The sequence below is a fragment of the Saimiri boliviensis genome, chromosome 5 (assembly GCF_048565385.1).
Source record: "Saimiri boliviensis isolate mSaiBol1 chromosome 5, mSaiBol1.pri, whole genome shotgun sequence".
Taxonomy (NCBI): domain Eukaryota; kingdom Metazoa; phylum Chordata; class Mammalia; order Primates; family Cebidae; genus Saimiri; species Saimiri boliviensis.
The window spans coordinates 126,887,984-127,143,831 of record NC_133453.1 but is presented as its reverse complement, the minus strand read 5'-3'; the positions used below and the strand labels follow the sequence as shown (position 1 = coordinate 127,143,831).

The 255,848-nt window shown below is 46.5% G+C and overlaps 3 protein-coding genes across 9 annotated transcripts; 2 read left to right on the top strand and 1 right to left on the bottom strand.

Annotated features, from left to right (window-relative positions):
* Positions 1–42,045: 42,045 nt before the first annotated feature.
* Positions 42,046–81,948, top strand: TMC3 (transmembrane channel like 3). The gene is made up of 22 exons (XM_003921676.3): positions 42,046–42,269; positions 43,497–43,643; positions 47,849–47,924; positions 52,014–52,095; positions 54,978–55,084; positions 55,969–56,067; positions 56,172–56,314; positions 57,758–57,905; positions 58,582–58,625; positions 62,791–62,938; positions 64,926–65,035; positions 67,698–67,776; positions 68,768–69,013; positions 69,725–69,853; positions 70,804–70,871; positions 72,086–72,214; positions 74,348–74,458; positions 75,051–75,176; positions 75,913–75,991; positions 77,362–77,404; positions 78,606–78,861; positions 80,259–81,948. Exons 1-22 carry the CDS (start codon positions 42,181–42,183, stop codon positions 81,097–81,099), a joined length of 3,300 nt encoding a protein of 1,099 aa, XP_003921725.2. The 5' UTR covers positions 42,046–42,180; the 3' UTR covers positions 81,100–81,948.
* A 2,809-nt stretch (positions 81,949–84,757) lies between these two features.
* Positions 84,758–134,641, top strand: STARD5 (StAR related lipid transfer domain containing 5). Its single transcript, XM_003921678.4, has 6 exons — positions 84,758–84,955; positions 85,644–85,693; positions 86,036–86,168; positions 91,989–92,106; positions 92,903–92,996; positions 131,518–134,641. Exons 1-6 carry the CDS (start codon positions 84,857–84,859, stop codon positions 131,663–131,665), a joined length of 642 nt encoding a protein of 213 aa, XP_003921727.1. The 5' UTR covers positions 84,758–84,856; the 3' UTR covers positions 131,666–134,641.
* A 1,098-nt stretch (positions 134,642–135,739) lies between these two features.
* Positions 135,740–250,445, bottom strand: IL16 (interleukin 16). Of its 7 annotated transcripts, none has more exons than XM_074399937.1 (19): positions 250,368–250,445; positions 218,339–218,751; positions 180,896–181,004; positions 177,079–177,221; positions 173,108–173,218; positions 170,146–170,260; positions 168,061–168,134; positions 166,532–166,748; positions 163,302–163,419; positions 160,299–160,431; positions 155,164–155,251; positions 152,725–153,206; positions 148,054–148,192; positions 144,684–145,767; positions 143,669–143,837; positions 141,495–141,596; positions 138,907–139,165; positions 138,535–138,660; positions 135,740–136,223 (listed from the first exon to the last, which is right to left on the bottom strand). In XM_074399937.1, exons 1-19 carry the CDS (start codon positions 250,405–250,407, stop codon positions 136,030–136,032), a joined length of 4,116 nt encoding a protein of 1,371 aa, XP_074256038.1. In that variant the 5' UTR covers positions 250,408–250,445; the 3' UTR covers positions 135,740–136,029. The 7 variants fall into 7 exon arrangements, with proteins under 7 accessions (XP_074256038.1, XP_074256039.1, XP_074256040.1 ...); XM_074399938.1 differs by having other exon boundaries at positions 138,535–138,657; XM_074399939.1 differs by lacking the exon at positions 250,368–250,445 and adding an exon at positions 236,062–236,534 and having other exon boundaries at positions 138,535–138,657.
* Between the last annotated feature and the right edge of the window lie 5,403 nt (positions 250,446–255,848).

Below are 255,848 nucleotides of genomic sequence, written 5' to 3'. Positions count from 1 at the left end.
ATGGAGGCTGGAAAGCAGTGAGTTAGTATCTTTAAAAGTGCTGAAAGAAATAAAGTCTAGCAATCAGAAATGTTACATCCAGCAAAACTAATCTATAAAAGTTTACAAGAAATTAAGGCATTCCCAGATAAACAGAAACTGACACAAGAACAGAAAATCAAACACCGCATGTTCTCACTCATAAGTGAGTGTTGAACAATGAGAACAGATGGACACAGGGAGGGGAGCATCACACACTGGGGTCTGTTGGTGGGGAATAGCGGAGAGACAGTGAAGGATGGGGAAGTTGGGGAGAAATGCCAGATAAAGGTGATGGGGGGATGGAGGCAGCAAACCACATTGCCATGTATGTACCTATGCAACAATCCTGCATGTTCTGCACATGTACCCTAGAACCTAAAGTGCAATAAAATAGATATGCTTTTTTTAAAAAGTTAAAAACATGACATGGCTAATAGAGACTAAGCATATGTCAAGTAATTTATTCAACTCATTAATTAATAAAGGACCAGTAGAATGGTAAAACTGATTCAAAGAACAGCTCAAGGAATGAAGATTGATGGATGCATTAGTCTGTTCTCACACTGCTATGAAGAACTGTCCAATACTGTGTAATCTATAAAGAAAAGAGGTTTAATTGACTCACAGTTCAGCATGGCTGGGGTGGCCTCAGGAAACTTACAATCATGGTGGGAGGTGAAGGGGAAGCACGGCACCCTCTTCACAAGGCGGCCAGAAGGACAATGAATGCAGGAGAAACTACCAAACGCTTATAATCCCATCAGCTCTCCTGAGAACACATTCGTTATTAGAACAGCACGGAGGAAACCACCCCCATGATTCAATTACCTCCACCTGGTCTCTCCCTTGACATGTGGGGATTATAGAGATTATAATTCAAGATGAGATTTTGGGTGGGAACACAACCAAACCTTATCAATAGAGTTAGTTCAAAAATGCTGAAATGAATTTGCTAACAGATATAAAACTATATAGTATCTCATGGAGTGATAAAATAATAACGGAATCATCTTTTTACCAGGCAGCAATCTACAAAATAACATGTAACTTCACAGTGTGTGGGTTTTAATCAAGTGGAAATAATCAGTCAAACTCAGGGGTATTCTGCTACTCGTGAAATAATCCGTAGGGAAAGTATTGTAAAACAATGCCCCCACATAATGTCAAACATCAAAAGGACGTGCATTTGTCCTTTATTTCTATGTGTTGAAAAAATTTTTCCAGCATCACTTTTTGTTCCCAGTGGTCTTGAAAAATCACTGGATCTGTCTTTTGCTGTTTTAAAAACCCTGAAAGACTGGGGTAGATAGTAAAATTCAATGTAATTTTACTATTGAAAATTCGAGTCACTACATAGGACATGTATTATTTTTTCCTTCCCCAGGTCAATTCAATTCTGTCTTTCATTATCTGAACGCTCACAAGAAGTTGTATGTTTTGCTTTCTGAAGCCACTTACGTTTACTGAAGTATAAGAAACTTCCTATCTTGAAGTGTTCATGGATAGAGTATATATGCCCATGAATCTCCTCAAATTTCATTCAGATAATTGCTTTAGGTACACGTGTGCATTTCTGTTAAAAAGAGAATAAAGTTCTATGATCACAGAGGGTTACAAAAGACTGCCAAGTGGGGTTTCTAGTAGCTAGCACTTCCATGGAGTTAGTCGCCACCTTACAGGGTGCCTTTACCTTTTCCTCACACGTGTTCTGTTGCCTTCTTTAGAATCACTGGTATACACTCTGCTTCTAGTCACATCCCTGCTATCCACTGGCCTGGAAACATCTGCATCCTTCTCAGGACAAAAGGTACCCACAGCACTCTATAGTACCCGTACACACACACAGCATAACACAGCCAAAAAGGTAAAGGCAGAAAAGGCTATCAAATCCCTGGCTGTTATATTTTGCAAACACAAACTCGAAAAAGCCTGTTGTTACGGAAGTTCTGCTCATTTGTTAACATAATTCCTTTTCCTCTAAATTTTATTTGCAGCCTGTCTTTATTAAGAATTCAAACGCACCCTAATGTCTCATATCATTTACATTATGTGAATATGTGTTTAGCATAAGGCTATTCCAAGGTACCAAGAATAATCGATGCTAAAATGGTATTTCCTGTGTAATCTGTAAAATAAAAGTTCAAAACCCATATGAAGGCAGGAACAATCTGTCAGCTTGTTGCAGGTGCAATAAGCCATGTTGTCATTTGGTCAGCCCAAAACAAATGAGTCGAGCAATGCCATTATAGGCCATTTGCAACTCACAAATTTCATTCCAATTAAAGATTAGGGTTCCTGGTTGCAGAATGGATTGTGTCTATATTAAGCTTTTTATTTCAATACACCACAAGATACTATTTTTGCTAGGATTTGTTCCTTATTTGCATAAAAGGCCTGACAGGGGGCAGAAAGACAGGGCATAAGAAAGACAAAGGAGTCAAACGGAAGATTCCAATCTCTTTCCAATAAAGGATAAATAATATCTTACAGAATGGCAGTAGTAATAATAGGTGCCATTTACTGAACATTTAGTGTGAGGCAAATGTTATACTATAAACTTTACAGATATTTGTTCATCCATTTATTTAATAGCTATTGAATGCTTATTATGTGTTAAGAACTGCCTTATGTGTCCTAGAACATAAAATATACAGTTGGCTGGGCTCGGTGGCTCACGCCTGTAATCCCAGCACTTTGGGAGGCCGCGGGGGTTGGATCATGAGGTCAGGAGTTTGAGACCAGCCTGGCCAGTATGGTGAAACCCCATCTCGACCAAAAATACAAAAAAAAACTAGCCAGGTATGGTGGCGCATGCCTGTAGTCTCAGCTATTTGGGAGGCTGAGGCAGGAGAATCGCTTGAACCCAGGAGGTGGAGGTCATAGTGAGTCAATATTGCACCACTGTACTCCAGCCCAGGCAATAGAGGGGCACTCTGTCTCTAAATAAATAAATAAAATATACGGTTTTTACCCTTGTAGTGTTTATAAGCTAAAGAGAAGAGAGCCCATAAACACAGAAATAAATAAAAATACTACACACACACACACACACACACACACACACACACACACACACGTATATAATTTTAACTTGAAACATGCTTTACAGAGGAGATTGGGTTGTGCTGGAGAAGGACTGATTCGGCCAGATGATCAAAGCCTCCCTTGGAGGTCTCATGAGACGTTCTGGAAAAGCTTTCTGGGTAGAGAAAACAGCAAATCCCAAAGTGTGGAGACTGAATAGAGTTTGGCAGTTTTGAAAGAGACAGAAAGACCAGTGGTCATGGTGGATAAGGAGAAAAATGAGAAGAGATTAAAAGACCATTTGAAAGTTTCAGTAAAAGAATAATGTTCATTTTTCGAAGCTCAATCTGTGAGGAGTACATGGTGAAGGAATGGAGTGGAGGCAAGGAGGCTGGTGGGGATGTTGTTGAGCTGGGGTCGAAGGAAGTTGATGGTGGTTGTGACTGTGCTTATCAGTGTGCATGATGAAGAATGGGAGAATTCTGGTGATACCTTTTATTTTTGAGGTGGAGTGATTAGTATTTGATGATGAATTAAATATGGGGTCTGAGGTCAAGGGAGGAACCAGGGATAAATACTAAGGGAAAATAGAAGAACCCTTGCCCACTCTACTCCTCTTCCTATAATGGAAAAATTGGCATAAGATATTGGAAATACACTAAATATGATGACTCACGGCTATAATCTGTAATGAGCTACTTGGGAGGCTGAGGTGGGAGGCTCACTTGAGGCCATGAGTTCGAGACTAGCCCGAGCAATATAGCGAGACCTTATTGCTAAAAAGAAAACAAAAAGGCAAGAGAAATTCACCATAGCAGCAAAACAAATGTCCCAATCTAGTGCAATGCAAAACATGTCCAACTTAATGGATAATCAATAATGAACTTTTCTATGAGAAAACTGTCTAGTCAGTTGGCAAAGATTTTGAATATATATATCAAGATTATTATGGGTGGTTAAAGGATTCCCCTCAGATCCCAATAGTAGAATGTAAATGAATCCATATAATCAAAAGGGAAATTTGAAATTTTATATTTGGTAGCTTTCATAATACACCTTTTTTTCACCAACTCTATATCTTGGAAAATACTGTAAGGAAACAACCAAATGTGGAATTAGACTTATGTTCAAATACATTAACTGTAATACAATGAAGTGAAATTAGAAATAATATAAATATCCAATGATAGAAAATGACTAAATATATTATGGTACAGCTGTTTATGCTGTCACTAAAATCATATTTTGGAATCATTTTTGTCACTATAAAGTGGTCATGATGTAAATAAAATGGAGCTCAAAAGCATGATTAAAAAAACACTACATGGATAAACGTGTATGTATGTAAATAACAGAAAGTAGAAAGCTAAAAGGTTAATAATGGTTTTATCAGAGAGGTCAGATGATAGAATTTCCAAAATCTCAACAATTAACATGTATTACTTCTATCATCAATAAAATCATAGAAATTTTGCAAGTCCTAAGAAGTCTGTGGAACTTTCTGGGCTCCACTATGTACTCCTTTGTGACCGTTGCTTTCAAACCACTCCTGGACATTTTTATGGACCCCTGAGAACAATTCTGCTTGTTGCTTGATTTTATCTCTCAGAACTTAGTGATGGTGGCAAGGTTCCTCTGGGAGTCGCTTAAAGTCATTTCAGGTTTGGATTTTTTATCTTATTTGACTTAGTTCAGGCTGCTATAAGAAATGGCCCTAGACTGGGTTGCTTAAACAACAAACTTTATTTCTAACAGTTCTAAAGGCTGAGAAGTCCAAGATCAAGGTGCTGGCAGATCTGGTCTCTGGTAAGCATCCTCTTCCTGACTTGCAAACGATGCTATCTCATTGGATTCTCATATGGCAGAAAGAGGCAAGAGAGAAAGCCCTCTTGGGCCCTTTTATAAGAGCACCAATCCCACTCGGGGCGGGGGGCGGGGGGGACTCTGCCCTGTTGACCTAATTATCTCCTAAAGCCCCCAGCAAATATCTTCACAGTGTAAGTTAGGATTTCAACTTATGAATTTGGGGAAACATAAGATATTCAGTTCTTAAAACATATTGCTTGGCCTTTCCCTTCCTCTGGTCCTGGCTGCCCAAAATTGGGCTGGAATTTCTTGATGTTGGAGGCATGTTTTTTTCTGCTGGTAAAATACTTCCTCCTTGCCATGCTCTTTTCATGATCTAAGTGGTCATGTGTGGAAGGTGGAGTCAATTCACTGTGTACAGATCATTTTGCACACAGGCTTTTTGTGGCCTAGCCTCTCTGGCTCCCAATTTTGCCAGATTTTCTCACGTACCACCAGGAAAAAACAGAAAAGGAGCCTTTTAGGTCACAGAGACACAAGAATGGCAGAGCATCATTTTAGGGAGATCAAATACACTTGGTTTTGCCATTTTCTCTTCTGTTATCCAACTAAACCAAGACACCCTTTTCTCAAAATATGGGAAATGAATGAAACCAAACATGCACTAACAAATTTCTGTGATCTGCTTATATCTAACCGAGTGCAAAAGCACATGTACAGATGATTAATTGGTGCCCAAACTCAAAATGGAGACCAAATTTTCAGCCCCTTCTGGGTACAAAGTCTGACTTAAAGATTCGTGAATATGAAATCAGCACTTTTTTTCCAATATAATCATGTCGACAGATTCCTATCATAGTTTAATTGATTCTCAAATTTTATTTAATTCCATTTTATTAAAGTCCTTAAGGAAAAACTTTTCTTACACAATCATTCTATCTGTGGTTCTTACGTGGCTTTGGAGGAAAAAATAATACTATGAAAAGGTGGTTGCTGAAGGGTGATTTAATCAGCATTCTCAGAAATTAAATGACTTTTCTGTCTGCTTTGCATAGAGGGAACAGTCTTAGGTCAGAAACAGTGTCTTACATATTTTAATTTGATTTCCAGGCCTAATTACATTTTGCTTAAACTCAACACACTCGTGATTTTACAAGGACAACAATGTTATGGGATAAAATAAAGGTTTGAAAAACTTCTACATTTACTTTTCTTTGCTGGAAACTGAACTCTCACTATATATAATCCAAGAATACAGTCCACAAAGGACACCTATTTTAGTTCAACATTAAATCAAAGACAATGTAAAGTTGATCAATTTACTAGTCTCTTTGAAAAAAAAAAAAAGAAAGTATAGCCAGGAAAATTACCAAATATGACCAATAGGATTCTTAAAAGCCAGTTTCTATCAATTCTTCCAGGTATGTAAGCTCATACCTTCTCCCTCAAACCACCATTACATCAAAAAAGATTTCAAAATCCTGTCAATTTTTTTTTCATTGAAATGCTTTGCACATTTCCCAGTACTTTTCATCACCCAATTCTAGACCAAATCTTAATTTATTTTCTTGACAAGCCTGAGATATTACTGTATCTTGTATTTCCTCTCTATATTCTCTCACCTACTGACCTATTCAACACCTAAGCTGTTGCTTTTATGATATAAATTACCTAACTAAAATATTCGTAATTATCTCTGCAATCAACCCAAGCTTTTTAGATTGGTAGGAAAATAAAAAAAAAAAAATAACAGCAATAATATTAACAGTGGCTAATTTTTATTTATAAAATATTTATTTCCATTTACTTTTTTCTAAATATTTTATAAGGACTTAACTCATTAGTTCTCACAAAAACTCCACGAGGGAGGTAAAACAATGTACCTGTTTGTCAGATGGGGAGATGGAGAACAGAGAGATGCAGGGTTGACTCTACTACCAGGGACCAGTATGGTGGGAATTTCAGCCATGACCACTTGGGCAGGGAAATCCCTCAGACCTGGGCTGAAGCTGGAAAATAAAAAAAAAGAGAAATGCCAGGATAGTTAGAACAACATGCTATCCAAGTATGCAGTTTGAGTAGTTCTTGAAAGGGAAGCCAACAGTTATCAGTAGAGAAGTTATGGTGAGTCTTTATTCTAAATAATGAATACAGAGATTTATGAGCTAAGGAGTTTGGGGCTGAAGGCATCAGGGACAGGTCAAACTAAAAGCAGATCTGATTTACCGCAAGAACGAAAGGAGAGGGTCAGTATTCCCTCCATTGCATGGTACTTGAGCAAGCCAGAAGATTCAAAGCCTCACGAAAAGACAGAAAAGCAACGGTTCTATTTATTCCAGAATTATCTAAATGCAACTCTTTTTCAAGTTTCGCTTCTTCTGTAAAATTTTCAAATGCCTCAATTTAATTTTGCCTCTGTTTTACCTGCCAGAAATAGGTCTTGTATTTTCATGAATAGCTGAGAAATACTCTCGCAGGTTTGGACTATTTTTTAAGGGTTTTTGTCCTTTTTTTTTTTTTTTTTTTTTTTTTTTTTTTTTTTTTTTTTTTTTTTTTTTCTAACATGAAGCTAGGGAGACAAACTCTTTACTCCCTAACTCAAGCTCAGTTTCACAGCCGAGATAGCAATTGAAGAGTAAATGCACTTCGGTTTTGGTAATCATAGTTCTAGCACAGTGACCCAAGCTCCGTTTAACCTGACTTCTTAAACACTCTAACGTTGGTTAGTTCCCGCACGTTGAATCTGCTGTTGAGAATTAATGTCACAGAGGGCAATGGAGCAGATGCAAAAAAACAGATTTGGTCTCAATTTTCTGTCACCAGAGTGCATTCTCTAAACTCTGAGCCACAGGGCATCAGGAATCAACATTTTATTTTCTTGGTCTTGGGCTTGTTCTGAAACATGAAAGGGAACTCCAGGAACTGTCCTGCTGAGATCATTCCAAGAGTCAAAGCAGTAAGGAGAGGTTAAGGGCCTCAGCAATTTCAGAGTCTCCGGTTACAGTTTAGAGCCAAATGCTGAGCAGAAAAGGGCAAATTAGCGGAGCAAAGCCTCTTTCTTGCTTTTCCCAGATTCTGCCTTGGCAGTAGGATATCGGATGACTCCATTTTTGAAATCACATTCATGAAAATGAGAATATAGGGAAGGAAAGATTAAACAGGATCCATTAAAGCACTGTTGACTCCTTTTCTTTCTGAGAACGTGGACATTGAAGTATTTCATTTGTCGAGGAGACGATGTAAGGAAAACACTTGGCTATCTAGCTCTCGGACTTACTTAGTAGGCATATTGGACTGCTTGGGCTTCCATCACAAAATACCACAGACCGGGTGGCTTAAACAACAGACATTTATTTTCTCACTGTTCTAGAGGCTGGGACTTCACGGTCAAGGCGCCAGCAGAGTCTGTTTCTTGTTAGGCCTTCCTTCCTGGCTTGTAGATGGCCACCTTCTCACTGTATCCTCACAGGACCTTTCCTCTTTGTATGCATGGGGGAGACACACACACACACACACACACACACACATACACACAGAGAGAGAGAGAGAGAGAGAGAAGAGAGAGAGAGATCAATCTGATTTCTCATCCTCTTGTTATAAGGACACCGGTCTTACTGGATTGGTGCCCTACTCTATGACCTATTTAATTTTAATCACCTCCTCAAACGTCTTATCTCCAAATACAGTCATACTGCGGGTTAGGGCTTCAACGTATGAATTTGTGAGCAAGAGGGCAGGGGACAACATTTAGTCCATATCAGTAAGTCAACATGAATGTTCTTGAAATGTGAAGTGTGGTCGTTTGCTGGGGCTGCCATAACAAAATCCCAGACTGGTGGCTTACGTAACAGATTTTCTCACGCTTCTGGAGACCGGAAGTCCAAGCTGGAGGTGCTGACAGGTTGGTTTCTTCGGAGGCCCCTCTTTTTGGTTTGTAGATGCTTTCCTTCTCACTGTGTCCCCACACGGTCACTTCCAGGTCTCTGAGTCATTTGTGTTCTAATTTCTTCTTACAAGGACATGAGGCAGGTTGGTCCAGGGTCCACAGTGACAGCCTCAGTTTACCTTCATTACCTTTTTAATGGCCTCTCTCTGAATACAGTTACATTCTGAGATATCGGGGGTTAGGACTTCCACATATGAATTTTAGGGAGACATAATTCAGCCCCATAACACGAAGTGAGAGAGGCTGAAATCAGAGGTGCTGTGTTGAAGTAAAAACCATCCCGTGGTGGTATCAATTCATGATAAAATCTCCTCAGCCAGCAGTACTCAAGACTTTAAGGGCATGCCCGTAAGAGTTGTCCAAATTCCACCAAATCTTTTCTTTTTCCTTCATTATCCTATGGGCTAAAATAATCACAAAAGAAGAGAAGGAAATATCAGAGCTAGTAGAAGAAAGGAGAAAAGAAAAGCAAAAGAGGCGGAGAAAGAAGAGGAAGAGAAGAGCCACAGGAAAGGGGAAAGACTGACCATGCCTGCTTTCTGCACTGTGGCTTTTTCTACAGGGCCAGGGGTTGGCATAAGCTGAGAAGAGGTGGAGGGATGGAAGATGATGAGATACGTGTTTCACACGGGAGAATGTCATCCAGTTTCGACTTAAACCAGACTGGAATTCTACAAAACGTTTTAGTGTGGACGTTTTCTTTTTTCTTTTCTCTCTTTCTCTCTTTTCTTCCTATCTTCCTTTCTTTCTCACTCTTCCTCTGTTGCTCAGGCTGGAGTGTAATGGTGATATCTTGGCTTACAGCAACCTCTGTCCCTAGGGTTCAAGCGATTCTCCTGCCTCAGCCTCCCAAGTAGCTGGGATTAGGTGCCCACAACCACATCCAGCTAATTTTTTGTATTTTCAGCAGAGACAGGGTTTTGTCATGTTGGCCGGGCTGGTCTCAAACTCCCAACCTCAAGTCATTGGCCTCCCAAAATGCTGGGATTACAGGTGTGAGTACTCTGCCCAGCTGATATTTTCAACTATATACAAAAGCAGAAAGAAAAGTAACATTACTCCCCAAGTGACCATCATCTAACTTCAACTATTTTTTTTTTTAAAGATGGGGTTTCACCATATTGGTCAGGCTGGTCTCGAACTACTGACCTCAGGTGATCTGCCCACCTCAGCCTCCCAAAGTGCTGGGATTACAGGTGTGAGCCACCCCACCTGGCTTTAACTTCAACTATTATCAATCTTTTACTGGTTGTGGTTTATCTCCCCTTCTTATTTTTTCTGGAATATTTAAAAACCAAACTTTAAACACTTTTTCATTTCACCAAAACACACTTCCTGTGCATTTCTAACAGATACGGAGATCTCTTTCACATACTCACAATTCCACTGTTACGTTTAACAAAATACAAAGTAATTATAATTGATACCCTAAAATGAAGCTGCTCTTATGGTTGGAAATGAATGAGAAGCTGGAGAAATCTGCCCCAGATTCCATCCAGTGATGGACAAAGGCAAGGTGACTACATGAGGTAAAGATAGTGGTCGGAGAAAGATCAAGTTGTTTCTAGAGAGTGTCAAGTTCAACATACCCAACAAACCAGTCATTCATGTTTGAGCAAAATGTAAACTCTGCATTATCTATAATTGGTCTGGCACACCAAAAAGGGGACACAGCGCCTAAATACATAGTTTTGGACTTCAATAGATAGCCATGCTCTCTAATGATGATATTTGCTTCTAGGTGTTTCTTTGCTAAGACTTCCTTTTTCCACAATAATTCACACTCCCCAATAAAATATCATTTCAAATGGGCAACTTGCTGTAGATGTTATTGTTCAATACTTGTTCAATGATACTACTTAATATTTTTAAAGACCTCAGGTTTTTCATCTACAAAATGGGGATAAGACTAGTATCTACCAGATAAAGTTGTGTGAAATGAAATTTTAAAAGCAATGTACGTAAGAATGTATGTAGTTCTGTGCTTGGAGCATAGTAAGGGCTCAATTTATCCATTTATTTATTCAACAAATATTTAATTAATTATTTTGATTTAGCAGGCGTTTCCCCCAAGGGCTAGGAATGTAGCATTGGACAGGAACAGTCACAGTCTCTGTCTCGAAGGGTACATCACAATGGAGGTAAAAGAGGCTACGTAACAAATCACCCAATTTATCACTTAATTACAGTGGGAATGGATTTGATGAAGTACACAGGGAGACAACAGTGGAACCTGAGCTCGTCTGCAAGTCTGAGAAAGCTTTCTGGATGTGCTGACAGACGATCTGTTCCAGCTCATCTGGCAGTCTGTTAGAGATAATGCAGTTTGCAGTATACATGCCTGTAAATATAGAAAGCGTCCAAGGCGTTTCTCTCTCTCCTGGACTGGTGGGTTGGTGGCTGTCCCATGTAGATTAACTAGCAGAATAAACCTGAGATTGTACTAATTTAATTCTGCTTTTTTTTTTTTTTTTTTTTTTTTTTTTTGAGCCAGGACATACTTCTTCTCATAGAAATAGTATAACCTATGTACAATTGTTCATCAGCAGGATCCTGTGCCTTTGGGTTCCCCTTTTCATCATTCCTTTTTAAAAAATGTTCCACTGTTTTATTACTGTGGAAGAGATATTCTTTTAGGTTAGCTCTAATCCCCTGTTGTACACGGTCTTTCCCTAAGGCATAATCCGGTTATTTGTGTTAATATAATGTTCTCTGGTAATGGCTTTGTTCCCAAATCTTATTTTTTTAATCAAATTTCATAACCAGCAGAAAACAGAGAAATGCATCAGCCTATTGTCATCATTCATTCGTTTATTCCATCTATACTGAACCTTCTACAATGTGCCACACGCTCTTCTAAAAGGTGAGGATACCGTGGGAGCCGGAGAGAGGGAGTTCCTGCTGGCTTCAATATAACTGCAGGGAGGGACGGCAGACAAGCATAAAATGAGACTATTTTGTTTTGATATGTGCAGAGGGATGACAGAGCGAGTGACTGAAAATAATTTTAGATAGGATGATCCGGTGCGATCTCTCCAGGGAGGTGACAGAGGGCCGAGAGAGGAGACAGAGTCCCGCGGTAAGCAGGGAAAAGCGCATTTCGGGTTTCGGCTTGCACCCTGTGCTCTGGCCCCAGTGAATGCCATGATGTTACAGAAGTAGCCCCTGAGTTGTAGGATTAAAGCTGTTGATGCTGCCCTCGGGGTGCTGGGGTACGCCCTAGGCTTTACTGGAGTGTAGTGTCCTTGTGGTAGGTGGGGCAGAGCCAAGGACGAAGGTTCCCTTTAGGTTTCCTTTGATAGAACCTGCGTCTGAAAGGTAGGCTAGAAGCTGATGGAAGAAAGGAAGGGCGAGCGGCAGTTGTTGGTTAGAACTTTGCCCTGGCAACTCCCTGCCAGCAGGGCCATGCCATTCGTTCATCCGTTTAGGGGTAAAGAGTGTACGCCAGTCTCTGGTTGCCTGAAGATGCAAGAAAATTCACCTGGTATTTACTGAATCATGTCTCAGGCTTTTTGCAAATCATCGACTGCTATCATCAGCTTTCAATATGGTCTTTTTCTGCAGCTTTATGAGAGACAATAGCACGACTCGCTCTCTTAAAAGGCAGTGAACCACGAAGTCTAAAACGGTGTCGTTTTTTTCTTTATGTTCCAGCAGATACCTTTGCTTATCGGACTGCACTGCAACCAGAGCTCCCGAGCACATTCTGCAGTAACACATCTTTGAGCACTTACCCAAATGTGTTCCAGAGACAGCCCAGAGAACCACCCTCTCACTCTCCAGGGGCACTGCAAAAATACAAAGCCTGCCTGTTTACATCACAGTTGCACAATTGCAAGTCTGTAACAGCCAGGGGCATTCACAAGGAGAGTCAGGCACCTCCCTTCCTCGAAGGAGCTCGCAGATGTAACTTTGTGACAAACAGGGCGTTTTCCCACAGCCTGCTGGTCTCCCGTCACCAACACAAAGGCGCCTTGGAAATGGAATTGTTTTTCTCAGTTCTCTGGTGCCATCTGGGGGTTTGATGCTAGATTCACAGCCAATAATTTAATTCTGCAAACAGGTCCAGATGTGTGGCAAAGAGGCTCTAGTCACGTGGATAACTCAAAATTTAAGATCTTTAGTCTGCATCCATCAAGGGAAAACGAAGCACCGAGCTGAAAAAGTGATTTCGGTACTTTTGACAATATGTCAAATCAAACAGCAGTAGCTGTCATTTGTTTAAGGGGCTGGACAAGAAGGAGCTATGTAGATGGGTGGTCTGCATTTTAAGGGCTCATTAGGCAACTGTTCATTGCTTCACTTCACTTACACTGGGCAAACTTGAAGCTTAAATTGCATTAGCCCAAGTTCAAGTGTATAGGCGGATGGCAGGAAAATACTGTAGAGCCTTTTTATGTAAGGGCGTGAGTTCTGATGACAGTTTGTCTTCGTTCAGATACCAGCTCCACCACTTACAAGCAGTGTGACCTCAAACATGTTACATAAATTCTTTGTTTACTTCTTTCCAAAATGGGTTTAATAGTCTGTACCCCGTGGGGTTATTGTGAGAATTAACTGGCGTAGTAATAAAAACGCTTAACCACAGAGCCTGAAGTGCAATACTCAACAAACATGAAGATTTATTAGGTGGGACCAGCTCCCTGTGAGTACTTTACCCAGTACCCTATGAATTATGAGGTCTTCTCATCTGGATGGTAGGAGTAGGCTCTAGTCCCAGTGAAAATGACAAGGCCTGGATAGTGAGTACTTCTGGAAAGGGTTAAGTGCTTACTTGACCACAGTCTCCACAGTGGGCTGTTACAAGGCATGACTTCAGGCCACACAGAGGCAGATGAAAACAAATGATGAGAGTACATATTTGCCACTGGAAATCACACCAGTACAATTCTTTTTTTTTTTTTTTCTGCCTCTGCCTCTTGAGTCTCTGGGACTACAGGCACACGCCACCATGCCCAGCTAATTTTTTGTATTTTTAGTAGAGACAGGGTTTCACCATGTTGACCAGGATGGTCTCGATCTCTTGACCTTGTGATCCACCCACCTCAGCCTCCCAAAGTGCTGGGATTACAGGCGCGAGCCACTGTGCCTGGTCACACTAGTGCAATTCTAAAGGATTCAACCCACAGGTCTTTAATGTGTGGGATGCTGAACAAGAGCTGATCTCTCCCAAGGAGAATTATGTTCATGCTTTACAATCCAGTTGGGGACATTTGCAAGCACATTCAGAATTCAGGTTTATTATGGAGAATTCCATCCTAGATACACAAGTCAAAATTTCTACACACATGGGAAGTGGTGGGGGGGGGCAAAATCTCCAGAGATAGGTGGGATGGCAGAGGGGTCCGTGGTCTCCATCATGCTGCCTGTTGGAGATGGAATGAGGTACACTGTGATTAAAGAATGTGCTGCACTGGACGTTTTTTTCTTAAGTTCCCATCAACACGAATTGACTTCCGAGACAAGGAAACATTCTTGTTATCTTAGTAATTGTTATTCATATAACATCAGTGATATCCTCTGATAATTATGCTGCATTTTATAGCTTGTAAAGAACTTTCACATATAGCAACATCAGAGGATTTTAATTTTTCATGCATATTGAGTTAATATGAGAAAAAACATCTTGGATAGTACCTGGCACATAGTCAGTGCTATATAAATATTTAGTAGGTCGTTATTATGAGAGGCAAATGGTCTCTAGTGAATTTGAATCTAAAAAGAATTTCTTCATAGAAATTCTTGTTATAGCCTATCAATGTGGCTTTAAAACATGGCCAATATAAGATTCCGTCTTCAACAAAAAGTACATGATTGCCTGGAGAAAATTAAGGTCTTGAAAATCAAGCTGTTTGTCCCATAACTGAAACTTAATCCTAATGTCACATTCTTAACATTAAAGATGATGATCCTTAAGTGATACATTCAAGCTACTTACGACAGACTATTTTCTGAAATATACTACAAAGTGGCTGTAACTCAATTTACGGAACCATCCAAACGAAAGAAGGCACAAGACAAAATGGTTTTTGTTTTTCTCTTATCTTTGCTTTGAAGCTTGATTAGCGGCATCTCTCTTTTTCATCCCCTAAAGATGCTTTAGGCGAATCTCAAAGCTTTTCAGTTACTTTCAGTTACTCAAGCGATATTGAAAAGCACACTCTGGTCCGGTTCATTTGAAACTTCACTCACTCTCCCAATCTCGTGTTCCCTCTCTCCTGCTCCCCAGAACCAGCCAGGCAGCAGGCGAGACTCCAGTGTCATCAATGCTCTCTCATGCCCGCCTTCCCCTCTCCTTTTTGCTTCCACCTTGGGACAGGGGAGAAGGAATTCCAGAAGAGGGGGAAAGGTGTTTTGTTTAACTGGTGTGACTATCATTCTCTCTTGGCAGACGCGCTCTATATAGGAGGCTGGCTATTTTGGAGTCATGGGTGTGTTCGTTAGGAGACTCTGTCGGCAGCTTCCCCACGCACGTTATCCTCACTTGGCAGAGTCACTCCAGCTTCGCCCCTCGGTAAGCCTCTCCCCAGCTCCTGCCCTCAGAGGGATGCCCTCCTCCTTGCATTCCCTGGTCAGCCCACAGCCCTCTTTAGTAAGGTACCAGGCTGCACCCTCCTGCCTTTCCTGCATCGACCCTCTTGTCTCTTTCCTCTCTTTTCCCTTGCTTAGACAGACACACAGGGCAGACAGAAGTTCACTGCCTATGCAGCTGTCTAGCCAAAGATTGAGGTCCCCACCACCCACACTTGCACAGGCACGACGGAGGGCCCAACCCCGAAAGTGACTCTTAGCCTGGGCCGCGGTGAAGGGTCAAAAACCATGGCCCTCGGCTCTGATTCAGAAGGGTCCCTTCTCTTTCTGGCTCCTGTTCTTACATATACCAAGGGCCGTGGCGAGCTGATGGAATCCAGGCAAATCCTTCCATCTCTTCGCATCTCCTGGGTAGCTCTTTTTGGAATCTGATAACACTTCACACTTTCTGTTTTCAGCTCAGGGACTTCATTCTAAAATTGTCAGAGGACAGAAAAAGTCCTGTGCACATTTTGTCACACTGGTATCACGGGTGTCATAAAAACTTTTTAAAGCTCTTTCTTTGTTTCAAAAACCCTTTCTTTTGGCAGCCAGGGTGGTTCACCAGGGAAAAGCAGAATCTTGTTCTTCTTGCCAATTTCTTGGTGCAATTTGCTAAAAATATATATTCTCTGTAGGCATGATTTGATTATATTTAAAATTTGTACAATTTTTGTGAACACTGAATCAAGGTCAGAAGCTCTATATTTGGCAAATTACTGCTTTTTAAGAGCAAGGCAATGTATGGATTGGCATTGAAGTACAAGTCGTTGTATTTGAGTAGCAGTGGCTATCTTCATGACATATCTGGGTTTTCTAGTTTAAAGAAACTTCAGTTTTTAGGTCTTAGTTTCCGTTTTTAGCTTTAAAACTTTGATTAAAGAACTGCTTTGATAAACAGAAGCCACCAAGGGCTTCTTCTCATGTTTGGACTGCAATATGCATGATCAAATGCCAGTGACCTGTGTCACCTAATTGTAACACAATATAGCTGCTTGAACATGCGTGATAAAGTCAGAGCATAATTTTCAAAAAAAAGTTAAAAACATTACACTCATACAAATGTGAAGCACATGTGTGTCGATGAGACATTAATTTGTTGATGAGGAAACCAGCAGTGTGCACAGAATGACTGAAAGAAAAATTAGAGAAAAAAGGATTATACGGTCTATTAGGAAAGGAATACCAGAATAAATTTGCTAAGTCAGAGATATAAGTAGTTAATGTTTTGCATCCTCATTAGACAAAAATCTACAAGTTAACATATGACTTCAGAGTCTTGGCTTTAATTAATAGAAAATAGTAAATCAAACAAGCATCCATATTTTAAACATTAAAATAATGCTTGGTGGGCCTGACAGACACCACTCTGTTGTATGATATTGAAAGGACGAGCCGTCTTCTTTTGCTTGATTTCTACAGTTTGGATAATTTTAAAACAATAACAGCTGTTGTAATATATCATATGTCATTGGTATGATGTGGTATCCAATAGCATGATCTGACTAGAAATTGCAAAGATTAATTGATTATTTTCCCAGGTACAATACTTATCATTGTTTGCTAACCCTGCAAGCTTCTTGGTAGTGGGATAACTTGTAATTCTTTTTGCTGTGAGAAATGTAACTCTAAAAGATGCATCCCTAGTCATTTTTTTTCCCCATCTCTTCCTCCTCCTCCTCCTCCTTCTTTTTTTTAAACAAACTTAATTTTGGAGATTTAGATTTACAGAAAAATTAAAGAACTGGTACAGAGAGATCCTGAATACCCTAAACCGTTTCCTCTGTTAGTAACATCTTACATTAGACACAATTAATGAACAATATAAATACTTTACCATTAACCAAAGTCCATATTATTTAGATTGCTTACTTTGTACCTAATGTACCTTTTCTCTCCCAGGATCCTATCCAGGGTAACATACTGCATTTAGTTGTCCTGTTTCCTTCGACTCCTCTTGGCTGTGAAAGTCTCTAATTTTCCTTGGTTTTGATGACCTTGACACTTCTGAAGAGTGTTCGTCAGGTATTTTGTAGAATATTCATCAGTTTGGATTTGTATAATGTTTTTCTTATTAGACTGGGATTATGGGGTAGGGGAGAGAAATCAGAGGTCCAGTGCCATGCTCATCATATCAAGGATACACACCATCAACATGACTGGTCATTGTTGACGTTGACCTTGGTCACCTGGCTGAGGTTGTTCGCCAGGTTTCTCTACTGTAAACTTACTCTTCTCCCTCCGTTTTCCACACTGTACTCTTGGGAAGGAAGTCACTATATGTAGCCCACACGTAAGGAATGTGAATCATGCTCACTTTTCTTGAGTGTGAAGTATCTGTATTACTCAGGGATCTATAGAAAGTTAGATACTCCTTCTTTCATTTCCTTCGTTCTTTTGAAAGAATAAAGATAACAGTGTGACAGCATTTTGGCTGGTGACATCATTTATCTTGAATCTTCACTTCTCCCAACATATACACATCAACCTCTATCTTCACAGGTGATCTATTTATTATTTATATCTAGCATATTTTTCTGACCTGTAGTATTCGTTAAATTTGTAATTACTAACCACCTGCTTCAATTAGTCTTTTTTGATATGCTTTGTTGTAAATTGGTATTATAACCCTTCACATTTCAAAATCAACTTTACCGAGGTATCACTTACATATGATAAAATGCATTCATTTGAAGTGTATAGTTTAATGACTTTGGGCAAGCTACATCCATGAAACTACCAATATAATCAAGAAAAGAAAATAATTGCTTCATCCCCAGCAGTTCCCAGGGTCATGAGCCTGTTTACAATCAAGCCTTCCCAAGCCCTGATTATTTTCACCATAGATTAGTTTCCACGCAGCAATTTAAACACACGAAACCTGAATCACAACTAATAGAATACAAGCAACATGGGAAAACACAAGACTCTGCTAGCTAAATGACAGCTGAAACAAATTTACCAACACAGTTCTTGGAGCACATTTACAATGTTTATGATCTCATCATTGAAAATGCAGTGGAATTTTAAAAGTATAATTAACGTGACGTTTCAAGTTTATAAAACGTGAATAGGATTGTTTCATCATCGTTTATCTCCAAAACTGCCATACTATCCATGGACTACTTGACATACTATAAGCAATGTGTATAGCACATTTTAAGAAACATAACTCTAAGAGGCCATTGGCTTTAAAAAGTCAAAGGCGTCGACTTTTCTAATTAATACATCATATGTGGTGGGGAAGGGGGGCTGCGGGGAGCAGCAACTTAGCCACGCAGATGTCTTTTTCTAGGGAGAAGCCAGAACATTCATCAAATAGATGTCAAGGGTTTTTCCGAATTGGATAGGAGAGTTAGTCTGGTACAATTAATCTCACTCTTCAGTGTAGTTAATAATTCTTTCTTCTAGGCATATGCTTGGATTTTATCCCTGGACAGTACTGTTTGGTAGGTTGCAGGGCACAAGGATTTGAATCCTAAATGAGCCTCCCAGGTGACCCTGATGCAAGTCCTCCACTGCCCTCTCAATCTGAAAAATCTGATTCCACGCTTCCACTCATTTCCCTCATGGCTTTCCCATAACTGGAAATCTGCATCTGATGCCAGATGATGGTGTGTCAGGGAGTTTCTGACAGGCATTTCTGCATTTGAGGAGACACTGAACTCACTGATCCTTAAAACCCTTCGGCTTTGAAGAATTTGTTGATTCACTGTCACACAGTTTGTGAGCCCTCCTTACCTTGGAGCACCAGTCGGCCTGGAGAGAAACAAGTTGACACATGGAGACACTAATTCCTTCCCTAAAACAATCTGTCCCTCTTCTAGTGAGAACTAGAAGAAGGATTTGTTTTTCAGGACATCAATGAGGGAAGATTCTCTCTCAGGCACACACAGCACCAAGTCCAAGGCTGATGGAATGAACCACAGCAGATGATGAGCTGACCACCACAGCCTGGAAGTAGGCCCCAACAGAGCCCGGCTTCGAACCTATGAAGTTAGGGCACCTTCCAAAAACCAGAGAGGGTGCAGAGAGGGTGATCTTATGTTCTTATGAAGTGGCTGTACTGAGTAGAAGCCGTGGAGAAATGGCCAAGGAAAAACATGTCCCAAATAATTACAGTATCTCTCCAAAAAGCGTCGTGCTTCAACAAAAGACAAGAAAATTTGAAAACATAGTTTGTAAAGGGTTTGCTGTTCCCTTCATAGGAAGTCTGAAATATCTCTAAGATGTGCTGTCTTCTAGAAAGCATCCATACTGAACAGAAAAGGTCAAGGACATCCAATACTTCCCTACAATGATATCCTTAGGATTTTCCATTTAAAACATACTCCTTAGAATCAACATACTTCTTGAACAACACGCAATGAATTTAATTTTATTAGCAAAATAATAAAACAGCATATTCTGGAAAATAATCAATACTCTGAAATCATATTACTTTTGTTAGTTCTCCCTTGAAATTAAATTATTTTTCCACTTTAAAAATCTCCAAGTAATTCTTTCACATAATTTAAAAAGTCAAACAGAACCACAAGGCTTACAAACAAACAAAGCTGTAATCTTTGGCCTTCTTTTTGCTACCTCCAGAAGAGTTGAGATGAAAACTCTTTCCACAGTTAGGGAGTGGAGGGTAGAGGCTCCTGAACTTGACTGAATTTCTTCGAACGCCCATGCCTGAGTGGATCCCTGAAGTCAGGGGGGTGATAACAGCCATGAGCTTACGTCTGTCGGAGCCCCTGCAACTGGAAGAAAGTCGGTCTCTATCACACCTCACAGCTGCTACCAACGATCTCACCAATGATCACGTGGTGGAAGGGGCGCTGGACCGACCACTGTGTTCCTGGGAACACTTCCCCGAGCCTCCTTCACTTTCTCCCAGTGGTAGACTAATAATGGTCTCCAAAGATATCCAGATCCTAATCCCTGGACACTGTAGATGTTATATAGTAAAAGTGATTAAATTAAAAAATCTTGAGATGGGGGGACTATTCTGGACCACCTAAGTGTCCTTGTGAGAGTGAGGCAGAGAGAGATTTGACAGATAAGAGTAAGGCAATGTGAGGACTGAAGCAAGATGCTACATTGTTGACTTTGAAGAAGGAGGAAGGGGCCACAAGCCAAGGAATGCAAGGCTGGAAAAAATTTTAAAGGCCCTCTCTTTAGTAAAAGAATGAATAAATATATTTGCACCGTTTTTGGTCCAAGTTTAAATTCCTTTCTAAATGGCTGTGAATATACCTTTCCTGCTGCGTTTGCATTAAGAAGATGTGTTTCTGTTTCTCAAAGAAGCCATTCACGGCTAAGCTGTTCCCCTAAGTTGACTTGGATCTTGATGTTCAGTTAATATTGAGTGACTGCAGAACTTAATTTAGCCACAAGATGGAGACTTCATCCTAGTCCTGGAAAACGTCTCAGCGCCTGGGACTTCTGTAAGTAAAATTCCGTAATGAAATACCTTAATTAATTTCTCGTCCAGCCTCTGATCCCATGTACAAGATGAAGAACCTGAGTTCCAGAGAGATCACAGAATTATTTTTCAAAGGAGTCAAATCTAAAGCTTGTTTCCTAATTCCCATTCTGCTGTTCTTCAGAAAGCATCACTTTTGCTTCCTATGTTTTTCTAATACGTTATTTCTCTTATTTTCTGAGAATTACACTTACTCACGTAAAGAGTTTTTTGGTTTTCTTTTGCTTCTCATCTCTCCCTGTTGTTATGAATCAGGCAGATAACTTATATAAGTCACTTCATAGTGCTGTCTACACTGGCCTATGCATTGCTAACCCCAGGAGGGGAGGGAACTCAATTCAAACTAAATAATATCCACCTGTAGCTACCACAGGATGTTCAGCTGGGAGCTTGAGGTGTTTGGGTGAATCAAACATGGTCTTCACCTTCTAGGAGCTCTGAGTTCAATGGATGAGGAAGAGAAGCAAATGAGATGATTGCCATAAGAGAGGTATATTATTCCTTCTATTAGCAGAGAAGAGGAGGATATCACATCCAACTGGAAACTGGACATCCTTGAGAAGAAGATGACATTTAGAATAGACATGAAGGACAGATGAAATAGTATAAGCCATAAATAGGGTAAAGGGGTATGCAGACATACATAAGAAGCAGAAATTTGTATATGAATTTATAAGGGCTCTGTTCCAAAAGATGCTTGGTTGTTATTGACTCATTATGTTCATTTGCAATAGGTTTTCCATAATTCCTGTTTTCCAGGAGAGCTAATGATATCACTGGAATAAGTCAGTGCTGTGATTTATGGCCTATTTCTTTCTGCTCTGAGTGTCAGACACCGAAGGCTAGCTTGGGGAGACACTTGGCCAGACTCCCACCTGTTTATCTGCGTCAGGGCTGGCAGACACTGTAATTACATTTGCTTCATTTCCCATACAATTTCTAGAAAGATCATTAAGCAGCAGGAAATAACAGAGGTCAGAATACATGAGGTTACACCAAAAGGTTTAGGCTGGCCATTGGGATTAGAAATAACCAGAAAGATCAGCTTCAAGGATCTGCAAAAAGTGTGAAACAAGGTTATAATCCCTTAGTGACTGTTAGTCCTTGGAGCCAATATTCTTAGAGAGACTTTTATTATACAACTGAGATAAACCATCAATCATATCAATAAAGACTACATAAATATATTATCATTATACAGCATATATCATGCAGCATATATTATGTCTCAGGCCTGTAGGAGTTAATATTGAATTTGGTTCAAGTCGACATGATTAAATTATTATGTAGTTCATAGCAGATTACAGTGATGCTCCAGGGAAGCTCTCCTCCAGGTGGTGACTCAGGAATCCAGAGTACTTCCATCTTGTGGTTCTTCCATCTCAACTCAAAGCTTCCATGCTCACTTCCAAAGGAGACAAAGATGTGGATGCGTTATACATGGCCTGTACATGACACATTTCATTTTGCCTAACATGTAATTAGAACTAGACACTGGATGTGGTTTAATCAAAAAGGTGCTGGTGGGGGAGTATCATTTTCTCATGTGTCCAGGAAGGAGAGGAAACCCAGATGTGGGTGAAGAACCCTTGTTGTCCCTTCCTGGTTGCCTCACAACGGTTGTTATCATCAGGGTTATATTAGAGCTGTCCTAGTATAGTTAACAGATATAAATAGCACGCAGCAGGTACTCAGTCGATGCTAACGTTTGCTGTTATTATTCATTATGTTCCATGTCACTAAAGTGAACATGTACTTTGCACAAAAGAAATATCATAAACCCCAAAAGGGGAGATGGTATTTGGAAAGGCAGCTTAAAGTTTGTTCATTTTTTTGCTATGCTTCATATTTTTGAAATAGCATTTTATTTAGAATAGTTTAGATTTACATAAAACTTGTGAAGGTAATGCTGGAAGTTTCCATAGATCCTCACACCCACTTTCTCCCATTATTAATATCTTGCATTAATATGGTTTTTTTTGTCACAAGTAATGAACCAGTATGGATACATTATTAAAGTCCATGCTTTATTCAAATTTCCTGAGTTTTTGCCTAATGCCCTTCCTCTCTCTGAGGATCCTACACAGGATACCATGTTATATTTAGTCGTCATTTCTTTTTAGACTCCTGTTGGCTGTGACTCTTTCTCAGACGCTTATTAGTTTACTTACTCTTTATTACAACTTCTCCTTTGAAAACTACAAACTATAAAATTAGGGAATAGGTCGGAGGTCTGACTCGGAATGGCCAGAACTTGCTTCAAGTCATCTCATCTTTATTTCCTCATGTAGGTAAATCTCTGACTGGCTCATGTATTGTTTTTGATGACGCTGGCACTTTTGAGGAATCCTGGTCAGGTATATTGTAGAATGCCCCCCAGTGGGTATTTGTCTAGTGTTTTTCTTATGATTAAATAGGGGTTATGACTTTGGGGGAGGAAGATTACAGAAATAAAGTGTCAGTTCCGTCATATCAAGGGTGCATACCATCACCATGACTAATAACCATTGACGTTGACCTCGAGCACCTGGCTGAGGTAGTGCCTGTATCAGATTTCTCTACTGTAAAGTTACCCTTCTCTCTCTCATGTTTTGTTTGGAAGGACATAACTTATAGCTCACATTTAAGGAAGAGCTCCATCTCTTTGAGGGCCAAGTAACTACATAATTTATTTAGAATTCTGTATTGGAGGTTTGTCTGTTCTTCTCCATTTATTGATCTATTCAACCATTTACAGTTATGTGTTGCTCAGCGACTGGGGTATATTCTGAGAAACATGTCATTAGGTGATTTCATCACTGTGTGAGCGTCACCGAGTTCCAAAGGGGACTATCTTACTACACAAACCTAGATGGTACAGCCGGCTACACATCTAGGCTACACAGTATAGCCTATTGCTCCTAAACTAAAAACCTGTACCACATGTTACTATACTGAATATTGTAGGTAACTGTAATGCAATAGTATTTGCATATCTATACATAGCAAAATTACAATACTATAATCTTATGGAACCCCTGTTGTATATGTGATCCACTGCTGACCAAAACATCATTTTATATGGCACACCACTCTATGTCAATATAGATGCATAAATATTTATTTTATACAATACTTTGAGTTTTATTTTGATACTACTTTGTTTTATTCCAGCTTTGGCCATTGAAAGTTTTTTCAGTTGGTCCCTGTATTCCTTTGACTTATGCCATCCACGGGGACCTTTTTTTTTTTTTTTTTTTTTTTTTTTTTTAAGCGCTTTTTGACTTTCTAGCACTAGAGAATGTGTCAGGCTTATCTTGTATACTTCCTGCCCCAGTCCTAGGATCATTCCTTCTCTAAAGAGCCCTGGTTCTTTTGGTTCTTTTATTGGAGAATGGTACTAGGAAACAAGACGTGCTTGTTGCAGTGGCTTACACTTGCAATCCCAGCTTTCAGGGGGGCTAAGGTAGGTGGATCACATGAGCCCAGGAGTTCACGACTAACATGGCAACACAACAAGACGCCATCTTCACAAAATTTAAAAATTAGCATACACCTGTAGCATACACCTGTAGTTCAAGCTACTCGAGAGGCTGAAGTGGGAGGATCACTTGACCCCAGGGAATTTGAGGCAGCAGTGAGCTATGATCACACCACTGCACTCCAGCCTGGGTCATAATGCAAGATCCCATCTCTTAAAAAAAAAAAAAAAAAAAAAAAAAAAAAGAAAGAAAACCATATCTGGATATTAGGTGTGTCACTGCTACTAAGGTGGTATTGTGCCTATGCCTTCCAAGATTGCAAAGCAAATACATGTGTGCATACTAATATAGATCCACCACATATATATATCTTTAAATATGATATATAGATATGCATTATATATATGTACCTCTGTGTATGTATGCCGACTTTAAGCTAAACAGGAGTTCATACTGATGTCCCTGGCTCTAATCCATACCCACGAATTATTCCAGCCACCTCCCTAACTTGTCTGTTACTTCCCACTCCAACAGTGAGAGAAACCTCTTTCCACTATCTATGATCCATTTACTTAATTGTTCAATTCCAATATACACATACAGGGATTTCAGAATTGTTAACCCATGCTTCCTTGGGAAACAGCTTTACCAATTAAAGGGTTTTGGGGTTTTTGCCCTTAGTCTTGTAAAATCTACCCAATTCCAAAGTTACTCAGGTCAGCGCCTTTTCACCTTTTCTTCACTGAGGTTTTGCCCCATACATTTGTAAACATACTGAAAAACATACATACGAATGCATTTTTAAAAAACTGTGCCCAGGTTGGGCGCGGTGGCTCATGCCTGTAATCCCAGCACATTGGGAGGAATTCGAGACCAACCTGGCCAATATGGTGAAACCCCGTCTCTACTTAAAAATACAAAAATTAGCCTGGTGTGGTGGCACGTGCCTGTAGTTCCCACTACTTGGCTGAGGCAGGAGAATATCTGGAACCCAGGAGGTGGAGGTTTGCAGTGAGCCAAGATCACACCACTGCACTCCATCCTGGGCAACAGTGTGAGACTCTCTCAAAAAAAAGAAAAAAAAAAGAAAAATTTGCACATATTAAGGCTTACTATTTGTGCTGAAAAGTTGTAGAGTTTTTGACAAACGCATATTCTTATGTATCCACTGTTACAGTAGTATACAGATTAGTTTCACTGTCTTAAAAAAAAACACACACACACAACTATTCTCTATCTATTCAACCCTCCCTGACAAACGTTGATGTTTATCAACTCTTTATTTTTGTCTTTTTCATAATGTCATATGGAATCACACAGTATGTAGCTTTTTTTTTTTTTTTCTTTTTTTCTGAGATGGAGTCTCACTCTGTCCCCCAGGCTGGTGAGGAGAGACACAATCTTGGTTCATTGCAACCTCCACCTCCTGGGTTTAAGTGATTCTCCCTGTCTCTGCCTCCTGAGTAGGTGGGATTATAGGTGCCCACCACCAAACACAGCTAATTTTTGTATTTTTGGTAGAGACGAGGTTTTACGATGTTGACCAGGCTGGTCTCGAACTCCTGACCTCAGGTGATCCACCCCCCTCAGCCTCCCAAAGTGCTTCGATTACAGGCATCAGCCACCATGCCTGGTCCAGTATTTAACCGTTTGAGACTGGCCTTTTTCATTTATCAGTGGGGATTTGGGATAAAACGCTCTAAGATTTTTTCTAGCCAAAAGACTCCAAGCCTATTGGTATGTGGAGAGGAAGCTAGGGTAGAAAAGAAGGGAATTCCTACTGAAGACATGAAACCCGTTCCAGATGTCTGCATTCAGGCAGGATGGTATCGGTAATCAATGAAGGATTGCTCATATATTTTAATAAGATCAAGACAACTCAAGCTCAGCTCTTCTAACTTCCTCATCCCGATGAGACTTCAAGCCCAACCTCTGGAAAAGACTACTGAGTTTGGGCTGGGCGCGGTGGCTCATGCCTGTAATCCCAGCACTTTGGGAGGCCGAGGCGGGCGGATCACGAGGTCGAGAGATCGAGACCATCCTGACCAAGACGGTGAAACCCTGTCTCTACTAAAAATACAAAAAAATTAGCTGGGTGTGGTGGTGCGCACCTGTAATCCCAGCTACTCGGGAGGCTGAGGCAGGAGAATTGCTTGAACCCAGGAGGTGGAGGTTGCAGTGAGCCGAGGTCATGCCACTGCACTCCAGCCTGGCGCCTGGTGATGGAGTGAGACTCTGTCTCAAAAAATAAAAGTAAAATAAAATAAAAAAGACTACTGACTTTGTACTTCCTCCTCTATCCATTATTATAGTAATACCTGGAGACATCTCATCAAAGAGCCTCTGTGTCTGCAGCAATCTTACTGACTCCAGAAATCTTCCAACAGGTAAGGCTGGGACCGGGAGGGCTGAGGTTTTAAGCCCAGATGACTGGAGCAAGTGAAGCCAGAGAAGCAGGAAAGTCAGAAGGAAGAGCAAATCGAGGAGTAACAAGGAGAGAAGAGATGAAGGATGGACACGGTTTTGGACCTGCTGAGATTGACAAGCTCAGAGAAGGCAATGTAGGAGGCATCTAGTAGTTGTAGATGACTTCTGGGGAGACAGTGGATTCCTAGATCAGCAAATAGAAAAGAATGTTCCGAGGAGGGAGAATCAGGCAGTGTGGGTGAGGGAGCAGTGAATGAAGCAGCTCCTTAGTAAGGAAGGTCCATACCGCATAGACAGCGAGATGAGTTTGGAGAGTCACGGGAAGACAGAGGAAGGAAGTCCTTCCTTGAATTGCACACTGAAAGACAGAAGCAGGTGCAGTGTTCTTCCAGTGATGGGTGGTAGGGGGAGGGGAGGTCACTAAAGTTTTAGCAGAAGAAGTATATCAGCACAAAAGAGTGTTACAGCCACTGGTTGATCAGAGCTATGATACGGGGTTCTCAGAAGATCCCAGTACTAGGTGCCTGGGATGCTGTCCCCAGAAACTAGCCACTGGGCTAGCACACTGTGGGTGTCAGTAAATATTGATCAATTATTGAATTATTGAATGAATGATATTACACTTAATGAATAAATGAAGAGAAAAACTTTCATTTGGCTTTTATACAGCAATGTCTCCTAGGTCTTAGGGAGCCGTTTAACCAGAAGCCTCTCAGGGTCTGGGCTCCCTGCATTGCCCTAAAGTTAAACCTTGATTCTGGGTCCTTGGATCTGTGTCTTCTCTGTGTCCACTGTCCAAATAGATATACCCCGTGACCCACAGCCACCTCTTTGGCAACTCTCTCACTTGTGCCCTGCAGGTGAGGCTCGAAGGTAAGTGGATAGACTGTCGAGGTCAGGTGTCCCCAAACTTTTTACACAGGGGGCCAGTTCACTGTCCCTCAGACCGTTGGAGGGCCGCCACATACTGTGCTCCTCTCACTGACCACCAATGAAAGAGGTGCCCCTTCCTGAAGTGTGGCGGGGGGCCGGATAAATGGCCTCAGGGGGCCGCATACGGCCCACGGGCCGTAGTTTGGGGACGCCTGGTCGAGGCTGTGGCTTAGGGCCTGAGTGACTGGAGGAGGGTGGCAGTTCCCACCTGTCCCCACAAGCCATTGCAGCTTTTTGTCTTGAGTGGCCCACCTGTGCCCCTCACCAGCGTACTACTGTAGTCTCAGAACATTAACTTATCTTTCAAGGTCAAAACGAAGCAATACTCTTTCTCTCTCCTCTTCTACCCCTCCCTAGTTCTAAGCATTCACCCAGCACAGCAGTCACCTCCCTCTGTTTCAATTCTTGCTTGGTCTGTCAATTCACCAAGCGTGAAGTTGCTTTAAAGAGAAGATCATTGTATTTTTTTTTAAAATTATTCTAGTCCCTAAGGAACTGCACAGGGTCAGGCACAAACCAGACAGCCAGTAAATGCTTGATGGCAGAAGAAATGAAAGAGTGTGCGAACTCATTCCTCACCAATTTGGGATATTCACAGACTCCCTGTCCCAACCATGTCAGCTTTTCCCAGAACAGGCCAAATTTGAGAATTCTACCTTGGTCTTAATTTTAGGATGAATTGGAGGACACAGAGCAGAAAGGCTACGGGCACCAGAGGAGGAATAAAAATGTTAAAAACGAGAGTGGCAAAAGATATGTATAGAAAGCTGATGGAAGGGAGAAAGAACAGAATTGGGTCATATAGCTTTAAAATCAAATGAATCTTAGATTTTAGCAAACAAAACCTTGTTAATTTTTTTTTTTTTCTCCTGCGTCTCTGTTGACTGTGTCTCTATTTTATGGCCATTTGGAGATCATCTGAAGTCCATCCCATAATGGTTTTCTTGCTAAGCTTCCTTTACGCAGAGAAAAATGATAATGCAGTTAGCATGCTTTCAAAAGTCCCAGAGGAAATTAGTTTGTTTACAGGATTGTGTATCATATGGTTAAACCAACGAAGAGAAACAGATGGTGCTCTTTCTCAGCCGAGCTAAGCCACTGCTGTGTGAGGTCAATAGGCAGGCAATGGATGGATGCAGGGTCCCAGTGAGCCCTGAGAGGAGCTGTCCAGACCCAGGCCACAGCTCTCAAATCGTCCTCACTGCGAGCCATTCTCAGTTGCAGTAGCTCAGCTGTCCACTCCTGGATTTTGTTATTCTTCTCCGGGGCTGACGTGCGCAGCATAGACTGCCACTTTTCTGCAGTTCATTCCTGCTGCTGTGGGTTCTTCAGAAACACAGCCCTCCTGACCCCCTTCACTACATGTTGCATCCACCCAACTGGTTTTGCTGGCACTTGGGTATCATTCCTGCACTCTCAGCTTTACATTGGAAGTGAACCAGGACAGCATCCAAGCAGATTTTAACCCTTAGGTAAGGGTTAAAAACAGATACATAGAATTAAAACAACATAAACTTAAACCAACAACCGGCCCTAGCATCTAGGGGTGCACTATAATATGAAATTTCCAAGTGTCAGCATTTAATTGTATTTTTTTCTTCTGTATCACATGTGTCAAGTCTGGATTCTCACAGTTTCCAAATTAGTAGGGCAGAAATTTAATAAGACCCTATCATAACCAGTGACAGTTTGTCTTCCTTTTTTAATCTCATGAAAGATACCACTTAACAAATTTCATCCTTCCTGCGGTTGGACTGGGAGCACATGTTCAATTACACAGTGTGGGCATGTTCATCAATCAGCCGGCTTCCCATGAGCTCTGGGAATTAAGTCCTGTATCTCTGGGCCTTGGCAGGCTGCTTCTCCTATCCATGGGTAACTATAGTAAATTCAGACACCCCGAGTTAAATTCTATATATGTCCTTGGCTACTGTCTGGGCTTGTTTCTTAGACAGGGGAAGGCATTTTTAAAGTTTTATTTTTATTTTTCACTGGATTAAAGAGCACACAAGAGTGTGCATGTTCTGTCATTAATCAACATGTTGGAAATATATTTTGTTTGCAGTTCGGTACATAAATCAGGTCAGTTGTCAAAAAAGAACTCATCTCAGAGCATTCTCACCAAACTTGGATGCTGATTTTAAAATAATGTCAAGAATGACGATAAGAATGGCTATCACATATGTCATATTAAATTAGTTGAACCATTCTGGCCATGTTTGATGGTGGGGTTTAAATGACACTACTATCATACACACAAGAATAAAACATCGCTCTCAGTTTTTAGGCTCCTACTATGCCCCATGCACTGTGCTTGACCTTTCCTATACAATTTTGCTAATCTTCACAACCACGGTGCAAAATTCTTTTTCTGTTCTTTTCTTTCTTTCTTTCTTTCTTTCTTTCTTTCTTTCTTTTTTGATAGAGTCTTGCTCTCTCACCCATATTGGAGTGCAGTGGCACGATCTGGGTTCACTGCAACCTCTGCCTCCCAGGTTCAAGAGATTCTTCTGCCTCAGCCTCCCACATAGCTGGGACTACAGGAGTGCACCACCATGCCTAGCTATTTTTATTCTATTGGATTTTTAGTAGAGACAGGGTTTCGCCACATTGCCCAGGCTGGTCTCAAACTTCTGACCTCATGGTCTACCTGCCTCAGCCTCCCAAAGTGATGGGATTACAGGTGTGAGCTACCATGCCCACCACAAAGTGATTTCTATTTTACAGATAAGGAAATCATGACTGAGGGACATTCAGTGAAAGCTCCCCACTTTCACCGTGAAAGTACTTTAGCTAGCAAGCTGTAGAACAGGTATTGAATGCCTAGAGCATCTGACACCCAAGCCTCCTAAGAATCGAATTTATCAACCAAAATAATCTAGTTGGAGTGATGCGACGTGTTCACATGTGCAGCATGGCACTCATTGCATCAACCCAGGAAGATTATTTTTGGTTAATAAATTAAATTCTTAGGAGACACAGAACAAATGATAGGCTCAATTTTCATTTATTCACCTAAATAGAGTAAGTTCTGTTTTTTTTTTAAAGATACAATATGTAAACGGTCTTGTTTGTTTTTTAATTTCATGTAAAAGCACAGTACTAAAAACGTAGACTAGCAAGGTGTGAATATGTATAGATTTAATATCCGGTGGGGATAAATGCCATAAAGAAAAATAAAGCATGCTAAGCAGCTAATGAGGGCTGGTGGTTTGCTCTGTAGGTAGGGTGGCCAAAAAGACCATCCGATAAGGTGACATTTGAGGAGAGACTTGAAGGAGGAAAGGGAGCGAGTAACTGAACATGCAGGGAAAAAGCATACCAACCTGGGCAAAAGACACATGCGAAGGCCCCGAGGGCACAGGCCTGGTGTTCTGGGGCACAGCAAGGAGGCCAGTGTGGCCACAGCAGAGTAAGCAAGAGTGTGAAATTACAGGGGAAGAGCCCCAGAGTGCAGCATGGGGGGTCCATCTTGTGCAGCCGTGTAGGTCTGGGTAAGGATGTGGCTTTTACTGTGGGTGAGAAGAGGGGCCGCTGGAGGTGTCTATAAGAGAAGGCACCTGATTCGACTTTCATTTTTTACAAAACACCCTCTGCTGTGAGGAGAATGGGATGTAGCGAGGAGGGAAATAGTCTTGGGAAGTCGTCAAACTAAACAGGACGATGATGAGGAGGCCGTCACGATAATCCAGGAAAAGAGAGATGACATCTTGGACTGGGCAGTAGTCACAAAGGCGGATGGAACACACAGGATCTGATGACTGCATTATTTTACATATAAGGTTATGTTTCCTTAGCATTCTTGTTACTTCCCTTTTGATGTGAGAAAATCGGGTGGCCCGATGTTTTCGATAAACCTGTCACAGTCATATCTCACATTCTGAAGACTCATTATGTCAAACACTATTCTGAGCTTTTTATGGGTATTTATTTATTTATTTATTTTCATTCTCACAGAAACACTTCAAAAAGTTCCAGCTTTTCTACCTATGGGTTGGACAGCCTTTTGTAGAACAGAAGATTGAGTCAGGTGATCAGAGCCTTTCTAGCTCTACAATTCTATGACTGTGTGCCTTTTTACAGAATGGAGTCTCCGTTTCTTGGAGTCCATCTGTGGAGCTCCTATTTTAGATCATTTCAACTCCCATCCCATTCTCATCCCCCTTCTCTCACAGACCCCCGACAGCCGGCTTCACACAGTCTCATACCTCTTCTGGTGTCCCATATACAATGCCTTCTCCTCGGTACCTGGAGCACAGAAAGAATTTGACCCTCAGGTATCAATCAAACTTGTTTATCTTGGGATTCTATTTAAGGACTAGAAGGGGGACCATGCCATGTCTGTCATTGCTCTTTGGAGCAGGTTTGCAGAGAAGGAGCTGAAACTTACCAGCCCCGCCTCCCTTCGGGCCCACAGCAATGGACAGTAAGCTTTTGCAAGAAGACGGTTTGCTGGAAATGATTTAGTTAAAAAACAGAAGTTAATCCTTTTCTGGAAGACAGTTGGAAAGTGGATCACACGGTGCTAGGGTTGACTGGAATCTTAGGAAGCGAATCCATACAGACACCAGGAAGGATGCAGCATCTCTGGCGAGCTTGGAACAAGGCATGCACTTTCAGCTTCCCTGTGATTGATTAACTACCACAAGAACAGTATGGGGAGACACTGCCCCCATGAGTCCATTATCTCCCACCAGGTCCCTCCCACACCACATGGGAATTATGGGAGCTACAATTAAACATGAGATTTGGGTGAGAACACAGCCAAACCATATCATGCTTCAAGAAGTTTCCAGGAGACTTGGTAAAATGGAAGGAGATTAAAGAAAGTTCTCGAAGCCAGAACCTCATCCACAGGGAATTTGCAGCACATTTAGCAGGAAGTCTCTGGAGTCCTAGCAACACTACTATTACAGAGGTACATGGGCTAGACATGAAGATGGACTGTGGGAGAGAGAGGGACAGTTTCTCATTCCACACCTTTTCTTGCTATAGCTTAAAAACATTTAAATGATAAACAAAATGTGGAATATATCTACAGTGAGATATTATTTAGCCTTTAAAAAGAAGGAATTTCTGACACATGCCATAACATGAATAAACCTCACAGACATTATGCTAAGTGAAATAGGCCAGTCACAAAAACAAATACTGTGTGATTCTACCCTCATAGTACCTAAAGTAATCAGCTTCATAGAGACAGAAAGAAGAATGGTGTCTGTCGGGGGCTGTGGGGCCCAGGAAAAATGAGGGCTTATTGTTGGGTGGGTATGGGGAGCTTCAGTTTAGGAAGATGATTAAAGTCCTGAATATAAATACTGGTGATGATTGCAAACAATGTGTCTGTTCTTAATGCCACTGAACCGGACATTTTAAAACTGTAGCATGTGGGCCGGGCGCGGTGGCTCACACCTGTAATCCCAGCACTTTGGGAGGCCGAGACGGGTGGATCACGAGGTCAAGAGATCGAGACCATCCTGGTCAACTTAGTGAAACCCTGTCTCTACTAAAAATACAAAAAATTAGCTGGGCATGGTGGCGCGTGCCTGTAATCCCAGCTACTCAGGAGGCTGAGTGAGGCAGGAGAATTGCCTGAACCCAGGAGGCGGAGGTTGCGGTGAGCCGAGATCGTGCCATTGCACTCCAGCCTGGGTAATAAGAGCTAAACTCTGTCTCAAAAAAAAAAAAAAACAAAACAAAAACAACAAAAAAAAAAACTGTAGCATGTAAGTTTATGTGTATTTTACCACAATAAAGAAAAAAAATTCAGAACTAGATTGGAGGAGATGGGGGTGATCAAAACAAGAGTGGCCGTTCTAAACAAGACGTCTCCAGGCATGGGTGTTTTTTGCTGATTTTGATTCTCTCTGATGTGGGAAGATCCTGTCCTTGTTGTGGAAAAGTTCCTGAGAGGGACACTAAGCCACATCAAAGACCTAAGGAAGAGGCCATGATGAACAAAGGAATGCAGGAAGTGACTGGGCACTGTCGCCCACCCCTGTAATCCAGTACTTTGGGAGGCTGAAGTGGGCAGATCACTCAAGGCCGGGAGTTCAAGACCAGTCTGGCCAACATGGTTAAAACTTGGCTCTGTTAAAGATACAAAATTAGCCGGGTGCTGTGGCACATGCCTGTAATCCCAGATGCTCTGGAGGCTGAGGTGGGAGAATCTCCTGAACCCAGGAGGAGGCTGCTGCAGTGACCCAAGATTGCACCACTGCACTCCAACCTGGACAACAGAGGGAGACTCCGTGTCAAAACTAACAACAAAGAAAACACCAAAAACAAAGGAATACAAGAAGAAAACTGCCCTCCTGTATAAGAAGAAAGGAGTCAACAGAAACAATACCAAATTCTTCTCTTCAGAGTACTCCCAGCCTCACCTTTTTCTCCACTCCCTCAGCATACAAAGTCATCATGCAGCAGCCTCCACCAGTAGACATCTGAAAGGTGAAGTCCCACGGACTTCCTGGGAACAGTGAGGGAAGCCGGAGAACACTCACCCACAGGCATGTCTTACATGGCAGCAGACAAGAAAGAATGAGAGCCAAGTGAAAGGGGTTTCCCCTTAGAAAACCATCAGATCTCATGAGATTTATTCACATGATTTGCTCACATGTGAGTAAATCTCATGAGATCTGATGGTTTTCATGGGGGCACAAACAGCAGACTTCAATAGACCATGACTTATTCAAGGAGCAAGAATAGAAAGGGAATTAACATGAGGCCTGACTAGAAATTCTGCAGCATAAAAAAGGAAATGAATGCAGCATGCCAGAGGTAGAGAAAAATGCAGATTTTAGAAAGGAACTTTCTACAGAAAGCAAAATGTAAATTTTAGACATTCGCTTCTCTCACTCAATGAAATAAAATGAAATCGTTGTCTCTGAAATAAGGCACGCAAATTAAGATAATAAGTAGAGATAGTGACTTTATAAAGGAAACTGGAAGAGTTAAAAATATATATAAGTAGAGATTAACATGGTCAAATGAAAATCTGGATTAGCACAATCACAAGAAATAAGGCCAGGGTAATCTAAGCCCCTCAGTAGCTTTAAATAAAAGGCTAAGGTCAAGGACTATAATAAGGGAACATAAATAATGCTGGAGAAAAAGAAGTATGCTATTATATAACATTTCAATGAGCTTCTCTAAGATGCAATTCAGACAGACCAAACTATCAGTCTGCAGTAGGTCATCGGTGATCAAATCACAATCTCCACTTTACCATTTGCCCTTTCTGTTCAGGGAGTCAAACAGTCCTGGGAGAGCAGTATAACCATCTACTCATTCAACAGACAAAACCCGCAGGCAGGAGTAGCCAAAAAGAACTTTTTCAGCCAGGGTTCGATTGGAGAAACGGAACCAACGTACAGAATGTATACCAGGGGTTAGGAGCTGCACAATTGTGAGACTGGTCGTGAAACCTCTGTAAAGGTACTGCTTTTGTATCTGGTACTGGGCTGAATTTGCTCTATGTCGCTCGGACTGGGAGTCAGGAAGGAGAGTTGGGTGTGAAATTGAGGAAATAGAGGACAAAAGGTATTTCCCCATTTCCCCTCAACAGGATCAAATAGAGCCCACCTCTCCTTCCTGCCACCTCCAACCCAAAAGATGCAGGTGACTTACTGGAAAAGTTGGTGCCTTTCACCATGAGGCCGTACACACATCTGGTCCAGGACTCAGAGGAGCTCAAGGAAGAGATCCAGTGGGAGCTGAAGTTGTGCAAGGCTCAGGACAAGGCCCCATCCGCAAGGCAAGGCCAGCAAGGCCACCAGACCTGTGTGAGCTGCCACAGCATCTGCTGTCCTTGACCCACCTCAGAGCACACCAAACGGCAGCTCCTTCTCTTCCACCTTCCAAGACTCAACACAAGACTCTTTGTGGCCAGCCACAACCCAGCAGCACACAGAGAATGGAATGCTGGAAAACACATTTCCAGCTTAGCTACGTTAGCTCAGCAAAAAGCTCCCCCGCCACCTCCCCAGGAGATATAATGACTGTTCATTTGCAATCTCTTTTCCCACTCTCGATGCACATCATTCATTTATGTCTGCTCCAGGAGATTCAAGGCAGTGTTTCACTGTGAAATCGCAAAAGGGTGGTTGGGCTTCTTTCTGATAGGCAGGGAAGCTCAACTCAACAGAGAAGCACCCAACCTGCCCCTTCATGTTTGCAGTGGAAATCTTCAAGCCCCCTCCTCCCTCAAAGGCTGTCCCAGGTATCAACAGAAGGGAAGCCAGACAGCCACAGCCACACCCTGGAAGCTGTTGGAATGAAAGCGAGGCTGGAAACAAGACGTGGTGCAGAGTGTTGGCAAAAGGAAGAAAAAAAATAAAAAAATTACTTTCGCCTGCTGTTTCTCTAATTTCAGCTGTTCCTTCATCAGGCTTTAAAATCTCGTAACAAGCAATATGCAATTATGAGTAATATAAAATTATGAGTAATATAAAATCCCAGATGACTTGTAAAGATCATCATGGCATTTATACACACCATTAGATTTAAGGTGGGAATAGGATTTATACATGAAGACTATTTCTGGGCCTACACATGCCGAAACAGAACTCTCCTTCAAAAATCATCAAATGTCGAGGCAGGAACGCGGTGTTAATTAGACTTACGAAAATATTCTTTAAAACGAAGGTTAAGTACCAAGAGAAGTAAAAGGGCAGGAGTAGTCTAATTTTTAAAAGGCCTTGCTCGGGGGAATTAAATTGGTTTGCACATTAAGGAAAAAGATTTTGAAAGGTCTTTATAAAACAAGAAATGAAAAGACATGTCAAAAATATATGTTAATTAATTTGATGGTGGTAATCATTATAAAACATACACATATATCAAATCATCACATTGTATACCTCAATCCCTGTTTGACCATTAATTATTTTTAAATGAAAATATAAGATGAAAAGAGATGTGAGTAAATATTGAAGAAAAAGATGAAGATAATTTCCTAAAAGAAGAGGTTTTAAAATATTACATTGAGACCAGAGCAAAACATGATAAACTTCGTATTTTGGTGGTAGATCAACGTATCGTAAATACTGTTTTGTCCGAAATCTGCTCTGTTTAGTTGTATAGGCTGATCCCAGATGGCTTCCATCTGCTGACGGAGACATAGCATTTCTGTAAGGACGTGAAGAAATGTTGAGAGGAGCTCATCCCTCGTGAGAGACGTTGGCTGTGTTTTCTAATATTCCCCAAATACTTGGGAAAGTACAATCGAAAAATCATTTTTAAAAAAACCTCTCAGCCAGTTACTAGTTAGTTGTTTGACAAGGAATTCAGCTTCTTTCCTTTACCCCCATTTTTTAGGCTCCTCAATATTTTTCCTTCTCCTAGGACAGATTATGTATTTACATAGGCTCATGCCTGAAAAGTAATCTCATTCCACAAGGAAGCTTAACAGCTGATGGGACAGGGCACTGTTATAATTGTATCCCAACTGCAACCTATCTGATGATATGTTCCTCTTTTTAAAGGATTCTATTGTGGTGATGACAATCTATCTTCGCTTAATGTAAGGGGCAACGTACCAAAGGACAGCCCAACCCATCTATGAATCTCTGACTACTTTCTAAAGATCTAACAGAGTTAGAGTATCACAGGACCCAATGGGAAATCTCAGAGGGCCTGTGCAGTTTCAAACTTATTTGCCACTGATGATTTCATGTGGAATCCAAAAATAAAAATAAAAATTGTTCTCAGGCCTCAACAAATTCAACTGTTACTCAGATAAGTGAAAACAATTTCTTCTTGGGCATCTTCCCTGAACAAATATTCTCTAAACCCAAAACATATTTCTAAACTTCAAGCAAAACTTTTGGAGTTGCTAAAACAATATAACAGAGGTGTAAATATATTCCAGAAATGGGAAAGATTGTCTTGCAAAATCCAGAGCTGAAAATGTGATAACTAAGAGACCTTGGCTTTGCTGGTGGAACACACTGGACTCACACAGAAGTTTTAGGATGTCCCCAGGAATATTAATTTCTCAGAATAGAATTCACTTAGCAGGAAAACAATTCTTTAATTGATGACGTAGAAAATAAATGTTTTTGTCCCCGTAAGCTAAGCCATTGGATCATTTCTGTTAAAACCTTCTGGGATTTATAACTAAATTTTAGTGTTGTTTTGTTTCATTTTTAAAACCAAACAAGATTCTTACGTTATACAATTAGGTCTTCACTGGCTATCTCTGTCTCCATCACTACCTTCTTTCTCTCACCCCATAGATCCCGTAAGCAGTGGGTCTAGGAAATAATAGTTTTAACCCATTTTGACACTATTTGGAACCTTTTTGATTTTCGAATTTTTAGTCATTTTATCTATGTACAAATTCTGGCTTAACTTAAACATATCCAGCACATCTAAAACCTCTAATCAAATTCTCAGAGGAAATCAATGCATGCGGAGTAATTAATCTCCTTGCATTCAGAAAGCAACGTCCTCTGAATGTTCTCTTCCTGCCTGGCCCTTCAGCACCCAGCGAAGCAGCAGTCTAGAGAGGAACTGGGGAAGGGCGCCCAAGTCCTTCCTGCTGGAGAAAGAGAGGCTGCAATAACAGCCTTGCCTTGAAACACGTTGCCCACATGAGTGCCGGCTGAGGTACTTAGAGGGAATTTGTAAAAATTAGATCAAGGAAACCATAAACAGACTATAGACAAATGTGAACTTTTGATTAAAAACTTATTTTACCATTAATAATAAAAGCACATTAAATCAATATAAGTGTAAAGAGAGCAACATTCGACAACATTGAATTTTCTCAAATAATATTCTTTTTGATCTAGTAATTTCACGTCTGAAAAACTAATTCTATAGAAATGATGCTAGAAGCAGAAAATATCAATGACCAAAAAAAGTAGGGGAGGATAGCCGGGCGCGGTGGCTCACGCCTGTAATCCCAGCACTTTGGGAGGCCGAGGCGGGTGGATCACGAGGTCAAGAGATCGAGACCATCCTGGTCAACATGGTGAAACCCCGTCTCTACTAAAAATACAAAAAATCAGCTGGGCATGGTGGCGTGTGCCTGTAATCCCAGCTACTCAGGAGGCTGAGGCAGGAGAATTGCCTGAACCCAGGAGGCGGAGGTTGCGGTGAGCCGAGATCGCGCCATTGCACTCCAGCCTGGGTAACAAGAGCGAAACTCCGTCTCAAAAAAAAAAAAAAAAAAAAAAAAAAAAAAGTAGGGGAGGAGCTGGGCACAGTGATTCACGCCTGTAATCCCAGTACTTTGGGAGGTCGAGGCAGGTGGGTCACCTGAGATCAGGAGTTCAAAACCAGCCTGGCCAACATGGTGAAACCCCGTCTCTACTAAAATAATATGAAAAAAAAAAAAAAATTAGCCGGGCGTGGTGGCGCACACCTGTGATCCCAGCTACTCCAGAGGCTGAGGCAGGAGCATCGCTTGAACCTGGGAGCCAGAGGTTGCAGTGAGCCAAGATGGCACCATTGCACTCCAGCCTGGTGACAGAGTGAGACTCTGTCTCAAAAAACCAAAACCAAACAAACAAAAGGTGTGAGGGAGAACAAATGGATGTTTGGGGAACGGGGCAGAGTTAAATGCTTCATATCCTACACCGAATATACCACTCAACAGCCTACTGGTAACATATGCCCACAGAAAACTTTTTAAAAACATGGAAATTGCTTTAAATATAAAATCAATGGCAAAGGGAAGAGAAGTGCACATATACAGTACAGTCACAAAAGATATAATGTAAAGAAAAACATGCACTTATAAAAAGCTGAAAAGATTCATGGTTAAATCATTAAGCAATATTGTTCTAGGTGGTTTTTGCTGTTTCTAATTTTCCTATTGTTTCCATTTTGTTTGAGGATTATGCATTAACTTCATAGTAAGAATGTTTAGAAATCACCATTTCCTTAAAATTAGGCAAAAAACTAAGACAACTGATTCATATCAAAAGTTGCATTTCCTATTTAATTGTCTCAGTGAATTTATGATTTGATTATTAAAACTAGAGTTAAATACCTTGTATTCAACCTATCTTCATTTAGTTTCAATAAATTACTTAATGATTAAAATTAATTTAAACAATGCTGTTGGAACTGGAAATCATTCTGAACCTTGAGAGGAATGTGGCTTTGCAGCCCGAGTCACGTGGCACACAGCCGCAACGTCGGCCTCTTGTTCCCTGTAAATAATTAGAAAGGCCAAATGGCGTCAGAGCTGAGACGCCCTTCAACATACCCGGATCGCTAGCCCTTCTCACAGAGTGACAAAGTCATCTTCCTTAGAATGCAGCAATCCATAACCATATACATGGGTCTCATACAGAAACATATGTACCGGTCTCATATAGAAAATGTAATCCTGCTGAACTTTCTCTGTCTCTAAAGTTAAACTAACTTCTCCACTTTGGAATGCTGATCCCATTTGTATGGAGTTGGTGGTTCCTGGGTGGCTACCCTCAAAGTCTGTGTTTGACTAAACTCTATTCCTAATCTCTGAATTAATTTTCTGAATCTCATTATTTAAGGTTGACACTTATCTCACCTATAGTGCCAGAGAGAATTACCTGAATATGAAATTTTTAAAAAGACTGATTTTGCTCTAATTTAATAAATCCCTGTAGTACTGCAAGATTTGCTATTACCTTTCCTTACCTTTCCCTGCAATATACATGTATATATAACATCAAAAGGAAACGAAAACACTGAAAATACTTAATTGAGATTAATATAAAATATTTTTAATTTTTGAGTAAATACTTCAAAATATTTAAAGCAGGAGGGCTTTAGAAAAAGGATGAAAAAAATCTTTGAAATATTCAGGAATGATTCAGATAAGTAAAGATCTCTGAAAGAATGCAAAAAAATCCCAGTGGGGCTAGCAGTAATACGATTGTATAAGCCATTTGTCCATTTGGTAAGCACACATTTTATCTGATGTTACCAGATAGAGGAGCATCAGGCCAAATGGCCTCAAGTAAATTGGCAGACAGACGACCTGGTCCTAGAGGCCCTGGATCCATCTCTGACCCAAGGCCAGCTCTGCACTCAGCCTTTCACTGCGTTCCGAGGCTTTCGGTCCTAGGTCTGAACACTTGCCTGATGATCCCTGAACCCCTGGGCTAGGGATCTTGCTTACATTTGCCAGTTCAGTGTGTGGTAAGAGCCATCCAATTATTTGCTAATGAATTAGTGGAGGACTGAATGGACAAATGAATGAAGTCTCTCTCCGAACTTCCACAGCTGAACTTGCTGATGGATTTTCTTTCTGCTCTGTTGTCTGGTGTCCACTTTAGTTATCTATTCACCCATTTGTTGAGTCTTCAGTGCACAGTAGGTAACGTTAAACAGAAAGGGTCACGTCTACTTCAGTCCTGCACCTGCCCATTCGGTTACTACAAAGGTGAAATTAACCTCACTGCAATCAAACCTTTCCTTGTGTTAAGTAGCAAACAGAGGCTCGCACTGCAAAACTGGGCAAGTCTTGGACTTGGGAATGAGGTTCTTGGCAGAGAATCCCAATGCATGGCTAACAGTGAGAGTCTGCAGGTGACAAAGGAACCGGGCCATTTTGCTGATGGCTGGGGAAAGGGAGGGGAAGCTGCTGACCTTTGCTGAAGGACTAGGATGAGCTACTCACCGCATTTTACATAAGGCAACCTATTTTCAGAATATCGAGGTGAGAGTCTAATCTCAGTCAAATGCTTACTTTCTTGCCAGATGCTACAGGAAGTCTCTTCATTTCTTTTAGTCTGAGTCTCAGAGTCATCAGGCTGAGAATGTGACCATGCATGATAAAGGTAAAATGTGATGTCAGTTTGATTATTATTAATATTCTGCTGAAAGGACTTAGGGTTGATGTGTCATTATTTCTGCAATCTACTTTCAAATGGTGTTGGGGCGGGTGGGGACATAAATAAAGCAATTGTGGCAAAATGTGGCAATTGGTAAATCTAGGTTAAGAGTGTACAGATATTCCTGGTATTATTCCATCAGCATTTCTGAGGGTTTGACTTTTTTTCAAAATAGAAACTAAGTTGAGAAAAAAAATAAGAAAAAATAAAATGTGAAGGCTGTGCCTCTCCTGAAGCCCACTGTATGAACACAAGCAAGATCCTTACTGTCTCAGAGACTGGGGGAGTAAGCCTTGCCTTTTGTACTCCCGTGTTTTGTGAACACTAGCCATGGTCACAGATGCAAAGTGTTTTGCAAACCATCCAGGACTGTCAGGGCGTAAGGGGTTACAGATGTGATCATCTGCGCTGCACCAAGCGATCCATACATCACCAGGCCAAACCTTTGGCTGTCTAGACTCCAGCCAATCTGCGTGGCTGCAGCCACCTCAACATTACATATGCATGACTGGCCTCCTGGTTTCTTCCCAGCTCAGAGCACCAGCTGCGAGCACACAGTCTTGTTCCTGAGAACTGGTGGGCAGAGCAAACTCCACTGCTTCCGTTCAGAAACCTCGGAGCAGACCCTTGCCTGCCAATTCCCAGCTCTCCGGCCAGCTTCTGATCATTAGCAGTGGGTCGGCTCCCATGAAATCCTCAAAGGCATCCCAGCGCTACAGAGGCATCCGGAGAAATGCCAGCCACTGCTACCTCTACCAGGACTCTCTGCTGCTCAGGTGAGCTGGCCCTATTCATCAGCTGGGTGGAGGAGTCAGGTGTGTGAGGAAGGGACGAGTGGGTCACCAGAGCTAGGGACAAAGTCCCTGTCCTGCTCAGTTGTCCTTCAGAATGAACTCAGAAACTGACTTCTCCAGGTTGTGTCACAATTAGGGTGGCAACTTCAGCAATGGGCATAGAGGGAAATGGTTCTTCTGGCCGCTTCTTGACAGGAGGTCAGAATCCAAAAGCTTGCATCCCGACCTGGCTTTATGGTTGGCCAAACCCACAGATGTGTTTCCTTCTTTTCTCTATGTTCACTCAATCAGCAGTGTCAAGAGAGAGTGGATAATATGTCTATTATGACAAAGTGTTTATTGGAAAAGCCTTCAGGCTTTATTTAGTTAGAAGTGGATGTGACTGCTATTTGAATCTGTTAAATATTTATAAAGGTCTAGTACAACTGCCATTTAATTTGGAGAAACTGAAAAAGATTCTCCTCTAAATGAGCAAAATCGACCTGAATTAGAGAATCACAAAGAAAATCTTTTATTTCCAATAGTCATAGATGAATACTCTTATCTCCTCTCAAAATGTTGCATTAGGATGAGCATATTAAGTGTAACTGGGAGTAAACGTTGCTACCTGTTGGAAAATTATTCTTGAGATTCCCTACTTCCCTGAAATATCTCGCCCGTGTAAATCTGCTTAGCTAATCTTTTGCTCATAGAAATTGCTTTGCCTGGTTCTGCCTCCGTTCTCTCAGGCTTAAAACGAATTGAAGTGAAAGGGTGAAGAGGGGTTTCTGAGTGGCAGAAGTTTTGTTTATGTTTATGTTACCTTCGCAATTGGGGAACAAGGAGTTCTGCCTCTAATTATTTCAATGAGCGTGAAAAAGAAATTACTTTGCCTACCCAAATTGCTGCTATTCGGCAATCAAAGAGGACATAAGTACCTTCTTGTCTCATCTTGCGTTTTCTCAAAGTATCATGCACCCTGAGAAATCATTCTCTTTTAATGACCCAGTGGAATTAACTGAATCCAATAAGTGCGTTTCAACAGGCTACTGTGATACTGCCAAATTCTCTGTCTCTGTGGGTCCCTCTCTTTACACACACACGTACACACACACACACATTTCAAACAGACGACCCTCGGACAGTGGGAACTTGTGCCCAGGGCAGGATGATCTTTGCTGGAAGCAGTTCTACTAATCAGATTTCCTCCTTCATGCCCTGATCATTCAGCAACTTGGACGACAGCTTTAGTGCTGATGAAACAGGGGACAGCAATGATCCGGAACAAATCTTCCAGAATATACAGTTCCAGAAAGATCTCATGGCAAACATTCGCTGCAGACCCTGGACTATGGGGCAGAAGCTGCGGGCATTGAGGTAAGGGCCCAATAGCCATTCCTGATCATTGCAAGTATGCTTTCCGACAAAACCCTGCCTTGCCCATGGGAACAAGGGTAAAGACCCAAGAGAGAGAGGTGGGTCAGTCACGCTTGACTTGACTTAGCAAAGTCACAAAGATATCTGAGGGATCTAGTTGGTCCAGAAGCCAGTTCCTCTGTGTGTGTGTGTGTGTGTGTGTGTGTGTGTGTGTGAGAGAGAGAGAGAGAGACAGAGACAAACAGAGAATGAGTGTGTGTCTGTGTTGGGTGTGCACGTTGGTGGAGAGTCTTTTATTTTCTACCTCCTTTCTAAACACTAGATTTTAATATTCTCTCCAGGCTCGCTTGTTTACTAGACACAGAGCAATAAGCCAATATGAAAAAAAAGATACTCATTTTAGATGCTTGGCTATTAGCACCCTCTGGGTAAAAAAATAATTGAAAAAAAAAAAGACCTTTATAGGAAGCCAGATTATTATGATACTTAGAATCATATTAAACAGTCTGTCTATATAATAAAGTGCTAAAGATTTAAAAACAGATTGCCTGATTCAAATACTACCTTTACCAATTTATGTGACATTGATTTTCTTAATTTCTCTGAATACTAGTTCTTTTCTTTTTTAAAGTGGAAGTGATGGTGAGGAATAGCCTTTAACTTCTGGCAGCATGTTTCCAAAACTGTCAACCTCTAAGCTCTCTGGGTGTTATTAAAAACTCAGAATCCCTGATTGCTCTCAGATCTACTGAATCAAACCACGGGGAGAAGGTCCTAGTATTTTTAACTTCCATTCAAGTTGATACTTTTGCACATTCAAGTTTGAGATCCACTGATAGCAGTCTGTTGAAGGATTAAATGGGATGAACCTTGTGAGTGCTTAGTACTGTACTGGTATATAAAACTCACTAAGAGTAAGGAACAGTGATTCTGATGCCTGGGGTCACAGCAAAGGGAGTTAGCACCTTCATGGCATGCACCATTGAGCTACTGTGACCTGTGCTGCAGGCCTTCCTGGCAAAGCAGACATCATGCCTGATGATCAGGCACCTGCTGTGTGGACCGAACCACTGTCTTACCTTGATCTTCATTCTCCTTTTCTAGATGCCAAGCAGACATCTCTTTACCCCCATATCTACCATGTTATTAGGCTTGCATTTCTTGACCACCAAATCATTTCTTCCTTAGATCTGCTTTCCAGGTGATGTTCTTCCAGTCTGACCAGCCTGCTCTTCAGGTGACTGTGAAAGATAGCTAAAGTCACCCATTGTTTTGATCCTGAGAAGGTTCCAGTGAATTCTCCTTCACGGGCCTCTCCTGTCTGTCACTGGCTGCTGCCATTTCCATGTCTTTGAGTAGGACGGCATTATGTCCATTTTTCAGACAAGAAGGCTGATACTCAGAGATGTTAAGAGACTAACCCAAGTACATGGTTTCTGAGTGCTAGAATTAAGCTTTAATCCAGGATTTCTGATTCCAAGTCCAGTGTTCTCTTGTGTCGAAACACAGGAATTTGACCAAAGTAATCACTGGAGAATTACTCTTTTAAAAGACATGGGTTTTATTCGAATTTTGCTAAATCATTCAGAAATGATGATGATTAATTGCTATCTGAGTAACAGGGGGTAAGTCTCTTTAACTTTGAGGGCAGAGCAAATGGTAACTTTTCTGTCAAGGCACTTCAGAAACCTGGTGGTGGAAGGCCATGTTGCTCGGTCCGCAGGACACATCCAGGGCCCCAAGATGGCGGACACCAGCACGTGTTCAGCCAGCAGTCAGGCTCTCTGAGTGCAGCTGGCCCTCTGAGCCCCTCCGTCTGTCATCCCCTTGCCACACGTATCTCCTCTCCACGCCTTGAGAAACTAGTGGAGCAACACTTCCCTCAGGGGACTTGCTGAGGCTCATCACAGTGCCTCTGTGGAAGGTGCAAAAAGCACCGAACCCTCACTGCTTGGGAATCAAGGGAGCGCAGCAGGATGCAGACGAAAGCAGAGTGAGCTAACCCTGAATCTTGAGCAAGAGTCACCTGTCCAACAGGATGGCGATCATGTTTGTTTCCCGTGCACGGAAGCAGCCGGTCAGCACCTATGAAATCAGCATAGGTCTAGGACGGGGCCTTGGTTAAGGCCACCTCTCCCTGCTACTGCCATACCTGACCACCCCTCTGTCATAGATCTTGTCACACCCACTCTCTCAGTCACTTGTCTTTAAAGGTCTCTGTCATCCCTACTAGGTAGTGAACTCTTCCAGGGCAGAGACTCTGGTTTTTAATTGTTGTTTGAAAAAGGGTGTCACTGTCACCCAGGCTGGAATGCAGTGGCCGGACCAGAGCTCACCACAGCCTCAAACTCCTGTGCTCAAGTGATATTCCCACCATGGTCTCCCAAGTAGCCGGGAGTACAGGCGTGTGCCGCCATGCCCAGCTAATTTTTTATATTTTTGTAGAAGTGGGGTCTCACTGTGTTGCCCAGGATGGTCTTGAACTCCTGGGCTCAAGGAATCCTCCCATCTCAGCCTCCCAAAGTGCTGAGATTACAGGTGTGACCCACTACACCTGGCTAAGACTCTGTTTTAGGCAACTCTGTATTCCACTTGACCCAAAACAGGTGTGCATAAAATGTTTAAATGTTTTCAGAAAAAATAAATGAGTATATAACATGAATTGTTACTTGACTTCAATGGGCTTTTACTTCTTTTTTTTTTTTTTTTTTTTTTTTTTTTTTTTTTTTTTTTTTTTGAGATGGAGTCTCACTCTGTTGCCCAGGCTGGAGTGCAATGGTGAGATCTTGGCTCACTGCAACCTCTGCCTCCCGGGTTCAAGTGATTCTCCTTCCTCAGCCTCCCAAGTAGCTGGAATTACAGACGCCCACCACCATGCCCAGCTAATTTTCTGTATTTTTAGTGGAGATGGGATTTCACTATGTTGGTCAGGCTGGTCTCAAACTCCTGACCTCAGGTGATCCACCTGCCTCAACCTCCCAAAGTGCTAAGATTATACGTGTGAGCCACCATGCCCAGCTGGATTTTGCTTTTTAGATACTTGCAGTGGGTAGCTCTATTAAGATGGCCCCAACATGGTAGTCATGCTCTGGGGTAGGACATCGACCTTCCTCCTGACCTGCATTTTGGTTCTGACCGGAATGAAGTCAGTGCATTGGCCGGACTGTGAAGATGGAGATGTTGCAATGGTAACAAGAGATCCAAAACCAAGAACTCTGGTTAGGTAATGTTTTGGAGAGATCGTCCTGTCCATGGATAAAGCAGTTGGCTTGCACCTTGTGTTTTCCAAGGAAGGACACAGACCAGTGGGTGTTATTGGGGGTTGCTATGATGTTCAGACCAGAGCACCTCCCCCATCTGTACAGGGTGGTTTAAGTAACCCTGTCAACCTAGCAAAATGGCTAATTCAGAAGAACTAAGTTCTTCAACACTGAACATGATCAAGCAGAGGGCGTCCAACCATCAGATAATGAGCATCTCTACATGATTAGGTTACCTTGAAGGTGACATTCATCTCTCTAGGACGCTTTTACTTCGGTCTGTCCATGGTACTATCATTTATTTTCTAATCCTGTTGTTATTTAAGGTGTGAATTTAACTGTCTATCCCAATGGATTTAGTCCGTTTTCAGGACTGAACATTTAGGCAGAGAGATCAGGTTAATTCAATACAGTGATCAATTAGTGTGTTAGAAGTTTGTTTAGGCTGAATCAGATTGTACATGGGTATGCAGACATGACTTTCTGGCTCTGATTAACCAGACACCAATCTTTTCTCGAGGCAGATTCTCTGAAGCCAGGTCTGATTTGCACTTTTAAACAATTGACTGGAAGAGGAAAATTGCTAAGTGCAGAGGCCAAGATGAAGTGCCTGCCACCAGGATTTCTAAAGCTCAGAATTCCCAGCCAAGCACCAGACTCAGGGAAGGCCTTTAAGAAACTCAGCTGTAGCTAATTTTGGTATAAAGTCATCATCTTGGATTAATGCCTCCATTTAAACATTCAAGAAAAAAATTTTAAGGAGTTTTCTGATTATGCAGAATTAGACCACGAAGTATTTGCATAACTCCAATCCTCTCACAGCATCTAGTCCTGTAACATTTTCCAGGACAAGATGGCAACCTATGCCTGTTGCATTTTTACACATTTTGCAAAAATTGTAAGTCTCATAAAATTGTGGTCACCATCATGTTTTTCTTCTCTTAGACGAGCAAAGGAGATTGTGCTGAAGTTCGAAGGGAGGCTGACCAGGACCCGAGGCTACCAAGCAGCAGGTGCAGAGGTAAAGAACACACACATGAGCACCGCCACCCCTTCCTGTGGTCTCCAGAACCAGGAGGTTGTGTCGGCCATTCCACCTGTCATCATACAGAGGTTGCAAGCGCCAGTCTGTAATACAGCTGTAGATCAGGATGATAGCGTTGAAAACTATGAGTTTCCCAAGACTTGAACTTTACTCCTAGATGCCTTCCCTCCCAATTGTGTGAGGCTGGGTAAGCCTAATTGATCAGGGGAAAGGATGTCTTCCTTGGCAGAAGTGATCTAGCATCTCTCCTGAGTTAATCCCACCATATTTGTGGGTTTCATTCACTGTGTCTTAGTCCCAGCTGTATTTCTTAGAGTGAGAAAGTTGCAGGCATGTGACAATGCTTATTTTATAAAACAGTGTTAAGGTTTTTGTTTGTTATTTTTTCCATTCAGTTACTTAAAGAAAAAGTATACATCAGAATTATAAACAAATAAAAATTATGTTTATAAAGTCATTTCATAAGTGTGTAGAAAACAAAGAAAAATAACAACTCCTTCTATACCCTCTACTCCCCAATATAATATCGTTTTAGAAATTTCATGTCATTGCATACATATATTATTTTCACACCATAGTAATTGTAGTGTACACGCATTTCTGTCTTGCTTTTTTCATATAACATCATTATACAATTTTTTCCATGTTGCTATATAGTTTTCATATTTAATGGTTTTCAATGACTGTGTGGCATTCCATTAGACAAATGTATATTAATTTAATTAGTGATTTGGCTGCTGGTGGATATTTAATTGCTTCTGATTTTTCATTATTATTAATAGCCTTACAAAGAACATCTTTGCATAGATTTTTCTATCTTTTAGAATTTCTTTCTTAGCCAGAACTACCATCACTATAGAAAAGACTGTGGTCCATTTTTTTGGCTTTCGATAAATATTTAAAGATTATTTTCTAAAAGCCTTGATTATCTATGTTGCCATTATTGGTCTCATAATCCCTGCATCAATGTTTATTATATTTTGTGTTTGTTATCTTGAGGGACAATAACTGACGTATATACTCTTAGATTCTCTGAAACAAAAATAGTCTTAATACAGTTTAAATTGGAAACCACACTGCCACGTGTGTACCTATGCAACAATCTTACATGCTCTTGACATGTACTCCAAAACCTAAGATGCAATTAAAAAAAATAAAAATACAGTTTAAATTAAAGCTGGTCCTAAATTTTACATGTCTGAAAGATTGTAAAATATCAAAGAATCCCTAAGGACACATCTTGGGCATTCTTAGTTCTTACTCTTCACAAAATCTTCTTTAAAATTCTGATCTGTTTTTATGACCAAAACACACATGACTCTTCATTCCCGTCACACTATGATGGAGTTTATGAAATAAATTATCTTTTTAGAGACATATGAACTACCAAAGTCTTTTGTTTTCTCTAAATAAGATGAAATGCTATTGGCAATAAAGTATTTCACTTGAATTCAAATGACCTATAATATATATAAATAACAATGAAAAGTTGTTGGCACTTTTAGCAATAGTAAGCTCCGTATAAATTAAAGGTATAACTTGATAATGGACTGAGTTATTCGAAGCAGAGTTTTTAGACTGAGGAAGGTAATTCAACGTTTTGGCTCGCTCCTCTCTCCTCCATCCTCTTCTGTAAAACGTTCAGCTTGTGCTGACTTTTACTCTTCCCATTTCCTTCTCCTTCAAGTCTCAGCTCAAGTATGACCTCCGCAGCTAGACCTTCCCTGACCTTGTTTAAAGGGCCTTCTCCCCTAGTCCTAATAGACTGTGTCCCATTGTGGCATGGACTCGGTTGTGGCTTGCCTCTACCTGAACGCAAGCTCCACACCAGGTAACACCTTGCATGTCTTGTTCACTATCTGCATTCATAGGAAAACACAGCGTAGGTGCTTAATGCATGTTATGAATGTAATACATACATTCATGAACTGTCATACATATTGTTAGATCTGATACATACATATGCATATATGTATGATATATGTATATATCACATATCTAACAACATGTGTGACAGTAGATGTTGGCATGTTGATAGGTCAGCACAATCTAGGTGCTTAATACATAATATGAATATACTTTTCATGAACTATCATGTATATTGTTAAATTTCTTCTGGGTGGACATGTAAGTCCTTCCAAAGAAAGAACTTATTCTTAGTTACCAAAGCTCAATAACCCAAACCCACAATCAGGATCTATTTCTTCCAAATTTAGTTTTTCTTTGTTTGGATTTTGCTTTGCTCTTAAAGTTTGAATTATTAACGTTTCAAGGCTTTTGCTGTGGAGATTTGGTATAAATCATCAGAGAAGCATGAAATTTTATTTCCCCACGGCTTATTGAATATGTCATCAACAAATCACCTTTTCCATCACATTGTCCTCTAAGAAGTTCCTTTAGGCCAACTTGCATAGAGTAGCATTCCCAGAGTGAGCATCTGGGCCATTCAATCCAGCACTCCCTAACCTGAGTTCAGGGGCCCTGGCTCCTCAAGCACTAGTGGCAGGGTGGTGGGGGAGACGTTTTGCCCCCACCTACAAAGGCTGCTCTGCCTTAGCCTGTTGCATGTATGAAAATTCCCATACAACTTGAAATTTATAGAGCACTCTGAATGCCACTACTTGAATCTTACTTCTTATACAGATGGAGAAATGGAATCCCAAGGAAAGAAAATAACTTCCCCAGGGACACATAGTGAGATAGATGTGAAACTAGAGCTAGAACTCAGGTCTCTGGCTTTCTGCCCCATGCTTCTTAGACTTCAGGGGTTTAAAATGGGCCAGGGACTCAAATGCTTTCCAACACCAAACCCTTGCCAAAGGATGACAGAGCACCCCTTCCTCTAGATGCTGGGGTATAAAAGATCAGAAAGCCTCCATCTCCCTCTCTATGCTCTAGGAGACAAGCCAGGTGAACAAAATTAAGGTAATGTAAGGTAGGATATGATAAACATTATGAAAGAAACAAAAATATATTGCTAAGGGAGTTTATAAATAGGACAATTTCTTTGCTGGCTACGGAGAATCTGTGTTCATGGGAGTGGCTGTATTTGAGTTGGCTCTCAAATCATGAACAGAAGATGAACAATTCCAACTTCTGATAAAATTCAGATTTTCATTTACAAGCAGCTATTCTAGCCTTAGCAGACACGTCCAGAATGACATTATCATACATGCCTGTACCGGGACTGTGTGCGGTCTTAGAGTTCAGAATGTCATAATTACATTTGCAATCTCTCTTTCTGCAATGATATCATTTGCTTCCAGCACAGACCCAGATGGTTTGTGTGTTAAAATGCACAACCTGCCAACTTTGTTGGAAGCAGAACTACTGCCAGGACATGTCTTGCTTGATTCCCCTTTGAGAAATGTTTTTTAAACTTTTGGCAATTGCATCTTAAAAACATAAGACAAATTTCCAGACCTTATCCCCAGCAGCTCTATCCAGGAAAGAGGCTGGGAAGCGAGCTCTGTAGCAGGAGGCGAGTCCCACAATAGAGTGGGACTCATTTTCAGGGTAAGCTCTAGACTCGTCCTTAAACACGGATGCACTTGTAATCACCTCGGGGAGCTTGTTAGGCATGTGGATTCCCTGGCTGCATGCCAGAATCCCCACAGGTTTATGGCAGGATCAAGTGGATTTATTTAGATATCAGTCCTTGAGTCATTTCTATGGTGTCTTGTGGTTTTAAGACGCAATTGCCAAAAGTTAAAATCAAAAAATTATTTCTCAAAGATCAAGAGATACCCTGGATCAGTAACGCAAACTGCAGCCCTGTAGAATACGCACCTCAAACAGACACCATGGCTCAGATGCATTTCTATTCTACAGGGCTGCAGCTTGCATTACTCATCCAAAGCAGGTGTCCCTTCACCTGGCCAGGAGCACAGAGAAGACAAGGGGGCTACTTTGGTTCTAGTGCAGCTTAAAGGCCTGTGAAGCCATAAGCCAAATTAAAGGTACCAAAGGGAGTGTCTGGTCTACTCCATTTTTGGTGCCTAGTACTGCACAGCCATTGCCATCTTCAAGAATGTGACGTCTCTAACCCTGACCCCTCTTGTCTAGCTCTGGCGGAAATTTGCTCGTCTTGCCTGCAACTTTGTGGTCACCTTCATTCCCTGGGAAATGAGGATAAAGAAAATCGAGAGTAAGTATTTCCACTTGGAGAGTGAGGCAGGAATGCAGTGCTAGTGGCCAATCACAGCCTAAGGAGAGTCTGCAGTGTTCTAGTCCTTCTGCTGTGCAGCCGAGGGCACTCTCATGGCAGGGTCACCTCATAGCAGGGCACTTGCATAGCAGGCTCCACATGGGACAACAGATACGGAAGACAAGATACCTGTCCCCACTGCCTGCCAGGATGGAAACAGTCTCAACGTGGGCCTTTCCACCTTCTGCGGTGGCTCTGCTATTCTCTCCCAGTTCATGCCTTCAGTCAGATATAATGCAAACCCCAAAAAGATCAAGTGAAAACCCATGAGGATGAATAAGAGGGTAGCTCAGGGAACTGCCAAACACAAATACAAAAAGCTGGATTTTCATAGAGATGACTGTGCCCATTTACAAAACACATGCCAAAAAATAAATAAATCGTGTCTACGCTGACAGTGACACACACAATACCTGGAATAGATTTAACAATAAGTCCAAAATAAAGGAAACTGTAAAATTATACCACAGGATATAAAAGTTTTGTGAAAACACATACGAAGACTTAATATTCGGAAGATGTTGATTTTCCCAAAATTGATTTACAAGTTTGATGCAATCAAATAAAAATCTTAATGTATTGTTTTCAAGTATTTAAAAAAATGATTATAAAACTCATATGGAAGAAAAATATCCAAGAGATGAATAAAAAAATTTTAAGGAAGCACGCAAATGAAGTTGCATGACCAAGATATTAAAATACATCATAAAGCTACAACAATTGAAGCAGTATAACACAGTGGGGGAACTGACTGGCAAATCAAAGGAATAAGCAAAAAATTCAGGAACCGATAGGAATACATATAGACCTTTAGCATACAATAATTATTGAAGTCAGTCTAAATTACTGCATAAATATTGCTGGAACAATTGATTCAATTGTTTTAAAGAGTACGTTTAATTCCTTCACTTAAAATTCCATTACATATTTGAATAGACAATAAGAAACCATAAAGTGATTAAAGAAAATATAGGTGGTATGATTGCAGAATGGAGACATATCTAATCATAAAAGTGAAGGAGGAAAAAGTACTCTTATATTTAATTACTTAAAAAAAAGAAAATTTACATACATAAAAAATAAAGCTAAAAGATGACAAATTGGGAAAAACATGTTAAACATTTAAATGAATGAAGCAATTTGATATGTTAACAGAAATGTAAATTAGGACAGTGTTTCTTTTTTAAAAAAGTTTGCATATGTACCAAAAGTCTTCAGAATGTTATATACTTTGGTAATAGGCTTCCATTTCCTAAAAAAAAAAAAAAAGAAAAAAAGAAAAAAAAAAAAACAGAGAAAACTGTAATAAACTAAACAAACAAGGCTGGAGTAGCTGTCATTAGTGCTGTTCCCAGGTTGCCTTTCCTTGACTGGTCTACCTGTTCCTCAGCTGCTGAGTACGGACTGCTTGTCACTCAGCTGTTCCCCTTCAAAGAATTGCCCCAGGACTACCTCCTATCACCCCAATCCCCTACCCATCACCTACAACTTACAGGCGGTGACTGTTGACAGAGGGGCATTCAAGTCTGATCCTTGCTCCAAGTAGGACCAACTCAGTGGTACAATTCATGCTGTGGAGCTCCTGGTGGTCGACTCAGCTAGACTGCAGCTGAGATCATGCCCGTCCCCGGCTCTGTCCCCGAACCTTCCCTGACTCCTTCACAACTTCTCTACAGAGAGTGCTTCCTTGACAAATCACCTGTTGCCAAATCCCTTTCTCAAGCTCTGCTTCTAGGAAACCTTACCTTAGACAGAAATTATTTATGATAGAAGTATCCACCCATTTTTTATAGAATAGAAAATGTTATATTATTTATTATAGAACAGGTTGAAATGTCCTAAATGTCAAGTTGTGGGGAATAGTTTAAATACGTTATGAAAAATTCACTTGATGGAATGACAAAATGTATTTTATGGAAGAGTATTTTTGGCAAGAGAACATGTTGGTAATACACTGGCAATTGAAGATGTATGCTGGAGAGAAATGCCAATCTTATACAAAAACATATTTGTATAAAACATTATTTGTGAAGGGTTACACTAAAAGTCTAATAGAAACGAATTCTAATCATGATTTTAATTTAGTGATCTCAGAACAGGTAATTTTTCTTGGCCTTGTGATGTTTTGTGTTTTGCTACTCATTATGACAAACACAAACTAGATTTGAAATAAAAATTTAAGAATTTTGTTTAAGTACGACGTAAAACCACCTACTCCAGAATGTTGTCAAATTGTCACTTAGATATATCCTCATCTAAGTTCTTCTATACTCCTGGATTTTCTCAATAGATATAAATTTGTTTTTACTATGGTTTTTATTTTAGAATAAGTTTAGATGTATAGAAAAGCTGGGAAGAGTTCCCATGTACCCTTCACCCAGTGTCCGCTATTGTTAACATCTAGCAAATTGTGCTTTATCTTGAAATTAAGGCAAAAAGACCCTTAGCAAAATCCTTGAAATTTTCAAAATTATGTGAAATAGAAAAGAAATATGCCAGTCTTCAAAGATGCTGTTACTTGTTAACATACATGAAATACTGAAATTTGATAAGACCATTTCAGATGAATATGTCATTAGGGAAGGGACTAACAAATAGCATTTTAAAGAAACTAGAGATTTTACCTGCTTATAGAACTGATAGATATTCAGGGGCATCTTGATCTATCTAAGTGAACACTTAGGAAGCAACACCCCGATTGGTACAATAATGGCATTCTTACTCTAGGTCCTGTGGATGTAAGAAAAATTATGGTGTTCTTTTTGTGGGATTTCTTGCATATGCGGAAATTAATCTGTTCTTATTATCTTGCCCTTCTTTAGGTCATTTTGGATCTGGTGTTGCTTCCTATTTCATATTCTTGAGATGGTTATTTGGAATTAATATTGTGCTCACCATCATGACAGGTGTTTTTATTGTCATTCCAGAGGTAAGATGTTTCAGGAGAGAAAAAAGTACCACTCATTTAAAGAAGAAAAAAAAAAAAAGGAGATATTACAGCAGTCACATAAAATGGCTCCTCTGGTTATCGCTGTGGGGAGGAATGTGTTTGGGTAAAGCAGGGCTTGGCAAACTTTTTCTGTAAAGGGCCACAGAATAAATACTTTAGGCTTCGTGGGCTATTTGGTGTTTGTCGCAATGACTCAAATCTGCCGTGTGGCACAAAAGCAGCCACAGACAGTCTATCAAGCAGTGAATGTGGCTGTGTTTCAATAAAATTGTATTTATGAATACTGAAATTTGAATTTTACATAAATTCTTTCGATTTTTTCCCCCAATCACTTAAAAATGGAAAACCATTCTTAGCTCTCGGGCCACACAAAAAGGCCACAGGCTGGATTTGGCCAACCAGCCAGTTTGCCAGCCCAAAGTTGAAATAATATCCAGACCATGTACATTATCCAGTTGATGGGTTCACAAAAGCCCAGACTTCACCATCATGTGATACATCTATGTAACAAAACCACACTCGTGCCCCTTACATTTCTATAAATTAAAGAAATAAAATCCATTTTTCAACTATACTTCATCCTCAAAAAGTACATGGGCCATTTCCAAACAGAGTCCTTAATAATCTACCCATAGAAACCATGTCTAGCTCAGCGAGACTACACCCAGATGAGCTCTAATCAGCCAAAAAGAAAATCCGGCCGCCCAAGATTAATTTTTCATCAATGAGAATCAAGCAGAAATCCACCCGCTGGAGATGTCTTATGTGCAACATTTTCACAAGCACATGGAGATCAACCTCTCATTTTCTCCTGGTCCCCTTCCACCCAGAGGACCACATGAAACACTTTCCTCTCTCACCAGCTGATTGCAGGCCAGCCCTTTGGAAGCACAGCCAGGAAGACCATCCCCAAGGAGCAAGTTTCGTCTGCCCAAGACCTGGACACCGTCTGGTCTCTGGGGGTGAGATCGATGCTTGCTCACACTCTTGTCTTGAGGGAAGGGGTGAATGGGCCACAGTTCTGAGACCTCGGAACCAGAAATTACACTGAGTGTTTTCTTTGCAGGGCTACCTCCAGTATTCAGTGCTCTTCTACGGGTATTACGGCAGTGAGAGGAAGATCGGAAGAGCTGGCTACCGGCTGCCCTTGGCATATTTCCTCGTGGGGATGGCAGTGTTTGCTTACAGCTTCATCATTCTTTTAAAAAAGTATGACTGCTTGGTTTCCCAAAATACACATCAAGCATTATGATATGTGCAATGTCATCTAATCTTGTCAATAGCCCCGTAAAGTTAAGGCATAGCTGTATCCATTTTACAGATAAGATCAAGGCATGTTGATTTTTAACATACTTACTGAACACTTACTGCTTTATACTAGGTCTTAGGTTGGGTCTGGAAATACAAGAATCATATAGATTTACCAGCTTATGTAATTTTAGACAATGCAGTAGCTGCACTAATACGGACGTAAGCAATATGATCTAGGTGACCAGAGGTTGCAAAAAGCAACACGTCCTCCCTTGGTTGTATATTTGTTTGCCTGGGACCTAGCTACAGATTCTGCAAAGGCCAGGCTTGTCTATGCTGTGATGCAGTTGGCACCTCTAGGGCATCACTGGAGGAGGCAAAATGCAAAAGAAGAAATCTGGTAGGGGTTAGGAGCCCTGTACCACCCCCACTGTGAGACCTGCAGGAACTCACCTTCCTTCCCTGGGCCTGATCTGTAAAATGGGCAGGTTGGCTCAGGACATCACCAGGTTTCCTTCCAGCTTACCATTCCAAGCCTCTGTGCAGGAGCTAGAGAAATGCAGACTGACCCGGAGGCTCCAAGCCCCAGGGAAAAGCTGGCCCCACCCACGCTGGCTCACCTGCTGCTTCTGCTTGATTTGTGTTACCACCCTTCACCACCCTACCCCCAGATAGAAGCGCTTGGTGTAAACAAGAGGATAAACAAATAAACAAAAATTGAGGTGGTGCATAATGACCTGGGGGCCTTCAGTTGCCCTGAAGCTTTCCAGTTTATCTTCTGGTGGCTTCCAGGACCCACATGGAAGACTCCGGCCCTTTACTAGACATACAATGTCAGAGACAGATTAAAGCAAAATTGGAATCAAGAAATATGGATGGAGAGGAGAGCTTATTACAGGAGAAATGCTCTAAAAAGTAGGCAGAGTTTCACCTGAGGAGGGATCACTACTGCCTTCAAATATCTAAAGGCATGTGTGAAAGAGGGACCCAGCACGTTATGCGGAATCCCAAGGGGAAGAGTTCCCATGGGAAGGAGCTCCACGAAGACTGATTCAAAGGAAAGAATTTTATTTCACAATCGCAGCTACAGAGATGAGAATAGCTCCTGGGGGGACACACAACTGTAGTGACCTGCTGGGCACCACAGTGGTGGGACTCCTTGTCAAATGAAATCACACCATCATGGGCCATCACAGTTTTCACACTGTTGGAAAGTGTTGCCGAGGTCACAAGCATGAGCTGAAATCCAGTCCCTGCTGTGCTGGCCAAGCTGTGACCCGAGGAGCTGCGTCCATCTAGAGGGGAGCAGCCTACTCTAATTCACACAAGGGTTCCGTGGGTGCTTGCTACAGCCCCCTATTCCTGAGACTCCTATAACCTGTTTGTGCTCCTCTTTCGCAGGATGGCTAAGAACTCCCGCACAAGCCTTGCCAGTGCTTCCAATGAAAACTACACCTTCTGTTGGCGGGTGTTCTGTGCCTGGGATTACCTCATTGGAAACCCGGAGGCTGCAGAGAGCAAAACAGCCGCCATTGTGAACAGCATCAGGGTGAGTGAGTGAGCCTGTGCAGGCTGCGGGGCGGGCAGCGCGGGGTCAGAGCCAGCTGCCGGCCCTCAGCTGGAAGCCAGAACTATCCTCTTCCCATTGATGTTCACTGTCCAGGGCAGCTCTTTCCAAAGTAAGGTGGACATGCTCCAGGAAATGTACCAAAAGACTCAGTGAAGGGAAGGATAAACATTTGGAAACTTCTTTTTAAATTTTTCTATGTTATCCTTTTAAAATTTCAGTTTGTAATTTTAGGTAATTTACATAATGGATTATTACCATGTTTCATGTATATAACCTGAAAACGAATGAATACATGTATGTGAGGGATATAGACTTTTACTTTTAACATAAAACAGTGCAATCAGAAATATTCAGAGACTTAGCTCTACTGAACTATACAGACAGTTAAATGATGCACTCTTTTGCGGAAAAAAATCTATTTAGATAATTTAAATTATTACAGCCACACTATCTCTGATCCCTCTTCCCAACCCCCAATATCCTTTTTTCAACTGATTATTAGATAACTGATATCTAATTCATTTACATCAATTGAATCCTACAGAATAAAGTCCTAGATATGGCAGGTATGAACTAAATTGCTGGGTATATTTCTAATGATTTAAAATTAATGGTGATGCTAAGCTTTTAATGCTGTATGTACTTTTCCTTACAGGAGGCGATAGTGGAAGAACAGGAGAAAAAGAAGACCAAAAACCTGTAGGTATTGACACTCCCCATGTTGAATTCATTGATAAGTTTTGTTTTTAGTTCGGTGCAAAAACTACCAGAACATCTATACTGTATCTTATTTTCACAATTGTCAGGTAGCATTTCTTTCTTCCCTTCTCATAATGTGATCTGAGGGAACCGAATGATTTTTCCATAGCAATATTTAGGACGACTTCCTCCTTCCATACATCCTGCCACAAGGATGAGAGGGTGGTCGATGAAATCGACCAGTTTCTTATTTCTTATTCTTTTACTTAGATAATCAAGGAGGTATTTTGAGCACCAACTTACACTGTTAAGAGTAGTTTTATTTAGAAACAAGTCATAAGACACAAATACTATCCAGTTGGTGTTCACAAGCCTTTCAAGATGATTTCCTAGGTTCAAGATTCTTCTCGAGATCTTGAGAACTATGGTGGTAAGGGTGAGGCCCTTCAACCAGAGAACTAATGAAAGGGAAAGCCATTCCCAGGGAGGGGCTACGGCTCTGACCTCCCGGAGACAGGTAGGTCTGCTCATCCCACATCTGACTGGTTATTTGGCCCTCATGATTAGTTCCTACAGTGCAGAAAGCCCGTTCAGAGATTTGTAGAAAAGGACACGGGAAATTCAGGATACACAAGCAGCCTCTGGAATACTGAGGGAACTTAGGGAGGCGGGAAGGAGTTGGGAAGGGCTGTCCGTAGGGAGTGAGAAGACACAGATTCTAGTCCTGTCTTTGTCATTAATGTTAATGACCTCCACACCGCTCTTGAACCTCCTGAACCTGAAGTTCTTCACCTATAAAATAAAACTATGGGATTCTGCCCCTGACTCTTTCTCTGTAGCTCTCCTCCACCAGAGTTGGTAATAATAATAACGTAATATGCCGTGTTGTTATTTTTACCAAGCAAGGTGAGATTTATCGTCTCATTTCGGAATGTTTCCTCATTGTGCAAATGAAGGGCCAAACCATGTATAAATGGGAGTGTTGTGAGCTGCCCAAAGCCCCCAGTGGGTAGAATTTCATGGAGAAGATACTATACCTTGCATTCCCCTTCAAATCCTCTTGAAGGATACCTTTCTCCAGCCCTTGCTGCTGGGTAGGACTGTGCAGGCCACCACCAGCTGCACGGATGTACCCCTTGCTGGTACCCACCGTTTGGTGCCCCAGGGATCTTCTGAGGCTGCAGTGCAGGGCATCCACAAGACCCCAGTCAACACACATGAATGTGCAACCAAGAGGCTGGGCGCAACGCTGGGAGGGAATGCTCTTGGAGCTACCCGGGACTGCTGGGAATAAATGCTTTCCTATTTCACACTGGGCAGACGGCTCTGTCAGGCATTTCATAAGCCCCTCAGAGGGCCCTGCCGTTGCCTCAAGCTGCTGCCAACCCCACTGCATGTCCTCGTACTGATGGCTCCTCTTTTCTGCTCCACTGCAGGACCTGCACTCCTGCTTTCTGGGAACACTTCCCAAATAAACTACCTGCAAAAAGGCCTGGGATTCCGTTGTCAGGGAAGCCAGGCTAATACAGGCTCCAAAGTTGGCAGAAGAAGGTGCCTTCAGAATAGGCCAATTGAAGCCAGACAGGGAGTTGTCCTCCAGTGTTAGAAAAAATGGGTGTGTTTCAGTTCAAACCAGAAACAGGGGTGTAAGTACCAGAATCATTACCGATTCACAGACCTGCCCTCACTGTCAGAGACACTTGAGAAGTGAGACCAAATGAGGAAACAGATGAGCCCCGTGTCTCCCATCTCATAGTCATTTAGTTGCTTCTTTATTTACTTATTCATCTAGCAGATACTCATGAAGCATCTGTATACGCTAAGCCTGTTATAAGAGCTGACGATACAGCGCTGAAAAAGACTAAAAAACTTAGAGCTTACTTCTAAAGAGAAAAGACGTTTAAGAAACTCCCAAAGGGAGACAGTCACATGTTGCATTGTGGCAGGGTTGCATTCCAAGAAATGTGTCTTTATGCAATGCTGTCCTTGTGTGAACATCACAGCATGTACTTACACAAACCTAGATCGTATAGCCTCCTACACACTGAGGCTATATAGTACAGCCTATTGCTCCTAAGCTGCAAAGCTAAACAGCATGCTATTACACTAAACACTGCAGGCAATTGTAACATGGTATTTGTGTACCTAAACATATCTTGACATAGAAAGGTATAATAAAAATGTGGTATAAAAGATTTAAAAATGGTACACCTGTATAGAACAGTTACCATGAATTAGCTTGCAGGTCACGCAGAGCAGGAAGTTGCTCTAAGTGAGTCAGTGAGTGAGTGACGAATGAACATGAAGGCCCAGGACACCGCTGTACACTAACACTAGCGCGGAGTTTATACCTTAAACACTGTACATTTCGGCCACACTAAATTTATTTTGTAAGGTTTCTTTCTTAATAATCATCTTAGTTTACTGTCACTTTTTTACTTTATAAACTTTTACATTTTAGAAAACTCTTTTGACTCTTTTGTTATGCTTTAAGAAACACCGTGTACAGCTGTACAAAAACATTTCTTCTTTATATCCACATTTTATAAGCTTTGTTCTATTATTTATTTATTTATTTACTTTTTACACTTTTTTGTTGTTGTTGTTGTTGTTAAAAACTAAGACCAGGCCGGGAGCGGTGATATGTACCTTTAATCCCAGCACTTTGAGAGGCCAAGGAGGGCAGATCACATGAGGTCAGGAGTTCGAGACCAGCCTGACCAACATGGGGAAACCCCATCTCTACTAAAAATACAAAAATTAGTCGGGCATGGTGGTGCACACCTGGAATTAGCTGGGTGTGGTAGCATGCACCCCAGACAGGAGAATTGCTTGAACCCAGGAGGTGGAGGTTGCAGTGAACCAAGATTGCATCAATGCACTCCAGCCTGAGCAACAAGAGCAAAATGCCATCTCAAAAAAAAAAAAAAAAAAAAAAAGACTAACACACACATTAGCCTGGGCCTGCACAGGGACAGGATAATCAATATCACTGCCTTCCACCTCCGCATCTCATCCCGCCGGAAGGTCTTCAGGGGCAATAACAAACATGGAGGAGTCATCTCTTATGGTAACAGTGCCTTACCCTGGATGCCTCCTGAAGGACCTGCATGAGGCTGTTTTACAGTTAACATTTTTTTAAATAAGTAGAAGTATACCATAAAATAATGATAAAAAATAGAAATACATAAGCCAGTAACAGTTGTTTAATATCATTATCAGGCCGGGCACGGTGGCTCAAGCCTGTAATCCCAGCACTTTGGGAGGCCGAGGCGGGTGGATCACGAGGTCAAGAGATCGAGACCATCCTGGTCAACATGGTGAAACCCCATCTCTACTAAAAATACAAAAAATTAGCTGGGCATGGTGGCACGTGCCTGTAATCCCAGCTACTCAGGAGGCTGAGGCAGGAGAATTGCCTGAACCCAGGAGGCGGAGGTTGCCATGAGCCGAGATCGCGCCATTGCACTCCAGCCTGGGTAACAAGAGCGAAACTCCGTCTCAAAAAAAAAAAAATATCATTATCATGTATGTACTATACTTTTATATAACTGGCAGGGCCGGAGGCTTGTTTACACCAGCGTCATCACAAACATGTGAGTACAATGCATTGCGCTACGATGTCTTGAGCCATAGGAATTTTTCAGCTCCATTATAATCTTATGGAACCACCACCAAATATGCAGCCCATCATTGACCAAAACACCACTATGTGGCACGTGACTGTACAATGTCAGATTCATTATATAGGATGATAAATCACGAGTCCTCCTTGCCTCTCTTCCTGCCTCCCTCCCTCTGCTGAATGCATTTACTTGAATTCCTATATCTTTAATGTTCATATCACAAAATTCCAATTTTAAGCAGCAAAGCAAGAACTTAAACCCAAATGCTCTGACTCTAAAACCAGAGCTGTTTGTTGGTTCGTCTGTTTGTTTCCAGCCCCACTGACGGCAGGCTGGTTGAATTTATGGCTCGTTGTTGATCTCGTAGGAAATGAGGAATCTGAATGTGTGGGGTGGGGTGGGCTGGAAGAGCACTGAAGCTTCAGGGCAGAGAATTCTCTTGGCAGCGGATATAGCCCAGTCCCTGAGTAGTATTGTCTGCATCACGGTGCCGTAAGCAGAACCCTGTGTACTGTCCTCATCCCTGCTTCTCTCCCCAGGGCAGTGACGATCTGCCTGAGGATCGTTGCCAACATCCTGGTCCTTCTCTCGCTGGCTGGGAGCATTTATCTCATCTACTTTGTGGTCGACCGGTCCCAGAAGCTGGAGCAGTCCAACAAGGAGCTGACACTTTGGGAAAAGAATGAGGTACCCACTGCCATTACCTGCGGCACCCCTGAAAAGAGACACAGCTGGGCGCGGTGGCTCACCCCCGTAATCCCAGCACTTTGGGAGGCCAAGGCAGGTGGATTACTTGAGGTCAGGAGTTGGGAGTCCAAACTGGCCAACACGATGAAGCCCTGTCTCTACCAAAAACACAAAACTTAGCTGGGTAAGGTGGTGCACCCCTGTAGTCCCAGCTACTCGGGAGGCTGAGGCAGGAGAATCACTTGAACCCAGGCGGTGGAGGCCACAGTCAGCCGAGATCATCCCACTGCACTCCACCGTGGGCAGCAGAGTGAGACTCTGTCTCAAAAGAAAAGAGAGAGACAGAGAGAGACACAAAAGTAGGCTGCCTCTCTGTACCTTACGTGGGAATATCTCCAGGGAAAAACTAGTCCTCTTGTCCTAGGGCATGGAGTACAAAAACTTTGAGCCAGAGGGGCAGCACTAAGGCTTGGCTAAACACTTTTAATCATCTCCCTTGGGAAAGAGTTTGATTCAAAATCACCTTCAAGCATTTACACCATTCTCTGCCTTTGAGCCTCGCCGACTGTGTTTTGCCTTTTGCACGTCTGTTTCTTCACATCCGTGTTCCACAAATTGATTCTATCTGCACAATGGACTTAACAACTGCGCTTATTCCATTGTATGGATTAAAGTTGACCGGGTGCCATTTGTGAATATTTAGGTAGTTTCTGAATATCTAAATGACAAATAATGCTTCCAGAACCAGCTTCACGCAAATGGTTTGTTTTTTAAACAATCATCTCTCCCCATCCCGTTGTGTGAGTATTCCCATAAACAGAAAATTACCAAGTGAATGGATATGAATAATTTTAGAATTCTAAATATTCATTGTTAAGACCATTGTCCTGAAAGATTGGTCCAATTTACCTATACAGATTTGAAAAGCAGAAATAGCACAAAAACCACCTTTCAGACCATTTCTATGAAAAATATTACCATTCGTTGGAATTTAAACAGAAAGGTGTGTAAGATGGTCATCAATGTATCATATTTATCACTGTATAGTAATTTATCAAAATCTGAGTCTACCCTAGGCAAACTTTTCCCATGCCTCTCTTTTATGTCAATTAAGTCAGTTACTATGTGTTTGTATGTTTGCAGATAGAAAGATGAATAGTTTTTTAAAGATATATTCAGAAATTATTTATCTCAACCATCTTACATACCAGCTAAAACTCTTCTTTCTTCTGCTATAAGTACAGAGAAACAAAAGCCAGGCATAATTCTCTAGATAATTAATCTTCCATATGCAGAAAGAATATTACATTATCTCTCAGTGTTTCCTTTTTTATTGGTAATATTTGCAGTTATTTCCATCTTCCGTCCAAGGTCAGGGAAGTATAAATACAGTGCGATGGTAATTGGGGAAAATGTGGCAGAAATGCTAATGAATCCTGTTTGTTTTTTGAGTCAAGGTTTCACTCTGTTGCCTAGGCTGGAGTGCAGTGGCCCAATCACAGCTCACTGCAGCCTCGAACTTCTGGGCTCAAGCAATTCTTCTGTCAGTTTCCTGACAAGCTGGGACCATAGCCATGCGCCACCTTTTTTTTTTTTTTTTTTGGTAGAGATAGGATCTTGCTGTGTTGCCCAGGCTGGTCTTCAATGCCTGGCCTCAGCAGTTCTCCTGCCTCAGCCTCCCAAGCCTCCCAAAGTGTTGGGATCAAAGGTGTGAGCCACCACACTTGACCTAGTGAATCCCAAATGCCATGTATGCGTGTCCTCAGAACATCTGAGGAGAGTTCACAAAAAAGGGGGCCATGATAAAGTGGTGGCCACCTTTTGAAAAAAGCTAATTAGCAGATATTTGGGGAGATTTTCCATGTGGGACCCAAGGCCTCTGTGGATACCCACTGATCCGATATTAGGGAAAGAGATCAAATGCACACGGTGATGCTTGGTGGGGGATCCTGGGAATGCCTGGCTCTGGCATATGCTCTCTCAGCAGGTCAGCGTGGTGGTCTCCCTCGTTACCATGATAGCACCATCAGCCTTTGACCTCATTGCCGCCTTAGAGATGTACCACCCCAGGACCACACTGCGCTTCCAGCTTGCAAGGTACGACAGCCCTGCCCCGAAATGCCACCTGTGACTCGCCCATGTGCCCACCCACAGTGGAAATGTAAGTGCCTCAAGAGCCAGGGCTTGCTGCTTTTCCCCAGACACTCAGCACAGAACTTTACCTATGGATGCAACTCAAGAAAAGCATAACCCAAGAGGAGAGATAGAGGAGGCAGAGGAAGAGGAGGGGGGAGGAAGAGGACCAGGATGACAAGGGTAGAAGAAAAGAATTAAAAAGAATGAAGAAGAGAAGGCGGAGGAGGAGGAGGAGGAGGAGGCGGAGGAGGAGGAGGAGGAGGCGGCGGAGGAGGCGGAGGCGGCGGAGGAGGAGGAGGAGGAAGAGGAGGAGGGGGGGGGGGGGGAAGGAAAAATGGAAGAACAGGCAGAAAAAGAGGATACAAAAGGCAACCAGGAAGAGGACTGACAGTGTATCTGCTTCTCCTCACTGCTGTGTTCTCTCCATGGTTTAACTCTGAGTGCTTAGAGAGACCCACGTTGTTCCTCCAGACATGAGAAGAGCAGTCAGTGCTTCGTGAACAGCTCTACCAACATATAGACTCAAAGATACTGGGGATATGCCTGGAAGCTTTGCCAGGATAGTCAGCGGCTGTGACAGCAGGTGGTCGATGCAGATCTGAGCAACAGTAGGCTGGGGTCCCGGAGGGGATGTCCTGGGACACCTTCTGTGGAAGTCAGAGTAACCACACTCATTTTGAGCACTGGCTTTATCAGTATTTTCCTGAAAACGTTGCCTCTCCTCCCTGGAGTATGGTCTCTTCATCTGTAAATTCAGCTTCTGTAGTAGGGTTGGGTGAGGCATGGTTAAACTGAATGTGGCAGGGGGCAGGCGGTGGGAGCCCTGCTTACCTGCTTCCACCTTCACCCTGATCTACACAGGCCTCTCCCTGTTTCCTCTTGTAACACCTAATAACAGTCTACAAAACTAATTATCCACGGACCACTTTAGGAAGACTTGCTCTCATTCAGGAACTGGCAAACATCTCCTGAAAAGAACCAGATAGTAAATATTTGTGGTTTTGTGGGTGCAGCCGATGAACAGGTGTGGTGGTGTTCCAGTACCACTTTACTGACAAAAATAGGCAAGGGTACGGTTTGGTTTGAAGGTCATAATTTCCAACCTCTGAAATTCAACTGTCATTTCAAAGAGAGAAAACATGACTAGAAAGAACACGGAGTTGGTCAAACCTTCATGGCTCTGGGTAGAGCTGGGATGAGCCTCTCACCCCGCTGGCTCATATTCCTGCTTCTTTCCGCCCCACCCGGCACCTATTTTGACTGCAAGAGAGAAGCTCCTTCTTCACTGGCAAGCACTGGGGAGAATCAATTCCATTATTGCATTTGGTCTAAAGGCAATCCTATTATATAGATTGGCCTCGTTATTCATGTTCAAAACTAGAGAAACAAAGGCATCAGAGACTTTCCCCAGACAAATCAGGGCTAATTCTGGTAATAAGCGAAAGACATATTATTTCAGTTCCATTAACTCACCAGCAGACTGTATTACCTTCTATCCAAGGCACAGTGAAAACCAAAGTGATGGTAATGCCGAGACAGCAGGAGATGAAATGCATTCAATCCTTCCTTTGGCCAACGTTAACTGAATACATACTTTGTGCTCAGTACCGTACATGCACTGTGCCCACAGGAATCCCTGCTCAGTTCAGAGGGAGAGCCCATGTGCGTGCGTTACAATGCTATCCCCTAGAGATGTCGCTTTCCTGTTCTCTGCCCACTGCCTGCAGGCTATACCTGAAGACATGCAGGAGGCCTGGGGGGATGGTTTCAATTTAGAGTCTTTTCCTCAAGATAAAGATACTTTCCCATCAACTGTCTCAGTTGGTTTCATGATTCTCCCATCAATTGGCTTCATGGTTCTCCAAGGGCTAAACGTTGTCCTGTTGAAGTGTGTATAAACCTGTCATTTCCTTTCTCACTCCACGGCTGCATCCTCGGACATTCCATGTGTTTCTAAAACCTTTCAGCACTAGGGAAGCTGACCTCAAGTCTTTGATCACTGGCTAATCTAGACTGTTGCCGGCAGACTCCATTGACTCCTAGTAGCCGACAGGGTGCAGCTGTACCCATAGCCTCTCAGAGCATGTTTCTGAGGGTTCCAGCCTGTATTTCAGAAGCAGAGCACTGAGATCTTGAAATTGTATTCTGCTGCTTTTTAACTGTGTGAACTTGGGCTGGTGACTTAGCTCCCTCTGTGTTTCAATACACTTATTCCTTAAGTGGGGATTATTACAGAGCTGTTGTGAGGATCAAATGAGATAATGCATGGGAAATCAATCATAAACCGGAAAGCATGACTCATATACTACACATTAGAGCCCCACTTCCTAAATTCACACTTGCTGCTTCTAGTGTTTGTAAAGTACAGATCCAAGGATGGGCTACAGCAGAATCACCTGGAAAGGCTGTAAAACAATTTCTAGACCCCTTCCAGACCTACTAAAGGTGGATTCTGGAACTCTATTGTTTTAAAAATGCCCTTAAGGTGATTCTAAAGGAAATCAGTTGTGGCAGCCACTGCCTTAATATATCCACGGCCGTCTCTAGAACCATGTGGGGGCTCTAGAACCAATGGACTTATGTGCGATGGTCTTGTCTCTCAAGGTGGGCTTATGGCTTTCAGGGTCCTTGTGCTGTATCTGGGAAATCTCTACAGCCTGATCATTGCTCTCCTGGACAAAGTTAACAGCATGAGCATTGAGGTGAGTGCCCATGCCAGACAGTTGCCTGCCCCACCTCTGCCCTCCCTGCTACCTCCTCCTGACATCAGGGTCATCGTCATGGACAGATCACTGCTTATGCTTACAACAACTCTCACTTTGGTGCCCAGGCTGGAGTGCTGTGGCATAATCACGGCTCACTGCAGCCTCAACCTCCCTGAGCTCAAGTGATACTCCCATCTTAACCTCCAGAATATCTGGGACTATAGTCCCATGCCACTGCATCTGGCTTTTTTTTTTTTTTTTTTTTTCTGTAGAGACAGGGTTTCACCATGTTGCTCAGGCTGGTCTCAAACTCCTGGGCTCAAGCGATCTCCCTGCCTCAGCTTCCCAAAGTCCTGGGATTACAGGTGTGAGCCATCACACCCAGCCTGGTGTCTGCTTTCAACCTGCCCCACCTATAAGGATATCCTGAATGGCGGAGGAAGGGGAGGAAGAAAGAAGGTTGTCTGCCCAAGGCGTACCACACTAACATAAAATTTCAAGGCTTATAGGCAGATGAGACCACAGAGTCATTTTTCTGCGTTGGAGCTTTGAGGTTACGTAGACTTGGGTCCTTACCTGGCACTTACTAGGCTTCACATCACTGAGTTTCAATCTTCTCATCTGAACATGGGGTAATAATCCTTATTTGAAGCTCTTGTGAGGATAGGTAGCTAACATGTGTTGCCTAAAACAGTTTCTGACCCTTACTAGGAACTAATAAATACTATCCATTACACCTCTGAGTTCCCTTCTTGGGGTCAACTCTAGTCAAGTGGCAGGAGAGAGGAGAGAGGGGAGAGAGAGAAGGTGGGGGGGAGAGAGAGAGAGATAGATAGAGAGAGAGAGAGAGAGAGAGTTGCGGGGGGAATGAATGGTTACTCCCAAGCAATGCAATCACACCCTTGGGGTCCATGATGGATTCTCATTTATAAATATGTGGACCATCTTTTTTCTTTCTCCCTCCTCCACTCCCTCCCTCTCTCCCCAGGAAACGGGTACCAAAAATAACACAAGTCATTGGATAGATTCCACCACCTTCTTTGCAACCAGGACAGATCCTGAAGAAGAGAAATGGTCCACACCTCAGCCTGGGATGGGGCTCAGGAGAAACAGCACATGGGCCTGGGAAGAGACCAGCATTTCAGCCTATACCACGCCTCTTGCAAAGGCCAACAGGACCACTCTCTACACTCAGAACCCACAAGACCAGTGCTGGGAGACATACGTCGGTCAGGTGGTTCCCTTTACCCTTACAAAGCTCCTTCACCTCCATCTCATCATCTAACCCCAGCAACTCTCTGAGCTGTCACTGCCTCTATTTTACAGAAAAAGAAAAGTTCAGTGAGGTTTATGATTTTCTAAGTCTCAAAATTAAAAGAGAAGAATAATCAGTGCGAAGATTCAGGCAGTATTTACCACATGTTGGGGCCTGTTCTAAATGCTTGGTTCTTTTGAGTCCTGTGATTATCACCCTCATAGGCACAGATGAGGAAACTGAGGCACAAGTGGTCAAGTTCTTGCCCAAGGACACAGACAGTAAAGAGCAGAATGCTGAACCCAGGCATCTGCTCCAAAATCTGTACCCTTAACCATGTTGTACAGAGAATCTCAACCCCAAGGTATTATCCCATGGAAATGAGTCACTGTCCACAAGTCTCCTGCAGCTCAGAACCACAGATCTTAGATTCTTTCCTAGCTTCATGAGATACTGGCCTCAGATATCAAACTTCAAAATCAAATCACCTAATATTTATAGAGCACCCTTTATTTGCCAGAAGCCCATCCCTCTGCCCACTGTACCTTATAAAGATGAGAAATGAAGATGCCATTGGAGGGGCCCACTGGCTGGGGCCCAAAGCAATGAACAGAGATTAGGAGGACCTGAAGGAAGAATGGCCGTGGGAGGGGTGGGCGTGGTGGCATCCAGGGACACCCTGTGTTTCAGGAGATGCTGAAGCTCTCCATCATTGACATGCTCTTCACCGTGGCGAGCATTCTGCTCATAGACTTCTTCCGAGGACTTTTCGTCCGGTATCTAAGTGACTGCTGGTGTTGGGATCTGGAAAGCAAGTTTGTAAGTAAAATGCTGTGTCTGTTGGGAAAGCTTATATGGCCAAATCCATCCTTTCTCAGGCCGAGGCTGGGAAACAGTCCAGCATAGCTGAGGGGGACACTTGGGGCGAGAATACAGGTGGGAAGAGGAGACGGGTACAGAAAGCTAAGCTTCTACTTCCTTTTTTTTTTCCTTTTCTTTTATTGCATTTTAGGTTTTGGGGTACATGTGAAGAACATGCAAGACTGTTGCATAGGTACACACGTGGCAGTGTGATTTGCTGCCTTCCTCCCCATCACCTCTATCTGGCATTTCTCCCCATGCTATCTCTTCCCAACTCCCCACCCCTCGCTGTCCCTCCCCTATTTCCCCCCAACAGACCCCAGTGTGTGATGCTCCCTTCCCTGTGTCCATGTGTTCTCATTGTTCGACACCCGCCTATGAGTGAGAACATGTGGTGTTTGATTTTCTGCTCCTGTGTCAGTTTGCTGAGAATGATGGCTTCCAGGTTCCTTGTTTTTTTTTTTTTTTTTAGAGATGGGGTCTTGCTCTGCTACCCAGTCTGGAGTGTGGTGGTACTGCAGCCTCAAACTCCTGGGCTCAAGCAGACCTCCTGCCTTGGCTTCTCGAGTAGCTCGGACGGACTATAGGCACATGCCACCATATCCAGCTAGTTTTAGATTTTTTTTGTAGAGAGGTGGGTCTCACTATGTTGCCCAGGCTGGTGTCAAACTCCTGACTTCTAGCGTTCCTCCAGCCTCACCCCCGCAGAGTGCTGGGATTGCAGGCATAAGCTACCACACCCAGCCTCACCTGCTTCTTAACATTTACCATTTGCTGGGATGGCCCCACAAGCACTGATCTCTAAGTGCTCATAAGAGCCAAGAAGTCTATCTATGTGACTGTAATGAATCGGTTCATGCAAAGAACTTTGGAACTTGTTTAATGCACACGTTTATTTTCTCTTGTAGCCTGAATATGGAGAATTCAAAATAGCTGAGAATGTGTTACATTTAGTCTATAACCAAGGAATGATTTGGTAGGTATCAAAGTTTCTTCTTGCCTTTCCTTACATCTCATCTGGGCTATGATTTTCATTTACTTAGTCTGGATGGGACGCGACCATAATAAACACAGTTATAAGCATTAAGAAAGGGTGTTTCCAAGAGAACTATTTCACATGTATGTTAAATTTATTAGTGGTTTTCTAAGAATTTTACGGGAAGAAATTAAAAAGAAAATATTCCATGTTTAAGCTACTATTGGTCACAGCCAAAAAAAAAAAAAAAAAAAAATCTGCACAGAAACCAGCAGAATACATGTGTAAGGAGGATCGAGGGATGGCTGGGAGGAGAGGCTGCTTCTCCTTAGTGAGGACTTCAGGAGTGGCTGCTGGGGACCTTGACCAATCTGCCCTCGCTTGCCACCCTCCCTCCATGTTCCTTCTAATTTTCACTTAGACACAGGGCCCACGAGCACAGCCATCCCCCAGACTGCAGACCCCTGCCTGGGGAGGCGGAAAGCTGGGAAGTCTGGTTACCCACGGCACCTCCCAGGCCATGGCAATTCTGCACCCGGAGACACTGAGGAGCTGGAGGGGTCCTACCATCCCACCCACACATCGGCGTGTGTCTCCTTAAATGACACCACTATCTCTGGTTTCATCTGTTGGATCAGAAATAATGTGATTTGTTAAAATACAAGCAACATGTCTTTGATTTCCCCATATCAGCCCTTCTTGTCTATCAATTGGATATTTACCTCTCCTTTCACGATTGCAGAAGAGTAAACACACTGAAATGTGTGACGGTGCTTAGTGCCATAACCAGCAAAAGTCGGTGCTCAGCATATGTTGATTAAACATGAAAGTCAGTAATTTATTAATACAGTCCTCATCATCCGCAAGAAAAACCAGGAGCTAGCCCCAAACAGTAGTCATCATTATTTGTCTCCTTCCCAAAGGAGGATTTTCCTTTGCTAAAGTGTGAAAAGAAAGACAAACACTTAGTTATCCTTTGCAAAGAGAATATTTTAAAATGTGATCAATATCCTTCAGGTCATGTTCAGTGACTTGTTTTATCTTTAGAAGGTAGCTAAAGATAAAATGCCCTGGGACTTCAGGGGCATTTCCAGTTCTTTAAGCATAGGGTGTAAACCCCAGTCTCAGAACCAGGTTCCTGCATGGGGCTTCCATAGTCCTGGAAGACAGGCTGGGAGAGAACAGATGCACACTGACCTTCCTCATGCTTCCAGGATGGGGGCCTTCTTCTCCCCATGTCTCCCAGCATTCAACGTTCTCAAACTCATTGGGCTCATGTACCTGAGGAGCTGGGCTGTGCTGACCTGCAATGTGCCCCACCAGCAAGTATTTCGAGCCTCCAGGTGGGTAAGAGTAAGATCCGATCATGCAGATAACTAAGTCATCCACACCTGCCTTACCCAGGGGTCCTCCAGCAAGGGGTTCCCCCAACTCTCTTCCTGTCAAAATCCTGCCTGTCCACCAATTTTATCTCCTCCATGAGCCATTTCCAATGCCTTACTCTTTCAATGAATCGTTACTCCTCTTTGATTCATGACACAGTTTTTAAAAACTTGTTGCTGAAGTTTAAGAATCCTTTGAGAAAAAGTGCACAAATCATAAATGTTTAGCTTGATGAGTTTTCACAAACTGAACACAAGGAACTCAGATCAAAAAACAAAACACAAGTGGCACCCAGAGCACACCCACTTGCAGGGGATTCCAATCACTGCCAACTTCTAATGACATCATTAGGCTTGCCTGCCTTTTACTTGGTATAAACATAATCACACATGGTATGCGCTCTTTTGTGCCCAGCTGCTTCCACTCAACACTGTGTTTGTGAGATTCACCTTACTGAGGAAATACGGTAGAGACATCAATGTCTTTATCCTGGCTACTACTGACGGGCATCTAAGCTGCTTCCAGCTGTTAGCCTCATGAGTAATGCTGCCTTGAACATCCTTCACAGGGCATGCGTATGTTCACCCTTATGAAACAGTGTCAAAAAGTTTTCTAAAATGATCACCCCATTTTACATGTCTGACAGCATTATTTCCCAACACTTACTCTTTTATCTGTTTTAATTTTAGCCATTTGGTGAATTCATAACACATTCTAAATACTTTGCTGATTCAGTTATTTTACTTTGACATAAATGGTTATGTGTGTTTGTATCAGTGGCTTTCAAACTTTTTGCTGATGACCTACTTGACAATGCATTCACTTTTTTTTTTTTAAGATGGAGTCTCACTCTGTCGCCAGGCTGGAGTGCAGTGGTGCAATCTCAGCTCACTGCAATCTCTAACTCCCTGGTTCAAGCGATCCTCCTGTCTCAGTCTCCTGAGTAGTTGGGATTACAGGCATGTGCCACCACACCCAGCCAATTTTTGTATTTTTAGTAGAGACGGGGTTTCACCATGTTGGCCAGGATGGTCTTGATCTCCTGACCTTGCGATCTGCCCTCCTCGGCTTCCCAAAGGGCTAGGATTAGAGGCATGAGCTACCATTCCCAGCCTGCATTCACATTTTAGCTGGTAACTAGCACACATATATGCATATATTCAGAGACACATGTTTTGATATATTTATATATGTTGTATTTATGTGTATATATACATATTATATGTGTGCATGTGTGTCTGTGGATAGAGAAAGAGGTTTCACAGCTTATCACTTTCTTACTACATTCTGTGCTCTCTGAAATTTTCTATTCTTTTCTAGTGAAGTCTTTTTTATTAGAGAGAGAGAGAGACAGAGACAGAGACAGAGAGAGAGAGAGAGCAGAGAGAGAGACCAACAGAGAGTACTAGTTGAAAGTAACGACACTGATTGACCCCAATTCTCTTTTCTGAACTGTGTATGGGGCCTTGCACACCGAACAGGTTTAAGCCCCCCTCAGAGGAGCCCTGGGCAGCCAAGCTCCCTGACACCAACTTAGGGCTCAGGGACAGGAACCAGGGCTTAATCAGGCAGCACACATACCCTGTGCCACCACATGCAGAGCAGATAAAAGGCTGAGTGCAAATCACACCCAAGTGAGAGAATCAGGAATCATAAACAAAAGAGCTAAACCATCCTGAGATGTAAGAGCCAAGTTCAAGGCTGGGAACAGGAGAGGGAACCATCAGGTAAGGACCCAGATGGGTGAGCAATGCTTCTAAGGTTTTTCCATAAATTGCGTTTACTGTGTGGAACTCCTGGGTGCCAGGGTAGTTCACCACTCTCATGGTTTGAGCTAAACAGGTGCTCAGCAAATGTTTATTAGACAAACTGGTTGGGCGGGAGATCTCTGAAGTTCCTCTGAACATTGATTTCTAGGTTCCTAGGCTGCAGGTGACCGTACAACAGATCCATTGGTAGGTAGCCCTGAGAGGAGGATTTTTTAGTTTGCAAAGAGTCAGGGCAACCATTTCTGCAGCAGCTCTTTGGGCATATGCAACCCTGGCAGCTGGCTATGGAGTGTACTTAACACACGGCATTTGATTTCTCTGCAGATCCAACAATTTCTACTTGGCAATGCTCCTGTTTATGCTGTTTCTGTGCATGCTGCCAACCATTTTTGCTATTGTCCGATATAAGCCATCTCTAAACTGTGGGCCATTCAGGTAAATTATTTTCTTTCCTGGCTCTGTCCAGAGCGACTGAATGCTGTAGGGGAATAAATTGTATTGAACTGAATTCTCCTCCCAGCTCGCAGAGCAGGTAAACAGGATAGAAAGATTGCAAACCTGCATGTTTTAAGTTCAAGACCAGTGCTCTTTCCTTAACACCAGGCTGCCCTTAGTATAACCATCTCTGTGCTCATGTTAAAAAATACAACCCTTTTAAAGTGAGAAGAGACATTCTCTCTGGTCAAAACAGAAAAGCTTTTATTAAAACACAGTGCACAGCACTTTTTTTCCTATATTATCCAGCTGTTTCCCAGCAAAACCCTCTAGTATCTTCATCTAGCATTCGAGTCACCGTTGGCACAACATGTATGTAACATTTAGCCTATCTTAGTGCACACTATTACAACACACACTTCCATGCAATGTGATTAATGACCCCATCTTCCATCCTCTGTATTAATGAGCTATGAAATCATTTGAGGAATGCTATGAAGTGGCCTCTAGGCATCCAGCCATTTTTTGATGTCTTGTAGCATCTTTCTGCCAAGAGCAATAAAATCTGGAGTTACGCTTTTCTTTCTCACAGTGGACAAGAGAAAATTTATGACATTGTGTCAGAAACGATTGAGAAGGACTTTCCAGCATGGTTTGGCTCCGTGATGGAGCACGTCAGTAGCCCCGTGGTCATCCTGCCTGCAGTACTCCTGCTTTTGTGAGTACCACACCTGCCAGCTTTGGAGGGACTTCTGGGTGTTTGGCCAACAAGGGAACACTGCTTTGCAATAATTTCATAAAATGTATTAGTTCGTTCAAAAATCACTTGGGCTTGGAGCCTGATGATCAAACAGAGGCTCTGAGTCACACACCAGAGTCACATGAGGCACTGTGCCGTGGACACACAGCCGCTGGGTCTCAGCGAGGGGCGGGGAGGGAGCTCTCCATCGCCATTGAGGTGGTTACGGATCCAACAGCATTCGGTCAATTACTGTGATCACTAGAAAGGGGCTGAATGCCATTATTATCATCATCTCATTCTCCAAAAATTTAAATAATCCTGAAAAGGAATTTCACAACTCAGCTAAGTATCTTTGGCTTGTTTTGGTTTAAAGGAAAAAAAGTAAAAGTGGGTGGGTCCTATCCTCATAGCTTGATAGAGAGCAAAATTTCTCCGCCATTTTCATGTCTTCCTTATTGCTCTCACCAGTGTAGAATTCCAGGTCAATGATGGTGTTGTGGAAAGCCAGGAAAAGAAAACAAAAGCAGCCCCTTTCCAGGGCTCACTGGCTTGAGAATTTGCTGATATATTTTGTCCTTAGCGGAGGGTCAGCGGGTAGCCCGCACCTGGCCTGGGAGCCTCTTATTCCTGCCAACTCCCTGCAGGGAATGTGGTCTGAAAGGTGGAAAAGCCAGTTGCAGTCCACTCACTCTCCTGTGTTGTTCTGTCCTAGCATGCTCATCTATTATCTCCAGAGCATCGCACGTTCTCTAAAGCTCAGCAACCACCAGCTCAAAATGCAGATCCAAAACGCAAGTATTCCACGACCTTTGCTATTATGAATGTGTGTCAACCACATGACTGAGATCTCGCCAGCATGGGGATACAAGTGAGGTCACATCTTCAAGGTTCTATGACTCTTGGCCACCCCCTAGTGCAAGGTCACCAATCCCCAGATGTCTAAGGGTGATTTCTAAGAATACCCAAGGATGGATCACCTTTGCTAGGAAGAAGCCTGCTTCTGTTTTTCCTCCTCCTCAAGGGGCTTTGCTGCTGCCTTGAGCCCTTCAGTGTCCCTCCTGTGACCACACCAAGCCCTCAGTGTGCCAGGCGCTTCTGTGAGTTCTGGCAAACTGCCAAGGGAGAGAAACGGTCCCTTCCCAATCTTTGTCAACTTGGGCATCTAAGTCCAGCAGCAGTGCTGGTCCCTAAAGCCTCAGCCCTTTCATATTCTTTAGAGATGGCTGTCACTACCTTCTGTCTCTGTGGGGCTCAAACCCTATCTCCCAGAGCAGTCCGAGGGAGACATACACTCCCGGCACTTCTGTAATTTCTCTCCTCCACATACCCCAGGTGCTCCCTTAGTGCCCTGAGTCCTCCAGATCCCCAGGAAGGGTCCCAGGACTGGGGTGAGGCCAGTGACACTCCCAAAGCACCACATTTAAGGAGGCTCTGTTAGCATCATGCTGACCCTGTCCTTTCACAACCCTGAAAATAACTGCCTCCTTAAATCTGGCACCCTAGACGCCTCACTAACCTCGCCCCTGCAAAAAAAACTCCTTTCCACTTCTATCAATTTAAAAAAAAAAAACAAAAAAACTCCCATGAATATCAATTCATGCAAAGAAACACAAATTAGCTTCTAATTCAAAATTCATTTGGAGTTACAATGGCCATTTTTGGTGGAAAAACACATCTCCAGTGTTGTTGATCTATATTTTTTTCTTTGTGATTCAGACAAACTATTATAGGCAGAATTTAAACATGGTCTATTAGCTGTCCCTAAATAAAACTGGCTAGGCATAAAACTTCAGCTTTTAGGTATCTACAGTTATTCCTTCAAAAAACAGGCCCAAGCCCAGAGCACACTGTCCATAGGGGCAATAGCAGTCCAGTCATGGCCCAAAGTAAGAGCTAGGGCATATAAAAACATTAGCTGGGCATAGCAGTGTATGCCTGTGGTCCCAGCTGCTCAGGAGGCTGAGTCAGGAGAATTGCTTCAACCCAGGAGGAGGAGGTTACGGTGAGCTGAGATGGTGCCACTGCACTCCAGCCTGGGTGACAGAGCGAGACTCTGTCTTAAAAACAGATCTCGGACATGTAAATCTTTTTTTTCCCCAGGAATATTTGTTACTGCTTCCTGCTAAATCCAAAACAAACATGCATGTCATTTGTATTTTAGGCAAGATCAGAGGATAAGAAAAAGGTTGCCCAGATGGTAGAAGGTAAGTATTTTTTTTTTTAAATGGAGAGATCTGATGTCTCAGTTAGTGGGCATTTAAAAATACAGCCATTTAAGATAGTTTGTGGCATACTACCAATAAAAATTCCTGATAACCTGTGGTTTTTCCCAAGTAACTAGGCACGATAAAATAAAATATAGGGATATAAATGTTGCTTTAAATCTTCAATTTTTATATCATATCCAGGCCCATTAATAAATTCCAAAACGTGTAAAATCAGAAGGAAGTGTTGAAGTAGGAGAGGAAAAGCAGAACATTCATGTGGATGGAAGCCCAAAGAATCTCTTTGCCTGGTTCACTTTTGTGTGCTGCTTCTCCGTGGCCCATCTCTCGCTTGCAATGTTCCCTCCTAGGTCCCTTCCCTGGGGTCTGGCCTCCTTAGGTTCTGTCCTGTCCCTGTGCTGTGAGCCAGAGGGCTCACTGGGCACCATTTAAAATGGCACAGCCTACAGGAATGAGATTGGGACCCAAAAGGGCTCTGGGGGCCAGCTCTCACAGCTGTTGTAATACTTCACTAATTGGAATGGACCCATTCCTCTCCAGAAAAATACCTGAGCAAGAGCCCTAAGGCCTAAGGATTATGCTTGCTTGCTCCACCAGCTTTTCAGAGAGAGGCCTATAATTGATAATCATTACTTCAGTAGTTGTGGCTCATGCCATAAAGCGCCTCTGTAATTGTCATCGCTTATTTGCCCATTAGGCAGAATTAAACTCAGTTCAGGTCACCTTCAAAAGCCAGAACCGGCATAGACTGTCTCAGAATAACAATAGCATTGCCCAATGTTCATTTGCCAGCTCAAGACCACATCTTTTTTCAAAAGGCACGTGAACCATTTCCAAAGAATCATAATTGTGTATAAGCTTTATTACCTTCATTGAGTAGACAAGGAACTGGAGGCCCAAAGCTGCTAAGTACTTGCTTTGCCTCATGGGAAATCAGATGGCGCCCTGTAAAGACATGTGTTCACTTGATTCCTCCTACACGCCCAGCTCCAACTTTCAGGGATGAAATCATTTGAAGTACAGAATACTCGTTGCCCACTCGTGAGCTGTATTTGTACATGCACTCAATTGTTTGCAGACCAACTCTTGGAAGTCATAAAACTCTTGCAACTCAACCCGCCTGAAGGTGTCACCTGCTCAGTGACACTTGTCTTCTCACAAGTCCTCCCTCTCCCTGCAGCCCGGATCCAGACCCAGGAAGAAAGCACCAAGAAACTTCCAAACGACAGTGATCTTACCAGCCAACTGTCCTCAGCACACTCGGGCACACCCCAGAATAATGGCAACATGGTCCATTTCGACTCAGAAAGCAGCAAGAGTGGCAGGATAGAGACAGTTGCGCGGTCCATGCCCCAGAGCCCCAGGTCAGGGAACAGGGCTCCCGGCTCACCTCTCCCTGGGTTCTCCAGACCCAGGCTAGAGCATGAAACTAACAGGTGAGGCTGCACTGCAACACAGAAGAAACCCTAGAATGTGAGAGGTGTGAAGGCCTCAACAGCTTCAGGAGGCCAACGCCATGAAATTCTAATTCTTCCAAAAGGCATGGGGTCAGGAGACTGTGACAGCTGGTACTGAGAAGAAATGGAGGTGGGGTGTCAGTTTGTCTAACATGACAAATTCTTCCTCCTAGGCTATTTGCCATTTAACCTGTAAGCAAACCTTCCAGCCACCCTAGGACAAACATTTTTCACTGGCCACATTATTCGCAAAATCTTGCATGTTTTAGCTGTAGTCTGGTCAAGTTATTGGCAAGACCATTATGTACTACATGGGGTCAAAGAAAGCAGTAGATCCCTGTTTACTTTAATGGAGGTAGGACCCCTGGAAAGATGAAGGGAATAGACTTGTACTGGCCCAAATTCATATGGAAAATTTTATTTGATCTGAATGTAGTACAGTGAAAGCAATGTAGATAAAATACAGGGGCTCTCATGTTTTTAAGCTAATGACTAAGTTAGCAAAGGACTTGAAGTCTTGTTATATGAGGAGTTGTCTGCATGTCTCTGTGGGGTCTTGACAGGGAGGGAGGATCCAAACACTCCTTGGGAGGCCACTGTGGGGGTCAAACCAGAGCCACCATACAGATTCAAGTCTTTATCAGGAAGAACTTTTTTTTTTTTCTAAGACAGAGTTTCGCTCTTGTTGCCCAGGGCTGGAGTACAATGGTGTGATCTCCGCTCACTGCAACCTCCACCTCCAGGTTCAATTAATTCTCCTGCCTCAGCCTCGCAAGTAGCTGGGATTACAGGCACCCGCTGTATTTTTAGTAGACACGGGTTTTCACTATGTTGACCAGGCTGGTCTTGAACTCCTGACCTCAGGTGATCCACCTGACTTGGCCTCCCAAAGTGCTGGGATTACAAGCTTGAGCCACTGCACCTGGCCAGGGAACAACGGTTTAATATGTATAACTCCTCTCTACCCACCAGTGGAAACTCAGAGAAGTGCTCCAGAAGCCAGCTGTTTAGCAGAGAGGAGGAGAAACTATGTTCCTAACTTGTGCTTCACCGACGCTAGTCCCACCCCATGCCCCCGAACACAAAGAAGACTCCGTGATGAAATACACTAACACAGCATCTCTCACTCTGCACTCTCCATGGAGACTCATGATGCACATCACTGATTTAGGGTTCTGAAAATTCCAGCAGTAAAGCACACTGGTTGGCTCAGTCCCCCCAAATGACTCTGCGCACACAATCCACAGAATACCCATTAATCACTTGGAACCAGGCTCAGTGAAAATGCTCAGGGAACCACTCACAGCTCACAGTGGTCAGGTGTGGGGCTCTGAGACCACCAAGACCACAGCCACTTAACTGCCTCTGTTTTACAGGTATCCACATGGTCTGTGTGCGAGCACCAGCGATCTTCACAAGAACAGATCGCGCATACCGACGACGTTTACAAAGCACATCGAAGACGTGCACTCAAAACCTCTCTTCCGAAAAGACTTTCAGCAAATCAACCCTCCTCACCGTGGACCAGGGGCTTCGACTTCGGTGGCACAGGGTCCCAGGCCCCACGCCCCCAGATACTATGTCATTAACGAACGTGACTCTTACAAGAGAAAACATCCAAATGTCTGGCCAGAAAGACATTTCAAGATAGATGCTTCAGGTGACATTGTGGAGCTGTACCCCAGGAACATGCGGCAATATGCATCCCGGGTTCCCCGCCAGCCTCGCTCCCCACAGCTGAGTGAAGAGGAGGAGACGCCGAGGAGGGACTGGATCAAACAGTCTCTTCCCCAACGCTCCCTGACGGACCTCCGTGGGGCTCCTCATTTTTATACTGGGGAGAGGTCCGAAAGTCAGACCCTGGCTCCCGAGCACCAGGGGAGGGTGCACTACAAGCCGTGGAAAGACGATTTTGAGGGTCACCTTGACAGGCCCGCCTATGTGCCCAAAAAGCCACGCTGGCGGAATTTCCAATACCCACAGCCCCCTCTGAAGCCCAGAGGGAAGCTCAGGTTCGAGCCATCCCTCACGGAATCGGACTCCGTGTCGGCGGCATCCAGCAGTGACCAGCAGAACAGCGGCGCTGACCAGTACCTGCAGGTCACCCACAGCCAGCGCAGGTTCCCGAGGCCGGGGGGCCAGGCCGGGCGGAGGAAGGCCACGTCGAGGCAGGAGCTGACCATGGATCTGGACGACTTGATTTGTTCAAACGTCTAAGCTGCCTCCAGGGTCCACTTCCCAGAGGTCAGGCCCCTGTTGGGCGTGCTGGGCCAGCACGTGGCATCTCCCGTTCTGGAAAAAGAGGTGAACACGTGTTAGAGACCCGAGGGGCCCGGCCGCGGCTGCTGGCTGAGGTCCTGAGGCTGACGGCTGCAGCCACCTAGTCCACGGCTACTGTCAGCGCAATCCATGCGAGTTAGGCGGCACCAAAGTGTGTCACCAGCAGTGAATCATCATGGGTCTGCAGCTACCTCAGTCCTTGCCTCCTCGGAAGAAAGAATTCGGCAGAGGAGCACAAGACAGAGGACAAGACGGGAGAGACTGAGGCACGTTTTAGGGCAGGCATGCAAGTTTACTGAAAAGCTCCAGAGCAGGAATGAAAGAACTACATACACTTGGGAGAGGGCCAAGCGGGCGACTTGAAAGATGGAGTGCACTGTTTGACCTTTGACTTGGGGTCACGCTGGCTTTGCTTCCGGGGTCCTGTGCTACATCTCCCCTGATTCTTCCCTTGGGGTGGGCTGTCCGCATGCGCGGTAGTGGCCTGCCAGCGCCTGGGAGGGGAGCATGCGCAGTGTGCTTAGCGGAGTTGTGCACACGCTCACTTGAGGTTCTTCCCTTACCGGTGGAAGGCGCCGTATTGTCTTTTAGTACGCATGCTTGAACCCACTGCTCAGCTCCTGAGATCTTACCAGGAAGCTGCTGATTACCAGTTTCAGGTTTTTTCTATCTATTGGGAGACGGTCGTGCTCTGGTGCCAGCTGTGACCAATTATTATTTTAGCGAGACAATTAACAGCCACCTGACCATCACCTGATGTTCGCCTGACATTCCTGGGGGTTGTCTCCTCACGTCTGACTGGCTACCCATTGTAACACCTTCACACATGAGCAGATCGTTTCCGTGGGGAATCCTTGCATCCAGAAGCACATCAGGCCATTTCAATGAAACTCAGTGCTTTGCCTCCTTTTGGGTTGACCACAAATCATAGGCAAGCCAGAGATCTCATCCTGCCTCCTGAAGCCTCACCTGAGCTATTTGAATGAGCTGCGTGAACTGTTCTCCTTCAACAGACAAAAGTCATCTTCTCTAATAAGCACCACTCTAATTAGATGCCACCCTTAAAGATATTACAATGCTTAGTTTGTAGGAATAACCAGTTCAGTAAAGACAAGAGTAACTACATTTATTGAGAACTTACTTTACTCTGCTTACTGGGCAGTATGCCTGTATTAATGAGTCAGGACACTGAGATTGGAAGTAACGCATGATTTATCCGTAAGGTTTACTGGTTTGCTTAACTGGGAAAAATGAGAATCAAGTCAGCCTCAGGCCCAGCTGGAGCCAAGGCATTAGTGCACCCCCAGGAATCTCTTTTCACCTCTCTGCTCTATTTCTATGATTAGGTCTTGAATTTAAACAAGTTTAAAAGACACAGAGCAATGCAAAGTTCACTACTGTGACAAGCGTCATTCCTACTGTGAGGGTCAACAACCGTCAAGATTGAAATTTTATTTCCATTTAGTCATTTTGTTATCATTAATAACAGAAAGTATTAGATACGGTCAAAGCCCACTCTAATCCCCACACAAAGTCTCATTCCCGTCACACTAGCAAGAGTTTGGAGTACATCCATTGATCAGTCATTTATAGTTTTATGTATTCGGTGTGTAAGTATATACGTACAAGCATCCGTAAACAGTATGTAAGCACATCTTAAGTAAACACTATCATACTGCACGTATTATTGCACATATTTATGTTTTTTAGCTCTAACAAAAAAATACAGATCAAACCCATTTATAACTGTGGCACAGTATTTCATTATATGAATAAACTACATATTGATCTTTTTTTTTTTTTTTTTGCTGATGGACATTGAAATCATTTCCACTTCTTTGCTGCTGAAAATTGCATTAAACATCTCTTATATGTCTGTCTTCATGTATCTTATATGTCTAAAAGTTGCACTAAACATCTCTTATATGTCTGTCTTCATGTATCTTCTTGGCACACACATGTACCATTGTTTGCTTAGAAGTGAGTATCGGTCCTCCTAAACGAGAAATCCATAGCTCATCAGAGATGAGCATGTTTGTTTTCACTAGCGGCTCCTTTATTAATCCTCATGAATCCAAACATCTGTGCACACTTCCTCCAGATCATGATGGGGCTATTTCCTTATAGCCTTACCAATGCCTTATAGTGTCACACTATATCATTTTTGCCAATCTGATGAAAAAATTATACCCGCTTATTTTAATTAACCTGCATTTGTGATTGTTAGCCTCTCTCCCTAAGCCAACTGGTCATTTGCATTTCCTCTTCTGTGAACCGATTGCCTAGTCAACACCTTTGCTCATTTTTCTATAGACATCAACAACCATGGCTGTGAAAAGGAGCTCATAAAGCTCCTGACAAAAGCCCCACATGCTAATCAGTTATCCCTTTCCCTTCCCTGAACTCTGGCTGTTGTCTAAGTTGCAGTAACAGAAAGCTACAAGCCTACTCTGTGAAAATGCCTTTGCATAGCTGTGGTTTCACAACACTGCTTTGTATTTTAGTAACAGTCCACGGGGGTGTACATTTCTGCCTTTGGTCAAACTATTATTGAGGACATGATCCACAGCATTATTAAAGTCTCTCTTAACAACACCTACATAACAAACTCTCAAGTCTCAGAGATCAGACTGTTGTGTCCATAAAAGAGTGAATTCCTTCTGAGAAGAGTAGCTCGGGAGATATCTTAGTAACCTCAGGATGCTTCCTTTAGTCACTCCTTTTGTCTCAGAATTCATGAGTGTCAGGAAATTTAGAGTAAAGTTTTCTGCACATCTCTAAAAGACTAACTTCCTTAGTGGCGCGATCTCCGCTCACTGCAATCTCCACCTCCTGGGTTCAGGCAATTCTCCTGCCTCAGCCTCCCGAGTAGCTGGGATGACAGGCACGCACCACCATGCCCAGCTAATATTTTGTATTTTTAGTAGAGACGGGGTTTCACCATGTTGGCCAGGATGGTCTCGATCTCTTGACCTCGTGATCCACCCGCCTCGGCCTGGGATTGCAGGCGTGAGCCACCGCGCCCGGCCGAGTCTCCGCTTCTTAAACAAACAGTGGACCTCGTCCGCGACCTGGCCGGGCCCGACGGGTGTCAGCCGTAGTCCCGGCGCTCCAGAGCCCCTCCCACAGCGGGCACGGACCAGGCGGATACAGCCCGACCTTCCCACGCGCGCCCACGGCGTCCGAGACCCGCCCGCCGCGTCGAGACCCGCCCACCGCGTCGAGACCCGCCCACGGGGTCCGAGACCCGCCCACCGCGTCGAGACCCACCCACCGCGTCGAGACCCGCCCGCCGCGCCCGAGACCCGCCCGCCGCGCCCGAGACCCGCCCGCCGCGTCCGAGACCCGCCCGCCGCGCCCGAGACCCGCCCACCGCGTCCGAGACCCGCCCACCGCGTCCGAGACCCGCCCGCCGCGCTCGAGACCCGCCCGCCGCGTCCGAGACCCGCCCACCGCGTCCGAGACCCGCCCTGGCGCTGACGCAAACCCGAGAGCCGGGCCCGGCAGTCTCCGGTGCTGCCAATGTCAGGGAGGGGCGGGATCCGTCGGAGGGCCTGGACCAATTCGGGAGCGGGGGCGGGGCGGGAGGCGGGACTCCAAGCCTCTCTGGGAGCTCGAGCTTCCAGGCTCCCCGCGTCCCGCGCGGCCGCTCCTTACAACCGCGACCCCGCGGCCAGACGCCGCTCTCGGCGCCATGGACCCGGCGCTGGCGGCCGAGATGAGCGAGGCTGTGGCCGAGAAGATGCTCCACTACCGGCGAGACACAGCAGGCTGGAAGATTTGCCGGGAAGGCGTGAGTGAGGAGCTGGGCGGGAAGGGGTCGCGGAGACTGCTTCGTGGGGCCCGGGTCCCCAGGGGCCCCCAACCTCCTCTTCTCCCCGCTGTTTTCTGCACCCCAATCCCCTGAACCCGATTGAAAGGGATTCCAATGGGAATTGGTTCTTTTTTTGGAAAACAAAAAAAAAAAGATTGGGCCTGTTAGGCTCACAATGACTTCAGGTGTTAAGTATCTGTGCCTTTGACTCGGGCCTGCCCAAGGTTAAAGCTGGCTGATGAATGGTGTTCAGGGCTGGAACCCGGAACACCTGCCTCTAAAGCCTTGACTCTCTTCGTTACGGCACGAGCCCCTCTCTCTGTCCACGCCAGAGCACGGGGGTGGTTTTGCTTACTTGACGCTTCTGACTTTTAACGAGTAGCCCCGGGTTGCTCGAGGAAACAAAATGCATGGTGGCTTTTAAGAGAATTTGAAAACCACCCACAGCTCTTGGAATCAGCCAGTTAAGATCTTTTTCTTCATTACGTTCTGCTGTGGGGACAGCCTTGCCTGGGATTAGTCCCAGCCTTTCCACGTGTGGGTTGCGCAGCCTTGGAGACCTGAATCTCTTGAGGCCTCTGAGCCCTCTTCTGTAGAACAGGGGACTAAGCCAGGTGACCAGAGCCCTTCCAGCTCTAAAATTCTATGGTTCTGTGCCTTTTGACAGAATGGAGTTTCAGTTTCCTGGAGGCCATCTGTGGAGTTTCCAGGGAACCTGTAAGTGCATGCCTCGTTCAAAGCTTACCAGAGATGCCGCAACCTTCCTGGTATCTTTATGGGTTTGCCTCCTAAAATATTCAAATCAGCCCTTCAACCCTGTGATCAATTGTCCTCCAGAAGTCTTACTGTTTTTAATGAAATCACTTCCAGCAAAGCGGATTCTTGTGAAAATTTAATGTCCATTTCTGAAGGCCCGAAGGGAGGTGGGGCTAATAAGTTTCAGTCCCTTCCCTGCAAGCCTGTCCTAAAGAGCAGTGACAGACTTCTAGTGCTTACATACAATCCCAAGATAAACAAGTTTATTGATGCTTTGGGGTGTAATTCCTTTTTGTGCTCCAGGTACCGAGGAGAAGGCATTGTATTTGGGACACCAGAGGCGGTGTGGGACTGTGTGAAGCCGGCTGTTGGGGGCCTGCGAGTGAAGTGGGATGAGAATGTGAACGGTTTTGAAATTATCGAAAGCATCACTGATGTAAGTCTTTCCAAGCAAGTTATCTCTAGATAGTGTCTGGGCCTTGCTACAATAACCTCCTCCCATTTCTTCTGGAAGGGTCCATGGTACAATAACCTCCTCCCGTTTCTTCTGGAAGGGTCCATGATACAATAACCTCCTCCCGTTTCTTCTGGAAGGGTCCATGATACAATAACCTCCTCCCGTTTCTTCTGGAAGGGTCCATGATACAATAACCTCCTCCCGTTTCTTCTGGAAGGGTCCATGATACAATAACCTCCCGTTTCTTCTGGAAGGGGTCCATGATACCTTTTGGCGAGGAGGTATGTGCCGCAAACACAGGCTGCCTGCCCACTGCTTGCAGCACTGGAGACCTGCCTCAGCCCAGGTGTAGGTGGGATACCTCATGACTCAGAGAGGCAGAGAAGCCGTAAACAGAGCCAAAATGAGAAATCAGCAGCAGGGAATGAAGGTGGCTCGAGTGCACATGGGCTCTGAGGGTACTGAGGGGGTGCCTGGACTCAGCCTGTCAGCTCTTGTTTGAAATGCTGCCCCTTGATGGTGACATAAGAATGAATTGAGAGAGCCCTGGTGGAGGAGTCAGGATTCTTTACCAGCTGGGGGTTGTTTTAGGTGGCAGTTTCTGGATTACAGTTTCTTCGCTGGCAAAATGTGTGTCAGCTGGACTAGCCCTGTCCAGAACTTTCTGATGGTGGCCACAGAGCATTTGAAGGTGGCTAGTTTAAGGACATGAATTGTTTTATTTAATTTTAATTAGACTAAATGTAGATTTAAATAGCCACGTGGAGCTACTAATACAGCTATTGTATTAGGCAGTATGGATTTTAATGAGCCTGCCCTGGTCCTCTGTAGCTTTAAGATCCCCACCTCATTTTGATTACAGAATTTCATATAAACAAAAAAAAAAAGCCAAAACTAATGAGAAAGTTGCCTTGGGGAAAAGTTGCTGACCTGTTCAGTTTGAATGGTGTCTTGATTTTGACATCTGTGGACTAGCACCCTTTGGGGTGTTTCCAGAGATGGTGTTGTGAAATCCCATGCAACTGACTAATCCAAATCTGAATCTGTAAGAACCAGGTGTTCTTACCCTTGACCAAGAATTCACATTTCAGTTCATTCCCAGTTGATTATCCCAGGAGTTTATGTCACTGTTTCCTGAAGGATGAGTCACCTATCTGCGGGGTATCAAAGGTGAGTTTAGGTCCTTAATGGCCAAAGCTGACATTGAATCACTTAGTGAGGAGACTTCCATGTTTCAGTCCTTTAATCTCTCTGATAACTTGAAGGGGAGAGTCTCAGGTGCTGATATTTCTTTGTCACCTGATTAACACTTGCTAATCTTGTTTATATGAAATAGGCAGCTGGCCTCGGGCTCAAAATTAGAATCTAATTGTTGTGCAGGTATTTTGCAGTCGCCTTTAATTTCTGGCAAGTGATGCATTTTTTCATTTCCGTAAATAGCTTCACATAAAAACCAAGTTATCTATAAGTTGTAAAAAGTGAGCCCGTTTAGATAACAATATTAAGTGAACAACAGGATAGGCGATACTGGAGAGAGAGAAAAAAGATAGTATGCAAATAATTCTACACAAATGATCAAAGTTGAGGAAACATGGGTTAATGCCTTTAAAAATGCAGTTAACAAGACTGTATACAAAACTTTCTGCTTGAACTTAAAAATGGCTACATCTTTTTTTTTTTTTTTTTTTTTTTTTTGAGAAAGAGTCTTACTCTTGTTGCCCAGGCTGGAGTGCAGTGTGTGGTCTCGGCTCACTGCAGCCTCCACCTTCTGGGTTCAAGAGATTCTCCTGTCTCAGCCTCCTGAGTAGCTGGAACTACAGGTGCCCACCACCACACCTGGCTAATTCTTTTTTTTTTGTATTTTTAGTAGAGCTGGAGTTTCCCCATGCTGGCCAGGCTGGTCTCGAACTCCTGACCTCAGGTGATCTGCCCACCTCAGCCTCCCAAAGTGCTGGGATTACAGGCGTAGCCACCTTGCTGGGCCAAATGCCTACATCTTTTTTTAGTATGTTTATACTTGTCTCGATGCAGTGGCTGGGGGGCCATGAGAGTGAATGAAAGACTAGAAAGTAACATGATACCTGAGCTATCACAGTAATGATTAAATGATAAGCACTGTAATTTACGGAGTCCTTATACTGTGTTCCAAGTTTGGAGCCCTGCACCTGAAACCCTGAAGGAAGGAAGCAGTTTGGCAGGTGAACAGCTGTACCAGATGTGCCCAGGCTCGCAAGGTAACGCGTGCCAGAGCAGGAGTTGAGAGCTGGCTGGTGACCCGCTCTCTAGACTCCCATGCTTGGAGGTGCCACCTCTGCCTTCACCCAGCTTAATTTCTGGGTCCCTGTGACCTGATCCCTCAGAGGCTCCACAAGGCAAGTGATATGGGTTCATCATTGTTACTTTGCAGCCACTCCCCATTCCCCGGGTGGGCAGGACCACAGAGAACTGGGTGCTCACCTGTGCTAAATTCTACTTTAGTGCCAGCTGCGCTTGCCTTTTTCATCAATTTGCCTGTGGGTTGGGTCAGTGAAGCTGGCAGGCTCTCCCTCCTCCTCTGGGCACCCTGATTTGTCTCTCGGGAGAGCATGCCTGTTCATTGTGTGCGGCTGCTGCACTAGACGACACAGGACCCTTAGCCCCTGGCACTTCCCTGAAGCCTGGGCCAGTAGCAGCCCCATGTACTTGCCTGACTCCAGTTAGCCTCTGGTATGAGGGTCTTCACCCTTTTCGCTTACATACTTCAACAGATTTTTGAGAAATTGTACATCATCCTCAGACATCCATTGACATTTATTAATAACATTTAGTTGACAACTAAATTTTCATAAGTTGCAAAGCGTGTCATTTTTGACATGCAGTAAATCTCAATTTTGAACAAAGCAAAACTTTTTGTAGATTTATCTAAATAATGTATACATTTTTATTTACTGTTACCCATTTTAAAAATAAGCAACATTTTTAAAATAGAAATTGTGTATAACCGTTTTCCTGGAACTCCAATTTCCATTCCATGTAGCCCTCTGAATTTCACCCTAATATAATACATGTTTATTCTTGGAAGTCATCATCTTGCATCATAAATATGCATGGAGATGGAAATTTTTTTAATTATGTATTTCCTGTAATTATGAGACTAATTATCTTTTTAAAAATCTGGATTGAGGTATGAGTGTAATTCATTTAAATAACATGATTATATTATAAATTCTGATAAATGTGAAAAGTAAAACATTTTGCATCTTTGGATAAGATGAATGGGAGCTCTTTTTTCTCATTAACTCATAAGTCCATGAAAAAATAGGAGCTTTTCAATAGACAGCTGCAAAGTAGAGGGGAAGCACAGGCTATTGGTGAGCTCAGGTTTACAAAAAAGCGGAGAATTGCCAAGTAGTAGCCCCTTATCATTTAGTGAAACAATGAAAATGTGGAGAAAGGGCTCTTCCTTAGAGATTGGTGTGTCTCAGCTTGATTTCCTCAACTCCCAATATCCTAATTATAAAATAGATAGATGACGGATAGGTAGGTGGATGGATGGATAGGACACAGGGCTGTGCCATGAGTGTGCTGCCTTTATGACGTGCTGCTGTTGTCTTCAAAATTTGTTTCATCCTCACCTTGGTTTCCAGACACTGTACCTCAGGAATGATGCATTTGGGGATGGTCATCAGGGGTGGAAGCAATATAATTTTTTTTTTCAAAATTGTCATCACTTCTACCATTATTATTACAAAATATCAGAATATAGAAATGGCAAAATTGCCTTGTTTCTCACACCAGGTTTTGGAATATACTTAAGAAAGGGGAAAACATGAAATTCTAACACCAGAGTGTAGTGCCTTGATTAAATATTGCAGCCAGCACTCCCGATTGCCCCTTTGCCACCCTGGAGGATTTTATGCGGTGGGACGATTCATGATAGGATGATTCTGGATGGATGGGGCTGTGCTGTGCTTTTCTTCCAGTGGGAAAGGAGCCCTGCATGCAGGTGCAGCCTGTTCCCGGGCAGGTCACTGGGGGAAACATGAGGGAAACATACAGTAGAGTCATCTGGAGATGAATTCCCGTTGCACCCATTGAAAAGTGCTCAAGTGGGGCCGGGCGCGGTGGCTCAAGCCTGTAATCCCAGCACTTTGGGAGGCCGAGGCGGGTGGATCACGAGGTCGAGAGATCGAGACCATCCTGGTCAACATGGTGAAACCCCGTCTCTACTAAAAATACAAAAAATTAGCTGGGCATGGTGGCGCGTGCCTGTAATCCCAGCTACTCAGGAGGCTGAGGCAGGAGAATTGCCTGAACCCAGGAGGCGGAGGTTGCGGTGAGCCGAGATCGCGCCATTGCACTCCAGCCTGGGTAACAAGAGCGAAACTCCGTCTCAAAAAAAAAAAAAAAAGAAAAGAAAAGAAAAGTGCTCAAGTGAACAAAGTAGGGATCTCATGCTCACTTGAAGATGAATTTCCTGAGGCCAAAAGTGTCCCTGCTGAAAAGTTTCTCAGCAGCACATGGTGCCCCAAGTCATAATACCTGAGGGGAAAGGCAAAGAGGTGGAGATCTTTACCGGTCCCTCTCACCTACCCCGAGACCTCCCCCCAGGACCGTGCCATCGCAGGCCTGGCTTGTACTCCTCCATTGTGACCTCGAGAGAGCCTGGGCCCCACTCTCCTGCAGGATGGGATGAATGGGAGAAAGTCCAGCATCCTTGGTTTGTAAAATGGGAGTGTGGACTGCTGGGGTATGCTGAGACTGAGTGAGTTTCAAGGTATTCCCTCCCAGGGTTGGGAACGTGGCGAATTGAACAGTTGCTCCAGGCAGAACAGGAGGCTGAGCAAGTGCAGGGTTAGCTCTGAAAAGGAGTGGCCTCTCTCGCCTCTTCCTAGCCCTGGCCCTGTTCAAATCCCATCTCCACCATGAGCTTCATACTAAGTTCCTTAGTCTCTCCAAGTCTCAGTTTCCTCACTGGTAGGAAGGATTAATGATACCTATTTTCTTTTCTTTCCTTCTTTTTTTTTTTTTTTTTTTTTTTTTTGGAGACAGAGTCTTCCTCTTTTGCCCAGGCTGGAGTACAGTAGCACGATCTCAGCTCACTGCACTCTCTGCTTCCCAGGTTCCAGCGACTCTCCTGCCTCAGCCTCCTGGGCAGCTGGGGTTACAGGTGCACACCACCATGCCCAGCTAATTTTTGTATTTTTAGTAGAGACAGGGTTTTGCCATGTTGGCCAGACTGGTCTCAAACTCCTGACCTCACGTGATCCACCCACCTCAGCCTCCTAAAGTGCTGGGAAGACAGGCGTGAGCCACCGTACCCAGCCTAATGATACCTATTTCTAAAGGTTAAGGGACAACTGAGAACTTTGTCCAGCCAGCCTCTTACTAGGTGCTCAATAAATGGCACCTCTTATGGTCACTTGTGAGACATGACCTCCACATGGCACTGGTCTGCAGCTAGACAGCTGTGGGCAGCCTGTGTCACAGCTCTCGTCTTATAAACTGGGTATATATCCATGACACTGAGCTCCTGGGAAGACTTGATCTGGATCTTCACTGTTTATAGTGCCTGGAGTACTGACAGTCCTGGTACCTTTCCCAGACTTTGAAGGGGGTAAGGTGGGAGTTGGGAGAAGATGTCTGGCCAGCAGCCATAGCTGCGTGCTCCTTAATGTTATTTATAGTGCCTGTACTACTGACAATGACCAGTGCCTACTGTCAGTCCTGGTACCTTTCCCAGCCCTTGAGGGGGTAGGGTAGATGTTGGAGAAGATGTCTGGCCAGCAGTCACAGCTGCATGCTTCTCTGGTTTGGCAGACCCTGTGTGTAAGCAGAACTTCCACCCCCTCGGCTGCCATGAAGCTCATTTCTCCCAGAGACTTTGTGGACTTGGTGCTAATCAAGAGATACGAGGATGGGACCATCAGTTCCAACGGTGAGTGATGCCCAGAGCTGCCACACCTTCCCGCGATGCTGGGTTTTCTCTTCTGCACCCTTCAGTTCCTCAAGGAAAGCCAAGCAACCAGAAATCACCAGAAATTCACACTCTGAGTCCCCTGCCTTGCCTGGTTGGGTTTGGGAGGATTCAGGGCCGTCGGGGTCTGAGGCAGGACGGTCCACATGCCAGTGATTGTATGAAGTCACGGTTTTGCCAGTGCCCCTTTTTATTTCTGCAGTGCTCATGGTGTGTGCTGTAGGCATGTGGGTTAGTTGGACGGCAGACAACCTGTGTGCAGAATCTAGGGCTGTGTCGTCTTGAGGGTTTTGGTGCCGTCCACTCGCTTAACACCCAGCTCCTGCCTCTGCACAGCGTCTGCCGTTCCTCCAGTGCTGCGTGGCAGAGTTGGTGGATGCATCCATGCCTCTCCTAGCTGAGATCTGAGAGAGGCGCCGGCCTCCTCCCACTCCCAGACCTTGTGTTCTAGAATGTACTTTTCTCTGACACTCTCGGCAAACTTGGGAAAACTGTGTGCATGTTTGTGCATGAATGTGTATGAATGTGTGTGAGTGCAAGTGTGTGTGTGTGCATGTGTGAATTTGTGTACACGCATGTGAGAGTGTATTAGTGTGAGCATAAAGAGCAGTAGAGTGGGGGTAGGGGGAACTCGGGCCAAGAGGCAGGAGTCCCTCACGGACTCCCGGGCTGCAGGTAGTCACATCTGTGTGCTCTATGGCACCCGAGGGACGGTGGCCCATCTGAAGTTGTAACCCGCCGTCTGACTGTCTTCCAGCCAGCCATGTGGAACATCCATTATGCCCCCCGAAGCCAGGCTTTGTGAGAGGATTTAACCATCCTTGTGGTTGCTTCTGTGAACCTCTTCCAGGGTAAGGATAACTTCCTGCATTGTGGGACACGGCTCGGATCTGACCGTGGCTTCCCTGTGGACCTTCTGTGTAAAGAAGCACTTTGATCATGATTCATAAGAAAAATGCCTTACAGCTCTTTAGATTGTGACAATACAAAATGCTTTCGCACACATCTGTGACATCATACACGAAAGTACCTGGTACACGGGAGAGAATTGAGGGAGGCGTTACTCTTACTATTTTTGATGGAGGAAATTTTCCCTGCAGCCTCCAGCTTAGGTCAATGTCATGGTCCATTTAGCAAATGAGGACACTGAGATTTGGGGAGGTTAAGTGATGTGCGTGGAGTCAAATGCTAAGAGGTTGGCAGGCAGGGCCTGTGCTCCGAGACCTCCCTGATGACCCCCAGCCAGCCAGAAGCAGCTTTGAGGATAGCTGTCCCCACCCCACATTTAACACAGCGATCATTTCTCTTCAGGGACCAGTGTGGCGCCGCTCAGGCCTAGTGGGCAGTGCTGAGACCACACTGGAATCAGCCTCAGAGTCAAGCCCAGGCACCCTCTGTTCCCATTTTGCCACAGGTCATGGTCAGGCTCTTACCAGGAATTTTCCATGTAATGAATTCCCTGAGGATTTCTAGTTTATCCTCCAAGTTGACAGCAAAATAAATTGCGCCTCGCAGGTGTGTCCCAGTGTTCCCTGCAGTCTCCGCACAGCTGCCTGGAGGGAAGGGGTCTGGGCCTCTACCACATTGTCCCAGGAGGGTGGACCTTGGTGCTATGGGATTTTACCAAGCCCAGACCTAGCACAGTTAGGTTACCCTCTTTGCTAAGCTGGCTTTTCAGACATCCTGTGAAGTCTGTTCTTAGACATAACAAAATTTTGACCTTGAAAATAGCACAGCTGTGCTCCACCCCACACATATACACACGTGCATTCAGTTTCAGTTTCCCCAATAGATAGGTGCCCTGGATCCCTGCCCTGAGCTCATTTCCTTGTCTCCTCCCTCCTGGTAGTCAGAAGCTAAGATTGACCCCTTTCAATGGTGCCAGGTCTGACAGAGAGGAATTTTCAGAATAAGAGGCAGAGCCCTTTCTTCTTAGGGGCTGAATCCCATTGCTGTCTTCTTTTGGGTGGAATCCCTCATGCCAGGTAGCAAAGGTATCACATGGATTATTACTATTTTTTTTTTTTTTGAGACAGTTTTGCCGTCACCCAGGCTGGAGTTCAGTGACGTAATCTCAACTTACTGCAACCTCTGCCTCCCATGCTTAAGCAATTCTCCTGCCTTAGCCACCCAAGTAGCTGGGATTACAGGTACCTGCCACCATACCTGGCCAATTTTTTGTATTTTTAGTAGATCCAGGGTTTCACCATGTTGGCCAGGCTGGTCTCAAACTCCTGACCTCAAATGATCCCCCTGCCTTGGCCTCCCAAAGTGCTGTGATTACAGGCGTGAGCCACCCTGCGTGGCCTGATTGCATGGATTTTGCTGATAGGGTAGTTGGGGGTCCCACAAAACCCTGCCAATGTGAGGGTTGTAACTCAAGTGTTGACTCTTCCAACTCCTGTCCACTTGATTAAAAACATCGTGTGTTCTCAGTAAAGCCTCCTTCCAGAGCCTGCTGCATGCAGTTATTCTCATAAGGCTGTGGATCTGAAATCTCTGACAATGATGATTCACTCTTACTCTGTGAAGATAGGCCTGTTCTGCACGCTGGATTCAGCAGACAGTAATCACAGCAGGAGCAGCAAACACTTAAACAGCACCACTGTGTGTCAGCCACTATTCTAAGCACTTTATATCAATTAACTATTTTTATAACAACCCTAAGGCATTGTTATGATCCTCATTTTTAAGGTAAGAATGGTGGGTGCACAGAGAGGTTTAGTAACTTACCCAAGGTCACATAGCCAGCAAGTAAGAGGCCACAGTCTGAATCCGGCCATCTGGCTCCAGAATCTGGACTCTTCACCCAGATACTGACGTCTCAACAGCTAGAGTGTCTGTTCTCTTGGAGCTTAGATTCCAATGAAGGCAGGAGGAGACAGACAAAACACAGATGTAAGTAGTTCTATCTCATGGATACTGTCTTAAGTATCAGATGTTAAGTGCCTTGGGGAAAACCGAAGCCAGATAAAGGTGCCAGGGAAGGGTGTGAGTGGGTCATCTGGAGGTTTCCCTAATACGACCTTTGAGCGAAGCACACATGCAGGGAGTCTTGGGCGTGTTGGTGGAGTGAGCATGGCAGGGAGGTGAGCAGATGCCTAGTCCCAGAAGTGGGAGCAGGAGCAGGACCTTTAAGGAACAGCACAGAGGGAGGTGATGTGTTAGCGAGGGGTGCGGCTGGGACATTCGGCCTTTGAGCACTTCCTTCTGAATAAAACGGGAAGCCACAGGGGAGTCCTGAGCAGGGCATCCTCTGACTTTGGTATTAACTGCAGTGACGCATCTAGAATGGAAGAGGCTGTGAGCAGGGAAAGAAGAGGACTCATCGCGGGGTGAGGTGGTGGTGGCTGCGCTCCGAGTGTCTGCAGTGGGCGGGGGAGAGGTGGTCTCAAGGTGGAGGAGCCTGTATTTGTGGTCGAAGCAGCATGACTGCCATTTATGGGGCACCTGCTCTGTGCACAGAAGGATGCTAAGTGCACTTCACGCCTCCTCTCATTCAATCCTTCTAGCAACCATAGTGGATGCCTTCATCCCAGCGTTTTCTGCAGGGAGACTGAGTGACCCACAGCTCCTCTGTGCCCCCTTTTGCCCTTTCTGTTGTCAAATAATGGTGTACATGCAAGAGCCACCATTCCCCAAGGCCACTGTGACGAAGAGAGTTTGTCCCATCCCACGCAGCCTCTCACATGTTCCACCCACCGCAAAGCCCAGTCGTCCCCACCCAGAGGGAAACGTGATCACGGAGTCTCAGTTCTCACTCACCAGTTCATGTTTCCAAAGAGGATGCTGCTGAGAGGTGACAGGGGCTGGAGGAGGGGCAGGGAGGAAGAGAAGGCCCTAGCAAAGGTGGATGGGCAGGGTTTGGTGCGTGAGGGAGAAGGCAGAGTGCAGATGATGCTGAGGCTCTAAGAAGGAAGTCCGGTCCCCTGGAGTTCACCCTCTTTGGGGAAGCAGGGCACGAGCAGAGAAAAGCCACAGCCCAGAGGAACACACGCTCTCGCCCCTGTGGATCTGCTGGCCACAGCCTGCTCCAGCCTTGGTGGTCCTTCTGTATGATTTGCGGGATAGGATTCTTTTTTTTTGAGATGCAATTTTGCTTTTGGCGCCTAGGCCAGAGAGCGATGATGGGATCTTGGCTCACTGCAACCTCCGCCTCCCAGGTTCAAGCAAGTCTCCTGCCTCAGCCTCCCGAGTAGCTGGGATTACAGGCGCCGACCACCAGGCCTCGTGAACTTTTATCTGTTTAGTAGAGATGGGCTTTCACCATGTTACCCAGGCTGGGCTCTAACTCCTGACCTCAAGTGATCTATCTGACTCCACCTCCCAAAGTGCTGGGATTACAGGCATGAGCCACTATACTCGGCCCTGAGGAGTGGGATTCTAAAAGGTCTCCAGTTCCAAACCTGTAGCCTGGATGATGTCAGGAAACTGATGGGCAGGCATGCTGCTACCTGGGGTTGCTGGTGAGGCTGAGGCTGTGGACAGCTGAATTTCTGATGGGCAGGCACAGTGCTCCTTGGAGTTCCTGGTGACGTTGAGGCTGTGGACAGCTGCATTTCTGATGGGCAGGCACAGTGCTACCTGGAGCCCCTGGTGAGGCTGAGGCTGTGGACAGCTGCATTTCTGATGGGCAGGCACAGTGCTACCTGGGGTTCCTGGTGAGGCTCAGGCTGCGTACAGTTGAGATGGGCAGGCACAGTACTCCTTGGAGTTTCTGGTGACATTGAGGCTGTGGACAGCTGCATTTCTGATCGGCAGGCACAGTGCTACCTGGGTTTCCTGGTGAGGTTGAGGCTGTGGACAGTTGGATTTCTGATGAGCAGGGACAGCCCTACCTGGGGTTCTTGGTGAGGCTCAGGCTGTGGATAGTTGAAATGGGCAGGCACAGTGCTATCTGGGGTTCCTGGGGAGGCTCAGGCTGTGTACAGTTTAGATGGGCAGGCACCGTGCTCCCTGTAATCCCTGGTGAGGATTAGGCTGTGGACAGTTGCATTTCTGATGGGCAGGCACAGCACTACCTGAGGTTTCTGGGGAGGCTGAGGCTGTGGACAGCTTCATTTCTGATGGGCAGGCACAGTGCTACCTGGAGTCCCCGGTGAGGCTGATGCTGTGGACAGTTCCATTTCTCATAGGCAGGCACAGCGCTACCTGAGGTTTATGGTGAGGCTGAGGCTGTGGACAGCTGCATTTCTGATCTGTGGACAGAGTACGGCCTGGGGTTCCTGGTGAGGCTCCGCCTGTGAACACCTGCATTTCTGATGGGCAGGCACAATGCAACCTTGTGTCTATGGTGAGGCTGGGGTTGTAGAGAGTTGAGGTAGGCACATCCAGTGCTACATGGGATCCCTGGTGAGGCTGAGGCTGTGGAAAGTTAAGATGGGCAGGCACAGTGCTACCTGGGCTTCCTGGTGAGGCTGAGGCTGTGGATATTTCTGATGGGCAGCCACAGTGCTACCTGGGGTTCCTGTTGAGGCTGAGGCTGTGGCCAGCTGCATTTCTGATCGGCAGGCATAGTCCTACCTGGGGTCCCTGGTGAGGATGAGGCTGCGGACAGTTGGATTTCTGTTGAGCAGGAACAGCGCTACCTTGGGTTTTGGTGAAGCTCAGGCTGTAGATAGTTGAAATGGGCCAGGACAGTGCTATCTAGGGTTCCTGGGGAGGCTGAGGCTGTGGACAGCTTCATTTCTCATCGGCAGGCACAGCGCTACATGGGGTTCCTGGTGAGGCTGAGGCTGTGGACAGCCGCATTTCTGATGGGCAGGCAGAGTGCTTCCTGTGGACCCTGGTCAGGCTGAAGCTGTGGACACTTGAGATAGGTGGGCAGGCACAGTGCTACCTGGGGTTTCTGGTGAAGCTCCTGCTGTGGATATATGAGATGGGAAGGCATAGTGCTACATGGGGTTCCTGGTGAGGCTGAGGCTATGGACAGCTGCATTTCTGATGGGCAGGCACAGCGCTCCCTGGGGTCCCTGGTGAGGCTGAGGCTGTGGACAGCTTGATTCCTGATGGGCAGGCACAGTGCTACTTGTAGTCCCTGGTGAGGTCTATGCTGTGGACAGTTGCATTTCTGATAGGCAGGCACAGCGCTACCTGGGGTTCCTGTTGAGGCTGAAGCTATGGACAGCTGCATTTCTGATCTGTGGACAGCTGCATTTCTAATCTGTAGACCTAGTGCTACCTGGGGTTTCTGGTGAGACTGAAGCTGTGGCCAGCTGCATTTCTGATTGGCAATCATAGTCCTCCTACTTCGGGTCCCGGGTGAGGCTGAGGCTGTGGACAGTTGGATTTCTGATGGGCAGGCACAGTGCTACCTCTGGTTACTGATCATGTTGAGGCTCCAAACAGCTGTATTTCTGATGGGCAGGCACAGCGCTACCTGGGGTTCCTGGTGAGGCTGAGGCTGTGGACACCTGAATTTCTGATGGGCAGGCACAGCGCTACGTGGGGTTCCAGGTGAGGCTGTGGCTGTGGATAGTTGAGATGGGCAGACAGACTGCCAAATGAGGTTTCTCGTAAGGCTCAGGCTGTGTACAGTTGAGGTGGGCAGGCACAGTGCTCTCTGGAGTCCTTGCTGAGGCCCAGGCTGTGTACAGTTGAGATGGGCAGGCACAGCACTACCTGGGGTTCCTGGTGAGGCTGGGGCTGTGGACAGCTTCATTTCTGACGGGCAGGCACAGTGCTACCTGTAGTCACCAGTGAGGCTGAGACTGGACAGTTGCATTTCTGATCGGCAGGCACAGTGTTCTCTGGTGTTCCTGGTGAGACGGAGGCTGTGGAAAGTTCACATGGGCAGGCACAGTGCTTTCTGGTGTTCCTGGTGCGGCTAAGGCTGTGGACAGCTGCATTTCAGATGGGCAGGCACAGCGCTACCTGGGGTTCCTGGGGAGGCTGAGGCTGTGGACAGTTGCATTTCTGATGGGCAGTCACAGTGCTACCTCGGGTTCCTGGTGAGGTTGTGGCTCTGAACAGCTGTATTTCTGATGGGCAGGCACATTGCTACCTGGTCCTCCTGGTGAGGCTGAGGCTGTGGACAGCAGCATTTCTGATTGGCAGGCACAGTGCTACCTGGGGTCCTTGGTGAGGCTGAGGCTGTGGACCCCTTAATTTCCAATGGGCAGGCACAGCACTACCTGGGGTTCCTGGTGAGGCTGAGGCTGTGGATGGTTGAGATGGGCAGACAGACTGCTACATGGGGTTTCTCGTAAGGCTCAGGCTGTGTACAGTTGAGATGGGCAGGCACAGCACTACCTGGGGTTCCTGGTGAGGCTGAGGCTGTGGGCAGTTGCATTTCTGATGGGCAGGCACACTGGTCTCTGGTGTTCCTGGTGAGCCGGAGGCTGTGGAAAGTTCACATGGGCAGGCACAGTGCTTTCTGGTGTTCCTCGTGAGGCTGAGGCTGTGGACAGCTGGGTTTGTGATGGGCAGGCACAGTGCTGCCTGGGGTTCCTGGTGAGGCTGAGGCTATGTACAACTGCATTTCTGATGGGCGGGCACAGTGCTACTTGGGGTTGCTGTTGAGGCTGAGGTTGTGGACAGTTGCCTTTCTGATGGTCAGGCATAGTGCTTCCTGTGGTCCCTGGTCAGGCTGAAGCTGTAGACAGTTGAGATGGGCAGGCACAGTGCTATCTGGGGATTCTAGTGAGGCAGGGGCTGTGGACAGCTGAATATCAGATGGGCAGGCACAGCCCTACCTGGAGTCCCTGGGGAGGCTGAGGCTGTGGACAGTTGCATTTCTAATGGGCAGGCATAGTCTACTTGGGGTTCCTGGTGAGGCTGAGGCTGTGGACATTTCTGATGGGCCGGCACAGTGCTTCCTGGGGTCCCTGGTCAGGCTGAGACAGTGGACAGTTGAGATGGGCAGGGGCAGTGCTCTCTGGAATCCCTGGTGAGGCTGATGCTGTGGACAGTTGCATTTCTGATGGGCAGACACAGTGCTACCTGGGATCCCTGGTGAGGCTGCGGCTGTGGACAGTTGAGATGGGCAGGCACAGTGCTACCTGGGGTCCCTGGTCTCAGGCTGTGGACAGTTGAGATGGGCCGACACAGTGCTACCTGGGGATTCTGGTGAAGCTGAGGCCATGGACAGTTGCATTTCTGATGGGCAGACACGGTGCTAGCTGGGGTCCCTGGTGAGGCTCAGGCTGTGGACAGTTGAGATGGGTAGGCACAGTGCTATCTGGGGATTCTGGTGAGGCAGGGGCTGTGGACAATTGCATTTCAGATGCACAGGCACAGTGCTACCTGGGGTTCCTGGTTAGGCTGAGGCTGTGGACATTTCTGATGGGCAGGCACAGCGCTACTTGGGGTTCCTGCTGAGGCTGAGGCTGTGGACAGCTGCATTTCTGATCGGCAGGCATAGTCCTACTTGGGGTCCCTGGTGAGGCTGAGGCTGTGGACAGTTGGATTTCTGACGGGCAGGCACAGTGCTACGTGGGGTTCCTGGTGAGGCTGAGGCTGTGGATGGTTGAGATGGGCAGACAGACTGCCAAATGGGGTTTCTCATAAGGCTCAGGCTGTGTACAGTTGAGATGGGCAGGCACAGCACTACCTGGAGTCCCTGGTGAGGCTGAGGCTGTGGACAGCTGCATTTCTAATGTGCAGGCACAGTGCTCTCTCGGGTTCCTGGTGAGCCGGAGTCTGTGGAAAGTTCACAGGGGCAGGCACAGTGCTCTCTGGTGTTGCTAGTGTGGCTAAGGCTGTGGACAGCTGCATTTCTGATTTGTGGACAGAGTGCTACCTGGGGTACCTTGTGAGGCTGAGGCTGTGGACAGCTGGGTTTGAGATGGGCAGGCACAGCCCTACCTGGAGTCCCTGGGGAGGCTGAGGCTGTGGACAGCTGCATTTCTAATGTGCAGGCATAGTCTACCTGTGGTTCTTGGTGAGGGTGAGGCTGTGGACATTTCTGATGGGCAGGCACAGTGGTACATGGGGTTTCTGGTGAGGCTGAGGCTGTGGCCAGCTGCATTTCTAATGTGCAGGCATAGTCTACCTGTGGTTCTTGGTGAGGGTGAGGCTGTGGACATTTCTGATGGGCAGGCACAGTGGTACATGGGGTTTCTGGTGAGGCTGAGGCTGTGGCCAGCTGCATTTCTGATCGACAGGCATAGTCCTACCTGGGGTTCCTGGTGAGGCTGAGGCTGTGGACCAGGCATCCCCAAATGTTTTACACAGGGAGCCAGTTCACTGTCGCTCAGACCATTGGAGGGCCGCCACATACTGTGCTCCTCTCACTGACCACCAATGAAAGAGGTGCCCCTTCCTGAACTGCGGCGTGGGGCCAGATAAATGGCCTCAGGGAGCTGCAATTTGGGGATGCCTGCTGTGGATAGTTGGATTTCTGATGAGCAGGAACAGCGCTACCTGTGGTTCTTGGTGAGGCTCAGGCTGTGGATAGTTGAAATGGGCAGGGACAGTGCTATCTGGGGTCCTGGGGAGGCTGAGGCTATGGACAGTTGCATTTCTGATGGTCAAGCATAGTGCTACCTGGGGTGTTCCTTGTAAGGCTGAGGCTGTGGACAGCAGCATTTCTGATGGGCAAGCACAGTGCTTCCTGCGGTCCCTAGTCATGCTGAGGCTGTGGACAGTTGAGATGGGCAGGCACAGTGCTCTCTGGAATCCCTGATGAGGCTGTTGCTGTGCACAGTTAGATTTCTGATGGGCAGACAGAGTGCTACCTCGGGTTCCTGGTGAGGCTGAGGCTGTGGACACCTGCATTTCTGATGGTCTGGCATAGTGCTACCTGGGGTTCCTGGTGAGGCTGAGGCTCTGGACAGCTGCATTTCTGATGGGCTGGCACAGTGCTACCTGGGGTTCCTGGTGAGGCTGAGGCTGTGGACACCTGAATTGCTAATGGGCAGGCACAGTGCTTTCTGGTGTTCTGGTGAGACTAACGCTGTAGACAGCTGCATTTCTGATGGGCAGGCACAGTACTACCTTGGCTTCCTGGTGAGGCTAAGGCTGTGGATAGTTGAGATGCGCAGGCACAGTGATACCTGGGCTTTCTGATGAGGCTGAGGCTGTGGACAGTTGAATTTCTGATGGGCAGGCACAGCGCTACCTGGGGTGCTTGTTGAGGCTTAGGGTGTGGACGGCTGCATTTCTGATGGGCAGACACAGTGGTACCTGGGGTTCCTGGTGAGGCTGAGGCTGTGGCCAGCTGCATTTCTGATCGGCAGGCATAGTCCTACCTGGGGTCCCTGGTGAGGCTGAGGCTGTTGACAGTTGTATTTCTGATGAGAAGGGACAGTGCTACCTGGGGTTCTTGGTGAGGCTCAGACTGTGGATAGCTGAAATGAGCAAGGACAGTGGTATCTGGGGTTCCTGGGGAGGCTGAGGCTGTAGACAGCTTCATTTCTCATCGGCAGGCACAGCGCTAAATGGGGTTCCTGGTGAGGCTGAGGCTGTGGACAGCTTCATTTCTCATCGGCAGGCACAGTGCTACCTGGGGTTCCTGGTGAGGCTGAGGGCATGGACAGCAGCATTTCTCATGGGCAGGCACAGTGCTTACTGCGGTCCCTGGTCAGGCTGAGGCTGTGGACAGTTGAGATGGGCAGGCACTGTGCTCTCTGGAATCCCTGGTGAGGCTGATGCTGTGGACAGTTGCCTTTCTGATGGTCAGGCATAGAGCTTCCTGCGTTCCCTGGTCAGGCTGAAGCTGTGGACAGTTGAGATGGGCAGGCACAGGGCTACCTGGGGTCCCTGGTGAGTCTCAGGCTGTAGAGAGTTGAGATGGGTAGGCACAGTGCTATCTGCGGATTCTGGTGGGGCAGGGGCTGTGGACAATTGCATTTCAGATGGGCAGGCACAGTGCATCCTGGGGTTCCTGGGGAGGCTGAGGCTGTGGACAGCTGCATTTCTGATGGGCAGGCATAGTCTACCTGGGGTTCCTGGGGAGGCTGAGGCTGTGGACATTTCTGATGGGCAGGCACAGTGGTACCTGGGGTTTCTGGTGAGGCTGAGGCTGAGGCCAGCTGCATTTCTGATCTGTAGATGGAGTGCTACCTAGGGTTCCTGGTGAGGCTGAGACTGTGGGTAGTTGCTTTTCTGATGGGCAGACCCAGCGCTACCTGGGGTTCCTGGTGAGGCTCAGGCTGTGGATAGTTGTAATGGGCAGGGACAGTGCTATCTGGGGTTCCTGGGGAGGCTGAGGCTGTGGACAGCTGCATTTCTGATGGTCAGGCATAGTGCTACATGGGGTTCCTGGTGAGGCTGAGGCTGTGGACAGCAGCATTTCTGAAGGGCAGGCACAGTGCTTCCTGCGGTCCCTGGACAGGCTGAGGCTGTGGACAGTTGAGATGGGCAGGCATAGTGCTCTCTGGAATCCCTGGTGAGGCTGATGCTGTGGACAGTTGGATTTCTGATGGGCAGACAGAGTGCTACCTCGGGTTCCTGGTGAGGCTGAGACTGTGGACAGTTGGATTTCTGATGGGCAGGCATAGTGCTGCTAGGGGTTCCTGGTGATGCTAATGCTGTGGACAGCTGCATTTCTGATTGCCAGGCACAGTGCTACCTGTGGTTTCTGGTGAGGCTGAGGCTGTGGACAGCAGCATTTCTGATGGTCAGGCACAGTGCTTCCTGTATTCTCTGGTCAGGCTTAGGCTATGGACAGTTGAGATGGGCAGGCACAGCGCTACCTGGAGTTCCTGGTGAGGCTCAGGCTGTGGATGGTTGAGATGGGCAGACAGACTGCTACATGGCGTTCCTCATAAGGCTCAGGCTGTGTGCAGTTGAGATGGGCAGGCACAGTGCTCCCTGGAGTCCCTGCTGAGGCTCAGGCTGTGTAAAGTTGAGATGGGCAGGCACAGCACTACCTGTAGTCCCTGGTGAGGCTGAGGCTGTGAACAGTTTCATTTCTGATGGACAGTCACAGTGCTACCTGTTGTCCCGGTGAGGCTGAGGCTGTGGACAGTTGGATTTCTGATGAGCAGGAACAGCGCTACCTGGGGTTCTTGGTGAGGCTCAGGCTGTGGGTAGTTGAAATGGGCAGGGACAGTGCTATCTGGGGTTCCTGGGGAGGCTGAGACTGTGGACAGCTTCATTTCTCATCGGCAGGCACAGCGGTACATGGGGTTCCTGGTGAGGCTGAGGCTGTGGACAGCTGCGTTTCTGATGGTCAGGCATAGTGCTACCTGGGGTCCCTGGTTAGGCTGAGGTTGTGGACAGTTGCATTTGTGATGGGGAGACACAGCGCTACCTGGGGTTCCTGGTGAGGCTGAGTTGGTGGATAGCAGCTTTTCTGATGGGCAGGCACAGTGCTTCCTATGTTCCCTGGTCAGGCTGAGGCTGTGGACAGTTGAGATGGGCAGGCATAGTGCTACCTGGGGTCCCTGGTCAGGCTGAGGCTGTGGACAGTTGAGATGGGCAGGCACAGTGCTACCTGGAGTCCCTGGTCAGGCTGACGTTGTGTACAGTTGCGTTTCTGATCTGTAGACAGACTGCTACCTGGGGTTCCTGGTGAGGCCGAGGCTGTGGATAGTTGCTTTTCTGATGGGCAAGCACAGTGCTACCTGCGGTCCCTGGTGAGGGTGAGACTGTGGATAGTTGAGATGTGCGGGGACAGTGCTGCCTAGGGTTCCTGGTGGGGCTGAGGCTGTGGACAGTGTAGATGGGCAGGCACAGTGCTACCTGGGGTTCCTGGTGAGGCTGAGGCTGTGGACAGCTGCATTTCTGATGGGCAGGTATAGTCCTACCTGGGGTCCCTGGTGAGGCTGATGTGGTGGACAGTTTAGATGGGTAGTCATAGTGCTACTTGAGGTTCCTGGTGAGGCTGAGGTTGTGGACAGCTGCATTTCTGATGGGCAGATATAGTGCTGCCTTGGGTCCCTGTTGAGGCTGAGGCTGTGTACAGTTGAGATGGGCAGGCACAGTGCTTCCTGCAGACCCTGGTCATGCTGAAGCTGTGGACACTTGAAATGGGTGGGCAGGCACAGTGCTGCGTGGGGTTTCTGGTGAGGCTTCTGCTGTGGGATAGTTGAGATGGGCAGGCACAGTACTACGTGGGGTTCCTGGTGAGGCTGAGGCTATGGACATCTGCATTTCTGATGAGCAGGCACAGTGCTACCTGGGGTTTCTGGTAAGGCTCAGGCTGTTGACAGTTGGATTTCCGATGAGCAGGGACAGTGCTACCTGGGGTTCTTGGTGAGGCTCAGACTGGATAGCCGAAATAGGCTGGGACGGTGCTATCTGGGGTTCCTGGGGAGGCTGAGGCTATGGACAGCTGCATTTCTGGTGGGCAGGCACATTGCTACCTTGGGTTCCTGGTGAGGCTAAGACTGTGGATAGTTGAGATGGGCAGGCACAGTGATACCTGGGGTTCCTGGTGAGACTGAGGCTGTGGACAGCTGCATTTCTGATGGGCAGGCACAGTGCAACCTTGAGTTTATGGTGAGGCTGAGGTTGTAGAGAGTTGAGATAGGCACACCTAGTGCTACCTGTGATCCCTGTTGAGGCTGAGGCTGTTGAAAGTTGAGATGGACAGGCACAGTGCTACCTGGGCTTCCTGGTGAGGCTGAGGCTGTGTACAACTGCATTTCTCATGGGCAGGCACAGTGCTACATGGGGTTCCTGGTGAGGCTGAGGTTGTGGACAGCCGCATTTCTAATGGTCAGGCATAGTGCTACCTGGGGTTCCTGGTGAGGCTGAGGCTGTGGACAGCAGCATTTCTGATTGGCAGGCACAGTGCTACCTGTGGTTCCTGGTGATGCTGAGGCTGTGGATAGTTTAGATGGGTAGGCACAGTGCTAGCTGTGGTTTCTGGTGAGGCTGAGGCTGTGGATAGTTTAGATGCGTAGGCATACTGCTACCTGGGGACCCTGTTGAGACTCAGGCTGTCGCCAGTTGATATTGGCAGGCATAGTGGTTCCTGGGGTTCCTGGTGAGGCTGAGGCTGTGGACAGCTGAATTTCTGATGGGCAGGCACAGCATTACCTGGAGTTCCTGGTGAGACTGAGGCTGTGCACAGTTGGATTTCTGATGGGCAGGCACAGTGCTACCTCGGTTCCTTGTGAGGCTGAGGCTGTGGACAGTTGCGATGGGTAGGCACAGTGCTATCTGGGGATTCTGGTGAGGCAGGGGCTGTGTACAATTGCATTTCAGATGGGCGGGCACAGTGCTACTTGGGGTTCCTGGGGAGGCTGAGGCTGTGGGCATTTCTGATGGGCAGGCACTGTGGTACCTGAGGTTTCTGGTAAGGCTGAGGCTTTGGCCAACTGCATTTCTGATCGGGAGGCATAGTCCCACCTGGGGTTCCTGGTGAGGTTGACGCTCTGTACAGCTGTATTTCTGATGGGCAGGCACAGTGCTACCTGGGGTTCCTGATGAGGCTGAAGCTGTGGACAGCTGCATTTCTGATGGGCTGGCATAGTGCTTCCTGTATTCTCTGGTCAGGCTGAGGCTATGGACAGTTGAGATGGGCAGGCACAGTGCTACCTGTGGTTTCTGTTGAGGCTGAGGCTGTGGACAGCTGCATTTCTGATCTGTGGACAGCTGCATTTCTAATCAGTAGACCTAGTGCTATCTGGGGTTCCTGGTGAGACTGAAGCTGTGGACAGCTGCATTTCTGATCGGCAGGCATAGTCCTACTTGGGGTCCCTGGTGAGGCTGAGGCTATGGACAGTTGGATTTCTGATGGACAGGTACAGTGCTACCTCAGGTTTCTGGTCAGGTTGAGGCTCTAAACAGCTGTATTTCTGATGGGCAGGCACAGTGCTACCTGGGGTTCCTGATGAGGCTGAGGCTGTGGACACCTGAATTTCTGATGGGCAAGCACAGCGCTACCTGGGGTTCCTGGTGAGGCTGAGGCTGTGGATGGTTGAGATGGGCAGGCAGACTGCTACATGGGGTTTCTCATAAGGCTCAGGCTGTGTACAGTTGACATGGGCAGGCACAGCACTACCTGGGGTTCCTGGTAAAGCTTAGGCTGTGGACAGTTTCATTTCTGATGGGCAGGCACAAGGCTACCTGGGGTTGCTGGTGAGGTTGAGGTTGTGGACAGTTGCATTTCTGATGGGCAGGCACAGCGCTACCTGGAGTCCCTGGTGAGGCTAAGGCTGTGGACAGCTGCATTTTTGATCTGTGGACAGAGTGCTTCCTGGGGATCCTGGTGAAGCTGAGGCTGTGGACAGCTGGGTTTGTGATGGACAGGCACAGTGCTGCCTGGGGATCCTGTTGAGGCTCCAGCTGTGGACACCTTGATTTCTGATGGGCAGGCACAGTGGAACTTTGGGTTTATGGTGAGGCTGAGGTTGTAGAGAGTTGAGGTAGGCACACCCAGTGCTACCTGTGATTCCTGGTGAGGCTGAGGCTGTCGAAAGTTGAGATGGACAGGCACAGTGCTACCTGGTCTTCCTGGTGAGGCTGAGGCTGCAACTGCATTTCTGATGGGCAGGCACAGTGCTACCTGGGGTTCCTGGTGAGGCTGAGGCTGTGGATATTTCTGATGGGCAGGCACAGTGGTATCTGTGGTTTCTGGTGAGGCTGTGGCTGTGACCAGCTGCATTTCTAATCAGCAGGCATAGTCCTACCTGGGGTCACTGGTGAGGCTGAGGCTGTGGACAGTTGGATTTCTGATGAGCAGGAACAGCGCTACCTGGGGTTCTTGGTGTGAGGCTCAGGCTGTGGATAGTTGAAATGGGCAGGGACAGTGCTATCTGGGGTTCCTGGTGAGGCTGAGGCTGTGGACAGCTGCATTTCTGATGGGCAGGCACAGTGCTTCCTGCGGTCCTTGGTCAGGCTGAGGCTGTGGACAGTTGAGATGGGCAGGTACTGTGCACTCTGGAATCCCTGGTGAGGCTGAGGCTGTGGACAGTTGCATTTCTCATGGGCAGGCACAGTGCTGCCTAGGGTTGCTGGTGTTGCTGAGGCTGTGGACAGTTGAGATGGGCAGCTGCAGTGCTACCTGGAGTTCCTGGTGAGGCTGAGGCTGTGGACAGCTGCATTTCTGATGGGCAGGCATAGTCCTAGCTGGGGTCCCTGGTGAGGCTGAGGCGGTGGACAGTTTAGATGGGTAGTCCTAGTGCTACCTGAGGTTCCTGGTGAGGCTGAGGTTGTGGACAGCTGCATTTCCGATGGGCAGATATAGTGCTGCCTGGGGTCCCTGGTGAGGCTGAGGCTGTGTACAGTTGAGATGGGCAGGCACAGTGCTACCTGGGGTCCCAGGTCAGGCTGAGGTTGTGGACAGTTGGATTTGTGATGGGGAGACACAGCGCTACCTGGGGGTTCCTGGTGAGGCTGAGGCTGTGGACAGCTGCATTTCTGATCGGCAGGCATAATCCTACTTGGGGTTCCTGGTGAGACTGAGGCTGTGGACAGTTGGATTTTTGATGGACAGGCACAGTGCTACCTCAGGTTATTGGTCAGGTTGAGGCTCTAAACAGCTGTATTTCTGATGGGCAGGCACAGCGCTACCTGGGGTTCCTGGTGAGGCTGAGGCTGTGGACCCCTGAATTTCTGATGCGCAGGCACAGTGCTACCTGGGGTTCCTGGTGAGGCTGAGGCTGTAGATGGTTGAGATGGGCAGACAGACTGCCAAATGGGGTCCCTGGTGAGTCTCAGGCTGTGTGCAGTTGAGATGGGTAGGCACAGTGCTATCTGGGGATTCTGGTGAGGCAGGAGCTGTGGACAATTGCATTTCAGATGGGCAGGCACAGTGCATCCTGGGGTTCCTGGGGAGGCTGAGGCTGTGGACAGCTGCATTTCTGATGGGCAGGCATAGTCTACCTGGGGTTCCTGGGGAGGCTGAGGCTGTGGACATTTCTGATGGGCAGACACAGTGGTACCTGGGGTTTCTGGTGAGGCTGAAGCTGTGGCCAGCTGCATTTCCAATCGACAGGCATAGTCCTACCTGGGGTCCCTGGTGAGGCTGAGGCTGTGGACCAGGAGTCGCCAAACTTTTTACACAGGCGGCCAGTTCACTGTCCCTCAGACCGTTGGAGGGCCGCCACATACTGTGCTCCTCTCACCACCAATGAAAGAGGTGCTCCTTCCTGAAGTGCGGCGGGGGCCGGATAAATGGCCTCAGGTGGTCGCAGTTTGGGGACGCCTGCTGTGGACAGTTGGATTTCTGATGAGCAGGAACAGCGCTACCTGGTGTTCTTGGTGACGCTCAGGCTGTGGATAGTTGAAATGGGCAGGGACAGTGCTATCTGGGGTTCCTGGGGAGGCTGAGGCTGTGCACAGCTGCATTTCTGATGGGCAGGCACAGTGCTACCTGGGGTTCCTGGTGAGGCTGAGGCTGTGAACCGTTCACATGGGCAGGCACAGTGCTTTGTGGTGTTCCTGGTGAAGCTAAGGCTGTGGACAGCTGCATTTTTTGATGGGCAGGCACAGTGCTACCTTGGGTTTCTGGTGAGGCTCAGGCTGTCGATAGTTGAGATGGGCAGGCATAGTGGTACCTGGGTTTCTTGGTGAGGCTGAGGCTGTGGACAGCAGCATTTCTGATGGGCAGGCACGGTGCTACCTGTAGTCCCTCGTGAGGCCGATGCTATGGACAGTTGGATTTCTGATGGACAGGCACAGCGCTACCTGGGGTTCCTGGTGAGGCTGAGGCTGTGGACAGCTGCATTTCTGATCTGTGGACAGCTGCATTTCTGATGTATAGACAGAGTGCTACCTGGGGTTCCTGGTGAGGCTGAGGCTATGGACAGCTGTATTTCTGATGGGCAGGCACAGTGCTACCTGGGGTTCCTGGTGAGGCTGAGGCTGTGGACAGCTACATTTCTGATCTGTAGACAGAATGCTACCTGGGGTTCCTGGTGAGTCTGAGACTGTGGATAGTTGCTTTTCTGATGGGCAGGCCCAGCGCTACCTAGGGTCCCTGGTGAGACTGAGGCTGTGGACAGCTGCATTTCTGATGGGCAGGCACAGTGCAACCTTGGGTTTATGGTGAGGCTGAGGTTGTAGAGAGTTGAGGTAGGCACACCCAGTGCTACCTGGGATCCGTGGTGAGGCTGAAGCTGTCGAAAGTTGAGATGGACAGACACAGTGCTACCTGGTCTTCCTGGTGAGGCTGAGGCTGTGTACAACTGCATTTCTGATGGGCTGGCACAGTGCTACCTGGGGTTGCTGTTGAGGCTGAGGTTGTGGACACTTGAGATGGGCAGGTACAGCGCTACCTGGGGTCCCTGGTGAGACTGAGGCTGTGGACAGTTGAGATGGGCAGGCACAGTGCTACCCAAGGTCCCAGGTGAGTCTGAGGCTGTGGACAGTTGAGATAGGCAGGCACAGTGCTACCTGGGGATTCTGGTGAAGCTGAGGCGGTGGACAGCTGCATTTCTGATGGGCAGGCACAGTGCTACCTGTGGTTCCTGGTGATGCTCAAGCTGTGGATAGTTTAGATGGGCAGGCATAGTGCTGCCTGGGGACCCTGTTGAGGCTCAGGCTGTGGACAGTTGATATGGGGAGGCACAGTGGTACCTGGGGTTCCTGGTGAGGCTAAGGCTGTGGACAGCTGAATATCAGATGGGCAGGCACAGCACTACCTGGAGTCCCTGGTGAGGCTGAGGCTGTGGACAGTTGAGATGGGCAGGCACAGTGCTACCTGGGGGTCCCTGGTCAGGCTGAGGTTGTGGACAGTTGTATTTGTGATGGGGAGACACAGCGCTACCTGGGGTTCCTGGTGAGGCTCAGGCTGTCGACAGCAGCATTTCTGATGGGCAGGCACAGTGCTACGTGGGGTTCCTGGTGAGGCTGAAGCTATGGACAGCTGCATTTCTGATGGGCAGGCACAGTGCTACCTGGAGTTTCTGGTGAGGCTCAGGCTGAGGATAGTTGAGATGTGCAGCCACAGTGGTACTTGGGTTTCCTCTTGAGGCTGAGGCTGTGGACAGTTGGATTTCTGATGGACAGGCACAGCGCTCCCTGATGTCCCTGGTGAGGCAGAGGCTGTGGACAGCTTCATTCCTGATGGGCTAGCACAGTGCTACCTGTAGTCCCTGGTGAGGTCGATGCTGTGGACAGTTGCATTTCTGATGGGCAGGCACAGCGCTACCTGGGGTTCCTGGTGAGGCTGAGGCTGTGGACAGCTGCATTTCTGATCTGTGGACAACTGCATTTCTAATCTGTAGACCTAGTGCTACCTGGGGTTCCTGGTGATACTGAAGTTGTGGCCAGCTACATTTCTGATTGGCAGGCATAGTCCTACTTGGGGTCCTTTGTGAGGCTGAGGCTGCGGACAGTTTTCTGATGGGCAGGCACAGCATTACCTGGAGTTCCTGGTGAGACTGATGCTGTCGACAGTTGGATTTCTGATGGGCAGGCACAGTGCTACCTGGAGTTTCTGGTGAGGCTGAGGCTGTGGATAGTTTAGATGTGCAGGCATAGTGCTGCCTGGGGACCCTGTTGAGGCTCAGGTTGTGGACAGTTGGTATGGCCAGGCACAGTGGTACCTGGGGTTCCTGGTGAGGCTAAGGCTGTGGACAGCTGAATTTCTGATGGGCAGGCACGGCATTACTTGGAGTTCCTGGTGAGACTGATGCTTTGGACAGTTGGATTTCCGATGGGCAGGCACAGTGCTACCTCATGTTTCTGATGAGGTTGAGGCTCTGAACAGCTGTATTTCAGATGGGCAGGCACAGTGCTACCTGGGGTTTCTGGTTAGGCTGAGGCTGTGAACAGCTGCATTTCTGATGGGCTGGCATAGTGCTACCTGGGGTTTCTGGTGAGGCTCCTGCTGTGGATAGTTGAGATGAGCAGGCACAGTGCTATGTGGGGTTCCTGATGAGGCTGAGGCTATGGACAGATGCATTTCTGATGGGCAGGCACAGTGCTACCTGGGGTTTCTGGTGAGGCTCAGGCTGAGGATAGTTGAGATGGGCAGCCACAGTGGTACCTGCGTTTCCTGGTGAGGCTGAGGCTGTGGACAGCAGCATTTCTGATGGGCAGGCACAGCGCTACCTGGGGTTCCTGGTGAGACTGAGGCTGTGGACAGCTGCATTTATGATCTGTGGACAGCTGCATTTCTAATCTGTATACCTAGTGCTACCTGGGTTTCCTGGTGAGACTGAAGCTGTGGCCAGCTGCATTTCTGATCGGCAGGCATACTCCTACTTGGGGTCCCTGGTGAGGGTGAGGCTGTGGACAGTTGGATTTCTGATGGGCAGGCACAGTGCTCTCTGGGGTCCCTGGTGAGGGTGAGACTGTGGACAGTTGAGCTGGGCAGGCACAGCGCTACTTAGGGTTCCTGGTGAGACTGAGGCTGTGGACAGCTGCATTTCTGATGGGCAGGCATAATCCTACCTGGGGTCCCTGGTGAGGCTGAGGCGGTGGACAGTTTAGATGGGTAGTCATAGTGCTACCTGAGGTTCCTGGTGAGGCTGAGGTTGTGGACAGCTGCATTTCTGATGGGCAGATATAGAGCTGTCTGGGGTCCCTGATGAGGCTGAGGCTGTGTACAGTTGAGATGGGCAGGCACAGTGCTACCTGGGGTCCCTGGTCAGGCTGAGGTTGTGGACAGTTGCATTTGTGATGGGGAGACACAGCGCTACTTGGGGTTCCTGGTGAGGCTGAGGCTGTGGACAACAGCATGTCTGATGGGCAGGCACAGTGCTTCCTGCAGACCCTGGTCAGGCTGAAGCTGTGGACACTTGAGATGGCTGGGCAGGCACAGCGCTACCTGGGGTTTCTAGTGAGGCTCCTGCTCTGAATAGTTGAGATGGGCTGGCACAGTGCTACGTGTGGGAGGATGAGGCTGTGGAAAGTTGAGATGGACAGGCACAGTGCTACCTGGGCTTCCTGGTGAGGCTGAGGCTGTGTACAACTGCATTTCTGACGGGCAGGCACAGTGCTACCTGGGGTTGCTGTTGAGGCTGAGGCTGTGGACAGTTGCCTTTCTGATGGTCAGGCACAGTGCTTCCTGCGGTCCCTGGTCAGGCTGAAGCTGTAGACAGTTGAGATGGGCAGGCACAGTGCTACCCGGGGTCCCTGGTGAGTCTCAGGCTGTGGACAGTTAAGATGGGCAGGCACAGTGCTACCTGGGGTCCCTGGTGAGTCTCAGGCTGTGGACAGTTGAGATGGGCAGGCACAGTGCTATCTAGCGATTCTGGTGAGGCAGGTACTGTGGAGAATTGCATTTCAGATGGGCAGGCACAGTGCTACCTGGGGTTCCTGGGGAGACTGAGGCTGTGGACAGCTGCATTTCTGATAGGCAGGCACAACAGTACCTGGAGTCCCTGGGGAGGCTGAGGCTGTGGACAGTTGCATTTCTGATGGGCAGGCATAGTCTACGTGTGGTTCCTGGTGAGGGTGAGGCTGTTGACATTTCTGATGGGCAGGCACAGTAGTAACTGGGGTTTCTGGTGCGTCTGAGGCTGTGGCCAGCTGCATTTCTGATCGGCAGGTGTAGTCCTACCTGTGGTCCCTGGTGAGGATGAGGCTGTGGCAAGTTGGATTTCTGATAAGCAGGAACAGCGCTACCTGGGGTTCTTGGTGAGGCTCAGGCTGTGGATAGTTGAAATGGGCAGGGACAGTGCTATCTGGGGTTCCTGGGGAGGCTGAGGCTGTGGACAGCTTCATTTCTCATTGGCAGGCCCAGCACTACACTGGGTTCCTGGTGAGGCTGAGGCTGTGGACAGCAGCTTTTCTGATGGGCAGGCATAGTGCTTCCTGTGGACCCTCGTCGGGCTGAAGCTGCAGACACTTGAGATGGGTGGGCAGGCACAGTGCTACCTGGAGTTTCTGGCGAGGCTCCTGCTGTGGACAGTTGAGATGGGCAGGCACAGTGCTATGTGGGGTCCCTGGTGAGGCTGAGGCTATGGACAGCTGCATTTCTGATGTGCAGGCACAGTGCAACCTTGGGTTTATGGTGAGGCTGAGGTTGTAGAGAGTTGTGGTAGGCACACCCAGTGCTACCTGGGATCACTGGTGAGGCTGAGGCTGTGGAAAGTTGACATGGACAGGCACAGTGCTACCTGGTCTTCCTTGTGAGGCTGAGGCTGTGTACAACTGCATTTCTGATGGGCAGGCACAGTGCTATGCTACCTCGGATTGCTGTTGAGGCTGAGGTTGTGGACAGTTGCCTTTTTGATGGTCAGGCACAGTGCTTCCTGCAGTCCCTGGTCAGGCTGATGCTATGGACAGTTGAGATGGGCAGGCACAGTGCTACCTGGGGTCCCTGGTGAGGCTGAGGCTGTGGACAGCTGCATTTCTGATGGGCAGGCATAGTCTACGTGTGGTTCCTGGTGAGGCTGAGGCTGTGGACATTTCTGATGGGCAGGCACAGTGGTAACTGGGGTTTCTGGTGAGGCTGAGGCTGTGGAGAGTTGGATTTCTGATGAGCAGGAACAGTGCTACCTGGGGTTCTTGGTGAGGCTCAGGCTGGGGATAGTTGAAATGGGCAGGGACAGTGCTATCTGGGGTTCCTGGTGAGGCTGAGGGTATGGACAGCTGCATTTCTTATGGTCAGGCACAGCGCTACCTGGGGGTTCAGGTGAGGCTGAGGCTGTGGACAGCAGCATTTCTGATGGGCAGGCACAGTGCTACCTGCGGACCCTGGTCAGGCTGAAGCTGCGGACACTTGAAATGAGTAAGCAGGCACAGCGCTACCTGTGGTTTCTGTTGAGGCTCCTGCTGTGGATAGTTGAGATGGGCAGGCACAGTGCTACGTGGGGTTCCTGGTGAGGCTGAGGCTATGGACAGCTGCATTTCTGATGGGCAGGCACAGTGCTACCTCGGGTTTCTGGTGAGGCTCAGGCTGTGGATAGTTGAGATGGGCAGCCACAGTGGTACCTGGGTTTCCTGGTGAGGCTGAGGCTGTGGACAGTGGCATTTCTGATGGGCAGGCACAGTGCTCCCTGGGGTCCCTGGTGAGGCTGAGGCTGTGGACAGCTGCATTTCTGATGGGCAGGCACAGTGCTACCTGGGGTTGCTGTTGAGGCTGAGGTTGTGGACAGTTGCCTTTCTGATGGTCAGGCACAGTGCTTCCTGCTGTCCCTGGTCAGGCTGATGCTGTAGACAGTTGTGATGGGCAGGCACAGTGCTACCTGTGGTCCCTGGTGAGTCTCACGCTGTGGACAGTTGAGATGGCAGGCACAGTGTTACCTGGAGTCCCTGGTGAGACTGAGGCTGTGGACAGTTGAGATGGGCAGGCACAGCGCTACCCAGGGTCCCTGGTGAGTCTGAGGCTGTGGACAGTTGAGATGGGCAGGCACAGTGCTACCTGGGGATTGTGGTGAGGCTGAGGCCGTGGACAGTTGCATTTCTGATGGGCAGGCACAGTGCTACCTGTGGTTCCTGGTGATGCTCACGCTGTGGATAGTTTAGATGGGCCGGCATTGTGCTGCCTGGGACCCTGTTGAGGCTCAGGCTATGGACAGTTGATATGGGCAGGCACAGTGGTACCTGGGGTACCTAGTGAGACTGAGGCTGTGGACAGTTGGATTTCTGATGGGCAGGCATAGTGCTACCTCGGTTTCCTGGTGAGGCTGAATCTGTGGCCAGCTGCATTTCTGATCTGCAGGCATAGTCCTATCTGGGGTCCCTGGTGAGTCTGAGGCTGTGGACAGTTGGATTTCTGATGGGCAGGCACAACGGTATCTGGAGTTCCTGGTGAGACTGATGTTGTGGACAGTTGGATTTCTGATGGGCAGGCACAGTGCTACCTCGGGTTCCTGGTGAGGTTGAGGCTCTAAACACCTGTATTCCTGATGGGCAGGCACGGTGCTACCTCGGGATCCTGGTGAGGTTGGGGCTCTGAACAGCTGTATTTCTAATTGGCATGCACAGTGGTACCTGGGGTTTCTGGTGAGGGTGAGGCTGTGGACAGTAGCATTTCTGATGGTCAGGCATAGTCCTACCTGAGGTCCCTGGTGAGGCTGAGGCTGTGGACAGTTGGATTTCTGATGAGCAGGGACAGTGCTACCTGGGGTTCTTGGTGAGGCTCAGGCTGTGAGTAGTTGAAATGGGCAGGGACAGTGCTGTCTGGGGTTCCTGGGGAGGCTGAGGCTGTGGACAGCTTGATTTCTCATCAGCAGGCAGAGGGCTACATGGGTTTGCTGGTGAGGCTGAGGCTGTGGACAGCAGCATTTCTGATGGTTAGGCACAGTGCTTCCTGTATTCTCTGGTCAGGGTGAGGCTATGCACAGCTGAGATGGGCAGGCACCTGGGTTCCTGGTGAGGCTGAGGCTGTGGATTGTTGAGATGGGCAGACAGACTGCTACATGGGGTTTCTCGTAAGGCTCGGGCTGTGGACAGTTGAGATGGGCAGGCACAGTGCTCTCTGGAGTCCTTGCTGAGGCTCAGGCTGTGTACAGTTGACATGGGCAGGCACAGCACTACCTGGGGTTTCTGGTGAGGCTTAGGCTGTGGACAGCTGCATTTCTGATGGGCAGGCACAGTGCTCTCTGGGGTTCCTGGTGAAATGGAGGCTGTGGAAAGTTCACATGGGGAGGCACAGTGCTTTCTGGTGTTCCTGGTGAGGCTGAGGCTGTGGACAGCTGGGTTTGTGATGGGCAGGCACAGTGCTGCCTGGGGTTCCTGGTGAGGCTTAGGCTGTGTACAACTGCATTTCTGATGGGCGGGCACAGTGCTACTTGGGGTTGCTGTTGAGGCTGAGGTTGTGGACAGTTGCCTTTCTGATGGTCAGGCATAGTGCTTCCTGCGGTCCCTGGTCAGGCTGAAGCTGTAGACAGTTGAGATGGGCAGGCACAGTGCTATCTGGGGATTCTGGTGAGGCAGGGGCTGTGGACAGTTGCATTTCAGATGGGCAGGCACAGCACTACCTAGAGTCCCTGGGGAGGCTGAGGCTGTGGACATTTCTGATGGGCAGGCACAGTGCTTCCTGGGGTCCCTGGTCAGGCTGAGACTGTGGACAGTTGAGATGGGCAGGGGCAGTGCTCTCTGGAAACCCTGGTGAGGCTGATGCTGTGGACCGTTGCATTTCTGATGGGCAGACACAGTGCTACCTGGGGTTGCTGTTGAGGCTCAGGCTATGGACAGTTGCCTTTCTGATGGTCAGGCACAGTGCTTCCTCCGGTCCCTGGTCAGGCCGAAGCTGTAGACAGTTGAGATGGGCAGGCACGGTGCTACCTGGGGTCCCTGGTGAGTCTCAGGCTGTGGACAGTTGAGATGGACAGGCACAGTGCTACCTGGAGTTCCTGGTGAGGCTGAGGCTATGGATGGTTGAGATGGGCAGACAGACTAACAAATGGGATTTCTCGTAAGGCTCAGGCTGTGTACAGTTGAGATGGGCAGGCACAGTGCTCCCTGAAGTTCCTGCTGAGGCTCAGGCTGTGTTACAGTTGAGATGGGCAGGCACGGCACTACCTGGAATCCCTGGTGAGAATGAGGCTATGGACAGTTGCATTTCTGATAGGCAGGCACAGTGCTCTCTGGTGTTCCTGGTGAGACGGAGGCTGTGGAAAGTTCACATGGGCAGGCACTGTCGTGGACTGTCCGGGACGGGTAGGCACGTCTGCCCGGGGGTCTCTCGACCTGCAAGAGGGTCCCAATACCTGGAAGAGGGAGTGCGCCTGGAAAATTAATAAAGACAGAGAGAAAAAGCGAGGCGTCTGGAGGGCTGATAGGCTGTGCCTAAACAGCAAATTTTATTTTTCAAAGGCCAGGAATAAACACACTTTCTTGGCTTTGGTTTACGTCATAGTAAGAGGAATGCAAATGTATGCCTCAGATGGCCTATACAATAGAGAAGTCAGATATGCGATCAATGGTTGTAAAAAGTAACAAAATTTTCTACAATCACAAAGTTTGTTTCCAAACATCATTCACAAAGCTTGTTTATATCCAAACATCATTCCTCCTGGCTGCAGGTATCTCTGGTTTGACCTTGTTTTAGAACTGAAATGTGAAAAGGTTTTTTGGTTTTGCTCATCAGAATATCTTTTAATCAGATTCTCCTTTGTCTACTCCTGACTCAACTTAACTCAACTTCCCCATTCAGGAATCTCTGAGTCAGGAATCAAAGCCATCCCTTATGGTGGCATTTTGCTTTGCAAATATCGACAGTTAAACCATTATCTAGGGTACAAGGCAGTTAGGTAAGGAAAGGTTAAAACTTATTCTTAAAGTCATAAAAAGGTTAAAAGCAGGAACTGGTTGCTGGTAGGGGGTTACTCGGTCTAGCAGCAACGCATAATTTTAGGCCCAAACGATATTGTGGTTGATATTAGAAACTGATCATTCATCTTTCAGTTCCTATATTTCCGGATAGCTCGACTGCCTCCAGTAGGAAACTGTGTTTGGGATCAAACTCACCGTATAGTGAGACTCACGCCTTTTAGGGGTCTCGCACGGGAGCGTTCCCCACAGGCACAGTGCTATCTGATGTTCCTGGTGAGGCTAAGGCTTTGGACCGCTGCATTTCAGATGGGCAGGCACAGTGCTACCTGGGGTTTCTGGGGAGGCTGAGGCTGTGGACAGCTGCATTTCTGATGGGCAGGCACAGTGCTACCTCGGGTTCCTGGTGAGGTTGAGGCTTTGAACAGCTATATTTCTGATGGGCAGGCACAGTGCTACCTGGGGTTCCTGTTGAGGCTGAGGCTGTGGACAGCAGCATTTCCAATGTGCAGGCACAGCGCTACCTGGGGTCCTTGGTGAGGCTGAGGCTGTGGATGGTTGAGATGGGCAGACAGACTGCTACATGGGGTTTCTCGTAAGGCTCAGGATGTGTACAGTTTACATGGGCAGGCACAGTGCTCCCTGGAGTCCCTGCTGAGGCTGAGGCTGTGTACAGTTGAGATGGACAGGCACAGCACTACCTGGAGTCCCTGGGGAGGCTGAGGCTGTGGACAGCTGCATTTCTGATCTGTGGACAGAGTGCTACCTGGGGTACCTTGTGAGGCTGAGGCTGTGGACAGCTGGGTTTGAGATGGGCAGGCACAGCCCTACCTGGAGTCCCTGGGGAGGCTGAGGCTGTGGACAGTTGCATTTCTAATGTGCAGGCATAGTCTACCTGTGGTTCCTGGTGAGGGTGAGGCTGTGGACATTTCTGATGGGCAGGCACAGTGGTACCTGGGGTTTCTGGTGAGGCTGAGGCTGTGGCCAGCTGTATTTCTGATCAACAGGCATAGTCCTACCTGGGGTCCCTGGTGAGGCTGAGGCTGTGGACAGCTACATTTCTGATCTGTAGACAGAATGCTACCTGGGGTTCCTGGTGAGTCTGAGACTGTGGATAGTTGCTTTTCTGATGGGCAGGCCCAGCGCTACCTAGGGTCCCTGGTGAGACTGAGGCTGTGGACAGCTGCATTTCTGATGGGCAGGCACAGTGCAACCTTGGGTTTATGGTGAGGCTGAGGTTGTAGAGAGTTGAGGTAGGCACACCCAGTGCTACCTGGGATCCGTGGTGAGGCTGAAGCTGTCGAAAGTTGAGATGGACAGACACAGTGCTACCTGGTCTTCCTGGTGAGGCTGAAGCTGTGTACAACTGCATTTCTGATGGGCTGGCACAGTGCTACCTGGGGTTGCTGTTGAGGCTGAGGTTGTGGACACTTGAGATGGGCAGGCACAGCGCTACCTGGGGTCCCTGGTGAGACTGAGGCTGTGGACAGTTGAGATGGGCAGGCACAGTGCTACCTCGGGTTCCTGGTGAGGCTGAGGCTGTGGACAGTTGGATTTCTAATGGGCAGGCACAGTGCTACCTTTAACTCATGGTGAGGCTGAGGCTTTGGTAGTTGAGATGGGTAGGCACACTGCTATCTGGGGATTCTGGTGAGGCAGGGGCTGTGGACAATTGCATTTTAGATGGGAAGGCACAGTGCTACCTGGGGTTGCTGGGGAGGCTGAGGCTGTGGACAGCTGCATTTCTGATCGGCAGTCACAGCACTACCTGGAGTTTCTGGTGAGACTGAGGCTCTGGACAGTTGGATTTCTGATGGGCAGGCACAGTGCTACCTGGGGTATCTGGTGAGGCTGTGGCTGTGGACAGCTGCATTTCTGATCTGTGGACAGAGTGCTACCTGGGGTTCCTGGTGAGGCTGAGGCTGTGGACAGCTGGGTTTGTGATGGGCAGGCATAGAGCTACCTGGGGGCCCTGGTGAGGCTGAGGCTGTGGACAGTTGGATTTCTGATGGGCAGGCACAGTGCTACCTCGGGTTCCTGGTGAGGTTGAGGCTCTGAACAGCTGTATTTCTGATGGGCAGGCACAGTGCTGCCTAGGGTTCCTGGTGAGGCTGAAGCTGGGGACAGCTGCATTTCTGATGGGTTGGCATAGTGCTTCCTGTATTCTCTGGTCAGGCTGAGGCTATGGACAGTAGAGATGGGCAGGCACAGTGCTACCTTGGGTTCCTGGCGAGGTTGAGGCTCTGAACAGCTGTATTTCTGATGGGCAGGCACAGTGCTACCTGGGATTCCTGGTGAGGCTGAGGCTGTGGATGGTTGAGATGGGCAGACAGACTGCTACATGGGATTTTTTGTAAGGCTCAGGCTGTGTACAGTTGAGATGGGCAGGCACAGTGCTCCCCGGGGTTCCTGGCGAGGCTGAGGTTGTGGACGGTGGAGATGGGCAGGCACAGTGCTATCTGGGGATTCTGGTGAGGCAGGGGCTGTGGACAATTGCATTTCTGATGGACAGGCACAGTGCTACCTGGAGTCCCTGGGGAGGCTGAGGCTGTGGACAGTTGCATTTCTAATGGGCAGGCACAGTGCTACCTGGGGTCCCTGATGAGGGTGAGACTGTGGACAGTTGAGCTGGGCAGGCACAGCGCTACCTGGGGTTCCTGGTGAGGCTGAGGCTGTGGACAGCTGCATTTCTCATTGGCAGGTATAGTCCTACCTGGGTCCCTGGTGAGGCTGAGGTGGTGGACAGTTTAGATGAGCAGTCATAGTGCTACCTGAGGTTCCTGGTGTGGATGAGATTGTGGACAGCTGCATTTGTGATGCGCAGATATAGTCCTGCCTGGGGTCCCTGGTGAGGCTGAGGCTGTGTACAGTTGAGATGGGCAGGCACAGTGCTACCTGGGGTCCCTGGTCAGGCTGAGGTTGTGGACAGTTGCATTTGTGATGGGGAGACACAGCGCTACCTGGGGTTCCTGGTGAGACTGAGGCTGTGGACAGCAGCATTTCTGATGGTCAGGCACAGTGCTTCCTGTGGAACCTTGTCTGACTGAAGCTGTGGACATTTGAGATGGGTTGGCAGGCACAGTGCTATGTGGGGTTCCTGGTGAGGCTGAGGCTGTGTACAACTGCATTTCTGACGGGCAGGCACAGTGCTACCTGGGGTTGCTGTTGAGGCTGAGGCTGTGGACAGTTGCCTCTCTGATGGTCAGGCACAGTGCTTTCTGCGGTCTCTGGTCAGCCCGAAGCTGTAGACAGTTGAGATGGTCAGGCACAGTGCTACCTGGGGTCCCTGGTGAGTCTCAGGCTGTGGACTGTTGAGATGGGCAGGCACAGTGCTACATGGGGTTCCTGGTGAGTCTCAGGCTGTGGACAGTTGAGTTGGGCAGGCACAATGCTACCTGGGGTCCCTGGTGATTCTCAGGCTGTGGACAGTTGAGATGGGCAGGCACAGCGCTACCTGTGGTTTCTGGTGAGGCTGAGGCTGTGGACAGCAGCATTTCTGATGGTCAGGCACAGTGCTTCCTGTATTCTCTGGTCAGGGTGAGGCTATGGACAGCTGAGATGGGCAGGCACCTGGGTTCCTGGTGAGGCTGAGGCTGTAGATGGTTGAGATGGGCAGACAGACTGCTACATGGGGTTTCTCGTAAGGCTCAGGCTGTGTACAGTTGAGATGGGCAGGCACAGTGCTCCCTGTAGTCCCTGCTGAGGCTCAGGCTGTGTACAGTTGAGATGGGCAGGCACAGCACTACCTGGGGTTCCTGGTGAGGCTGAGGCTGTGAACAGTTGCATTTCTGATCAACAGGCACAGTGCTACCTGTAGTCCCGGTGAGGCTGAGGCTGTGGACAGTTGGATTTCTGATCAGCAGGAACAGCTCTACCTGGGGTTCTTGGTGAGGCTCAGGCTGTGGATAGGTGAAATGGGCAGGGACAGTGCTATCTGGGGTTCCTTGTGAGGCTGAGGCTGTGGACAGCTGCATTTCTGATGGGCAGGCACAGTGCTTCCTGCGGTCCCTGGTCAGGCTGAGGCTGTGGACAGCAGCATTTCTGATGGGCAGGCACAGTGCTACTTGGGGTCCCTGGTGAGGGTGAGACTGTGGACAGTTGAAATGGACAGGCACAGTGCTACCTGGGGTTCCTGATGAGTCTCAGGCTGTGGACAGTTGAGATGGACAGGCACAGTGCTACCTGGGGTTCCTGGTGAGGCTGAGGCTGTGGACAGCTGCATTTCTGATGGGCAGGCATAGTCCTACCTGGGGTCCCTTGTGAGTCTGAGGCGGTGGACAGTTTAGATGGTTAGTTATAGTGCTACTTGAGGTTCCTGATGAGGCTGAGGTTGTGGACAGCTGCATTTCTGATCGGCAGATATAGTGCTGCCTGGGGTATCTGGTGAGGCTCAGGCTGTGGACAGCAGCATTTCTGATGGGCAGGCACAGTGCAACCTTGGGTTTATGGTGAGGCTGAGGCTGTGGACAGTTGAGATGGGCAGGCACAGTGCTACCTGGGGTCCCTGGTGAGACTGAGGCTGTGGACAGTTGAGATGGGCAGGCACAGTGCTACCTGGGGATTCTGGTGAGACTGAGGCCGTGGACAGCTACATTTCTGATGGGCAGGCACAGTGCTACCTGTGGTTCCTGGTGATGCTGAGGCTGTGGATAGTTTAGATGGGCAGGCATAGTGCTGCCTGGAGACCCTGTTGAGGCTCAGGCTATGGACAGTTGACATGGGCAGGCACAGTGGTTCCTGGGGTTCCTGGTGAGGCTGAGGCTGTGGACAGCTGAATTTCTGATGGGCAGGCACAGCATTACCTGGAGTTCCTGGTGAGGCTGAGGCTGTGGACCTTTGGATTTCTGATAGGCAGGCACAGTGCTACCTCAGGTTCCTCGTAATGCTGAGGCTGTGGACAGTTGAGGTGGGTAGGCACAGTGCTATCTGGGGATTCTGGTGAGGCAGGGGCTGTGGACAATTGCATTTCAGATGGGCAGGCACAGTGCTACTTGGGGTTCCTGGGGAGGCTGAGGCTATGGGCATTTCTGATGGGCAGGCACTGTGGTAACTGAGATTTCTGGTGAGGCTGAGGCTGTGGCCAGCTGCATTTCTGATCAGCAGGCATAGTCCTACCTGAGGTTCCTGGTGAGGTTGACGCTCTGTACAGCTGTATTTTGATGGGCAGGCACAGTGCTACCTGGGGTTCCTGGTGAGGCTGAAGCTGTGGACAGCTGCATTTCTGATGGGCTGGCATAGTGCTTCCTGTATTCTCTGGTCAGGCTGAGGCTATGGACAGTTGAGATGGGCAGGCACAGTGCTACCTTGGGTTCCTGGTGAGGTTGAGGCTCTGCACAGCTGTATTTCTCATGGGCAGGCACAGTGCTACCTGGGGTTTCTGTTGAGGCTGAGGCTGTGGACACCTGAATTTCCGATGGGCAGGCACAGCGCTACCTGGGGTTCCTGGTGAGGCTGAGGCTGTGGTTGTTGAGATGGGCAGACAGACTGCTACATGGGGTTTCTCGTAAGGCTCAGGCTGTGGACAGTTGAGATGGGCAGGCACAGTGCTCCCTGGAGTCCTTGCTGAGGCTGAGGCTGTGTACAGTTGAGATGGGCAGGCACAGCACTACCTGGGGTTCCTGGTGAGGCTTAGGCTGTGGACAGTTGCATTTCTGATGGGCAGGCACACTGGTCTCTGGTGTTCCTGGTGAGACGGAGGCTGTGGAAAGTTCACATGGGCAGGCACAGTGCTTCCTGGGGTTCCTGGTGAGGCTTAGGCTGTGGACAGTTGCATTTCTGATGGGCAGGCACACTGGTCTCTGGTGTTCCTGGTGAGACGGAGGCTGTGGAAAGTTCACATGGACAGGCACAGTGCTGCCTGGGGGTCCTGTTGAGGCTCCAGCCGTGGACACCTTGATTTCTGATGGGCAGGCACAGTGGAACTTTGGGTTTATGGTGAGGCTGAGGTTGTAGAGAGTTGACATAGGCACACCCAGTGCTACCTGGGAACCCTGGTGACGCTGAGGCTGTCGAAAGTTGAGATGGACAGGCACAGTGCTACCTGGGCTTCCTGGTGAGGCTGAGGCTGCAACTGCATTTCTGATGGGCAGTCACAGTGCTACCTGGGGTTCCTGTTGAGGCTGAGGCTGTGGACATTTCTGACGGGCAGGCACAGTGGTACCTGTGGTTTCTGGTGAGGCTGTGGCTGTGGCCAGCTGCATTTCTAATCAGCAGGCATAGTCCTACCTGGGGTCACTGGTGAGGCTGAGGCTGTGAACAGTTGGATTTCTGATGAGCAGGAACAGTGCTACCTGGGGTTCTGGTGAGGCTCAGGCTGTGGATAGTTGAAATGGGCAGGGACAGTGCTATCTGGGGTTTCTGGTGAGGCTGAGGCTGTGGACAGCTTCATTTCTCATCGGCAGGCACAGCGCTACATGGGGTTCCTGGTGAGGCTGAGGCTGTGGACAGCCGCATTTCTGATGGTCGTGCATAGTGCTAACTGGGTTCCTGGTGAGGCTGAGGCTGTGGACAGCAGCATTTCTGATGGGCAGGCACAGTGCTTCCTGCGGTCCCTGGTCAGGCTGAGGCTGTTGACAGTTGAGATGGGCAGGCACTGTGCACTCTGGAATCCCTGGTGAGGCTGAAGCTGTGGACAGTTGCATTTCTGCTGGGCAGACACAGTGCTACCTGGGGTTCCTGGTGAGGCTGAGGCTGTGGACAGTTGAGATGGGCAGGCACAGCGCTACTTAGGGTCCCTGGTGAGGCTGAGGCTGTGGACAGCTGCATTTCTGATGGGCAGGCATAGTCCTAGCTAGAGTCCCTGGTGAGGCTGAGGCGGTGGACAGTTTAGATGGGTAGTCATAGTGCTACCTGAGGTTCCTGGTGAGGCTGAGGTTGTGGACAGCTGCATTTCTGATGGGCAGATATCGTGCTGCCTGGGGTCCCTGGTGAGGCTGAGGCTGTGTACAGTTGAGATGGGCAGGCACAGTGCTACCTGGGGTCCCTGGTCAGGCTGAGGTTGTGCACAGTTGCATTTGTGATGGGGAGACACAGCGCTACCTGGGGTTCCTGGTGAGGCTCAGGCTGTGGACAGCAGCATTTCTGATGGGCAGGCACAGTGCATCGTGGTCCCTGGTCAGGCTGAAGCTGCGGACACTTGAGATGGGTGGGCAGGCACAGTGCTACCTAGGATTTCTTGTGAGGCTCCTGCTGTGGATAGTTGAGATGGGCAGGCACAGTGCTACGTGGGGTTCCTGGTGAGGCTGAGGCTATGGACAGCTGCATGTCTGATGGGCAGGCACAGTGCTACCTGGAGTTTCTGGTGAGGCTCAGGCTGAGGATAGTTGAGATGGGCAGCCACAGTGGTACCTGGGTTTCCTGTGTGGCTGAGTCTGTGGACAGCGGCATTTCTGATGGGCAGGCACAGCGCTACCTGGGGTTCCTGGTGAGGTCGATGCTGTGGACAGTTGCATTTCTGATGGGCAGGCACAGCGCTACCTTGGGTTCCTGGGGAGGCTGAGGCTGTGGACAGCTGCATTTCTGATCTGTGGACAGCTGCATTTCTAATCTGTAGAGAGAGTGCTACCTGGAGTTCCTGGTGAGACTGAAGCTGTGGCCAGCTGCATTTCTGATCGGCAGGCATAGTCCTACTTGGGGTCCCTGGTGAGGCTGAGGTTGTGGACAGTTGGATTTCTGATGGGCAGGCACAGTGCTACCTCAGGTTACTGGTCAGGTTGAGGCTCTAAACAGCTGTATTTCTGATGGGCAGGCACAGCGCTACCTGGGGTTCCTGGTGAGGCTGAGGCTATGGATGGTGGAGATGGGCAGACAGACTGCCAAATGGGGTTTCTCGTAAGGCTCAGGCTGTGTACAGTTGAGATGGGCAGGCACAGCACTACCTGGAGTCCCTGGGGAGGCTGGGGCTGTGGACAGTTGCATTTCTGACAGCCAGGCACAGTGCTACCTGTAGTCACCGGTGAGGTTGAGGCTGTGGACAGTTGCATTTCTGATAGGCAGGCACAGTGCTTTCTGGTGTTCCTGGTGAGACGGAGGCTGTGGAAAGTTCACATGGGCAGGCACAGTGCTTTCTGGTGTTCCTGGTGCGGCTAAGGCTGTGAACAGCTGCATTTCAGATGGGCAGGCACAGTGCTACCTGGGGTTCCTGGGGAGGCTGAGGCTGTGGACATTTCTGATGGGCAGGCACAGTGGTAACGGGTTTCTGGTGTGGCTAAGGCTGTGGCCAGCTGCATTTCTGATTGGCAGGTATAGTCCTACCTGTGGTCCCTGGTGAGGCTGATGGTGTGGAGAGTTGGATTTCTGATGAGCAAGAACAGCGCTACCTGGGGTTCTTGGTGAGGCTCAGGCTGTGGATAGTTGAAATGGGCAGGGACAGTGGTACCTGTGTTTCCTGGTGAGGCTGAGGCTGTGGACAGCTGCATTTCTGTTGGGCAGGCACAGAGCAACCTTGGGTTATGGTGAGGCTGAGGTTGTAGAGAGTTGAGGTAGGCACACCCAGTGCTACCTGAGATCACTGGTGAGGCTGAGGCTGTGTACAACTGCATTTCTGATGGGCAGGCACAGTGCTGCCTTGGGTTGCTGTTGAGGCTGAGGTTGTGGACAGTTGCCTTTCTGATGGTCAGGAACAGTGCTTCCTGTGGTCCCTGGTCAGGCTGAAGCTGTAGACAGTTGAGATGGGCAGGCACTGTGCTACCTGGGGTCCCTGGTGAGCATGAGGCTGTGGACAGTTGAGATGGGCAGGCACAGTGCTACATGGGGATTGTGGTGAGGCTCAGGCCGTGGACAGCTGCATTTCTGATGGGCAGGCATGGTGCTACCTGTGGTTCCTGGTGATGCTGAGGCTGTGGATACTTTAGATTGGCAGACATTGTGCTGCCTGGCGACCCTGTTGAGTCTCAGGCTATGGACAGTTGATATGGGCAGGCACAGTGGTACCTGGGGTACCTGGTGAGGCTGAGGCTGTGAACAGCTGAATTTCTTATGGGCAGGCACAGCATTACCTGGGGTACCTGGTGAGACTGAGGCTGTGGCCAGCTGCATTTCTGATAGGCAGGCATAGTCCTACTTGGGGTCCCTGGTGAGACTGAGGCTCTGGACAGTTGGATTTCTGATGGGCAGGCACAGTACTACCTCGGGTTCCTGGTGAGGCTGAGGCTCTGAACAGCCATATTTCTGATCGGCAGGCACGGTGCTACCTCGGGATCCTGGTGAGGTTGAGGCTCTGAACAGCTGTGTTTCTGATCGGCATGCACAGTGGTACCTGGGGTTTCTGGTGAGGGTGAGGCTGTGGACAGTAACATTTCTGATGGTCACGCATAGTCCTACCTGAGGTCCCTGGTGAGGCTGTGGCTGTGGACAGTTGGATTTCTGATGAGCAGGGACAGTGCTGCCTTGGGTTCTTGGTGAGTCTCAGGCTGTGGGTAGTTGAAATGGGCAGGGACAGTGTTATCTGGGGTTCCTGGGGAGGCTGAGGCTGTGGACAGCTTGATTTCTCATCAGCAGGCACAGGGCTACATGGGGTTCCTGGTGAGGCTGAGGCTGTGGACAGCAGCATTTCTGATGGGCAGGCACAGTGCTTCCTGTGGTCCCTGGTCAGGCTGAGGCTGTGGACAGTTGAGATGGGCAGGCACAGTGCTCTCTGGAATCCTGGTGAGGCTGATGCTGTGGACAGTTGGATTTCTGATAGGGAGGCACAGTGCTACCTCGGGTTCCTGGTGAGGCTGAGGCTGTGGACAGCTGAATTTTTGATGGTCAGGCTTAGTGCTGCTTGGGGTTCCTGGTGAGGCTGAGGCTGTGGACAGCTGCATTTCTGATGGGCAGGCATAGTGCTCCCTGGGGTTTCTGGTGAGGCTGAGGTTGTAGAGAGTCGAGGTAGGCACACCCGGTGCTACCTGGGATCCCTGGTGAGGCTGAGGCTGTCGAAAGTTGAGATGGGCAGGCACAGGGCTATCTGGGGTTTCCGGTGGGGCTCAGGCTGTTGATAGTTGAGATGGGCAGCCACAGTGGTACTTGGGTTTCCTGGTGAGGCTGAGGCTGTGGACCACAGCATTTCTGATGGGTAGGCACAGCGCTCCCTTGTGTCCCTGGTGAGGCTGAGGCTGAGGCTGTGGACAGCTGCATTTCTGATGGGCATGCACAGTGCTACCTGTACTCCCTGGTGAGGCTGATGCTGTGGGCAGTTGCATTTCTGATGGGCAGGCACAGCACTACCTGGGGTTCCTGGTGAGGCTTAGGCTGTAGACAGCTGCATTTCTGATCTATAGACAGAGTACTACCTGGGGTTCCTGGTGAGGCTGAGACTGTGGATAGTTGCTTTTCTGATGAGCAGGCCAAGCGCTACCTGGGATTCCTGGTGAGACTGAGGCTGTGGACAGCTGCATTACTGATGGGCAGGCACAGTGCAACCTTGGGTTTATGGTGAGGCTGAGGTTGTAGAGAGTTGAGATAGGCACACCTAGTGCTACCTGTGATCCCTGGTGAGGCTGAGGCTGTTTAAAGTTAAGATGGACAGGCACAGTGCTACCTGGGCTTCCTGGTGAGGCTGAGGCTGTGTGCAACTGCATTTCTGAGGGGCAGGCACAGTGCTAGCTGTGGTTCCTGGTGATGCTGAGGCTGTGGATAGTTTAGATGGGCAGGCATAGTGCGACCTGGGGACCCTGTTGAGGCTCAGGCTGTCGACAGTTGATATGGGCAGGCACGGTGGTTCCTGGGGTTCCTGGTGAGGCTGAGGCTGTGGACAGCTGAATTTCTGATGGGCAGGCACAGCATTACCTGGAGTTCCTGGTGAGACTGAGGCTGTGCACAGTTGGATTTCTGATGGGCAGGCACAGTGCTTCCTCGGGTTCCTCGTGAGGCTGAGGCTGTGGACAGTTGAGATGGGCAGGCACAGTGCTCCCTGGGGTCCCTGGTGAGTCTCAGACTGTGGACAGTTGCGATGGGTAGGCACAGTGCTATCTGGGGATTCTGGTGAGGCAGGGGCTATGGACAATTGCATTTCAAATGGGCAGGCACAGTGCTACCTGTGGTTCCTGGGGAGGCTGAGGCTGTGGACATTTCTGATGGGCAGGCACTGTGGTAACTGGAGTTTCTGGTGAGGCTGAGGCTGTGGAGAGTTGGATTTCTGATGAGCAGGAACAGCGCTACCTGGGGTTCTTGGTGAGGCTCAGGCTATGGATAGTTAAAATGGGCAGGGACAGTGTTATCTGGGGTTCCTGGGGAGGCTGAGGCTGTGGACAGCTTCATTTCTCATTGGCAGGCACAGCGCTACATGGGGTTCCTGGTGAGGCTGAGGTTGTGGACAGCTGCATTTCTTATGGTCAGGCACAGTGCTACCTGGGGGTTCCTGGTGAGGCCGAGGCTGTGGGCATTTCTGATGGGCAGGCACAGTGCTGCCTGGGGTTTCTGGTGAGGCTGAGGCTGTGTACAACTGCGTTTCTGATGGGCAGGCACAGTGCTACCTGGAGTTGCTGTTGAGGCTGAGGTTGTGGACAGTTGCCTTTCTGATGGTCAGGCATAGTGCTTCCTCCGGTCCCTGGTCAGGCAGAAGCTGTAGACAGTTGAGATGGGCAGGCACATTGCTACCTGGGGTCCCTGGTGAGTCGGAGGCTGTGGACGGTGGAGATGGGCAGACACTGTGCTATCTGGGAATTCTGGTGAGGCAGGGGCTGTGGACAATTGCATTTCAGATGGGCAGGCACAGTGCTACCTGGGGTTCCTGAGGAGGCTGAGGCTGTGCACAGCTGCATTTCTGATGGGAAGGCATAGTCTACCTGGGGTTCATGGTGAGGCTCAGGCTGTGGACAGCAGCATTTCTGATTGGCAGGCACAGTGCTTCCTGCAGTCCCTGGTCAGGCTGAGACTAGGGACAGTGCTCTCTGGAATCCCTGGTGAGGCTTATGCTGTGGACAGTTGCATTTCTGATGGGCAGACACAGTGCTACCTGGGGTTCTTGGTGAGGCTGAGGCTATGGACAGCTTCATTTCTGATGGGCAGACACAGTGCTACCTGGGGTTCCGGGTGAGGCTGAGGCTGTGGACAGCTGCATTTCCAATGGGCAGGCATGCTGCTACATGGGGTTTTTGGTGAGGCAGGGGCTGTGGATAGCTGCATTTCTGATGGACAGGCACAGTGCTACCTGGAGTTTCTGGTGAGGCTCAGGGTTTGGACAGTTGCATTTCTGATTGGCCAGCATAGTGCTCCCTGGGGTTCCTAGTGAGGCTGAGGCTGTGGACAGTTGCATTTCTGATGGGCAGGCACAGTGCTACCTTGGGTTCCTGGTGAGTCTGAGGATGTGGACAGTTCAGATAGGCAGGGACAGCGCTACTTGGGATTCCTGGTGAGGCTGAGTCTATGTACAGTTGCATTCAAATAAAATGCCAAAAGTGTTCCACAAAGCCGATACCACCTTGTTGTCCTGGCCAGTGGGAAGTTTGTCACAGGGAAGATCGCTTCGTGTCCCTACCAAGTTGTGCTACATCTCCTCCTTGTGCGCCCCTTTGATTCTCGACTTCCAGTCAGAGTTTGTGCCACCTGCCATCCCTGGGCAAAGTCCCTTCATAAGTGCTCAAATTCTTCACCAGTTCTCTAAGTAGCATTTCACCAAATTTTGGTCTAAGGCTTCATTATACCCATAAATATACTTGAGGCCTTCATAGGGCCTTTGTTCATGGGGATTATTGAAATTGTAAATGGGAAATTTGAGAAATGTTTAAATATTTTTAACATAAAAATGCACTGCATATTAACATAAGTAACATTTTCATTTTTAAAAAGTCTATTTTTTAAAACAAAGAGTGTGAAAAGCACGGCACTGCTTTTGTGTTTTTGCCCATCTCTTTCACGTCAGGCTGAACAGAAGCTCACACTTGCTTCTGCGTTCTGTTGCAGTATCACACATCAGTAACCTCCGGAAAACTCCACTGTATGTATGTGAGAGAAGGCAAATCACATGTTGTTATGAAAATAGGATTCACTTTGCAGACCCCTTGAAAGGGTCGCAGGAGCCCCTGGGAGGTTGCGCACCCTAAACAGTGCAGGGCAGCAGCTGTTGGTTCCTCTCAGGACCTGGCACAACGCAAGTTCTCCCAAAGCATTTGCTGAGTGAATCTACCTTTTTGGGGTGGGAGTAGGGACTCCTCCTTCCCTGGAGGCCTGTAGGGGCTGTGGAGTGCATGCCCGAGCGGATGTGTTTCCATCCTGAAAATGAGCAGGTCCAGAGAGGACCCCTGGGTGGAGGGCACAGTGAGGGCTGAGACGCGATCCCTGTCTGATGGCCATTTCCACTGGGCTGGGCTCGTCTCGCCTGCCTGGCACTTGTCCCCAGGACCTCTCTTGCAGCTCATTAACACAGCTCTACTATTGCCTTCACAGGGAACCCACCAAGACCCACCTGGTCACATTCTTCCATACCGACCTCAGTGGTTACCTCCCCCAGAACGTGGTGGAATCCTTCTTCCCCCGCAGTATGACCCGCTTTTATGCCAACCTTCAGAGAGCAGTGAAGCAATTCCATGACTAATGTGATCAGTACTTGTTGACAAAGAACCCCCGTGACTCATCAAGGAGCTCCAGCTGTTGGGACACCAGGAAGCCTGGGAGCACCCGAAGGCCTGTGTTTACTCTTTGGACCAAGCTGACAGACTGCGCTTCTCTGAGAATGCCAACCAGAGGCTGCAGCCCACCCTTCCTGCCTCCTGCCCCACTCAGGGTTGGCATGTAATGACCATTCACGTGCTCCAAACTCTATCTGCCCGTTGTCCAAACACGCCTGTCCTGGCAGGGTGGACCCATTCTTCTGACCGTCTGACCAGGACTCGGCCTGGACACCATTTGAGGTACTCTGGCCCCAATCCTTCCTTTGCCTGTCACTCTCAGAAGCCACGTTTCCCTGACTGTCACAGAGAATCACCATCGCCACTGAAAACCAGGCCCTGTTGCCTTTTAAGCATCTATAGCTCCGCGCTCGCGCTGCAGGACTGTATCAGAAAAAACATATTTTTCTGATATCAACCTTGTATACGGCTCTAATGCTGCAAAAGATTTTTTTTTTCCTTAAAATGGTGTCAACTTGGCAAATAATGGTTTAAAAATGGGATAAGCATTAAGGAAAAACACTGTCAGTGCCTCTTCCGTTTGAATTTGTTTTTCTGTCTTTATCCCTTCTGAGTGGACTTTCGTGTCCTCGGTGAAACCCGGCAGTGTGAGTCTGTTCCAGGCCAAATCTGCAGCGGCAGGGCTGAGTTCTCCTTGGAAGTAATTCTGAACCGAGCGTGGACTCGTGTCTGCATGGGGAACCTGGGGAGAAGAGCCTTCTTTTTCTTTCCCTTGGGCATTTCCCTTTCCTTGTCCTCTGTTAAACGGAGGCAGAGGCAGGAGGTCTAGGTCCTCCGGACCATCCTGCCATCAGGAAAGATGGAAGAGCAAAGCCTCCCACTAGCAGCCCTGACTGGAAGTCCCCCCACCCTCTAGATCCTGCTGCAAGACTGCACAAAGCCACAGGGGCCATGTCCACCCAGGCACATCATCAGAACCAGGGAGCACAGCCTGGCCACCTGGAAGGGGCCTCAGCAGCCACGCACCTTCCTTTCCCTGTCTCCAATCGAGAGAAGGACACTCTGACATTCCCTAGCAACCTCATCTGCACCTCTGCTACTTTCCTTGTAAGACAGACATGTGTCTGACTAAAATTCTTCACATCGCATTTACGCAGGTTACTACTGTGTGCATGGGATGTTTTCACAGTGTTCTCAGCCTTTGCTCCTCCAGACAGAAAATGTTTCCCCTGTTACTGTAACTTCCCTGTCTTTGAGTCCTGAGGTGACTGTCTCTTAAATGTGCCAAGATGTGAGCAAGCCTTAAAATACAACAGCTTAGTGTTAAGGGGGCAGAAAGCTTCCTCCTTCTGTGTTCTATTGCAACTACAGATTGTACAATCATGCCTAAGATCTTTAGCTAACACCCTTTTCAAGAAATCAGACTCTTGGATTGACCTAGAATTCATTCATTCATTAAGTACTCTGTGACGAGCAGTGTTCTGTATCAACTTCTCATGAGTTGGTCTGAGTTCAGCTGATTACAGGTGTTCTAGCCAAGGAAGCTTTCATGCCTGCCCCCTCCGAGCTCCATACTCTGAAGTGGTCTTACTAAGATGGGACTGCCTTGTACAGCCCTGTGTAGCCAAGTGAAAGCCAGCCAACCAAGAGCACATCTCACTGGGCCTGTGGGGCACACTGTGCCCGCACTGCTCCTCCCCGTGACTGCGTTAGGGTAGACTGGTCTGAGCCCTGGCTGAGGAGCCAGAAAACATGCATCTAGTCCAAGCTCTGTCACGTGGGCTGAGTGTGCGCTTGAACAGTCAATGCATCTGCTTTGTCTTTGAAAGAAAATATGGAGGCAGTGGTACCAGTCTCAGTGTAACCTGCTTCTTGAGTGTTGACACGAGTGAGAGAATGTATGAATCAGTAAGATGCTGGGCAAGGCAAAGAATTAGGGCTGCCTGGGAGAGACCCAGTCGTAGATTTGTTTTCATGGAAAGTTAAGACAACTTCATAGTTGTCAGTTGTGATGGCTAAAGTGTTTGAGGAGGACACTGGCCTGCATCCTGTCAGCTCTGAAGAAGTTGGCCGAGCAAGGCTAAGCCTCAAGTGTAAATCCCAGCATCATGGAGTGCAAATGGATGAGCCTTTGTTTTAGGACCTTTTGCTGATTCCTACCCTGAAGACCTCAGCCTCGAGATTAGAAACATGGGCAGTACTTGTGTCTTCACCAGCCTTAGGAGTTGTGTCTCCTTGGAGAGGAGAGAACCTTCTAAAACCAGCCAAGACAGGAGGTACTGGGAGGGCCATGGGCTCCGCTCCGTCTATCCCTAGTCCTCAGCTCTGTGCCACTCACTCCTTCAGTTGCTTTGCCTGGCCTCTCAAGGAGTCTCTTGGTGTCATGGCCCACGGCCAGCTCCATGCTCATCCCTGTCCCCACCTTCTCTTTCATCACTTGGCTGCTTGATAAGACTTAGAACAATTCTGATTTTCGGGAAGGCCACTGTTTATGCAGGCAAGGAATGTGCCCCCCACATCACGTGGCCTCCTTGCCCAGCCCTGGTCATGGGGAGGGAGTGTTGAATCGAATCACATCTCTCGTTGGTAGACCATGTCCATCTTCAGTGTTTCTATTAAATCTAAAAAGTAGATACAAATGGTACCTCCAAGTTCTTGTCTAATTGCTTATCTATGGCTTGAGGCAATCCCGAATGGAATGGGCTGCACAAGTTAAGCAGCAGGACAGAAACTGCTCTAAGCCCGTGATTCCTTGGGATGAATAGAACAGTGAGCTGAACGCCTGCTCTAATGAAACCGCTAAATGGGTTTACAGGAAGATTAGGAGCCCAGCTGGGTTTTCTGAGTCCACTGCTGGGAAATAGATTCATCACTTCCTGTGGACCCTAGAGAAGCCATCAGATTGCATTAATACAGCCCCGCTGATGATAGCCTGAGAATTACCACTGTGTTTCATCTGTGGTCCTTCCAGGTGTTCCCCTACATTCTTCCTTCACAGGAGCTGGGGCTGGGGAGAGGCCAATACTCTGGCCCAGGACTAGTCAAAGGATGCTGGTTGTTGCTGATGCAAAGTCACATTGCCTGGTCCTGAGCTTGGCAATTGGGCATCCAGAGACGACCAAACCAAATATCCCTTTGGCCAGGTACTCAGGTATTCCCTATGATGTTATGCACTTAAAGCACCTTGGGCTGATAGTCTCTACCAAATCACAGAAGAAAGGCCTCAATCTGCCACATCTCTCACCAGCTGGATAAGGCATTTACTGCCCACAGTGTTTGCTGGCACAGAACCATACACCAGAAGCTGCTGTGATCACTAAAGGCAATGTCCGTTTAGCGCTGAGCACAGTGCTTGGCCTGTGGCAGGTAAGTGGTAGAAATTTTTATTTGGTACCCTCACATACACACTGGTTCCTTCTGTTGGCACACCTGTCCATGCTTTGAGCTTTCTGCTTCACCTATACTCTTCTGTTTACTGGCTCCACCACCCTTTCCTAGGATTACTTCTCCAATCCAACCAAAAACAATGTTGCAAATGTTTCATGTGACAAATTGTGTTTTTCATAAATGGCCCCAGCAATATTTTCTCTCCCCTTAAGCTCAGGCAGGTTTGTATCAGCTCTAACTGATGGAGGATAGTGGAGGTGATGCTATGTGACTTCCAAGGCAAAGGTATAAACAGGATGCACCTTCCACCTGGCTCTTGCACTCCTGATCTGCTCATCCTGGGAATCCAAACACCATGTTGTGAGGAAGCCCAAGCCACAAGGGGAGGCTACCTATAAGCATTCAGGCCAGTATCCCCAGGTGAGTTCCCAGCCCACAGCCAACATCAACGGCCAGATGTATAAGTGACTGATCCTTCACATGGTCCCAGCCCCCACCTTTGCATGATTCCAGCTGATGGCAAGTGGAACAGAGATGAGCTGCCCCCTCCAATCTCTGCCCACGTTGCAGATTCATGAGAAAATGTCACTGTTCGGGGGTGAATCGTGACACCGTTACAATACTTGAAACATTTTGCAAAGCCAGGCATGAAATTCATATGAAATTGTAACAAATCCATTTTATTTGTGGCACCACAATATTATTAAGCTCTCTTTATACACAGTCTGCAATTTGTATTAGCTATCCCAATGTGACCCTGCCCTTACTTTTGAAACAACCCTTTTGCTGGGTGGCATTCTAGAAGGTCTGGGCCTGGGCAGCAGTCAGTGGGAAGCCCCCTGTGCTTTCCCCCATCTGGGTGGGGTGGCAGCAGAGACCCTGAGAATCAGCGGTTACGGGAGCTGAGCTGTGTGCTCTGGGCTTTGGCTTCAGCACGTCCTGCCTAGGAGTCTCCAGCAGCTGATGTCCCCTTGGACTGCATGCTTTTCCTCTTGATGACAATCGTGACAGGTCCATCAGGCAGTGCTTTGATGATGTTCCAGGCTTCAAACCGTGTGAGGCCCTGCATGGCAGTGCCAGCCAGGTGCAAGATTTCATCTCCAGGCTGGACTGTCTCGCTTTGTTCTGAGGCTGCTCCTGAAATGAGGGAGAAGGTAATGGATTCTATGGGTGATGGGGAACAAGAAAGTTGCCCCCTATTCTTGATCTCCAAGGATCCAGGATAGCATGGAAGAGAATGGGGTACTATCCCTTGGGAGAGTGCTTGGTGGTGGTTCTAAACTGAGGCCTCTATTAAGATGGTGACTAAGAGGTTAGGGTACCAGGCTCCAGGGCACCAGGCCCTTGGAAAGGGATAGCCCAGGCTGTCCCCAGCAGAGGGAAATACCACGCAGCTCCAAGCCACAGCCTGGCTGGAGCACCTTCCACAGTTTACAGAGGACTCTGGGGAACGGAGTCCTGCCCGGACCCTGCTATGGACACTGAACCAATATCCTACCCACTTCACATTGGTTCTCCGCATCTGGTGCAGTCAGCAGCATTGGGTGGTATGGGAAGAGGGCTAGTATGATTTCTGTGCAACAATCTTTACATGGATGTTGCCTCTGAGTGGCATGAAGTCCTCTGTGCCCACTTAAGAAGGAAACAATCATAATACGGCCCCCACTATTTCAAAGCTGCATATGAAAGCGATGCTATTTTACTGTGTATATTAAAAGAAAAATTTCCCTCCATTTGACACAGTGATCTTCACAAATCCTGAAATTAGAGTAGAAGATAACAATAATGAAGCTATAGCTAAAGGGTATTGGCGTTGCATTCACGACAGTAATCCTATGAGGGATATATTGTTTGTGTTTCCTTTTAACAGGTGAGGAAACCGAGAACTCCAGTGACTGGCCCAGAGCTTCATAGCGGCTAAGTGGTGGGCCCTGGGTTGGAACCCAGACTTTCTGGCTCCAGAATCTGCACCTCCCCCTCCCATATCACCCTGCAGCTGGTAGTCTCATCTTAAGCATTTAAGCCAATGGGCCCACGCTGGTGAAGTGACTTGCCCAAGGTCATGCCACCAAGGTCATGTGGCAGAACTCATACTAGAATCCAGTCCTCTTGACATTGAACCCAATGCTCCTTCCAAATTGACCTTTAAAATTAGAAATATCTTTCCCAGAATTGGGGTTAACATGGATTCTGGGGGTACTGCCATGTAAGCCTCAGTCTACCCTCTGAGTTTCCACAGCCACAGCAGAACTTTAACCAAACGAGTCGGCAGCAGGAGCTCATGGTGGGCAAAGGGCAGAGGTGAGTCCCTTCTGGTCTCAGTCCTAAGAGCCCTGAGACACACACCTGTACCTCTTTGCCTCCTTTTGTGGATGAGGAGCCTCAGGCCCAGAAAGGAACAGTCACTCAGCATGATACAGGCAGAGCTGAGACTAGAACCCGGTCCAATTGCCTCCCTGTCCACTACGCCTCTCTACACCCCTTGCTCTGCGACTTGGGGACTTCCGATTTGAGGAACACCAAAGAATCGGGGGTTTTACAGGGTAGCCACAGTCATTCATGAGTTTCACAGGGAAATGCAAGTGACCCCCATATCAGACTGATTTGTACCCCAATCCCTGAGGAACAAAATATCAAAATTTTAAATAAAGGCAGGAATGGATGTGTCAGGACTAGGGTAAGGTACATGAGACCAGGTTGTGCAGTACAAAGTCAGACTCTGTCGTTATTTAAACACTGATACTTTGTTCAACAAAATGTTTTTCTAAATTTTTTTTTTTTTTTTGGAGACAGAGTCTTACTGGGTAGCCCAGGCTGGAGTGCAATGGCGCAGTCTCGGCTCACTAGAAACCTTCACCTCCTGGGTTCAAGTCATTCTTCTGACTCGGCCTCCCAAGTAACTGTAATTACAGGCACGTGCCACCATGCTCAGCTAATTTTTTGTATCTTTAGTAGGAATGGAGTTTCACCGTATGGCCAGGCTGGTCTGGAACTCCTGACCATGTGGTCTGCTCACCTTGGCCTCCCAAAGTGCTGGGATTGCAGCTGTGAGCCACTGTGCCCAGATTAAAATTAATTTTTTAAAAACACACTGCATGAAAATCATAATGATCTGGGTTACTAAGTATTTTGGTACCCCTTTAAAATTTATACCACAGGCCAGTGCCTCACTGCCTCACTCTAGAGTCCTGCTCTGCCAACCTGAACCAAGTCCAGGACTTAGGTGCTTATGAGGACCCATCAAAACAGAGGTGGGCTGAGGGGATGTCTGAGCAAAGGAGAAAAAGTAGAAAAAGCAGAATTGAGCCCTAAAAAGACCAGCATGCCTATGAAGTGGACATGGGGTTGTACGAAACCAACATAGCCCAGAAGGTGCCCAGAAGCCTTTTGGGGGTCTGGCCACATGCCCACAACTGGAGAGACGCAAAGAACCAGACACGCCCCATACCTTTGAAAATCCTGTTAATGGTGAGAGGCTTGTCTCCCTGCAGCGAGCCCTTCCCTCCTTCCAGGCTGAAGCCCAGCCCTCCAGACATCTTCTCCAGTGTCACCGTGCAGACTGTGGCCTCTGCTGCTGAGAAAAACACAAGGGCTCTGTGAGGGGTCCTCTCCTCTCCCAGACCCCAGATACCCTGGGCTTCAAGTGAGCCCGGAATGGTGCCACCCTCCGTGTTTGCACACAGGCCCATGTAAACACAGAATACATCTCAGATGGCGTACGAGGCAGGCCATGCATTCTTGGGGGTCACAAATTACTGAGCAGCCCCAAATGGCCAAAGAGGATGTGGCCCACGGGGCTTCCGCTGAGTGGGGAACTTACTAGAATCTACAGAAACATCACTGGCTGCAGAGGCTGAGGCTGCAGAGTCGGTGGAGGAGTTGAGGTCGGGCACGGTCTCTGGAGTCAGCTTCCTTGTGACAATCACAGCTTGCCTGGGCTCGCGAGCTTGGCGGAGGATGGCCAGGGCGTCATTGTGTGTGGTCCCCTTGAGAGACTTGCCGTTGATGGAAAGAACTTCATTGCCCTTCTGAATAGTCCCTTCCTGGGAGGCCAGGCCGTTTGGAAACACTCTGTGAACCTAAGCAAACCAAAGGAAGTCAGGACCAGAAATCACTCAAGTCAAGTCCACATTCTTGCTGGATGAGGACTGAACCAGTTAGTCAATGCTAGAGGATTTTTAGGCCAACGAGGATTAAAGGTACTTGTATCCTAGATCAGAGCTGCTGGAACAGAGGCTAGCATTCCCTCCTCCTCCATGCAGAGCAGAGATCACCAGCAATAATGACCAGCTAAGCCCTCAGAATCCAACCCAACACAGTGTCTTAAACTGTATCACCACAATTCCAGTTGGCATTCCGGTTAAAATCTTTTGCCTCACCTACCGTAGATCAGAATTCCCCAAAGTCGTTTTATCGAAACACTATGGCATATTAATGGGTATTGTGTAAGAAAAGGGCTTTTCCTATTACTTTTTTAAAAAAATGGAGACAGGGTCTCCCAATGTTGCCCAGGATGGTCTCGCACTCCTGGGCTCAAGCAGTCCTCTCACCTTGGCCTCCGATAGTGCTGGGATCACAGGCGTGAGCCACCACACCCAGCCAAGAAATTTTTTAGATCAAAGAGACTTGAGAAAAACTGGGTTAAACAAAAGCTCTGAAACGGTCTACTTTTAAAAAGCAAAAGGCATTAAAGAGTCTATAATACAAATTTGCATGGCAGATTTCTAAGTATTGGCAGGGTATTATAGGGATTCCCAAACTATTTCAACAAAGAATCCTTTTCTTGTAGAGAAATTCTCAGTCTCGCTTGGCAGAATGCATTTTGAGAAACTCTCTCCTAGGCAGTTCTAGATGTTTTTCTAGCTCCTCCCCTAGAAATTCTGTCTTTACCTCCAACGACTCCTTGGTCCCCTTTCTGCAAGATATGTGGGATCAACACACACGAAAATCCCATGTCTCAGCTCAGCCTCTTTAATGAGGTTCGTTATAATTAAAAGAACTGACTGGTAGCATGCATGGATACCACTAAAATGTACCCATAGTTTTGCTTCTATGATGGGAGCAAAGCTCTTTGCTTCTCTAAATTATTTTGGTGTTAGAAAAATTCTGTTAAGCCTGGCGCAGTGGCTCAAGCCTGTAATCCCAGCGCTTTGGGAGGCTGAGGCAGGTGGATCACGAGGTCTAGAGATCGAGACCATCCTGGTCAACATGGTGAAACCCCGTCTCTACTAAAAATACAAAAAATTAGCTGGGCATGGTAGCACGTGCCTGTAATCCCAGCTACTCAGGAGGCTGAGGCAGGAGAATTGCTTGAACCCAGGAGGCGGAGGTTGCAGTGAGCCGAGATCGTGCCATTGCACTCCAGCCTGGGTAACAAGAGCGAAACTCCGTCTCAAAAAAAAAGAAAAATTCTGTTACATGGTTAGACGTGGTTAGAATCCCCAGGCTCTAAAACCCAAGCGTGAAGCAGAACCTCACCTCTGAACCTCAGGTTCCTGTTCTATAAAAGAAGCATAAATGCCAGGAATGGTCAGTGAGTGGTCAACATGGCCATAGACAGTGCTCTGTATTAGTGCCCTTTTAATCAGTGTAGAAAGGAAGAGAAGCGCTGAAACACGGAGTTTTCGTGGATGTGCTCGGCCAACGTGCGCTCCTTCCTCCTAGTTCCCTATTGCCTGCAGTGTCCCAGGGGTGCCTGGTCAGATGGCAGGGGCAGAAGTTGCTACCCATGGACAGAGAAGAACATTCCAAGTGCTCTTCTCACAGGCGAGCTGTCCTTTCTTTCCAAGCAGAAAGTAAACTACAGGGTCAGGAACCTTTTCGTAATACTCAGCTGTGCTCAGTGAGAGAAAGAGACTTACCGGTTTTATGTGCTTTTCGTGTAGTAGAGAACTTACCAAGAAATTAAGGAAGTCACCACTGACACATGACTGCCTCTGAAGTGACAGGTGGGAGCGTGCCACATTGCCACTGCAAGAGGGTGTGGTCTGTTTAATGCTGGCTGATGCTGTGAACTGGAGGGTTTGTCTTCAGCTGGGCGAGGAAATTCAGATGAGACCAGCACAGCCCACACAAAAGATACCCGGAGACACGGCAGGGCTCCAGAAAACCGGCAAAACCAGAAACCATCTGGGTCAGGTACAGGTGATCTGAAGGTAGCAGCCCATGCTGATCAGATTGGATGAGCCAGAATAATGAGACCCACAGGAAAGGGTGGCCATGGCCGGGTCTGCCGCCCTTTTCACGCGGCCCCAGGCTCTGGGACGTGCTGAGGGAACAGGACCTGCCCAGTGGCCTAGTGTCATGCATTCCTCATTTCCCCAGCACAAGGTCCCTTCCTGGCAAGTGTGCCCCCTCCCCAGAGCCATTGCCTCTGGCTCCGCCACGCCCCTTCACCTGCCCACTCACCGTAATCACTTTGTTTTCTAAATCTGCTCCTCCTGCCAAGCTGAACCCAAGACCAGCACCTTCCTCCTTGTGTAAGATGGTGACGTGGATGCTGTCTAACTGCTGCAGAAGGAAATACACACATACATTCAAAAACACTCCTGCAAGAGGATGAGCAATGTAACATCAGACTGATGTGTTATCTCCAACCCCAGCATGGTCAGCCTCCAAGTTATATCACCACCTCAAACCTCAGTTTCCTCATCTGTAAAGAATGGACTCTTCACGAGTCATGCGAAGCTTAAAAGAAAAATATGTAACACAGCAAGCATAGTTATTTTCCTCTCTCACTCTCCCCATCCACACCCAGAGGAGGGTGCCAGGAAGTCAGCCAGAAATCACAGCATGTTGGACAGTGTGGGATGAAGTCAGGTTGTAGGACTTCAGATCACACACAGACTCACTCTCTGTCTCTCTCTGTCTGTCTCTCTCTCTCTCTCTCTCTCTCTCTCTCTCTCTCCCTCCCTCCCTCCCTCCCCCCCTCCTCTCTCCTCTCTCTCCTCTCTCTCTCTCTCTCCTCCCTCCCTCTCCTCCCTCTCTCTCTCTCCTCTCCCTCCCTCTCTCTCCCCTCTCTCTCTCTCCCTCCCTCTCTCTCTCTCTCTCTCTCTCCCCCCCCCGCTCCCTGTCTTCCCCTCCTCCCCCCCTTACACACACGGTACTGCAGTACTTCCTAGCCTAGACGGGGGCTCGCATGGAGCCAGGACACAGAGACTCCCATTCCAGTCTAGAGCAGGGGTCTCAAACTCAGATGCCTGTAGGAGTCAGGCAGGTCCCTGAAGTGAGCAAAATGGGCAGCTGTTTTGGGATGAGAACTGCAGAGAGCTGAGTCCATCTGCTCAGAGGGTCAGCTCTACGTAGGAATACAGACCCAGCACCACCAGACCACTTTCCCAAAAAAGTCCAGGTTTCAATTCTGGTTTTATAATATCTAGAATTCAATATTTTTTAAATCAATGTGCAGATCAAACAAAATATACCTACAGCCTCTTGGGCCACCTGTTTATACCTTGGCACTAAGGAGTAAATTTATGTCAAAGAATTCACTGGCTCAGTCACTAGAGCACCTGACTTGCAGCTGTCCCTATGATCCTAAGATCTGGAGCCCCTAAGACCCAAAGGAATGGAAGGATATATGCACCCCCCCCGTCCCCCACCTCCAAGCCCCAGCACTAGCCCAAATCGCTCAACTTTTACTCAAGTGTGAGGTTACTTGCCTTGCAGAAGGCTAGAAAGCAAATATTCTCCCCAGAGCAGCGCGGGCCGGACAGCTCCTTGTGTTTTACATGCTTTGCCCCTTATTTCATTTGTGCTGAGTAAGGTCCTGGGGGATGGTGGTCCCAGATGATGAGGGAGAGCCACAGAGAAAGAATCTCAGCCCAGCAGCACCTTGTACTCATCAGACTCACCCACACTCTTGAGGTGGGAATTGCAGCTATGAATGAGGTCTCCTTGTATAGAAAAAGAACCTCCTTATCCTCGCCCTAGTCTGGATCATTCTAGTACCAAAAGCCTGTGTAGGCCTGGGGCAGCCCCACAGGGTGCAGGACCCATGAGCCCACGCTCCTCTGGCTGCTGGCCCCAGCTCAGCCTGGCCACTTCCTCCCCACACCCCTTTGGGTCATGCTCAGAAAACGTATGGGAAGTGGGACTTTGAGAATGACTTGCTGAAGCGTGGGGACCTTGTGTGCCCTGGGATCAGTCACCTCTGTGCACAGTGGAAATAATGAAAGCACCAGGTGAGAGCTCTTGTGACCCACATTGTTCACCATGGGCAGCATCCCATTAGAGACACATGCCAGGCCAGCCGCCCATGGGATGTGGAAACAGCACTGAACTTCAACTTGGAGATAGAAAAGCTAGGCTCTGTAACCTTGACAGCCTTTCCTTTCTCATTTATAAAATGACCAAAGACGACGCAAGAAGTCAATCGACTGAAAATGTTTCATGAGCTAAAAAGCTCTTTTCAAAGGGAAGGTCTTACTGTGGTCAAGTGCTACAGAGTCCCACCATCACAGGACACAGGCTGGTCTGATGGCAGCAGGCGACTCAAGCTACTTCCCCTCTGGCCCAGCCAAGGTGACCACACAGCCATAATAAGCCATTGGTTACTGCAGGTGCTTACAAACGAAACCTACCTTTAATGTTGCTTCATCCAGGTCCTTCACCTCCTCGATGAGTTGTTTTAATTCCTCGGAGCTCAGCAGGGAGATGACAGACTGACCAGACTGAGGGGAAGAGTGGTCCCCATCATCGGCTTCCTTGGCCTCTGTGAGACCCTCTGTATATTCTCTCAGCTCTGAAAGGCTTTCATAGGGAGAGAAAACACACAGTAGGAATCATCATATTAAAAAGAGCAAACAGTGATTGTGTAATTACTGTATCCCAGGTGTGTCCAAGCACTTACGTGTGTATTATTTAATGCAACAAATGTATGAGTAGATCCCTTGACAGGTATTTCTCAGCAGCATAAGAACAATAAATGCAACGAATAAATGCAGAGCTACTTTGATCAAAGGGAAGATCAAGCCCCATCCCTAAAGCAGGAGCCTCATGGCATCTCTGACAGTCCCCTGGTTCTACAAAGCAGGTCTCATCCACCTCCTAATTTCAGCTGAAGAGGAATCTGAGGGTGAGCATGGAAGGAACCTGCTCACGGTCAGAATCAGTGCCTGAGCTGGGACTGGGCTATCCCTAACTCCCTGACTAGGGAGTTGAACCCACATGCAGAGTGCAAGTGGATTCCTTTTGGAGAGCAGTAAAAATTCCCGATGGATAATCTCCTGGCCTCACTGTGGTCTTTCAGAGTAACTGCAGGACATTTTAGATGTGCATCAGCCTTCCAAACCTCCACAGGCATGCAACAGCCCCCGTGAGCAATTCACCAGGGAGCTAGTCCCTTTCCCTACCTCCCAGCCCTCCTGAAGCCAGGTGTTGTGAAAACTCCTTAATAGGGAAGGCACGGGTGTAATACCTACAGACAGACACACGTGTGCACACACACACATCTGCACACACGTGTAAAGGCAAAACAATCCTTTAGCCAGCATATCTGAGAAATTTTTTAAATTATATATAGAATTGTTTTTTAAAAAGAAAGTTGAGAAAGAAAAAGATGAGAGGTGAAGAGAAACACTAGGTATAGAAACTCACTTGAGCGAGAACCCCGTGTCCGAGCCAGATGTTTCAGCCAAACCATTTGCAGCCGAGTCTTCGTTGGATAATGATGTTGGAGACGCCCCTTCCTTGGGGATGCAGGGAGCCTGGCCCCAGGAGATGGAAGATGGAAGGCACAGCAAGGATTTCATGACAGCCGATGACACTTGGCTGCTGATGGAGTAGAGTTTGCTGGTCTTTTCATCAAGTAGCTTCGTCTCACAAGACTGGGACCTGGTCAGGGGGAAGCTCCGTGCTCGCTGGCTTGGCATCTTGAGCACTGGGCCTTGAGATTCCTCAGTCTGTGTTGGCAGTAGCCTTAGGAGCGGGTCCGGGCTGGGAGGAAGAGTTTTCTCACTGGGCTGCCGCCCTGGGGGAGGGGACTCAGACACACCTGGGTCTGTGGCCTCAGAGGCTGCAGGAGACCCCGAGGGCAGCACTTGCTCAGTCTCCTGGGGTGCAAGAGTGGGTACAGCTCCTCGGCCCAAGAGTCCAGGAAGCCGACCTCCCTCATGCTTCCCAACAGGTTTTGCTGCCTCCCCAGAGGAGAGCTGTAGACTTAGTCTCTGGGCTCCTTTGTCAAGCCGTTGAGAGGAGCCAAAGGTTTCGAAGGAGCTGATTCTCTGCTTGATGGAGGAAGCCTGGGTGTGTGGTCCCGGGTGCTCCCTGGAAGCAGGCACTGGCTGGACAGACAAGGCAGGATCCGGGAGCCTTCTTGGGTCGGAAGCACGATTCCTTAAACCTTTCAAGCTTTGACGAAACCAGGCTGGCTTGGGAGCCACTGGGGGACCCTTCTTCACAGTGCTGCTGTCTGCTGGCCTGTAAACTTTGGGAGTACCGTTGGCCGTCTCCAGCTTTGGTGGGGTCCCATCTGGGTGGCCCTGTGTCCCGTCGCCTTCACTCAGGCTGACATTGGGCTGGAGAGGCATGTGGCTATGGTTCTCAGTCATGATGGGGCTAAATAAGTTTTTGATGCAGTCGGAAATTCTAACCCAAGGGTCTTCGGCTGTGGTATCAAAGCTATAGTCCATCCGAGCCTGCCTCTTAAGCAGCGGGTGTTTTATCGGGGACGTTTGGGTCACTACGTGCAGAAACGAGGCCAAAAGCTGTGCGTTACATCATACTGTAATATTTCTCCCTACATTCTAGTTTCCAAGTTGAACAGCAAGATGGATTGAAGAGGCAGAGACTGGCAGAAGTGGGAGACACCAGGTGGGTGAGCTCCAAGTGCTATTACCCGACTGGGTTGCCAGCAGGCAGGAGTGAAGAGCCAGAAGCAGGAGTTAACCTCATGGCTTCCTAGCATTTAGGCCAGGAAGGGTACTCAGAGAACATCTGGCCGGTCTCTGGCATTTTACATTTCAAGAAGGGTAAGGGGCCATCTGATGACAGTGCCAGGCCAAGTCCCCAGGTCTCCTGACTCTCTAAGTTTACATCCTTTCTACTGCACTAAGGAGCCTCCGAGATACCGTGTTAAATGTGGAAAAGCCAAAGCAATTCTCGTACTGTTTAAACTTCTAAGACAAAGGTCACAAGTTGGCAGCTGTCTGTGCTTGGGCCTCCCCATGTCATTAAAAAGCACGGCGCCTGTGCACACCTTCCAGCGGGGCCACCGCAGCTCCCCACAGCTCCTCACACTCCCTCTCACCCAGCTGGCATTTCCCACGTATGCACCTGCCTGGCCCTGAAGCTGTGTTTGCTGCTCTCCCTATACGCAGGTCATTGATCAGCTTGCTCAGCAAAGGAGTGTTTTCCCTCCCTCAAGAGCTGAGGAAAAGGTTACAGGTAGAAAGAAATCGGTGCCAAAGATTCTCCACCTTAGCTACACACTGGAATCTGGAGGGTCCTAAAAATACTGACACCCACCCCTAGGTACTGATTGAAGATACCCGGGACGCGGCCTGAGTGTCGGGCATGTGATAAGCAGGGGATTGCAATGTGCAGTCTGTTCTGTGCCAGCCAGGACCTCAGGCGTGCCCTGGAGCACACAGGAGCCTTTCTGAGAAGCCAGCATTGAACCAGCATCACATCTGTGTGGGAAGGGGAGACTGTGCCCCAGCACTCTTTCCCAGGAGCAGAGGGAGGCTGGCCTGTGTGTTCTGAGCAGTGCTTGGTGCTTGCTACTGGAATGCAACCCAGTTTAAGGAACTCTGATCCCTCCTGCCGCTTGTCTCAATGCCAGGTTCCAAAAGAAGGAAATCGTGGAGCATCACACCTCGATGATATCAAAGAGAAATGCTGCACGTTCCGAGAGACTGGCCTTTGGCAAGTGGGCCCAGCCCTCCAGCCTGTTTCTGCATTTCTGAACGGCTTGGCTATAAAAGGGGCTGTCGTGAGACTCAGGAGGCAGAGGTTCCACAGTCAAGCCCACTACAGATTAGGGTGACAAGTTCCTGCCAGTTCAACACTGAGGCGTTTGCTTTCGCTAGCATGTTCCTCAGTGAGGGTGACTAAGTGAAAGGAGCCACGCCCACAGGCCTCTGCTCTAGACGAGATGTGCTAGATCTTTCCAAATCCTCCCTTCGCCCTCCAAAAGGCTTTCGTGGACTTTTCCCGTAGTGTTTCTCAAATAGTCACATGGGGTAGAGTCTATATGTTTATTTTCTGCCACCTACTAGTTGCTCCGTGGAGGCAGGACCTGACCCATCTCATCCCTTTCTCTCTCCCCCTGGCATCTAGCATAGGACCTCACGAAGCCAGCATTCAGTGTGTGCTTTCTGAGTGCCTCACATGCTGGGGGCCCGTGTGCTCTTCCACGCATAGCTGATGAGTGAATCTGGGCTCAGAAAGGCAAAGCAGGTTGCTCAGAGTCACGCTAATGATGGGCAGACCCAGGATTCCCTGACTCCAAGTCCTATGCTCTCTCTAGCAAGAGACCAAATATTCAAGCCATGTCTTAGCACTGCCAGGTGTACCACATGGGTCCACCCTTGCCGTCCACTTCATGGAGGAAGTGACCACTGGCAAATTCTATTTATGCGTTTCTGGCACTGCAGTCTCTGACTCAGAAATCCTGAATGCAGCAGGAATGTTGCAACTGGGAATGTGGGCACCCTAGAGGCAGCTGCCCGGGATGGCTGGGTGGGCATGCCTTTGGACCTCTTCTGAGAGCTCCATCCTCCTGACTACCCAGAAGGCCTCCCTCCCTGCTGCATGGCATCACCCTTCCACCTGGGAGGCTCCACACCCTGGACAGCACTCCCAGTGCCGCTGCCCAGCACCCGGGACTCCTGACTATTGATCAGCTGGGTCCAGCCGTGGAGTCAATGCAGAGCACACCGACCCTCAGGCCAGTCGTGCTCTTATCTTATCCCTGCACCTTTCTTCAAAAGACCCTTCCTTTTGGAAGATCTCATTGGAAGCTTACCTGGGCTGGCTTTTCTCTGCCCTGGCTCACCCTCTGTGGAGGACGTGGTCTGTGGGCCGACACCAGGTCCTGGGCAGCTGGCAGAGGCACCAGGGCTTCTCCCTGCTGTGTCTTCCTGTGGCAGCAGCTCTCTGGCTTCCTGTGGTGTAAACAGGAAGCGAGACTGTGTCAAAACGGTAGCCTTAAGCCGTGATAAGGCGAGACATGCTTTGATTGGGTTGGAAAAATAGATACGGAGCTGCTTTCAATGAGAAGTTCATCAGCAGCCTTGTAAAGAGGGTTCTTTTCTCCTTGGTCTGACATGACAGAGCCAGCATCTCCTAGACACGCAGAACAGCCCTTGACTCCCAGCAACCTGGCATTCAGGACATGGGCTCATACTGTGGACGTACGCAAAGACCCTGGCTCTTTGTGACAGCAGCAAAGGGCTTTGAGTCTGGAAGGGACTGGCATGGCTTCAGTTACAGCTGCATCTTCGTGAACTACCCACCCCAGGATGGTACAGGGCAGGGTTGAAAAAAGGTGGCAGGTTTTTAACCTGCTAGCTAGTGTTCCTCAAGGTTAGAGCACTCAGAGAAAAATGCTTGTCAATTGCTGTCATTTGTTCAGTACTCTTCAAATATTTAGTAAGCTTTCTGGGAAGGATGACAGATACTCAGTACCTGTGCGATTGCTCCCCTCTGTGGCACCAAAGGTGACATCATCAATCTGTTGTAGAATTGTTTCCACCACTGAGCCTGGATGCAGCCTTGGGTCCCTTCCAATCAACCTAAGGACAAGATGGGCCAGGCTCGGAATAGCTATGCAATACTCAAAGAGTCTGGATTATCACACAGTGTGCTTAAGGTGCTGTCAGGGCCCCGAGGAAACAGAGAGACAAGTTCTAACCCAGAGGTGGGGAAGGGCTTTCTGTCTGCTTCATAAACAGAGTAAGAATTTTCCAGGCAGAGAGCCAGAAGAAGAGTGTTCCGGAGACACAGCCCAACCAAACATGATACCACCTGGAAAAAGAAGATTGAGAAGGCATAGAGCATCAGAATAATGCCACCTGTATTTGATCATCTGCAAGAGAAATACTTTGCTGTACTCTGGTGGACGCCGCCTCTGGTTAATTCCAGATTTGTGTAATGACGGGCCATCTGACATGGCCGCAGGCCTCCTTCCAGAGAGGAAGAAGGGAAGGAGGAGCAAAGGCATCATTTTGGACTAAAAAAGAAATGGCAAATGTCCATGGCCTGAAATTTAAGATCTACATTGACAGTAAACATTTTGGGGAAGGAAAGGTCTATAAAAGTTAGAAAGGTATTCACAGAGATTGTTCAGGTTTTCTGGTAGAACTGAGCATTAGGAGAACATTAGGAAATATTGAGAGATCAACCAATTTCAAAGGAATCACAGGGCTTCTCAAACTAGCTTTTGAAAAGTAAGGCCGAGTCATGGCATTAGCAGCTGAAAATATTGGTCTGATAATCTCTAAGACTCTCGTCCAGAAGAGAAATGACTTGGGGGTGAAATTTAATTTCACCCAGTTAGGATCACTGTAAGTTGACAGCTGTTGACATTCATGAATTGTTAGTGCTTTTATAGGCAGGCACACGTGTCCCCAGCTGCAGTCAATGCAGCTTTACATCTTGGAACAGACACAAATGCATTTTGTCTTTTCATCAACACATCTGATATTGTATCCTCTTCATGGGAGGCTTCAAAATTAGCCCCTGAAATCAATTGGATTTTACACAAAGTTTTCTCTTACTAGTGTTTCCTGGAACTGTGCTTGGTGGATGAAGGAGGGAGAAGAGAAAGAAGAACAGAGTAGATGCAGCATAGAAGGGAGACATATGTTTTTTTTTCTTCTAAGAATCCTGTTATGTGTTGGAATTTGTTTTAAGCACAGGTGAGAGTTTAAGCTGATTTTCTATAAGAGAGATGTTAGTTTTTTGTTGAAGAAAATGTCCCAACGTTCATTTTGGTTGAGAGAGCTCAGTCCCCTTGAGTTAGAGTAGATGGGAAAGATTTGGGGGTCATCCATAGCAGCTTGACAACCATCTTGGGGCCCTGGATAGAAAAGGCTGCAGGGAGGGAAGGGGGAGGGGGGATGGGACAGTGGACACCGTGGCCATGGAAGAAAACACCCAGTGAGAAATCCTCAGGAAAGGTCAAGGAAATTTTTTTTTTTAAGACAGGGTTTCACCATGTTGGTCAGGCTGGTCTTGAACTCCCGACCTCAGGTGATCTGCCCGCCTTGGCCTCCAAAGTGCTTGGATTACAGGTGTGAGCCACCACACCCGGCGGTCAAGGAAATTTTAAGAGTGACCTCAAGCGAATGGCTTCCTGTTTTCTACTGCGTGCTACGATCCTTTCTCTGTGACCCCCCAGTGCCCATTAATAGTATGTCGCGCTGATTGCTTTTATGGAAATGTCTGTGGGAGAAGGAGCTGCTGGCCATGTGGGAGAGAGCATGCAGAGGAGGGCAGCTGCGGAACGGCCTGTGTCTCCAGGAGATGGTGCTGCTGGGGTGGGCACAGGAGGGAGCCCTGGATTCTGCCCAGGCACGAAGGGCACCAAAGATGACCCGTGGGGCAGCTCCCTGCCTGGGCTTCCCTGAGGGCACCCCAGTCGCTCCTCCGGACGCCTTACTTGGGGAATACTCCCTGCCCCTATACAGCTCTGCTGAGGGCATCACCCACCGGGACAGATGTGCTGTGGCAACGACACTTGTCCTTTTCTGGGCCTCCAGGAGGAAGGCGAAATGGCTGACTTCTCAGCTGGCGGCTCCTGGTTTGCCCTTCTGGACTCACAGGTCTCAGGTCCAAGGGAAAATGAAATACGGGCTTGAAGCGGGGGTGGGAGGACAGTCCACCTGACAGCTCCATCGTGTGTGGCTAACCAGCCACATCCTGCCAACGCTCTGCGAAACTGTACTTCCTCTTCAGCGACCTGACTTCCCCTTCGCTCCTTCACTTTCACCCCTCCTGCTCGACTTCCTGTCTCCACCGCTACCCACCATCGAGCTTGCCAGCCCTCACGGTAGACTCTTCTAGGGGATTTCCAGAGGCCCCCTCCCACCTGCCCAGGGAAGGTAGCTTCTGGGTAAGGATGGGACATTCAGTGTGGCATAGTGGGTAACTGTGACTCACCAGCGAAGTTAACTTGAGCAAGTTTCTCGGTTCCCTCTTTGCACAATTGGGACTCCCACCCTCAGGTCACTATCAGATTGAATTGACACAAGGTACATGAAAGTACCCAGTGTAGGCCGGGCGCGGTGGCTCACGCCTGTAATCCCAGCACTTTGGGAGGCCGAGGTGGGTGGATCACGAGGTCAAGAGATTGAGACCATCCTGGTCAACATGGTGAAACCCCGTCTCTACTAAAAATACAGACAATTAGCTGGGCATGGTGGTGCGTGCCTGTAGTCCCAGCTACTCAGGAGGCTGAGGCAGGAGAATTGCCTGAACCCGGGAGGCAGAGGTTGCGGTGAGCCGAAATTATATCACTGCACTTCAGCCTGGGTGGCAGAGCAAGACTCTGTTTTAAAAATAAAAATAGAAGTCTGGGCGTGGTGGCTCAAGCCTGTAATCCCAGCACTTTGGGAGGCCGAGGCGGGTGGATCACGAGGTCAAGAGATCGAGACCATGGTCAACATGGTGAAACCCCGTCTCTACTAAAAATACAAAAAAATCAGCTGGGCATGGTGGCGCGTGCCTGTAATCCCAGCTACTCAGGAGGCTGAGGCAGGAGAACTGCCTGAACCCAGGAGGCGGAGGTTGCGGTGAGCTGAGATCGCGCCATTGCACTCCAGCCCGGGTAACAGGAGCGAAACTCTGTCTCAAAAAAAAAAAAAAAGAAAAGAAAGTATCCAGTGTAGTGCCTGCGCATAAAAACAGCTCAAGACACGGGCTGCCTTTTGAGCAAGGGGCGGGAAGGAGGTCTTTAAGGAGGCTGACCCAGGAAGATCATGGCAATGAACGCTAATATGCCTGTGACACCGTCAGGTACTTCCCCTAAGAGGTTACCTTTATCCTCACAATCGCCCTTGGAGGGAGCACTACAGGCAGCCCCAATTAACAGATTGCTGGGGTCCCCCCAAGGCTCCACACCTAAAAAAGTGAGGAGGCAAAGATAACAGGAAGAAATAGGAGCCAGTTTCTCGCAATCACATCAGCCCGCTCACTTAGGAAGCAGGGTCACCAGCTCTTGTCCCTTTTTAGTTATTTAAGCCACTATTCTCCCTGCAGGCAGGACACTCAAAGACCCACATGCGAAGGCTGCCTCCCCCATCACGGAGTGGCCCTCCAGGGGCCCTGGTATTTTTCCTTCATGGCGAGAGTGAAAAATGACACCAGAAATGCAGCAAACCACCATGGCACGTGTATATCTATGTAACAAAGCTGCATGTTCTGCACATGGACCTCAGCACTTAAAGTGTATATACAAAAAATTCCAGTGTGTTATGGATGGGAGCCCAGATGCCAGCAAGCAGGACTGGGACTTCAATCATCTGTCAACCTTCAAACCCCCTTTCCACGGTCGGTCCTAGGCTGAGACCTACGCATCAGCTTCTCTCTGGTGGAGCAGGAGGAACCTTCATTCTGCCCCTGCTAACATTACAGCCCATGCTCAAGATTTGAGTCTGGTGCTGGAAAAACTCAAGCTGTGGACCCATCCTCTTACCTGGCCACAGGTGGGTAGGGTGTGCCCAGAAGCGCATGAGGAGGTCTCTCTCTCTTCCAGACTCTTCTGAGGGTCGCTGTCACTTTTAAAGTATTTTCTGGGCGGGGGCTTGGGCTTGGAGGACGTAGGCTTTCTCACCAAAATCTCAAAAGATTTCTTTAGTCTTAGCGGCGGGTGGCTGTCCCGGTTCTCTGGGAGGGGTGGGCTCTCCTTGGGCAGCCTGGAGGATGCTACAGAAAGCACCCCTGGCTCCCATGCCAGGGGCAGGCTGGGGCTGTGAGTGCTGATGTCCACGTCGGAGGACGGCTTCTCAGCACTGCCACCCCCAGGACTTCCCCCCGGGGACCCAGACATGTAGCTGCTGTCACTGCTGGAGCGGACCATGATCTTCTGAGCCCTGCGATGTGGGGGTGCTGAGTTCTTCTCTTGTTCCTTCTCCAAGGTAGGCCGCCCGTGCCAACTGCTTTCGAGCCTTTTGACACCTGTGTGGGAAGCACAAGGGAATCTTCACAGCTGAGCTTCGGAAGATGAAAAAACACCCCCTGGCCTCGCCTGTGACTGCTGCAGGCATCACACTGTACACAGCTGTCTCATCTGAGGCCACATTGGATCTGGAGCGTGGCAGTCATGGTGTTGGACCCCGGTGAGCTGTCTGACTTTGGGTTGGGAACATCGTTCAAGCTTTCTGAGCCTCTGAGTGATGGTTATGGAGATATGCCCCCCAGATCACCCAGCGAGGGAGGGCTTGGAGTCCCAGCTGTGGAGAGTGCTGTTGGTAGACTACTTTAGCTGTGGGTCCTTCCAGGGACCCATGGTGTGGGGGAGTCATCTCACCTCCAGGGACTGCTGGAGACAGGGTTACAGAGAGGCCCAGCCGTGTTGGCCAACTCAGGACAGCTCTAACGGGGACTTTAGCTGCGGGGCTCCAGGGCTTGGCTGACGCTGTTGGCTGCGCACCCCAGCTCCATCCTCCCTCGGTCTACCTGCCTATGCTCCCCTCTCTGCCACAGGTAGTGATCCCCAGGACACTTCCTAAGAAACACGCTTCCTGATAAAAACTCCATCTCAGAGTCGGCTTCCTGGGGGACCCAACTCCATTTCTGTGTCTGTAGAATGCAGGTGGTAATTCTAAAGTCACTGGGCTTATTTTGAGGCTCAGTAACAAAGATAAACTACCTGTCAAGGCACTTTGAATCTTATACGAAGAAGTCACCATTCTTTCCAGTTGAGGGTGAGGTGAGGCAGAAAGCCACTATTTCTTAGCCATTGCACCTCCCTCCCTCACCCTCCCTCCTGGCCCTTCTTCCTGGTGCTCAGTGCCCGCTACCCTGGTTTCCAGCACTGGGGCTACCCACACATCCTTGAGAGGCCCTTGTCTCTAGTGGCAAACCGCCCTACAATCACAGCTTGAGGAGGTGGGAGAAAATTGAAGTCTAGTCTCCTGCTCACATTCCAGCTCATGCTGAGAGACTCAGAAAGCCAGGGGAGCCCCACGAGAGAGAATCTAGACCAGACCAGCTCCTAACTCACTTTCTCTTTACGTAAAAAGTTTTCTTTTGCTTTTTCCTGATCATAAAAGATAATGCATCCACCTTAGAGAAAACAGCCACAAGAGAAACGAAAGTAAACATTCACTTCTCCTGTGTTTCTATTATGCAGAAATCACTACTGTCAAAATGTTGGTGAGTTTCTCTCTCATGCTTTCCTGAGCATTTATGCGTGTTGGGTAGGTGGACACAGTAGACCAGAGCTGAAATAAAATGTGTTCTCTTCTTTTCTCTGAACACTTTCTCAGGTCAGTTTCTTGTTGATATCAGTGCCAGTGGTTGCATGTTGTTCTATCATAAGGATATTCCATGATGACTTGATGGATGCCCAGTAGCTGCGCATGGGAGTCAAGCCAGCTGGACTTCCGTTCCACAGCCTCTGTGCTCTAGTGCTGTGACTTCGAGTAAGAGACTCTTTGAAGGCCTCACCTTTTCTTACAAAATGTGCATAAAAATTATGTGTGAATGCATGAATTAGCACAGTGTCTGACATCATAAGAAGTCAATAAATAGCAGAATTCTATTCCCAAATGTTAATTTTCCCAATATTCTATTATTATAGACTACCAGCCACAAACTCAAATACCTACAGGGGCAATCGTGTGAATGGCAATTCGGTATGGGATAAAGGGGACAGGGAGCTGGAGAGAGCCCGGCACATTTGAAACAGTTCAAATTCAGATGCTTTAAAAATCCTGTGTCTTCCAAACAAGCAAAAATATAACCTAACTTTAGCTGGGGGGGCTGCTAGTTTTAAGTCTGTGTCTACATACCATGCTGGTCTATGATAACTTCTGTTACTATTCCTCGGCTAGAGGACTAGTGAGTGGATAAATCCTAAGCTTTCTAAGAAGGCAAAGATATTTTACATCAAGTTCACCCTTTGTCTTACCTTCCAGACTCCACTGATGCCTCTCCTTTCCAAACTTGCTGCTTTCCACCACCTGGGCCACAGCTTCTTTGAGTTGCTGTTCAGAGACCTAGAAAATGTCAATCATCTTAAACAGTGGAAGCTCCTGCATCAGGCCCCCAGCCCTGTGCCAGCTCCCAAGCGGGGCCCCTACATTCCAGATTTTTTTTTTTTTCCTTTCAACCCACTCTGTAAATAGCTGACAAATTCCATTTCCAGAAGTACCCTGGGAATCAATGGTTCCCCAGTATCTTCTAGATAAAGTCCAAAGTCTATCAATGCAGGAGTTCCCAGGGAGGCCCCCTCAACTCTCCAACTTTCTCCCCACGACTTGATACAAAATTCTAGGTCAAGTTCCCATTTCATAGGTTACCTCTATGAGCTAGTCCCTTCATGGCGATGCTGTCATGACCTCATCATCAACAATGTCATAATCATCACAATCACTCTTACTCTGTGTGTCTTATGACTCACAGGTCAATATCACTTTGGAGTAACAGTTAAGAGTATGAGTCTAAGAGTCAAACAGGCCTGTGTTCTAGTCCCACTTCCTCTACTGTCTAGGTGTGTATACCTAGACAAGTCACTTAGCTTCCTGAGCCTCCATCTCTTCCTTCTGTAGGATAATAACATAATAAAACCCACTTAACAATGAGGACAGGTTTTTTAAAAGTAAGTTATTTGACATCAAAAGTACAAGAAACAAAAAATAGACACACTGGACTATGTAAAAATGAAAAACTTCTGTGCCTCAAAAGGACATAATCAACAGACTGAAGAGGCAACTCACAGAACGGGAGAAAATATTTGCAAAGCATATTTCAGATAAACGGTTGAGGTCCAGAATATGTAAAGAACTCCTACAATTCAGCAGCAGCAACAATAAAAACAACCCGGTTAAAAACTGGGTACGGAACCTGAATAGACATTTCTTTTAAAAAGATACCCAATCAGCCAAAAAGCAAATGAAAAGATGCTCAATATCATTAATGACTAGGTAAATACAAATCACAACCATGCTGGGCTGGACATGGTGGCTCATGCCTCACATCCCTGCCATTTAGGAGGCTGAGGCGGGCAGATCACTTGAGGTCAGGAGTTTGAGATCAGCCTGACCAACATGGTGAAAGCTGTCTCTACTAAAAATACAAAAATTAACCAGTGTGGTGGCATGCACCTGTAATCCCAGCTACTGGGGAGGCTGAGGCAGGAGAATCGCTTGAACCCAGTGCCGCTGCACTCTAGCCTGGGTGACAGAGCGAGACTCCATCTCAAAAAAAGAAAAGAAAAGAACGAAATGTTGGCAAGGATTTGGAGAAATTGGAACCCCTGTGCTGTTGATAAGAATATAAAATGGTGTAGCCGCTGTGGAAAATGGTTTGAAGGCTCCTCAAAAACTTAAAAATAGAATTACTATATGACCCAGCAATTCCACTTCTGGGTGTATACCCCCAAAAAAGTGAAGTCAGTATCTGAGAGATATCTGTACTCCAGTTCATTGTAGCATTATTCACAATAGTCAAAAGGCGGAAAGAACCCAAGTACCCACAAGCAGACAGAATGTGATATACACATGCACACTCATATACACACACATACATATATGCATACACATGCACACAGATACACATGCACACATGTCCATACGCACACACACATGCACACACGCACACATGCACACGCGCACACATGCACGCACACGCGCACACACGCACATGGACACACGCGCACATGCGCACACACACACATACACACGCACATATGCACATACGCATACACATGGACACACATGCACATACGCACACATGCACACACGCATACACACGCACACATGCACATACACATGCACACACGCATACACGCACATACGCACACGTGCACATACGCACACATGCACACACACACATGCACCCATGCACATACACACATGCACACACGCGCATACACATGCACATGCACACGCACAAACACATGAACACACACACATGCACGCACACGCGCATACACCCACACATGCACACACACGTGCATGCACACGCACACACATGCACGCACGCACATACACATATGCACATACGCAAATGCTCACATGCACATATGCACGCACACACACGTACACATGCACGCACGCACACACATGCACACATGCACATACACACACACATGCACACACACACTCGAATATTATTCGACCTTAAAAAGGAAGAAAATTCTGGCACGTGCTACAACATAAATAAATCATGAGGATATTATGTGCAGTCAAATAAGCCAGACAGAAAAAAACAAATATTCTATGATTCCAGTTCTGTGAAGAACATACAGGTCAGCATCACAGAGACAGAAAGTAAATTGGCGATTCCCAGGGGCCGCAGGTAGAGGAACACAGGGATTTGTTTAATGGGTGGAGTTTAAATTCTGAAAGATGGGAAGAGCTCTGTAGATGGGTGGTGGTGACAGCTGCACAGCAATGAGAATGTCTTTAATGCCACTGAACTGTACACTTAGAAAATGGTTAAGAGGGTAAATTTGATGTTACGTGTATTTTACCACAATAGACAATAATAGATAAATCATTTAAAGTCTTGGGCACAATGCCTCTCAGATGATAAACTATTAATAGGGAAGAGTTGCCATTCACAACGATCCGGTAAGGTAAAGACCACTTCCCCGTGTCAGAGTTGACGAACCAGAGGCTCTTGGAGGTTGGATGAGTTGCCTAAGGTCACCATAAGCAAACCGCCGACTGGACACGTGTCGGGCATCCTGCTGCTGGCCCTGCCTCTCTTCTGTCTGTCCTGTGTCTGTGCCCTGGATCACCCCTGCCTAGGGTGCCTTTGCCTTCCCGCCGCTCTAAATCTTACCTGTCCTTTCTGGCCTGGCTCTGGTATCTGAGAAGCTGGAACCCCAGCTCCCTCACTGTCAAAGCCCTCACCTCTATGGCCTGTGTGTGTGTCCCGTCTCTCTGGCCAGAATGCACACTCCTTCAGCTCAGGGCCACAGAATTTGCGCCCAGCCTGACCCCTGCTCCACTGATGTTCTGCCAGAGTCCTAAACGCAGCAAGAGGCACCGGTCAATTAATTGGGGCCTCTTTCTTTTCTTGTACTGCCCAGAAATGTAGGCCAATTATTTGCTTGCCTGAGTTAAGAAGTCTGCTTGTCTCTGGTGTGTTTAGCCTGTTCCACGGAACGGCGCTGGGTTTGAATTCCACCACACCATTACATATTGATCTTCCTCATGACTCCACTCCACCCAAGTGTCACTGGGAGTTTGGGCATCATTGAGTTCACAGTACAGGCTTTACGTCTGGATTTACATCGTAGCTTCTTTATTTAGTAGCTTCACCATTGGGAAATTTCTTTGTCCTTTCTAAGCCTCAGTTTCCTCATCTGTGAGTTGGCGGGGGGGGGAATATCACACTGATTTCAGGGGGCTGCATAGCAACTAAATGCGCTTGTGTGGGTCACATCTTTGGAAAACATGCCTGGCATACACTAAGGATTAACTAATTCATGGTGGCGATTATTCCAAGTTCCCCAGAGCTCTTACCTGCAGCAGGGCTTCAACCCCCGAGTCTGGCTTCAGCCTGGGTACCTGTAATAGCTGCTATCAGCCCTAGGTCTAACCTGCCTACTGGGCATCTTTACCTGGACACCCCACGGCACCTCCGCCTCACCATGTCCCACACGAAGATCACGCTCTTCCCTCCCCTCAAGCTTGCTACCTTCTCCTCATCTCCTCTGGTCGAAGACCATTGCTCAGTCTTCCAACCTCAAAATACTCGAGACATCCTCAGCTCCTCCCTCTCTTACCCCAGAACCACCCGGCCAGCAGCTCTTGTTGAGTCTTCCCAAGCATTGCCTCCTGTTGCCTGACGTGACCTGGCTGTGTTCCCACGTGTTGTGGGAGGGACCTGGGGAAGATAATGGAATCATGGGGCAGTTTCCCCCATGCTGTTCTTGTGATAGTGAGTAGTGTCACGATCTGATGATTCGATAAGGGGTTTCCCCTTTCATGTGGCTCTCATTCTCTCCTTGCCTGCCACCATGTAAGATGTGCCTTTCACCTTCTGCCATGACTATGAGGCCTCCTTAGCCACATGGAACTGTGAGTCCATTAAACCTCTTTTTCTTTATGAATTACCAGTCTCAGGTACGTCTGTATCAGCCGCGTGAGAACAGACTAATACATTGCCCCTTCCTTTTTCTCTTCCCACAGCTGCTGTGTCGTTCAGGATCTCACCGTCTGCCTCCTTCCTCTTACCAACCCCACCCTCCACCCAGTCTTTCCTGTCTTCTGCAATCAAAGGTTAAAAAATTAAAATACAAACACGCCTCGTCTGCAGCTACAGTACTCCCACAGCTCCTCACTATGCAGAAGAAAATGCAAGCTCTTTTGTATCCTGTTGAAAGCCCTCTGCAGTGTAACGCCCATGCTGTGCCTGCCTCTGTTCTCAGTTCATTGTCACCTAGCACCCTAAATTCCAGCCCCGCAAAACCCACTCCTCTCCTTCCATGTCGGGTCCCTTCATGACTCTGTAACTTTGAACTTTGTTTCCACTGCCTGGAATGATCTTCCTCATATTCTCTGCCTGGAAAACTAATCTCTGGAATTTTTTATTTTTTTTAATTATAAGCCATTCTCTGCTATATTCCTGTATCCCCATAGGACCTACCATCTCTGTTTTGCAATTACTTGTATGTCAGGCTCTTTACTGATACCGCGAGCTTCTGCAGGCGGGACTGTGTGCAATGAACTTACCTCTGTGTCTTCAGTGCCTACCTCCGGACATTTCCACAGTGCGTACCTACTAGATGCATAAATGAAGACATCTCTTGCTTCTACTCTCTAGTACTACTTCTCCATTTTCCTGCCCTAGAGCTTACAACCCAGCTGTCAGAGCCTCCCTCAGTCAATGTTAATTGCCTCTGATAGCTAGGAGTTTGTTCGTGGACCTCTCTGCTGCAGACAATTCTTATCACAGAAACCTGGAAGGGATTCTTGGGAATTCAGGTTCAAACCCAGCCAGCAACATCCTTTTTTTCCATCTCTCTTTTGTTCTAGTTTTGGTGCTGAAAGAGTGAGCCTGAGAAGAAGAAGACAGCCCAGCGGGTGTTACCTGTGGGTCTGGATGTCGGCTGACGATGATGGGGACGGGACCGGGATCACAGTGACTCAGGATCGTGTAGACTTCATTGAGCGTCATGCAGTGCACAGGGGAATCACTGATTTCTACAAGCTCATCCCCACATCTGTTCAAGCATCAACAAGAAGTCATCAGAAAGAGAATCAATGAGACATGTGAACGGTCCCTGCCTCAGGGGCCCACTCCTGGCCGGGCTGTTTGATGTGATCTAAAAATCACGTGAATAAGTAGACCTTCCTAGCTACCAGACCAAAACTCAGAGCAGGGCAGGTCAAAGCAGCACATCCCACACCCCCTGACTGTACAACCGCAAAGCGGCAGTTATTTCCTATCTACAGTGGGTCAACATTAATAAAGGTTCATCTGTAACTTTCCTCCTTTTCACATTTAAGTATGCCCATTAAAAATTGAGCGTGCTTTAGCAAATTCAACGGAAGAACCAATTCACTAAGATTTCATCCACCACACCCTCTCCTTGGGCCTCAGTGTTCCCATAAGTAGGAACACTGGATCTAACATACCACACACGGGATGTTAGATATCAGACCTAACATCCTACGTGTGCTAAAAGGGGGGAAAAATAACTCAGCAGGAGAGCAGCTGAGATTCTTGCAAAAAGAAAGAAAGAGAAAAGGTGGTGGTGTTCATTCTAGCTGTAAGGTGGGAAGGGAGTTAATAAACGTAAACCTAAAAATAAATGGTAGAAAAGATGGGGGTCACATGGATACATGGAGGTTTGATAATCCAGTCCCCTTCCCAATCTAGGTAGGGAAATTGAGCTGCAGAGGGTGAACAGACTTCCCTGATCTAGGTCTGCTCAGGAATTGACAAACTTTTTCTGCAAAGGGCCAGAGAGTATTTCCAGTATGGCATGCTTTGCTGTACCGTCTCTGTTGAAACGTCTCAACTCTGCTGTTACATTAATAACAAGACAGCTGCGGCCACAGATGAGGCATTAACAAATGAGCCTGGCTTTGTTCCAATAGAATTCTATTAAAACAAACAAAAAAACAAACAAAGCAAAACAGTGATAGGCCCCAGTTTGCAGACCCCTGGCCTGGCTGGTCATCAGCAGGTCCAGGATCGGAACTCCAGTCTCCTGGGGCTGATTTCCCTGTGCCTCCTGCTGCTGTGGCTTCCTTCTGCTGAGTTCATCCCCCTTCTCCCTTGCTAGGAGAGTATTCGTTTTTACTGCTGTAACTGAAGACCATGGTCATAGAGCACCAGACACTAGGAAAAGCAGCAGCTTCCAGAATAATCCCTACCCCAGTGCAGATCTAAGAAGGAGGCACTCTGCCTGAAGGTACTAAGACAAAGACAAGCACTCTGAGCCTGCAGAGTCCCAAGTACCAGCACAGCAGCTCAGCAGATCACCTGTCACCCCTCTGCAGAGAACAGCAAATCCCTTGCAAATTCAGGAGCTCCATCAAGACAGCATCGTAAACAGGGATCGCAGAAAACCCTTTAAAAAGATTGCCAAACTCTCCTGATTTAGGAAAATCCAAAACCAGTGAGAGAAGGTATGTTTGTACTCTGCATGAATGTTACGGTGCAAAGTATTCTAATGAATTAAATTCTAAAATATTCGATTTTTAAAAATCAAATTCAGATCACTATTGAAAAGAAAATTTAGATTTGAACTTCTCTTAGAAATTATTTATAGAAAAATATATCTGGAATACCCCAAAATATTTTGTTATGCCAGAAAGAACCTGTATTTCTACTACTGATATTTTCCTCTCTCTTGCTCTCTCATTTTTTTTTTGAGACAGGGTCTCGCTCTGTTGCCCAGGCTGGAGTGCAGTGGTGCGAGCTCAGCTTACTGCAACCTCTGCCTCCTGGGCTCAAGTTATCCTCCTGCCTCAGCCTCCCAAGTAGCTGGGATTATAGGCATGTGGCACTATGCCTGGCTAATTTTTGTATGTTTAGTAGAGACGGGTTTTGCCAGGCTGCTCTTGAACTCCTGAGCTTAAGTCATCCACTTGCCTCAGCCTCTCAAAGTGCTGGGATTACAGGTGTGAGCCTCCGTGCCCAGCTTAGTAATATTTTTGCCATTAAGCCATTTCCATATAGAATTCATAGATTCACCTCATCAAAGCTCCTATTTATGTCATTGTAAATTCTATATGAAATCTGAATTAAAGTGTGTTTATTTCATGTTTTCTGTGTTGAGCCGGTGTTCTCTGAGACAATGCTTCTTAAACTGTAATATGCATACTCATTCATGGGGATTTTGTTAGAATGCAGGTCCTGGCTCAGCAGGTCTGGGTGGGGTGTCTAAGATTTCATATTTCTAACAAGTTCCCAGTTGCTGTTGATTCTGCTGGTCCAGCCCACACTTTGAGGAACACAACTCTGAGCTATGCCCAGATCATTTTTTTTTTTTTTGAGGCACCTTTGGGACTTTATTAGATAACCAGACCCCAGCTCCAGCCACAGGCTTGAACAGCCCGCTGGGTGTGGTCTCAGAGCCCCCAGTAGGTTCTGTGTCTTCCGGCCCCACCCTGGGATTTCTCAGGGTCACAAACGCGTGCAGAGTAGGGGTGTGCCAGCCACAGCGAGAAGTGGTGTCCAAGCCACCCCACCTCCATCGGGTCCTGGCAGGCCCCCCACAACTGGCTCTGCTATGAGAGCCGAGAACAAAGACCCTGCCCATCGCGATCCTGCTGGCCCTGGGGGCTCAGCCACCACCCACCTTCCCAGTGGCCTGGGCCGGGGCTGCGGTGCAAAGCCTCGCTCCCTCTAAGCCAAACTGAAAAATGCATCTCCCAAGAGTGTCCTGGGGGGCAGGAAGGAGGCCTGCCCCTCCCTAGCCAGTGCTCACAACAAGGGGTGTCCTAGGGGGCAAAGCAGCGGACCCCCCCCCCACAAGACCATTCTTTATGGCTCAGCTCCAAACCAATCTCCCGAGATCCTAAGGTATTTCTTCCCGGGTCGTAAGTCAGGGGTCTATTCAGCACTGAAGTGAGGACATACCGGAGGCGTCCGTCCAGATGCGCCACGGATCCCGGTGAGAGGGTGTGGACGAAGATGCCAGAGATGCACTGGAAGTAGGGCACGCTGCACAGGCCGATGCCCAGGCCCACGCCAGCCTCTGGAAGGCAGAACGGGGCGGGGTGGGGCGAGCAGGACTGAGCTTTCCCAGGGGCCCGCCCGTCCACTGGGTGCCACAGACACGGCCCCCTGGTGATTATGGCTTTCATCCTGCCCGGATTCACGGAGCAGTCACGGTGTGCAGGCACCGCTCTAGGCTCAGAACAGTGACGGAGGCAGGCAAGGAATAGCGGGGAAAGACTAGGAAGGAGGGAGGGAGGGAGGGAGGGAGGGAGGGGACTAGGTGAGAAGAGAGGACAGTATCGAAGAGTGGTAAGTCTTATATAGTGAATGTATGCAGAACGTGCTGGAAAGTGAGGGAAGGCTACTTCAGGTCTCAGAGGAGACACTGCTTAGGCTAAATTACAAGTGACAAGAGTTAGGGGTGAAGAGATGGGACAGCGCATCTCAGAAGCAGAAACAGCCCACGCAAAGGCCCAAGGGCAAAAGCAAGCAAGCCACGTCGCAGGACCAGAAAGGCCAGTGTGGCGGGGACATGGCCTGCACAGGAGAGCAGCACATGATGGGGAGAGACGGGGACCCAGTGCAGAGTCAGTGGGGCTTTGTCAACTGGGGCACGTCAGTGAGCGGGTTCATTCTCTGCTGAGAAGGGATGGCATAGGAGAGCTGTGAACAGGGAAGTGACACGATCTCATTCCTGTTTTTGTAAACATGTCTGGCTGCCACGAAGGGAAAGAACTATGGGTCCCTGAGAATGGAAGCAAGGAGGCCAGCTAAGAGGCCGCTGTTGAGAGAGATCATGGAGGCCTGGACTTCACCTTTCGTGAAGACGGAGAGAAATGGATACCAGTGGAATAGATTTTGAAGATAGACTTGCTGATGGATGAAGTATAGAAACCAATAGGCCGGGCGCGGTGGCTCACGCCTGTAATCCCAGCACTTTGGGAGGCCGAGGCAGGTGGATCACGAGGTCAAGAGATCAAGACCATCCTGGCCAACATGGTGAAATCCCGTCTCTACTAAAAATACAAAAATTAGCTGGGTGTGGTGGCGTGCACCTGTGGTCCCAGCTACTCGGGAGGCTGAAGTAGGAGAATTACTTGAACCTGGGAGGCAGAGGTTGCGGTGAGCTCAGATTGTGCCACTGCACTCCAGTCTGTCACCTGGTGACAGAGTGAGACTCTGTCTCAAAAAAAGAAAGAAAAAGAAAGAAACTTAACAAATAAAATCAAACTTGGAGATTTGTTTCTCTTGCGTAACTGAGCGATGGTGATGCAATTTACCAAAGCAGGCTATGGAAGACTGAGGTTGTGAAGGTAAGACCTGGGGGTTCAGCTCTGCCCACATGACACGTGCAATGTGCTGGAAAGTGAGGGATGGCGACTTCAGGAAGCTGCATGGGGAAGAGGGTGCTGTCAGGATGTCTGGGACTGTCCCAGGGACGTGCAGAGCAGATGTTTGCACAGATGAAGCCGGAACCCAGGAGAGAAAGCAGGGCGGAAGCTGAAAGTTTGAATGTAGCTGCATGTAGCTGGCGTTAGGGCTGTGGGGCTGGACGGGATCCCCCAGCATGTGGGAGAGGAGGGCCTGCAGCTCACCAACATGGAAACTTCTGGAAAAGGAGGACCAGATGGAGCGACCACAGAGTAGGGGAAAGCCCTTTACGGTTTTCTTCTGACACATATCATTTACAGAGCACTTTGGCGAACGTTTTCACCTTCTCATGCTGGTCTTCCCAGCAGTCCCATGAAGAAGGCCGTGGCAATTTTTGGCAATCCCATTTTATGGATGAAGAATTTGGTAAAAGTCAGAGCCCTTCCCACACCCAGGTTTCCTGACTAGAGCAAGAGCTTTCCAGTCCAACGGGAGCCAGAAATTGCATAAGATACTCATTTAGAATGTGAACCCCCTCAGCCTCACCTCACCCTGTTGAAGCAAAATCTCTGGGGCTAGAGTTTAAAAAGCTGCATCAGATAAAATGAGCAGACAAAAATCCTCCCTAAGGCATTTCTGATGCCAGTGGTCACAGGAAACACCATTCTGAGGCCACGCCTTTCCCACGCCGTGCCTGCTCAGTCAACGGACTGCAGGAGCCCTGAGAGAGCTGTGGGCACCATGCCAGCACACATTCATCTGCCCCTCATCCTTATGCCAAGCATTGTGCCAGGCTTGTGGGCACACAGAGGCATCTGAAGCCTCAGGGAGCTTCTGGTCCAGCAGGAGCACCGAGACATGCGTCAGACAAAGCTGTATGCAAGGAATTCACTATGTAGGCTTTCCTTCCACTTCGACACCAGACCTCAAGCCCACCCGCCTCTCTCCAAAACCGCTTCTCCCAACCTCAGACCCAAATGGCTGCAGGTGGTTTCAAGCCCCACACTATGGCCATTCTCCATGGAGAACCCTAGGAGACATTTTTTGAAGCGTAAGTGGATGTCTCACTCCCCTGCTTAGCAATCTTTAAAGGATTTCCTACTGCAGTTAGAAGAGAATCAAGCTGCAAAGCCCCACAGCATCTCTCTGCCTCTGCCAAGTGCTTTGATGCCAGCTCTTACTCTGCCCACCTAGCTCCAGCCATGCCAGCCTTCCTTCTGCCCCTAGAATACATGCTGGCCCCTGTGCTGGAGCCCAGCTCTGTACCCCGCTGCCTCCTCCTTATCCAAAGGTCTCAGCTCTTGCATTCAGGCAGAGAGGGCTCCGACCCCTCTGGAGTTAGCAGCCCACCTGGGGTGGCAAAGGGAATGGCTGACTGTCCCTGAGTGTCAGAGGTGGAGAGGACCTGAATCCTCTGCCACAGGTAGGGAAACAGAAGCCCAGGGAAGGGGATGCAGCCTGCCCAGGGCGTCTTAGCATATTGCTGCAGAGTTACCACTCCTGGCCCATTGCTCATCTTTCTCTCTGAGTGTTTCTGTGTGTGATTTTGTGTGTGATTTTTTTGTTTGCTTTGTTTTGCTTTAAGCACTGACCCAGAACACACTGACTAAGTTTGAATGGTACGTCTTCAGTGTCTATAAACAGAAGACTAGACCTGGCTCCGAGCAATAGCCATAGAATCTGCTAAAAGACAACATCCTGCCTGCCCCCGGACTGATGCCAAGTGAGGGAAGCCCGGGCGGCTCAGCCAGTGCTGGAGACCCAGGCGAGGCTCTTACCTTTCTGCAGAGAAACCTCCACCATGATTCTGTAATTGGGCTTGGCGGTGCTGACGGGGGCCGAGGGGCTTTCCAAGGCGAAGGAGCTGCTGTCCTTGGTGATGCAAGTGCTGGAGCTCAGGGAGCGGCACAGCGGCGGGGACAGGTGGCTGCACGGGGAAGGGGGCGCCATCAGGCGGGTTCTCACGGTGAGGGTGAGGAGCCCCTTTTTGGCTTGCTGAAAGGAAAGAGAGAGGGCTAAAACATCCAGAAGCAATCCAGGGTGAGATGAGGAAATATTGTTTAAGGAAGGCCAGGCGCAGTGGCTCAAGCCTGTAATCCCAGCACTTTGGGAGGCCGAGGCGGGTGGATCACGAGGTCAAGAGATCGAGACCACCCTGGTCAACATGGTGAAACCCCGTCTCTACTAAAAATACAAAAAATGAGCTGGGCATGCCTGTAATCCCAGCTACTCAGGAGGCTGAGGCAGGAGAATTGCCTGAACCCAGGAGGCGGAGGTTGCGTTGAGCCGAGATTGTGCCATTGCACTCCAGCCTGGGTAACAAGAGTGAAACTCTGTCTCAAAAAAAAAAAAAAAAAAAAAAAAGAAAAAGAAATACTGTTTAAGGAAACACAGCTCTCTGTGTGTGTGTGTGTGTGTGTGTGTGTGTGCATGTGTGTATGATCTATAAATGTGTGCACATACTCATGTGTTACAAATTATATTTGTATAAATACACACGTAAATACTGTATATATCTATATATGTCAGATGGATGAACAGATAGATGGAAGCATGAATAGATGGATGGATAGAGATAGATAAATAGATGACTAGATGGATGGATAAATAGTGAACTGAACTAACTAGATGGAGACTCAAAAATATCTTTTAGCAATTATCTTAAAAACTTAAAAAAGATTTGTAAATATACCAGGATAAATACATAGAGTGTTTTAAAAGAGTTTTATAAATCTTAAAGAGTTTTAAAATCCCCCACAAGGATCCTGATGGCACTATTACTCTCTGAGTCAGGTTTTCTTTTAACCCTGTGCCAAGATCAGCATCAGTGAGGTGCCTCACGTGAAGGATCCCACAGTTTGAATTTGTAGGTTTAGATGCTGAGAGCTTGGTTTCTTTGCCTGAAGGCCCCAGAGTTTGGTCACGTGTTGATAAGAAAGTCACCTTGGGCCAGGTGTGGTAGCTCACGCCTGTAATGCCAGCATTTTGGAAGGCCAAGGTGGGCGGATCACAAGGTCAAGAGATCAAGACCATCCTGGCCAACGTGGTGAAACCCTGTCTCTACTAAAAATATAAAAATTAGCTGGGCATGGTGGCAGGCACCTGTAATTCCGGCTATCGGGAGACTAAGACAGGAGAAAATCTTGAATCGGGAAGTTGGAGGTTTCAGCGAACCAAGATCGTGCCACTGCACTCCAACCTGGCGACAGAGCGAGACTCTGTCTCAAAAAGAGAAAAGAAAGACAGAGAGAGAGAGAGAGAGAGAGAGAGAGAGAGAGAGAGAGAGAAGGGAGGGAGGGAGGGTCACCTTGAACTTCTGCAAAGCATCCTGGTGTGTTAGTCCAGCCATTGACTCGCCATTGAGCTCCAGAATTTCATCACCTGTTGCGAGAGGGAAAGTGTAGCTAAGAAGAGTGTTGCCCAATCAAAGGGCATTATCATGACCTTTCATTCTCGTCTCCCTACCTGCCCAGCTGTTTGTATGATTTGCGAAGCTCTGGAAGAACATTTTCCCATTTGGTGCTCTCCCCTTGCCAGGCAGGCAGGGCAGCAACGTGGGCCTTCTCTGGCACCCCCTCTCTTCCAGGGTGAAACCCGGGGTTCTCAGCCGGGCACACAAGCCCTGGCTGAATATGGTCCTTGCCCACCTCTTCGCTTCACCTCTTTCCTTCCTGCCTCCCTGCCCCTCAGCCCCTGTCTGGGCACCCTCCTCTCCTCTCCTCCTGTCTCTTTCATCTGCTCTGTGATTTCAGCTGTTTTCCTGATACCCAAGCTCCCCAGACGTCTGCCTTTGCTTCTGCCTCCCTGGGCGGATGCCCACTTGTCATTCTCCCCGGGGCAGCGCCACCTCGTGGCCATCGGCGGACACCGCTCTCCCTTCTGCTCCTGGTTTGCCTTCCTTTTCCCCCTCCTCCTGCGCCTCTTCCTCTACGGAAGGCTACTAGGTTACTAAGGCCGGAAACCTTCCAGTTCTCTCTGGTCCACCCCCCACAACCCTTGGAAATCTCTGCACAGGCTCTGTCACTTCTCTCATCTGCTCCCCGCTCCTCCCAGGGTTACTGCCTCCGGGCAGTCCCTGGAGTTGGAGCCTGGGGCTCACAATGGCCTCTTAAATGGCCTTTCTGTTTCTGGTCTCTCCAGCCCACTTCATCCCTCACTCTAATTTCCAAAGCTTCCAAAAGCCCTGGTCGCAGCGGGTCCCTCCCGTAGGATAAAAACCTTCGGAGGCTTGCCGCGGCCCACACCCTAAAATCCACATGCTTAATTCTGTATAATGCTGAAGTTGGTAAACTTTTTCTGTAAAGACGCAGCTGGTGAAGGGTTGAGTCTTTGTGAACTGCATCTACTCTGCACGGTGCCGGATGAGCATGCCCAAGTCCCAAGGAAGCTTTTTTATGGACACCAAAATTGGGATCTCATTTCGTTTTCACATGTCATCAAAGAATCAAAGACACTTTTAAATTTCCAACCAGCCAGAAGTGTAAAAACCTTTCTTTGTTCGTGAGATACTGAAAACAGACTTGGCCCACAGACTCTAGTGTGCCGCTCCTGCCCCAAGCCAGCTAGATGATCCCCAGCACAGCCTACAGACAGCGAGCTGACAGAGAAGAGTGAGGACGCTACGAGGTCACTTCTCTTCGGACCTCCGGTGGGTGACCCAGTCCTTGGCCCACGGTGGCTGCTCTCTGTCCCGTGACTTCCAGCCCCTGAACTTTGCCTCCTGAGTTGAAACCTGGCGATCTCTTTGGGCCAAACCTGTTACCCAATAATCCACGCATGACTTTAGGGTGAAGTTGGGGTGGGGGAACCCTGACTCTCCAGGACAAGAAGACAGGCAGCTCTGTTCTCCCTGCCCCTCGCTCCCAGGATGGCTGAGCCGTCTGTCCTGTAGGATATGAAAGAGTGGGGGTGGGGTGGGGAGACAGGATAAGGGCGGGTGTGGAGTGGAAGAGAGGGTCCCTGGCTGGCAGACCATGAGCTCTTCAAAGCAGGAATTATGATGCCCGACTGTTTCTCTCTGCATTCTGAGGGCCTAGAATTCAGTAGGCTCCTAGCAAACGAATGTTTATCAGACTCAGCTGTTACAAGGGTTGGAAGCATTGAAGTTCAGGGAGAAGGAAGGAGGCAGGTGTTAATGGATCCCAGCTACTTTGGACCAGCTAAAAGGTAACGGTGCCAGGATGTGCAAACACGCACGACCATCGTGCCAGTCATCATGAAGCCCCACTCTGGGGAGCTGAGTCCTCCCTGCCTGCAGACCCCAGAATCCATGTTGGCCGAGTCCTGACGGCTCAAGACACACTTTGCATTCCCACCATCTTCTACGCCCCGGCAATTCTGGATTCTGCTTCTGATTCCTCCACCGCGGTCTGAAAAGCGCCGGGAAGCCTACCTTCCTGTAGCCTTCCATCGGCGGCGGCGGCTCCCCCTGCAAAAATGGTTTTGACGTAAATCCCAATGGGGCCGTAAATGCTGTCTTTTCCTCCGACGATACTGAAGCCCAGGCCCTGGGGAAAGAAGAGAAGGTCTGATTGAGGAGTAGTATTCCACGCTTCCCATTGGGCTGATGCCTTCCAAGGACCCGCCAGCCTGGGCCGGGTAGTGTCTGGAGCTTTTGCAGGAGGCTGGAGACCAGCACCCTAGCTCTGTCTCTCTAGTTGGCAATCCTGGGCCAATCACTTTCTGCTTCTGTGCCTCAGTTTCCCTCCTTGTAAAATAATGATGTTATTACCTAACTCTCAGGGTTGTGTTTGAAAATAAAATAGCTAGCAGCAATCATAAAAATTCAACAGCAGTAATAATAGTAGCAGCTTTACAGTGGTATCGCCTCTCCCACCAAAGGCCCCCCACTCCTTCTCAGGGACAATCCCGCCTCCAGTCACGTGCTCTCCCTCCTGCACCTACTCTGCCATCGTCCCAGGTGATTTCCGGGAGCCAATAAATATATCCCGGAATTGTGCAGGTGGCTCTGGGAGGAGAGCCACCTGCTCATTAGCTCTGGGAGGAGAGCCACCTGCTCATTAGCTCAGGTAGTCTCAGCTGGGGGGCAGCCAGGAGGCAGCTGAGAGCTGGCGGGCAGGAAGTCCAGGGAAAGGCTGGGTGAGGTCTAGGCACGAAGAAGGGAGGGTGGGCACAGCGCCCCCTGCAGACCTGCGAGTGAGTTAGAGGAACGGCCTGGCAGGTGGCAGCATCGCTGGGTGCCACAGAGACCGCAGGCTGTCTGCGTCTTCCTGGCGCTGTGGGGAGCCAGTGGGAGAGCCGGGGGGATGGGCAACTGTTCTAAGCCTCTGGTGAAGGTGGCGTGTGTTCCAGGATGGCAGGACAAATCGTGTCCGGGAGTAGCACAGGGTTAAGAAAAGGTGAGGCAGGAAGCCCTCCAGGGCTCCTCCATGGGCCGCTAGCCTCGTCCTGGCTGAGACAACTGCCCTAGACTCAAAGTCTCACCCACCCTGGGGATGCAGGATGGCATCGTGGTTAAGAACAAGGCCGGGGTCAGGCCACCTCGGCTCATTGCTTTAGTTCAGCTGCTCACTAACCAAGTGAGCTTGGACAAGTCCTGCGATCTCCCAGGTCCCCCGTCCGTCTTCATATCTATGTACACACATAGATATTTATTAGAAATAGCATCTCTCTCTGCTGCCCAGGCTGGAGTGCAGTGGCTCCATCACAGTTCACTGTGGCCTCGAATTCCTGGGCTCAAGCAAACCTCCCGCCTCAGCCTCCCGGGCAGCTGGGGCTACAGGCATGTGCCGCCACACCAGGTTAATTTTTATTTTATTTTCTTTTGGTAGAGGCAGGGTCTTACTAAGTCGCCCAGACTGGTCTCTGACTCCAGGACTCAAACGGAGGCTTCCCAAAGTACTGGGATTACAGGCGTGAGCCAGTATGCCTGGCTCCACACCGATAAAACGGAGACAGTAAGAGGGTTGTTTGGGGGGATTAAAAGAGTTACCCAGAGCACAAGGCCCAGTGTTGGTGGCTGGTTTTATTGCGTGATTTGCTTTTGACTCTGCCTCCAGCATCTGCTGACCCTTCCGGCTCCGACTCCTCCCCCTGCTTCACTGCTACTTGTCATCCTGCTAGTGACGAGATCTTGGGGTGTAGGTTGTATTGCCAGATAGTGGGAATCCTGCTTTATTTCTGAACTCATCATCCCTGCTCTGTACGTGAGGATTTCTGTATCAAAATGATTAATCGCCTTCCATCCCCCGGGCTTGTAAAGATTACTCCTCTGAGTAATCTGAATGTTCATTTTGTTCGCGTCAAGATAACTGAAACCATTTTTGGTCATCTGTGCATGAGTTTTGGTGACCTTTACCGTTTCACCTTCTTTTGAGCACCGCAAACCATTTAAAAGTCAGTTTTAAAAAGTGACTTCTACCTAAATTCAAGGGGAAAAAGCATTGTGATTTACTACTCAGAAAATGGGGTTCTTCAGAGAGCATCAGCATAGAAGGGTAGTTACTCCCTTGTGAGCAGAGAAGCATTCATCCAGTATCTCTCATGTCTGACTTCTCTTTTATTCCCTGCTAAGCTTCCAGGAGACAGAAGGGACAGGAGGGTGGCGGGGGAGAGAGGACTTGAGGTGTGTGGTGGGACTCTCACACCACACGGCAAAATCATATTACATAAAGAAATGACCCTTTCATTGTTTTAGCAAATGGGTTGCTTGGGCTGGTCCGAGAACTTTGCAGTCAGCCTCACACACAGGTGGCGAGGAGCAGGTTTTGGGGAGCGGTGCAAACGTGTCCACCCCTCGCTCACTACCACTACCAGTACTTTGGTATCCCCTTTGGAGATCTCTCAGTGGTGAAGCAGAGATCAGCGTGATGCTTCGTCATCTTGAGACAGGTGGAGTTTGTTCTGACTCTTCCAGAGGCTCCAACAAACGGCAAAAAGCGCTCTCAACCACTGAATGATCCACATGTGGTAGGTAACATGCTTTTATAAATTAATATGTGGGTCCCTACTTTATCATGCCAACATCTGAATGGCGGAGGTAAACTCAGGATCCAGAAATCTCTGTAAACAATTTGGATTTCTGTATCAAGTAAAATTAAGTCCTGGGAGCTATTCTGCCAGGAATGTTAATTCAAGAACAAGCTTTGACGGGGCGAAGGCAGCTGGCGGGGAATGGCGTCCTTTACAGGAACACCATCACTCTGTCTGACTAAAAGAACGTACGCTGCTTGAACTCAGGCAGCTGTGATTTTTAAAAGACTAGCTGCTTTTGTGTTTGTCTCTTCTGATGTGCCAGGACGCCCCGGCGGTCCTATTCCCGTCCTTCCCTGGGCACAGCAGCTCCTTGGGGACCGGTGCCACCCGGGACTCCGTTGGCCACCATCCCTCCTTACCTTAGCCTGGCCTTTCATCAGCACGATGTTGGAGATGACAGAAGCCTGGAGGCCCCCGGACGGCTGCACGAGCTGAGCTGTGCTCAGGGACCGTGTCGGCCTTGAAGTGCCCTGCAACAAGGAACCCGAGTGGACAGAAGATCAGCCACACCGGAGCAGCACACGCCTCACCGGGAAGGGGAAAAGCCCAGCCACGGACAGGAACCAATTCCTCTTTCCTAACTGCTCGCAACATAACGACCAGAATGTGGGTAGTGGGGTGTGGGTTGGATTCTGGTGGGGAGGGACTTCCCTGGTTCTAGGAACCCGCTTTGCTGAACCCAGTCTCCCCGCACATGAGCAGCTAAAAGGCTCACTGAGGTTTGTCAAGGAAGTAGGTCCAGGTTAACATCACAGACCCCACTGCCTCTGGGACAGGGCCCATAACTGAGATCTCAGGTAGAAATCGGAGAGCCTGCTACCAAGTATCCCTTGAGACTATGTCCATCCAAGACACATTTACTGAGAACTCCCCTTGTGCCAGGCAGGAGGTGGTGGGCAAGGGGGCAGGAGCTCAGACTTAAACACTCAGAATGTGGCCAGGTGTGGTGGCTCACGCCTGCAATCCCAGCACTTTGGGAGGCTGAGGTGGGCAGATCATGAGGTCTGGAGTTCAAGACCAGCCTGGACAACATGGTGAAACCCCCATCTCTACTAAAAATACAAAAACTAGCTGGGCGTGGTGGCAGGCATGTAATCGCAGCTACCCGGGAGGCTGAGGCAGGAGAATCACTTAAACCTGGGAAGCGGAGGTTGTGGTGAGCCGAGATTGCACCACTGCGCTCCAGCCTGAGTGAAAGAGCAAAACTCTGTCTCAAAACACAAAAAACTCAGAATGTAACTTCGGGGTGCGCAGACAGGCAATCATCTATTTGTAAATGAGAAGCAGAGTTCATTTGGAAATAGTGAAGCCACAGGCAGCGCCCTGCAGAGGGAAAATACAGCTTGGCGGTGAGAGCGTAGACTCAGGAACCCCACTGCCCATTATCAGCTGGTGGGTGACCTTCGCTTAATGGCTTAGCCCTCTCTGCCTCAGTTTCCTCAGCTGTAAAAGCATGGTCCTAATGGGCCTATCTCATAGTGCTGTTTTGAAGAATAAATCTATGTGTTGCCCGACACATAGGAAGTACCTTAGACATGTTTCTTGTCGTTACTATAAACTCCAAGACTGTTTGCTGCTTTCGGCATTTTACAATTTGGAAAGAGTCTGTCGGGGGCTGAAGGCTGTGCTTGCTGATTGCCCACCAAAGCGGACGCATGGGCTGTGAATGCCGAGGCGGCCGCTCGCTCCCTGCTCTCTGCTATCGGAGACGCTGCAAGGCAGAACCAGGAGCCCGGGCTGCTCACTCCCAGGCCGATGCTGGCCCCATGACACCTGAGCAGAGGAAGCAGCAAGGCCTGGGCTCTGAGCTGCCCGCATGCGTATCCATCCTGCTGCTTCTAATTAGATAACCTTGGGAGGGCCACTTAACATCTCAGCCTTGGCCTCTGCACCTGTCAAAGGTGGATATTAACAGTACTTAGCTCTCTGTATGCTGTATCCCTTGGCTGTATAGCTGTTTAGGTAACAAATACGTGAAGCTATGTAGAACACACAGCCTCATGTCTGGCAGGCAGCGAACGTGGAACGCATGTCTTCTTTATTACTAGCATTCCCTGGATGCGAACTCCTCTTCTCTGGATTGCCTTCTCTCTTGTTGGCTTGCAACTGCCCACACCTGATGGGCTGCTGTTCCCAAAGTCACCCGGGAAATACCCAGGTCCTGTAGCTCTAAGCCACGCTCTGGCCTTTCCATCCACTGTGGATCCCACCCTCCCTCCTCTTCCAGAAACAGCCTTTCTGTGATAACTCCCTCTCCTCCTCTGGAGGGCTGCTATGAAGTCAACACAATGTCACGCACGGACATCCATGCTGGTTCATTTTCTGTGTCTACCTGACTGGGCTGCCCATATATTTAGTCAGCCATTATTCTGTGTGTGTCTATGCTTCTGAATGAGATGAGTATTTAAATCTGTAGCCAAAGCAGATCACCCCCCCTCCCGAGGCAGGTGAGCCTCATCCAATCTGCTGAAGTCGGGAATAGAAAGAAGACTGGCCTCCCCTGAGTAAGAAAGCATCCTTCCTGCCTGACTGCCTTTGAACTAGGACATCGGTCTTTTTTCCCGTTTTCATACTCCAACTGAAAAATCAGCTCTTCCTGGGCTTGAGCCTGCCGGCCTCTGGGAGGCTTTCCTGGTTCTCAGGCCTTCAGACTCGGATTACGTCTGAGCCACAGGCTGCCCGGGGTCTCCAGCTTGCCAATTCACCGTTCAGATCTTGGAACCTGCCACCTTCATAATCCCATGAACCAACCAATTCATTATAATCAATCTCTCTCTCTCTGTCCCTGTCTCTCTCTGTATGTATGCGTCTGTCTGTCTATCTATACACCTCTCATCGGTTCTGTCTCTGACTAATCGTGCGTCTAATTGCCTCCTAAACTTTGAGGAGTTAAGTGAGTACAGGCAATAACTGTCTCCCACTCCGGTCCCCTAACACTGCTAATCTCCCGAAGCACTCCTTCCTGGTGGAACATAGCCCCTCCATTCTTTTCAACATAGCCTCCCACGCAGCTACTACTGACTGATCTTCAGCCCATCCTGGCCAGCCAGGTAGGCCTCCTGTTCCCAAGGACCTGGAGGCAGCAAAGACAGGAGGCAGCTTCCCCCAGGAAGTACCCACTGGCCCAATCCTCAGGGACCCAGTGCTGGCTGCAGATGACCCCAGATGTGCAGGAAACCAGGAACCAGGCAAGTTTTTAGCTCAGGGAGGCACCAGGGAAGGCATCTTCTTCTAACACTGGGACACCACCCTCCCAGTTTGGGAACAAAAATCACGTTGACGCAAGGAAAGGAAGGGAAGAGAGAAATGAAATTCACTGAGCATCTACTATGTACCATGCAGGGAAACACTGCTTGACCATGGAGCCTCCCTTGGGAGAGTCAGCCGGTGAGATGAAATGCTAACATAAATGACACTCACAAGACAGGCTACGTGAGCCCAGAGAGAGAAACACAGTTGCCTCCTGATGGGCATTTGGAAAAATGTGAGGTCCACGCCTTTGGAGGGATCAGGAGCGTTCCCAGGTGAAAGGGAACCTTAGGAAGGTGTTTGAAGGCTGGGGAAGGCTGAGAGAGATGAGACAGGGAGGGGTGAGATGCTACAGACAGAGGGCGCTGTGGGACCAAAAGTGGCAGCGTGCAGCCCCGCGTGCTTTGCGGGTGGGGACATGTGCAGGGTACATTGTACTTTCTGTCTGCTTAGCTCTCTGCCTGCAAGCTGACACGTGAAGTGGGAAGGTCATGGACTGAGGAGCACCCAGGGCAGTTTACATTCTGGCCCTATAGGTTTTAAGATGTATAAATACATTCCTTTCTAAGCTTGTTTTAAAAATCAGAGGCAATATTTGGAAAGCAAATCACTGTATTACAGGAGTGAAAAGCCTTTTTGCACAGGGTTCAGAGTCGTCAAGATCAGACTTGAAGTCCCAGCCCTGTTTCTCCTTACCAATGTGAACGTCCATAAATCCTTTAACTTGTCCAACTGTAGCTCCCTCTTCTACCTTTTAGGAGTACGTGTGGATGAAATACAGCAATCCACGCCAAGCCACAGTTGAGGGTGTCCCCACGTGGCCGTGTTCTGTACATGTTAGCTCCTGGCAGCATAGACGTGGCAACAGTCACAAGTGCCTGGCACAAGGGGGCTCTCAATGGATGACCATTTCTAACGCGGTTCTCCGCCCAGGGGTGGCTCTACCTGCTGGTACCTACTGAGTGAGACCCTTTCCAGTGTGGTTCTGTGGACAAAAAACTGGGAAGGTCTCCAGCCACTGCTAGTGTTAGGGTCCCTCCCTTCTCCCCCCTTCCCCGAGTTTTCCTCCCTTCATCCTTACCGCCGCCTTTCCTGCTGAACAGGCCAGCTGTTGAGAGAGAGACTTCCTGTTACTGCAGAGGGAATAAGGCTGCCTGTCTGTGGACGCTGCAGATTTCCTGGTCATTGGAAAATCAATGTCTCCCGTGCAATAGGGATTAACACCTAAACCGGAAGAGGTAAAACGGCAAGATATCATTTGTGCTCTCAAAATGCAAACTTCAACTGAGAACTACACTAGCTCCCACCGCCTGCTAGCCCTTCATTGGCCAGGGTCTGGGTGACTGTAGACCACTCAGCCCCTGTGCCACGTGGTGGTGGGGAGAGGTGGCCGTGGAAGGCATGCGCAGCATTTTCATGACCTCCACACATGCTATCTATACCGCAGGGTGCACGCGGGCCTCTCACGTCCATTTTACTTCCATTCAATTTCCATTCAATTCAGCGAGAATTGACAGGAGCTCGTGCAAGTCAGTGAGTGTGCTGAGCTCTCAGACACCGAAGGCTGCATCAGATCCAGTCCCTGTGTTTTCAATCCCAACCAAGGATAGGAAGGAGGAAAACACAAACGTTTCCAAGGACAGGCACCGACAGGGGAGACCCCGCAGGAACAGGGGTGGCAGAGCGCCTTCTGGCCGCCGCTCACACAGGCATATGCACACATGGAGACAACTCTTGATTCTTTGGGTTATCTACAAAAATGCAAAGCGGCAGGCTTCCTCTACTTTGTGGAAACCTCAGACTTCCTTTCATCCAAACCAGGAACTCTACCCTACCTAGCTACCCTACCACCTCCAGCTGGGAAAACCTTCACAGACGACCTGATTGAAGTCATCATTGTCTACAACAGTGCTTCCCAATTGGAATATAATGCCAGCCACCGATGCCATTTAAAACTTTCTAGCAGTCATTTTTAAAAAGTGAAAAGAGGCTGGGTTCACGCCTGTAATCCCAGCACCCTGAGAGGTTGAGGCGGGTGGATCACAAGAGTAGTTCAAGACCATCCTGGCCAACATGGTGAAACTCTGTCTCTATTAAAAATACAAAACTTCGCTGGGCATGGTGGTGCCTGCCTGTAATCCCAGCTATTCAGGAGGCTGAGGCAGAAGAATTGCTTGAACCGGACCCGGGAGGCGGAGGTTGCAGTGAGCTGAGATTGCGCCATTGCACTCCAGCCTGGGCTACAAAGCAAGACTCCATCTCAAAAAAAAAAAAAAAAAGAAAGAAAGAAAAAGAAAAAGTGAAAAGAAACAGGAGGGATTAATTTTAATAATATATTTTATTCGGTCTGTTATATCTAAACGATTGTTCTTTCAACATATAAATAATATGTAAAATTATTAGTGAGATATTTTACTTCCTTTTCTTCTTGTACTTAGTCTTGGAATCCAGTGTCTTTGATGCTTTCTGCACACCTCTGTCTCAAAAAAAAAAAAAAAAATCTGGTTATTACAACCCAATGCAAAAAAACAAAAAAATAGTTTTTGAAAGGGGAGCTATATGTTGTCAAGATTATGTAATAATGAGTTTATAATTTAAAGTTATGTTGAATTGAAAAATGGAAAAATCCATAGAAAAGGGATGAATAACACTCTGCTAACTTCCTCATCGTTTAATTTCACCTGTATGAAGAGGTGCTCTTTTAGCTGGGGCAGCCAGCGGTGGGGTGGGGGGCAGGGACAGGCTCTCACTCTGTTGCTCAGACCAGAATGCAGTGGCACAATCATGGCTCATTGCAGCCTCAACCTCCTGGGCTCAAGCGATCCTCTTACCTCAGCCTCCCGAGTAGCTGGAACCTCAGGTATGAGCCATCAGGCCTGGTGAGTTTGTTTGTTTTTAAAATTTTTTTTTGTAGAGACAAGGTCTCACTATATTGTCCAGGCTGGCCTCAAACTCCTGGGTGCAAGTGATCCTCCCATCTCGGCCTCCCAAAGGGCTAGGATTACAGGCATAAGCTGTGGCACCCAGCCGAGGTACTTTTTTTCATCTATTTTTATTGGTGTATCAGTCAGGGTTTGGGCAAGAAACAAAAGGCACATTCAGTTGGGATTCTGAGGACGGAGTAAAGGGGCCATTCACAGAAGAGCGGGCAGAGTTAGAAAAATGACAAGGCCTGTTTAGGCACCAGAAGCTGTTATCACGCAGGCTTTAAGGGGTGAGGTGGGAAAACAGCGTCCCCAGAGCCCAGTGGGCACCGGAAGCGACAGGCTGCCCTGACACGATTTATTGTCACTGACGAGCACAGCCACTGCCAGCACTCCAGCGCCACGGTGGGGGGAGCAGGGAGGAAAAGCGCCGCGACCCTCTTCCATTGATGCCTCTCATTGCCTGAACTCAACCAGAAGCCAGAGAGCCAGGGAGCTCCGAGCGGGTCAGCTTCCCGGGGCAGAGCAGGCCTGGCTTCAGGGGCACGTGGACTGTACAGTCACCTGGGGCCCTGGGATTGAAGAATCCCAACTTGGTTCAAAGATGTCCTTCCACCTTTTTGAAATTATTAATATTTTTTGAATAGCAATCCTGCATTTTCATTTTACACTGAACCCTAGGAACTGTACAGCTGGTCTTGGGTGCAAAACAAAACAGTAAAAAAAACAGAATGGGTGAATGAGGAAGGGAGAGAAGAAAAACCTGTAAAGCTATAAATTGCGGTAAAGCAAATATTTATTAAAAATCACAATCCAGTGTGGGCTATGATTAAAGAAGCAGGTATTCATATACATTATTGAAAGAATATTAGCTGCTGACATTTGGCAATATAGATAAAAAGCCTTAAATGACGTCTATCTTTTGACCCCAAATTCCATTTTTAGAAAATCTTACTAGAAGAAAATAAGTAAAAATGTATGATTAAAAAAAAGCAAGTAGCTTTTAAAAAATATTTTTATTTCCAATAATAGGAAGTCACTACAGCAGAAAAATATGAGACTTAGAGATTTTAAGGGACTCTCCCAAGGTCACGTAGGTCACTAGTTCTGGAAGCAGGACCCAAATTCAAGTGCCTTAGCTCCCAAACGTGAGCTCTTAACCAGCCACTGCCTTCCGCATTTTCTTTGAAAGATCTCATGATTTTGTCTGAGTTCGCGATGAGACATGACTGAATGTCTAAAAATGACTGAAATACCCAATTACAGGGATTTGGTTAAGTGGACTTTATAAATATCTAACAATAGGGAGTTGGTCAACTAGATTTCATAAATTCATGCCATGAAATACGATGGATCCCCTAAAAACTGGTGTTTACCAAAGAGTTTCTGGTGACGTGAAGTAATTACATATGAATAAATGTGTGTGTGTGTAAAGGTTTTTATGGTATATATGGACATAGAAGGGAAATAACTGAATATGTTAACATCGATGATCTCTAATATGATTTGGTGTGATTTTAATTTTTTCGGGTTTTTCTGCATCCTTGCCTGTTTCACATTTTCTCGACTTTGTATTAGCATTCTTCTACTTTCAGCAAATAAAAATCATGAGATCTTTCAACCTCAACCTCCATCTAGTTGCAGCTGGGAGAGAGAAGCCTTCCCAAGACCAAGGAGCATGTGAGGAGACAGAGCAGGACGACAGGAGTAAAGCCCCGCCCCTTCTTCCCAACAGCCAGGTCTTTCCAGCCTGGGACCTGGAGCCATGAAGGGAGCTGGCTAGACCGCACAGAGCTCTAACAGCCAATGCAGAGGACCCTGGCTAGCCAGAGCATGCACACACCGTGAAGGTGAGCACGCTCCAAAGTTAGTTTAGAACAACTGAACCAGAAGAGATCAACCCTCCTCCCGATATTCCTGCTACCCAGGAGCAGCTAAGCCCTGTTCCTGAAGACGTGCTGGGGAGACACTTACTGGTTGAGTTGCTTCGTGCCCTTTGGTGGCAGGCTTTAGGAAACAGGAAGTTACTACTTTGTGCTTCTACTTTTCCAGGCTTTTCTCGAGAGGATGCTGTGGAAGATTCCTGCAAAAACAATTGCCGTCTTTTTATTCAGCGATAATAAAAATTTGCTTAGCCAGATTGGGTTTTGACACTGACCACGGGAGTGCTCAGATGGTCTGTCTCTCCTACCAAATGATATGCACTGTAAGAGCACGGACTTAGAATCACCATCCTCCATTTACTCGTAGACATACATTCATTTGTTTCATTGCAAATACCGAATAAATTGCATTCATATGAAACTAATGCCACACAAACTGAATGAATCATCAGCTATGACATGTCAGGTTCTTTGTTAGGCATTGTACATGCAGCTGTGACCAAGACACACTGGGTGTTGATCTTGGAGAAAATGCATCTTAGCGAAAGATGACTGACAATAAACAAGCAAAATAAAGGTGAAAGATAATTACAGACAATAATAAATGCTATGAAGAAAAGAACTAGAGAGTGATGTGGATAGGGAGCCTGGCAGGTATGTTTTCGAGAGAAGGATTGAGCCAGTTACATTGTTCTGACATATCTGGCACATAACAAACACAAATATTTGTTGAATGAATGTTATATAAATGGATTTCTTAATATTGAACTGTCCATGCATTATTAATGGTATTATAATTTTACAACATTGCTGATTACTATATGCAAATATTTAACTTAGGGCTTTTAAAAATCAATATTGTTAGATGTGCTTATGGTTCTCTTATCCTTTTTCTATCTTGCTATATCAATCAAATGTATGTATTAATTTATTACGTATCTCTCCTCATCCTGGATTTTTAGGGATGGGTGGAGGGATAGAGCCTGATAATGAGGACAATAGTATTAATTACTTTATCTTTCTGAAACTGTTTTCTGATTGTTATTCTATTGTATAACTTTGTTCACCACAATGATCTTGACTTAATTCTGGAGTTACACTGGTTTTGTTACTCACTACCATAATCTTTGTGTGTGTTTGCACATTCTGTATATATTTACGGTATATATTTTTATGGTATATATTTATACCATAAATATACAGACACATTTGTGTCTGTATATACAGAGAGAGAGAGAGAGAGAGAGAGAGGTGGGGGTGGGGTGGGGGATGGAACAGAGTCCTGCTCTGTTGCTCTGGAATGCAGTGATGTGATCTTGGCTCACTTTAGCCTCGACCTCCTGGGCTCCAGAGATCCTCCCACCTCAGCCTCCTGACTAGCTGAGACTACAGATGCGTGCCAGCATGCCTGGCTAATTTATATATATATTTTTAGAGATGGCGTTTCACATCATGTTACCCAGGCTGGTCTTGATCTCCTGGGCTCAAGTGATCCTCCTACCCTAACCTCCCAAAGTGTAAGGATTCTAGGCGTGAGCCACCATGCCCAGCCAATCAGATTTTCTTTGCTCTTCTTTTATGCTAATAATTTAGAAAAAATATTTTAGAGTATGGAGCATGTGAGCAGTATATTAAATAACATGCTTAGACTCATTTCTATACCAGGGTCAGCAATGAAACGAAAACATGACTTTTTCTCATCTAAGATGAGATTTTTGAGACAACTTTTACTCTCTTCTGTCTCCTGGGATTTTAGGGATGGATATAAGGATAGAGACTGATAATGAGGATGATGGTATTAATTACTTTATTTCTCTTCTGAAGCTGTTTTCTGATTGGTTGTTATTCTATTTTATAACTTGTTAGCCACAATGATCTTGACTTCATTCTTGAGTTATACTGGTTTTACTACTCTACCGTAATTCTTTTGTGTGTGTGCATCTGCGCACATGTGTGTCTTCTTTCAGGAAAGTTCTCTGAATGTTTGCATGTCTAGGAATGCCTTTCTGTGGTTGTCACATGTGACTGATTGGCTGAGCATAGAATCTTTGGATATTGGTTACCCAACCTGGAAACTAGATGGTTTAATTGCTTTCTGGGACTTAGTGTTACAGGGTAGAGTTTTTTAGAGACACCGACACTCTATTATAACTCTATCCTAACTGACTTGACTGCCTTTCTTAGAAGCCAGGCTTAGCAATGCCCGGTTAATTTCATGTGCCAATGGTTTGCAGAAAAAATCCACCCAGTGCATTTTCCAGAGCAGAGGAAGGATCTATGCTTGCCTTTCCCTATATGCCAAATAACCCACCCTCAGCTCCAGCCTCTGCCACTGTGAGCTGGTAGGTATTGAGGGCTCGGCTGGAATCTCCCCCTCATTCCCTTGGCTTTTCCCTCTTACGTGGCCAATGTTAGGCTAATGAACCCTTCCCTTGATCCAATCTCACCTGCACTTTGTCGTGCAGAAAGTTCTCATGAGTTCCAGAATGTGTCGGCCCCTTTCCATGGTTTCCTGTTTCTGACATGCATTTCCCCCTATTTGTGTATTCCTTTTGAATTATGATAGAAATTTCTAACAGGAGGAGGAGTTAATCAAGTGTACTGTGTAGCCATCTGGAGCCAGAAGTCCGCTCAGTCTTTTTGAAAAAGATTGTATCCAGTTCTGACACAAGGGAATCCTGCAAGAAACCACATGTCAAATCCCTTTTATTTCTCATACAAGTCAATGTTTAAAACTGGAGAACTCATCCTGAGGGACTCCTAGATGATCATTTTCCTCTTCAGCAGCAGATGGTGCTACATTAACTTGGACAAAATTTCCTTCTCTAACCAGGCTAACCAGGGAATTCATTAAACGGGGAGAAAGCAGTGATTACATAGAAGATATTTTAATTCAGTTGGATTCTTGAGATTCTGTATTTCCAGAACTTAGCATAATGACTCTGAATTCATCGCTTCATAAAACACAATATTCAAAAGATATTTCTTAGTTACAACGTACTGACAAGGTAATGTCCTGATTCTAATTTCAAGACCTCCCTCTAGGATTATTTTCACTTCTGCATGCAATCCAGTGAGACTATGAAAGTAAAAAACAGAATATGATTTCATTAATTTTTTAGGGTCCATTGAACATAAGGGAGCCTGGTAAAACAGCCAGTTGGTCTGCTCATCCCCGCAAGCCTTATTCGCAAACTACCTTTGAAATGGATATTTTATCTCAAATATCTAGCCACATGAGCATCAATAAGTAAATGAAGTGTACACAATACATGGAATACTAAGCACCTTTAAAAATGTTGGTAAAGAGGCTGGGCATGGTGGCTTACACCTGTAATCGCAGCTCTTTGGGAGGCCAAAGTGGGAGGCTCACTGTGGCTCAGGAGTTCAAGACCACCCTGGCCAACGTGGCAAAACTCCATCTCTACTAAAAATACACACACACACACACACACACACAGAAACTAGCCAACATGGTGGCATGTACCTGTAGTCCCAGCTACTTGGGAGGCTGAGGCAGGAGAATCATGTAAACCCAGGAGGCAGAGGTTGCAGTGAGCCAAGATCGTGCCACTGTACTCCAGCCTGGGCGACAGAGCGAAATTCTGTCTCAAAAAAAAAAAGTTTGTAAAGAGTTGTTGTGATATAGATATACCTGTGTTATCATAGTAAGTTAAAAAACAAAAAGATCGTATATAATGATGATGACTGACTACAATCATGTAAAATATACATAGAAAAAGGGCTGGAAATAAATACACCAAAATAGTAACACTCATTCATTCAACAAATGCTTATTAAGTACTTACTCTGTACCAGGCACTATTCCAAGTACGTACTGAGGATGTGGCAGCAGACATGAAACACAAGGTCCTGCTCTCATGAATTAGCAAGCGCCTGTTTGGGTAATGGGATTACGGATACTGTTTGTTCACACCTTTCTGTATTTTCTATATTTTCCATAGTGAGCATGTACTACTTTTAGAATCAAACCAAAAATAAATGATTACTTTTACATTTATTTCAATTGCCACACTGGTAGACTTAAAGCCTGTTTATTTTTAAATGCTTTTCTTTTAGTCCTCTTTGTAAGTCCTGAGTCCACGGCACAATTTGGAAATTGCTTGGCCTGTAAAGCGAGTTGATGGCAGGAGAATCAAAGGAAGTGGAGCCTCCCCTGGCCCCGCCTGCCCAGATCAGCTATAAATACTTAATGCCTTGTTAGAGGGAAAACTTTCTCTGGGGCTTTCAATGTTGGCTGCAGAAGGCCTTATTCAAAGACACTGAACCAACTGGGTCCCCATTTGGACCCCCCATATTTCAGTGACTCGGTCTCTTCTTTCCATGGCGCCCAGGAACAGCGATCCCAGTTTCCACATGCAGGCACAAGGCTATGCAGATAAGCCCTTCTTCCTTCACAAGCCTGTATCCTCCAACCAAAGCCATCTCGGACACAGATGACAGAAGGTTGTTCCCTTCCCACTGCCATGCAGCTAGTCTCTGAACTAGCTGGAGGCTCCAGTCAGGTGCATCTAACTAGGCTACGATCAAGTTCTTTGATAGTTGTGTGAAATTGATGAGCTTCACTTCAACATGGCCATGGTGTGAATTGGCTCATTAGATGGCTACTACTATAGGAGAGAATAGAAATGTACTATCATGCCCCAAGATGAGGTCTAAGTAGCAATTTTCTAACAATCACATATAAAACCATACGGCTTCTAAAGGTTCCTGAAACAGAGGCAAGATACACATTTTTGGACCTTCTATTTTCCCGACACCAACAAGGGTCTAGAACTTATCTATACTCTGGGACTATTTCAAGTCATTGTTCAAGTTAAATGGTTTCTTCATCAGAAACGAGCAGTAGAGAAAGGGTCATGAGACCAGCAGCACTAAATCTCTCATGACTCTGAGCTTGTCAGTTGTCTGGGCTCAGTTTCCTTTTTAAGTAAAGCAGAGGGGGTGAATGAAACAATTTCTATAATCACTTTCAGCTCTCTACTTTTAAATGTAACTGATGGTTACGTTTAAAGGGCACCTCTCTCAAATGATCACATGTCAGAACATCTTACATAAGAACAAAGCATCTGGTTTCTCTCTGGCAAGTATGTCCTGGGTGGAGAGGCTTCTCATCAAAGGAGTCTCTGTAGGAGCCCCGCGAATGTCTGCACAGTGTGACTCCCCTCCCAGCACACAGAACAGAACTCTTCTGTTCCTGCTCTCAAGGTGGGGCTGCTCTTGGGGATGAGAATTTGTCACTGAGGTCAGAGGCTGTCAAAGTCTTTTCTAAACACATTTTCCCTCTTCTCATCAGAGACTGTGGCCCTGGGCAGCAGTTCTGTGGGTGATACACCCCGTAATTACCTGGGTAGCAGTCTCTCCATCTGCCAGTCCCCATGGTGACTGAGCGGGAAATGGGGCCAACTGTTCAGAGAGCTCTTAAATATTTTTTCCAAAGTCAGGACTGGTCATGTAACTGCTAGGACTAAACAGTCAACTCCTGGAAATGGGGGGAAAAAACAACAAGAATTTCATGCACCCAGGAAATAAACCCAGAATGAAGATGGAAAATTCTGGGGTGGTGTGTCCTGCACACAAGGTAATTCCAAAGCCTGAACTTCTCCCCAAAGATCAAGACAATTCCATTGTTCTGTTAGGAGCGTTTGTTTTGTATGTAGCCAGCCCTGGCTGCCATCACTGGCATTGCTGATGGAAGCCTGATGCTTCTGGAGTTTGTTGACTGCATTCCCCTTCCATCCAAACCTTACCATTTTCTCTTTGAACTGAGATGCCATAGCTGCTCCAGTCTAAGGGAACCACAAAATAGAATTCAACTGTCCTCCTGATTGAGACTTGTTTCCTGTGGTTGAATTGATCATGCAGCTACAGGCTTTGATCTTCAAGTCATGAGGATAAACAAGTAGGCCCTGGCGGATTTGTTCTGGGATGGCCACATGGCATGTGGGATGATGAGGCCACAGACCTCCTGATACGGAAGGGAAGGTTGGGAACCAGAAATCTAAAACTTCTCAAGTTCTTACTCTCTGTCCACTGCATGACTGTAGTTCCCAACTCCTTATAATCTCACCTTCTCAACCTTCCCCAGCACACCATTCCTATTGCAGATGGCATAGCTCAGGATATTTGTTTTAGATTGGACTATTAATACAGTGCCCTAGGGGGTATTGAAAACCTATTTAAAAAATTTTTTTTGACAAATGGTACTGGGACAACCAGATATTTACATGCAAAAGAGTGAACCTGGACCCCTTTCTCACACCATATACAAAAAGGAACTCAAAATAGATCATAGATCTACATGTGAGAGCTGAATCTATAAAAGTCTTAAAGAAAATATAGGAGTAAGCCTTGGGTTGGATTAGCGAGAGCCTTCTTCAATACGATACAAAAAGCACAAATGACAAAAGACAGATAAATGAGCTTCATCAAAATTTAAAACTTTGTGCCTCAAAGGACACCATCAAGGAAGTGAAAAAACAATCTACAGCAATGGGGGAAATATTTGCAAATCATACATCTGATGAGGACTTGCGTATCTAGAATATCTAAAGAACGCTTACCACTCAAAAATAAAAAGACAGCCCACTTTTTAAAAAATAGGCAAAAAGTATGAATAAACGTTGTTGCAAATGATATATAAGAAATCTAGGGGCCGGGCGCGGTGGCTCACGCCTATAATCCCAGCACTTTTGGAGGCCGAGGCGGGTGGATCACCAGGTCGAGAGATCGAGACCATCCTGGTCAACATGGTGAAACCCCGTCTCTACAAAACAAACAAACAAACAAAAGAAATCTAGAAGCACATAAAAAGATATTCAACATCATTAGCCTTCAAGGAAATGGAAATCAAAGCTCCAATGAGATGCTGCTCACACCCACTAGTATGGCTATGATCACACCCACTTCATACCTGCTAGTGTAAGGACGATATGAAAAATTGGAAGACTCTTACACTGATGGTAGAAATGTAAAATGGAGTGGCAGGGCGGGGCGGGGGGAAGGTTTGGAAAACAGTGTCAGTTTTTCAAAAACTTAAATATGGAGTTGACATATAATCCAGCAGTTCTATTCGTAGGTATACACCCAAGGGAAGTGAAAACATACAATCACACAAAAAGTTGTACAAAAAAGTTCAAAGCAGTATCATTCATCCAAAACATAGAAACAACCCATGTTCATTAGCTGATAAATGGATGAATAACATGTGGTATATCCATATAATAGAGGATTGTCAATTAAAATGAATAAATTAATACAATAATACGTTTAAAGGAATGAATGAATACATGCTACAACTCTTGAAAACATTAGATGAAACAAAAGAAGCCAGTCACAAAAGACCACATATTGTGTAATTTTATTTGTATTTTATATTATGTCCAGAATAAGCATATCTACAGATAGAAAGTGGATTAATGGTTAATTGGAGATAGGGCAGGAATGAGGCATATAAGGAGTAACAGCTAATGGGTAGGAGGTTTCTTTTTGGGGGGACAAAAATGTTCTAAAATTAGACAGTGGTGTGGTTGTATAACTCTGTAAACATGTAAAAAAACATTTAGCATTACACTTTAAATGGTTTAACTGTGTGGTGTGTGAGTTAATATCTTAATAAAACCATTAAAAAATAGAATACTCACTCATCTATCCCTAATTTCTCTGCCCCCAATCTTTTCTCCTTTAAATTCCTCTGCACCTTGTTGCCAGCATAATATAAAAATGCAAATACTACCTATGAGACTTTCTGATTAAAACTAAAGGCTCTGTCTTTCATGAATTCAGCACCAAATCCAAACCCTGGGCATGTCATTCAACATCCTTCCTCCTCGGACACTACCCAGATAGACCCAAATCTCCATTGCACCTGGATCCTGGTATTTCCTGCCCTGTTTGTGTAGTTACCCACCCATTCTCCCCTTATCCTTCTGGAATCAATTTAGAATTGATTGATAGAACCTTTGTAGTGATGTCCGTAGACTAATAGCTGTGTCCTGAGAAAACCATGGACGTCTCCGCCAATCAGACCCTAGAAAGAGTTAAAATCTCCATGGCTGTCTCCGGTTGTTTTAATACATGATAGGACCAGTTTTTCATTGCTCTTCATCTTGACTCATGTTACATGTTTTTCCGAACACATTCCAGAATTACGTTACTTAGTTCAGAAATTATTCATGTTAATAATCTGGGGGAAGGTCCTCTTTAAAAAAAACTTAGGTAATATTAAAACGACTGGGTGTTTTTTTTCTGGAAATAATGCCTGTATTTTTATTTCCCTAGTAGTAATGACCCTTAGTCGAGTTTTTCATTATGTTGGTTCCAGTGGGATTTTTGAAAGGCGTAAGCAAAGTAAAATATGCAATGACTATCAAGAGCCCTAAGAACCCAGTTAGTCTACAAGTACTGCCAAGCTATTTTCCAAATATTTCTCAGTTCTGTCATTTGTTTTTATTCTAGAAATTTGTTATAGAAACTAACTGGACAAGGTACACAAAGATGTTTTTACAAAGATGTATATCATTGCATTGTTTGTAATGGAGAACATGGAGAAGGAGCAGTCAATGATAGAGAAATGATTAAAGGTGTCAGGACAAGAGACTTCCACGTCTGGCAGTATAGTGGATCTTTCTACTAAATAAAAGTAAAAAAGCCAAGGTGGGAGGATTGCTTGAAGCCAGGAGTTCAAGACCAGCCTGGGCAAAAAAGTGAGATCCATCTCTACAAAAGGTTTTAAAAATTTTGCCAGTGTGGTGGTACACACCTGTAGTCGCAGCTACTTGGGAGGCTGAGGTGGGAGGACCACTTGAGCCCAAGAAGTTGAGGTTGCAGTGAGCTATGATCATACCACTGCATCCCAGCTGGGTCAAAAGAGAGAGGCCCTGTCTCTAGAAAAACAAAAACAAGTAGAAGTATTGTATGGGATGTAAATGTATCAATAAAATAACAAATGGGTAAGGAATACCTGGAGGTCAAAAAGTAAATAAAAGCTGTACCACAGCTTTTCTGGGAAACAAGCAGAGCCCAGAAGCTAGAGGTTGCTCTGAGATAATTTAATGAACTGGTTGAACTTGAACTTTGTCTTTCATAGTCTTACGGGATATAGGGAATAGAAGAGAAATCCCGGTTCCTTCCTAGGAAGGAGAGTTTAACAGGATACTTCTCCTGGATAAAAAGGGAGCCCCAAAGGATTATGTCCTCATTTTAAGTATGAACTAGAAATAAATCCATCCCACCCCTCAGGAAATGCATGAAAATAATCAATCTGGAAACAACCCTGAATGGAAGGAGGAAAATTTTCCCTCCAGAGGAATAATAATTACCACATGGCTTTTGCAAGAGTTGGCAACCCTATTTAATACATATGAGTATCTTTTTAAAGTTTCTAGATAAGAATTTAGTTTAAAATGGTTCTAGGCTGGCTGTGCCCCACTACCTGGCAGAAACAAATTTGAATCTTCTCTGCAGAAAACAGTTTTGACTTAGGTCACAAAACTTCCCACAAAATGACAAAAAATATGAACTGTCACAGAAAAAAAGTCAAAACAAAACAAAATATAACATAAACCACACATTGAAACAAGGTCCTAGGTCAGGTGTGGTGGCTCCCACCTGCAATCATACCACTTTGAGAGGCTGAGGCGGGCGGATCACTTGAGGCCAGGAGTTTGAGACAACCTGGTGAAGCCTCATCTCTACTTAAAATACAAAAAAAAAAAAAAAAAAAAAAAAAAAAAAAAAAAAAGAAAAAGAAAAAGAAAGAAAGAAAGAAAAGAAAAAGAAAAACTTAGCCAGGCATGGTAGCTCATGCCTGTAATTCCAGCTACTCATGATGTTGAGGCATGAAAATCACTTGCACTCAAGAGGCAGAGATTTCAGTGAGCTGAGATCATGCCATTGCACTCCAACCTAGGTGACAGAGCAAGACTTTGTCTCAAAACAAAAACCAATATCCTAAGAGAGAGAACTACAAGGAGCAACACACCATCATCAGACCTGCAAAGACTTCCAATTATGGAGTTTGGAGACACAGAATACAAAACAAATGTATTTAATATTTTTAAAACATAAAATAAGTGACTGAGAAATTTGAGTAACGAGAAAATAAGGTTTCCCAACAGACTTGAAAAAGAAGCACAATGTTTTAAAAAATTATTCATATTAAAAATTAAGTAGATGGATGAAGAGTGTATTAGATAGTGCTAAAGAGAGGATGAGAGAATTGGAATATCTATCTGAAAAAATACTCAGATGGGAACATTAACAAAATATAAAAGAGAGGTGAAGAAACACTTAAGATAGAGTGGCAAAGCCTAACATCTAATCAGAATTCCAGAAGAAGGGAATAGGAATAATAAGGTAGAAGTATACTTCATGTAATAATTGCAAATCTTTCAGTCCTGAAGAAATGTATCAATTTATGAAACCAAACAAATCTCAAATCAGATAAATAAAAAGAAATTCATACCTAGATAGTTCTTAGTGAAACTGCAAAACACCAAAATATAAATTTTAAAACAGAGAGAAAAGACAGATTAACTTCAAAAGGGCAAAAATCAAACTTAAATCTCACTTTACAACAGCAATTGTGTAAGTCAAATAGCAGTTTAATAATTAATTCAGCGTAACCATCAACATAGAAGTGTATACCAGCTAAAATATCTTCTAAAAATGAGTAAATAAAGATCTTTACAGAAAGAGAAAAAAAAAAATCCCAAGGGAGTTTGCCACCAATATACTCTCACAAAGAGAAATTCCAAAAATATTTTCATCTTTAGAAAGAAGAGAAGTTACTCAAGTTACCCTGTGAGGCAAAGAATGATGATTAAAAGAAAGAGTTGAGATTCAGGTAAATCTAAACAAAAAGTGACTGTTTGAAGTAATAATAATGTGTTGTGATTTTACAAATAAAAACGGAGCAATTTACCTGTTAACAAAAAGATATAAGCCAGGAAAACATACTATTGGAGTGAAAATAGTCAATGGTTTTTCTGTTATTCAGGAAAAGGGTAAAAGTATAAATTCATAAATTTTACACTTTGAAAACCTTCATATGCATGCCATATTTTCTGAGTTCACCATAAAATCAGGTGTGGTCGCTCACATCTGTCTGTAATCCCAGCACTTTGGGAGGCCAAAGCAGCCAGATCACTTGAGCTCAGGAGTTCAAGATTGGCCTGGGCAACATGGCGAAACCCCAACTTTACTAAAAATACCAAAATTAGCAAAGTGTTGTTGCGGGCACCTATAATCCCAGCTACTCGGGAGGCTGAAGCAGAAGAATTGCTTGAACCCACAGGGCAGAGGTTGCCATGAGTGGAGACTGCACCACTGCTCTCCAGCCTGGGTGACAGAGTGAGATTCTATCTCAAAAAAAAAAAAAAAAAAAAAATTACAGAAGCAGAATTAGAAAGACAATCAATAGAGGAGAGATTAAGAAAATGAGAAAATTTCAATGAAAAGACAAGAAAGGAGAGAATAAAACAGGGAAAATGGAATAAATATTAAACATAAAATAATTTTACATATAATTTAAGAGGTTAAATATGATTATAAAGATAAATATGATTTTAAAGATAATTTTCAATAATTTTAAATATAATAATCAAAAATAATTTTAAAGAGCTCCATCTAAGAGGCAAAGATTGTCAAGATGCGTTTACATTGTAAATCCAACCACAAACCATTTTCACAGGTAAATATAATACAAAAAATTCAAAAAGCAAAAGTCATGCACACACACATTCACACATACACATGTAGGTGTGTATGTGCAGTTGAAAACAAAAGAATAAAAACTAGATAGACGTAGATAAATATAGACATAGACAGGTAGGTAGGTTGATAGCTCAGACAACTGCTAATGAAAATAAAGCTAGTACCACTTTATAGACAAGGTAGTTTCAAACAAAAAAATTAATAGAGACAAACTCAGGATATAAGTTATAGCTGCTTTCAATCATAAAGAATGCATACAAAAGTTATTCATGACAAACCCACAACCAATATCATACTGAAAGGACAAAAACTGGAAGCATTCCCTCTGTAAACCAGCACAAGACAAGGATGCCCTCTTTCACCACTCCTGTTCAACATAGTATTGGAAGTTCTGGCCAGGGCAATCAGACAAGAGAAAAAAATAAAGCGTATTCAAATAGGTTAAGAAGAAGTCAAATTGTCTCTATTTGCAGATGACATGATTGTATATTTAGAAGACCCCATAGTCTCAGCCCCAAATCTCCGTAAGCTGATAAGCAACTTCAGCAAAGTCTCAGGATACAAAATCAGTGTGCAAAAATCAGAAGCATTCCTATACACCAATAACAGACTAACAGAGAGCCAAATCATGAGTGAACTCCCATTCACAATTGCTACAAAGAGAATAAAATACCTAGAAATACAACTAACAAGGGACATGAAGGACCTCTTCAAGAGAACTACAAACCACTGCTCAAGGAAATAAGAGAGAACACAAACAGTTGGAAAAACATTCCATGCTCATGGTTAGAAAGAATCAATATCGTGAAAATGGCCATACTGCCTAAAGTAAGCTATAGATTCAATGCTATCTCCATCAAACTACCATTGACTTTCTTCACAGAATTGGGGGAAAAAAAAAACACCTTAAATTTCATATGGAACCAAAAAGGAGCCGGCATAGCCAAGACCATTCTAAGCAAGAAAAATCCAAAGCTGGAGGCATCACACTACCTGACTTCAAACTATACAACAAGGCTACTACTTCAAACTATACTGCAAGTAACCAAAACAGTATGGAACTGGCATCAAAACAAAGATACAGACCAATCGAACAGATCAGAGGCCTCAGAAGCAAGGCCACACACCTACAACCATCTGATCTTTGACAAGCCTAACAAAAATACGCAATGGGAAAAGGATTTCCTATTTCATAAATGGTGTCGGAAAAACTGGCTAGCCATATGCAGAAAGCTGAAACTGGATCCCTTCCTTTTACCTTATACAAAAATTAACTCAAGATGGATTAAAGATTTAAACTTAAGACCTAACAACATAAAAACCCTAGAAGAAAACCTAGGCAAAACCCTTTAGGACATAGGCATGGGCAAACACTTCATGACTAAAACACCAAAAGCAATGGCAACAAAAGCCAAAATAGACCAATGGGATCTAATTAATCTAAAGAGCTTCTGCACAGCAAAAGAAACACCATCAGAGTGAAGAGGTAACCTACAGAATGGGAGAAAATGTTTGCAATCTATCCATTTGAATAACTGAATGACACATCCCATATTTTCTGACAATACCACAATTAATTATGAGGCATTTAAAAATGTTAACTGGAGAGATAGAAAACAGATGAGTTGCTGCTAGAGGTTAAGGATGTGGGAAGAGGGGAGGGGTGTGACTCTGAAGGGTGGCATTAGGGAGATCTTAGAGGGAGCCCTTTGGTATCTTGGCTGAAGTGGAGGTTGCAAGTGATAAAATAGCATAGAACTACACACACGCACTGTAGCAATGCCAAATTTGTAGTTTTGATGTTTTACTATAGTTATGTAAGATGGAAACAGTGGGGAAAAATATCCAGAATCTACAAAGAAAAACATATTTACAGGAAAAAAACAACCAACCTCATCAAAAAGTGGGCAAAGGATATCGACAGACACTTCTCAAAAGACACATTTATGCAGCCAACAAACATACAAAAAAAAAGCTCATCACTGGTCATTAGAGAAATGCAAATCAAAAACCACATCTCATGCCAGTTAGAATGGCGATCATTAAAAAGTCAGGAGGCAACAGATGTTGGAGAGGATGTGGAGAAAGAGGAATGCTTTTACATTGTTGGTGGGAGTGTAAATTAATTCAACCATTGTGGAAGACAGTGTAGTGATTCCTCAAGGATCTAGAACTAGAAATGCCATTTGACCCAGCAATGCCATTGCTGGGTATATACCCAAAGGATTATACATTGTTATATTATAAAGAAACATGCACACATATGTTTATTGCAGCACTGTTCACAATAGCAAAGATTTGGAACCAACCCAAACGCCCATCAATGATAGAATGGATAAAGAAAATGTTGCACATATACACCATGAAATTCTATGCAACCATAAAAAAGGATGAGTTCATCTCCTTTGCAGGGACACGGATGGAGCTGGAATCCATCATGCTCAGCAAACTAACATAAGAACAGAAACCCAAACACTGCACGTTCTCACTTATAAGTGGCAGTTGAACAATGAGGACACATGGACACAGGGAGGGAGACATCACACACTGGTGACTGCCGGGGGCTGAGGGGACTGGGGAGAGATGGCATTAGGAGAAATACCTAATGCAGATGATGGGGTGATGGATGCAGTAACCACCATGGCACGTGCATACCTATGCAACAAACCTGCATGTTCTGCACATGGACCCCAGAACTTAAAGTACCATTTAAAAAAAGAATATATAACAATCTAAATGTGTTCACACCTTATAACATAGCCTCATAATGCTGAAATAACTAAAAGGAAAATCTAGCATGAGATTTTTAACTGACTCCTTAAGAAACTGATAGATTAAGCAGACAAAAAGCCGTAAGGTTAATAGCTGTATACAACGTCTCTTTAAACATAAACAAAATACAAAAATAATCTAATATGGGGTCATCAAATAATTCTCAACAATTCTGAATAACTGGAATGACCCAACCCATGCTTTCTGACAATAACACAATTAATTATAAGGCACTTAAAAACGTTAACTGGAGAGACAGAAAACAGATGAGTTGCTGCTAGAGGTTAAGGATGGTGGGAAGAGGAGCAGGGTGTGACCCTGAAGGGTGGCATTAGGCAGATCTCGGTGGTGAGGGAGCACTTTGGTTTCCTGGCAGCAGTGGAGGTTACAAGTGATAAAACAGCACAGAACTACACACACACTGAAGCAATGTCACATTTGTGGTTTTCATGTTTTACTATAGTTACATAAGATGGAACCGACGGGGAAAACTGGGTGAAGGGACTTCTCTGTACTCTCTTTGCAACTTCTTGTAAATACGTAGTTACTCGAAAAGAAAAAAGTTTTGACTTTTGTCTTCCAGGTAACTGGAAAATAACTACATATTTGAAAATAAAGAAACATACTTCCAAATAAGTTATAGGTCAAAGAAGAAATCATACTGAAAATTTTAAAGCACTTAGAACCGAATGCTAATACAATTTTACATATTAAATCTTCTGGAATTCAGCTAAAGATAAAACAGTACTTACAGGAAGAGTTATCATCTCAAGTGCTTATATTAAAAAGGAAGAAAAGCTAAAAATAATGGGCTAATCATCAAAGAAAGTAGAGAAAATAATAAAGATAAGAACAAAATTTATGAAATAAAAATACACGTTCAATAGGGGGATTGATAAAATTAAAGGCTGGTTCTGTGAAAAGATTTTAAAATACCGATGACACTCCCAGAAAGGTCACTCAAGACAAAAAAAAGAAAGAAAACACAAATGACATGAGGGTTGAAAGAGGACACAGTTACAGATACAGTAAAGATTAAAAGATGATAAGATATTACAAGTCACTGTAGAGCATAAATTTGAACAACTAGATGAAATGAGAAGGTTCTGAGGAAAATAAAGTGTATCAAAGTCAACTCAAGACAGACAAGGAAACTTTTATATACCTGTAAAAATTGAAGAAAAAGAGTGGTTTTAACTCTTTCCACAAAGAAAACGCTGGCATCAGATGGTTTTAAACAGTAAGTTCTACAAATCATTGAAGAAACAAATAATTCCATACCTAGAATACAGATTTCAGAATACAGATACTGAGAATACAAATACTCTGCATTTTAGAAGCCTAGCAAACAGTTACCTGGCAAGGAAAGAGAAAACATTGATACCAGTAAAGGGATGAGCATGGTTATCAGTGTGAGGTTAGTGTAACCTTGAAACCAGTACAGGAGCAAAATTCCAAGGCCATCACACTCATGGACATAAAAATTACAGATAAAATCACAGTCGATTGAATCCAGGGATTCAGAGATTTGTTGAACATTGGAAAATAAATGAAATCAGTTACCACTTTAACAGATTAAGGGAAAAAATTATTTTAAAAGAGCACAACAAAGTGTATCAATTTATTTTACATGCTCTGGAAAAGGTAGAAAAAGAGAACAGAAAAGTAGTTGCCAGAGGTTAGGGGTGAGGAGATGATTAGGGTACAGAAGAACAGTCTAAGGGAACTTTCGGACGTGACAGAAGCAACTCTTCTGTTTCCTGATTGCGGTGGTAGTTCCATGACCCTACATGTGTTAAAACTCATAAAAATCTAAGCTAAAAAACATAAAAGTCATTTTTACAGTATGTTAACTTACAAATTTAAAAAAATTAAAAGAAAGGGGGTTTGAAGAAACAAAACCACGATTATTAATAGATGATATGATTATGTAGAAAATAAAAATCTATAGACAAAAGATTTGTGAAGAGCTTGAAAATGCTGACTATAACCACAATGAACAGAAATAAATTGCAGTTCTAGTCTGGGAAGATGGAGTTGACAGACTTTTCCCTATTTCTCCCACTAAGTACAACTAAAAACTGTAGATATTTGATGTTAAGTAAACATAAGAAGACTCTGAAAGGTAGAGAGAAGATAGATCAGATGGAAACCTTGGTATCGAAGGAATGACAAGATGACTTCTCTAGGAATTCTTTTTGCCTCATATATTCCAGAATTGTAGCTGGCAACCTGAAATTGCCAGCAAGTACAGACAAGAAAAAAAAAAAAAAAAGCCAAAACGAAAGTCTAATCTCCCTTGCCAAATGACCACGGAGGGACTGTTCAACAAGACAGAAAACCTTAGACAATAACTGATCCACTCCACCATAGAAAAACGAGGCCCCGTCCTACTCATGCCAGCAGTGGCTAAACGGGAAACCTAGACTTCCATCTTTCCCAGTTGGTAACAAGCTACTCCAACCTGGCTGTTGGGGTGGTGTCAGAGAGGGCTGAGTAGAGTGATGGGATTCCATCCCTGCCATAAGGTAAAAAGCCCTTTTCGCCCAGAGTTTGAGTTGAAAACATGTGGAGAACTGTAAGTCACATCTCTACACAACATTAATGAGAAGCCCCTCCCCTTGAGTGTCAATGAAGACTGAATGGGGCAGCTGGACTTCTGCTCTCACCTGGTGGGAACAAAGTGGTGGCCCCTTCCCCACCCTGGCAACAACAGTGTCAACGGCAGCTAAAATGGAAGATTTAATAAGATCCAGGGCCTCATAAATAAGGGTCCAGGATTCAATTGAAAATCACGAATCATACTAAAGCCCACAAATATTTTGAACAGGGTGGAAGAAAAACCATCATTAGATACCAACACTGAGATGATAGAGATATTAGAATTATCTGACAAAGATTAAGGCGGCTATCATAAAATGTTTTAAATAGGCAATTATAAACATCCTCAAACAATGAAAAATATGGAAAGTTTTAACAAATAAGTAGAAGATATGAAGAACCAAGTGTAAACCTTAGCACTAAAAAACGTGGGAGTGTAAATTAGTTCAACCATTGTAAAAGACAGTGTGGTGATTCCTCAAGGATCTAGAACTAGAAATCCCATTTGACCCAGCAATCCCATTACTGGGTATATACCCAAAGGATTATAAATTGTTCTATTATAAAGACACATGCACACATATATTTACTGAAGCACTGTTCACAACAGCAAAGACTTGGAACCAACCCAAATGCCCAACAATGATAGACTGGATAAGGAAAATGTGGCATATATACACCATGGAATACTGTGCAGCCACAAAACAGGATGAGTTCATGTCCTTTACAGGGACATGGATGAAGCTGGAAACCATCATTTTCAGCAAACTGACACAAGAACAGAAAACCAAGCACTACATGTTCTCAGGGTGTTGAACAATAAGAATACATGGACATAGGGAGGGGAACATCACACACTGGGGCCTGTTGATGGGTGGGGGAGCTAGGGGAGGGATAGCAGGGGGTTGGGGGATTGGGGAGGGCTAACATTAGGAGAAATACCTAATGTAGGTGACGGGGGGATGGATGCAGCAAACCACCATGGCATGTGTATACCTATGTAACAATCTTGCATGATCTGCACATGAACTTAAAGTATAATAAAATACACACACACACACACACACACACACACACACATACACATTTATTTATTTATTTATTTACCAAAATAAGCAAACTAAAGGAATGAGCTCAGGGGACAGAGGAAAGAATCAATAAATTTGAATATAAAATAACAGAAATTACTCAATCTGAACAAGACAGAGAAAAATAGACTGTGAGAAAATGAACCAAGCCTCAGGGATCTGTGAGACTGTAACAAAAGATCTAACATTTGTGTCATAAGGGCTGTGGAATGAGAGAGAAAGAGAATGGGATTCAGAAATAGCGGCTGAGCACTTCGCAAATTTGGCAAAAGATGTGAAATTACAGAATCAAGAAGCTTAGAGAATATCAAATAATAAATCCAAAGAAACATACATAAAACCCCATTATAATTTAACTTTAAAAATTAGACACATAAAATTATCTCTGTTACACTTCACTTGAATTGGTAAAATGACCATTAGTAGACTGTAGTGAGTTATGTCTATATAACGTAATGCCTATGACAACAATTAAAAGAGCTATACAAGACTTTTTACAGACAATCAATGGAACAAACCTCCATCAAGACTATAAGATTAATACAATATAAAACAGAAAAGACACAAATTACTAATATTCGAAATAAAAGAGCAGCTATCACTACAAACCCTGAAGACATCAGAAGTATAATAATGAAATACTACAGACAACTCTATACACATACATTTGACAACTAAATGAAATATACCAATTCCTCAAAAAGCACAAACTACCACAACTTTATAAATACAAAAAATATAATTTGAATAGTTCTATAATTACTAAGGAAATTAAATTTATAATTTTAAAACTTTCAAACAATAAACCTCTAGGGTCAGATGGCTTTACTGAAGAATTCTACCAAACATTTAAAAAATTGATATAAATTGCACACCATCTTTTCCAGAAAGATCCCAATTCATCTTATAAAGCTAATATCCTCCTACCAAAACCAAAGATAGCACACACACACACACACACAAACTACAGGCCAGTAGTCCTCACAAATACAGATGCATGGCCAGACATGGTGGCTCATGCCTATAACACCAGCACTTTGGGAGGCCAAGGCAGGTGGATTGCTTGAGCTCAGGAGTTCGAGACCAGACTAAGCAACATGGCAAAACCCTGTCTCTACAAAAAAATTTTAAAAATAAAAATTAGCCAGGGATGGTGGCAAATGCCTGTAGTCTCAGCTCTTTGGTATGCTGAGGTGGAAGGACTGCTTGAGCCTGGGAGATGGAGATTGCAGTGAGCCATGATTGTGCCACTGCACTCCAGCCTCAGTGACAGGGCAAGACCTTGCCTCAAAAAATACATATGTAAATAAATATAATAATATATATTATATATAATACATAAGCAAAATATTAGCAAATTGAATTCATCAATATATGAAAATAATTATGCATAATAACCAAGTGGAATTATTCTGGGAATGCAAGGATGGCTCAATATTCAAAAATCAATTGATATTATTCACCCTATTAATGGGCTAAAGAAGAAGAATCACACGATCATATCAATGAGTGCAAAAAAAAGTTGTGACCAAATTAAGTACCCAATCATGATTAAAAGCTGTGAGTACACTCTGACTAGAGGAGAATATCTTCAACCTCATAAAGAACATCTGCAAAAATCCTACGGCTAAAAACAGAATTAATAATGAAAACTCTTATTCAACATACTGCTGGAAGTTCTACTCACTACAATAAGGAAACAAAAGGAAATAAAAAGCATATAGATCAGAAAGGAAAAAATAAAACTGTCCCTGTTTGTAGATGATGTCACTGTCTACATAGAAAAATTCAATGCCTGGAACTAATGAGTTTCAGTAATTCACAGGATATAAAATTAGCTTGTAAACATCAATTGTTTTTCTATCTACTATCAATGAATATGTGGACATCCAAATTAAAATGCATACTGTTTATAATCACTCAAAAGAAAACAAAATAATTAGGCATAAAACTGACAAAATATGTACAGGACTTGTATGATAAAAACTACAAAGACACTAATGAAAGAAATCAAAAATGAGCTAAATATATACAGAGACATACCATGTTCATAGATTGAAAAACTCAGCATACTAAAGATCAATTCTTCACAAACTGATATGGAGGTTTAATGCAATTCCTATCAAAATTCCAGCAAGACATTTTGTAGATATAGATAAAATTATTCTAAAATTTATATGTAAATGCAAAGGGATTCGAATAACTAAAATGACTGAAATAGAAGAATAAAATGGTAGAAATATGTCTACCTATTTTTTTTTCCTTTTTTGAGATGGTGTTTCACTCTGTTGTCTAGGCCAGAGTACAGTGATGTGATCTTGGCTCACTCCAACCTCCACCTCCCAGGTTCAAGCAATTCTCCTGCCTCAGCCTCCTGAGTAGCTGGGGTTACAGGCATGCACCACCATGCCTGGCTAATTTTTTGTGTTTTTAGTGGAGACGAGATTTCACCATGCTGGCCAAGCTGGTCTCGACCTCTTGACCTTGTGATCCACCTGTCTCAGCCCCCCAAAGTGCAGAGTTACAGGTATGAGCCACTGTGCACAGCCCACTTTAAGACTTACTATGTACCTACAGAATTCAGCACTGTGCGATACTGGGTAAGAGATATACGCAGAATAGAGAATCTAGAAATAAGGCTGAAGCATATGCTGAACTGATATGTGACAAAGGTACAACAGCAATTCAATGGAGGAAAGATAGCTTTTTTCAACGAACGGTGCTATTAAGTAATTGGATATCCACAAGAGAGAAAAAACGAAGCTTGGTTTAAGTCTCACATCATACACAAATTTTAACTCAAAATGGACTTACATGTGTAATGTAAGACTGCAAAACCTCTAGAAAAAATAGGAGAAAAGGTGGAGGTAGAAGCGGGAGGGAAGTGACTGTGTCTATAAAAAGGTAACAGGAGGGAACCTTGTGGTGATGGAATATTCTATATCCTGGCTGCATCAATATCAGTAATATTGTACTATAGTTTTACAAGATGCTACCATTGGGGAAACTAGATTATGCATAGATCTCTCTGTATTATTTTCTTATGACTTTATGTGAATCTACCACAATTGAAAAATAAAATGTTTAATTAAAGTAACTAAAAACTGCCTTCCATATGCCAGCAAATAACAGTTCAAAAAAAGAATTATTAAAAAGATAAGAATTATAATTGCACCAGAAAATAATGAATGCCTGGCAACTAATCTAATGAAAGATAGGTAAGCCCTTGCTGAAGAAAATTATAAAATTTACTGAAATACACTAAATAAGGCCTGAATAATGAAACAATATATCATGTCTATTAAAATAGTAGGCTTAATGGATGTCAATTCTCCCCCAAATTGAGCTACAAATTTAATAAATATCAAACTTTCAAGTGTTTTTATTTAAATTTAAGCTCATCCTTAAATATTTATCAAGAAGCAATGGGCCTCAAATAAATAAGTGTATCCAAATAAGCACTAGGAAGAAGATACTTTCACAGAAGAGAACAATATTTGTTTTAAAATATAGTGATTAAGACAATGGCATATTGACATAAAAATTTTAAGAACTGACCAAATGGAATAGAATAGAGAGCCTGGAAACAATGTCATGTTCATAAAAGGAAACCTGAATTGTGACAAAACAAATACTTTAGATCTGTGGGGAAAGAGGGGCTCTTCAACAGAAGGTGCTGGAACAATGGGCTACCGCACAGAAAAAAATGACACTGTGCACCTATACCTCACAGACAGAAATTCCAGGTAGACTAAAAACACAAATACAAAAGGCAACATGTTTAGAAGACAACAAAAAAGAATAGACATCATAAAATAATATGTTTATTACTTTAGAAAATGACAAAAATTTTAAATAAGATACAAAAGCATGAAGTATAAAGGAAAGAATTGATAAATCCCACATTAAAGTTAGGGACATCTACTCATCAATTAAAATAGTAAAAATGACAAATCAAAAGCTGGGAGAAGACAGGGAAAGCTGGGAAAGGAGGAAGACCACCACGCTAAAAGAAAAATAGAAAAAGGGCTGAATGAGCATATCACATAAAACTTTCTATAAAATATGAAAAAAGTTTTCATATAAAAGTTCTATAAACATATGAAAATATGTACAACATTATTAGTAAACAAGGAAATGCAAGTTACAACTAAAATGAGAAACAATTCCATTGCCCTAAGGTCGGAGAAAGTTTAAAATCTGATGTTATCAAGGATCGATGATGATGCAAAGGAACAAAGAAACTTACACCTGTGATGGAAGGGTAGACTGGTACAACCACTTCAGAAAATAATTTGGTATTGGCCGGGCATGGTGGCTCACGCCTATAAAATCCCAGCACTTTGGGAGGCTGAGGTGGGTGGATCACGAGGTCAAGAGATTGAGACCATCCTGGTCAACATGGTGAAACCCCGTCTCTACTAAAAATACAAAAAATTAGCTGGGCATAGTGGTTCGTGCCTGTAATCCCAGCTACTCAGGAGGCTGAGGCAGGAGAATTGCCTGAACCCAGGAGGCGGAGGTTGCGGTTGAGCCGACATCGCACCATTGCACTCCAGCTTGGGTAACAAGAACAAAAGTCTGTCTCAAAAAAAAAAAAAAGAAAGAAAAAAGAAAATAATTTGGCATTATCTAGTATAAATGAAAAATTCCCATACCTTATGACTCACCAGTTCCACACGTAGATTTACGCTCTACTGAAACTTGCCCCTGGAGGTATGTACAAGAATGCCCATAAAAGTATAGTCTCTAATTTAAAGTGGGGGAGGGGAAAGGGGAAATGTCTCAAATGTCCACCAATAGTAGAATGGATAAATAAATTGAGTGGCTTTCACACAATGGAAAACTAGAGCAGAGAAAAATCAATGACCTACCACAAAATGAAATAATATGAATGAATTCCTGGCACATAATATTGAGTAACAGAAGCAAATTTACCAAAGAGGAATCACACTGCAATTGCATTCATATCATGTTCAAAAATAAGAGGAACTTCGACTTCCAATTCCAGGACAAGATGGTGGAGACTGACTTTCCTCCCTGGAAATTATTTAATAAACAATAATATGAGGATTTTGAAAGTCAGAACAAACTGGTTAGGGACCTCACGACTTGAGAAACTACAACAGGGTGAGTTTCCTGGATTTTCTTTCTATCTACTATATACCCCAAACTAGAGGCTGGACAGGTCCGGAATCCATAACTGTCAATAGGCAAAGACAAAACCAATCAAGACAAGCCTCTTCTCTCTAGCCTGGCTAAAACACCAGGAAAGGGGTAAACCCAGCAAAGACCTCGTAGGGAATCCCAGCCTCTGTTCCACAACCAGGGTGCCAACATGTGGTATGATATGCCTGCTTTAGCAGCAGCAAAATCCTAGGTTAACTCAGCTCCGCTCTATCACCCAGCACCGGCACGTGGCCCAGCTCGTCTTCAGGTGCATCACTGGCTGAGTGCTTCAGTTTTTCCACTCTCCACCTAGTGGCAAAAGAGGCCCAGGCCCTGCAGCTTTAGTCTGTTCCCACCCCTAAGCAGCAGATGGTCGCCCAGTGATACCCGGCAGCCCAGGAAAGGTCTTTCCACCCCAGTAGGCAGGACTGCAGGTTTTGAGCAAGGGCACTGGTAGTGCCAGACCGGAAGCAAACCAGAATAACGCTGCAAGAGCACTGAACACCGAAATGTCATTGTAACAAAAGCCCCTAAGAGTGGGCCAGAACTACAGGCTAAACCTCAACGGAGTGGCTTCCTGCTAAAACAAAAGATGTAAGGTCCTCACATGGTACTCAGAATGTCTCAGATACAGTTGAAAGTCACTTACAATGTCAGGAACTGAGAATCCACAATTCAGATGAGAAAAGACAAAATAAACCCAAAGAACTCAACACCTAGATACATCATAATTAAACTTCCGAAAACTAAAGACAAAGACAAAAAATTTTTTAAATAACAAAAAGATGACACGTTACCTATTTAAAAAAAAAAAAAAAGAACACCAATTTAAATGACAGCAGATTTCACATCTGAAAACACGAAGGTCAGAAGTCAGGACACACTGTTTTAAGCACAAACAAATTAATTGATACACAACCACAAATCCTATATCTCTTGAAACTAAACTTCAGGAATGAGGAAAAATAAAGATATTCTCAGGTGAAAAAAAAAAACTAAAAGAATTCATTGCTAGCAGGCCTACCCTTAAAGAATGGCTAAAGGAAATTCTTCACATACAGAGAAGATGATAAAATGTCTGAAACCTTTGAAAAGGAAAGAAGAACCGTAGAATGGGTAAAAATATAAGTAAACATAATAGGTCACATTTCCCTCTATCAGTTTTTTAAATTTATATTTTATGGTTGGGGCAAAAGTTATAACAGCACCTAATGGTGCTGTTCAATGGATATAAAGTACTTCAAACAACAATACTTTAAAAATGAGAAGAATAAAGGGACCTAAATATAAGTAAGACTTACTCACTTTACTCAAAGTGGTAAAATGTCAGTACCAACAGGCTGTGCAGTAAGTTATGCGCATATACGGTAGTATATACAGCAATCACTATGAAAACTACAAAGACTGATATCTCAAAAGCATAATAAATAAATCAAAGGGGAACTCTTTAAAATGTTCAAGGATTACACAGGATGGCAAGAAAAAAATAAGTGGAGGAACAAGAAATAAAGGGAACAAACAGGAGACAAATAACAAAATGACGGACTTAAGTTTTAACATACAAGTCATTACTTTAAACTTAAGTTGTTTAAATACACCAGTTAAAATATAGAGACTAGGCCGGGCGCGGTGGCTCACGCCTATAATCCCAGCACTTTGGGAGGCCAAAGTAGGTGGATCATGAGGTCAGGAGTTCAAGACCAACCTAGCCAAGATGGTGAAACCCCCATCTCCACTAAAAATACAAAAATTAGCCAGGCTTGGTTGGGGGCGGCGGGTGGGGACACGTGCCTGCAATCCCAGCTACTCAGGAGGCTGAGGCAGAGAATTGCTTTAACCCAGGAGGCAGAGGTTGCGGTGAGTCAAGATCACACCACTGTACTCCAGCCTGGGTGACAGAGCAAGACTTCATCTCAAAAAAAAATTAAAAAATTTAAAAAAAAAAAAACAACAAAAAACAGAGACTGGTAGAATGAACAAAAAATGCAACCTCCACTTCCTGGGTTCAAGCAATTCTCCCCGCCTCAGCCTCCTCAGTAGGTGGGATTACAAGCGCCTGCCACCACACCTGGCCAATGTTTGCGTATTTAGTAGAGACAGGGTTTTGCCATGTTGGCCAGGCTGGTCTCAAACTCCTGACCTCAGATGATCCACCCACCTCAGCCTCCCAAAGTGCTGTAATGACAGCTGTGAGCCACCGCACAGGGCCTCATTCTCCTCTTCTTTTCTACCTAACTGCTCTTCACTAACCAAATGATATTCTGCCAGAGCTAATGAAATTCAAAGGACCAACTCATAAAACCAGCTTTCGGGAACAGCACCAAATGTCTTCTGGCAAAGGAAGCAGCAACTAGAAATCACATGGAACCGGGGAGGCAGTCGTCAGTGAAGATGAATCACACCTTTGGGCAGCCCCTCCTTCCTGCACATGAACCACCCCTGCCTCCCTGACCATCCTGCCACACACTCAGGGGATGCAGCTGGCCCTGTGGGAGTCCTGGAGCCCCAAGCTTCCCTCTCAGTGGCTGCTCTCAGCATCCACAAGCTGCTCTTCTGTGTCTGGAAGAGGCAAGCAGCCAAAAGATTGGGTTTCCCACTTGCCAAGGAGGCTCAGGCACCAAAGCCCCAGGCTGAGCTGCTCACAGGCAGCAAAGCAAAAGCACTTGACTGCGCCTGGAAGGCCTTGACCACCTCTTCTCCAACCACAGCACATGCCAGAGATTCAGTCGCCTGATCTGACCTCATCAAATCCTGAGTCACGCTACATGAGTGGTGACATTGTCTGGCCAATTATTTTGAATTTTTAAAGAAAGCAGGATTTTCCACTCTACGGAGGCCATTCTCATGTGGATCAAAGCATTTCACAACTTTTTAGGAGGGCAGCTCTGAGGCGGGGACCTCCCACACATTCCGTCTCATCTGCTGCTGACCTTCCAGGTCGAGTACCCTGTAACTCCGCATCCCGGCCACTGGGAATGGGCAAAGCAATATCCAGTATAAAGCCATGCATTGACTCAAATAAACAAATCCAAGTTTGGACCATGTGAATAGACTTTGTGCCTTACGGGTGGTCTCATCATACCCATGTGTGTAGCCACTTCTTTGACAAATATTTATAGAGCCATGATCATGTGCCAGTTCCCAGTCTCATTCAGTTCTGTGCTCCACAGTGTTGTAAAAGGAGTACAAGCTCCACAACTCGTGAGTGAGTAAACACGGGGCTCCAGGTTTATTTTGTGACCTGTGAACATTAAACTGGAGAGAAACTGAGAAATGGGAGGCATCAGACTCCATCAGGAGAGCTTGTGCCCCTGGTATAGTTTGGATGTTTGTCTCCTCCAAATCTCATGCTGAGAGGCGATCCCCAGTGTTGGAACTGGGGACCAGAGGGAGGTCGCTGGGGCAGATTCCTCATGAATGGCTTTGTGCTGTTTTTGCAGGAATAAGTTCACATGAGATCTGGTTGTTAAAAAGAGTCTGGGACCTCCTATCTCTCTCTTGCTCCCTCTCTTGCCATGTGACGCAACTGCTCCCCTTTTATCTTCCATCATGAGTAAAAGCTTCCTGAGGCCTCCCCAGAATCTGATTAGATGCTGGTCCCATGTTTGTACAGCTTGCTGAATCGGGAGCCAAATAAACCTCTTTTCTTTAAAAATTACCCAGTCTCAGGTTTTCCTTTATAGAAATCCAAAATGGACTAATACAGGCCCCAACCTCATCTTTCCTTTGGTCTGTGCTATCAATAGAGAATCACACCACTGGTATGCACAGCTGGAGGCTGGAGGCGTGTGAGGGTAGCTGTTTACTGGTCATGGGGAGAGTGATTAGAGAACTACAGGTGTTCACATACATGCATTTATGGCCCCTAGTGGTGATGAACAGTGCTGAGAGTGGTAAGAGAAAAAGGATCCTGGCTGGCAGCCGGGAGCCATCACCATCGCCTTCCAGTGCAAAACTCTGTTGGCCATCCAAATTCTCACAAAGGTATACCTGTCAAGGTCCGAAAGTAGAACATGTGTTTTTAATGTATTTTACCTTGACTTGTAACTTTTTAGACATTTAACATGTAGGTCTCATTTGTACTTTCACTCCAGGTACTACCTGTATTAGAGGCAGCCTGCTGCAGACAGAAAGGAAGTGATCTTAGTAAGAAACACATAAATGCAGGAAGGAATGAAAACTAATGGAAAGGGTAAACATGTAAATTAATGCACATGAATATTGATGCTATAGAATAATAATAATAATGATATAGTCTGGAGTTTTAAATATATGCAGAATTTAAATGCATGACAATAATATCAAAAAGTGGGCAAATATAAATGGAGTTACGTGTTCTAAGTTTTTAGCATTATCTGAGAACTCGTAAAAAGTACTAATTTATATGGTATTAAGATATTCAGAGTGTATGTTGTATATTTTAATAATTAAAAAAGTAAAAAGGGGTGGGTGCAGTGGCTCATGCCTGTAATCTCAGCACCTTAGGAGGCCAAGGCAGGTGGATCACAAGGTCAGAAGTTCAAGACCAGCCTGGCCAAGATGGTGAAACCCTGTCTCTTCTAAAAATACAAAAATTAGCCAAGCATGGTGGCACATGCCTGTTGTCCCAGCTACTTAGGAGGCCGAGGTAGAGAATTACTTGAACCCAGGAGGTGGAGGTTGCAGTCAGCCGAGATTGCACCACTGTACGCCAGTCTGGGTGACAGAGAGAGACTCCATCTCAAGAAAAAAAAAAGTAAAAAAATTGTAGCTAACAAGCTAATCATAGGAGAAGTGGAGTAGTAAAAATTATGTTAGTTCAAAAGAGGGCAAAAAGAGAGAGAAAACAGAATATAAAACACTTGGGACAATTAGACACCAAATAATAAGAGAGTACACATAGATATAAACACATCTGAAATTATATTAAATATAAATGTTGTAAACACAGACAATTATAAAGACAAAGATCGAAAGAAGAACAACATAAACACAGGTTGAAGGTAAAGAAGAAAAAAAGATATACCATGCAACCACTCACCAAAAGATAGTAGGTGAAGCTATATTAGTATCAGACAGTTTTTCAGAAAAAAAATCTGCACTAGTCAAAAGAATATTTCAAAATTGTAAGAGTATTCATCAACCAAGAAAACATAAAAAGTTATAAAGGTCTATGCACATAAAATATAGCTCAAAATATATAAGGCAAAAATTGACAGAACTAAAAGGAGAAACAGACAAATCTACAATAATAATGAAAGGCTTTAACAGGCTTCTTTCAGTAAGTAATAGAGAGATGGAATTGATAAAGTTAAAAAGATTGGAAAAATAGCTAACAAGCTAATCATAGGTGAAATCGGCGACACATACATATCTTCTCTATTTGTCTATTCACTCAAATTTATGGTTATTGTGGAATTTGTTCTAATAGACAAATACAGAAGATAGCACTCAACAAATACATATGTATATACAGATATATATACATACACATACAGACATATATACATATATGTGTGCATATATGTGTGTGTATATATGTACATATATTCTCAACAAATTTCCAGTGATTAAAATCATAGAAAATATGTTCTCTTCTTTAACTATGGAACAATTAATCTAGGAATCAATCAAGACACACACACACACACACACACACACACATACACATACACACACACAGAAGGAGAGAGAAGACATATATATCAATATTAGGAATGAAAAATGAACATCACTGTGGTTTTTACCAATGTCTAAAAAATAATAAGTACACATATACACATGCAAATCAATGTAAGTGAAATTGAGAAAATGTGAGTAACATTAATGGTTTGTATCAAAATCAGTATGCTGGTTGTGCTACTGTACAGAGTTATGCAAAATATTACTTTTGGGGAAAACTTGGAAAAGATACACAGGATCTTTCTATTATTCTTTACAACTTTATGTAAATCTATAACTACCTCAAAATTTCAGTAAAAATGTAAGATGTTTATGAACAACTTTATGCTAATAAATTTGGAAATTCAGATGAAACAAATTCTCAGAAGAAAAATGCATCTCACCAAAACTGATATCAAAAGAAGTTGAAAATTTGTATAGTCCTATTTCTAGTAAATAAATTCAACGGTAATTTAAAACATTTCCACAAAGAAATCTCTAGTCCCAGATGGCTCATAGGTGAATTCTTCAACCACTTAAAAAAGTTTAGCACCAATATAAGTAAAAATATTCCAAAAAATGGAAAGGAGAGAGTATTTCCCAACTCATTTCATGAGGTCCAAATACCCAGAGTTTGAAAACCAGACCAAAAAATTGCCAGAAAGGAAATTTTTAGGTTCATCTCTCTTACAAACAAAAGTGGCAACAATCACTAATAAAATATTAGCATATAAAATCCAGAGTTATTAAAAGGATAATACATCACAGCTAAATCGAGTTTATTCCAGGAAGGCAAAGTTGTTTTAACATTCAAAAAAGTCAATCGGTGCAATTTACTACATTGACAAGTAAAGTATAACACTCCATACGAGCATCTCAATAAATGCAGAAAAAAATCATTTCACAAAATTCAACAATTCATGTTGGAGGTGGGGGGTAAAATAAAACCTCTTTGCCAATTCTGAACATAGGCAAACTTCCTTAATCCAATGAAGAGTATCTACAAAAGAACTACAGCAAACACCATATGTACTAACGTAATCATAACAAAACTTTCCCCTTGAAATTAGGAATGAAATAAGGATGCCTGTTATCACCACTTCTATTCAACATTGCAGTGTAGGCCCTAGATGTAAAATAAAGGGGAAAAACGTATAAAGATTGGAAGGGGAGGCCGGGTGCAGAGGCTCACGCCTGTAATCCCAGCTCTTTGGGAAGCCGAGGCAGGCAGATCATGAGGTCAAGAGATCGAGGCCATCCTGGCCAACATGGTGAAACCCCATCTCTATTAAAAATACAAAAATTAGCTGGGTGTGGTGGCATGCACCTGTAGTCCCAGCTACTTGGCAGGCTGAAGCTGGAGAATTGCTTGAACCCGGGAGGCGGAGGTTGCAGTGAGCCGAGATCACGCCCCTCCGCTCCAGCCTGGCACCTGGTGACTCTGTCTCAAAGCGAGACTCTGTCTCAAAAAAAGAAAAAAAAAAAAATGGAAGGGGAGAAACAGAATTCTGTTTATTCAAAAATGGCAGGTAATAATTGGGTATGCTGAAAAATAAACAACAAAAAAATACAGTCCAACTTTGCAGCAATGTATTATGTAAAGGGATTGGAAGATTAAGTACTGTAAAGATGTCAGTCAGCCCTCTTCAGATTGATCTATAACGCCAATGCAATTCCAATAAAAAGCTCAATGGAAAAACCAAGTCTAGTTTTAAGAACAAACGTGGAGGACTTACATGACCAAACGTCATAAAGCTTATTAGAAAGCTTCAATAAATTGAATTGTGCAAAAATAGGAAAAATAAAAGACTAATGTTTCAGAATAGAGAAATCAAAAATAGACCTCTCTATATATGATCCTTGACTTATACAAAAGAGACGACACTGCTATGCAGTGGGGTGAGGACAGGGTTTCCAAAAAATGGTGTTGACTTCATTGGATATTCATACAGAAAAAAGTTAGCAGCTCACTCACAACATATACAACAATTTATTTCATGTGAATTAAAGATCCCATCGCGAAAGAGAAAACAACCAATCTTCTAGGAAAAAGAATGAGAAAGTATCTTTCTGACCTTGGGGTAGGTCGGGCAGGGTGGCTCACTCTGGTAATCCCAGCACTGTGGGAGACCAAGGGGAGTGGATTGCTTGAGTGCAAAAGTTTGTGACCAGCCTGGACAATACGGCGAAACCCCACCTCTATAAAAAATACAAAAGTTAGCCAGGCATGGTGGCACGTGCCTGTAGTCCCAGCTACTCAGGAGGCTGAGAGGGGAGGATCACTTGAGCCTGGAAGGTTGAGGCTGTAGTGAGCCATGTTCATGCCATTGCACTCCAGCCTGGGTGACAAAGCAAGAACCTATCTTATCTTGAGAGAGAGAGAGAGAGAGAGAGAGAGAGAGAGAGACAGAGAGAGAGAGAGAGAGAGAGAGAGAGAGAGAGAGAGACAGCACTTGGGGTAGAGTTCTTTCTCTCTCCTTCCTTCCTTTTCTCTCTTCCTTCCTTCTTTCCTTCCTTTCTTTCTCTTTCTTCTTTCTTTTCTTCCTTTTCTCTCTCTCTCTCCCTTCCTCTCTCTCCCTCCCCTCCCTCCCTCCCTTCTTCCCTTCCTTCCTTCCTTCCCTCCCTTCTTCCCTTCCTTCCTTCCTTCCCTCCCTCCCTCCCTCCTTCCTTCCCTTCTTCCCTCCTTCCTTCCATCCCTCCCCCCTCCCTCCTTCTTTCCTTCCTTCCCTCCCTCCTTCCCTTCTTCCTTCTTTCCCTCCCTCCCTCCCTCTCTCCTTCCTTCCTTCCTCCTTTCCAGAGACAAGGTATTGTTATGGTGCCCAGGCAGGTCTCAAAAACTCCTTGGGTTTGAGGGATCCACCTGCCTCAGCCTCCCAAAATTCTGGGGTTACAGGTGTTAGCCGCTGTGCCCAGCCCGAAAAATGATTTCTTTGTGAATCTGGGGCCAGGAACTTCTGAGGCGTAAGAGTGACCCCTCTCACTCCTGCCTCCACCTTTCCCTCCCCTTCCTCCACTGTCTCCCTCTGCGTTTTCACCTGTGTTCACCTGCACCCGCCATGATCTGACGCCCTTTAACTCCGCAGGGAACCCTACCTTTGCCTGCCACCACTCCTGGAGGAGTGGACAGCAGACGGCAGCTTGACCAGAGCTCATCTGCTCATTTCTAAGATTGCTTAGATTTCACAGAAGTCTTAGCTGGACCCCATCCTTCTAGGAAAGTTCCCCAATGAAGGGCATACATCCTATTACTGTGGAATGTTCTAGGGAGATGAAAGGTGACGTAGAAGTCTCTGAAGTCATTCTCATTCTCTGGATGAGACCTTTTCTTAAGAAAACTGAGCAAGGAATGCCATTCAGGTTGGGGAAGAAACGAAGGACAGGATTAACTCTGCTGACACCTGCCCCTTCTCTGGACTGCGAGTTCCCTGAGGGTACAATACCAAATTGATTTCTTTACCTCCAGATGATAGCGCATAACAGGTCTCTGCCAATGTTTGAAGAAACAGAAAGAAATAAGGAAGCAGCGAGAAGGAAGAGAGGAAAGGAGAGAGGGACAGTTTGAGCTTTAGTTCCCTCTGAGTGCCTTCCATTTGGTCTTAACATCTTCCTTAAAGGGCATTTAAAATACTCTTTCCATTTGAAAACAGGGGCTGGAGTGGCCAGTGCGTCCCTATATTCCTTCTTTCAAAGTTCTAAGTTTGATAAATCGTATTTGTTTTTGTTTGTTTACTTAGGAAGCCTGTCTTTGAACATTCTTCCATTTGACTTCATCTCCAGGGGTCTAGACGCTTCCCCAGAACAAACAAACCTCATCAGTACCTCAACACACAACACAGATTCCACGCCCTGCTTTGGCACATCCTGAGGCATTAATTTACCCCGTCCTGGCTGGCTCAAACACAACCTATCCAATAAGCCTTTTTTTTTTTTTTTTAAGTTGGTTGTTTATATAACTTCCTCTTCTTTAATTTTTATACTAGGCGTTTCTGGAGGAGAGGCTGATGTCAGAGGGCCTCATTCCAGATGCTGTTTTGAAATCCGTGTCACCATGGCATTGCTGGAGGCTGCAGAGTTCATCTGGGCCAACTGAGTCATGCCTAGGTGCAGGGCCACTCTGGCCAGGGGAGGGAGGCCGCCAGGGCAGAGACTAGAGAGTCCCTGTGAGAAGGGAGAAGGGAGTGGGTGTGGGCGATGGAGTATTCTGAGCTTCTGCAGGAAGGAGACGAGGACCTGCTGTCGCCTTTGACCTTGCTGACCTGGCACCTTTGATTGCAGGACTTGCTTAGACAACTGAAACTCTCCGTTGCTTAGAATGTTTTAAGTTGGCTGTTTATATAACTTCCTCTTGGATCTTTTAGGAGTTACCTACGCTCTTTTAAAAAGGAACAGGAGCGCTCAGGTTTTGAGCTGGACAATGCCCCTCTCCGTTGTCCCAGTTTATCCCTGCCTCAAACTCGACTCCTCTGTGCTCATCACCTCTTCTGCCACCCCCAGCAAACTCGTCCAAGCCCCTGTGAGCTCCTGCAAGCCCCTGTGAACCCGTATCCCTCTGCTCATGCCCATGTCTTACCACCACCCAGACTTGTTTCCTGGAATTCATCCTGCTTTCAACAGCCACTTCCCCCAGGACACCGCTCCCCACACTGTCAGTCCTCGGTGCACCCATGATTTCCCCGATGTGGCTGTGCCTGTGCTTTTCCCATATCAGAAATAGTGTGTCTCTGTCTCCATCATCATCCCGTGAGCACCATCAACTAGAATTCTCACACACTGTCTAGCACATTGGAGGGATGCGATACACGTGATTGAATTCATTCAGTGCTTCATTCCTCAGAATTAGTCCGCCCATGCTAACACAGAAATAATAGTAATCATAATATTTATCAATTACTATGCGTGCTGTTCTGTTTTAGGTGAATTTTCTCATGTAAATGCCTATAACATTATCCTTATAAAATCCATATGAGATTTGTACTATTTTTGACATTCTCCATGTAACACGTTAGGAAACTGAGGCACGGAGAGGTAAGGTGGATTGTTTAGGATTACACAGCTAGTAACCGAGAAAGTCAGACCACAACCCAGGCAGTCAGATTAATGAGCTCACACCCCTAACCCCTATCCCATACTGCGCTTCAGAAATAGCAATACTGCTGTTATTAATTATATTTATATTTGACAATATCCATCATTAAAATATTATACTACCTTTCTCCCAAGGTTTGGGGGAAGGGGGATGAGATAAGAGTTGTGAAAACATTTTTAAAACTAAAATATGGACCAGGTGCTGTGGCTCATGCCTATAATCCAAGGCAGGCAGATTAATTGAGGTTAGGAGTTCAAAACCAGCTTAGTCAACATGGTGAAACCTCATCTCTACTAAAAATATTTTTTAAATTAGCTGGATGTGGTAGTGAGCGCCTGTAATCCCATCTACTCTGGAGGCTGAGGCAGGAGAATTGCTTGAACCTGGGAGGTGGAGGCTGCAGTGAGCTGAGATCACACCACTGCACTCCAGCCTGAGTGACAAAGCAAGACTCCGTCTCAAAAAAAAAAAAAAAAAAAAAAAATGTGGTGTACACGTGAATCACAGAGATGAAAAGGTGAAGATTGTTCCTTCCCCTTCCCAGGCCCCTCCCCACGCCCACTCCTACCCTGTACCACGTAGCCGCTCCCAAGTATCCAACCTCCTGCTGTGGGACAGGCACAAGGACAGTGCCGGCTGTGCTCACCTGTGCCTCGTGGCCCAGCATAAGCATTCAGAACTCTCCCCTCCCGCCTCTGCCTGGAATTCTCTCCCATCCTCCCCTGCTTAGTACAACTGCGCACCCTTCAGAGCACAACTCACCATTTTCCTGACCATTTCCCCAGCCCCTCGTGTTTTACACGTCGGGACAGGACACCTCCATCCCCCTACCCCAGGTGGTCAGGCTGAAACTCACAGCTGAGGTTTACTCCTCTCATTCCCTCACATGCCACATCCCTGCATCAGCAAATCCCTGCCCTGACCATTCTCAGCACCTCTCCCACCACCACCTCAGTCCAAATCACGCCATTGCTGGCCTGGGTTACTGCTGCAGTCCCCCTCGCTGGTGGCCTGGGTTACTGGTCTCCCTCACTGATGGCCCGGGTTACTGCTGCTGTCCCCCTTGCTGGTGTCCCAGGTTACTGCTGCTGTCCCCCTCGCTGGTGGCCTGGGTTACTGGTGGCCCTCGCTAGTGGCCTGGGTTACTGCTGTGGTCCCCCTCACTGGTGGCCTGGGTGACTGCTGCGGTCCCCCTCGCTGGTGGCCTGGGTTACTGGTCCCCCTTGCTGGTGGCCTGGGTGACAACTGTGGTCCCCCTCACTGGTGGCCTGGGTTACTGGTCTCCCTCACTGATGGCTCGGGTTACCGCTGCTGTCCCCCTTGCTGGTGGCCCAGGTTACTGCTGTGGTCCCCCTTGCTGGTGACCTGGGTGACTGCTGAGGTCCCCCTCGCTGGTGGCCTGGGTTACTGCTGAGGTCCGCCTCACTGGTCTCCCTGCACACCATTCTCCACTTGGCAGTCAGAGTGCTCCTTTTAAAACACCAGCCTGAGCATGTCACTTTCCTACTCAAAATCCTCCAGTGGCTTCCAGTCCTTCGCAGATTACGATTCCAAGTTCTCGCCGCAGCCCTCATTCTGGTCCCTGGCTACCACCTCAACTTGGTCTTCTACATCCTCCTCCTCCTCCTCCCTCTCTGCCCCAGGCACACGGGTCTCCTCCACGCTCCCAAGCACACTCTTGCTTCCTGTTTTCACACATGCTGTTCCCTCTGCCTGGAACGCCCAGCCGCAGGTGCTCACGTGATGCACGCTTCCACTTCAGGTCTTGCTCAAATGTCACATCTTTAGGGAAGCCTTTGTGATGCCCTTTTCAAAAGGGGCGGTAACCCCTTCTCATCACTCTCTATCCCCTTGCCCTGCTGAATATTTCTTCAGAGCCCTTCACTATTTAATATTATATATCAAGTTGTTATCATCTTCATCCCCACATCAGAATAAAAGTTGCAACAGGGGACAGTCGTTTCACTCACTCCCATGCCTGGCTTAAGTATTAACTGAATGAAGGAAGGAATGACAGCCTCCCCAGGGACATGCTCCTTTTATCCTTTGAGGAGCTTCCTACACCCATCTTATAATGTATTTTTTACTCTATTTTAAGTAAGTTAAATAGAGGGCAGAGACTGGACCCCCACCGTGTTTTGCAGATAACAGGTGCTCAGGAAATACTTATGATATTAAGTGGAAGCAAGTGAATAATTAATTCCAGGATTCTGCTGAGGTATGGAAATAATTTTTGCATTTCATTTATGTGAACACCTTCATAAGGTCACTGATAAATTTGACTCTCGGTTGGTGAACTGGATTTTTTCACATCATTAATGGCAGCTTGAGAGCCTGGCGAGCCTCCCCCAAACCCAATGGGCTGTTGGCTTCTCTTTCTACCCTATCAAGTGAGCTCAGGACATATTAATAGAAGTCACATCATGGGTTACAGAGCAGACTGGGCTGGGTGAGGCCCCTGAGGGTGCTGTGGGTCCCTTAAGGCCCTTAACACATATGTTGTTTGTTGTATGTCTTAAGGAGTGATTTCCCTCCTGAAGAAGGCAAGTTGTACAGAGATGACAGACCCCTTTCGAGGGAACTGGATTGCCTTCCCTATTTACATTCACAGTCTGGTAGGAGGCTATAGGAGAAACGTCTCTATGTTGGCCCTTCACTGAGTTACCAGCACTGACCTCAAGGTTCAGGGCCATTTGGACCCTTGAGAAATCTCACTTTTGATAGAAGGCACAGTACTTAATAGGGAATAGTTTGACAGTAAACTCTTTTCACCGGTCTAGATTTCTGATATTCTGCAATCTCCATCTTATCATGATGACGAAAATTGAAATATGATATAACAGAAAGGTGAACGTTCTGAATGTTGGTAGGTCCCTAAATACTGCCTATTTCCCCCTCCGCTATTTATGCTCCATTGCTACCTTCAGTATCCGCACTTAGGTTGAAACTGGCCGAGGGCACCTGGAAAATGTTCACAGTCAGCGTTCAGGGAGCGAAGTCACTCATCTGATACCCCTTACCCTGCTTGCCATAAGGCCTCCTCCTCTGCCCAGGCGCTGTAAGTCTGTTTCTAGGAGTCTACAAGAAAGACGTGATTTGACCTGCCTATGGTATGCTCTCTAGTGCCTGTCTAGACACAACAGCTTCCCAGTATACTGACTACTGCATCTGGCATGTTTCCATCAGGGATCTAGGCTCAGTTTACCTTGGAGTGACACAGTGCGTTACTGAAACTCTCAAGTAAGAGTGTTATCTGAGCCCAATTCACTCCCATGCTCATTGTTACAGTTCCAGTGGGCCCTGCCTCAACTTCTTTCTTGCTCTCTTTCAGAGTTATAAGTCTGTAGCTTCCTCATTTTTGAATCGATGGATTCAAAGACTTTAATTCACAGCACCAGAAACCAACTGCAGGCTCGTGCAGCCCCACAAAGCCTGGGCATACCTTCATGAAGAATATCCTCCTATAGGTCTTGCCTCGATCACTCGCAGCTGCTTGGAGTTGAGCATCCTCAGAGGCCAGTGCGAGATCAGGAATGCTGCTTGGGCCAGCCTCCGACGTGTCTGCCAACTGCACAGATGAGTGGAAAATTCCCTCCTTGCCCTGGGCCAAGGAGATCTCAAAGGGATCAGGATATTTCTCATCAGGGCTAGAGCCATCGTCACTGGTCTTAGCATTACAGAGCATCAGGGACCTGGAGATGGACCGAAGTTTTGCAGATTTTCTGCTCTTTCCAGCGCGGCTATGTGATTCCATCCTCAAAGAGGAAGTGAAGCTGCCTTTCTTCCTTTCCTGGTCTCTGGCCCTTGGCTGACGGGTGGCCACTGGACAAGGCTTAGCTGCCACTTCATGAGTCCCTAGAGGAAAGAGGAAATGGGAAGAAGCAATGTGACTTGCTGCTGACAAGTGGAGCTGGACCCAAGTCCTGGATCTGAGCCACGGGTTCCTGGTGCCCATGAAGCGGGACATATGGGCAGACTGTCCTTCATCACTGGCCCTTCCCGTATGCCAGCCAAACGGGGCTCAGTTAACCCAAGTGGTTAATGCCACACCGTTCCCAGGGTCATGGAGACCCAGCCCCAGAGCTTCTCACTTTACAAGACCGGGGAATTGAGGTGCAGAGAGGGAAAGTATTAACCCAAGGCACTAGCAGACGGGCCAGTAATGGGCCACAGGAGACAGTTTAGGGATCATAGAGGCCAGTTTTTAAACTTGGAAGCCATTCTTTAAACAAAAGTGTGCAGTGAACTCCAGGCTAGAGAGCAGACCAAGGACAGGAAAACTGAAGACTAAGTTTCACTTTCCTGGTCCCCTTGGTCACCCTTGGTGACTCCAGTAGCATCTGCAGAGAAACCCCGGAACCCATGGAGCTGAGTCTGAAGGCCACCAAAATCTTATGTCCTCCACTGACAGATGACGATCCCAAGACTAAGAAGATTGGAAGTCTTATCCAACACTGACCTGTCAGAATTGATGTGAGCATCAAAGAAGGTGACATTTGGCAAGTGCCTGCCACAGGGATGAGCGTATAACGGGCTCTCGCCAAACATGCGTGTCTTTCTCCAGGCCGAAGGTCAAACGTTTGGCCAGAGTCACAGTTAGACCCAGGAGCCCCTGCTTCATCGCCTGTCTCCACTGACTCAGACTCTCACAGCCAGAGAGGCCAGAGATGGGCCTTCCAGTCAGGCCAACAGCCTGGCTCCGCTTCACTAAGAGGAGCCCCCATGGATTCAGTTTCCACGAAGCAGGTGGTGAAAGGGGCCCTGACGCTGTATCCAAAAAAGGTCTGACTCAGGCCTGAGCCACAACAGAGAGGCTGTTGCTGGAACAAGACACCGTGGGATGCGCTTGGCCCACTGGTACTGCTGTTTGTGCACATCCAGTATTGAATAAGAAATACCAGGCGCCTAACAACAATTCATTACCTCAAAACCCTTTCACATATACTCAAAGGGAAAATGTTTTTCCACACTCAAGACTGCTCTTCAACACTCAGATTACACACATTTATTGTTTTCTGTGTTCGCTCTTCAATTTTATCAATTTATTCACCAAGCATCACAGCAATTCATAGCAATAAACAAAATTGTATGAATAACGGATTGAAAGCCTGCTATATATCAGGCACCGTGCTTGACGCTTTTGTATAAATTAATTCAGCATGGATCCATTTGATCAAGCGCCCTCTTGTCAACATGCCAAAGCTTTGCATCCTGTGTTCTTCCATCTCAAATGATAGTGAAACCCCAGTCACAGACGAATCCAAACCTCTGCCGAGTTTATGCCTGGCTGTGGCTCTGTAAGCCTTGAAGAAGACACTCTCACTCCTGAACAGGCTGGTACCATGAAACATTCATGGCCACCAACTGGGCCTCCAGCTCTGCCCAACAGTGTGAGTGTTTCAATCGCTAGCTTGAGAACACATTTCCAACAATATCTATTTCAAAACGTCACTATGGTGCACCAGACATTGTTCTCATTGCTTTACTATTTTGTTCTCACAAACTCTGCGGTGGGCTCCATCAATACCCTCATTTTACAGAAGAGATACTGAGGCATAGGGAGGTTAGGTGATTTTCTCAAGATCACACAGCTAGAACTCAGTGAAAGCAGGAATCAAACCAAACAATGTGGCTCTGAAGTCTGCATGCATTGCCCTGTCTCTGCCTTCTCATAGATTATTGCCTGTCTCAGCTTTAGCCTCAGTCTCTTCCTGTGTACAGGCTCTTTATCCTTAACACATACGCACATTCAAACATTTTCTGCCTTTCAAACATTGCACGTTAACTCCATGTCCTCCTCTTGCCATTTGCTTTTCTTTTTCTTTTTTCTTTCTTTCTTTCTTTTTTTTTTTTTTTTTGAGATAGAGTTTCGCTCTTGTTACCCAGGCTGGAGTGCAATGGCGCGATCTCGGCTCACCGCAACCTCCGCCTCCTGGGTTCAGGCAATTCTCCTGCCTCAACCCCCCGAGTAGCTGGGATTACAGGCACGTGCCACCATGCCCAGCTAATTTTTTGTATTTTTAGGAGAGACGGGGTTTCACCATGTTGACCAGGATGGTCTTAATCTCTTGACCTCATGATCCACCCGCCTCGGCCTCCCAAAGTGCCGGGATTACAGGCGTGAGCCACCGTGCCCGGCGACACTTGCTCTTCTGGTGTCCCCTTCGTGTCTTCCTGAGCAAACGTGCTGCACTTTGCCCTTCTCTCCTCACGCTTCCCCCCTCTTCAAGCCTCAGCCCACAGTTCGCTTCCTTTTCCTAGAACCACTGACACTGTTTTACCAGGTCTGCCTTTTATGAACCCCAAAGCTATGAACCGAAGTCCACAGACCGCCATCTGCTAGGTTAAAAACCTTCCTGCATTTTGAGAGAATGTGTTAACCAGTATATCGTTGCTCAGATCCACTGGCAGAAGAATATGTAGATTTCAAGCTTTTAGAGTATTTTTCTTTTTAACCTCATTATCGCCTTGTTCCAGATGTCACCTTCCAAATGCAAAGTGTGAATGTTCCTCTGCCCCCACCCCCGACACAAGAGTTTCTCTGCATCCTGCCAATTCGGTTTCCCAAAACTACTGACTCTCCACACCAATGTGGCTATAAATAATATGTCCAAACTTCTTTTCATTTTGATCACTTCCTTAGGAGTTCCCATAGTTCACCAGGGTTTCATGGAGAGGTGTGTGTGTGTGTGTGTGTGTGTGTGTGTGTGTATGTGTGTGTTGGTCACAGCTAACACTGGTCCATTAGGCATTTGGAAATTTGTAAGATGATCAGTGCTGTGTTAAAATCCTTCTGGGCTTTGCTGGTGCTAAACAGGAAAGATATAAATATGGGCTTGCTGGGGGCCACCACGTAGAGAGGCTGCCTGAGAGTGAAGCCAAAGCAGAAGGTACAGAACTCATAGAGGTGGGGAGAGAAGTGGGGATAAAGGAAGGAGGACAGAGAGAAAATCTGAGAGAAGCGGAGTTCAGATGTTATCATATGAGCATCTGGATCCAGCTGTGCCTGAAGCCACATCAACCTATGCAGTTATGTCAACCAAAACCCTCCTGGAATAGTGGTTTTTCTCTATGCTGTTGCTGACATAAAGCATGGAAAGCAATGACATCCAAGGGCCAAGAGGGTTTTTGAAACTCTCTTATCCCACCCCAAGCCAGAAGAGAAGCCAGTCATACCTACTCAAGGCCTCAACTCTACCCCCTCCAATCCCTAGTGCCAAGCCCTGGCATAACACCCTCTTGAATTCCTGTCCCACCAGGAATGGCCACAGTCTGCATGGGTTCTCGGAATGCAAACCCAATTCGCTTTCTCGTCCACATCCTCTCCCAATGTATAATAATTGTCCCAGTAATAGCGAGGTCACTCCCTAGGCATTTTCCAGGACACACAAAAAATTGAGGACCTTTGGGACTAGGTGCAAGGCTGAGTGCTTCACTCAGTGGTGGAATAGTTGGCTGCATGCAGTATTTAGAACAGAGGGATCAAATTCCTGGGTGGAAACTGTGCTAATCCCAATGCACCATTTGCAGAAGTATCTGATGAGTACTAGCAGCTTTGAACAAACAAGCCATTCCCCAGAGACTCCCCACTGCCATGACCTGGGCTCTCATGTGGGATGGCAGGGGCCGTGGGATGGGAGTGGGCAGTGTACCAGGGCCAAGGCATTAACCCTTTGGTTAAGAGCAAAGACAGTTTTCAAAATGAGCCTTGTCATTATAGAAAAATGTTTCTTTTTTTAAAAAGAAGAAGAAGGAGAAGGAGAAGGAGAAGGAGAAAAAAAGGCAGAGAACAATTGCAAAAGAGCTGGAGTGGAGAAGCCAGAATTGAACTTCGGTGGGAAGACTGCCTTCCCTCCAGGCCTGGCACCGAGAGAGAGGAACGGAGAGAGAGAAGAGCGACTAATTGAAAACACAGTGCCACAGTCACATGGTCCAGCTTAGCTTCAGTAATTGAGCTCCGGACATTGGAACCAGCTATTGCTCCCTCATGGAGCCAAATGTCAGCAGAGCTTGGGGACAAGCCCGTGCCATTCCTCCAGCCCAGCTGCCTTCGAAAGGTTGGAACTAATGAGCTTTCCCTTATTTTTCCCCAGGCTCTGTGACAACTTATCAAACTCTCGCCAGATTTTCTCTGCCTCTGGTGGACCCTCTGCAAGGCAGCCTTGTGGGTCTTCTCCAGAGGACTACGGGGGGAAGCACAATGAAGGTTTCGGACACCGCTTCGCTAATGCAATCAGTTACTTTGACTTCCCAGCGGAAACACAGACGTTCTGCAACTCCCCAGAAAACTGCTCTCCAACTCCCTGGAGGCTTCCCCTCACCACCCCAACTGTGCTTGGGGATTTGCTCTTTAGTTATATCTTCCACTGAATACCAGATCTGGAAGGGGTCTCCCCATCACGTCCTAGGTAAGGACGTTGGGCCAAAAAGAGGGACAGGGCAGACTCGTCATCACAGTTACCAGGATATGTTTTTACCACGGCAGAGCTGACGTTTACTTAGAAAATGCAGAGCTAAAAGGAGAGAGCTGAATCGCAAAGAAATGGATAGTTCCTCCCCTTTCAAGAAGTTCAAAAACCTTTCAGAATATGTGCTGGGAAGCAGGATCGGTTAGTCTGTCCCTCCCTTCCTACTTCCTTCCTTTTTGTTTTTTTCATTCGGCAAGCACTTGTTGAGAAACTGTTATGTGCCTGTTTTTGGGCTAGGCAAAGCTAACCTACTGGAGGAAAGGCCACAGTATTTCCATCTGGCCAAAATACATTTAACTCACTGGAAATCTTCAGGGGGGTAAATAAACATAGGGAGCAAGGGGAGCTCGCTGGTAAAATGTGTTTCAAATTGCTGAATTCTGCAACAGCGTCCTTTATCAAAGGCAGTTTTTTACAGTTTGGTCACTCCAGCCCCAGGGGTAATTTTTGTTTTCTTTTCAATTAAAGAATGACTCCATGCTAAGAAATGAAATAATGTATGGTTCTTTCTCTTTCTAAAAGAATATCTTCGGCAGGGCACAGTGGTTCACGCCTGTAATCCCAATGCTTTGGGATGTCAAGGTGGGCAGATTGTCTGAGCTCAGAAGTTCAAGGCCAGCCTGGGCAACCTGGTAAAACCCCATCTCTACCAAAAATACAAAAAATGTAGCCGACGTGGTGGCGTGCACGTGTGGTCCCAGTTACTCGGGAGGCTGAGATGGAGAGACTGCTCGAGCCTGCTGGGCAGGGGCTGCGGTGAGCCGAAATCACAGCACTGCACTCATGCTCAAGCGACAGTGAGACCCTATCTTAGGAAAAAAAAGAGTATCTTTAATAGGATTCCATGGGACCTGCAGCTGGGAGTAGTTCTGTGTATGTCTCTATACATTGTACAGAAGACTAGGAAGACATGGTGTCTCTGGATCTCAGTTTCCCAACTGGTAATTTAAACAAGTTGTGTTGAAGTTAGTTTTATACCTGTCATCTTTCTTCCTCTATACTGCCACCAGCTGGAGAGGAGAGACAGATAAAGTCTCATTCATTTTTTGTCCCCAAAGCTTTGATGGGGGTTGACACAAAGAAGGGCATTTGCATGTTCTTTTTTTTCTTTTTTTTTGAGATGGAGTTTTGCTCGTTACCCAGGCTGGAGTGCAGTGGCATGATCTCGGCTCATTGCAACCTCCGCCTCCTGGGTTCAAGTAATTCTCCTGCCTCAGCCTCCTGAGTATCTGGGATTACAGGCACGTGCCACCATGCCCAGCTATTCATTTTTATTTTTATTTTTATTGTATTTTTAGTAGAGACGGGGTTTCACCATGTTGACCGGGATGGTCTCGATCTCTTGACCTCGTGATCCACCCGCCTCGGCCTCCCAAAGTGCTGGGATTACAGGCGTGAGCCACCACGCCCGGCTTGCATGTTCAATGAATGAATGACAGATAGGTGTTTCAGAGACCCCTTCCAACAGCCTTTTCCTGAACCAACACCATGTGAAGCGTTCTCAAGGAAACCATCGCAACTAGGACCACAGAATGATGGACTCCAGGAATCTGACTGACACCACAGTGACAAGGAACCCCAGTGGGCTGACCTCAGAGCGAAGACAAGCCAAGAGCCATCAAGGAAGACTCTCAATGCTGCTCCTCAGAAAAGTCTATTTGACCCAGCAATTCCATTACTGGGTATATTCCCAAAGAGCTATAAATCGCTCTACTATAAAGACATATGCACACGTATGTTCATTGCAGCCCTGTGTACAATAGCAAAGACCTGGAACCATCCCAACTGCCCATCAGTGATAGACTGGACAAAGAAAATGTTACATATACACCATGGAATACTACGCAGCCATAAAAAACGATGAGTTCGTGTCCTTTGTAGGGACTTGGATGAATCTGGAAGCCAACATTCTCGGCAAACTGACACAAGAAAAGAAAAGCAAACACTGCATGTTCTCACTCATAGATGGGTGCTGAACAATGAGAACACGTGGACTCAGGGAGAGGAGCATCACACACTGGGGGCAGTTGTGGGGTGTAGGGGAGGGACAGCAGGGGGTGAGGAGGGCAGGAGGGTGGGAAGGATAACGTGGGGAGAAATGCTGGATATATGCACCTAAAGTAAAATAAAAATACATAAATAAAATTAAATTATAAAAGATCCCAGAGAAGCCCCTCACAGGGGCCACCGCACTTTCAGCATCCTGGAAGGAGACCCTAACCATCTGTGCACAGGCATGAGTGGAGCATCGGGATGGCCTCAACAAACCCAGGCCCCCGGGGCACAGGGTAAGTCAGGACAGGGATTTCCCTCTCAGCATATATCACCTCCGACATGGTAAGGGCATGCTCTATAATCCATCTCAGGAAGGAGCTGGATAAACAAAGGCATTTCCACGCAGATAAATAAGGACATATCCAGCCATCATTGTTCTTGAGAGACTGGCTGAAGCTCATTCCTCGTGAAGTCCCAGCACCCAGAGCAGGACTTCACACTTAGGATGCAGTCAGTCAGTGTTGCTGCGGAATGAAATGAGAGGTCAGCTGCACAAAGCTATACACAGGGATGTCCACACCGTGTTGTTAATTAGTCACTGTTAATCATCGGGAGGATGGGCAAGCAGGATTATAAATATACTGCTTAAAGGCTTAGGCTCTAAAATTGACTTTGGTCTGTATGCTGGATCTGCTGCATAGTATCTGAACAACTTATGCAAAGTATTTGACACTCCTTTTTTTTTTTTTTTTGAGACAGAGTCTCGTTCCGTCGCCAGGCACCAGGCTGGAGTGCAGTGGCGTAATCTCGGTTCACTGCAACCTCCGCCTCCCGGGTTCAAGCAATTCTCCTGCCTCAGCCTCCTGAATAGCTGGGACTACAGGTGCATGCCACCACATCCAGTTAATTTTTGTATTTTTAGTAGAGACAGGGAGTATTTAACACTTTTATGGCTTAGAGGTAACAATGCTAACAACCGTGAAGGCTAAATAAAATGATTCTGAGAGGTACTTAGCCTATTGCCTTGCACATAGTATGGACTAAAAAAAAATGTTTACTCAAAGAAACAGTAAAAGAGGAGAAAATAACCTAAATGTATACGAATGGGTTATTTTCTTAAATATATTATGATACATTTGCATGATGGAATACCATGCAGCCAATCACAAGAATAAATAGATATACATATATAGATATGGAAAGAGATCTGTAATACATTGTGAAGCTGAAAAACCATAAAATAGCTACAGTTGAGTTTTATTTACAAAAAAACTTACTTGCATGAATAAACTCAAACTATTAATGATTTTTTGGGAAGGCACAGCATGGTGGCATGCACCTGTGGTCCCAGCTACTCGGGTGGCTGAGATGGAGAGACTGCTTGAGCCTGCTAGGCAGAGGCTGCAGTGAGCCAAAATCACAGCACTGCACTCCAGCCTGGGCGACAGTGAGACCCTGTCTTGGAAAAAAAAAGAAAAGAGTATCTTTAATAGGATTCCATGGGACAAGATTTACAAGGAGCTTTTCCACTCTGCGTAATTTCCTACACTTGATTTCTTTTTACAACAATCATGTCACAATTAAGATGAGAAAAATAAAGGTTTTCTATTTGTAGGAACAACATAGAAATTTATACTTAATTTCTGTCAGCTAGTAATTATGAAATAATTGTCTGTGGTTCTAAAATGTCTGGTTGAAATTTTGATTGGAATTGGCTTGCATTTATAGATGAATTTGGGGAAAAGTCTTCCCACCCAGGGACATTTTTTGTCATTGCTGTTTTGTTTTTATATTCATTCAAATTTTCTTTTCAGACTTTCAATAACATTTTCTACTTTTCTTTATTTGGGCTTAAATATTTTTAATTATATATTTCCTGAACAGTTGTTTTTCTATTTTGAATTGAATTGTTTGTAAAATATATTTTCTAATTGGTTAGTCTTTACATATACATTATGACTTTTATATATTTATTTCATAACTTGCAAATTTGCCAATCTCATACTAATTCTAACAACTATTCAGTAGCTTATTTTGAATTTGCAATCACGTAACCTCTGAATATTAACAAACTTGCTCCATTTACAAATATCTGTGCCACTCATTTCATTTTGTTTTCTAATTTTACTGACTAAAGTTTCTAGAACCTTAGTAAATAATGATGACAATACAGAATTTTCATTTCTCTTTCCAGACATTAATGGAAATTCCTATAGTGTTTTCTGGCATGTAGAATATTGACCAATATATTGAGACATAATTCTTTTTATCATATCAAGGATAAAAAGAAACTAATGGTAACAAAGTTTCTAATTAGTAACTTTGAAACTAATGGTAACAAAGTTACCATTAGTAACTTTGAAAGCATTTTCACCAAGAATGGGTGGTTGTTTATTAAATGCTTTCTTAGCTCTTTGGCATGATCAGGTATCTTTCCTCTTTTGATTTGTCAAAAGGAAGAAATATACTAATGCCTTTCTTACAGTTGAGCTCCCTATATTTTGTTACTGTTTTAAGTCCCATTACATCAGTGTGCCTCTGTTTTAACAGATAACTGGATTTAGTTTGCTAGCATTTTATTTCGGATTTTTATATCTATATTCACAAATAGGAATGGTCTGCCGTCTCATTTGGGTTGTCTTAGGTTTTATAAAAAGAGCAATGAGACGCTGGACATTTCTTTTGACTTTCTGAAATAGTTTAAGAGCTGAAAGTACATCTAGCTCTAAAAGCTTGAACTATTTTTTCCATAAAATGTTTTGGTCCTGGCATTCCTTTTAGGTAGTTCTTTGAAACTTTTTCCATTATTTCCTTGGTTATTGGTCTATTTCATTGTTTTTAAATGTGCATTTCTGTGGGCCTCCCCTTCTTTCTGCCTCGCTTTACCTTCACCGAGGGTATCTACTCTATTAGTCCTTTCCAAGGGCTCATTCTCAGAAGCAGCGAACACATCTTTTTGGGGTTTGATTTCCAGCATACTTTTTCTGCTTTAGTTACTTGTTTCCTCTTTGCTTTTGTTTTGTCATTTTTTTCTATCTTCAAGAATTTATTATTTAGTTTCCTCAAATCCATTCTATTTTAGAAATGACAGCGTATCATGGAGTGGTTACTGCAGCTTTGCAGCCTAAGCGGATCTAGGTGTCAATCCCACTCCAACAATTTTCCGTGCCTGACTTGGAAGAAATCTACTTAGCCTGCAGTGGAGAGGAGGGAGCCTGGTAAAGCTCAACTGCAAGGCTGTAAGGAGAGGGGCCTGCAGTGAGAGACACAGTAGTCTTATTCAGAGCCACGGAAGTGAGCAGCTTTGGGTTCTTCTCATAGAAGGTCCTCATGAATGCTCAGCAGGCAGCCTCCTCATTGCTGTTGTGCTGCTGCTGCTGCTAAGACAGACCGTCCCAGCCCAGCTGGATGGAGGCTGTGCATTCTTCAAAGACACCCGGAGGGGGAAACAAGATGGCCAACTACATGCAGCCAGGAAGTGCTGTTCCCACTGAGAGAGACCAAATGACCAAGTAATCCACCATCATGTGGGCAGCTCTTCACAGAGGAAAAGCCAAGAGTGTGCAGAGAGATGATGCTGAAGCTGAGGCTGAAGAGGGAGGAAGCTGGGAACCCTGCAGGGGTACCCAAATCCCAGGGCTAGTTCCTGGCCCGAACAGCTCCTGGGAAAGGGACGAGTGAGGGAACTGAAGGACGCCTCACTCTTGCTGTCAGCCTCTGGGATTCTAGCTACAGGGGACCCTGCATCACACAAGGACATGGGAGCTAGAGGGGGATCTTCCCAGGTCACAGGCAAAGACAGGCCTTCGGACAGCATGGATCTGAGGGGTTTCCGTGCACTGGACATCTCCAGCAGAGAGCAGCCATAGATGGTCATCCCCCAGGACTCTCTATTCCCCTCTGGAGGCACTGGCCCCAGCTGACCTTCCAGCCAGGAGAGGGCTGGGTTGGCTTCCCTGGGAATGACACACATCTGTTCTGCAAGCCTTCCTACACGCTAGCCCTTCCCAGGGCCCACGCCTAGCCACCCTGCAGGAGCAGGCGCACAGTACAGCTTCCTCAGCCCAGCCTGAGTGCATTGCTCTACCTGAGTACTTTCCTAGTGATCCAGGGCACGTCAGATCCCCAGGGCAGCCAGAATCCAACTGTGAGCCATGGATTGTCCTGGAGCCCCAGGGCTAACAGTACAGCAGCTCAGGAATACAAAGTCAAGATCTGTGTTTGGCTCTCGAGTGAGGGAGGATCCCCCACCCTCAGAGAATGGCAAGGGGTGAGACACATGGGTTCCTGGGTCAGGGTGGGAACAAGATATGCCTCCCTCCACAGATCAGTCCAGAAAGGGTGCAGCACATCTTCCTATGACAGCCTTTCCCAGAAGGGCCCTGCCTCCAAGGACACCTATGAAAGAAACACAGGCTCATAACCAGTAATCAAAAAGGTCTCCCCCAGGGCTCATGAGCAGACCCGGTGAAGAGGCCATTTGTCTCCATCCACCGCTGCAGAGCCCACCTGCCAACATCAGGAAACAAGAGTAGTGTGGCTGGCTACACCCTAGCTGTTGGTCACTACTCTTCCATGCCACCTACTGGATCAAAGCCCAAGCTGCAGCACCACCAAGTAGCCTACTAATATATGCATAGTGCTGCAATGAACACACAAGCGCATGAGGCTCTTTGGGTTTTTGTTTGTTTGTTTGTTTGTTTTTGACATAATGATCTGCTTTTCTTTGGGTATATACACAGTAATGGGATTTCTGGGATTACAGGCCTGTGCCATCTCGCCTGGCTAATTTTTGTATTTTTAGTACAGACGGGGTTTTCATCATGTTTGCCAGGCTGGTCTCGAACTCCTGACCGCAAATGATCCACTCACCTTGGCCTCCTAGAGTGCTGGTAGTGCAAGCATGAGCCACCATGCCTAGCCTGAGATTATTTTTATCATTTGGTTGTAGCTAACTCCAGCCAAATTGCAGACACCAGAGAATCTTGCAGCAGTGGCTGAGAACATAGGATACCTGCCACATTTACTGAAACAATGGCTAGGCAATGCATCCACCCCCTGCATTGAGCTAACTGTCAGAAGCAGAAAATAAAAGTGTATGCGCATGTGTGTGTGCATGTGTGTGTGATGTTAGAATAAGTCAGAAAGAATAGTCAACACGTTGTTGCTGAAGAGCAAAGAATGGGCAAAAACTGATTACATTTTACTAATTAAAGCATTTTTACCAAAAGCAAAATTTAATAGTAAAGATTAAAATACGAAGTGGCAATACAATAAATTGGTAATACATTTGTATACACCACTCAGCTACAACCTAAAAAGAAAAAGAGGAAAAACAAAAATGAAAACAAAGAAACACAAAGAAACCCAGAATACGATCTGCCTACTGGAAGAACTAGCTCAGGAAAGCAGCTGAAAAAGCTGTCTGTGGATGAACAACTAAAATCTCCTTCCTGGGGAACTAAGGGCAGGGGCATGAAATTGACATCCAGTGATCTCTAAAGAGAACTGAGAGGAGATTCAAAGAAATGCAAAATAACAGCTATAGAGCATTACAGAGTCTTTGGCCTAAAAGAATTTCACATTTTGCTGGCCCAACTGCTATCATTTACTTCTCAGGTGTGGGTGTGGGTGTGTGTGGGTGTGTGTGAATGCGTGTGTGTGGGTGTGGGTGTGATTGTTTTGGTTTGGGTTTTGGTAAGAAATAATTATATATCATCTCCTTTAAGACTATTTTTAGATATATTTCTTTTCACCTCTCTCTCTCTCTCTCTCTTTCTCTCTCTCTCTATTTTCTGCTTCTGACAATTAGCTCAATGCAGGGGATGGAGGCATTGCCTGACCATTGCTTCAGTAAATGTGGCAGGTATCCTACATTCTCAGCCACTGCTGCAAGATTCTCTGGCATCTGCTGTTTGGCTGGAGTTGGCTACAACCATCCTTGGAGTATGAAGAGAAGGAAGGAAGAAAGAGAAGGCGCGTAAGACTGGGCCACCTGCCCACCTTCTCCAGCCCTCACCATTGCTGGAGTCTCTCTTAACCTATTTATGAAGAAGTACAGAAAAAAAGAGAAATCAGCTCAGGGCTGACTCAGGCCTGAAATCCTTGCCTTGGATAATGGGGAGAAGGCCATCTTTTTGAAAGAGAAGATCAGGAATATTTCAGTTACGGTACTCTCCTGACACATTTTCACCATCCCAAACTCCTCCCAGTGTTCTACAGGACTATTTATAAAACTTTTAAAATCATGACCTGGGTGAGGCATGCTGGCTCACAACTTTAATTCCAGCACTTTGGGAGGTTGAGGCAGGCCAATCGCTCCAGCTCAGGAGTTTCAGCCTGACCAATGTAGCAAAACCCCATCTCCAATAAAAATACAAAAATTATCCAGATGTGACGGCATGTGCCTGTAGTCCTAGCTACTAGGGAGGCTGAAGTGGGAGAATCACCTGAGCCCAGGGAGTCAAGACTGCAGTGAGCCAGGATCGCACCACTGCACTCCAGCCTGGGCAACAGAGTGAGGCCCTGTTTCAAAAAATAAATAAATAAATAAAAATAATTTTTAAAGAATTTTAAAAATTAAAAAAATATTGACTTACAGTAAGAATTTACATTTTACATCATAGTACATGGATTACATAAACACCCATAAGATGTATATGTATATATAAATAAACACATGTAACTAAAAAGTTTCATGAAACATCTTTACTACGGTATAATAAAGATAATATAAAATATCTATGGTATAAAAAAGATAATATAAAATATGCCTTTGCTAAGAACCTGATGCAATCTGAAGTATGCTATTCTTTTTCTGTTTTACAGAAAAGAAGTTGGTTTCAACCCAGTAAATTGATTTGCAATCCACTAGCGGTTTTCATGCTTGAAAACCACTACTTTAAGGTTTCCTCTGATTTCTTATAGCAATTCCATATGGGATATTTGCTTTGATTCCTCATTTAGCTCCCGTCTTTGAGCCACTGAATCTTTTCATATGTACACTGATTTTGCGGTGTTTGCTCAGCCCTACTCGAGGTCTGTGTTGACTCAGATTCGGGAGCCGGGATGGGTTCTGAAATTCTTCGTCAGAATCTTTCATACATGCCCATGCCAGACTGCAGAAAGGGCTTAGATTTCTTGCGGCTTTTCTTTGCCAGGTGAGGCATGCTGTGAGCAGCAGGGAGGGTGTGCCATTCCCCAGCATCCAAGCCATCAGGGGAGCCTTCGACCTCTGGAAGGGATCTGTGTAGGGGACCGCCTCCTGTTGGCCGAGCAAGGCAGCCGTGTCCTAGCCATTGTAACTGTCCCCTGGAGGAGCATTTTCGTCCCAGCTGTACGTGCTAGAGGCAAGACCATGGACTAAGCCAGGGGCAAGACCATGGAGATCTCCACGCTGGGTGGTCCCCCGCATCGGGGGCGCCGAGCAGCACTACAGTCGCTCCCACCCAAAGCAAACCTCTCCTCCAGCATCCCCAGACTGGCAGGCACGGCGCCTACCTCCTGATGGGCTCCGCCCTTCCATCCGCGTCCTGGCATCCACCTGCGGTACCCAGCCCCCCTCAGCTCTGTACTCTTTGGTCCTGAGACTTCTCAGTATTTCTGGCATACTCTGAGCAACCCTGTCTAGTTTACAAGACTGACATCGACTTGTCTTTATTTCAACAGAAGTTCAAAAGAAGAACTTGAAGTAAATTCCCAATTTCAAGCTGTCTTCCTAGCTAACCAGAACTCCAAGCTCTTGGAACTGTTTATTTTGCCCCAATGCCTATTTTCTCCCCATGTACATGAGCATGTTGCTATTCACAATGAATTGCTTTTTAATGGCAAAACATAACACATTTGAAAATGTTTTACCAACTCAAATGCATGCATTTTTTGATTTTTTATTTTTTGAGAGGGAGTCTTCCTCTGTCACCCAGGCTGAGGTGCAATGGTGTGATCTTGGCTGGCTGCAACCTCCAGCTCCCAGATTCAAGCAATTCTCCCGCCTCAGCCTCCTGAGGCATGCACCACCACCCCCAGCTAATTTTTGTATTTTTAGTAGAAACAGTGTTTCACCATATTGGCCAGGCTGATCAAAAACTCCTGACCTCAAGTGATCCACCTGCCGAGGCCTCCCAAAGTGCAGGGATTATAGGCAGGAGCCACCATACCTGGCCTGCACAATACAAATTTAAGATATTACAAGTTGAGTTCCCCAATTCAAATATCTGGCATCCAAAATGCCCCCAAATTTGACAGTCTTTAAGCACCCACATGACACTCAAAGGAGATGCTCATTGGAACATTTTGGGCGTTGGATTTTCCGATTAGAGATGCTGAACTGAGGCTAAACACATGATGCAAATATCGCAAAATCTGTAAAAATTCAAAACCCAAAACACTTCTGGTTCCAAACATTTTGGATAAAAGATACTCAACCTGTATTGCTATTGTTAAAGCTGTTATCGTTGATGCTGTTCATTTCTCTATACAAGAAACATTTTCTGAGATTTGTTGTATCCCAGGCACTTGCGACATAAAGGATGAAGACATGGTCCTTTACAGCCCATGGGAGAGGACAGATGTGTAACTGGATAATATTCCTAGTGTGGGAAGTTTCATAAGAAAGGTTTAAATAAAGTGCCCCCCCTCTGAAGTGACTTTACAAATGGCCTCATCAAGAGCTAACTCGTGAGATAAGGTTTGAAAGCTGAATGCGCATTTTGAGGTAAAGAGACCCTTCTGTATTCGGATCAGAGAAAATCTCTAAAGGGCAGTGGGGTCTGGAGTGTGAGCAAGAAATGAATAGCCAATTAAAGCCAATTAATAGAACCAACAAGCCCCTTAAGGAATGAGGATCTTCTCCTACGGGTAAGGATCTTCTCCTATGGGTAAGCAGGTAAGTAGATTTCTCTCTCTCTCTCTCTCTCTCTCTCTCTCTCTCTCTTTTAAGATGGAGTCTTGCTCTGTCACCCAGGCTGGAGTGCAGTGGCACGATCTTGGCTCACCACAACCTCCGCCTCCTGGGTTCAGGCAATTCTCCTGCCTCAGCCTCCTGAGTAGCTGGGATTACAGGCACGCGCCACCATGCCCAGCTAATTTTTTTGTCTTTTTAGTAGAGACGGAGTTTCACCATGTTGACCAGGATGGTCTCGATCTCACGACCTTGTGATCCACCCGCCTCAGCCTCCCAAAGTGCTGGGATTACAGGCGTGAGCCACCGCACCCGGCCAAAAGGGCAGGTTTTAAGCTCCGGGCGTGTCTTCTGCCAAAATAATATTGCCTTAACCCTTTGTATATGAGTTTTCATGGTAGATTTCAATTCTAAAAAGGTTTCCATGAGCACAAAGAATTAGAAAATAATAATTCTATAGTTGATCACATCCAAAGGAGATTTTTTTTGACCCTATGGATATGGGACCATCTTTGTGTTTAGGAAATATAAGTATTTGTTGAGGCATGCCACAAAGTCAGTAAGAGCATGGATTTTGGAGTCAGACAGGCTGGGTTCGGGTCCCGGGAATGTCTAGGTGAGCGGTCCTGTCCAAGCCTCCTCACCTCTCGGTTTGGGGATACACTCCCTAAGCCCCAGGTGGTTGTAAGGTTTAAATGAAATGATGTGTGTGAATATTTTAGCGTGGTGCCTGGGCCTGAAGAGTGGCCAGGAAATGGTTGGGGTACTAAGTATTGTTAATCAGACTCCCTGGGGATTGAATACATGAATAGCAGGGGCTTCGAGGGTCTAACCCACTGACGGCTCATGCCCACGTCATGTCTGCAGCAGGGGAGGTGCCCTCTGCTGTGCTCACAAATGTTAACCATCACTTAACTTCAGGGCAGAAAAGCAGAACAGAGAGGAGGGAAGAGGCTGAACAGTCTTCTCCTTCCACGGAAAACCGGAGGAACAGGAAGGGGAGCCAGAGAGACGGCAGCTCCCAGGCTGCTTCCAGAAACCTGGTGGGAGCTTGAACTGGCCTCTTAGGACAAAGGGGTCGTCTTTGTGCCGCTCAGCCTGAAGTGGGACGATTTCACCTGGCAGGGGCAGGAGGAGCGGATGCTTCCCTGTGTTCCCCAGGGAACCTCTGTTCCTGTGCCGTTACCTCATTCTCCAGCTATGGAAAGCAAACTTGCCGTGGACCAAAGAAATCCAAAAACACCAAAAACCAATCCTGGCACCTACCTACGCAGGAATCAGTCACTCAGCCCTTATCAAAAGCAAGCGGAGTGACCGCTCTTCCCATGGTCATTCTGCAGAGGTGCCCACCCGCCGTGCCCACTTTGGAGGGAAGGAGCGTGGCCAGGCAGCAGAGCAGCCGCCTTCAGGCGCCTGTGGCCTCTCCGTCCCGCTGCCTTCCTTTCCTCAGCCTCCTTCCACACCCCAGTGCCAAGGATGAGACTCGGCTGATAAGTCAGAAATCTCAGGACCAAATTCTCCCCGCGCTGCAGAGCTAGGGCAGACGACATCCCCCTGCCCACCTTCTGGAGCTGCTTCCTCCTGTACCTAATTGTGTGACGTGGTGACACAGAGATTCTTACCAACACAATTCTGGCTTCTGCTCTTGCTCTGACCCCAGCACCAGTTCCAAATACGAAGTTACGTCCCTAGGAACCCAGCCCCTCCCCATTCAGGTCAGAAAGGTCAGCCTCCTGCCTCCGGTAAGGCAGTCTGGATAGAGCAGCTACCTGACAGACATTCACTCACCGGGTGCCCACCTACCTCCTATACACCGTCCCCCGGGGCTGCCACCTCCCTCGCTCCTCTCTCCAGCTGCCCAGCAGGGACTGCAGCACCACGAAAACCCAGCCTGTGGCCCAGGCCTGGGTCAGAGCCGGCAAGGATTGAGAAATGGATGCTCGGTTCTCATCCGGAGGCCAGCCTCTGAGTCCGATCCCAGGCTCCGATACTTGAGTAGGACACAACATTCACCACCTGCTCTGGACAGGTGACTCAGGACAAATGTGTCCCACCTGGCATGGATTTGCTCGAAGACTCCCGACCTGAGCCATCTGACTGCTCCACGTGAAAAGGCTTGGTCCAAAAAGGGGGGCTGCCAGTGCTGAGCAGCTCAGCCTCAGAACCAGGGCCACCATCTGCTGGGCTGGCCGGCAACACCCAGGAGACAAAGCCAGTGCGGAGCCACAGAGCCGCAGTGAGGTTCCTCGGTGCACCCCAACTGCCCCTGCCTTCTTTGAACAATGAGAGCAGAAAGGTAATAAACATGACTCAGTGCCTGCAATGTGCCTGGCACACCGCTAGGAGCTTTCCATAAACCGCACCACATGTTGGGAGTCGCAACACACGCCTATAATCCCAGCTACCCGGGAGCCTAAGGCAGAAGGATCACTTGAGCCAGGGGTTCAAGATCAGCCTGGGCAGCATAGCGAGACCTCATCTCAAATTACGTAAAAATGCAGTAAAAAGGAAAAAAAAAAAAAGTCATCACACACAGTGCTGACATGAATCTGGTAAATATATCATATCTACTTTGCAGACAAAGAAAACCACTGCAAAAAAATTCACTGAGCACCTACTATGTGCAATGCTTGGTGATGTTGGGTTATAGTCAATCACTGGCTCAGCAAAGTCAAGCAGTTTCCCCAAGGTCACACAGTTAGCAAGTTAGCTAGCTAAAAGTCTAATTAAGATCCACCTGTCTCCAAAGTCCGGGCTTTTTCCATAGCATCTCATTTCCTGTCTGTGTCACCCTTTCCCAGAAACAACAAACTCTCAGAAGCTTATGTCACTCAGTGGTCCTCAGGCTGGCTGCGTCAGCAGCGTCTGCTAGAAATGCAAGTTCTCAGGCCCTCGCCTGGACCTTCTGGAGCAGCACTGGATGTGGGGCCAGCCCTCTGTTTTCACAAAGCCTTCCGATGGTTTTGGTGCGTGCTCAAATGTGAGAGCCCACGACCTCACGTATATACGAGCATGTTGAAAAATTGCAGCATAAAAGAATGGGACATTTTTGTGTGTGTCCTGTGGGCATTAGTGTCATGCAACCAGGTGCCTTTCCCCAACGTGTCCCTTGGAGAATCTAATCCTAGGGTGGCACTTAACCCATGTGCCGCCCCACAGAGCGTCCCACACCCTCCTAAGCTCAGCCTCTGTGAGCCCTGTGTACACGCCAGCCTGAGATTTCTGTATGGACCTCTCTTCTAAAGAATGGAGTTTTCCAACGCTCAACACCAAATGTTTCAGGGCTTCCTGGGGGCTTTAATGAGGGTGTAGGTGCAATCTGTAGGAAGCCCTTGAAATTCCACGAAAGGCTGCAAAGATCCAGCCACTGCCGCCAGAGAACCCAGGCCCCTGCTCACAGGGGAGGCATGGGAGGAGGGGACACTCTGAGGATAAAGCTCCCTTTGTCAGCAGGCACAGGGGACACTGTAGGGCTGAGTCTGGAGTGCAGTGAAGGAATTTCTAGATTGCGGGGAGTGAGTGCCTCTGTCAGTGTCGCCTGCTCAGCTCACACCCACAACTTCTCTCACAATGGCCTGGAGGTGGTGGGGCCAGGACAGGCAACGGGCCCCACTGCCATCTTGCTCCAGGACTATGGAGGCTGGCCTTGCTCTTCTCGGATCCTGAGGCCTGGGAGGGCCCCACAGCCCCCTCCTCCACTAATTCTCAGCTCTCTCTTATCATCGGTACCTGAATCTAGTTCCTGCCTCTCCCTCTGTTTTCAGAGAATCTGTTCTTTCTCACTCTCAGAAGGTAAATTTACTCCCAAGTGTAGCTGAGACTTGGCCCTGATTTTTCCTAACGCAGGGTGGTTTTTCCTCGAAGGTGGAAACTCTGGCACCCCTGCGCCCTTCAGGACACCCTGCAGAAGAAGAAGAGTCTCCGCCCTGCCCAACAGTCCACAGACCAGCTCACTGCCAGCCAGGAGAGAGGGGAGGAGGACGCAGCTGAGAGAGGCTGCCTGGTTAGAACCAGGAAGTTCAAGAACCACTTCAGGCTCAACCAAGACCTTCCTGGGCCATCTTGGTGATTCGGAGCCTTAGTTTGCTAAGACGAAAATTAGATGAAATTAATTTTCTGCCAGATGAAACTAGAAACTTCTATTGTGCCGTGTTATTGAGAGAATGAGGCAATGGACGAGGAAGCACACTGCCAACATCGGACCGAGCGGAAGCCTGCTCACCTTCTCGGCCCTTCCAGCCCACGGCGCTGAGACATCTGTTGTACAAGTGATTCTGATACTTGCTAAAGTTTCGTAACAATAGCCTGTATTTCCTTCCAATCCTCCCTTTCTTCAACTACAAAAATGTAATTTACAAAGGTAAATTTGTATTTCCCAAGGTTTTAAACAATGATAATTACAAATTTTAAAAAACTTCATTGTAAAACTTAAAATTACAATTAAAAATTTAAATTTATTTGTAAAAAATTTAAATCATAAAAATTTTTGGCCGGGCGCGGTGGCTCAAGCCTGTAATCCCAGCACTTTGGGAGGCCGAGGCGGGTGGATCACGAGGTCAAGAGATCGAGACCATCCTGGTCAACATGGTGAAACCCCGTCTCTACCAAAAATACAAAAAATTAGCTGGGCATGGTGGCGTGTGCCTGTAATCCCAGCTACTCAGGAGGCTGAGGCAGGAGAATTGCCTGAACCCAGGAGGCAGAGGTTGCGGTGAGCCGAGATCGCGCCATTGCACTCCAGCCTGGGTAACAAGAGCGAAACTTCCTCTCATAAAAAAAAAAAAAAAAAAAAAAAAAAAAAAAAAAAAAATTAATTACAAAAGTAATACACGTTGGTCGTGGCAGTAAAGATATTCAGAGGGCAAAAAGAAGGTGTGTCCTTAAAATGGCACAAGAGTCACCTCCTGTTCTGTTCAAACAACAGCAAAATAAGGAGCAGCAGGCCCCAGCTTCCGTACTGAGCATTCTGTCAACAGCAAGCCCTTTTCCCTTACCGAGTCTCAGTGTCCACGTCCACAAAATGAGAAGAGCGATCTGACAGCGCTGCTCACAGGTCTGAGCATGGAGTGGTCTCGCGGTCTATAAAATGCCTTGGGAATTCTTTATGCTGTGCACTTCCCGTCATGAGAACTGTATTGTCATGATGCAGAATATATGTTGACGATTTTAACTAGCAATGTATCATCACGACATGATGATAATCAGTTCTCTCCCCATGTAGCACTTTCGACTTAGAAGGTTGAGGCCAAAACGTGACGATTTTTAGTGTAAGTCCCCACTTAACACATGCAAACACTGAGACTCAGAGAAGTCACACCAATAAGAAGTGTGCATCCAAGCTTGTGCAGTCAGAAGCAACTGGTCCCTTGATTCCTGCTCCTGGGTTCTCACCCCCTCTTTCCCTGGCCTGCAGCAACATATAGATTCAAACCAAAGGTTTGAACTTCATACAAAAACTCCAGCTGACTTCCATCTAGACTATGCTGCCCTCTCTCTGGCCTTTTCTTCTTTCAGACTGTCCTTCTGGGTTATATCCTTTCAAAGTAATTCCATAACTAAGGTACTATACAATGCCAACAAGCAACGGAAGCCAGTCCACGGACAAATACACCCTGCCCGTGCCAGCAACTCCCAAATTCACTTCTCCGGGCTTGGACTTCCCCTTGAATTCTAACTCTTTTTTTCTTACCACGTGCTTCACATCTTCAGCTGGGCTTTAACTTGCATTTCAGAAATAACACTGCCTGGCTTTTATTCAGTGAGGCGAAAAAAAAAAAAAAAAAAAAAAGGAACACTGTCAAACATTTCTTCCCTAAGCTTCCACATTTTAGTGGTTGTCACTAACATCCATCAATTTCCCAAGCCAAAATCCTCAGTATCAAGAAGGGAAGAACACTGTCTCTGAAGCCAAAATTCCTGGGTGCATCTCACAGGTCTGTCCCGGCCCAGGTGCATGACCAGAGGCAGGCAAAGAGGCGCTTCTCTGTGGACTGGTTTTGACGTCTACAGGATGGCTGGTGAACTAACATCTACCTCACAAGTTTTACTTAGGACTAAATGAAGTGATACTGGTAATGTTCTTAGAACAGTGCCTGCCAAAATAAGCCCTCTGTGAGCCTTTATGAATCTTGATTCCTCCATGTTTCTGACCTTCCACATCACATTTGGTTTCTCAGTGATTCCCGTTGGCTCTATCCCCAGAAGCTATCCCAGTTTCTACCTGCATCTCCATCTTCACTGTCGCCACCCTCCTCTTACCAAGCCCGATTATGGCTTTCACCTTCTAGCTGGGAATGGTCCCTACTTAGACCTTCATAATCCATTTTTCACACAATAGCAGGTAAGCTTTTTGAAAATATAAATTGGATCATGACATTCACTGGCATAAAACTTGCAAGGGCTTTGAATTGCTTTTTTTTTTTTTTAAGACAGTGTCTTGCTCTGTGGCCCAGGCTGGAATGTAGTGGCATGATCATAGCTAACTGCAGCTTTAAACTCCTGGCTCAAGCAACCCTCCAGCCTTAGCCTCCCGAGTAGCTAGGACTACAAGCACATGCCACCACATTTAGCTATTTTGTCCTTTGTATTTTTTGTAGAGACATGGTCTCTCTCTCTGTTTTGTAGAGACATAGTCTCTCTCGTGGTCTCTCTATATAGATATATGGTCTCTCTCAAGCTTGGCCTCAAGCAATCCTCCTCCTTGGCCTCCTAAAGTGCTGGGATTTAGGCATGAGCCACTGCACCCAATCTCTATTTAAAAATTCGAATAAACTGTATTGTTCTGAGCAGTTTTACGGTTATAGAAATATCGCACAGAAAGTACAGAACTCCCAAATACTGATCTCCCTCTCCACACACACAATGTCCCTTACTATGAACATCCTGCGTTGGCATGGTACATTTTTACAGTTGATAACCCAGGACTGATACATGATTATTAGCTGAAGTTTGTGGCTTCCATGACGGTTCACCCATTGCATTGTGCAGTGCTACAGGGTCTGACACGTGCGTAGCGTCAAGGAGCCGCCACTGCGGTATCATACAGAGGGGTGTACTGACTGCCCTAAGCATGCCGCGCGCTCCACCCCTTCCAAAGACTTCGCATTGCTTTTTCAAAAGAATACCCAGATTCTTTACAACGTCCCAAAGGAGCGACATGATCTCACCTCGTTTATCTCCCAACTTCAGTTTCCACCTCTGGCCCCTCCCGCTCCCGGCATCCCACAGCCGGCTTGGCTCTTTCTCAAATAAGCCGTGCCCCTGTCACCCTATGGCTTCTGCCCTAGCTGTCTTCTCTCACAGGAAAGTTTTACTTCCAGATTTTCCTCTGGCTGGCTCTTCCCTGCCTCCACATCCTAAGTGAGATCTTTCTCGTCCACTCAATCTAAACTAGCCCCCGGGCACCCACTGCTTCCTCTGCTGCTTTTATTTTCTTCATAGGACTTGCCACCATGTGAAGGTGTCCTGTTAGCTACTTGGGTACTCACGTACCATCCATGCCCCCATCTAGAGTATGAGCCCTCCACACAGGGACCTCATCAGCCTGTTCACCGTGGGGTCCTCAGCACCAGAGTATGGATGGCCTCTAATGGTTTGGTAAACATTTACTCCGTGAATCAATATAAATGAATGAATAAATAAATGACGAATGCCACGTAATGAGTTTCTACATTTGTTTGCAGTTGCGAGTTTACAAAGAGCTCCTCTAGACATTTCCTTAGTATACTTTATGTGAGTAGGCCCAGGTTCAAATGGAATTTTAAACACATATTCACAGTCTCTCTCTTAGCTCCTAGAACCCACAGATCAGGGAACAGAATGTTCTCTCCAAGGGAAGCGAGCATTCACGACCTTCTGATTGTGACAAGAAGAATCACTTGGTTTAACTCACGGCTCTAAGACAAAGAAGAACACTGAGATTTAAAACCTTGGCTGACTGATACGCAGGAGCAATCCATTGTGCAGCACGGGCTGAGAGCCAGCGTGGAGGCTGAGGCAACTCCATCGTGGGTGCTTATCCCCTATATTGGCTTCTGATTAACTCCAGTTCCAGGACAGTCTCTTCAGGTTTCTATTCTACCTACTGCTGCTTGTGTAAGTGCATGTACTTATCCTGCCCTTAGGTCAAAACAACCTTGATGTTATTGTACTTACCACAAATCCCACCCTTGAGCAATTCTCCTACGCATTCCTTCTGAAGCCCTGTACCCTTTCCCTGTGATAGATACACCCTGGGGCTGGGGTGTCATGGCAGGGATCCCCCATCTTGTCTCATCAGCCTAGACACAGACATGGCTTCTGTTCCTAAGTCCCTATTCAACACTGCTTTCTAAGAAACTGGGTTTGTCAGCTTCTCTCTCTGGCCCCTCAACTTCCTCAGCCTTTGGGGGTAGGTTTGCATAGACCTGCTCACTGCAAACAGCCAGACACAAGGCGAAGCACCATCGCACAGTATCTAGTGCCACAACTCCCTTGGAGGGTTGGTCCTGCAATGATTTCCCCTTTTTCTTATGAGAAAGGGAGGAAGAGACATCCCGGGGAGTAAAACAACTTCCCCAAAGCACAGAGCCAGGAGGTTAACCCAGGATCATCTGCCGACAAAATCCAGTCGGTTCTTGTCCTTGTAACAAAATCTGAGTGAGAAAACATTGCCGTGCTGATGGGATGGAGAGATCGATAGGTCTATAGATCCCTGCCCATCCCCTTCAGCCCCATCACACGCGTGGGCTTAGAAAGGGTTAAATGCCACAGCGGGAGGGAGTGGTCAGTGCCTGGGTGGTGCTGTTTTTAAGGCCAAGATTAGGATGCTTTGCACAGCACCACCTGGCAAGAAGAAAAGGCCAGGTATTAATGAATGACGCACGAAGCGGGAGAAGGGGGCGAAGGGGGAGAATTTTCCACTCAGCAAGACTTTGGCAGGAACGGCGTGTTCAGTCTGGGGTCTCGCCTTTTACAAGGGTGTGGAGGCAGTTGAGTCCTTCGTCTTTTCTGGCCGTGACAGAATTGCCAGAGATGCCCCAGCCAGGGGCCCTGGCGCCCTCCCGCGTGGCTTCAGACTGGACACGGGCGGAGCCCGAGGTGGATGGCGCCTGGCTGTTCAAAGCAAATATTTCTCCCAAGCTTTCAGTCTTTCTGCCCACACAAGTATCTGAGGAACGCCGCTTCCTGCCTTGCATCAGAAAGCAACATTTTTAAAGATTAAGAAATCCCTACTTTTCTTCTCTTAATTTGTTATTGTCAGGACACGACTGACTCAATAGGTAAAAATTTTAAATCCCTGCCCAAGGACACAGGCTTGTCTCCCCATGCTCAAAGTTCCCCCAGAGGCTGTGTGCGTCCTTCCATCTCCACGTGTCAGCGCACTCTGCCCTTTCTAAGCAAGGCACTCAATCAGCTCTGCCTCCCAGAGAACTCTCCTGTGTTTTTCAGGGTTTGGCTCAGAATCACCTCCTCCAGGAAGGCTTCCCTGACACCCACTCCCAACTCACACATTAAATCAGGAGTTGCCTTGACTGGGCACAGTGGCTCACACATATAATCCTAGCTCTTTGGGAGGCTAAGGTGGGAGAATCACTTGAGGCTAAGAGTTCAAGACCAGCCTAGGCAACACAGCAATATCCTGTCTCTACAAAAATAAAAATAAAAAATTAGCTTGGCATGGGCTGGGTGCGATGGCTCACACCTATAATCCCAGCACTTTGGGAGGCCCAGAAGGGTGGATTGTTTGAGGTCAGGAGTTGGAGACCAGCCTGGCCAACATGGTGAAACTCCGTATCTACTAAAAATACAAAACTTAGCTGGGCTTAGTGGTACGAACCTGTAATCCCAGCTCCTCTGGAGGCTGAGGCAGGAGAATTGCTAGAACCCAGGAGGCAGAGGTTGCCTTGAGCCAAGATCTTGCCACTGCACTCCAGCCTGGGTGATGGAGTGAGACTGTTTCAAAAAAAAAAAAAAAAATAGCTTAGCATGGTGGCATGTGCCTGTAGTCCCAGCTACTCAGGAGGCTGAGGCGGGAGGATTGCTTAAGCCCAGGCTTAAGTCAGTAGGTCGAGGCTGCAGTGAGCCTTGATCACACCACTGCACTCTTTATTGCAATAAGTAAGAAATGAATAAGGATCTGCCCTCTTGTGCTCTCAGAGCACTCCATGCTGAGTGCTCTCATTCATGTGTCTGCTTTTTCCAGGAAGGAATAAAGCCTTGCTGCCGGGGACTGTGTCATATCTTTCTTTGTAGCCTTGGTATTGAGCATAGTACCCGACACAAACTGGATGCAAAGTGAGAGGAAGGGATGAGAAGAGGAAGAGAAAGAAGAAAACAAGGCAGGAAGGAGGGAGGGAGAGACAGATTCTTTGTGATCAGATACGTAGAACACAGAGACAATTTAGACACGTAAACACACGCATCTAACCTGATAAAGGCGCATGTATCCAAGTGTACACTCTAGTCACAGGCAGACCTTGCACTGAAAAGAGCACTGGGCGAGGAGTCCAGCAGCCTAAGTTCCTATCCCCTGAGCTGCTGTGACTCGTGTGTGACCTGGAGGAAGCCAGTCCTCTTTCTGAGCATCAGCTTCCTCATCTGTAAAATGGGTTATCATGAGACTTTTACAGAATGCTCTCACTGCCCGAAATATCAGCGCTGCCTTCTCTCAGCTCCATCTTGCCCGCAGTGCCCCACACACCCTCTGCAATGGGAAGAAAAGAAAAGCAGGGTGCGAGAGCCAGAAATCCGTGTGTCCATACTCTCCCCTCTTAACACCACGGCAATTCAGACACGTGAAAGCACACCTGCCCGGCCCTGCCTGCCGTCCGTTTTGTGCTGCTTCTGCGTTCGTGTCGCCAGTGCCTCCTCCGCCTGTTCTAGTCTGGACCGCAGCAGGAAGTATGAGGACAACCCTAGTGGGGACAGCTTGGCACCTATCACCGGGCCTCAGGTCCTTGGGGGCCCAGGTGAGGCCCTCAGGACAGACAAGGACACAGAGCTTCAAAACAGCGGGCACGAAGCAAGGGGCTGCTTTCCCACGACGGGGCCCCTGCTCCTTCTCCCCGGTCTTGTCAGTTTCTAACCTCACTGTCAGAAACCCAAACTGCAACCCTAACCCCAAGAGATGCCCAGGACCGCTCTCTGTACCTTGTCGTCCTTTAGCCCAGAATAACCCAAGCTTGGTGCAGCTCTCTGGTCCCAGAACCCCCAAAGTTTGCACTTGAACTGATTATGAGGTCTGCCCACCACAGCCAGGGGCCTTTACAGGCAAGTGTTCTGGTCAAAGGAGGACAAAGTGGGTACCACGCTTTATTTAATCAGGCCTTTAAAGTTAGCAACACGTTGTGTATTATCAGCAAAAATTGAAAGCAACGGAGAAGGGCACAAGAGAGCTTTTTGGAGTGATGGTGACGGTAATTTCTTTTTTTTTTTTTTTTTTTTTTAGACAGAGTCTCATTCTGTCACCCAGGCTAGAGTGCAGTGATGTAATCATGGCTCACTGCAGCCTCAACCTCCCAGACTCAAGCAATCCTCTGGCCTCGGCCTTCCAAGTACCTGGGACTACAGGTGTGCACCATCACACACAGCTAATTTTTAATTTTTGTAGACACGGGGTCTTGCTATGTGGCACAGGCTGGTCTTGAACTCCTGGACTTCAGCCATCCTCCCGCCTCAGCCTCCCAAAGTGTTGGCATGACAGATGCGAGCCACTGCACCCAGCCAGGGATGACAACATGTCATCCTTGCTAGGAGTGTGCTTTACACTGGGGTATACACTTGTGAACTGAATGGTGCACTTAAGAGACATACGTTTCGCTGCATGTAAATCTTACCTAAAAGATCAACAGCCACCAAATACTGAAAGGTAATTAGATGTATGCTGAAGTCAAGTTCCACCCTGGAAGATTCCCCAGTATAAGTAAGTGCGTACACGTAGTCTACCTTGAAAGGGAGACCGCTCGTGTCCTCACTCCACTTTCTACCAGAAAGGGAGCCAGTGGGGCTGCTTTGGGCCCTGCGGTATGCTTTATTTCACCCCCAACTTATTTGGAAATACATTCAAAAAGTAAGATGGATAGTCAGGTGTGGTGGCTCACTCTTGTAATCCCAGCACTTCCCTCCCTGCTGAGGCAGGGAGGATCACTTGGGACCAGGAGTTTGAGGCCAGCCTAGGCAACATGATAAGACTTCATCTCCATATTTTAAAAAGAAAAAAATGAACAAAAAAATAAGATGGATACATGGATGGACAGAGGGATGGAGCGATGGAGAGACATGATACAGCAAATATAGTAAAATGTGATTTGTAGAATCTAGATAATGGACATATGAATATTGACTACAATTCTTTCCACTTTTCCGTATGTTTGCAAATGTTTGTAATGATATTTTGGAAAAAAACAAAATTGAGAGCAAGTCAAGAAGCCAATAATATGGGGAATGGTTAAATAAATTACAACACAGGCATCTGATCTGATTTTCTGAGGTTGGGAAGAGTAGCTGTTCAGATAACTTTGTCAGAACTGTGAAGTTATCCGCAACCCAATGCTGAGTGGAAACATTGGCCTGTGAGCAGTATGGAAATGCAGAAGGCTCCCGATGCTTTTTCAGCTGCATACTCCCTGCGGAGACTACAGGCTTTAGAATGGAATAGACTCATCTGGGTTCAAATCTGTCCTGCCACTCATCACCTGGATAAACTCCCCGCGCCTCATTTCAGTTCATCTGGGAAATAAAGACAGCAGCATGTACCCCACAGCACTGCGGGGAAGATCAGAGTCGGGGCTCATGAAGGATGGTCCTAAATCAATGCCTGGTGCTGAAAGCCCTCAGGAAGAGGGAGCTGCCGGTATTCCTGAGGGCCTTCCAGGGTTCAGGATGAGGCCCCTCGTAATGAGGGATGTACACCGAGGAGTTGCTGATACACAGGCAGAAGCTTTCCCCAGCAGCAAAAAGCTCTTATTCCCTTAGCTAACAAGTCACCATATATTTTTTTCAGATGCTGTAAGAAAAACAGACTGGATGGATGTACACTTAAAAAACTCACAGTGGCCAGCTTAAACTGGTAAGATAGGACCCACTTCTCTTTTCCCATCCCTGTTCTACAATTCGCGTTTGCTTCTCCATCCCCGCCCCAGCCTAACTCCCACACATCCTCCAGAAAACAACTCAAACAGCATCTCCTCAGGGGAGCTCCACGCGGATCTGCCAGACTAGGCCAGTTCCCCTGTTACAGCCTCCCATACAATTTGACCCTCTTTGCCTTTATACATATGTGTGTTCAGTTGTTTGTTTAATGTGTCCCATTAGATCCCCAGAGCCCAGCATAGCGCTCGAAGCATAGAATACTCTAAGAAATAAATTCCAGACTGGGCACAGTGGCTTACCAGCCTGAGCAACATAGGAAGACTCCGTATCTTCCTACGGAAAGTAAAAAATTAGCCAGACATGGTGGTACATTCCCGTAGTCTCACCTACTAAGAAGGCTGAGGTGGAAAGGCTGCTTGAACCCAGGAGGTTGAGGCCATAGTGAGCCATGATCATGCCACTGCACTCTAGCCTGGGCAACAGATGAGATCCTGCTGAAGCAAAAGAAGGAAGGAAGGAAGGAAGGAAGGGAGGGAGGGAGGGAGGGAGGGACGGAGGGAGGGAGGGAGAGAGAGAGAGAGAGAAAGGAAGGAAGAAAAGAAAGAAGGGAAAAAAAGAAACAAAGAAACAAAGAAAAAGAAAAAAAGCGATGAAAATGAATTCCAAGTGTTTGGGAAAGTGATTTCAGTCTGTATATTGAAAAGTAAATAGGAAATTAGGAGGAGACGGAGAGGAATAAAACTGCATCCACGCTTGTCCCAGGCAACATGACATAGCTCTTAACTATCAAAGCCATATGGCAGTGCCTCATGTGGTTTCACATTCTTTCTGGGAGAAACGTCAGGGTGCGGGAAGGTGTGCGGCAGAATCCTCCTCGAACCCCGCGCCCCACCCGCCAGCCCTCTGCTTCTCACAGGCCCAGCCCCTCCTTGCTGACAGCTGGCCAAGTCCCAGGGATCCCCAGGTATCTTGAGTCCCATTTTCTAGCAGAAGGGCTCAAGGCACCGGTGGTGGAGACCATAGGACCAACCATTGTTGAGAACACATCCCACCACCATGGCCACGTGCTCAGAATCTGCACGCGTGAGACAGCAGAGCTGGAGTGTCCTTAGAGGCCGTCTCTAGTCCAACACCCTTCCATCCGCTTCATAGACAGAGACACCGAGTCCCAGGTATGGAAAGGGGTTTATCCAAAGTCGCACCATCATGCAAGGGTTTAACGACAGGTGGCCATGCATGTGAATGCCCAGTCTTCTAACAGCCTAACTCGAAGAAAAAAAGACACCGCATGAAATGTACTAAGTAGACGATGGAGCATTGCCCAGGTAGCTCCTCACCCCTGGACTGAGGCGCTCAGTCGCACGGCTGACATAAGGGTTGCCTGTGATAACTCATAACTGAGTCCCTCTCCAGAATCTGCCTTCAGCCAGAGACAGCTACCTCGCCCAAGGTTATGCCTGGGTTCTGGGGGCAGCCCACAAGCAATGGCTGGCCACTCGCTGGAGGGATATCAAATCCCTCGGATCCGCTGGATCCACTGAGGCTGGTGTTGCAATTGCATCACAGCCCAACGTCTCCATGTTTCTGGTTCTGCCTCCCTCACCCTGCCCTGGTGGTGTTTCCAGAGCACGCACCAATGAACTTCCTGTACGCAAATCTGTCTCAGCATCTGTTACTGGGGAAACGCAACCAAAGGCGGGGTGCAGCCAGAGGCAGGAAGTGGTAAGACGTCCCTGTGAATCAGAGTGAACAAAATGGTTTCACCGAACACTGAGCCCCTAGTGAACACCAGTCCCACCCTCGAAGATCCCCCGTGGAAGTAAATGCATCTGTGGAATCTGCCTGCAAAGGGAGACCGTCTGAATGCTCATCCCACTTTATTCTAAGCAAACAGCCAGGGCTACTTGAGCCCTCAAGCACTCTGTTCTTCATCCTCAAACCTGTACGTCTGTGATCGTTGCTGTGTCAGCACAGGGGAACGGCCTGCTTAGGAGAGGTGGCGTGTCCTCTGAGTACGTACACACTTTTGGGTCATTTCACAAACTTTATCTTAGCTATTGCTTCTGCCTTCCTGTGAGGGAAGAATTTATGACCACTGTTTTGCAAAGGAGGAAAGTGAGCCTTTGAATACCTTTTCCAAGATCAAGGAACCTGTTACCTTCAGACCCAAGACTCCATCCCAGGTGGCCACGCCCCACGGTCCAGGGTCTTAGTATAGGGAACTGCACCCCACTGCCTTTCTTCACACTTCAGCGGATGCCTTAACGGAGCCTAAGCAAGTGGATGCCAGGGTTCTAGCCATATCTTTCTGCAGCTGGAAAAGTCGGAATAGGCCTTTGACTCACTTCCTTCTCCTTTCTAAGGAAAACCATGTGTTTACTCTCTTATGCCAAAGTTACAACAGAGCTGAAGTTTCGCCAGGGTTAACTTTCAGAGTTGGGCAGAAGGTGAAAACCCTTTGCCTGATGCCGGTTTATATTTCCAGAGCCAAAGAAGAAGACTGTAATAAGAAACGCTCTCATCTGTTGGGCTGTACCTGCAGGGAGGCAGGGGGTCTGGATGGGAGCCCCTCCCAGTTCTCAGATCTGCTCCAGAGATCTGCGCTCCGTTCATTTCTCCCGGAGCTGAGCAGCACCCTCTTCTGTTCCGCTTTGCTGAAACTGGAGCAGAGCTGGTGGAGACCCTGACAGCTACAGCATTTTAGACACTGATGCCTCTGCCCCTTGAAGAAGCAGCCAGGTCACATGGAAAGCCGCTGCCCCGGACAGCTTCACTCTCACCCCCTGTGGGGGTCCTGCAATCCCCTTCACCTCTCTGCCAAGCACATGGTGAGCACTCAGCCAGCCACTGCAAAGACAGGCACTGTGTCCTATTGCACCACACACGTGTGCACACACACACTCACACACTCACTCAGATACTACACAGTGTGACCAAAACCATGTTTCCATTCCTCTGGGAGGATGTCAGGAAGGGTCCACCCTTCCATCTCAACCTGCCCACGAACCCCTTGGGACAGCAGAAGGAGGTCCACTCACCGTTCTTCCTTCTCGGGAAGACTCTCTTCTGCAAACTCATCACACAGGCTTTTGAGGAAGGGAGAGCGAGCTGGGAAAAATTTCTCCAAACCAGGATCAGGGTTCCATGGGAGGATCGATGGCAGCTTCTCGGCTGGAAGTATTTGAATATGAGTTAAAACTACAAAGTAACTCCTCGTTAGAACTGTTTTTTTTCCTCGGCAGGGAGGGAGAAAAAAAAATCCCTTTCCCTCTGCCAGAAAATCTTTAACGTTTCACAACGGTCGCTTCCAACTCCTGCCCTCCTTGAGAAGCAAATGTGTATAAAGGCAATGTTATTTCACTGAATCAAGCCCTCAGATCATAAGCCTTTTCCTGTACCACAAACAGAAATGTAAAACCTCAAACTTTCCTTTGGACTTGGAGTCTGCTGGGAGAGGGCAGAAACAACCCTTTCTGAGTCTAACGTATGGAAAATGTGCCACACTGTTTAGCTCATCCCAGGCACTTGAATCTCTGCTCCCCCCTTCCACTTTTTTAAAATGCGTTCTGGCGTGTTTATGTAATTGCATGGGGTAAACACAACACCTACAATCCTTGCCCAAAGTTGAAGTGATTCATTTTCTCCTTCACACACACCACACACAAACACAGTGCCTGTTTAATCCAAGTGAAAACGCCTTTCATAAAATCTGCAAAGAGCTTGCGCAGAGAGACCCACAGTGAATGCCGCCTGTGTCCCGAGAAGGGCAGTTGGGCTCGGGGGAAGGTGGAGGCTGACTTTAATCAAGAAAAACAGAAGGGCTCTGACTCCTGCCATGCCAGGACAAAAAGCGGATAAAAGAAAAAGGGCCGTGGGCCCTGGGTAACGGTGCTATAAAACCTTTCCAGGCTTCTCTACCCAATTTCCTCTGCTTGCCTTCTCAGACCAGGACATTTTATTTTTGGATTTGGACAAGCTGTACTATTATTTTAAATGACCAATTTGACCGCTGGGTTAAATAAATCCTTGGATCACCATTGGAAAGACCAAAAGAATATACAGTGAGTGAGCAAACAGAACTGAAAACTGAGAAAGGAATATCCACCCCTCTGGTGGAAGACTGTGATGATTTTGTGGACATAGCGATGTGAGACTGCATTGAAGGGAAAGCCTGCCCTGTGTGACAGAGAGAGAAAAACTTTCCAGGAAAGCAAGTGAGACAGATCCTGGTTATCCGTCGCCAGCCAAGGGCCTCAGGTCTTTTGGGGATGGGCCCCCTGCCATGGTGCCTTTGGCCTCAATATCACCACTACCACTCAGGGGTCCAAAGAGTCGTGGCCACTGGCATCACCGTCACTCTGTTCAATCCACTTCCAAGTCACTGTGACTCGCCTACACCCTCTGCACCCCTCCCCACCACACAAATGTACTTTAGAGAATCATTTCTCAAGGCAGCACTGCAGGTTGCCAGAAAAACTCTGCTATCAGCACCTGGAGTCAGAACAGCTCCCTGAGAGACATGTCACCCCTGGGTGAGGGTGGGGACCCCGCACTGGCACTTCCCGGCCCTTCCTTAGGCTGAGTAATGAATGAACAGCCTGGGCTCTGAAACTGTGGGATACTGCAGCTGTGCCATGAGCACTGTGAGGGCGGAAAACTAGCCTTTCGTTTTAGTGGTGGTCAATGGCAGCAACAATAGGCTAAATAAATTCTGGGAATACTGCAAATACTAAGATGACATGAGGCTGGGACAGTGGCTCACGCCTGTAATCTCAGTGCTTTGGGAAGCTGAGGCAGGTGGATGGCGAGGTCAAGAGATCGAGACCATCCTGGTCAACATGGTGAAACCCCGTCTCTACTAAAAATACAAAAATTAGCTGGGCATGGTGGCAGGCGCCTGTAATCCCAGCTACTCGGGAGTCTGAGGCAGACAAATTGCTTGAACTTGGCAGGTAGAGGTTGTAGTGAGCTGAGATCGTGCCGCTGCACTCCAGCCTGGGTGACAAAGTGAGACTCCCTCTCAAAAAAAAAAAAAAAAAAAAGAAAAAGAAAGAAATTAAGATGATATAATAAAGTAAGATGTATTGCCATAGAAACATGTCCGCATTATATTATTAAGTGAAAAAAACCATATACAAAAACAGGGTATAATTATGATCCATACATATGGAACAAGATCAGAGCTGAAGAATATAATTGAGTTGTTTTTTATTTTCACCATGAGCTTTTCAGTATCCTCTTGGGCTTTTCACTTTCAATTCATACCATCTATAGGATTAAAATTAAATCAAAGCATAGGCTTTAGAATTCCTAAGCAGACTTTGTTAAATCAATAGCAAAGAGTATAATCTTGAAAGCCATGGTTTGCAATGATATGAATCAAGCCTTTGACGAAAGTAGGATGAACAGAAAAATGGCTTCTCCAGAGATGTCCACATCCTGAACCTGGGAACGTGGGAATATGTTAGGTTACATGGCAAGTGGGGATTAAGACTGCAGGTGGAATGAAGCCTGTGACTCAGCTGACTTCGAAATAAAGGAGTCATCCTGGATGATCCAGGCTGGTCTAGTGTAATCGCAAGTATTCTTAAAAGTGGAAGGGATCAGCCAGGGGCAGTGACTCACACTTGTAATCCCAGCACTTTGGGAGGTCCAGGTGGGCAGATCACCCGAGGTCAGAAATTCAAGACCAGCCTGACCAACATCGTGAAACCCTATCTCTACTAAAAATACAAAAATTAGCTGGACATGATGGCACATGCCTGTAATCCCAGCTACTGGGGAGGCTGGGGAGGCTGAGGCAGGAGAATCTCTTGAACCTGGGAGGCAGAGATTGAAGTGAGCTGGGATCACACCATTGCACTCCAGCCTAGGCAACAATAGTGAAACTCCATTTCAAAAAAAAAAAGTGGAAGGATCAGAGAAGCAAATGCCTCAGCAGTCAACATAGTGAGGATGGTCATGGACAAAGGAGGGACCGACAGGCGACATCTGTAGTGAATTCCAGCAGAGAGGTAACTGTGAGTTGTATGCACCTTCCAAACACAGAGGCTCAGCAGGGAAAGTCCTGAATGAAATGAGTAGTTACCCGGAGGAGACTGTGTTTTCAATTAAGAGTGAAGGGAGGCAGAAGAGGAGGTTAGAGCCAAAGTGAGACTTGAAGATGCTCTGCTGCTGCCTTTAAAGATGCAGGAAGGGGCCACGAGCCAAGGGAATGCAGGTGGCCTCCAGAGGCTAAAAAGCAAGGAAATGGATTTTCCCTTCCAGCCTCCAGAAAGAAGCATGATCCTGCTGTCACCTGGATTTTAGCCCAAGAAGACCCATTTTGGGCTTCTGACCTCCAGAACTGTAAGCTGATAACTTCGCTTTGTTTAAGTCACTAAATTTGTGTGGCTTATCCAAATAAATACATTTGGATTTGTTTTTGTTTCTTCAATGCCAAAAGCTTGGCTTTGACTACAAAGAGAAAAGCCCGGAGGTTACAAAGCACAAAATTTATGTCATCAAACGATTTTGGGAAGAACATGAGATGCTATCGGAGCAGCTTTTTTTCTTATCCAAAAGCAGATAAAACTCTGCCCAGTTCAATGCCACAGGTTGGAGCCTGAGAGGGACTCTGCCCACTCTGCTCCTTTCCAAGGTTGGCACCAAGAGATGGGGCCATACACACTGGAGAAAAGAGCTCAGAGACCTGTGCCCACTCCCTGCCAGACATTCTGCGAGAAAAGAGCCGCATTTGTGTGTCAGTCTACACCGAGTAGAATATCCACCTGGGGTATTTAGACAAAGATTCTGGGACACTCTCCTGAGTCTTCCGTCGGGGGTAGGAGTACAGCTGAAAGTTTCCTGTGCCTCGAAGAGGTACCCAAAATTGTCCAGATGTGCCAGCTGCCCCAAGGAGCTCTTGACAGTCAGACGCAGAGGAAACAGGATGACCTTTACGGATCAGAGAACCAGGTGCCTCAGCAGCCCATGTGATGAAGCTGGAATCTCCCTGGACAAAGGACCATGTCCTTTGAGGTTAACATTTCCGAGTTTGCAGCAGTGTTGAAATTAAGCTACAGCTGTGGGCCCATTGCTTTTGGCCTCTTGGCTTAAGCATCACATGCACATGTGTCTCAGACGAAAGACCCTTGACACTGACTTCTGAGTTTCTACCGCCAGCCCCAGGAAGAGGCCCCAAAGCACCAGGCTTCTTTGCACAACCCCTTCCTCTCTAGACTATGTCCCCCAACCTGGGAGAATGGGTGGGGATCAAATGGCACCATCCCAATTATAATCACAAATTAGAAAAGCTGGAATGAGCCTTGGGGGATTGGGGAGAAACCACATTTGGGAGGTCTTCTCTTTCCTTCATTCTTTCCATGTGACCTCTTCCCATACACAAACCCAAGTCTTTGCCATCTCTCCCCTGCATACAAGGAGCTCAGGGAGCAGTTTTTTTGTTTCACCCAAGCATCTACAACAAAGAACGAAAGGTCCCGCCTCTTACTAGTTAAACCACCTGGGGAGAGACATAACTTCAACCACCCATATACGCTCCAATTTCTGTTCCCCTCTTGGCCACTGGCTGTGCCCCCACTAGCAGTACATCTTACTGGCTCTCAGCACGGAGAGCTTGTTGGTGTCCCACACACACTCAACCGTCCCTTGGACTGTGATCCCTTCAGATGAGTGGGTCCCCTTCCTTAGCTAGTCCGTGTGTCCCCAGCCCCACAGGGCTACGGACACAGATGCTCCCAGTTGCTGCTGGGCCCTCTCTCCCCAGCTGATTGTGAGCTGATTGCGACTGGGCTGCCAGGCAGGATGCTGGGGGCTCAGAGAGCTTGGCAGGTGAGGTGCCCAGCGACCCTCACTGCTGTGGGCATAGGACCTGCGTGCCTGGAGTGAGCCCCGAGGCTTCCCAAGTCTCACGTACTGGCCTGGTCTGCCTAGCCTGCCTCCCACTGCTGTTGCCTGGCCTGTGCTGCCCTGATGGACCTGGAGCCTGCCCTAAACCCTGCCCCTTGGCTGTGTGTTCCCTCTTGGTTAGCGGCCTCTAGCGTAGAGACTGGCCTGTACAGTCAGCCCCTACTTCATTCTCCCAAAGCCACAAGCTACGGCCCCTACCAGATTCAGCATAGGCCGCTTCCGTGGGACAGACAGCCCAAATCCAGTCCAACTGCACCACACCCTGTTATATAATGGATTCATATTGTTCCCAAGGGGCCAGACCCACAGCAGCCCCGGGACCGGTTCCCAAGGCTGATTTCCTCCCATTTCCCATTGCCTGGACCTCTGAGTTTCCAGATGATGCTGTCAAATCCCATTTAACACTTAAGGAGCTGAGCCACTGCCTGCCAGCATCATCCCAAGATCACAGACCTTTAAGACTTGGCTTCTTCATTCTCCATCGGGCCTTGTGTAGCAAATGGGCTGCAACACCTTCCGGGTCCTGTCATCAGAAGAGCCAGCATTGTCTCTCAAACCCTCGGCCACTTCCCACACATTCCCATGGAGATCTGCCACACTGCCTGGAG

What these genes read in the sequence shown, in the direction of transcription:
- TMC3 (XM_003921676.3), top strand. Translation starts at nt 42,181, where the DNA reads ATGAAATCCTCAAAGGCATCCCAGCGCTACAGAGGCATCCGGAGAAAT. An exon ending in ACCAAGCAGCAGGTGCAGAG is followed by an intron (nt 47,925 to 52,013) that starts GTAAAGAACACA and finishes CCTCTTGTCTAG; the next exon opens with CTCTGGCGGAAATTTGCTCG. An exon ending in TTTTTATTGTCATTCCAGAG is followed by an intron (nt 55,085 to 55,968) that starts GTAAGATGTTTC and finishes CTCTCTCACCAG; the next exon opens with CTGATTGCAGGCCAGCCCTT.
- STARD5 (XM_003921678.4), top strand. Translation starts at nt 84,857, where the DNA reads ATGGACCCGGCGCTGGCGGCCGAGATGAGCGAGGCTGTGGCCGAGAAG. An exon ending in TGGGACCATCAGTTCCAACG is followed by an intron (nt 92,107 to 92,902) that starts GTGAGTGATGCC and finishes ACTGTCTTCCAG; the next exon opens with CCAGCCATGTGGAACATCCA. An exon ending in TTCTGTGAACCTCTTCCAGG is followed by an intron (nt 92,997 to 131,517) that starts GTAAGGATAACT and finishes TTGCCTTCACAG; the next exon opens with GGAACCCACCAAGACCCACC.
- IL16 (XM_074399937.1), bottom strand. Translation starts at nt 250,407, where the DNA reads ATGAGTTTGCAGAAGAGAGTCTTCCCGAGAAGGAAGAACG. An exon ending in GGCACGAAGCAACTCAACCA is followed by an intron (nt 177,222 to 180,895) that starts GTAAGTGTCTCC and finishes CTTCCGGTTTAG; the next exon opens with GTGTTAATCCCTATTGCACG. An exon ending in GTTCAGCAGGAAAGGCGGCG is followed by an intron (nt 173,219 to 177,078) that starts GTAAGGATGAAG and finishes TCCTTGTTGCAG; the next exon opens with GGCACTTCAAGGCCGACACG.